A 213648-nucleotide genomic window follows, 5' to 3' on the forward strand; every position below is an offset into this window, starting at 1 on the left:
GCAAGTGTATATATCGGACAAGCATGCATTCTATCTAATTCGTGGCTGGAGTGGTAATCACGTTATTATGTGAAACATATGTATAATATTACTGTGCGCACAAACTGATTTCATGGGACACTCCGTATGATTTTACGAACGTTTCCACACGTCGCACCCTTTTTAGGGACATACATTGTTCCCCGAATACGCATGCTTGTCGCAAAGAGCAACTATAGTGATTGTGTGGTCAGGCTCGCAGATTTGGTTGACACATGTCATTGTATCCTAGTTACGCAGATCGATGCTTATGATGTTGATTACTGGTTTGTCTGAACCAGAGTCTGTTTACAGACCGCCGCCATGTAGCTGGAATATTGCTGAGTGCGGCAAACAACTGACCTCTACTTCATTTATTTCGATGATCTTGCCTGACGATTTACTGATCTAAGCGAACTGCTAATCCCCAACAAACCACCCACCCAACAGCGATCTGAAAACAATGTTTTTTGAAAATCCCTCCTTATATATTGACCTACATATATAGAAAGCGCTCTTTCAGTGTGTGTGCTCTATCGCTGTGGAATGAACTGCCGATGGACTTAAAACTGTCTTCATCTTTTGCTGCGTTCAGATCACATCTTTAAACGCATCTCTTTTCACTGCACTCACTATCAACACTACACAAACATGATTAATTTGTAGCACTTTGAGCACCCATTTAGCCGCTGGATTATCATTATTACAGCAAAAATGAAGTAAGTTGAGATGAGTACGTTTGAGAGTGACTTAGGATCAAAACCGAAATACTGAAATTGAATGACCTCGAGTCAGCTAAGGCTTCAAACACTTTGACCTCGGGTATGGGGCGGACAAATTAAAAAAAAAACATTAGCAGGGCTTAAGGGGAAATCGATCCAAAGATTTTGTGGGTTTTTGCACACCAATGGCGACTACTGTAGACCAAATTACGGCTTTTGATTAGTAGGTCATCTGTACCCTCAGAATTTGAGGTGAATCCTATTCCCTAACCACTAGGCCACCCTACCGCCACAGACACATAGACGGCAGTACATAGCACATGACTAGAGGTGTTTATCATAGTACATGCGCTAGATCTACATCCGGAAGGTATGACCCGGTGATGCATTAAGGTACCCCAGCTCAGGTATTCCGTAATCCGCTTCTGCCCTGGACTTTAATCACTATCTTGACAAAAACATATTACAGGATGTGTTACTCGGCAACTAGTATTCTGGGTGAAACATGACACCTACACTCATGACAGACTTCAAAACATACCGTAATCATGAATATATTCAGCACGACTAGACTCCCTTGACTTCTCTGTTCAACGCACTCGGAACTGTGAATTTAATGGACATGTTTCGTTGTGGAGAAACCGTTCAAGAACGATAACTCTGTGAGAACTATTTCTACAGCCTGCCGTAAGCAGGCACTGTCGTTCCAATTTACTGTACAAAATGATACCGATGAATTGCAATCCCAACACAAAAACAAATATGCATAAAAGAATCAAACCAACACGGAGTACATTACACACAACAGACCACCTCTAGAAAGAAAATGCATAATTTTTGTCACAAAAATGAAAAAAGTTGTTTAAGAAACGGTCATCTTCAATATTATTTGTGTGTTTTCCCGGTTTGTAACAAGAGCGCAGTGGCAACTGAAAGAACAGCGAGATGCACGTGCGTTAATAGTCTGTCTCACAGTCCCCGAACCTCATTATTTTCTTACTTCAAACCCTCTCTGCCATACAAAAACCTTAAATGAAGCAAGTCTAGATTTCCTCAGGTTCAGGTTCCAGGCCCCCCTAAGTAATCGAAGGAATTACAGCAAATTTGAAGGAATTGCTTCTCAAATGTAAACAAACGCAGCCCACTCGCGAAACAACTGCAGCCATATCGGCAATTTAGCGGTAATAACAGAAACACATCGGTCATATCGGAAGCAATGTCGGTAATACTTGAAACACACTCGGCCAGCTTCGGAGATTTTTCGGCTCACATCCGTGATTTGTCGGTCGCGAACGGAAACTCACGCAGCAAAACATGGCGTCGTTCGAAGAAGCACCCGTCTCGGTGAGTTTTGTTCTTAGTTCCTACTATAACATTTTTGTACTTATCCATCTTTGACCACCCTTGTTGAATTCGTTTAGGTATGAGGGGTTGTTGAGGCTATAGCTTATTTTTTCAGGAACAGACTGTCACTGCAGAAGAGTGTCACAAGTCATGCCCCTGGAGGTTCAAACAACCTCCAGGGGCATGACTTGTGACACTCTTCTGCAGTGACAGTCTGTTCCTGAAAAAATAAGCTATAGCCTCAACAACCCCTCATACCTAAACGAATTCAACAAGGGTGGTCAAAGATGGATAAGTACAAAAATGTTATAGTAGGAACTAAGAACAAAACTCACCGAGACGGGTGCTTCTTCGAACGACGCCATGTTTTGCTGCGTGAGTTTCCGTTCGCGACCGACAAATCACGGATGTGAGCCGAAAAATCTCCGAAGCTGGCCGAGTGTGTTTCAAGTATTACCGACATTGCTTCCGATATGGCCGATGTGTTTCTGTTATTACCGCTAAATTGCCGATATGGCTGCAGTTGTCTCGCGAGTGGGCTGCGTTTGTTTTCATTTGAGAAGCAATTCCTTCAAATTTGCTGTAATTCCTTCGATTACTTAGGGGGGCCTGAGGTTCTGAATGTCTGGTCTCCTTGGGGATCCTTTTGAATTTAAATGGATTTGATTCTTAGTGAAAATGATACATATGAAAAACTGTATATTCAGAGACTAAGCATTAGTATAGAGCGTTAACGAAACATTTGTGGAAATAAATAGAAACTGGAACAGCTACAATGTGGTTTTGAATTTATGAATATGCGCTTTCTTACATTTTTGTTTTCGTTGACATTAAACAGAAAAGATGACTCTAGCTTACAGTCGCTTTTACAGTCGCTTTTACAGTCGCTTTTACAAGGGTTTAATGACGTTAATGATAACTAGCCACTTTGTAATACTAGTATATGGTACATTAGCACGAAGCTGTGTTTACCAGATCGGAACTGTGCAAAATGGGTCCCATACGTATGGGACAACCGAGTATGAGAGGCACACATACACTTGAAGGAGACATATGGGACAACTTGGTATTAGACAGAAAGCGATACACTTGCAAGAGATGGTCTGATTCTTGCGAAAAAAACAGACGTTTGAGAAAACGTATACCGGAAACAACCATCAATTCCATATGACTAGGTACTGTTTGTTACAGACAGACATCCGAAACAACCACCTAATTAACATGACCAGATACCCGACACAACCAGCTGTTTCAGAAGGCTACACCCAGATATGTAAAACAACCTGTTATTTGGCTTGATACTAGAGACATCCAAATATTCGAAACAAGGAATTTGAGATGACAAGATACCAGAGACATCCAGATACCCGAAACAACCGGCTAATTGAAATATCGAGAGACACTCAGGTATCGATATCCAAAACAACCAGCTGTTTGAGATGTCCAGGCTACTAGATACCAGAGACATCCGAAACAACCAGCTGTTTAGGATGACCTAACACGTGAGACAAGGGAAAAGATATATTCCATATTAAATGTTGAAAATTCGTGGAAAATTAATACAATCCCCAAATCTGCATAGCCTAACTGGACATCGGTACCACAGATTAAGTAAAATTAGTGTCAGTATTATTCTTTTCACTCCTTTACTGAAGAGAAGTGTAACGAGAAATTCTGGGATTAAATTTACCTATTCTATCGGTACCAGGACATCAGTTCTTCGAAGTGTAAAGCGAATTGCGAATAAAACGCCACGGTCTTGCAGGAATGGCGAACGCAAGGCACACGCTGGGAAGGAGCAGGTGGATATGCCAATAAGGGTCACAACTCTTTCATGCCCCTTGCAATATTTGGCGTAAGTCATTTTCTGACCATAATTGTCATACAAACACAAAACAGGTAAAGTAAATACATGTCACTGACAATATAGTTCTTTTGAGCAGGATTGTGACACACTATAAATTTTTATTTCTATGCAGTGATCATGGCACTGTCGAAGATCCAGGGTATATATATATACACAGTTACACGGCAACACAGATGCAGGACGCTATACACCTACCCCGACCAACCGAACCCAGGGTACCAAAATATTCCCCGAGAAACAGTAGCTACGACTGGCAACACCATGCCATGTTAAACACTTTCCGCAAAAGCACGTTGCTCAAACATTTACAAATACGTGAAAAACAACAGTGCATAAGCGCTTAAAACGGAATGTGCATTTTACAACAAACCGTGCGACTTGTGGGCACCTCAGTCATGATTGCCAAACTGACTTTGGTCCACCAAAACAGGTTTAAGTGTTTGTTTTTGCGGTGAAGGGTCTCAATCAACTGGAGCCAAAAACACCACCAGCAAATAAAATGTATACACCTATTTACCTTACTGATCACTGCATAAAAACACCACTAATAACTACTTGTCCTATCAAACAGAAATAGCTCAAATGAATTGTATAGGCAAAGTAAAATATCGAAGATTGGAATGGACCGACACTTCAGAATTGTAATTAGGATGAGCGTGTGAGTTTAACTGTACGCCGCTTCTAGCAATATTCCATCAACATCACGACCGGGGACACCAGAAATAGGCTTCGCACACTGTACCCGTGTGGGGAATGGAACGCGGGTCTTCTGCGTGACGAGCGAAGATTTTAACCACTTGGCTACCCGCTCTGTAATTAGGATGAAAACAGTCGCCTGTTGTGAGGATGTGAGATACTTACCGATGTGGTGCCTGTAATACCGCTGTGATATCTGGATCACGTACAACATCACCCAAATGTGTGTTTCATGTTTAAGCATGAGAGTATGCTTCCTTGCTAGAGACACATACGTCGCGTACTGCAAAACTATTACTACTATTAAGATACCTTTCCCTTTGCTCTAAACCGACCTACCACACGAACACATACAGAAACTACATTTCTCTATAAATAGTATTGTAGTTGTACTTTGATCAACGTTATTATTTAAACTAAAACAAGCCTCTCATATTCGTTTAGAAAAAACATATTCTTGTGACTGATGTACAAAATTTGAGCTATGATGTAATGGTCGGGTATATATCTTAGACAAACGCTTCTGTAGGAGTTACGCAATGCGGGAGTTGACTAACGAACGGGGAGTGAAATTTGTTTCCGCGCTAAGCTATTTCAGCTAAGACGTTGAAAGTCCGGACCAGGCAATCCAGTGACTGGCGTCGCGAGCAACGATGTAATAAGCAACAGATACGATGACCTGTGTCAACCACGTCACCGCATGACCTTGTCTGTTCCGATCAATGCTCTTTGCAATGCTATTAACATTGTCATAACTGTTATATTGACTGTTGAATCATTTGAAGCAATATCTGTTAAAGACGGAGTTAGTGAGTGAGTTTAGTTTTACGTCGCACTTAGCAATATTCCAGCCATATGGCGAAAAGACGGAGTTAGAATCATGTTACGGGAGAACTTTAACAATGACTTCTTAACGACACTGTTGTATTTATTGAACGAATATATTAGAACAGTGTTCTTTTCCAAGTTAGAACAATGATGCTTACAGGTTATTGGAGCTTAAATGATGGCACAGTTTCTATTGAAACAATATAAATGACGGATAAAATGAAAATGATGCTAACAATACTGGATCATTTTGTATATATTTTAAAAATATTTTTCATTTGACATTATTTATTGACAGTGTTTGTTTAACCAGACAATGTTCTCAGTGAGCACAATCTCGCACAACACTGAAAGATTGGTAGCAGCCAGTCTGGGGTTGGATTCGAGATAATCAATCTGCGTTGCTCCTCATTATTTAATAATGATTCTAATAAAAGCGAGCTCCGCTTTTCAACCCATGTCGAAAGCTAGTTTCTCCCTCCGAGGCAGCGAAGTGATTGGCACAGGTCAAGCGTTTTCCTAGCCCTTGTCGACATGGACGGTCGAAACGTCGTTGCCATAGAAACTTACCAAACTAAGGTAATGCTGACAGAATTTGTGTGGAGGTAGATAACAGTCCATTGTTCTACAGATTCAGCAGCATGAACATACACCACACAGTGTCGCTCCCTGAACTACTAGTAAAGCCCCTGGGTCAACGGTTATTGAAGAAGCAGATAGACTGTGAGATTGACATGTGTCCTCGTCTTCGCACCCCTTGTGTGATCTAGTGACATTTCACGTCACATTCCGCGGATATACAGTTGACAAAAACATCTATTGTTCCTTCTAAGTCGACGTATAAAACGTATGACGTCAAACTCGTTTTTGACCCGTTTTTACTTACAGAAATGCGTATGACAAAGAGCATTAACTTTCCAGTCGCTTTGGCGTCATAAACGCCATCATCAAAAATAAAATCTCAAACGAGTTCACATGTTTCTAAAAAAAATTGTTGTGCAATTGTTACTTAAAATAAAGTCACCTACATTACACAGAGTTCACATGGAGGTGTTTATTGATCAGAATTAATATACCTTTGCATTTAATTCATGTCTATTCCGATTTAAAAAAGTGATGGCGTAGCTCCGTGTGCGCGTTAGCTTGTAATTTCAAAGGACGGGTTCGATTCCCAACATAAGTGTCTTCCTCCTAAACCTTCCGATAAAGTGTTCTCCTTTCTCTCACTGGTGCGGCTATACAGAAATGGCTACACTAGGGAAGTGAGGGAGAGAGATGCATGACGTGAGATGGGATAAATTTAAAAATTTGGAAATTTTAACTATAAATTGTATATTTATATACTTATCCTATCTCACGCGATGGATGCATAACGTGAGATAGGATAAGTTTAAAATATGGCTACATTAGGGATATATATCGGTATAGATATTACAGATCGATAATTGTTAAATATCGATTATAGATAGATATTGGAGACATAGCCTTGAGTAAAAATTCTTTGAACATACTATAAGAGCTGACCATGAATATACTCTTACGTTTGTATATTGTGTGAGAAAATCAAAACTGATCATCGAAAAAGTTAATGTACGATAATATCTACACAATCTTCATATCAATCGTGTAGAATACAGATCAAAATAATACATCAACCTTCCAAAGGTCACACAATAAGCAACAGTGAATCTAGAGAATCCTATGCCTAAGGCTCGGTCATTAAGCGGCGTACCTGTATATTTCCTTGACAGGTAAGCACCACGTAAGAGGGCAGGTAAGTATAGCTACATATAATAATGTCATTTCCTCTCCAGTGACAAGTAATCTTTTCCCTCACTTTGTTCCCAGTCGTGTCCTCGGGGGAGACAAGGTTAGAGGGGGCCACGAGGGGTGAGGTGACTGATGCTGGGAAAACAGGTGATTGTGAACAGTACTGACTGTTGAAACAGACGCATTACTATACTATATATGTTTATTTATTGCTCAGCGTCAATCATCAGCGATCCAGGTCGGTGTATAAATAATTGAAACTGTTGAATCGTATTCTGAGCAATTATCCACGCCGTCAGAGTGTTGACAAATTACACAAAAAGGGCCAAATTACCTGTCCTGACAAGTCGACAACCAATCCATATTTCAACTGTTAAGAGAAGCATGGTTCACATGAAGCTCAAATAGAGTCACTGAACTGGTGCATGTTTACATGTGGTCACACTAACGTATCAAAGGGGTTTCATTAGTTTGCACGTGCTTTACATGCATGTATGTACATGGTATACTTGCAAGTTTGCGAACAATTCTGAATGATTCACGAATTCATGAACATTTTAAAAAACTGCGTATGTGTGTAGCTATGGTATTACTGTTTCTTCAAACACTAGTCAAGTGACAGTGACAGAACAGGCACCTCTACCCATATCAGACAGTGTGCAAACACGATTACCAAAGTATTTAATTACAATTCCACAGATGTAATACTCAACCCCACCAATATGGAGCCTCGCCATGTCACCTCTGCGCGAATATCTCGGACTTGACAAAGGTGACACATTACGTCACGCTGCGCAAGATCCATTAGCAATTTGTAAGACCAGGTCGACTCGCTTTCAGCATAGCGCCAAGTATGTAAAAGACCTCAATAACAATTGATGTATTGTGTTAGGTTGAGTCTTTATCTAAACCTACCCCCATAAACAACGTCAGTCACAGAACTTATGTAATATTGAATGGTTAAATTACGAAACATTTCATAATATCCTCAGGTGGAGCTTATCTTGGCCGTGAAACCTGTTTGACAAGTTGTGTTTGTTTCATTGTGACAGAATAAAATACAGGAGAAATATTAAATAACAATAAAGTGAAAATTATAAACCAAATCTTAAAACTTTGGTTAGACAGAAAAAACAACGAGGAAAAGGGGATTGTCCTTTTCGCCTTGAGGAAGTAGAAATTATTACTTTATTCGTAAAGTATTGCTCGAAAAGAATAAAGTTTAGAACAATGCACGGCACCTTTGCTAAATATTCTTACAAACCTTCTGAAACTAAACACACCCAAATCTATTGCTTTGTGAAAAAAACCCAGATTGTTTCTGATGTAAACCCTTTAATGTCTAACCTTTGACAGGAATCGATAGTGTTCATCCACATTCTCAATCACGTCTTTACATGTAATTAACCTCAACATTTGTTTACTCTGTCCATATATCTTCCACGCTGAGAATGATTTCGGTGGAATTAAAATGTATGGAACCTGCATGACGTCATCAACATAGCACCGACATTAACATCTTGCACTCTTGTCCGAGCTGCAAGTGCAATAATCCGCTCAATGACATTCAGAGAGTCAAGGTGAAAATTTCCGCTTGCGCAGTAGGATTAGTTCTGTCAACATTCTTGTGAAACTAACTGTACGTGATTGTCAGATACATATACTAGGAAACTAACACTAGTAGAAGAGCAACGGAACTGCAAGAATAGGGCAATCGATCCCGGCTATTTCTCAAGGTATTGCGCAAGTTCAGCGAGAGCAGCTAAGGAGTGACGTGTTATAGTCTGTTTCTGATATATGTGTCCATCGCAGGCGAGATGCGATTGTACGAGACGGGCACCGGGTCGTGACTGTTCAAGTGTGAATGGAGAGAGGGACGAGTAGGTAGCATACACACTGATGAACCATGCCATCTGTTGGCACTGATTGAACATACTCGTGAGACAGGCGTAGAGACTATTAACATAAGTGTATTAAGTTCTTTCTAACTTCGATTTTACATCAGTACTGTACATGTGTGTCGGTGCCAATCATCTCGCGAAAATATATTGGTGTTATCTTTTTTCGATTAATATTGGAAGGGAACGGTCTAAAGAATGTTTTAGTGTGATCGATCCGAATGTGGGAATCACTCAATTCAAATCCTTCTTACATTCATAACATAAGGACACCGTTCAGGACAGTGAAACCACTCAAAACCAACCACAAATGTATAAATACTGGCAGGATCATTACCAAATTACAAACATGTCTCAAAACAGCAGAGCTTCCAACCCTCCAAAGAAGAAAAAGTTTGAGAATGCGGGTCCCAGGGGCTGCAGGCCCCAGCCGGGTCCAGAGCGGAGACCTGGTTTGCCTGGCTTTGCCCCCATGAAGCTGAAGAAAAGTAGTGTTTTTAACACCCTAAAAGAGGAACTGATAAGCGAAAAATGAGTGAAAAAGTGGCTTTGATTAATTTACGTTATTTTTTTAAAAAGCGTGAGATTATCAGTGTCTGCCGTGAGAGCGTGACAAATGCTTTGAAAACGTGAGTCTCAAGCCAAAGGCGTGAGAGTTGGCAGGTCTGAAACAGCATGTTGCAATCTAATTAAAAATAAAGTATCAAGCGGGTAAATGCACACACTGTATCGAAACAAAAAACCGAACATGTTCTAATATACTGCACACACTACCAACAACTCAGAATGTTGCTTCAGAGTTCACACACATCTGACACTACAAACACTCTTTAAACCACTAAATAACACCCAATCTTTCAAAGCTTTAGGCAAGTTTCTAATCAAAACTGGTCTTCTATGTAGCATATCATCTCGCATATAACCAACCTACCTAGACAAAAAGAACAAACCAAACCTAATTAAAAAAACCAATATAGACCACATGTCTATCTCACAAAAAACACACAAGTAACCCAAACAAAACCCCAAAACTAAAAAAATAAATAAAATAGTAAAATATAGTAAATAAGATAGAAAATGATGAAAAATAAAACACACAAGAAAACAAAACAAAAACCCAAAAGACAAATAAAAAACAACTAAAAACACGCCGTAATTTAATTAATGTTTATGCGACCATAACGCCACCAGAAGGTTTCCATATCTTTCTGTCGAGTATAATCTCTCATGTAGACCCTGCAACAAATATACTATACAGCCCATGTAAGTCTAGAATATATGGCAAGTCTAGATTATCTCCTGTTTATTGTATTTACTTTTAATTTAAAAACTTCTTATTTTCATTAAAATATGTTCACTTTAGATACTAGCCGTTAGTCCAGATCAAACACTGAATGGCTAGCGAATATTATGTCGGAATGCGCGCTATAAATCGCCAAATGCTCTCCTTCATCGTCATTATCATCATCCGTCAAAACAAAACAATCAAGTCGTTGACTAGTAAAACTCATTTACTTAGGTTCACAGCTCTCACTACGTGTCACACATTCATAGCACATTGCCAATAATTCCCAATAAAAGGCGATTACGTGGGATTTTAAGACCTAAGCAAACGATATAAATAATGCAACACGTGTTATCACGGGCCAAGGTACAGTACTCATGTAAGTTATGTCGAATCGAGTGATGTGCTAAAAATGACGTTTGAAATGGATATTGCCACGAGCTAACGCTGAGCGCACATTCATTTAGTGGAAATCTCGAAAAAAGTAAGGGCAAATGTACATCCTTGCAAACACATTCCCGTAAGAAAATGGAAGGCAATACTTGATCCTTTGTGTACATCATGTTATATCTGCATCTTTGAGAGGCATTTAGAAGTTAGGGGAAGAAGGAAGGGTGACAAAATATGGATGAACAACTTCTGTGAGAACGACGTTTCGGTGTAGATTCTAACACTGTTATCAGGCAAGGGGATGGGGGGTGGGGTTGGTTTCAAGTCAGGTTTGAAGTCGAGCAACTGGAAACGACTGGAATTTTTTAATCAAATACTAATATGTATTTTTGAGACGGTGCAGTTCAGTTTTAATATAGGGGACATTTCTTCTTGCTTTTCCTCTGCTCCATCTTTGATATTGTTCTCACGTTTAATAATGTGTAAGGCGTATAGAATGAGCGATACGTAACATTTCAACATCTCGAAAAGAACTGAGTCAATATTCTACAACAATGGCAAATCTAATGTTTGGATTGGCTGAGCAATCCCAGGTGTTATGCAATGTTATCTTGAAATAGAATATAGTCTACAGGGGTTGTCTCCTCCTGATCACATAGGTGGCGTTATCCTTCGCGTCCATTTCCCCAAGGTCACAGACAGGGCATTGGAGTAGGTTTGTGGTTGGGAGCAAGTGTCGTAGTTTGTCCGTGTGCTCATTCGAGGATCTTAATTCAGCCTGCAACCATGAAAATATCTGTATTTCTCCCAACAGTGACACTACTGTTGATGTTCCTGATTGAGGAAGGTAAATATGACAAAATAACCCCGACAACTAATCGCCTCGTGAAGCCGATTCCATTCCAAAATGGCTTCTGTATTCTTGAATCTCTTTTCCACGCTGTGGTTCTCCAGTATTTGTTAGCGATCGCTTAATAATTATATCATTGAGTTAACTAATGAATTGTTACTTCGTAATTTGTTTTTATTATTTCTTTTTACATTGTTTTGAATTTGGTGTTAGAGTGGATGTGCCGCCGAAGGTGTCCGCTTCTCGACCGGTCCTGAATGAATCCCGGTTCCATTGAACTCTGTTGAATTACAAACCGGTAGAGCTGCATGTGGGCAGTTATTGTATTCTATTATTTATCCAAACGTTGATTCATGACTACAACAAGATAGATGTCCTATATAAGGAAAAAAAAATTTTTTTCATAGCAGCCAGCAAAAGTGTTATTTTAAGATCTCACATTCAAAGTTTAGACTGTAGAATATGTTGTGTGTGTATAAAGGATTTGTTTTGAGGCAAGATTTAAACTGAATGCAAAAATACTGGTAGTTTTTGAGGATCAGAAGTTTTTGAAATTTTAACATGTCAGACGCAAAAGTGGAAAATTCTTGTCGCTGGTGCTAACTGACAAGACGCTCAGAATTATGTCACCATGCATGTGCTGTCTTAGTTATGTTGTTTGCAGTGGCAAGTATGCAGTTTACCAGGCACAGCATCATACAGCACCGCTGAGCAGTTATCTTATTGTAGCTTCTCCATCCTTTGTTATCCTTAGGGTTAGACACAGTTTAGAATCCTTAGGATTAGGGTTTGGGGTCTGGTAGCCTTTCTGATCTTAGGGTGCGCTAATTAACCTGAAAAAGTATACCCGAAAAAGTTCTGTACTCCCTTTACTGTTTATGTTCCAATTATTACCTTGGCTCTTAACAAGTAGCTGTCACAACGTACTGGCTTCCAGGTAAAAATAACTTCAGCGATACCATTATTGCACTGTGGAATTAATAACAAATGCCTAGATCATAGCGTGTATTATTAATCAAAGATCATCGTTTGTGTTAGCAAAATGGGTAAGATTCTGCACCAATAAGGCATTAGTTTTGTGAACATTATTACTAAAATAAGACGCTTTGCATACTTGAAGGTTTTGAAAATCACTAGATGAAACATGGACCCACTGTCTTATTTCTGTCATTAAAGAATTCCATCAGAGTTAGTATGTTTAATGTGTCTGTCCACCTCCTGTATGAAAATTCCATGTGTGCCCAATGGCTCAACTTTGTTAAATAATGAGAACAAATCACATCCAGAGTTACCCGAGTTATCTTATTGCTATGACCCTCTTTTTGGGTTCACTCATTGACAAAACAACAGGCTGTCTTGATCTCCATTGTTGCAAAACAAAACTAACACACTTGAAGAGCAGCTCAACCCTGAAGAGTTAACAAAGGTTAATCTGCGCCCCTGGATAAGTGAGCCAGAAGTATGTAGGGCATGCCACTTTACTCAGGTGAGGCAGTCACTGTCCATGTGCGAGGGATAGCATGCAGGACATTTAGAGGTCACACTGTCTTTATTACTCTGACCTACTTTCTTCTGTCGCTTGTCCTGACAACAGCCAATACAACTTTTTAGTTTATATAAATGGGTATGCATAAGCATGTTAAGTGAAGTGAGTGTTAACGACATCTTACCCATGTAGGGATGATACCTGGCTCTTGTGTAACAGGCTTCCCTTTTTAAATGAAGTGGGATTTTTTTTTTATCTCAGTTTGATGTAATGGTAACATTGATTTCTACCTGTTTACCTAATATTCTGTGTAATTTTGATACTTTAAGTGCATGAATAAATTCCACCTTTAAAAAAAATTGTAGATGTGCATTCACAATCAGTATGCAGCCACACTTTCAGTTATACACAAACATACCTGTAACTCTTAGACATAAACCATAGTGATGGATATGGCTTGCAATGTTTTTCATATATTGTTTTTATCCCGTTTGTTCATTTAAAATTTAGAGTTATTTACAAAAGTGATATTAGTGTCTTGTCATGTTTTCCACATACATTGGTTATTAATTTTTATAAATTCATGGTATATGGTCGCTGCAAGCTAATAACCTTTTAAAGAGAATAGTGTTTGATTAGATGACAGTCTCTTATTTCATCATTAGGTATAGTATTTGCATCTGGCATCCCTCAGTGTGTCGGACGCTGTTTGATTCTGTAGGAAGACTCAGCATTCAGTCTTTCATAGATAATTCACATTTATTTTTCCCTTGTCATAGCATCAATAAGTGTGTCCTTCAATCTTAAGTTCTTATGTGGTCAAGGATTTCAGTTGGAACTGACTTGGAATACAGGTGACTTTGGCATGAATGTCCTGATGATGTGATAAAGGTATTTTACTTTTAGTAGGTGCAAAACTTTATACTGCTATGTCTGCGGTGAGTCTCAAGTTTGTCCTATGATGATGGTGATGTATGCTGTTACTGTATCTTATTCTGAAAATTTTATGCCATGTACAGATTAGGATTTGTGTTTCAGGACTGGGTCTTCAATGTCATGTATGCAATTCATTCTTGATGGAAAGCTGTGCTGGGACACTGACTATGGATTCAAAGACCTTAGTCACTTGTGCTAATGGAACTGCATGTCGTAAGATTGAACAAGAGGGTAAGTTGAATTCTCCAAAATCAGCTGCGAAAACATGGATTGACCTGGTTATTGTTGTAGAAAATGTTTGTATTGCAAATTGTGTAGTTGTTTCTTTTTTTCATTGATGAATAAGTAATAGTTCTTTTCTGGATGTTGACAGTGTACTTCGATGATCATTACGATACCCGTATCATCCGTCAATGTAACTACGAGAGTGACCCACCCCTGACCTGCATCTCACGTACCGGAACCTATCGCTACAAAGTGCAGTACTGTCATTGTAATGAGGATGGCTGCAACAGTGCTGTTACTTCGACCATCTCTGTGACCATGTTATTCCTTGCTCTTGGACTTGCACATTTTGCTATGAAGCATTTATGAGTGACAGACAATTAACCAGGTTTCTTTCTTCCTGAATTACCAAACTCTCTTCAATATGTGAACAGAAGTCTTTTTCTATGCACTTTGTTTCACAATGGCTTCAAATTGGCATCAGAAATATTTTCAACTGATTTTGGGATTTAAGTGTGAGGTCCATTTATGTATAAGACCAGAGACCACAAGCTGTGTATGGGCTGCAAAAAGAAAACAATTGTTCCAAATTTCAGTGTTGATAACAAAATAAATGTTCAGTTTCCCCTTAAATATTGACGACCATATTCTGATTGGTCCTGAAAAGTGGCATTATTCAGAATTGCCTTTGGTGTCATTTATAGATGACTCAAATATATTTAGTACTTTTATGACACTGTTTAATCATTATATGGAACTCATTCTTTAGAAAATCACCTAAAAGAATTGTCGTTCTTTTGAGCAATTAAGTCCATCCACCATTACGATTTTTTTATATCATCCTAGATTGTTTCTAAACTGTTGCTGTATTTTCAGTTGCAAGATGATGCCCTCATGGGTGGTTGAAGGATTTTGTTAACAGTGTAGAAACAAAATAGGCTGCTTGTGACCCGAGAATTGTATGCTAGAAAATGAAGTTTTTATGTTACTTTGAATATTCAGTGAATGCATATCTTGCATTGTAATTTCCATTGTTTGTGCGAATGAAACAGGCAGTGCCTGGATGTGATGTTTTGTACATGTTCCACATTCCCAAGAGGAAATACCGACCACTTAAAAGGCTTCAGTCTCATGAGGAATCGAAATTTGTCAAGTGTAATGATTTTTTTGCATCTGAAGAACTTTCTCTTGAGAATTTGTTTGATTTACTGCATACATTAAATGTAAATGAAGAAGTAAGAAAATATTGTTCCGTATATTGTTTGGCGTAATGGTCTCTTATGAAAATGAAATAGCATTTAGTTAATACTCAAAGTATTCATCAGCACAAACTATATACTGCAACATTGAATACTACATTATCACAGTGTGTTGAATTATGGAAAGGATGAGATTTTATTTTCTTCATATCATGTAAATATTTGTCTATTGTTAGAACGTTTGCTAGGGTATCGACAGTGATTGTAACCCAGACATGTGATAATGCTTGACGATTATCATTTATCCAAGATGTTTTTTGCACTGTGATTTGAAAGAATTTACATGTATTTTACCATTTGTCACAATCAGACTTCTCACAGAACCACCAGTATGATTCCTAATAAGTACCAAGCATTTAATTTTGGTGTGCATAAGTGTATAGGTATGTGAAAATGCTCATGTTGTTCGTACATCACGGTCCATATTACAATTTATTCCTAAGAAAGATGTTTATACTTTTCAGTTATTTAACACACTTTGAAATAAGCAGTGTTGGACCTAGCATGTTATCATTAGAACATGCTTATAATGGTCTTGAAATGCTGTTGTGTACAAGGTTTTAAGGGCCGTTCCTCTGTAATATATTGTTACTTTTCTCAAAGAGTTTATGTAGTTTATTTTCATGTTGGATATTTTATTCGCTGTCCTAAATGTCACATAGTCGCTTCTTCATTTGAAAAATAGTGCCATTTGTAGCAATATATATATATATATATATATTTGAAATAGACAGTTTTGTATGGAAGTTAATTTCAAAATATATAGTGTGAGTAGACAGTGGACAATTTAATACCCTGAAACCGATTGTAGCATTTGGACGGCCAGTTTTAACAGAAAAAAATGAATGTTCTTTTTTCTTCCTCACCAGCTTCTGGGGATCTCCTCATCACGTTATTTACTTCACCATGTTGTAGGGAAGCCACCAGCTCATTCTTTACCACACAGTACATGCTTTAGGGAGTTCAAAATTGGACCTGAAAGTAATAGACTGACAAGTAATAATAATGTGCATATGTATGGACTTAGGTCAGTAGTTTCAGGTAATTTCAGGTCGATTTTGACAATTTGAAGATTTGGAGGACGAGTCTTTTGTAATGTTTGAAATATGGTCATAATATTGTATATAGATATTCCTGAGCTTATGTAGGGGTATGTATTCAGATTTTTAGCCTGCATTTCATGTAAATTTGAAACCTTTCATTGTTTTTACCAGCAAGATTTAATTTTAATGGCTTTCTGTAATTCATTTTATCCTATGATCATCTGGTATGGAATGAGCTGGTATAGTTCAATAGAATACAAGAGGGCCTTTTATTGAGGCTGGTATGAACTTGTGTTCTGTGTGAATGTTCATGTATTTTTTTTCAAATAAACAGATGATAGTGAGAATCTTTTGGTTTTGTTTTGCATAGTTTCAAAGGAGTATTTACCAGGTACTGAGGTGGATTGTACCGTACTGACAATGGAATTAATGCATGGGAATGACTTTCTATGTCAGTTACAGACTGATGTGTGGGTGTTTATCATTTGAAACGTGTGTCAGTGTGCGTGTCAGTTACACAGCTCTAGCAGGGTTATATGATGGTTGTAAGAGTTAGAAGCTCTAGTAGCAACTAGGCTGCTCCACTTGACTTCCTAGTAACATTGGGATCACAACTTTGGAGTAACTCTCTTGTATGATGGAAGTGTGGTCTGTTGTACCAACATCAGTATTTAAGGAAAGGTTGGAGAACTACAAGATGCTTCCCTGAATCTCATCCATTATATACTGTAGGATCTTTAAGACCTTGAGATGACATGAGTTGTGTGAAAGCCATTTCTGATTGACTTGGGCCATGTTACTCAAGTGTTTGTCGTGGCTTGGTTAAGCTGTCATGGTTAAAAGGACATTCCCTCCAACTGAAGCATACAACCGGAGACTCAAACCATTGAGGCATGACGGGCACGGCAATGTCGTGTATGGGGGAGCCGGAGGCATTTGTCGCCGATGACTGACCCAGGGGCTTTTCTCGCAGGAGACAGACTGACAGGAAGGTATATGCCTCGGTGGGGAAAAGTTCACCTTGTACAAATTATGTCTCCTGAATATTCCTAGAAGTTGTGGAGTTTGTAGGAGACGACTACAGTGGGAAAGTAGGTCAACATTTTATATGCTCAGCATGTGTTGGTCTGTTGATTACTTCCACATCTGGCATCATTCATCTATGTCACGACAATCTGGAAATAATCATACCCGAACAAGTAATTTGATATGGCCAGCCTGCCACGCCATCGGTGACAAAAACATAAGAGTTTAGACTAAGTTTGTCCTTTCTCTCTTGAACAAAAACAGGTTGTCTGGAGCATATGTACCTCCAGAACCTCCATTCTATATAGTTACATACACATGCGGAATTAGGGATCAGTGAATAAATTCATTGTAGTTATCCTACATTGATCAGTTAATTTCTGAACCACACTTAGTTCCTAAAATTACAACCTCGATCACACGCCAAGGCAGCTGATACAAATCTGATTGTGTAGACATCCTTAAACTGATGTGTTATCCAAAACCGATACTGTATACTGAATGACACATATTCCCTTTGTTATTTAACGAACAGAATTGAGTAATGTTCCGACAAGGAGAAACAAGTACATAAAAGATCGCAATTCATGTACCTCTCGCCCATGACATCCATCGATTTGAGGGGTTAGGAATGTACCTGATACTAAACATTTGAGGTGGTTGTTAACTCTAAATACTTTTAAAACCTGACGAAAGTTCCGTTTGAACTGCCAAACACCAATGGATGAGAGAGGGAGAATTGGGGTTTCACCAGTATCATTATTCTATCAGCCATTACTTAATGTCCTTGACAAACCGCACCCATGGGAGGATCGATTTTGGGTCTTCGACTTGACAAGTAGAAGCTGGAACCACTGGGCTACCGACTCTTCAATGTTACATTATCAGGATATGGTTGGTTTGCTGTTTTACGCTTCACTCAGCAATATATTGTACTCCAGTTACATGGCGGCTGTCTGAATAATCGCCGTAGCTTGAATAGGAAGTGTCATTTATGCGTTTATCCTTTTACAATGATTATGTTTTGTGACTGATTAATAATATGATGGCCCCAGACAGATTTACGCACGGAGCCCTCTGTTATTGCCAGTAGCGCGCACGCACGCACGCACGCACGCACGCACATTATGCCAAAGTTTAATATGACTTCCGTGAACATGCAATGAATGACCAGAGCAAACTCAGGCCAATATTCAAACGATGCCATTTGATCGAAACGAAAACCGAACATGATATTAACGTAAATAAGCAAAAAATCTTTTGGTTGTTTCAGTTACCTAGCATATATATCTTACTGAAAACGGAACTATCTTACACATAAAACCAAATGAAACATTTTTATACCTTTATCTGGATTGGGTCAAAAGCACGGACGCACTCGGGTTTGAAGCTCTGACCACATGTTGACAAATCTGTACTACCGTACTGCTTACATAACACGGTTCTATCATCAGTGTTCTGTCTGTATGGCAACGTGCATATTCTACGTTCGCTTAACTTACTGCCGTACTGACGTAAGTACCCTCGATGGTTTTTATCCAAGCCACTTCTTACACGATCGATACGGAACATCTCATTGACGAGGACTGCTTGATAACTTTCCTTAACATAGAGGACAGAACGTCGTAGTCATGATTAGAGTAATGGACACAATTTACTGTTTTACCCTTCGGGCAGCTAGTGTTTTCACAATAAGATCTAAATTAATACTGATATATTAAGCATATTCCCACTGCTAATGGACCCTAATACAAATCACTGGACAGATATCCCAGTTTAAGCAAGCGCATTCAGTCCCTTTGTCTATGAAAGCATGTTTGCGATGTAATACAGGAACTGTTTTTTATGTAAATGACAGTTCTATGTAGCATGACTGAATTAACTGTCATGTAAAGCTTCTTTAACAAACCCGCACCATCACAGCTATTATATGCACAGTCCCTTCCTTGTTTGTACAGTTGGAACTGTTAGTATGTGTATATGATTCCAGTAACTACGATCTGATCTTAAACATAGCCGACACGACAGCCATATTAATGATACAATAAACAGGTATGTGGTATGCATGGAATTCTTTTGCGTTAATTTTGTGTATCGATTTTTCGATATATGTACTTTTACTTCATATTCTACGGTGCATATGGACTAGTTTTAATAAAATGTTGATGTGGATTACATATGTGGGAAGGTATGTCACATTTCGGGACGGGTGGGTGGCCTTGCGGGTAGAGGGTCTGGTTCGATTCTCGTCATGCGTACACGGTTTGAAGAATATTCACAGTGTCACCCACCGTGAAATGTTGATATGGATTATATATGTGGGAAAGTATGTCACATTTCGGGACGGGTGGGTGGCCTTGCGGGTAGAGGGTCTGGTTCGATTCTCGTCATGCGTACACGGTTTGAAGAATATTCACAGTGTCACCCACCGTGAAATGTTGATATGGATTATATATGTGGGAAAGTATGTCACATTTCGGGACGGGTGGGTGGCCTTGCGGGTAGAGGGTCTGGTTCTATTCTCGTCATGGGTACACGGTTTGAAGAATATTCACAGTGTCACCCACCGTGAAATGTTGATATGGATTATATATGTGGGAAAGTATGTCACATTTCGGGACGGGTGGGTGGCCTTGCGGGTAGAGGGTCTGGTTCTATTCTCGTCATGGGTACACGGTTTGAAGAATATTCACAGTGTCACCCACCGTGAAATGTTGATATGGATTATATATGTGGGAAAGTATGTCACATTTCGGGACGGGTGGGTGGCCTTGCGGGTAGAGGGTCTGGTTCGATTCTCGTCATGGGTACACGGTTTGAAGAATATTCACAGTGTCACCCACCGTGCTACCCTTGGGCTATTGCCAAAGGCGGCGTAAGACCATACTACCTGAACACCAAAAGTGATGGTATAGAATAGGTCCACAGTAAGCTATATGAGATCGAAGTGTGCCTTCGTTGCTCGCAAGTCATTATGTTAACCACTGGATTAATCTATTATTTATACAGCTAGAGAATAGCTGGTTGATTCTTGACTGTGGCACTACAGTGTCCGAAAAAACAGCTATATACAGCATTGCACAACTTCAGTATTCCTCCTAATTATGGAGTCTAGTGGCTACACCGAAGATATTGCTTCAGTATTGCTAAAAGCAGCGTAAAACCGCATACTCACTCACTCTTCCTTATTATGACCCTATAGTTACCGCAAAATACTTATATTATTTGTCAGCAGATAACCAGTATGGCTGTGGTTTCGGTGATATTTCAAACCTTTACTGTCTTCTCTATGTAAAAGCGGTGTACCTTCTTCTCTCAGTAATGTCGGTCTTCTACAACCTTCCTGCAATAATCTCAGTGAGTTAGTGGGTTTAGTTTTACGCCACTTTCAGCAATATTCCTGCAATATTCCGGTACTATCACGGAAATGGGCTTCATACTTCACCTGGGAGGTGTGGGTGGAAATAGAACGCGGGGCCTTGCTGTGACGAGCGATCGCTTTCACCACCAAGCTATCTCACTGCTCCTGCTATATAAGGCTGCATACAAAATTAAGTGTTTCTCGGGGCACATTTGTTCAAAAGTGACGAGAGCGGCAGGGCTTTTTTTTTTTTAAAGTGATAGCAAATGAAGTGACGAGGGAGAAGCACGTTTTAATTTTTTTTTTCTCTGTGAGCACGTGTAAATGAATTCAGTCACACTCGCTCTAACAGACACTCGTTCTTATAATGGACAAATGGATGGTCGGGACGCGGGAAGTCAAAATTATTATTTTTTAAATGGCAATAAAAATGCCTGAGGGATATTTCTTTTTTTTAAAATTTAGACCATAGAGAACAGAAATATCGTTATAATACCTGATTTTCTGGATTCAGATCTCGACGATTGGTTGGGGACATGCAGAAGTGTATAGATAAAGCTAAATGGCGGGATATATCATTCGACAATCGCGTGACCCGATTTCGCTTTTAACACAAAACATATGCAACATGTAATAACGTTATTTCATCAATGTTAATATTTATTTCTTAAAATACAAACGTGATACACCACAATATAATTAAACGAAACGTTTAAATATTTCAAATATTTTAATGTACACAGAGAGTTATACTGTAAAATTAGAACATCCAAAAATACCCCTTTTGATAGCAACTCACTTTATGTTACCTACTCTAGCGTTGAGTTATCTTGCATAAGAGGTCTACTTTGTACGTGTCATTGAAACGCCCGCTGCCGTCAATGTATATAGTTAGGCAGTATATCATAGTGAGTGGAAGTACATGACTTATTTATTGCCACCTCGTCCTTCACTGGCTGCGAGGCATTCTTGACTGCTATTTGCGGGTTATTGTCAACGCTGCATACACCGTGACGCTATCTCCGAACGTTAAGATCAGCGAGGACGAGCCATGTGCCGTCGGTGTAACTGTATGTTTATTTACGTCCTTGGTGTACGCACGTTTTGAATTTCGTTCTTGGTGCTCATGTATTTTGCCTGTATATACATTGTAATATTTCAGCACGTGTGTACATGTGTGAAGCTTACTTTAATGTCCCCCGCGTCTTATATTGCATATTTTTTTAGAGATGTAGCCTAAAAACTCAGTACTGGCAAACAAACCATAGATGGACCAGAGAACTAGTTTACGGGAAGTGGGCGTTGCCAGGCAATGAGCAAACCTATTTGGTTTGTTAAAGGGTGAACAGATGTAGGCTAGTACATGTGCAGTGCATGACGATGAAACTGATTCCGCGCGTAGCAGAACACGCCTTGCTCTTAAGACTCTGCCGTGGTCGATGTAGCAACTACACTTGGTCGCGGACAACCTGGGGCAAGCGCCACTCGGTGGCTCTCATTCAAGCTATGTACGTGATATTGGTGGAATATAACAGAACGTAAACCCACGCTCACTCTTTGTCTCACCTTCTGGATAATGTTGCTTGTTTTACTGAAAGTTCGCTTCCTAAATTCACGTAGAGAGAAACAGAAACAAAAAGATTTCCTTGGCCTAGATTTCCGAAGCTCTCTTAGCGCTAGGATAGTCGTAAGTTAATGTTAATGTATGGCACTCACGACTATCTTAGCGCTAGGATAGTCGTAAGTTAATGTTAATGTATGGCACTCACGACTATCTTAGCGCCAAGAGATCATCGAAAATATAGGGTCTTGTCTTCACAGCTGTCGACTATTGCTGTTGTAAGGAGGAACAATGGGAAACATGGTTTTGTGGAATCTATTGGGGGAAATCTCCAATAGATGTCACAGCTGATGCCAGAATTATGATGAGAGTGTCGTGATGCCAATCAACGCCAAGTATTATACGGTGTGTTTTTTTATACGTCCCGATCCCTGATATATTTTATCCCTTGTCATAAGTGTTTTCCCAAAGCTTTACAACCAGATAACGTCGGACAGCAATGTTTAAATGTTTTTGAAATTTGTATTTGCATGTTTTTGCAATGGACGGTCTTGCCACCGAATAAAACAAATCCCGAGAGTTAGCCGACATTAAATCGACAAGAATACACCTGATAAACATGTTTCACCTAGTTGAGTGGATGTCAGTTTGACACTGTGTTGTTCCAGTTAAGCACTGCAGTTATCGCGCACTAGTACATAAATGTTACGATCATGACAGAGACAGCGATACGAGCCAACACTTGCTGTACGACCTAGTATACATACTCCGACCTTCTGTTCATACCGTAACTGAATAATGCGAAGTGACTGCATGACACTTGGCTGGGAACGGAGCACGGCGTTTCATTGTAAGCTGCGCTGTCGAGGCTGTTATACAGCTGCACGTAAATCTGGCATTGCTGTGCTGTTCGATATACATGGACTCAATACAGTCATTATTCTGCTTATATGCTGTTAAATCAATCGTTTCAGTGGCAAGTATATTGTATAGAGAGACTTAAGTGTGGTCAGCGTAAGTCGCTCAGTGCATATGGTGTTTTTGTGATTCTATCATCAGTGTGAGTGAGCCATAGAGCTGTGAGCTTAAATATGTATATATGTATAGATTGTGTGCGTTGAGGCGTAATGGTATGTATAGGTTTAGAAAAAATTGAACAACAGAACCACTTGTTCATCATTCATAGCAAGTTGCGTCATGTTATACATTTAATCAACTTTCCCCTTTTCTTTTGGTGGGGTGTGTTTTTTTCAGCAATATTCCGGCAACGTTACGGAGGGGGAAACATCAGTAATGGACACATTGTACCCGTGATGGGTATCGAACACGAGGCTTCGAGCGAACGCTGTCACCTGCTGCTCCTGATGTAATATCAAGAAGACCAATAGGGCTATAATACTTGTGTTACAAACGACTTGCAGGATTCAAATCTCGGCGATTGGTTGGGGTAAAGCTGAAGACTTTGATAACGCGCCCTGCCAGGAGAGTGAGTGAGTGAGTTTAGTTATACGCGCCGCGCTCAGCAATATCCCATCTGTATGGCGGCGGTCTGTAAAAAATCGGGACCTGACCAGACATTCCAGTGATCAACAGCGTGAGCATCGATCAGCGCAACTGGGAACTGATGACAAGTGTCAATCAAGTGAGCGAGCCTGACCACCCGATCCCGTTAGTCTCCTCTCATGACAAGCATAGTCACCTTTTATGATAAGCATGGATTGCTGAAGGCCTGTTCTACCCCGGACCTTCACGGTCCCGCCAAGAGAGAGAAGGGAAAGGTGTTTAAGAGATGTGAAAACAATGCAGTATGAAAACGCGTAAAATCTCTTTTACACCACCTTGTCGAACACGGTTTATAATTTCACAAAGATACCACGAACGTTGTTTCTCGTGTTTTAGTATGCATGAAAAGTACCATCGGATCAAGTGCCTGCTGATTCAGCGTATATGTTGTCTAACTACTGCACTACTGCCAGTCAGTGGGGAGGTAATGGCTTATGCAACAAGGAGTGAGAGACATACTATTACTTTCATCCACACAATACATCATACATGGGCTGTAGTTATCCCCATGCTCCACTGCATCGTTACACACGTTGAACTTTCACATCTGTCTAGACCCTGTACAGACGCTATCTGACGTGGGCTGACGTCAGTCATATACGCGATACGTCTGTTTTTGAAACAATGGTGTTCCTCGTCATGCATGTAGGTTCACAGGTGTTGAGACAGGCATGTCTTATTTACATTCATCATTCCACGGATGCTCCCAATCTATATCTGTACTTGCAACCCCTAATTGGAATCTGGACAACACAAATAACACACATTGTCAACATACACACGTTTACCATCGTACCTTTCAAATTATCCTGCAACGCCATAGGTTAAAAAACGAAAATCTCTCTTTAGAAGAGATAAACTAGTTCAAGTAACATAAAATTCCAAGAAAAAGCAAAAGTTATTCTTAACTGATGATTTTTTCAGCCGTGACATTTAAAACAAAAACCTTCAGCCATCAAAATGTCCACCGTTTACTGGAAGTGATATGTCACATGGGACAAGTCACTTCCAGTGCTGTACTGCTAGTACTGTTACTCACATTTGAAGTGATTATACTGACTGCAAGATAATTATCCATTTACACACACTCTGTGACAATTATTTCATATTCAGCAGTGGATGTGTGTATTTATACTGGGTTTTCCCATTCTCATATCACCAAGGAGCATGACTTCACCCACTGATTATATCCCGGTAAAGGAAAAAAACATTAAAAAATCAAAACAAACGAAAAAAACCCACAGAAAATAATATAAATATAAAATATTAACCACATACCGAAAGTATAATGAACACGCCATGCATTAACACTTCACTATATAACACCAAGAAAGCAAGAGTTCTAAGTCGCCTGTTAGTCTGTCGTACAGACCCTGAAGTAAATATATATAAAAAAGCCCACGCAAGTCTAGATTTCCTTAGGTTCTGAAAATGGAGGTCTCAGGGCTCCATTTCATTATATTATTGTTTTCCCACTATGAACGTTTTTTTCAGTGAAATATGTTCATTTCAGGGACTAGCTGTTAATCTAGCCGCCTGTAACAATAGACCAGCAATATCACGGCGGGGAACACCAGAAATGGGATCCACACAATGTACCTATGCGGGGAATGAAACCCAGGTCTTCGGCGTGAAAAGTCAATGCTTTAACCACTAGGCCACTCCACCGCCCCAACAGAAGCAGGAGATGTACGAAGAGACTGATGGGTAAAGTGGGTAAAATGGACAATGGAAGCACTTGGCCAGTTATCACGCTCTAAATCTGAATTTGTCCCAATCGTTTCACTTTGATTCTGATGATTCATTCTCCAACTGGCTCAAAATATTCCACTACTTAAGCGAGTGAGTGGGTTTTCATTCAGCAATATTCCAGCAATATGTCGGCGCTCTGTAAATAATCGGATCTGTCCAGACAGTCCAGTGATCAACAGTATGAGAATAGATCTGTGCAATTGGAAACCGATCATATGTCAACCAAGTCCGCGAACCTGACCACTCGATCCCGTTAAATTAGTTGCCTCTTACGACACGCATAGTCAACTTTTGTGCCAAACATGGGTTGCTGGGCCTATTCCACCCCGGACCTATACGGGCCTTTTGTATAAATAAGACCGAGGAAGTATAACACATTAATCCAGCAGAGTTGCCAGGATATCCACGTGCATATGGGTTGCGATACTAGCTCTGGCCAACGGTAATTATATATCGGACGTACTGCGCCATCTTCGATATCTCCAGGGTATACGTTCCGATAAGTCTCCACTATACCCTGGACGCATCTACGGCTCTGCCCGATAAATTTATTACCTCCTTTGACTGTCTTTTGATCCAATCAGGTGTCTACGCTGGGAAGTTGAGCGAACCAATCACAACTCACTTTCGTTTTTGAATTATCTAACCGAGTATACTTGGCAACAGAAACCATGCAGAGGTTCTCTGGAAGAGGTAGAAGGCTTTCTTGCACATGTTGTTTTAAAGTTTCGGACCTGTCAATTTGTTTGTATGACTTCCCTAAAATCTGGGACGCACTGCGAGCAAACCTTCGCAGTTTCGACCGCTACCTTTGTTGACACTGGCAAGCTCGGTTATAACGGCGGCCTAGCTGATTGGCTACTGTGAGAAGGCGGAGCCAACAAAGGGAGGTAATAAATTTATCGGGCAGAGCCGTAGATGCGTCCAGGGTATAGTGGGGACTTATCGGAACGTATACCCTGGAGATAATCGAGGATGTACTGCGCATGCCTTGACAAAACACCTTGACGATTCCAAAGTCCAACCGGGTAACATCTACTGGCGAGCGTAGTTTACTAAAACCTCATGCGTTGCGGATACCTTATCTACACGCATTAGAAGATAAGTGTCGGTAGACATGTCGGCCACAATGAACCTGTGAAAGCTACTGATTAAATCGATTCCCCATTAACTCCATGTCTCGTGACACCAGTGCAGTACATGTTGGTGCTCTGGAGTTCACGCCCCATACAAAAGATGTGTTTAGGCGACTCCAACCGAGAGTAGTGGATACACAACAGATAATAGGAATCGCGGACAATGGAAATCCACATGAGATAATACGAATCGCGGTGACAGAGTTTCGGTTATTTTTATATTGACTGAATGATATAGACTCATATTATTTGTTTTCATAAAGTGACCCATCGTTGTCACTTAATTTTATGTGATTTTATAACTGTGGGAATATTTTTGGAAAATTTAATTTTGTACTTATCGTCAACTGGCTGTTGCCTTTAGTTGCCGACTTACCCATTTCAGTGAATGAAATGGTTTTGCGCCGCTTTTAGCATTATCACGGATTCGGTGGTGTCAGCCCATTACCTACGTACGTAATATTGTGGGGATATATTTTTACAGAACTAATAAACTAGCGTCCAAAAGAAACGCTACCAGATATTTCTCTGGTCTAAAACACAACGTAAACTTAATATGGTAAGATTAAATGTTTTACTGCAAAAATCAAACATTCAGCAACAGTATATAATGGATAACGTGAAGAAAAACGACGCATCTCGTGATCTATGATCACATGAAAGGCGCTGGGATGCATTATCGAATATTCGATCACCAATTCAGAAACAAATGGGAGCTTTTACAACTTTCTGGCCAGCACATATTGTTCAATGCCGGGTGTGGCCACCTCTAGCACTGACGCAGGCCCGAACCTGGTAGCTAAGTGTTCTGATGTCTTGATTAGGGATCCGACGCCATTCCTTTAGCAGGGCAGCTGCCACAGCGTTCCGCGTCAATGGCTGGTTTTCACGTTTCCGAATACAACGTTGAAGAGTTGGAACTTGCTTTCGTCATCAAAGTTCACTCTTCGACAGTTTCGCTGCTGCCAGTGTGGCACAGTCCTGGTTCATCTCAATCTGGCACGTCGATGTTGGCAACGTCAACGTCATGACCTTGAAACGTCGATCGACACAGAGACCATGAATGCGGAATCGTCTGGTCACACTGTCTGCTGACTGGATGTCCAATACTTTTGGCGCTTCATGATTTTTCTTTCACAATATACGAAATGCAAGTGTAAATGTTCCCTGGGAACAGACTTGTTGTCTTCGAGATATGTGTTTTAGCTATTTTCAAACAGACTGGCAATTATTTTAACATTTTAGAGTCGGTTTAGGTATTTTGGTAGCGTTTCTTTTGGCCGCAAGTTTACAATACACACATGTACAACCCTTCGAGACCATTTCACCTGATGAAGGGGCAAGTATTAGCACAGAAACGGCGCGTGTACATAATAAAGAGGTCGCACATCCATAACAAGTCTCTTGTATTACCCTACCGACTTCTTGATGTCTATCAAACATCTAATATCTTTGATACCCACGCCACAACGCAGCCGCTGTATAATACCTTCAGAACCAACAGACGCTGCGATGAGTCTGACGAGAAACTCTCCGCCCTCGCGCTCCATCGATCACTGGTGTTTGTTTTGGCGCTCTTTTCCTCATCTGCCCAGACTTGCAACAACTCTGATTTCGTTCCGTAACTATGGTTATTGCACCAGTCCCAGATGCATGGCCTCTCGTGGTCGTATCGGATATACAGAAGACTTGAGCATATCCGACATAAGTATGGCGTCTAATTTCAGTTTTGACATCTAAAACCTCAATTTTAGCAATTATTTTTTCACAAATACGTATAAAACGTATCACTAGGGTAAAGCCATGTAGAGTTTGGATTGGACTTTTGTTTTCATCTTTTTGGGACAAATGAGCGAGTTTGGTTTACCGCCGTTTTAAACGCCATACCCTAGTTACGTACCAGGGTGCCAGTTTGATGTTGGGGAAAAACAAGGCGGTGGTGGGGCTCTACAGATCACCAGTTTGAAATGGTGTGAAATGAAATCGGGGGAGTTCGGCGCGATGCCGACAAAGCTGAACATGTTGAGAGCAGATAGGGGATTAGGAACATTTCGAGATTAATCTGATTAGTACTTCAATTCGTACACTTCAATGCATGTGCACATATACGTAAGGTAATGCGGGCATGACTAAAACAGTTTTCGGACTATGTACGCGAGTCCGGCTCAGAACAGAGTGCTTATCACCTTATGCCAACACTCACGGACCAGAGATACATACTTTAGTAGCTTTCCTCCAAACGATAGTTAGTAATTCTGAGAAACATTCTTTGCATACGAAAGACTTATATCTGGCTACTACCACATACGAGTGCGTGTTACATTATAAGCATACAGTTTTGAAATTTGGATGGTGCGGCTGAGATTTTGTCATAGGCTACACCCGCCTGGTGCAAGCAGGATAGCAATATTTGAATCCAGCCCTGTATACTATTCCGTTTTGTCGATAACAACATATAACATGTGACCTGTATAAAATGTGCAAAAAACAAACAAACAAAAAAAACAAAAATCGAGTGCGTGTTACGACATTGCCAAAGATGTTTTGAAGTTAGATGAACAATTTCTGTATCGCAAGGTTACAGTCCAAAAAACACCTTTGACCATTCCGAGACGTAATATCTATTACACGCAACTATTACATACATATTTTCTTTGCTTGTTCAATGCGAATGAACCATAAAAAGTACAGTACCTAATCCAATAATCCAAGCCAACCCACCACTATACAGCACAGGTGTAAGGGAGATAACTTTAAAAGACCTGCGCACGAATATTGGTGACATCATTCATAGATACATAACCTCTTCTCGACCTTTAGGGTCGAATTTACATGCAACTGGAAGGGCTTTGATCTTAGAATAATGTATTATTAAAACTGTTCTTGTTTGAAAGATATTTAAAAGAGACATTGTCATCTTGCCAGTATACCTGTTAAGACACAGAAGCCCAGTCACGGATTTATGTGCAACCTATCAAGGACTGGTATTATGTCCAAGAATTATAATAATAATGTTGACGAATATATATCTTCAGAAAAGCACACAACTCTTCGTAGAATAACATTATATCCCAGAAAAAATAATGTAATTTACGAATATAGTTCCACAAAATAAATTTTAAAGATCCAAATATACTGCCGAATAATGGCCCATTTCTACAGCTGCCATAACACTGTAACTATGTTGGATTTTATAGAAAGGTGGGAGACAGGTTGACTAACACGTTGTCTTTGAAATAGAAATATTTTAGAGAAAGAAAAGTTAATAAATAAAGGAGCTGGTAAGGTAGACATGCTACAGTATGAACAGGAATTATTGAGAATTTTATGATTGTATTTTTTAATATTTTTTTCACTAATTACTCATGCACTAAATGTCAATATTAACAGAACATAACTGCAGATTCAAAGACAGGTGAACAGTTGTCAAGTCACCATGGACACATGTCAAGACGTACATGGAGTGTATTGGGTACACATTTGTTTCAGGTTGTGTATGACAGACCAGGAGGGTTTGTTCACCATGCCTAATTAAGCCATGATAAACATACCGGATTTTAATATATAAACGTGTTAATAATTTGGGGGTAATGGTCTTAAAACTGACCTAAGGGTTGCAGTTCAATCCCAAATCCAAACGTTACTACCGTTACAGCACTAATACTGTGATCAGCTAAAATGAGTAAATGAAAAGAAACGTACGTCATTGCATTTGATCTGTTTGATTGGCATTTTAGAATTGATGGACAATAGAAACGTATAATACTTTATGGATGAAACCTTCTTCATTTCTATGATGCAACGTTTCGGTATAGCTTCCTAAAAAACGTTTTCAAGCAATAGTAAAGCAACACAGCACAGAATCGGCTTTTATACATATTATTGTTACTGTTAATCCCTTTGATGTATTCCTTTATGTTGTCTTAATACATGTTATGTGTAGCGATATGCAACCAATCATCAATTTAATACTAGGGTTTGTGTGTGTGTGTGTGTGTGTGTGTGTGTGTGTGTGTGTGTGTGTGTGTGTGTGTGTATGTCTTTCTGCTGGTTTGTTTGAATTGATGTTAATAGTTACTGTGTATGTCACTCTTTGTGTTTGTGTGTACGTGCGGGTGCGCGTGTTTGTGTGTTGTATCCGAATATTTATTTGGTTTGGACAATAATGAGATCCTTTGGACTCCTTTATTGGTTCAGTGATTTAAGCTGATCACTGGGTTGTCTGGTCCAGACTCCATTATCTACAGACTGTGCCATATAGCGGGAATATTGCAGAGTGCGGCGTAAAACTAAACCCATTTACTCAGAGATATAACGTCACTATTGAAAACATTTCTGTCATTGTACCCCAAAAAAACGAAATAAAACGAAATTACAGTATAGTATCTTGTAACGCAACCTAATACTCATACTATGTATACTGTACACTAGAACCCGTATTTTCCGTACATTATCAGAATTTCGTTACTGTTGTACAGGAACATGCTTTTATAATATTTTGTCGGTTTTCATAATATTTTGTCGGGTTTGCTGAGCAGATGGGGAAAAAACATACGCTGCGAACAGGATTCGAACCTGCGCGGGAATAACCCATTGGATTTCAAGTCCAACGCCTTAACCACTCGGCCATCGCAGCTCTTGGCAGATGTAGGGGAAATAATCCATTAAATGAGCAGCCACCGCGAGTAAGCAGGACTGGTTATTCAACTCCGTTTTCATTCGCCTATGTGTAACCGTTGTAGGTCCTCGGGTGTTTGCGCAACAACCCGTGTCATGTTCAACTCATCACACGGGTCTGTCCGTTGTAATTCGATTGCCTGCAATCAGAACATTCTGAAACGTGACAGAAGTACATTGCTAACTGTCTGTACTGTCGACATGCGCGGTTAGATAGGCGTTTCTAATGACGGTATCATGGAGCCCAATCAACGTTTCATACCTTGTGAAAGGAAAATAATATGCACGACAATTTCTTCTTTATTGTACCTTGTCTGAAAATGAATCTCTTTATCCTAGCACTTTAAATCACAACACATATATTAAGTCTAGTTATTTAGTAACCGAAATAAGTTTCCGCTTGCATCCGAGACCATGCTCGCATACTCAATCAACACTATGCGGTTGCGGAATCTGACGGTAGTACCAGTCAAAAACTGAGGCCAGCCTCTCACAGGCCAAAAATCTATACGAATACGCGAATCGTGTCGATCATGGCGCAAATATGAATACTAATTATCCTTATTCGTTTCCAACCAAGCTGCTTTCAGCAATGTGATATACCCAATTTGATCCACTCAACCTGGTCAGTCCAAGTGAAAGGAACTGAAGGACAATAAATCAAAACTGGAAAATAGGCCAACTCTATTCTGGATAGCGCTACGCTATCCATGTTGATATGGGAACTTATTATGGGTCATGACACGTTGAAACACCTTACTATCAATTATCAGATCAGATGTCTTTATTATACTGGTTAAAAAACATCTATTACCAACTTAAATACTTCTACTATTAAAATAGTCCATATATTGCTTCACATTTTAGCACCCTCACTGAGGGTTAATGTGGCTTAATATAGCAACACGATTAATTAAAACATAGCGAATTAAAATATTTTAAGTTATCATAAGGAAGTTAATCATAATTATAATTGGGGATGCACTCTTTTCCTTTCCGTTTGAAGCATACCTACAACCTGGTAGGTGGGGAGAAAAATCCTTGAAAAAAATGTCCCGAATTTGCCAACAAAAAAACATGCATTTTCAACAAGGAATTTTTTTGTACAGAAGAATATTAAATACTGTTTGATTTTTCATTGCGTTTATTGACTTTATGTATAGTATGTTCCTACAGGAAATGTCAAACGGACAGATCGGGTTTTCAGCTTTATTCCTAAAGCAAACTAATGATGTATATTTATGTCTGCTGACCCGTATTCATTCTCATTCTGACTTTGTCCGAGAATTTTTCCCAACAATTTGTCACGTTTACACTCTTAATCATTTTTTTCATTTGATAAGTCATTAAGAAATAATAAATGGCTGTCTCTGTATCAAAAAAAAAAAAAAAAAGAAGAAAAATGGAAAGACTGACATGTCTTCTTACTATGAAGTTGTGATCTGATTAAATATTTTAAAAAAGCATTACTTGTACAGCATACACGATGGCAATATAGAGACAATACATCTTTGTCATCAGACCGTTGTCATAAAAAAACTAGACATTTCGCATATATTGATGATTCATGGACGCGAAGGGTAACGCATTATACCGAATAAATTCAGTCGCCAAGCGAAAGCTAATGTTTATAATATAACAGTAATTTGGATCTCAGCAAAGCAACCAGAAGAATGCTGAGCCTGTTTGCGTCAGTAGATTTCGATCCGTCTGACAATCTACGACATGTGACCTTGTCACTCTGCCAAGGGCCTCAAGATCGATTAAACGCGGTGGAGGTTGGGACTCGTAGTCCGTCTAAATTTGATTGCTGTGAAATATTTGAAGAATTAAACAAAGCAGACTTCAAATGGCTGTACATCTATTGGTAAACGAAATGTGCCGCAAAATAAATGACTGCCATAACATTCTGACTTTGAAGAAGGCCGGCGGATGTGATTTCTAAAGCGCCACCTAGCGGAAGTAAACTGAACATGCGCGGAAGTGAGAAATGGATATCGTACAGAAACCCACAGGAAAAATGTCTTGAAATATGTTTTATAATGATAATTTGCAATGTAGAGTTTGTAATAACCGTACATGGGATTCCACAAATGAGCACTAGGTAAGACAGTTTCTTAATATCTGTTCATATTGTGGATATTCTTGCTTTAGCTTTTGACAGCAAGTGTCATCGTCTGATTCAATCATTCGTGTTTTGTTTTCTGAGATGAGGAGGCGGGGTCATTTCATTAAATATTTCACCTTACTTCATCATACTACGTCAGAATTGAAGCTAGAAATAATATATCGACACGAATTCATGTTATTGTTCAACCCAAGGGAGAAAATGTTTTTGTAATGAGTACATTCCGACAAACCAGTTTCCTGCTTCTGAGAGTGCCAAATAGGTAAATGCATCAAATATATGGCAGTCTTTGCACAACAGGATTGAAACAATTTGAAATACACCCACGATAGTAAAGAATTTTACTATTTATGCATTTGTTCTTTAGAGGTGTAAAATTACTAATAATGGATTAAGCCACTGTGGGCTCACTACATTTCTTTATGTTAAAGGGGCACTGATGCGGAGCAATTTCCGTGGACTGGTGTAAACTTTTGTTATTGTTTTTCTCCCGTGAGCACCCGGATGATATCCCAGAATTCGTGACTGGTTCGTGACCTCTGCTGCGCAGTCCGTAAGCGCAATTGATAGTTTAATTATAGACAGATCAGCTTAGGTGAAGTCATTTTTACTTCATTACAAATGTATTATGAGTGAGTGAGTGAGTGAGTTTAGTTTTACGTCGCACTTAGCAATATTCCAGCTATATGGCGACGGTCTGTAAATAATCGAGTCTGGACCAGACAATCCAGTGATCAACAACATGAGCATCGATCTGCGCAATTGGGAACCGATGACATGTGTCAACCAAGTCAGCTAGTCTGACCACCCGATCCCGTTAGTCGCCTCTTATGACAAGCATAGTCACCTTTTATGGCAAGCATGGGTTGCTGAAGGCCTATTCTACCCCGGGACCTTCACAGGTCATGTATTATGAAAACAAATGAAACACTTTGAAGGTTAATCATCTGCCAGTGGTAGAAATGGTAAAAAACTATTAGGACGGAAAAATAACGAAGCCAATGTACGTCTCTATATTTTGTCTCATAACCCTGATTAGTTTATTGTCATATTTGTATGATTCTGAAAATTAATAAAAGACACACGATCTGCTTATACTCATAGTAAATTTCTAACATAACAGCAACATTTATACATTGTATAGATTGCCAATGTCGATCCTATTTCACACACATACGCGATCTAGTGTGTGTTTTCTGTCTGAATGCTACAACACTAAAATGCAAATAATGAATGTAAAACAGACTAATTTTGTAGCAACAATGTCAGGCTACTACCTTGTTCAGGAATGTATCCATCAATATCCACGTAAAAAAAATCGTATTCCATTCATCTGCAGCTGGTAAATAATCCTGCTCTGTGTCGCATGTCTTACAACTGTCTCATTTGCGAAAAAGTAACGCATCGTTTCACGTCTTTCACACTGGTGAAAACCAGATAAACCTCTCATTGGTCTCCCAAGATAGCACACCTGGCAACTAATTGTATGATGTCTACTATTCTAAGTAATTTAGTTAACCAATAATGAGCAATCGATCAATCAACGCAAGGGTGGTTAATTCTTTGAAGGGAGGATGTTGTTTTTGCACTCATACTTTACGACACGGTGTAGTCATCTCCACACACTGCCTTTTGACAAATCCGCTAGAAGATAAAAGTAATTAATCGATCAGTGTGTTATCGGTTAATTCTTTGATCGATGTTTGTTTTTGTAACTCAGCTGATAAACCCTCTTGCATCACTTATATGCACATATTACATAACATACAATACATTTGCCATTACAGACCTTAATTTATAATGTTGAGTATTTACTCCAGACAGGAGAAATGCCAAATGGGAACCTTTGTTGAGTAACCGAAGTGGTGTTTCTACTAATTATACCTCTTATAAATTAATTAATTGACCATCCAGAGAATGATGACAAATAACACGTGTAGGTTTACACCATCAAACGCGAGTTACAGCAAGGAAGATGTAATCTCTGTGTCGCATGCAGCCTGAAAACACTTATGGCCCGAAACTGTTTTGAGGATACCAACGGAATTTCGTTACATAAGGAATACACACAGGCATTGGGTGTGTACTTGGGTAAATAGGTGAAATAAGGGTTTTTTTACGCAAGAAAATTTTCAGATTTCTCTACCAAAGGCAAAGTCATTGTTTTTTGTTTACGAATTCAAATAAATCAACTGTATGTTTTTATTATCATAAGTAATAAACCATTGTAGCTACCATAGCTACCAAAATTTACGTATGATATTTGCTATCACAGCTGAACCAACACTCAAAACTACCTAAATATAAAGCTTTGCAATCTTCCGTACTGAAACAAATGGCTTGCTACGTGCCTGTAGACATCATATTTTCATGTAACATGATTAAATATCGAGGTTAAAAACACAGAAATAGGATCAAATTGGATCAGTAACTATACCATTCCAAGCATCCGAAAAGAACTACACTGCTGGGATATTTGGTTACGATCAGACAAGGAATACCATGGATATTTTTAAATAATGGCATATGATGGGCATCTGGCCTCCTGACTGTTTAGGTGAAGAAATTCTGCTAAAATGGACAGGAGCCCAGTTCCTTTGTCCGTCACGGTCGAAGGAGCGGGCGCTGACCAATTTGCGGTTTGGTTTCGTAATTAGACTGTTGGCGAGAAACATTATTCGCTCCGCATCAGTGCCCCTTTAAAATCACTTGTGGAACAGTCCCTAAACACATAGTCAAATCTTGTAACTTATACAAAGGTTAAAATGGTAAACTAAAGATGCATGCTTTCAACTGATGTTTTGTCATACTATAGATCAGTTTGGAATAAAATTTTGGAAACAAGCTACAATATATTGGTCAGCTGAATACTTTTATACATTCTATCTGGTATGTTTGATAGGAAGTGCACAGTTATGTAAACAATGACGTTATTCAAGGTTTGATTTAAGTTTTTCAGAATTTGTACCGAGAGAATCAATAAGACAGCAACCATCAGTAAATTGGCTGATGGGCAATGTCATTAACAATCCTATTGCTGGCAGATATTCATAGTCTACTTCACTATCCCCAGAAAAGCTCACATCACTTGATGTATGAAATAGATTTTAATAGGTAGTTACTTTTTAACTATCATTTTCATTCATAAATTGAATTTCATTACCAATCTTAGATTACAGCGTTACCTCTGGTTTTCCATGAAATATTACTAGATTGTGTTACCAAGTCTATGGTTCCTCTAGTTTTCCCATGAATATTACTAGATTGTGTTGCCAAGGCTATAGTTTACCGATATCTGAGCTTGAAAACAAACTCTTTTACATTCCTTCCTTCTGATAATTGATTTTTATGATACAAACGAAAGAATAAGACTTATTTAATACAGGAAATTAATACCAATAAAAATGCTGCCAATGCCACATACTTTTATTGGAAAATGTTACTAGTACTGGGTCTAAACTGACAATAGAACTTACCTGCACCATGTGCACTAACAGTATTTTACATGCACTGGTGCAGCCTGGTTATAACAAGATCTATCCCTGTATCTGACAGCTGCAAGTGATAATCTCCTGTACATTCTCACACAGATCTAATTATTCCAGAATTCCATGCAATTTACATCAAACACTAAACTAATCCTTTTTAATATTTATCAATCCTTTAAAAAGATTTCTTTCCATGGCTGTTTACCTATGCGTTTATATCATATAAAGTTGCTTGAAGGGAATAGATTGGAATGAATAATTTTCAAATAGTATATGCTTTGGCTCAGCTGCTGGAATTGCCACTTAATGAGAGTTAGATGTACACTTTCATTATCTATCATCTTTTACACAGTACTGCATGTACACAGTACATTATACGTATTGTATTTTTTGAGGTAGTGTTGTTATTGACAACTCATGAGACTAAGATGCCGCAGTGCATTATGTTGATTTGTTATTCCTCAGTCACAACAAAATCTGTGGATTATAATTCCTGATTCACTTGCTTATGATTCTTTGTTCGTCAGAACATTTTGTCTTCATGGGTTTCATCAAAGTGGTAAATGTGTTTGACCATGGCGTTCATTTCATAATTTGTGCTGTTGAGATTAATTGATATAATTTAGTTGTAGTGATCAAATGACTAAGCAATCAATCAAATTTCTCATAATCAAACACAAACAATTTTTTGACCACTGCTTTAGTGTTTGGAAACTTGATGTTGGAGCATATCTTCAAAGTTGTCAGGGCCTGAAAACATGTTTATTTCTTAGAAATTTCACTTCACTAAGTGAAAATTCATGATTGAATATTTCCTGAAGACACCAGGACATTTATGGTCATGATATATTAGTCATTAAAGCAGCAAGTTGTATCATGTTATACATACATGTATCTGCACTAGCATCCTGGATAAGAAAATCAGAAAAATGGCGCTAACCAATTTCTTTCAATGACTGTTCATTGGTTTTAAAGCAATCATCAATTGTAAGATTTCAACCAATTCCCAACACTTTCCATAACAGGTGACATGTGGTGATGTAACCTAAACCCTTTAAAGTAGCATTAACACCAGCTCACTTACTTATTGACATGATTGACGTTTAGATACTGATTAAACTACCTCCAGGCTCTAACCCAAGCAATGTGATTCTGATTGCCCTCTTGCTTGTATTTCACTATATTAGTATCATAGTACTGGACACAGTGTTGTTGATCAGGTTTGTGTTTAAGGGTGTATTTTTTTGTAAGTTAAAAAGACCCTTTAAGATCCAGGATAGAAAAGGTCTTCAGCAACCCATGCTTGCCACAAATGGTGACTATGCTTATCGTACGAACCGACTAACTGGATTGGGTGGTCAGGCTTGCTGACTTGGTTGACCCATGTCATCAGTTCTAAAATTGTGCAGATCAATGATCATGGTGTTGATCACAGGATTGTCTGGTCCAAACTTGATTATTTACAGACCGCCACCATGTAGCTGGTATATTGCTGAGTGCAGCGTAAAACTTAACCCACTTATTCCCTCATTTAAATTTTACAGTACCAGAGTTAACATGCTTGAAGACATTTCCAGAACAATAAAGCCATGATACCAATGGAATGAGAGCCTGAAATTCAAGGTCTGTGGTTTGTCCCCCAGAAAAAATTAAAAAAGCAGTCATCTGTGATGGTGTATGGTCCTGGGCATAGAGCTGTCTAACCCCGATTTCTTGAATCAAACTTAAGTCTGAGTTTTGACTTAAGTTAGAGTTATTACTCAAATTTGAGAAAATGCCTTTCCCAGAGTGTACTGACATTGCTATTATATTTAAACACAGTAGACAGTTTGAGTTTGGTGGATAGATTACTTAAGTAGTGTGAGCTTTTTGATTTTTAAAATGCAGTTGAGTTAATAATTCAGATTGTCAAACTCAGTTTGATATTTGAGTAAAAACTTAGTTTGTTTTGAGAAATCAGGGCCAGATCACAAATCAGTTGAAGTTATGCTATGTTGAATGTGTAGAGTTTCTGAATGGGTGACCATGTTTGACAGCTTGACTCCAGAGTGTTACTAGAACTTCAGACAGGCCCCACAGTGAAGCACCTGTCATACATGTGGTCACCTTAGGCAAGTGAATTTGTTCAAAATTGCATCTGTTCACTGAGCAGAAAATAGGTACCCTGTAAGACAAGTCATGTGACTATTTACTAAGTTCCAGCATCTAATACTAAGTGACTGGCAACCTGGTGGTGCTATATAAATGAATTATTTTATTAATTATCTTTAATTTAGATTGATTAGGCAAGTGTAGCTTGCCTCAGCTCGGTTGTTTGAAATAAACAATTCTTCTGGACTCCTGTGGATGTTATTTTTATGTAAATATTTTGTGAAATATATTTTCAAATAAGATAAATTTATTTATGGGATGATCGTCAACTCTTATAGTACATCAGAGCAGAGGACCACCCATACTCAAATAATTTTTTTTTTAAAAAAAGCTAGAACAATCTTTTTTTTTCTTATCTTGTCTCAGGGAAGTGATGGTGTTCATTCTGTGTGGAAATCGAGCAGTAGAGGACATAACATGTACGCTAGATGGTATCCCTTTACGTGTACAGGTGACTACCTGATAGGGGGGTCACTCATTAGAGCTGTTGTTTATTGTCTTAAACTGTAAACCCCAGAAAAGTTGATTTTGTTGACTGTTCAGTTTGCATACCTTTTTGTGTTCAACTTCTCACACCCAAATATATGAAGTATTACTGGTGAGCTTTTTATCAAAGATCAACTTTTTTGCACAATTCTTTATGGAGATATGTTACTTTCATTTGCTAATCATTATACAGCTTGAAATGTCTTGATCTAACAACTTAGTCAGTTTATGTATGTTTAGCTCCCATCTGAAATGGTGGAAAATTGCAGATTAAAAGTCAGATGTTGGAAAGTTTTTACAGTAAGCAACATCAATTTCCTTTATAGCCAACATACCATAATATTAGCTATACCAAATGATTTTTTTCATATTACAGATAACTGAATACAAATAACATTGTCCGATAGCTGACATTCTACTGATTTTAAATCACTTTTCCTTTTGAAAATCGGACCATGAATAAACATTTTAGAGGCAATTAAAGTGTCTAACTTCTGGGTCCAGGTTTGATCAAGTGTGTTCATAATTACTGGAAAATCGCGGACCACTTTTTTCGTCGAAAATATCTTAATTTTTCCATAACTCTGCTGTTTTGGGGGGTATTTAAACAAAATGTGACGCACAGGGTTATTGGATAACCCTGATTTCATTTTTGGCATCAGAATTCAGATACATGTAATGGATTAACAGTTATTTTATATATTTAAGCACAAATTAGATAAACAGCACACGCCCAAGTAACATGGACCATGACTCCAGGGGGCGCACACTGTCAAAATTGCAGATTAAACGTCAGATGTTGGAAAGTTTTTGCAGTAGGCAACGTCAGTTTCCTTTATAGCCAACATAATATTAATATTTATAATTCTTGTATGTGCAAATGCTAACAGTAACAGGCAGTGAAAAAACATAAGAAAAATAAAGGTCCAGCAATTTGTGAACTACATATGTGTGCAGTAAATATTTTATTGTTCTTGTGATGTTTTCACATTTGTTCTTTTTTCATTTTTATAATGTCTTCCTCAGCAGTATTCCAGGTTTGTAAGAAGTCTGAAAACAATCCATTGTGAAATGTATGTTGGAGGTTCTTGTTTCATTTGAATAAGTTCAACAGTGCGATTTTCTTTATACAACTAATTCCAGTTCCTGAGGCTGAAATCTTAGATTATATTATCTCCTTGATTGGCATTCTAGCAGTTGAAGAAATGAAGAATGAGGACAAATTTTATGGATATGCAACTTCTTCATTCTGTAAAGGCGACATTTTGCCATAGATACAAATGTCCTCAAGCAACCCATAAAATTGTCCTCATTCTTCTAGACTAAACTGTATTGTATTAGACTAGTTAAAGTATGGATGTAACAGTAGCTATGGAATGTCAAGACTATTTGTAGTGTTTAGGACATGTGATGCTTCGTTTGATTGGCTCTGTTAATAAACATACTGACTATCCTGCTAATCTGTCATATTATCATGTGATCATTATCACAGAAAATGTTTTGTGAAAAGATATTCTTCTTCTTCAGCTGAACATTGTTTTCAAGATAGGCAGCCAGAACCACTACTATTTAGAGATGTCTTTCTCATGGTCTATTGTTTTCATTTTTATGACACATAAGTAGGCAATTTGTTGTTATTTTCTGTTCAGCTCTATATTTTTATAGGCATGTTGTTAGTGTAACTGTCTTTTTTATGTTATAATTTTTGTCTTTGCAGAAGAAATTGAACCATGAGTTTTATGAAGAAGCTTGTGGGGCAGAAGTTGATGTCGGACTCTGCCCGGCAATCTCATGTTCAGGACAATGCTCTTGGACTCATGCATTTACGCAAATTGTTCGCGGAATTCCGTCATCCCACTGCCAAAGCAACTCAAAAGGACCAAGAGGACAAACTGTATAACATGCTGCCTCTATTCTGCAAGGTGAGATACATGTGCAAAAGCTGAATTGAATCTGTTTCCTATCCTAATGCAGTGTTTATTCCAGTTGCTGGAAAGGTAGTGTACCTGTTAGAACAAACGTGTGCAAAGCTTTTCTGGTGTCTTCTGCTGTGATACTGCTGGAATATTGGTAAAAGCGTCTTAACGCCAAACTCACTCATTCTTAGGATAAGCAGCAAATCTGATACAGTGCTAGACTATAGTGAAAGCAGAGCTGTCATCGCCACAGTGACATTCATGTGTCGTGAATTCAGTGAGGCACTCAACAATGCTATGCATGATTTGTTGTATTGCTCTCTTACCCTGTAATTTCATTTGAAGGTTTGAAGACCCTTGGTTCATTGCATTCTAACTTGAAGGTGTTATTCATTAGCATGGAGATTGCCTTGTAACTAGGGTGCCCATGTATGCAGATTGATCTTTTCTGGTGGAATCATATCAGCAAATAGATCATGTTGTTGAAAGTTAATAACTCGGTTATAGTTGATGAGTACATGTTACATTTATGATGGGAGATGCTGTCAAAATTGTAAATACACCTGTTGATGCACACAGGAAATATTTCCTGCACAATGAGTGTAAGAATGTGATTATGTTGAGGCGCCATGCTCCAAATAGCAAATTAAGCATAAGAATGTGCAGAATGCTTGCACCAGAATGTTATTGGGCATTTCATGCTCATTTAGCTTCTTGAAACATAGCCATTGTATGGTTATGCCTCTATTTTGGGAGGAATTATATATTGTTCAACTTTTCTTCCTTCCTGGATGTTCTTATAGTTTTTCATAGCTAAAAACAGAATTCAATTTATTATTGGTATTATTATGAACATACACAGATGGTGAACATTAGGACATCAACGGATGCAATGTGAGGATATGTAATAATGTGTCATAAATAATGGGTGATGATTATGAATATATATTCATGAATACAATATGGAGTCAGCAGCAGATGTATTACTTATCATATACATTGAAACAATAACAAATAAATTATTTGACATGGTTTGCCCATATAGACAGTATTCATTTTATCACTACATCGTAACAGCGAATAACTTAATGTTTTGGTTGACTGGAACTCAAGTGGCCTTGGCAAGTGGCACAAGTTATGCCACTGCATGCAGGGGTTACATTTTTTCTCAAAAGCCAATTGCCACAGGGCAAGAGACTTTAAGAGAGTAACTTGTCCTGAGTGATTTTTTTGCTTTCCTTGATTTTTATGACATAATTATGAAAGAATAAATCAACGCAGTGTTTGATGTTAATGTTTAGTGGACTGTTTATTGAGAAGTGATAAATAGCAAAGATAACTCTACTTATTACAAAGATAACTCTACTTTATTTAAATTTAACAGCTACATTTTGAGCAGATATGAATTGAAATCCAAGTTTATTTGCAGGTTGAAACCGTAAGCTGAAATAACCTAGTAGCCCACCGACAAGTAAGAAACCATTATTTGATTGCCCTAAATGAAAACTGACTGGGCGTCAGGCGTCAGGCAATGGGATATTTTAACCCCTGGCATGGAGATATCGTTTTGATACATAAGAGTGAGTTAGTGAATGACTTAAGTTTTGCGCTGCACTCTGCAGTGATTCAGCTATTTGGTGTGTCTGTAAATAATCGAATCTGGACCAGACAACTGATGAATAAGAGGTATTTTCAAGTAAAACCTCTTTCTCCTTAGTAATAGTACGCATGAATGTAAATCTGTTGAGGGTGCTCAAGGTTCTATACCTCCATACACCCAAAAACATATTGATGTCAAAGTCTGCATATTTTGTCATTAATACAGAAAGGGTCTTTAGACAACAGTATTTATGTGTTCTTCTTTTGTTTTGGTATGTGACACCAAATCAGTTAACGCAAAGGCACATGACATCGTGTGTTGTCAAACCAGGTGGTTTCATCAAATATTGAAAAATACGTACCCAGCATGTAGTGTTCTGTGACAAATACAATGTACATGTATTATGGATTTATTTTCACAAGATTTTAGTCTTGAAATGCCATGTATAGTACAGGGACTGGGATAGAGAAGTTTGACAGTCTGGTCAGTCTGTATCAATGTTTCCATTCTCCGGTCGTGCCCCGTTTATCCGAACCTCAGATATCCGGAAAACTTGCCTTCAGAACGAAAATTCCTTAAAACGAATTCACAACATTGTTAAATTACTCACCTATCTGGAAATCCGGTTTCCGTAACCGTACGGTAATTTTCACATACAAAACACTAAATTAAATTATGTGCATTTTTTGTCTCTCATATCCGGATGGTTGAGCACCTGTGTGTTTACACACATGATTACCGAGGGCCTTTTGTGCCGTAACATAGAAGTCGGCAGTCTTTGAAGTGTGAGAAGATTACCTACCTCTGAGTATCAAGGTGACACTGAGTTAATTTTGAGGCGTGTCACTTTGTGGGTCACTGTAATTAATAAATCTGGATGAGCAAGCAAGCCTGGACAGCTGTGAGCAAAAAGACAATTGCTAACTGCTTTCGTCATGTGGATATTATCAAATCAAATGAGGACCCACAAGAAGACATAGCCTTGTCGGAACTTCGTGATGTACTACGATCCCGTGCCCAAGTTGCAACTGTGACTGTTACTGCCAATGATCTTGTGTGAATGTTGACAGTGACGAACTGACAGACGAAAGTCCTCTTGCTTTTCTATACAGCCAGTGCAAAAGGCTATGATTGATTTCTTCAAGTGAGTATAACTGCATATGCACTAATATTTGTTTATATGTGCCGTAATCAATAAAGATTTTGTCTGATGCCTAGTATGTTTGTTTCTTTGTACGTTTCTTTGTACATAAGGCCCGTGATTCAGATATCCAAAAAATTACTTATACGGACAATTTCAGTGAAAACACAAGTGTTCGGATAAATGGGGCACAACTGTTCCTAATTATTGTGGTTTGTTCATACCCAAGCGAAAAATAACTTTAAAATGACAGTTGATCCGATTGTCACAGGCCAACGTAGTCAGTCATTCAGAATCTTCAGTTCAATTATTATCATCTTGAATTATAGCTTAGCACATAAAGAACTGGAGAAAGCCGAAGTTTTTCTTATTGTCTAACCAAATGTCAAAATGGCTTGAAGGCGGACGACGCTTTCAATTGCATATAGTCGTCCCTCACATTAACACATGTCTTGGGGTCAGTGGATGACCCCCTGCAATATTGTAACTATTACATAACACGGAACCATGGCCAAGTAAAATTGTATTTTCCATGAACATAACAAAACTGTCACAATTTCGTGTTTTGTGCTCAGTCAAAACTATATATATCGTATCATTGGAGGTGAAAAAACTGACTTTGTAAATGAAAATATGGGAACTTGCAATCAAACATCACATGACAAGATAATTGTAATGTTGTTCCTGTTACGCTACCTGTTATTCAACTAAGCCATAAATAGTGCTCAGCTGTGCACTGATGCTTTGGTGCAATGTACCAGTGATTCAGGTAAAAACGATCTTTTAATATAAAATGTAAAGATTATGTCCATTATCAGAATAATTAATATCATAAGCAGTTATTTTGACAGAGATATCATATATTGCTTTTGTATTAGTATAATGCATGTGCTCTACGAACATATTTAACATAATAATTAACATACTACTGATAGTAGGCTAAGCACTTGTAGGGAAGTTACCTGGCGGTATACAGTGGAAGCTGTCAAAACCGGCATCTGTCCAATCCGGCAAGTTCTCAACATTGGCATATCATCTCAGTCCCATTCATGACCTGTGTTCGATTCCCCACATGGGTACAAGTCCATTTTCTGGTGTCCCCCACTGTGATATTGCTGGAATATTGCTAAAAAGTGGCGTAAAACTAAACTCACTCACTTACTCACCCATTCATGACTTGTACATTTATCATCAGCTCTACAATCCGGTATCTTGTCGAAACCGGATTATTTCTTCAGTCCCATTGAGTGCCAGTTTAGACAGCTTCCAATGTACATTTTACATAGGAGACAGTTTGACAAGTCACCGTTTCCTGCGGTATATATGCCACTGATTGTAAAAAAAGATGTAGGCTATTAATTGTCAAGCAAGACATTTGGTGAGTCAATAATGGAGGTCTTGAAAGCAATGGATTACGACGCTGTAATCTGTTTGTGATTGCTGAGAATAAAGCTAAATTGGTGCCATTGCGGTAGCTGTGAAAAAACCTGGACCCACGCAAATGTGGTAAGCGGAAATTCTACGCATATGGAACGACTTAATGCCATTTCTCTGACATTTTTTCCATTGTCACTATAGATGATTTTAATAAGTGAAAATGGGATTGAATTTAATAAAATATAATATGTGTTAACCTACGCTATAACACATCACAGCAAACATTTTAAGTACTCAGCTGATGGCGTCATGTCTCATAGTCTGTTGCTGTTCATCTGATTATTATTGAGAAAACCCTGCATGTTTTAGGCATCTAAAAAAACCATAGATATGTATGATAAACACTGTTAATTGCAGTCCGCACTGAATTTCACTAGTTTACAACATGATTAACCAGAGCTCAACAGCGGATTTGTTAATGTGCTATTTTCAATGATGTGACGGGGTGTGATTTTTTTTATGGACTACCTCGCGGTTTAATTGAATCACAAAGAGTGTTATTGTTAGGGGTGACTGTAATATGATATGACTGGGAAATATTCTTGACTGGTAAAATTTTAGGCCCCTGGACACAGTGTCCAATAAATAATTAAGTCAGCGGAAACACTGTGTATTCACTACTAGTTGGATTTGACCAATGGCATTTAACCCTGTATCTCTTATCTACAACATTATTGTTTAAGTAGGAATAGTAAGAATATAATGTCATAATTTGATCACAGAAAAATAGTAAATAAGAAAGGTATTTATTTGGACTGATAAGTTATTGTCATTTGGGTGCTTGTTTAAAATGTTATGACCTTATGACCACATCTCACCTTTGCCAGTCTGACCAGTTGATGTGACTGAGGATTTTCAGGAATTATTTCGAGGTCCAAAGCAAATGGTTGACTATGCTGACCTGCTTGACATTGACAAGCTGGCAACAGATGGCACACTTCATGGAAATGTCAAAATTATAGCATTTGTAACCAGAATAGAATAGCAGTGTCACTTAAATTTTATGTGAATGCTGTGATCGAATTAGTTACTGTCATAACTGTCTTTATTGAATGATCCACATGTTTTTAGTCAAGATGTTTGGTGGAACCAGCATTGCCTAGTAGTTGCTAGCCTTGCTCCAAGGCTGTCCTGAAATCTTAGTCGGTGGATGTATAGTAATTCTATTATTTAAAGAGGCAAGTCTAGTCACGTGGAGAGTACTGTAATTTATATATTTTTAGACATTTTGTTGAAGCTTTTAATTATTACCTCAGAGATGTGCAGGTTTAAGTATTTGGGTCTATTCTCATTTTTTAAAATCCATTTTAGTGCAATATGTTCAGCAAATCAAATCACGTCACTGGATTTCATAGTAATATGGGTCACATGCAAGTCACAAGTGCTACAAGAGAGCTTACCATGAGTAATCTGGTTGCTTGTGTGTCATTGTACTTAAATGGCTGCTTGTTCTGGCTGCCATCACTTGTTTTTTGTATGGCCTGTATAAAATACTGGTTACTTACAGGAGCAGTATTTTATAGTTGGAATATTGCTCTCAGAAACATGATGATTTTCATTTAATTTTTGTTTCAACTGAAATTAAGTAGTTTATTATTATTCATATGTGACTGTTATGTTGTTATGTTGTAAAATTTGAATAAATTGAATTGAAATGCCTGTAAAAATATGATCATAAGGAAATGTTTTGTGACATCATTATCTCTGAGGTCTCGGACACTCAATAAACAACACAACTAGCTTGGACTGCGATAAATGGCTACAAGGCCTTCACCACAGTTGGCCCTTGACAGTTGAAATATCTTCCTGTTCAACTCACTGCCACCTGCCTAGAGCCTTTCCAAGTCCAATCTCAATACGTTTCTGTTCAGGAAAGCATGTTCCTGCTAAACAAATTTGTAGCGCTTTGAGCATGCACTAGTGCATGGAATAAACTGTGTTATTGGTGGAGTACTTTTAGCAGCATTTTTGGAAGAGTGGTATTAATCAGATGATATCGTGAACCACTCAAAATTATAGTAAGTGAAATCAGAATGGATAGATGTTGCTGTTACAGTGGTTACCATTAGGAATTAGTCATGTATCCACATTGAAAGATTATGTGGTTGTGTAATCCATCATACATGTTTATTGATCTATACCTTTAAGAACTTACAATTGCATGAGTTTTTCCCTTTTATATCCAAAGTAATGTTATCATATATACATGTATTATTATACTTTTAGCAGAGCTGTGATGATATGTCGGAGGATCAATAGTTATGATTCCTTATCTGACAATAAATAAATCTTTGCTTTTTTATTGGGATATGTAATGTTAACCTTAAAGTCATTAATTTTCACTTGAAATTGAAAAATGAAATGTCAAAGTTAATGTTGTTACTTACTATCAAAATATACTTTTTAAAGAATATAAGGGAAGATATCATATCATGATATGCATCAATTCAAATCATATTGTTCCTAGATAATGTTTCATGAAATTTCTGGATTGCCACACCTCTGTTCTTTTTCAGAAGAAGTTCTCCTAGGGATAAATGTATAGCATTAAAATGTCTATTTTAAAATGCCAACAACAGTTGTAACAATATTTCAATAAATATTTTACAAAACAAAAAACTTGTTTTTATCTTGTGAGACCACCCCTACAACTTACCTCTTACCTCTTACCGCCCTAAGATCGCAGGCGCTTTTCATGTTACAGCACCAATCGAGCTACTTATGCTCCTGCAGTCTCCCCTGTCCGGTACCTCTCTTCGATGTGCTCACGTCTTAGATGTCCGTAAAACTCTCAGAGCTTATATCAAACGAACTGCTAATTTCTGTTGTTGTGCTGTTATGGCGGAGGGAGAGCTGGTCTGCCAGCGAACAAGCAAACCATCTCTAGATGGCTTGTTTCTGCCATTTGTATGGCTTACACTCATAAAGGGTTAACCATACGTAGTGGGTTAAAAGCTCATTCGGTTAGGGCAGTGGCTACATCACAGGCTTATGCAGTGGCATTGCCCATTGAGGAGATCTGCTCAGCAGCTATTTGGTGCTGGCCGAGTACGTTCATCCAACACTACCAGTTGGACAAACACTCACGGGAGCGTGCTCAGTTTGGCCAAACAGTTCTCACCAGTGGAGAGAATCCAGACCCCCTAGCTGAATAAGCTTTCGATCTCATGACCTTGTTTCAATTTTTTCCTAGTGGTAGGTTCCAAAGAATCACTCTTGTTCTTATTGGTTCTAGTTATTTACTGGTGGTGGTATTTTTTCATTATAGCGTCAATATATGCTATTATTCGCTGTTATTCCCGGCACTGTTTTCTTTGGTTTGGGAAATTCTCAGTGTAGAGAATGGGGCATGGCCATACTTCCCACCTGCTGGGAGGACAGGGGAATGGCATACGTCCGTCGCTTATGAGCTACTGTTTTTGATTGGCTCTGATTATCCTCATTTGCCAGGCCCCCGCCTGATTGACATCAACGGTCTCGGTGATTGGTTAAGTGTATTTCTCTGTCTCTCGCAGACCCGTGAAGGTCCCTGGGTAGAATAGGCCTTCAGCAACCCATGCTTGTCATAAGAGGCGACTAACGGGATCGGGTGGTCAGACTAACTGACTTGGTTGACACATGTCATTGGTTCCCCATTGCGCAGATCGATGGTCATGTTGTTGATCACTGGATTGTCTGGTCCAGACTCGATTATTTACAGACCGTCGCCATATAGCTGGAATATTGCTAAGTGCGACGTAAAACTAAACTCACTCACTCACTGTCTCTCGCAGCTTCTGCAGTATATGAGAGTGTGTGAAGAGTACACGTTAGCAGACAGAATGCCTCTCCCAACTCACATTCGTTGGGAGTCTGTCTTATGCCATATATGTACCCCAAAGAGGACTTCTCCTGAAAAAGAATTATACAAACCTGTAGAGGTTATGAATTCTTTGAAGAATGTCCTCCTTGGGGTACGGCCACCCTCCTCCCCACATTCTGTCTTGATAGTTCAGCATGAGGTACGAGGTAGACAGCGAGAGTTACCTGCTCTTGGCTGTTGGGGTCTCACAAGACAAAAACAAGTTTTTTGTTTTGTAAAATATTTATTGAAATATTGTTACAACTGTTGTAGGCATTTTAAAATGGACATTTTAATGCTATATATGTACCCCAAGGAGGACATCCTTCATAGAATTCATAACCTCTACAGGTTTGTATAAATTTTTAGTATACTTAAGTGTTGATATTTCTAATAATATTTTAAATTTTATATTTACAAGTCATTTTATGTTGATAGGTTTAAGGAATGATGTTATATATGTTGATGGTATTGTGCATTTTCCATAATTGCCCTTTTGATGAGCAATGATGGTTCCTTAAATAAGAACTAGCTTGAAGCAGTAATCAACTTTTCAAGGACACATTTAACAAAAAGTAATCAAAAACATTTTAGTCTTACTTAGATGCTACAATGTAAGTTCTAACCTGATACCTGTGCTGAAGTGGTATTAAAGTTGCATGTTGAATAATGTGTTTGAAGTGAAACAAGATCCATGGCAGAAAGCATAACTACCTTGGCTTTAAAATGGACTTTTTAATCTGAACATCAGCAGTTCCTGTGTTATTTACTCATAGACTACTGACTACATGTGTAACATTGATATTTTTTGAGAGCTATTTTGACTCATCAGTAAAATGATGGTTTTGAAAGTCTACAGGCTTGTTAATGGAAATTGTAGTGTCTATTGTTTTCTGAAATTATCATCATTCAATCTAATTTTAGACAGATCTTGTTGCCTCTGTACGTGAAATTTGTCTAAGCACACCTCATTTTGTGTTTCGGAATTTTTCTTGTCATCCAGTCAATGTTGAGTCTAACTTTTGGAATGACTGAACAAAGCAAAGCAAAATATTTTACTTGTATCACCAAGGTAAACTAACATTGATTCTGAAAGAGTAGTGGTACCCATGTGTTGTTGTGGCTATTTTAATGCATCCTGTTGATTCTGAATGAAATGTCTTCATCAGTGTGGTACAAAATGAAGCTGTATATACAGTCGAACCCCATTGTCTCGAACTCGGTTGAGACGAATTCTCGGATGTGTCGAACTGACATCTCGGTCCCTGCCGATTTCCTTATATTTATCATTATTTTTACCCTGATGTGTCGAACTAGATGTGTCGAATTCCCGGTTGTGTCGAACTCATTTTAGGGTCCCCAAAGGCTCTAACAAGTACAAATTTACCCTTTTGTCTCGAACTGTCAAAGCTTGTTGTTGCAACTGAAAACTTCAGTCGCGCAATCGGAAGTCATCCTCATAAACGTGCTACCTAAAGATCAAAAGTAACGATTAACGGACTCAACAATCAAGTGACATGTTTAACTACGCATCTATACACACATTGTCAGCACACTTACCAACTGAACTTTACTCAAACAATTAACCATAATTAAGTTGTTACTAGTGACACGTTGATCACGGACCGACAGGATATCTCTAAACAAACAATGGCGCATGTTGTTGTCATGTGACAGTCTATGTTAGCGGTCATGTGATTTCCTTGAAAATACAAAATGAGAAGTGAGGAAAACATAGTTGGATTATCTAAATTGATGTTTTGTTTTTGGTTTAGTATTTAAGGTGTAGGATCAATTTTTTTAACCAGTACGGTTAGTAACATGGCAGAGCAATTCAGCGAAGGACCCGATCAGCCCGGGGGGATAACTGGATCGCATGTTACACCTAAAAAGCGAAAATTATCTGTGAAGACAATAGAGACAAAATATGAGGCTGTCATAGCTGTGGAGTCGGGTGGAAAATCCAAAGCAGAAATTGCAACTGAATTGAAATTGAAATTGAAAAATGCTTAATACAGTAAGAAACTTTTTTGAGCAATTCTGCTGTGATGCCATGCCCGAACGCCAAACAGACTGTAATTTCGGATTTTTTTGAAGAGATAAATTCCCCACATGTACGCGTATGTACATTCCGATTCCGTTTGTATGAACTATACAACTTTTTATACTGACTGAAAATGAATTAGTGCTGTCAACTAAATGGGATCGCTTGTGAGTTTGTTAAATTATTCTTGTTCTTATCTTTTTGTATGCATATTTATTTGCCATGACGAATAAAGTGATTGAATTGATTTACATTTGCAATTTAAAGATCAATACTGCCGTAAACGTTTATTGCAAAGATATATTTTTCGTATGTGTATCCTACTGCAAAATAACGATGTGTTAAGCACCGTGGTCGTGTTGGTTCTTGGTCTTTTCAATGCTGACGGATGTGTCGAACACTCGGATAAGTCGAACTTTCCCCTTGGACCCGACGAGTTCGACACAACGGGGTTTGACTGTATTTAGAAAGGTGACTGCTGATTGGCTATACCCATAGTGCCTTCTTATAGATTTAGCAGTCAAAGTATGACCAGTGATGTAACTGTCAATGGAATGTCCTCAAATTTTACACAGAGAGGTACCTTTTTTAAAGTAAAATATATGTATTTTCATGTTGTTAAAAAAATACCAGCGCCATACATTAATGCATGTAACTACCTTAGTGATGTAGTGGTTAGAGTGTCTGTCCTGAGAGCAGAAGGTCGTGAGATTGATCCCTGGCTGCTTCATACATAATGATGTTAAAATATGTACTTGCTGATCCCTGTCTGGTGTTCAGCATTAATGGGTACAGGAAGGACTTGCAGGCTTGGAGTCAGTATAATGTGTCTGAGTAGGTCAGCACTATAAAATCAGCTGAAGTCTGGGCTAGTACAAGCAGCCACACATACACAAGCATGCACATCGTCATATAAGTGAAATATTTGCAAGTGCAACATGATGTGTGATGAAGTATCCATTCTGCAGATATGAATGTGGGATTAAAACACTGAAGATGCAACCTGACAGTACTTTGAAATCTATAATTTATGTTATTGCAGGTATTCGAGAATGCTCCTTCTTGTGAAATGACAGAAAAGTGGGGTGACATCCTACAGTTTTGTAGCCATGTGTCCAAGCTGATGGTCACTGAGATTCGACGCAGAGCATCTAACCAGTCAACAGGTAGGAACTCATTCTTACATGACACCTTGGACAATGCTATGTTCCATCAAACTCCTCACTGATACATTGGGTGGGATGGAGTTCCGCTGCTTGTACAGTGATAGGGTGAGTGATCAGAGTAGTAAAAGCTCTTCACAAAGGCACAATGTGTGAAGTCCATTTCTGGTGTCCATGCTGTTATGTTATTGGACTGCGCACTGAGACTAACAAATAGTACTAAAACTATGTTCATGTATCATTTGATGAGACTTTGTACTATGATTTGTACTTCAACATGATGATGTGTCATGTGTAAAGGTTAGCATTAAGGCTTGTATGTAAGATACCAAGATTATAAAGATGTGTACTGAGATGTGTACATATAACATGGACTGCAAATCTTCAAGACGTGTACTAAATTGTGTTCACGTAACATTGAAGTCTTCACCAACTCGTGCTTGCCACAAAGCAAAAGGTAACTATGCTTGTCGTAAGAGGCGACTACTGGGATCGGGTTGTAAGACCTGGTCGTAAGCTGGCGTATGTCATTGGATCCCATTTGTGCAAATCAGTGCTTATGCTATATGTCACTGGATTGTCTTGTCCAAACTCGATATAATGCTGGAATATTGCTGAGTGCTATATAAAACTAAACTCACTCACTCACTCATGTAACGTTTTATGAAGATGTGTGTTAAAGTCTTTGTACTAATTTCTGTTCGTGTAATGTGACTTCAGAGGCTGCCAGTTGTGCAATCGTCAAGTTTCTAGAGATCGAGTCAGGAGAACCCAACAGCAATGGCTGGACCCTACTTAGTGCCATCAACCTGCTTTCTATCGGTGACCAGGCCTTGATCGACTGCATGACAGCTGCATCCCTCCCTTCCACACTCGTCAAATGTCTCTATCTCTTCTTCGACCTTCCTGCTGACACCATTAGCGACACACTAGAATCTGGTTGTGAATTCAGTCCCAAGGAAAGACGGATACTTTTGCAGAAAGTCTTTGTGCAGGTAAACATCAGAGTAAAGTGGATTGCAAAAGCTACAGATAGGGATGTAGTATATCATCAGGGATCAGAATGTTTTTTCTTGTAAGGTGCCTTATGTCAGCAGACAGATAATTTTGATGTCCCTTTGTGAAAATAAGTGTGCCCATACTCTTTTGTTGATCAAGTTTAACTTAAAACATCACAAAAATTATGTAATTTCAATTCATTGTTCGTTTAATGAGTATTCATCATGTAAACCTGTCAACTTTGAAGCTGGATTTCCAAAACACTTCCAAGACTGCAAGTACAGACCAGCTTCACTTGTCTTGGACCCATACATTAACCCACAAACTATGTTATCATCCAAAATGAATTTCCTGTTATGTACATTGGCATTCAAAATGGCCACACCCAAGTTTGCTGCTGTGAGACTGCCTGTGCCAAAATAGGTTTTGAATCTTTTCAGTTTGTCAGATGTATCACAGTTCTGGACTTTCTTTTCAATGACATCCAGGGCTTCAGAAAACATTTCATGACAGTTTGTCTTCATGCAAACCAAACCTTGCAAAACTTGAAGAAAGTGTGCAAGTGAATTACAAAGGAGTATGCTGAGTACCTTTAACTGAAATGTTGAGTTATGAAATATTTCTGTGATTGTTTCTCCTTCCATTTTGTATCATAACTTGTAAAGCAACAATATTTGAAAGCCGTTTTCTACTGAATGATAACTTTGTATTGCATGTTAAGAATTATATGTAGGCAAGAGGGAAAGGGAATAATATTTGTATTTAATGGGATGTTGAATGGAAGTGATGATAATAACAGTTGTTTACTTTAGCTACAAGTCTTAAGCCTGAGTCTCATAAAATTCCATTCAACTTGGGACCGTTAGACATATTAGCCAATATATAACATTAAAGTCATCTGAAAATGATGTGAAGAGCCTGATTATTTCATCATTGAAGAGCCTGTCATTTAACCTATCTTAGGCAAATAGCAACAAAATATTTGGATAGACACTGCAGTGGATTATCGTTGAAAATCTTTATCTTGACTGTCAACTGATTTTACTTGTATTTTTATGTATTGTATGTATTTTGCATTAGTTGTTATTTATGACTGTGAGTAGAAGTGTTGAAAACACTGATGTTTGTATATATGCATGCAAACCCACAGGGAATGGGGTTAGAATAAGTCCTTTGTGCTCTATTAGGATTAAGAGGTCACTATTTTCAGTTGGGTAGCAAGGCATGTCAGATATTGCATGTTAAACATTCTGATGCTCATTACATCAACCCAAAGTTTGTCAGCCCAGGATTTATATTTTCAGTCTGCTATGATATGGCAGGAATGTAGCTGACTGTGGTATTACACCAGGAACTATGTATATGCATGAATATTGTTGCTGTGTAGGTACTGGTGCGTTTGTGTAACCACATCTCCCCAGCAGAGGAGCTGGCACGGAAGGACGACCTGAGTCTCCTGTTCAGTGCCATCACCAGCTGGTGCCCCTTGTCCAATGTTCCGTGGAGGAAGAGTGCTGCCGAGGTGCTGGTCACGCTGTCGCGCCATGGACTTTCTCACGCTGTCGTCAAGTACATTCATGGTATGGAGCAGACTTCTGTGTAGTTTACTCAGGAATGTGTTTTGAGAAGGTGATATTTGGTTCCGGTTTTCAGCTAAAATGCACTAATTTTGTTTTGCAAAGGTGACATGTATTTGACTTATTTTCAATAAACATGAACGATTATGAAAAAAAGGGATTTTGACACAATATTAATGTAAAGTGCCATGATAGAATCCATGTTACCCAAAGGTTTCTACTCATTTGATAACTGACTTGACTAGATTTTCATGCTCTTTTCATACTTTCATTTGACAGAAACTGTTACATTAATTGTGTTGAGCTTTTAACATAATCATATGATTGAAATTTTTCAATGTTTCATCCGATCCTTGAATATCATCATCATATGTTGACATCTATGGGTGATGCTCATCAGTCATGTGTTTCTTGTTCCAGAGATTATTCACTAACCACTTTTATGTAGCTGACTGCCGCATACTGTACGGTCTCTCATTATTCCAGTTTTGTTGCATGCTGGAATGCACCATACGTATTTGTGGCTTTGTAAGTGTTATCAAAAAAATATTCCATGTGGCATATATTGTGTGTGGTCTAATTTAACAGATCCATTTTCATGAATGTTTTTTTCTTGTTTCAGACAAGGGTTGTGTTCGTCACTGTATAGAAAACATGCAGAGAGTGCAAGAGTTATCTCCCCTGGAGCTAGTCGAAATGTTTGTGACTGTGTTCTGCTTCCTAAAAGATTCCAGTGAGGTGTCACAGACACTGCTTGATGACTTCAGGTCCTGCCAGGGATATGTCTATCTCTCTGAGTTCCTCCTCAGGTGTGTTGTGTGACTGGCACTGAAAGATTATCCTGTAGAAAATTGGATATATGCAAGGAGAAATCTAATCTCACCCATGTCATTGTTGACAAAACTCCCAGTTCTCTTCACCAGTCCTCATTGAAAAACACTTATTGCTAAAAAAGAGAAATGTGAACACACACTTTGAGACAGCCTTACAACTCCCAATCCTGAAGGCCATCAATGAATATTTTTTATTTTTGTTGAATTACTGTTAGTCAGTAGTTATTCTTTCACTTTGTCTGGGTTCGATTCCCCACATTGGTACAGTATGCGAATCCCATTACTGTGTGTGCCGCTATGATATTGCTGGAACGTAAGACATGTGGCAAGTCTTTTTTTTTCGTGTAAGTCCAATAGTTTGCAAATTTATCTAAGAAGATAATATTGAGGACTTGCCTAACCTTTTTAGCAACAATTATGTGTAAGCCCAGACTTTTTTAGATAATGGTAACTACGCACCTGAGAATTGCTAAAGCTGACGTAAAACCGAACTCACTCTTTCATTCTGTGATCCGCTGACTTCAGACTTGAGCAAGATCCTGCAGAGGAGTCACAGCAAGCCCTTCGTAACCTGGTTCTCTTGGTGGGGTCACTGACCACGTGTGGCTACCTGGAGCTCAAGCCCAGCCAGGCCAGCTCAGGATCTCTCTTCCAGATGCCAGGCTTCATCACACCACAGCCGGCTGGAAAAGGTATGTGGCCACTTTCTTCTTGTTCAGGTTGCCTTTTTTTTCGGTAATACTATTTCTGTTTTTTTTTTGTTTTCAGTGACTCTTACACCCAGTTACTTATATTCAATCTAGTACCTCTGTCATGAGACGATTCATGATGACTTACACAGTTCATTCAAGATTGCATGTTTTCTATTTCATTTTTCATTTCTTCTTCTGTAATCAAATAAAAGCAGTATTAACTGTTGGATTTTGTGAGTTCGAGAAGATGCTCAGTCAATGCTGATTTTATGTTACGCCATGAAATGAGGTGTATTTTGGATGGAATGGATTTTGAGTGCATGGGAATGTGTTTGTATTTGTTAGATATGCTGCATTTTAAAGTAGAGATAACATGGTAGTATGTTTTCATGATTGCACAACAGCCTTCATGTTTACATGATCATGTTTAGAGAAAAGCATCGTCTATATTTAGGCTTGCATGATGCAAAGCAAATAGGCTTTAATCTTACATCTTTTCTGATCAGAAACGTACAGTTTTGATGTGTTTGATGAAACTGCTTTTATGATTTTCACTCAGTATGTAATACAACATTCAAATAATACATGTTTTTTTTTATAAAGTGACAGAAAAGCCAGTATTCCTTGGTTTATATTGATCAATTTCATTAAACAATCCCCACGCTGGATCATTTTTGTTTTGGTTTAGGATTCTTGGCCAAATTTCAGGTTTGAAAAAATATGAAAGCACACATAAATAATTTCAGTTTCAATATTTTTTTTCATATAATTTTTAAGTTTATCTTTATGTATAATGATGGTTCTAGTTAATGTGTTTATTTACAGAATAAAATATATATTTTGGGGTGTTAGCAAATCCATAAACTAAGTTATTGTAAAGACTGGTCTCACTGAAGTCATACAATGTTGGTTGTTGCAGGAATTCTGTCCTTGTTTATTAAGTTACCTTTTCAGTGCAATGCCGTTTTTGTTTTTTAAATGTGACTTATGTTTTGTTTCAGATTTTGTTCATGGCATGATTTTGTTTTCCAAAAGGTTGTTTTGTTTCTTTTTTTTCATGAGTTATGTTGACAATGAGTTTATTATGTTTTGTTTGGTATTTTGACAGAGGTTCAACTATTTTCCAGTGGTAGTAACAGTTGAGTACCCAAAACACTGTCTTGTCAGTCATGTGGACAGAGGACTGGAGTTCTTCTAATATCTGTAATACTAGCATGGCTTGCTACTAACAGTTTCCATGTATTCTGGCTTCATTTTGTTTGATGTTCTGCAGATTTATCAAGTTTCACATGATATATTTGTATTAAAATATTCATTAACACATTGTTATACCAAGTGAGAAGTATTTGGTCTCCTACTTGACTAACATGGGGATCAGATGTGCAAATGCAGAGATGCCCACCCCTACGATTTTTTCATATTCCAATATGAGTGCACTAGAATTTCTACAGAATTTTAAGAAAACTCCTGAAGATTGGGATATAGAAACATATTTTCATCAATTAAAAACATTTGTGCTGACAAGAGATGACAAGAATAATATAATGTAGGTAATTTGAAAATCTGCTGTTTGGAGGTATGTGAAATTAATGCTGTTACTATTGATCCTTGAAAATACTATTTGCAAAACTTTTGGGTTGGCATCTCTGAAAATGGCAGTAATTTATTAAGAGTTCATGTACTTGTACTTACACAAGGCCACTTGCTTCTTCTTATTTGATGTTAAGCAGGTTTTATCAATTTTCACACTGATATTTTGGTGAATTTGCATTTTTTTTGTATTAAAGTATTCATTAACATAGTGTTATAACAATTTAAAGGAGCATTTAAGTTTTCGTCACTAACATGACTAACATGGGGAGATGCCTCGATGGCTGCATTTATTAACAGTTCATGTACTTGGACTCAAGGCCATTAGACCATTAGGTGGCGTTACCTGAATTCATCAACTGATGGTTTGTCTGGCACAGACTCATGACTGTTGCAAGGGTTCATAGTTAACTTTGTTGTTTTGTCCAAGACCCTTTAATTTATCCTGCAGAGCTGGGGCAGTGGGATAGCCTAGTCGTTAAGTCGTCCACTCGTCACGCCGAAGGCCCTGGTTCAATTCCCCAGATGGGTACAGTGTGTGAAGCCCATTTCTGATGTCCCCATTCAGTGATATTGCTGGAATATTGCTAAAAGCAGAGTAAAACTAAACTCACTCATTCACTCCTACAGAGTTACCCTTCGGAATTCCAGAATCCTATCATTGTGTGAATCCCAGATTCTTCATGACAGTGAATGTTGATTTGTCAGCATCAAACCTGACACTATGGGTTTCTGTGTGCCAAAAGGTTCCCAACTACTGGATGTAACTGAAACACTGTGGCATCCTTTCTCACAAACGTTACTGGTACAAATTACAGGAGGCAGTCATGATAGTGATGATACAGTTGCTGACATGATAGTGAACCCAGTTCACTCACTCTCACTACACTTCATATTGTTTAACTCTTTCCAGCTTAGTTATATAACAGCGTAGCATGCAACTGTCAAAACATTTTTCCTCATGATTCTAATGTACACATTTTGAAGAAAAGCAAGGGCATACACCTGGTTTGTCATTGAAATTCATCATGCATTCTTTATGCATGCTCAAGTCCTAAAGTCCAGCGTTTGAATTTCCATATTTACCTGATTGTGGTTCATGGTTTGTTAGCACCGTGAGTGTGGGTTTTACAAGATTGGTATTGGTTCAGACTTTCCTTTTAAATTTGGACTCCTTTTCAAATAACTCCCAGAACAAGTACAAGTCTGCACAAAACCTTAGCAGTAAGCATTGGCCTCACTACACCAAACTAACCTACACTCGCCTACATGCAGGCGGGCAGTGGGGAAACATAATGGTTAAAGCACTCACTTGGCTTGCTAAAAACCTGGGTTCGATTCCCCACATGGGTACAATATGTGAAGCCATTTCTGATGTTCCCAGCCATGATATTGTTTGAATATTCCAGAAAGTGGCGTAAGGCCATGCTCTTTCCCTCACTCACTCACTACACCACGCTGCTAATGTACTCAGACGAAGGTCACATTGTGTTCTTGTGTCCTTGAATAGCCTTTAAAAGATGATAAAGTAAGGTCCAGACTCCTCTTTTTCATTTGTTTGGGAACTGAAAATATATATGTAACATATTATTTTGTTTGATTATGTACCAGTATCCAAACGTCATACGTTTCTGATCGTCATATGTTTTCGATCGTCCATTACGATTCCCATTTATAGCGTGATAATGCGGGAAAATCCATGAGAATCAACGTGCATGTCATCAAGGCGATCCCCGCTATTGGTGGGACATCAATATACAATGTGACAGTTTCATGCGTCAACAACAGTTAAAAATCAATGAAAGCTTAATTTATCATGGGAATCATTAATTCAATATCTATCTCATAATCAAATGTATAAAAATCCTTAATCTTTACTCCAAAGATGCCATTAATGTTTTGTCTGCTTTGTTTACTTACTGCCGTACTAGATCACATTACTAGGCATGTGATCACGCTGATAGATATATTTTTGTAGCACGCTGAAATCGCAAACTGATTACGCAAAATTCATTCCCAAACAGATGCTAGTGCCATTTAAATTACTTTGTCTATAGAGGGCTATCAACGCGAAAAGGGTAGATACCAGCAGTGTAATTATGAGGCTGTAGACAATGATGATAAGGCTGTAGTTGGACGGGAATGCTAGAATGTTCCATCTCATATGGTATTCACCACGATAAATGACATGGGAAATCTACTTCCGTAGGTGTTTTGTTCCCGGCTACAGTTTAAACTGTATTAGAGCAAATTAGAAAGGAAAAGTTTTTATTATATCTGCAGTTTGAAAGGTTTGACGGTGTAGTGTGAGTTTTTGATACAGTGGGCATACCGTACTATCACAACAGTGCTAAAAATATTCAGCCAATGAAAGGATCGAAAACACATGACGTCACGTCCGGCGAAACTTTGAGATTGCTTCGACAGCAGTGGCGGATTAACGATAAAAGATGCGTGATATACATAGGAATATAACAATTTATGTACCAAACTGCGTCTTGTCTGAAGGCAGGCTGAACGATATTAAAAGATTGTATTTTTTTTCGTTCACGAAGTACTTTTTCGTTATCTGATCGAAAACCCATTACGCCAGGATATATTGTATTGCATGATGAGGGGAGATCACCTTATATAAAGCCTTTCAAACCTAGGGTTGTGTTTGATGGCTTTATTATTACCTCCATAACCAATGTATTGATCTGGAGGAAGAGAAAAACACTATGCACCTGTCTTGATCAGCTTACCCCAAACAAAGATATTTTTAACTGCAATAATTAAATGTTTAAGCTGGTACATTGTACTGCCTAATCATATGCTGCGTGTTTGTGTGAGCTTGTCCTACTTTACCCTTGATAGATCCTGTAGATGCTGTAGTTGTACAGCCCATGTGACTTTTATGTATCTTGCTTCCCTCCACCAACAAATGAAAACACTTTGTATCTGTGTAGAAAGGTTTCTGCCTATTCTTCTTAAGTCCAAGGCTTAATTTCTGCATTGACATAACAGGGTGGGTTACAACTTGAATACTGTTAAGAGGCTGCGCTTAACCCAACTCACTCACTCTCACTCACTCACTCACTCACTCACTCACTCACTCACTCACTCACTCACTCACTCACTCACTCACTCACTCACTCACTCACTCACTCACTCACTCACTCACTCACTCACTCATGTAGTTTTGCTTAGTACATGACAATACACACAAGGGAACTTTCATGCTTCATGAACTGTCACCAGTAACATTACCCCCAAACAAATATATGAATATTGATTGCTATGCCTTCTGGCAGTATTGGTTACCCATCTATGTTGTCCACACATCTGTTGCTGATCACATAGACTAATGCATAGTGCATAATAAATAACAATGTGTTGGGACGTTATTAACTGTATAACAACGTAAAGTTAGTTTTATTCCTTTTTAGGAGTATAGTCTAAATATATGTGTTTAATTTGACAACTGTCAGCAATTTACTTCATATCTTTCCCTTTACCTTCTCTAGAAGTGTGTCAGCCTGTCTGTGCATTTATTTGTTACTGTCTATTACTGCTTCTATGTATCTGCATATCTGTTATATCTATGTTTTTAAGTGTTGTCGTCATTTACAGCAAGAGCATGTCAATTATTTGTCAAGAAAATACTAGTAATGAACACATTACACATTTGTCTATTTCAACAAAGATCTAACAGTGTGTGTCTGATCTGCATTAAAAGTAACTTGCTTGAGTTCATTCTACAGTTTAGTGCATGCGTGGTATGAGATGATGTTGTCCATGTTGTATCAGATGTAGTAGATGTAGTAGATGTTGTCGATGTTGTGTATAGATCAGACATACCTTTCTGTCTCTGATGCATGTAGCTTCCAATTCAGGCTTAGTGAATGATGACATGGTTTTGTAAGGACAGCTGGATGTTTTTCTAAGAGGAGGTTTGTGTTTCAGGCGTCAGCGTTCGCAACCTACATGCTTTCCAAGTATTACAGTCAGTATTCCTGAAGGTAAGTGATTTCACCACGTCTAGTATTCGAAAGAGGAGTGTGACATTCATGGAAGTATGTGTGAGAATTCTTTTCGTTGAATTGTGAAATTGGATATGTTACTTGATCAACAGTCGATAAAGTTCTGTATTACAGGAATAGCAATATGTCAAAGTAGGTTCTAATACTAGGTGGCAAACGCTAAGTAACAAGCAATTTTCTTCATATTCATTTGCACATCATATGCTTGATACAGTGAAAAACTTGACAGCTGTTACGCTGAAGCTGACAAGGCGCCAAAAGAAACCTTTTGCTTGTTTTTCTCATTGCTTCTCCCTCAGTGTAGGATGTGTATTATCAGTAGTGTTCTAAAGTAATGGATGATGTGCTTGTACTGTTCCAGGCCCAAACAAGTCAGCTGTGCAGCACCATTCTCGACGTCATCAGCAGCATCTATCACCAGGACAACGCGAACTACTTCATTCTAGAACCACAGCACACGCTCTCTCAGTTTGCTGAAAAAATCTATCTCAAACCCAACGATATACAGGTAGGCCAGTGTTTGTGATCTTAACAGACAAGTCATATTGTTTGCCATGCTTTCATGCAATACTGTATTTACATCTGTGATTGTGATTTACGTATGAAACTATCATCTCTTTCAGAACAAATTCTTTGAGCTGATGGAGTTCATTGTTTTTAATCTGAACTTTGTACCCTGCAAGGAACTCATCAGTCTCAGCATACTAATCAAATCACAACAGTAAGTACTCATGGGGCAGAAAATATTACCACACTGTTTCTGTTGCAGATTCTGTTGCAGTTTCTGTATCTGTGTATCTTGTGTAGATGTTTCTTCCTGAAATCCAGGTTGTATTTAGAATGAGTCAGATTATCAGTGGCTTGGTTAATTGTGCGCTGGCATCATACACCGACCTCCTGTATTGTTGCTCAGGTTGTTTTCATATAGTTGGAATATTGCTGATGGCAGTTTTAATCTACAAACAAATTTAATCACTTATTGCAGGTGTCTATAATTTATTTCTTTCAAAAGTGGTATTTTGAATTTGGTTTAAGGATAAAATATGAAAACCTGAAGGAATTATAAGGACATGTTTCTATTTTCATTGTGCTCTGGAGTTTTGATCATTCATCAGCTGTTGATGCCTAGATTACACCATGTGTTCTTGCTGACCTCCGTTTGCTCTGATTCAGTTCCATCGAGTGCAGCATCCTGTGCATGAAGACACTGTTGAAGATCCTGCGCTACCATAGCACTTACAGAGATGTGTTCCGAGAGGTGGGCATGCTGGAAGTGATGGTCACCTGTCTCTACAGATACGCAGCTCTCCTGAAGGAGCCACAGAGTGACTCAGGTATGCTCTCCATTTGCAGTTATTTAGATGCATCTATTTCCAATACTGGACCTCCTTTCACAAAGCACAAAGGTGTTCGTAAGTCACTAAGGTAACCTTGGTGCAGTCTTAGAGAATGGGAGTTAAGATTAACTTTAGTAAAAGTTGCTGCATGAAAGGAGCCCCTGGTAAAGATGTAGGACTTAGTTAAAGAGGAATTCAGAAGGGTTATCAGTAACCACAGTTGACTTTGAATTTATGACAGATAAATGTTTAGGGGTGTTGTTATTCAGCACCTGAGAGTCTCATGATGCCTTACTGCCAGTACAGTATGTCACTGTTTACAGTGCTAACACAGTATGTCCTGAAGCCTGCTCTGGCAAGTGTTGTTTCACATTGATTTACTGGCAAACAATAGGATGTGTGACATAACCTGTGCTAATACAAAATGACAATATTACAGGTTTATTAGATATAGCTAAAGTACCCATGCTGAAACAACAAGTGATAAGCTGGTAGCTTTAAAAGCTCTTTAAAAAAACAAATGGTCATAAACTTATAAAGGCCACATCTTCAAATCCCAGTCCCCATGATTTGGATGTCCTTGATTTACAGTGTTCCTTTGAATAATGAGTGACAAGAATTCCTTTTCATGACCCTCATTCTTTAATCATTGAATGGAATCAACATTTTGCTAGACTGATTTGTATGAAGGGGATTCGTTGATTTAAGTACCATAGAAAATCACAGAACCTCCCTTACTGGAGATTATTGTGTGTCGGTAATTTATGGCTATGATTAAATATGTGTTACAGCAGGAGGCAGTGAGGGTGGGAAGATCCCAGAGGAGCAGCAGGAACTGGGGCACCATGTGATGGAGGCACTAGCAGTGCTGCTGTGTGGCAACTCTAGCAATGCAAGTCAGTAACACACCACTTTACCTCTGTCAATTAAGTGTAGCATAACTCCGAAACCGTTCAATATTTTTTAGACCAAACTTGATAGATATAGTAATAGCAGCCTTTTGCTATTTACAGAATTTTGGCATTTATATTTTTTTTGTTTTTCCATGGAACATTTTGGTGTTAGTCTTATGGTGGGGTGGGCTTCGTTTCTGGAGCAGAACTCAAAAACCATTCAATATTTTTCTGCAAAACTTGGTAGATGTATCAATCAGAACCTATGAGTGGTGCCTTTTGCCATGTACAAGATCTTGTGATTTATTATTTTCTCGGTTTCCATGGAAACGTTTTGGACCTAGTCGGAAAAGTGAGAGGTGTGTTTCATTTCCAAAGCAGAACTCAAAAACTTCTTAATATCTGTTAGTATAACTTTCTATATATGTGTGGCAGACCCCAAAGTTGTGCCTTTTGGTTTTTAAAGGTTTTTGTGATGTATTATTTTCTTGGTTTCCATGGAAACGTTTCGGACTTATTCTCAAAATGGAGGTGTGGGCTTTGTTCCCAGAGCACAACTCGAAAACCATTTCATATCTTTCAACAGATCTTGGCAGATATATGAGACAGATCTTGAAATTGTGACTTTGCTCGTTACAGATATATGGCATTTATAATTTTCATGAATTCCATGGAAAGAATTCAGACTTAGACTAAACAACAATGAGTAACTCTCAGATTATTTGTCCGAGGGGATATGTCATCTTCTGATGACTCTTGTTTCAATTTATATGTGCCTACCACTGTCTGAAAGTTGACATGTTCTAACTAGAACCTTTGAAGGACATTTAGAAGTGAAATGGATAAGAAAAGCAAGGTTTATTGGTGTTAACTTCTTCATTGTGAATAAACACAATGTTTTGGAGTCTATGCTTGCTCCTTCATCAGGTGGAGGATTAAACGTACACTCCAAAAAGTTGTTTTTTCCACAGTAAAGAAGTTGACATGCATAAATCTTGCTTCTCTCATGTTCTAAATTAGATTTTAGTGATATCAGAGACTGAAGATGTTTTTTTTTTAAATTTATATATACTGAAACGCAAGTTTCGGGGAAAGGAAATCCCATAAAAGTTAGCATTCATGTTTATGTCTTCTATTTAGAAATGTGAATTAAAAACAGTTGTGTTTCTTTTGCTGTTCAGAATATATGTGTATATTAAGTTATTTATTAAATTAGAAAAAGTATGCTTATTTATTGATAGTTGCATGTTATAGACATATTCGTGTACATCAGGTCTGTATTATGTGTGGTGTCTGCTATCAGGTGTGTTCCGAGAGTGTGGTGGAGCTCGTTGTGCACACAACATGGTGCCATACCTGGGCTGTCGACAGTTGGCACTCAACATTGTCCAGCAGCTGGTGCTGTCACCTGGTGGTGATGATGACATGGGCACTCTTCTGGGCCTCATGCCTACGGCACCTGTCACTGATCTGGAACTCAAGACTCACATTCTCAAGGTAGGAGAATAGGAGCTAACTCTATTAGGTTAAAATGTCAAAGCTTGAATGTAAAGACAGCCAATTTATTCATGGGCATGAAGGCTACAATGTCTTAGTTGATATACCTGAGATTTGGGGAGAAGATCACATATATATAGGTGTTTCTAAGATAAAAAAACAATGAACGTAATACATTTAAATTTCGAAGAATTTCTTGACTCATATTGATAACCGTTAAAACGTTAGGCTACAAGATATGTTGAATACATTTGGCCTTCTTTTGGAACAAGATATATTTTTGCACATTAATCAATGCCTGCCGTCCTATTATAGATAGTCTTTGGTAAGAGAGAGGTCTTGGAACAAAGTTTTGGTCATAGATGGTATTGTCCTGTGTTTTATTTTTCTTGGACATGTAACCATTGGATTTTATCTGTTTTTAGTCTCTGCTGAATGTGCTGCGTGAGAGCCACAGAACCAGGACAGTGTTCCGTAAAGTAGGCGGCTTCGTGTATGTCATGTCCGTGCTGGTGTCAATGGAGGGTTGCCTAGCTGACCCACCCAAGGCACCATGGGATACGGGTATGTATGTCCTCATTCGTAAAGTTTCAAAGTTTAGAACCAAAGTCTCCAATGTACTGAATTGCGCCATTGTTGTCATTTATGATGTTCTTTTCAGTACCAAGGAAGGATATTCTCACCATGCTTCGGACAGTGTTCAGCACTCTTACTGTTGCCATGAGATATGAACCCGCCAATGCAAAGTTCTTTGCCTCAGAGGTATGAGAAAGTAATGTTTGACATTAAACTTATGATGGGGATTTTTTGGTCTTGAACAGGGACTGAATATGACTTGTTGTCATACATGTATTATTCAGTATTGCAATAGAACTGACCCATGTTAAGCATCATTATAAACAATGAGTAATTTGACTGTAGCACTGCCTTAGGCTGCTGCTCTAAGTTTTGAAACCTTAAGAAATATCTTTCCCAATTAAATGTTGTAAATATTCGAAAAAGTTACTTGTGATTGCTTAGATTTTTTGCAGAAAATGAACCCGACATACCTCCAGTAAAAATGTATATGACAGTAGTTTTATGTGCATCTAGCTCAATAAAATTAACTGAGTCTTATTATATTATATTTTGACATTTACAATATATCACTTTGAAATTACAGATACCTATTTTAGAACAAGTCAATAAATGATACTGATGAACAGTTTGTTACCCTGTTTTAACGCTGTGTGAAGGTACGGTACGACAGTCTGACGGAGGCTATCCGGCTGCTAGGCTGTTTCTCCAACACCATAGACATCCAACCAGCTGCTGAGGACTTGAAACCTAGTGAAAGCCTCGACCATCTCCATGACTTCTTCTGCCACACCAAGGATGACAAGTAGGTGTCTGTCTGACCACGTTTCATGAAGCAGTCTTATTGCTAGAGTTGTTGTCAGTGAATGATAAAACAATAAGTAACATCAATCATATCACTTTGATTATCTTTGGAGTTGGGATTGTGCACTGTAATATGTATAGCTTAAAGCTTGGTTGATCTGTTGATGATATGTTTTGCTCTTTTAGAAATATTTTAGTAGATAATGTATCACAATCATCTGAGGTAACTTCCTTCAATCTATCTCAGTAGTATTCCTTTGGTGTTATTCCTGTTGAAAATAGTAAGCCTTACAAGTAGTCTAACTTATAGTGCCATAATGAACATCTGTGATCTGCTGTAATGGGTTGTATCAGAGATATGGAAGATTATTGTAGCATACTATTGTTTGTTTGTAAGATTGTTCATTCATTCCTTCATTCGTTATTTAGTTAGTTGAATAATCAGTGGAACTATAGCGTGGCCTTGCAGATAACTTGTACTCTATTTGCAGACTGCAGAAGCCTGTACCAATCATACTACTGTCAGCCATCCTGATGATCCGATACCTGTATGACATGGCCCTTGATGCCTTTGACAGGTAGGAACCTCTTGTTACTAGCCTGTCCATAGGTTGATCAGTTTTCTGTCTTGACACTCTATCTGTAGTAATGTCTTCCAGTATAATTTCTGCAGGTGGTTTAAGTTTTTGAGAATATAGTCTTCATTTTTAGGCACCAGAGTCTCATTTATCCTGCTGTTTTGACAGACATGGAAGACATAAGGCCATGGATAGACTATCATAGCCTTTTCCTTTGGGTGGGCTTCGAAAGTTTAATAATTCCAATCAGTACCCTATTCAGCCATAAATTTATATTGATACTGAACATCACACCATTAAGATGTTTTGAGATTTTCAGTAGATGTTTTCTTCACTACCAAACTTATCAAACAGTTGTTAGAGAAATTCAATTTCAGTTGCTTTCAGTTGGGTGAACTGACTGCAGTCAGTCAATATTATTTCATTACTACAATGAATTGGAAAGTGTGGAGTAATCACCCTGGACATAGTTGCTTTAAATTTTTGTGCATTATTAATGATTTTACTGCAGTAATAGTAAGATGTACAGTATGGTTCAAAATTATTGAGAATAGCTAAAGCATTTCATATTATTAAACGAGAACAAATCAGGTAAAATTGAATGTATTGTGAAAGTGAACTGACCTTTTCATGTTGTGTAGGTAACAATTTAATATTTTATCAAGTCTCCTTGAGCTTCACGGCACAGTCTAAGACGGGTAGGCATACTTCCTATCAGAGAGGTTAGTGTCTCGTGAGTTATGCTGTCCCAGTATCGGACCACTTCTCTCTTCATGTCTTTAATTTTTGTCAACCCCTTTTGATTCACACATTCCTTCATCATCCCCCAAATGTTCTCAATGGGATTTAAGTCAGGACTATATGCAGGAAATGGTAATGCAGTCACATTGTTCTCCTGAAACCACTGCTTGGCATGTTTTGCGGTGTGTTTAGGATCATTATCTTGCTGCAAAATCCAGTCATTTCCATAAAACACATGTGCACTTGGAAGGAGAAAATTATCTAATATGTTAGTGTAGCGTTGACTTGTCAGATTTCCCTCAAACACACACAGCGGGGTCGTTCCTAATAAGGATATCCCTCCCCATACATGAAACTTTGGGCTGTATTTAGGTCGTTGATACAACGGTGCTGACGCAGACTTCGTCCATATTTTCACATTATTGGGATATACCCATATTGAGCTTTCATCAGTAAAAATCACATTTTCCCAGTCAAAGTTTTCATGTGCCAAACACCACTCAACACGCCTGTCTTTATGTTCTTGTTTCATGAGAGGAGAAGGAATTCCAGTCTTTTTCTCCCATCCAAGATCAATCAAATTTCTTCTAACTGTAGATTTTGATACAACTGTTGATCCCCTTTCTATCATTTCATACCTGATGTTGGAGATGCTTGCCCTTTGCTTTTTAGACGCTAAAATTCCCAGCCGGGCGCGATCTGAGAAGTCCAATTTTCTGGGTCTCCCTGCTCCTTTCTGGTGCCCAAAATCCTTTCCCTCTTTAAAATTCTTCCTAATCCTATACACAGTAGAAAGAGGAGTTCCTGTTCTCTCTGCCAATGTATTTACATCATCAATTCCTTGATTATACAACTCAAAAATCAACCTTCTTTTATCTTCAGCAGACATTGTTGACAGTGCTGAGGAAAATGACGTCTGCTACAAATTCAGGGGAGGTAACTCTAATTGTACTATACTCAGTAGGCCAAGATGAGTTACCTCCCTTATACCATTACTTAGTTTTAAGTATCAGTGAATCGGTTGAGGTGTTAGGGTAGCTCAAAGTAAGAAGAAAAATTCTCAATAATTATGAACCAGACTATATGTGACAATGCATTTCTGACACTGAGTCTTGTGGTGTTAATGGATTTAGAATTTTCAAGCATCAACACAAGTGATTGTTTTGTGCTGAAAAACATTTGAAAACCAATTATATCAACATTTTCACAATTAATATTTTGGGTCATGTTGAAAATTTAAGGAAATTAGTTTTTACCCTATCCTGTTAAACATGACCAGAATGGTCACCATTTTTAGAAAACTGTTCCTGGAAAAAGTTGAAACAGCTTGCACCAACGCATCCATCCCTCACCAAAATAGCCAGTACACCACACGGCCTCTATTCAACATCTTCTGGGTGTCATTTCAATTAATGCAATTCTTCAATCTTTATTATCCTCCAGACCAATGCCCAGCCAAGTAAAGGCTGACTCCCCTTCAATGAGAAAACACACATCATCAGTGTCCGATGAGTCTCAGATAAACCAGGCTGCTCTAAAACCAAAGAGAGGGAGCACGGGAAGTATGTCCCTTAATCTCACCAGTCCCTCAGACCTCATTGTGGTGCATGCAGGGGCAGTGCTGTCCATGTTTCACCTCCTGCCAGCAATTGAACTGCCTTCTGATAGTCAGGTAATATCTGTATTTTCTGTATGAATCAGTTTGCATTTGTATGTATGTTTTTATGCCACAGTCATCAGCATGCCCTTTTGTCCAGGCCTCTTCTAAGTAATAAAGTGAGGTATACATCATGTGAGATGGGGTTTTACATTTCATTCAAGGTTATTACACTTTGAGTATGTTTGGCTGCTTGTATGTATGTCCGGACACAGTATATTGACTTGGAGCTGATAGGTCACAATGAGTCCAGATGGAGGAAGCTAACACATAGTCTTTTAATATCTTTCCATGTGACATGGCCAGGATTTGAACCTTCCATTTTCCTGGCCGGCACTCTGCCAACAAGGTGGTCCATCCTGGCTAGACTGGGTAGAAATGTATCCATCTCTGTTAGGATAAGGAGACTCAGAGTCAGCCATGTGACCATGTCTGACCACCATCCTAGGGCAGAATACATTTCAACACAGCCATTACCTAGAAACATTCAAAACTTGCTAGAGGTTTTATGTTTTTTTATTTTTTTAAAAAAATATTCACCATTTCTTCAGACTTCCCTTGACCTGCGGCTGTTTGTTGCTGACACCCTGAAGACACTGCTTCGCACTGAGCGTAACCAACAGGTAATGTGTGATGGGCGCTTCCCCCATGAGTTGTTGAGCCATGGCAGTGTGGCCCTTGCCGACGAGTCCCACCCTCTCCACCCCTACCTACAGTACATGTTTGAGAGACTAGCCTCACAGTCACTCACACCCAGAGATCTACGGTGAGTACATATTTGCCAGGCTTGTTGTTAGTTCAAAATGCTCAGTATGTCAGATATTTTATGTTTAGTTGTGGTACTTTGAGAAATTATTATAATAAATTATTATTAATTATAAATAATTATTGTTAATTATAGATAGATATAAATTAGCCCTGGTTTTGCTGCTGTCAGATTACACAATGCTCATAACAGTCTTGTCATTAAACACAGCAGATGGGATTTGGCTTTTTTTATTTGGTTATTGCATGTCCTAGTCCGATCTGATTAGGCTTATGTTTAAACAACCATCATATTGCTTGAATGATAATGTATTATTAAACTAACGAACAAAACACTGTCGGCATTGTATATATGTGGTGGAGTGCATCTTTAATCTTAACAAAATAAGAGATTCACTCTGATAATGATGAATTTTGGTTTGTCAAATACTGGCCTCAGTATGGTTTTCCCAACTCTGATATAAAGTAATATGATTGGTGAGATATTGCCATCTGGCTTACTTACACGTACACCTGATCTGTTACAGAGACTTCCTGAGATTAGGCTCCCCTCTGAGCTGCCGAGCAGTTGAAGACACGGCCCAACTAGACACATGTGCTTGGCATGATGCTGAGATTGTGTCCCATTCCGTCAACATGGAGGACAAAAAAGCCACTGTGGAGATTGAGAAGAAGCTTAAGTCTGCTGGTCAGACTGTGCCTCTCACTCGAGTCAAGTGTCTTGTTTCCATGACAACACCCAGAGATGCCAGGATGCATGGAGCGACAGTGACTCCAGCCTTCGTAGAGTTTGACATGAATGCAGAAGGGTTTGCCTGCCTCTATCTACCCAGCATTGCTCCTCAAGGTCCTCCTACCCCATCAGTTGTTGGGGGCGTAGTCGGCACCTCAGAGCCTGTCGTCATAGGTGGCGTGGGCACAGGTAATCGAATCATCATTCACATGAGACCATTTGTTTTGAGCTGCCAAGTATAGAAATGTTGTTTACAATATTTTGTTTACTTATACCCTTTATTATTCGCTGCTGCTTCTTGCAGCAGTAAATTTTTCTACAGTATGTCAATAGACATCAGTTTGTGTGTGTAATGACCATATTTATGTTTGACTTGTTCATGACCATTACCTGTGTAGATACGTGCTTGAATGGACCATCAGTAACCCATGCTTGTCGTAAGAGATGAATAACTTGATAGGATGGTAATTTCTGATGACTTGGTGAACACATGTCATTGTAGCTCAGGTGTGTAGATCTGTACTCATGCTGTTGATCACTGTATTGTCTGGTTGAGACTCGATTATTTACAGGTCGAGACATATAGCGGGAACATTGCTGAGGCTCTGTGAGACTAAACTCACTCATTTAATGCCTGTTGAAAGTGCATGAATGAGAACCAGACATGCCTTTTGTCCTACCTTCTCTATATAGTTTTGATGTTGCCGATTTGTATAAACTCATTATTAATGTCATGTCTATTTTTTTCCTGTGAAGGCGAGCGAGTGTTCCCGCCCCAATCTGGACTGACCTACTCCACATGGTTCTGTGTTGACAAGTTCAGCACTGTGGCCCAGGATGCCCACCCAGTGCGCCTTCTGACTGTAGTCCGTAACCTGCAGGGGCGGGACGAGAATCTCATCTGTCTAAGTGTCACACTAGCATCTCGTGACAGAGCTCTCATAGTGGCCACACAGGAGACTTACATGCCTAACTCTGGTTTGTGTTTACGTCTTTGTTTCTCAATCCAAGCAGAATTTTCCTAGTCAGTACACTGTAGTCTCCAGGACTCTATCACTAGTCACTGAAAGACACTTGTCCAACAAAATATTGCGTTTTCACTTTATGCTGACCCTTGTTATGATAGGTCCCATTTACGATATTGGTAGTCACTCCAAGGTAAGTCTGCTTAGAATAGGTCCCAGTCGCTTCATTGTAGCTATGGTGATAGTATATCCTCAACATGTTCTGATCACCACAAAGTGTTTGTGGACCTATAAGACATGCTTACCTAGCAATGCTTATTTGGCATTATATATGCATGACTGTATTATCTTGTCTTTACCTATTTTCCCAACTTGAAGATTGGGCATTTTGAAAAAATAAGTTTACAATGTATGTATGTATGTATGTATGTATGTATGTATGTATGTATGTATGTATGTATGTATGTATGTATGTATGTATGTATGTATGTATGTATGTATGTATGTATGTATGTATGTATGTATGTATGTATGTATGTATGTATGTATGTATGTATGTATGTATGTATGTATGTATGTATGTATGTATGTATGTATGTATGTATGTATGTAAGAAAGATTAGGCATTTTGAAAAAATAAGTTTGTAATATATATATTCCTGAGGTTTTCTTATTATGACTGCTGTTTATGGGATGGACAGGCAATGTTGTTGTGGTTTCAGTGAGTGGCTGCGAGCATGAGCAAGAGCCCACATTGAATGACAACACTGTAAGGTTCTGGTGTCCTGAGCTTACACAGGAAGGACAGTGGCACCACCTGGTGTTGATCTTCCACCGAGCTGGTATCATGAAGAACAGCAGTGTCAGCCTCTTTGTAGATGGAGAACATGTACAGACTCAGAAGGTAGGTCAGGAGCGCTTTCCGTGTCTGCTTGTCACTCTGAAGACCTGGGTATCATTCGTGCATGGTTAAATGTATGAAGACCATTTCTGGTATCCTGTGCCCTGATATTTCTGGAATATTGCTAAAAGTGACAAGAATTCTCATTCACTCACTTCTTTTTTGCAGTCTTATGTTTACACTTGTCTTGATGAATCCCAGAACATGGTAGTCAGGCCATGCTGTAATGTCTGATTTCCTTCAGCTTCATTACATATCCCCCAACCTGGGTGGAGGTGGAACAGCCAGTCCAACAGCCTTCACCTCAGTGTTTGCTTACATTGGAACTCCCCCACAGCTGAGACGGAACTCACGTCTGACATTCAGACAGGGACCATGCCATCTCCTTGAGGACATTGTATCATCATCTACCGTTCAGAACATCTACAACCTTGGCCCAACATACATTGGCAGCTTCCAGGCTCCTGTACTCGGTATGCTAGTCACTGTAGGAAAGTGTTTGATATCGGTGAATTTGTCAAGCAGTGCAGTTTGTTTGGAATTTTCATCATGTATGGACTGTAAATCTGGAATAGTTTTCAAATAATATTGAGTCCTTCTAAATTGTGCTCATAAAAAAATATTTTGTTGCATTATTTTTGCTGTCTACCAATGTTTGGATGGTTTTGAATATCATTATTTCATATAAATCAAAAGATACAGTGAATTAGAATGATATTTAGTATGTGATAGAGAGATGTGTTTTTGACAAGTGTTCCCCAAGTATTGACAGAATATTCTATCGTCTGCAACATTTTAAAACATTCTATAAGCTTTTTCTTCAATGAATTTGGGATGATGTATGGAGGCTTTTCATTGATCATCATACATAAATTCTTATATGCATATCAATTAGCTGATACTGGTAGTATGAAGATACCCAGAACATATTTTTAATGAACATGTTTCTATAGAAGTATAGTCTGTGTCAAAGTAGATGTATTCTGATTGTTTCAGAAGATGGAGAAGTTTCTGGACCATTCATAGCTGAAGAGAAGGTGATGTTTGAAGTTCACGCCCATGCTATGTCACAAATGACCATTGCAAAGATCAGGAAAGTCTACAACAAAGTGGACAGCAAATCCATTGCCAAACAGGTACGTAGCAGCAGTGTGTTTCTTAATTCTGTGACCTGTGAGATTTTGTTTTGCAGTTAGTGACATGTACAGTTTAAAGTTTTGCATTAGGTACATGACATTTACAGTGTCAGTAGATTGCTTTTTCAATGATTCTGTGAGTAGCAGGATTGAGGGGGGATGAGGGGACTTGATATGTCAAGCTGTTATTTACAGGTGTTTTTCCTAAATGTTATATTCCTTGATAGTTAATCCTGGCACACTGTTCTGTTCACAACACCATTTGGATAAATGTGTTTCGTAAAAAATGTGGGAACTATCAGATTCTTAAAGAGTGGTTTTATTGTTGCAGCTTGCCATGTCAGCCCATGAAAATGCAACACCCATCAGGATCCTCCACAATGCTTCTGGACACCTAGCGGGACCAGCTCGTAGTTTAGGGGCCATTCTCATGGGATACCTTGGTAGGAACACTTGTTACTATAGCTTCCAGGATATGTCACAGGATTAAGATGAACCCATTTACATCAGTAGGGTTTCATGAATGATGTTGTTAACCTGATCAAAAGAGTGACAAGGGGATTGGCAGCAAATAACAGGAGGCCTAATGGATTGGGTGGTGAGACTCAGTGACTTGGTTTAAGGAACGCCATGGTGTCATGACGGTCTGGACTTTGCTTACAATATCAGTTGTTGGGTCATGAGTCAGTTCTGTTCAAGCCACTGTCTTATGTTCTTTACATGTTAAAAACTAAACTGAAATAAACCCCACTCAAATATTAAATCTCAGTGATAGTGACTTTTTATGATGGCACTTCAATTTTGTAGGTGTTCGCACATTCTGTCCTCGTCCTGTTGCCAAAATGTTGGACAATGTTGGAGGCACCTCATCCCTGCTTGGCCTGATTGCCATGGCAACTGATGTGGAAGGCCTGTATGCGGCTGTAAAGGCCCTTGTGTGTGTAGTCCGGAGCAACAAGGCAGCCATGTGGGACATGGACAGGATCAGGGGCTATCAGGTAGAAACAATGTTTCTATTTGTATGGAGGGGAAATACTTGGATGAGAAAAATGATGATATATGATGGACAACCAATCTTTCCATGCTTCATGGTGCAAGATGCTGTTAGGCAAGCGATATGAATCGTATTGCCCTGGATGTGACTGAAGCAGTGTGAATGCACATCTTATATCTTATGCTAAGTCAACTTAATGTCAAGTGACACATGCTTCACTCCCATGCCAAAAAAGAATACTATTTGTATAACAACATGTCTGAGCATTCAGTCTCATTTAAACCTCACCTGGGTAATTCCTTATCCCTATCAAAAGCTATGTATTATATGCTCTAAAAGACATGTTACTATGATTCATTTTTGAAGACTTTGGTGATTTGTCATCTAGACAATTTCACAGGTATTGGAACTGCCTGGATACATCAGGTTTCAGTGCATTTTTAAATGTTCAACATCATGGCTGTCTGAAGTTTTAGCTTCATTTGAAACAGTGGTTCAGTAGATATATTTGATTTATGACCATTTCAAAGAGAAGCCATTTTAAAAGTCTTTTGGATACATGTGTGAATGGTCTTGAGAGATAAGCCTGTATTCTTGTGCTATAGATGCTGGCTATGTTGTACAAGAAGAAACGTCACCTCCTCAATAGCCACATCCTACATCTCACCTTCTCGTTAGTGGGTACTGTTGACAGTGGAAGAGAGAGCTCTGCCATACCTAACCAGACATCGTTTGAGGACTTGCTCTGCGATCTTGAGGTCAGTACATATTGTGTTTGGATGAATAGGCTCACTGTAGCTGACACTGAATTAGACCAAAGTATGAACTTGATAGCTCTCATACCCTGTGTATGGCATTATATTTCAGCTTTCGCAATTTAACGATGAACTGTTGGTCTGTGCCATACTGATTCCAAAACTTGCCTTGGCAAATGACTGTACATTTTACGTCATGTTGACTCACTGCATAGTATTGATGACATTGATGAGTTTTCATCACAAAGTGTATACAGTGTCACAAGAACAGTTCACAAATTCAAGTCATATGTGCATTCTGTTAATTGAAAATATGTTACGGCAAACAGTGACAGTTTATGACACATTTTTGGCTGTATTTTGAAAAAAATGTAAATAACTGATACATGTATTGTTTCACATGTTAGAAAAAAATGATGATTAATGTGAATATACTTAGGATTTCTGTGTCATGTGAAATCTTTCTCAAGGTATCCACGTTGTGGGTTGCGAACACTATTCTGTGCTGTGAAATCTATGCTGTTTTTGTATTATGAACACTATACTGTGAACAATATTCTGTTTCTGTGTTCAGGTGTGGCATGAAGCTCCAGGGGATCTGCAGAGATCTCTCTATGAACACTTCTTCGAACTGTTAACAGAATCTAGGTAAGGCAAAGTTTCCTTCTTAGCCAGACTGAAAATGTATAAAATCATGAAAATGTCTTTGTCTCAGTGTTGTCTCTTTGTTAATATATAGGCAAGATTGTGTTTGTATTACTAAATAAATATACATGGTAATGTGTGTGTTGGTATGTTAACATGGGTGGGTTTGTGATGTGATAGCTCATGCTTATATATTACAAAGAAGAGTTTGTGTTGAGTTAATATGTTGACAAGGGAGAAATTGTTTATATTTTTGACATAGGTATGTTAGTAATGATTTGCTTTGTTGATTTTTTGTGTTGTTGTCTGTACAAGGGAGTGGTTGTAGTGTGTTCAGATATGAGAGTTAAGGGAGAGTTTGTGTTGATATTTTGACATAGATTTGTTTGTGTATATATTTTGACATGAGTGTGTTCACATTGACATGTTGTACTGCAGTGATCAGAAGGTGAACCATACTATGATGCGGCAGCTCGGTCTGGTTGAGCGACTGCTTCATGTCATGCATGATGTCCGACTGTCCCAGCTAACCATCCAGACTGTGTCCTCCGTCCTCAGTGAACTCCTGCAGGGACCATCAGATGCCCCTGCTTTACTCAGGTTAGACAGTCAACATGTTCTTTCTTTCAAGGCAACGGTTTGAAGGAAACCAAAGAAAGTTTTCTTTTAGTTGTGTTTTTGCATGTCAAACTTAGTAAGCTTTGTCGTATTACCACGCCTGGAGAGTGAAAGGTTTCAAGTTCATTCTGCGGCTGCGTCATGCCAAAAGACATTAAAATATAATACTTGTTGGTCCCTGCCTGGTGCACGGCATTAAAGGGTAAAACAGGGACTAGTGGGCTCTCAGTCAATATAATAAGTCTGAAGGGGGTATTCATGCCAAGCTACAGCATGCTATCTCTGTGGGTTAGCTCCATTAAACCAGCTTAAGCTTAGGCACACATACACATGCATGCATGTCATCATATGAACGAAATATTCTTAAGTGCGACATTAAATCCCATATCATCTCACCTTGTATTACTAGACTTCCCAGATTTGATTGATTCGGTTGTATATGAATGAGTGTGAATCGTGGACAGTACATTTTCCATTCATATCCTTTTCTATTTTTGTTTTAGCTTTTAAATCATACCGGGGTAGAATAGGCCTTCAGCCAACCCATGCTTGCCATAAAAGGTGACTGTGCTTGTCGTAAGAGGCGACTAACGGGATCGGGTGGTCAGACTCGCTGACTTGGTTGCCATATGTCATCGGTTCCCAATTGCGCAGATCGATGCTCATGTTGTTGATCACTGGATTGTCTGGTCCAGACTCGATTATTTACAGACCGCCGCCATATAGCTGGAATATTGCTGAGTGCGGCGTAAAACTAAACTCACTCACTCACTCATTTTAAATCATAACTAAACAGTTCTCATCTTTCAAACTGGGAAGTAATTTTTGCTTTTTAACAAATACAATTTGTGCTATTGTTCCAGTACTAACAAAAAATCATTTGTTCCAGATTTGGTCAGTTTGTTGTATCCACCATTCCCTCAGCTAGTGTGAATGAGAAGCTGATCAGTCTGCAAGCAAATGGTACTGGGCTGTCCAGCAGTGATGAGGATGTGTCTCCTTCCGCCACACAACAGGAAGTTACAGGTATAGCTCAAGTAGCAGTGATAGAAACTTTAGCTCACCATGCTGAAGTTTCTGTTCTCAAAAGCAGACAGTCTGCATAGATACAAAGTTCTTTGCAGGAAACTTCAACTTTATGACCATGTTGATTGCATATGACTTCTAACTGTCCTACCTGGTTATACCTCCTCACAAAAAGTTAAGCACCAAGTATTTTTTTCCACATATTTTCTTCATGGGTATATGAAGTTATTACTTGGCATATAATCCATGCAGGAGAACCCTTTACGACTGATAAACTATAAGCATTTTCCATTTTGTTTTTCTGAGAACATTGTTTGCACCGCCTGAACACAACCACCCTCAAAACTCACATGCAAAATGCGTGGAACACATGTGCTATACACGTTGCACATGCATTCTGATTGCGTTAAAACTGCCAGCAAGGACAAATTGTTGACAGTAACATTTGAGAAATGGCTAGGCATCACTTGACACCAATTGAAGTTGCTCAAATTGTTGGAATGGTGTAGGGGGGTCAGACCCAGAGTGCTGTTGCCAACCACTTCAATGTTCATCGAAGCGTCATCTCCAGAGAGATCCCTCGTCACCAACAGACCAGATTGATGACTGAGAGACCACGCTCAGGTCGTCCAAGGGTGACAACTCCCAGAGAGGACCGATACTTGGCCACCCTAGCCCGGCGGAACAGGTTCACCACAGCCAGATCTCTCCAGAATGACCTCCAGAGAGTTGCTGGGAACAGAATCTCCTCACAGGCAGTGAGGAACAGACTCCATGCTGAAGGTCTCAGATCCCAAAGACCAGTGCAACATATCCCACTGCCTGCACACCATCGTCCACAGAGACTGAATTGGGCTAACCAACGACGTAACTGGAGAGTGAATCGCTGGCGTAATGTTCTCTTCACAGATGAGTCAAGATTCTGTCTGGACTTCAATGATGGTAGGGCTCGTGTGTGGAGAAACCGTAACAAATGATACGCCAACTGTACGATTGCTGAACATGATCAGTATGGAGGTGGGAGTTTGATGATCTGGGCTGGAATCCAAGTTGGACGACGAACTGATCTTGTGGTCATCAGACGAGGTACCATGACAGGTGTGAGGTACCGAGACGAAATTGTCACACCTGTGATCATTCCGTGGACTCAGCAAGCAGGTCCTAACTTCATCTTCATGGATGACAATGCCCGTCCACATCGAGCAGGAGTTGTCACTGATGTTCTTCAGACCAACAACATCACCCATATGGACACATCGAGCAAGAGTTGTCACTGATGTTCTTCAGACCAACAACATCACCCATATGGACACATCGAGCAAGAGTTGTCACTGATGTTCTTCAGACCAACAACATCACCCATATGGACACATCGAGCAGGAGTTGTCACTGATGTTCTTCAGACCAACAACATCACCCATATGGACACATCGAGCAGGAGTTGTCACTGATGTTCTTCAGACCAACAACATCACCCATATGGACACATCGAGCAAGAGTTGTCACTGATGTTCTTCAGACCAGCAACATCACCCATATGGACACATCGAGCAGGAGTTGTCACTGATGTTCTTCAGACCAACAACATCACCCATATGGACACATCGAGCAGGAGTTGTCACTGATGTTCTTCAGACCAACAACATCACCCATATGGACACATCGAGCAGGAGTTGTCACTGATGTTCTTCAGACCAACAACATCACCCATATGGACACATCGAGCAGGAGTTGTCACTGATGTTCTTCAGACCAACAACATCACCCATATGGACACATCGAGCAGGAGTTGTCACTGATGTTCTTCAGACCAACAACATCACCCATATGGACACATCGAGCAGGAGTTGTCACTGATGTTCTTCAGACCAACAACATCACCCATATGGACACATCGAGCAGGAGTTGTCACTGATGTTCTTCAGACCAACAACATCACCCATATGGACACATCGAGCAGGAGTTGTCACTGATGTTCTTCAGACCAACAACATCACCCATATGGACACATCGAGCAGGAGTTGTCACTGATGTTCTTCAGACCAACAACATCACCCATATGGACACATCGAGCAGGAGTTGTCACTGATGTTCTTCAGACCAACAACATCACCCATATGGACACATCAAGCAGGAGTTGTCACTGATGTTCTTCAGACCAACAACATCACCCATATGGACACATCGAGCAGGAGTTGTCACTGATGTTCTTCAGACCAACAACATCACCCATATGGACACATCGAGCAAGAGTTGTCACTGATGTTCTTCAGACCAACAACATCACCCATATGGACACATCGAGCAAGAGTTGTCACTGATGTTCTTCAGACCAACAACATCACCCATATGGACTGGCCTGCAAGGTCTCCTGACCTGAATCCTATTGAACATGCTTTGGACATTCTCGGAAGGCATGTGTACGGCCTCCACGTTCATCCTCATACTCTGGATCAGCTTGAACAGGCTTTGCGGAGAGAATGGCAGAACATTCCACAACAGACTCTACACAGACTCATCTGGTCAACGCCTAGATGTCTTGAAGCGTGCATTCAGGTCAATGATGGCCATACACGTTATTAAACTTTGGATCAGTGCTCAAAACTGACAGTAAAAGTGTTTTCAGACACTTTCATACCCTGATGCTTTTTCAGTGACATTGTTTTTGATGATTTGAAAGTCAGTTATTGTTCAATGCATTTTGATTTCTTTTTGGGAAAATTGTGTGGATATGCTTTATCTTTGTTATGTTTGACTCAGTTGTAATGATCATGAGTAAAGGCCTATGTACTGACCAAAAATACACTTGTTGCTTAATTTGTTTGTGAGGCGTACAATACCACCCTGGATATAGTGTCATATTTTCTGCTAGGCAAACAGTGGCATTAATTTATAATCAGGGTATACTGTAGTTTTATGACATTGTACATTCATGGATTTTATGCCTCTGTTAGTAACATTCCAGCACTGTCACGGCAGGAAACCAGAAATGGACTTCACACATTGTACCCATGTGGGGAATCAAACCTTGGTTTTCAGGATGGGGAGTGGACGTGTTAACCATTAGGCTGCCCTACCACCTCATGTTGACTTTGACCTCATTGAGCAAGTGAATGTGTTTAGTGGAACTTGGACTGCATATAATCACAAGTGCCTCCTTATTAAGACAGTTTCATTCATTGTTTCCAGCTGAGAGTAACCAGATCAACCAGATCCACACCATCAAACTGAGGAACATCCTGTTGGAGGTGGTGCTGAGGCTCATCATTCCACGGGGAGCCAACAAAGTGGACCAGTTGTGAGTCTCTTTTGTCCAATAATGTTCAGATATTATCTTTGTGAATAGTCATTGTTAGCATAGGCTCCCAGCAACCTCTGCTAGCACTGGTTTTGTGTCATTAGACCAAACCATGGAGATTGTAGTTCACTATAATAATCACATAAGCATATGCTCCAGGATCTTTTTCATTGACTTGAATATTACTGGACTTGGCTTTGAAAAATGAGATTGTATGATACTGACTTTATAGAACAAGTTTAAGCAGACAGGTTATTGTAGACACTTAGCCACATAGTCAGTATGTATTCCGATTGTTTATCTGATTCTTTGTTCTCTCATAGCAAGGGTTGCTTTGAACTGGAAATGTCCATGTATAGTTCGCAAAAAAGGTATTCATTATCAAATGTTTGTACTGGTCTTCAGTACTAACCTTGATACATGTTTCCATTTTTAGGACTTCTGATTGGGGGCAAAAGAACATATGAGGCAAGCTTCTTTATGAAACATAGAATGATTGGACTTAGGATCATATTGTATCAGGTCTGTTCTGAGTGTTTATGTTCTTTTCTCTGTTGTTGTTTGCAGTACCTGTGAGGAGATTCAGAAGGTGCTGGGTTTTGATTGGCTGCTGCTGTTCATGCAGCCTCACCTTCACCAGTCAACAGTAGTGCTGGCTTTGAGACTACTCCTCACCATGTTCCGCAACCCCAACAACATCAACCGCTTCCGTGAGGGCAGCTTTGGCGGAGGCTGGCTCGGTGATACAGAACATGTGATCAAAAACCAGATGGCCACCATGCTGGGTATGTTGTAGGCTGGAAATATTTCAGCCGCAGGTGAATTTTGTCTTTTAAGTTAAGTCATTGTAGATGTGAGTTTATAATATCTACAAGTTAATATGATATTATGCTGATTTATTTTGGTTGATTGATGTAAGTATAGTGATTATTCCTGTTGGCCTTATGATCTTTGTTTTGTTTAGGTTTCAATCTAGGAACTGCCTCTAAGGGCCATGAACGGGAGGTCAACTCTGAGGTGTGTCATGTCCCAGGGTTCCTTGCCCTACAGTGGTTGTTGCCGCGGCACACTGACGTGTCAGCACTCTACTTCCTGCTCATGGCACTCATGCTTGGCCAGCACATGAAGGAACTGCCAGCTGATGTTCAGGTAGACGCCAAAGCCAGATCACATGGGAGGGTATATTTCTCTAATTAACTTCTCCGTGTCGTCACACTAGACTCATCGTGTTTAGTTGACACACTGGTAGTTGTGCAGCGATGGCAGCATTTTTTTATATATTTTGTCCTGATTGACCCATGAAGCCTTTTTAAATCTGACATTGGGATGTTTTGCCATCTCTGCATAGTTTGATTTGTATTTTTAGAGAGTAAATTTTCTTTCACTAATTGCTGAAGGTATTTAAGATGAGTTATCTGCTTGTCTCATGCATCTTAGATTGTGTGCACTGTATGCCATCAGTTTGATATGTTCACACAAATTGTTAGAAATACCTTTTTTAGTTACCCTGACTTACATGGAAGTATTTTAATATTTTTATGTATATTGTGTTGTCATTCAGATATGCCTTTTTTGTTATTTGTAATAATTCAGAATATTGTTAATTACTTCAGACCACCTAGCAATAGTGTGTGTGTGTCTTGTGTATTCATGTCGGTAGCTATAGCTCTTAGAACTAGTGCTAGTAAATTGTAAATAATTTCTGAAAATTGTTTGCAATTATAATTAATTATATGAATTTAAGAAATGATGGTCAAGTTCTCTTAATAAGTAATTCAGATATTGGAAATAACTTTTATGATAGCTTGAGGACACTAAATACTTCAGCTGTCACTGGAAAGGCATGAGGATAATGATCACTGTGACCCTTCATTTATATGTTGAAACTCCATGTTGAATCTGTAGTGTCTTTATGTCATGTTCCAGTCACACTTCTATGTGTTGATTAGTCAATTAACCAACGTTATTTGCAGCTGAACCTGGATGCAGTGTGGACTGTGATATTTGGCGTGCCAGCCAGCAAGCCTGTGGCTCTGTTGGCCAAGGAGAAGGTGGATCTTGTACCAGATGCAGCCTTTGTCATCCTGTCAATGATCCGGGCAATGCTCAACTTGACGGTCAGTAGCCTACTTTGGTCATCTGGCACATAGCTGTTGGTAGATAAATACTTCAGACCTTGAGTCTGGGGAGGGGGGGTACTTTGTGGGCAAACAGAGATTTACTTCAGTTTAAATGCTGTACCTGGGTATCTTTCTGAGAAAGTAAGACACTTAATGGATAACAACTGCTTATTTATATATGATACAACATTTTGGTATAGATTTTTATACTGTTTTCAAACAAGAGTGAGGTACCTTTTTAAATTGATCAATATCAGAATCAAATAGTACTTTATTATCTCAGAGAGAAAATTTGTTTTGTATCACAGGCTAGGCAACACATGAAGTAAATTGGTAAAATACATGTTGTAAATACACATTAACACAAATTGTACAGTAAGATAGATATATGTTTATACTTTCTGCTCAAACAGAGATTTACTATTTTGTACTACAGCACAGTAGCTTACTATATCAATATGGAACATTAGCATTAGATATATGTTCATATGTTATCCCCAGCCTGGAGAGGAGAACAACACTAGCACCAACAACTCATGGCTGCAAGACTTCCCTGTGACGCTGATGCAGTTCCTGTTGTTCCTGTACCACAACCAGGCTGACTTCCTGACACTGTGCACCATGCCAGACTTCATCTCGGGGCTGGCTGCTACCCTGTTCCCCTTCCAGCCAATGGACTTAGACAGTGACCTCACATCTCCACAGGAGGAGTTCAAACCATTCCCTGATGCCGAGCCTGTTGTGTTGGTCAAAACGCCAGAGAAAAGTAATGGAAGTAAGTGGGATTCAGACTCTTTCATCAATGTGTCTCACACATGACTGAATAGACTCATAGAAATACTCTACCATATTGACAATATTAATATACTCTTCAATATTGACAGAGTAACTGTTGTAATATTATTAAATCAGTTGTTTTTGTACTTTTATACATAGTGCACAGAGATCATTCTTTGCATTCAGTGATATGCTAAAAATGCAACATTGCTCAGATTAGTGTAAACTCTTATTTTGAAATAGTTCCCAGAAAATCTTTCCATTCAATTTGTGTGAGGATCTGAAATACCTGATTATGACTCCATACCAACTTGCTTGTTCTAAAAGTGTCGTCAAGCCGTACTTTCCAATCTCATCTTGACTGTCACAGCACAAGATGTTAGGAGATGGTACTTATTGGTACCCAGCCTTGCTCTCAGTGTTTAAGGAATAATACAAGGAATGATCAGCCCAGAGTCTGTATACTTTGTCAGAGTCAGCTATTCTTTTTTAATTGCAGCATGGTGTTTCTGTAAGCACTAATAACCCATCTTCAGTGTGGACTGGAACTAGCAGCCTTACATTCCCATATGTTCACAAGTTCATGCACAACTCAATATCAGCACAATACAATTGAACAAGACAATAAACCTTGTTCACCTCATGTGAACTTCCTGAATTAATAGGGTCAACCCCTGCATTTATGTATCAGTCAGAGAACACTATCATATATTGTTCTGTTTAGGAATATGTCAGTTCTAATCCTGATTCCCACTCCAGGTGTGCTGACTAATCACTCCGCTAGAAAGTTCATCATTGACTTCCTCCGCACAATCGTCATTGACAGCTTCTCACAACCACCAACATCCAAGTCAAATGCTGTTATAGACCTGCTTCTAGATGTAAGTATTATTGGAACAAGAAACTGCTAAAGTCCTCCTAAATGGCACATTTTTAGTGAGTGTTCTCCGTGACAAGACAACATGTGATGGTGTTGAATGTTTGACTATAGTTCCCTGCTAAGCTTGTGTTCAGGAGATATTTACAGATAACAGAATGAAATTTATGTTATATACTTTGGTTTGATTGATTTTGATTGAATTATGCTGACCTGGCTGCTTAGATATCATTCCGTCTTATAACATCATCCATTGTTTCATGATGTCCTCCATTGTGTCATGCCTTTACTATATCTTGACATCATCCTGCATTGACAACATCAGGTTTGCCTCTTGATTACATGTAGAAAGAGGTTGCACTAGAGGAGTTTTTGTATGAATAATGTTGTTCAAATGTATGCATTTGCAGTATTACTGAGCTGTCATGTGCATCAAATACTCATTAACACCCACAAATCTGAAAACGTATAACATTTAGAAGTCCTCATGGAATACACTGGCTAGTTTATTGTGAGTTGACAAGTTGCATGGATCCACTCCAGGCCTCCCCTGAACATGCAAGTCGAGCCCAGCAGAAGGAGTTCCAGACGGAGATGTTGACAACACTGATGGGGCATCTGCTAGCTGCTGATGTTCTTCTTGGGGAGCAGGCTGCACTGCCCATTGGCACCGGCAACAGCTACAACAACATGGCTGCCAATGTCTTCTACTTTGCTAGCAGGGTTGTAGACAAGCTATGGCAAGGTATGCCGCTTGGAGATGTCCACTTTGCTTTATTTTTGTTTGTGATAACTGTTCTCTATATAGACATTGTACTTAAAATATGATGCTCTAGAAATATATGATTTTACTTTCCCTAACACCTGTTAGGATTTCAGGTGAGAAAGGATCTCAAATGCCCGAACGAGACCTTGTTAAGGTAACAATCAAGTGTTGATAATGTGATACCTTGCGGACAGTGCATCACCTGGCCCAAGTTAACCTTTTCGCATCCCATCAACCACTGGGCTGTTGTTCCAAAGGTTGATTATTGCTTCGCTGGTGTAACATAGCTGAAATAACCACATTATCTTCCCTCTTTTTTCTAACATGTGAATTATGCAAGTATCAATTCTTTTGTCTTTATTTCCATGAACCGTAATGGTAATGAAATCTGTTCTTGCAGGTGTATTCACAAAAAGTTCCAAAGAAGTGTATGATTTTGTTAGCAAACTGATTCAACAAGCCAAGAGGAAATGTAAGTATTTTGATTTAAAGTCAGCACTAAGAAATGTAATTTGCTATTTACTCTCCAGATAGACCCAACTGAATTTGAGCTCTAAGAAGTGTAATTGGCTATTTATTTTCTAGCTAGACCCAACTGAATTTGAACATATAGCCACTCAGTGGAAACTGAACTGGGTGTGGGAGGGTTCATTTATATACAAATAACAGATGGGTAGCACCCATAGGTGGTGCTACATATTCTTGTTCATAGTTGTGTCCCTTACTTGTGTTTGGATATGATGATCATGGGTTTGAATGCTGCATCTGCCCTTTCTGTCAAAGCCCCTGCTTTTCGTGCAGGACCATTCTTGTGTCCAAGATTTTGAAAACTTTGTGTAATGACCATTTTCTCCATCATCAAGATGACTCACCCTGATATATCCAGAATATTCTTGTACAATCACCTCACTCGCTCACTTATTGATCCCTCTCGGTAACTTTAATTTGTGGCCTTTTTCTCCAGCATTAATGTGACACAGCATGATATACCTGAAATACTCTTCACTCACTCAGTAATTAATACCTCTCTGTATTATGCAGCATCGGGGGTGTCCCTGGACAATATCTACAAGTGTCTGAACAGGACCATCCTGTTCCAGCTGTCTCGGCCTATAGACAGTGTGGCCAGCCAGGCAGGGGTGCTGGAGGCCCTGCACAAACTCACCAACTCACGCAGCATGGTGTTTGGACCTGGCAACTATGATCAGGAGTTCCTGGGCTGTCTTTGCTACTGCTTGCTGCAGCTTACAGAAGACCCAGAGTCCAGGTAAGGACCCTTGAGAAGATCTTGGATCGAAGAGCTGCTGATAGCCACACCATGATGTTTGTAATGTTAAACAATTTCTTTGCACCTGATAAGCTGAAAGAGACCAAAATATTAAAAAATAATGGACAGATCAGGGTCCTGTGTCACAAAGCTCTTGTCAGCCTAAGATATACTTTCCTTGTAGTATTCGCACCTCCTATTCTGTAAGATACTAGGTATGTATCCCATGAGAAAAGGTCATTTTTTTCAAGACTTTATTGCGATAGCAAGTAATGCAGTCTTCATATGGCATGGTAGAAGAGAATATTGCAGACAAATGTGAGAGAGCATAAGTTAAGTGTCTGAGTTACAAGATCTTAGACTTATGAGAACTTTGTGAAAGTAGGACATGTGTTTGGATGTTTGTTTGAAGGGTAATATATTTACAAAGTTTGTTGTGTATTGTAGTTGTACTTACATGGTATATTACTTGAAAACACTGTATTGATAGCCCAAATGTTCATGGATTTTTCAGCCTGCACAGTTTGATGCCTTGAATTTTTTCTTTACTGTATCAAAGTAAAAATATTGTGTTGAAAGAATAAAGACACTAAGATCTTTAAATCAATTCAGTCTTCATTGTAATTTTGTCTTATATTTTTGAACAGTGGAGCTAACCTGAGTGAGTCAAAGCCAAGACAAACAACATGGCACGTGGACCCTGACTCGATGGACGCTGACACCAGCAGCCAGACTCCAGCAACAGAGACCCCCCAGACTGCCCCAACCAACTCTGTACTAAAGGAGGGCATGCACCTGGTGGCTACTGCTGCCAAGAGGGTGTGGGATGAGCTGTATGTCTGCAAGAAGCCAGTGAGTACAGCATTTAATTTGTACTTAGTGCTGAGGAGGCTTAGATTACAGTAGGGTAGCCTAGTGGTAAAAACATTTGCTCATGCTGAAGACCATGGCTTGATTCCCCTCATGATACGAGTGAAGACACAGATTCTATGTTGGAAATATCTACAGTGAAGCCCCGAATAAGTGGACACATTTGTTGAGTAAATCGTCTGGATAATTGAATATCCGGATATCTGGATTTCTGTCATCCAGGCTTCTCTGTGAACACTTCCTTTTTAAAATCACTTCTAAAACAGCAGACCTGTGAAGGTCCCGGGGAAAAATAGGCCTTCAGCAACCCAAGCGTGCCATGATAGGCAACTATGCTTGTCGTAAGAGGCGACTGACGGGATCGGGTGGTCAGGCTCGCTGACTTGGTCGACACATGTCATCGGTTCCCAATTGCGCAGATCGATGCTCATGTTGTTGGTCACTGGATTGTCTGGTCCAGACTCGATTATTTACGGACGGCCTTCACATAGCTGGGATATTGCTGTGTGCAGCGTAAATTTTTAACTTACCTTACCATAGGTCTTATGCATATTACCTCTAGCTTCGCTAAATGAGATCAGACAGTCGTTGATTCACCATCCCCTCGATGGCTACCTCATGTAATATATGAATGTAGTCACGGAAGTGACGTGATCTCTCCACTCGCGCAAGAGTGCAGAATCCAAAATTCACTTTTACCTTTAGCGTTCGTGCGAACGGATGTGTTGGTTTGCAGTTTTTCTACTGTGTGTAGTTGCAATAAAGTTGCTACTCCTTGGTAGGTATGGTTTGTATCCACTCATTATGTATCAAAGTCAAGTCAAACAAGCATTTAATGCGCTTACCTTGCTACCTCGTGTTGTTCTTTTCTCACTCAGGCATGGCTTGTCCGTGTCGTATGTGAGAACGGCATGGCGTCCATGGGGGTAGTTCACCTTGTTGGTTGTTTGCCTTTCATGTTTTTGTCCATGCTTGGTCATTTTAACTTGTGTTTTCGGTATTTATCATACCCTTTTCTGCCATGAATTTCAGCGTAGCGAAGGCAGCCATTGTGGTTGTTGTTTTTCGCTGCCCCGCACTTACGGGTGTGTCTATTTTTTATGTAGGGGTGCAATTACTTTCTACATTTTTATGTAGGGGTTTTTTCTCCTAGCATTGTATCAACATGTCGTCAAGTCTTGGTTTCTTGTCTGTTACAGTTTCTGTGTATGACTCGACACTTTTGTACTATCTGCAAGGGGCAGAAGTCAGCCAAAGACCCACATCCCTGGTGTCCGGATTGTGCGTCCGCTGTTTGCTCCATCGATAATCGGTGCCTACACTGTCAAGCGTTATCTCTCGCCGATTTCAAGACCTTTTTGGCGGTTCGGAGGAAGCGTTTTACGCAACGTAGGAGAAGAATGTCGTCGCCAGCATCTTCCTTGGGATCTTTACCTGACGACCAGGATCTACCACCGCCTTCAGTACCAGTATCAACGCCTAGTGTGGGGCGCTCATCTACTACGCCAGCGCGCTCATCTCCAGAGCCTATGCGTTCGGACGCCTTTGTAGACTTATCTCACCCGGATGCCTTATCCCATCCTGAAGTTCAGAGGCTTCTGCGGTCTCTCTTGACACCGGGCGCTGCTGTACTCCCTACCTCGTCTAAAGAAGAAATGTTACAGCGCCAGTTGGATGAAGAGCACGCTCGTCCTTTAGAGGCTGAGCGCTCCCGGCGCAGGTCTCGTTCTAGGTCCCCGAGGGGTCGGCGCTCTCGCTCTCCACACCGTAGCCGGCGCCGGCGCTCCTGGTCTGTTTCCCGCTCTCCAAGGCGCTCCTTAGAGGAAGACTCACGCACCAGAGGTAGACGTAGAGTGCGATCTCGTTCAAGATCACCACGGCGTCTCTCTAGATCCCAGCGTTCGCGATCGCCGGAACCACTGTGGACTTCCTGCAAGGAATTTAATACTAAGAACTCTGCTTCCAACTCTAGTCAGCGACGGGAATCAACCTCTGTTTCCTGGGAGGATCACAAGGAACAGTTCTTTTGTCCAGATTATGAGGAGGAACCTGGCAATGTTGGTGATAGTGATGGCACCTACTACTTCCCTTAGCTGCTGTCTTTGAGTGGATTGCCGATAGATTACCGGACTGTCCTTCCCCTTCTTCTGATTCAAGCAACCCGGCGGCGATTCACCTGTCTCCCGAGTTACTTATTCCACCACACCCTATGGTGGCGGATGCTGTAGCTTTGTTAGACTCGGACTTTGCGAGGTTATCCCTAAATCCAACTATCAAAGCGTCCAAGTCTAAGAAATCAGATTATAAAGTTCACAGTCTGGATTTTGCCGACAACGGGGCGCTGCAAGACGATTCCATTAAGAGGTTGTCAGGCTCTACTCCATCATCTTACAGAGTTCAGGATTCAAAGCTAGCAGCTATTGATACGGAACTGAAGCGTATGCTTAAACCGATCTCGGCGCTTGCGTCAGCCACCTCCGCTGCAGCCTTGGATTTATCGGAGGATAATGCCTCGAGGGTGGATCATTTAACTACCATTTTTGCTTGGCAAGGCAGAGTACTCCATGACCTGCTTGGACATTTACGCGCGGCGCTAGCCATGACTACTACTATGCGCCGATCTGGATTTTTAGATGCTTGTTCTTGGCAAGAGGAATTTAAACGACAACTACTTCGTGCACCATTTACGTCTAAGTTCCTCTTTGATGAAAAGATACCGACGGTGTATAAACAACATGCCAAACACGGAAGTGGCGTTGTCAACCTTCGAGGCCTTGGGCTCTGCATTTCGTGGCCGAGCCAGGGGTAATGCCAAGAAAAGATATGTGCCCATGAGAGAGTCTATCCGTTCCTCGTTTGGGAGGGGACGAGGTTGTACCAAGGACTCAGATGTCCAGCGCAAGCCTCAAGAACGCGGCAGGGATGCGCCATCTACATCCGGTCGAGGTAGGGGCAAGCGCCCCTGCTCCGGCCGCTAAAGCCATGGACAACTACGACTGGGACCTCCCACCCCCAGTCGTACCAGTTCATCTGACCCCTGTAGGTGGGAGACTAGGGATCTTCTGGGCCAACTGGACATTCCTGGAAGACCCGTTTGTTTGCAAGATCCTGAGAGCCGGCTACAAGCTGCCTCTAGCCGGAGCTCCGCCGTTGACTACCACTCCCCAGTCACGAGTGTACTCAATAGATCAACAGGTACTTATACTAGAAAACATCAACATTTTGTTAACAAAACATGCTATAGAGATAGTGTCGGAACCCCATCACTCCCCGGGGTTCTATTCACCCATCTTCCTGGTACCCAAGAAAGGCTCCACCAAAATGCGGATGATTCACAACATGGCGACTTTCAACAGCCTGTATTTAGCCGAGCCCCCGCATTTCCGAATGACGTCACTGGATCAGATCCGAGCCAAGTTGTCACCCGGAGCTTGGATGGCCAGCCTAGATTTACAGGATGCTTACCTGCACGTTCCTATATTCCCACGCCACAGGAAGTTCCTGCGTTTCATATTCAACGGAGTACACTACCAGTGGCGAGTGCTGCCGTTTGGAATTTCTACGGCCCCGTGGCTTTTCACTCAGGTCACGCTGCCTGTCACTTGGTTTCTGCACCTCCGGGGGATAGACTTCGATCCTTACATCGACGATTGTTTTCTAAATCACTGCAATCCTCAGTTGCTACGCAAACAACTGGACTTCTCCACACGCCTACTTCAGCAGTTGGGATGGATTATCAATATCGAGAAGTCGCAACTGGAACCAACGCAGGAGTTAACTTTCATTGGGGGGTTGTTCCTGACTCGGCTCAATCTTGTTAGGGTCCCTCCCGATCGTTGGCAGAAGATTCTCGCCTTTATGGATCAAGCTCTGTCCCTACCTCTCACCCTCAGAGAATGGCAGTCTCTGTTGGGCCTGTTGACGTCGGCGCAAGACCTCACCCTCAGAGAACGGCTTATGCTGCGTCCACTACAGAGGTTCCTATTACCATTCATTCGGGAGAACGACCTCCAGTCATCATTTCTTCTACCTCCGCACCTGCATCAGTACCTCAGGTGGTGGACGGTAGAGTGGAACGTCTGCGCCGGTGTTTGTTTGACAAGCTTCAACCACGACCACGAATTGTTTGTAGACGCATCCCTCCTGGGATGGGGCGCTCACTTGAACGGCCAGACAACCTCAGGGCTGTGGTCAGACGCCGAAAGGGAGTGGCATATCAACAACCTGGAGATGCAGGCAGTCATCCTAGCATCCTAGCCACTGGCTACCGGTTCTAACAGACTCCAGGCTCCTGGTGGCGTCCGACAATTCCACGGTCGTGTGGGTGATTCGCAATCAGGGTACAACCAGATCCAAACAACTTCTGGACCAGATGTTCCTGTTAGCGGATCTGGTAGACAGCAACGGCATCGTGATCACGGCTTGTCACATTCCCGGCTGCAAAAACATTCTGGCAGACGCCCTGTCGCGCCCCGGCAAACCATCCCCGGCGGAGTGGATGCTTCATCCAGACGCATTTCGCCAGATCTGCTGGGCAGTCGACGCGATGTCTCTGTCATGGGAAGGCCTGGACGCATATGCGTTCCCTCCTCCAGTCCTATCTTGGACGTAATCGCCAAGATCAGACTGACGCAGAACCTCCGACTGCTTTTGGTCGCGCCTTGGTGGCCAGCCAGGTCGTGGTTTCCCGATCTTTGACGGCTCGCCAGCGGAGACCCTTACAAACTTCCAGAGTGGTTGCATCTTCTTCGACATCCACACAGTCGACAGCTGCATCAGGATCCACTGCGATTGCATCTTCACGCATGGGTCATCTGCAGAGGGCGTTAAAGGCAAAGGGCTACTCTACGCGCGTGGCGAACGTTATAGCTCGCGCGCATAGAGTTTCTACCCGATCTTTATATGACGACAAATGGCGCTCGTTTGAGAATTTTTGCGCACAAAGATCTCAAGATCCCATGGTAGCATCTCCTCAGTTTGTGGCACAGTTCCTTCTCTATCTACGGAACTCTAAACATCTCAGAGGCAGTACCTTAGGCACCTATTTGTCAGCTTTGAATTCTGTCCTTGCTATCAAGTCAGATACACAGATCTCCAAGGTACCGGAACTTATTGCACTTCTCAAAGCTTTCAAGCTGGAAGACCAGAAGGCCAAGTTCCGTCCTCCAGCTTGGGATCTTAATGTCGTCCTTCAACATCTCAGAGGGCCGCCGTATGAGCCATTAGAGGAAGCCTCATTTGAACATCTTTCCAAGAAGACGGCTTTCTTACTATTATTGGCAACAGCGGCTAGAGTCAGCGAGATCCATGCTCTTGACGTTACTCAGATCCGATTTGAACAGTCAAGACACGGATGTGTTCATTTGGGTTTGCTTTGGGATTTTGTGGCTAAGAACCAGCTTCCCGGGCAGCCTAACAGGCTATTTTCCATCCCTCCTTTGTCTACGATCCTGGGTCATCATGACTTGGAGGAGGAGCTGCTATGTCCAGTCAGGGCTCTCAGATGCTATATTAAAAGGTCAGCCTCTAGGAGACGATCCCGCAAAAGGTTATTCATTCCCTTTGCTGCGTCCTGCAAAGGCGAAGTAAACAGAAATACTATTTCTGATCAGATCGACTATCCTGGCGGCCTATGACGACAAGCACCTACCTCATCCGGTAGCAAGTAACCCGCACGAGATCAGGGCGTCTACGCATTGGCGTCTACGATGGCCCTCCATCGGAACTGCACAGTACCGCAGATCATGGAGGGCTGTTTCTGGAGGTCATCAACTGTCTTCGCATCCCACTACTTGAGGGACTTGGCAGTTGAAGACGTGGAGGGGTAACAGTCATTTGGTCCATTGGTGGTTGCTCAGCAACTTACCCGACCGTCCGCCCATTAGGTAACTACACTACTACTTACCGTTGGTCTTAAGATTAACCTCACCCCAAGGGTGCGTCGGTTTTTCTTTGGAGTTCTATTGGGTTACTCTTTGTCCTGTTCCAGGTATTATCCTGAGACCGTTGACATTGGTTTTCCCGAGTTCTCCTGATGCATGTGCACTGTTTGCTGAGGGATGGTCCTCCGGAGTCCACACCACCATCCGTCGAAGCCATATGCATAAGACCTATGGTAAGGTAAGTTAAAAATTTATTAAAATCTAAATATTTTAGATATTTAAATACTTACCTTACCATAGGGCGGTGACTCCCTCCCAACGCTGGATGCTCATCCCCACTTTAGACTCTTCGGACCTTCCAGTTGACGGTAAAAGTGAATTTTGGATTCTGCGCTCTTGCGCGAGTGGAGAGATCACGTCACTTCCGTGACTACATTCGTAGATTACATGAGGTAGCCATCGAGGGGATGGCGAATCAACGACTGTCTGATCTCGTTTAGCGAAGCTAGAGGTAATATGCATAAGACCTATGGTAAGGTAAGTATTTAAATGTCTAAAATATTTAGATTTTAATAAAACTAAACTCACTCACTCACTCCAAAACAGTTGACTTGTCGATTACAGTTCACTCAGTGTCAGAAAAGCCTACTTATCACTACCTATACCCAGGTTATCCGGATGAACAGACCTTGTCTCATGTCAAAAGAAGTGGACGTATGTGTTTCACTTCACATAGTCAATGGTAGATCAAAGTTTTGTGTGGATAAGTGAGTTTATTCTGTGTTGATGTAGCGGGTTCGTTTGTAAAATTTACTGTCCAAAAACGGAATATCCATTATAGACAGTCACTTTTTTAGCTTAATTGATTGGGGCGGATATTTAAGGTCCGGGTATCTGGCTTCTCACTGTACACTCTCCATGCATACAAACTAAAACAATGATTGGTTGGTTAATATGTGACCTGGTCAAGTGATTGTTTCTGAGGACAGTTAAATAGCAAAAATCTGGTTGTGTGCTCATTATGTCATGTTCTAACTCTGGCTTAGTGCTATTGGATGTAAATATGTATTGATATATTACAAGATGCATGCATTAGTTTGACACAGTTTGCTATCATTTTCAACAGGCTCTTGAGGAGATTTTCCGTACCCAACTGAATAACATTGACAGTTCCACCAAGAATATCTCGAGTCCGGATCTGAACACTGTCAGGTATGTTTAAGGAGATTGTAGGTGGTATTCACTGCTATGTTGAGTATTAGTTTTCTTCTGATTGTCTCCAACTGTATTCATACATTACAGAGGCTTATAGTTCCTGCGATAATGGTGTCTTTATGAACATGCTCACAAAGAAGTGCCATTACACATGTCATGTGTTTTGAAGTATGCGAGTTGCAAATAACTTCACTACTGGTAGTCTCATATTATTTCTGTATACTGTGTATAACAGGTTATTTGCATTTGTTTTAGAATAAAAATCCAAGGCGTAATATGAACACTTGATAGCCAACACTTGATATGAATTAAACGTATTATAGGTTGTATAATCAATATCCAACTACACAGGTAGTATATTTATGCCCTAACTGTGCCTAAATCACACAAGGATTTCCAGAATACATCAGTCATCAAATGCACAAAAAATACCACATTTGTATTAGTTATTCTTGTCTAATAATATACTGAACAGCAAGAAAAGTTTTTTTAATAGAAGACATAAACATGAACGCTTCATTATATTTTTATGAGATTTCATTTTTTCAAAACTTGCTTTTCTTTTGGTGTTCAGCATCTGTTTGTTCTTATGACCTGAAAAATTTAGAAATTTTCAGGTCACGCTGATTGATCAACATTATAAGACAAGAAGGCATGTGACGTTACAAGAACCACAGTTCTTTGGTTGTTTGTAATGCGACAAATGATGGTATTTTACAAATTTGTAGATTGCTGATACAAGAAGCGGCTTCCAAGATCTGGGTGAATTATGCTGAGAATGAGCGCAAGTCTGTCCTGATGCACACTGACAGAATACAGACACAGATACAGTCGGTGAGTAGACAGATGGACAGTGTTGCTACAAGATAATTTCTTATCATCCAGGGCCCCATTCCACAAAGTGATCTCGCCACCAAGACAATTTTAAAAGAAGATATTTTGTAACAGACTTACATCATACGTTTTTCCTGGTTTCTGATTGTAAAATGGGGCATTGGGATGGCCTAGTACTTAGAGCATTGGTTTGTTGCACTGAAGAGCTACGATCAATTTTCCACATGGTATATCATGTAAAGCCCATTTCTGGTATCCCCACACATAATATTGCTGAAAGTGATGTAAAACCATACTTGCACACTTGGATTGTAAATCCCACTCAGTCTTCCATAGAACAGTTTTAGCACGAAGTGTATTGTTGCACAGATTAAAACAGCAAACTAAATATGGAAACTAGATATGTTTTCTGAAGCCTGTTGATATGAAAGCTATGAATACTTCATCTACATTGCAATGGAGCTCTTGCATTCTGCTTGATTACCTGTACATATAATTTTGTTCTACTATACAACATGTATAACAAGATATCACTCCCAATCCAACACTGACTAATTAAGTTTATTGTAATACTCCTAATTCCATAATACCACTGGAACTGTGCAAAGAGCTACCAGAGTATTTCACATTTCGGCATTGTTATATGAGATCTTTCAGCATGATTTGAGGGTTTGTCTGTTTGGCACTATGACCCATCTTAACCACTGATTCATCAACCTGTCGTTTACCTTTGTCTCTTTGTTGGTGGGCATGATCAGTTATGTCATTGTGTCCAGTCTGTCTTGAGTTTCCTTTATGTAGTAATCCATTGTGGTTCCTCAATCATGCTGATATGCCACTTAACCTAATTTGACGACAGCTGTTACCAAGATGATTGCTCCTTAGTCAATGAAACCAAAGTTTCAGTCGTTAAGTGAGACTGCATCTTTCAGAAACAAGCATGCTTAAATTTCTTTCTCTTCAACACATACACCACAAATACTAACATTACTAACAAATGTGCGAGACATTTTCCGAACTAATCCCTAACATCCTCACAAGAATTTCTGGTGCTGTATTCTAAAGGTGCTCCAAACATTCCCTGAGAGACTCTACTGATTTCCTGTCTATCCATTTCAAACACCCACCTTTGATGTTTTGCTACCACAGGGTTCGTTTGTTTTCATCCAGGTGGCATACAGCAGGTCAAGCCTCACTCTTTACCTTTTCGGATTCTCTATGTCTGACAACTATAATATCTATAATATGTCTTTAGATCTTGAACACATCCTTTGTGAATTGGTGGGAAAGGAGTATTTTCCTCCTTTTTGTTAGCAATCTGTCTTGTCTTTCTTTCGAGACTGTCTACAGCAACATCCTGAATTGCTGAGTCGTGTCCTAAAGGCAGAATTGATTTTACTGCCTGAGAGATGTTGTCACACTTGCAGCAGCTTGTCCTCAGGGAACTGATCAATGCAAGTCATAAAGGCAGCCTTCCAACTGTCATAGGCTTTATGTCACTTGAAAAAGTACAGGTATGGACACATGCATTGACATAACATTCCCTTGTGGCATAATTATCAAGCTTACATGTGCATTTTGTCATACCAACATGCCTCTGACCATGACTTTGTCCTTCAGACACCAAACTGTCAGTTTTTTCAGATTGTCCCCAAGATGCAGCATGAGATTATCGATGAGATATAGCACTTTGTTGATGAACAGTTCAGAGTTATTGACTCTCAGCAAATATCCTGTATAACCTCCGACTGAACCCAGAACCTTCCACATCTTTTAGATTCTTATCTACTTTGCTAACATCCCTTCACAGACTCATTGATGAAGTTATCCCAATCCTCCAAAGATATTTATTCCCAGTTTTAACAATTTCACTTTCTTCCGTTTTAACATGTACCTTCTAAAACTGCAGCATAATATCAATGGCTTTCATAAAATGTGGTTTGGTTTGATCATGCATCTCTTACATTTCCTGTGATGGTTGATCATGACTTCTCAGGAGAGTAGTATGCTCTTTGTAGGACTACATGCGACTGGTGTCTTTTGTTGTTATGGCCCACAAACACATTTAGCTGTCTTCATTAGATATTCAGGAAGGCTCTTCCAGTTTCTGACATATGTAATAAGTCTAACTAACTTTTTTGCATAATACCATTATTCCTCAAACTATGTTTGAAATGGAAATATAACAGAAAACAATATTGTGCTGACTTTGATACACAATGGAATATGCACAGTTAACTAAATGTGAGTCTCACCCACTGTGACACGAGGATGGCATTTGGAACTTACACAGGTGCAAATTGAAACTGCACTTTTATATTTATACTAACAGTGCATGTTAATATTTTATTGTTCAGATGCATCAGCTGGAAATGAGACTGACTGTGATTGATGACTACATGGACTGAGCTTCAATGACTTACTGTTTATGACATGAAATGAAATGAAGTTAGATAAAATGATCTTATCAGAATAGAAGAATATGAATGTTGTGCATCATCAGTACCAGTTTTCAAGCATTAATGATAAGCGAGAGGTGCAGCCAGGTGCATCAGAGATATTGCAAAGGTTTCAAAGGTTAAACATGTAGGTTTCATTTCCTTATGTTTAGGTATGTATGATTGGGTATGATTGGGATAACTAAACATATCTCCTAAAAAGATGAAGAAATGTATATGTGACAATTAAGCAACTATTAGGTCTTTGAATAGTGTTTAGAAGTGATAAGCAATAGGGTTTTATACATGTCAACTGCTTTGTTATCAGGAACACAGTGTTTTGGAGAAAAACCTTACCCATTCATCAGATGAATGTTCCTCATGATAAAGTATTTGGCATCCATAAAACTCTTCGAAATAACTATCATTCTGAAGTTCCACTGCTATCAAATCTGTCAGTAGTCTGGCACTGGGGTATCAAACCACAGTATGTGATGTGCTTTGAGAAGCTATGTGTTTCCTACTTTATGCTCTAATAGGCTTGCCCTGGTAAACTGTACATCCTTTGACATTGAGATATCAAACTCAGTCAGACCTTATCACAAGGATCACAGATTCCATAAATATGTGGCAAAGCAGACAAATCTGATCATGGATATATAGCTATATACTGTTTATCAGTCAACAGTCACAAATGTCAGCTGTTAACTTATTAGTGGTAACAAGTTAATTCTGCATAATTTTGTTTACTTATGTGCTTTGAACAATATCTGTCATGGTACATAGAGCTGGAACAGTAAATAGTAACAGAGAAATCTGTGATGAGGCACAAGTGATTATTATTTCATGTACTTCAATTATGTTCTGATTCATCAATATATTGTGATTAGCTTGACATTGTGCATATATACTTTAAATTATTTGTTGTTATATGCTTTTTATGGCTCCTTGAATGCAAGACAAATTTCCCTTGTGGGACAGTAAAGTTTATCTTATCTTAGTGGTGTACAAACAGGGTTTGTAGATTCTTTTGTGTGCTAGACATGTTGGTCAGTATTTCTGGTCTATCTAAATAATGTTAAAATAACAATATATGGTTGAACAACTTCTTTATTGCACTCCTGTTATCCTTCCTTTCTGCTCCAACTTCTAAATGCCTCTCAGCAGTAAATAACATCCAAACCAAACTAACCTCTTTGTTTATCTTAGTTGGTGTTTACTACTTACACTACTTACCCACATGACATCAGTTAGCCCACTGTGATGTTTGTTTGTTATCACCATAGCATCTGTTCTGTTCTCAGATAAAACCTGTCCAAAGGAGTTACTGCTTTGTTTAATTTCTAATACTCATGCTATTCTTTGAGTATTGCTTTGTTTGGAAAGTTCATTTTTGTGACTAGATAAGATGTTTGTGACGATAAGAAACAATGATCCTCGTACTAGGTATTGAGTGTAGCCATTTTCTACTATTTTACACATTAAGACACTTGTGAATGATTCTGTGGACTAGGTTCCATGTATGAGATACCTACTTCTCATGTGAAATGCCGAGCAGCGATAAGTTATCCTAATGTCCACTATACCATCCACATATTACAGGAAAACTTAGGTAGGATTGTATTATCTTGGAATTGTTTGTTTACAGAAACTACAAAGAGTTGGGAGTGGCGTTCTTCGCCTGGCATCCCGCCGTGCAAAGAGAGAGCTGCCCCTTAAGTCGTCACCTGCGTCAAATGTTCATGTTCATGTAAATATTTTCCGTCATTGTCTTTTCTTGTGTGACGTATGAGGACAGTTTTTTTATGAATATACAGTTTCTTTTTGTCTGCATAGGTGATGTATTGAGACACCACTTGTTAGACAATAACTTAAGAATCTATCTTGAAACGTCATCGTTACAAATGAAAAAAGTTGTATGAAAAACTGTCCTTGTTCTGCTTCTCCAGAATGCCAATCCAAGAAAATTTGTTATCTATGTTTTTGTTTATATAAGTTGTCACTATCTCTCTCTATGTATCCATGTGAATACTCAGTATTAATGACACGTTAAGTAAATACTCAATATCTTTATACAGTTTCAAATGCATACTAAGCATCCATGTATTTTTGCATGTAAGTCTTCAATGTCACCGACATGTTCATGTAAATATTCTTCATCTATGGACGACGTGTGAAGGTCCTGGGGTAGAATAGGCCTTCAGCAACCCATGCTTGCCATAAAAGGCGACTATGCTTGTTGTAAGAGGCAACTAACGGGATTGGGTGGTCAGGCTCACTGACTTGGTTGACACATGTCATTGGTTCCCAATTGCGAAGATTGATGCTCATATTGTTGTTCACTGGATTGTCTGGTCCAGACTCGATTATTTACAGACTGCCTTCATATAGCTGGAATATTGATGTGTGCAGCGTGAAACTAAACTCACTCATTCCATCTATGGACCAACAATTCCCCCTTGGTAGAAATCAATGTGCACTTTCTCAGTGCTTATAAAGAAGAGATCCATCCATTTTACTCAAGTCATGATGTTGCAGGATTTCTACATGTGGACAAGCACCCATGTAACTTTAGTCAAAGATGTGGTGGAGTTTCAGCACAAGCAGTATCTGCAGGTAATATCTTGTGTCCTGTTTGTGACCTCAAACTTGTCTTCGCTTAATGCATGAACAGACTATTCACATGTTAAAATTTCTTCATGTTGCTCTGTTCTGTAAATAAATCAGGAAGTTATAAGAATACCACTGAAGGTTTATCAAGCAATCAAAAGAAGATGCTACTTTGATATTAATATGTCTGTGGTTTTTTTTCCCAGTTATTATTACATTTAATATATCATCTGAAGCCCATTTCCGGTGTCCACTGCCATGACATTGCTGGAATATTGCTCAAAGTGGCATAAAACCATACTCACTCATTCAATATCTGTAGGAAGTATAATGTGTAACAAGCATGAAATTGCAATGGTATGACTGGTGCTAACTGTGTTGCCCATGACAACAGACCCAGGAGCACATGGAGAAGTACCTGATAGAAGAGTGGAGCCAGATGGAGGGAGAGCTGTTGCGAGTTCGGGGGATATGGGGCCCGGAGGTCAGCAACAGACTGGACAAGTGGCAGCTGGATATGACGGAAGGTACCACTGGTGATATGGTCATGATGTGTGACATATATGATTGAGATGTTACACTGATGGCAAAGTGTTCGTAACATAGTGTTCTTAAATTTTGCATAATATTCATAATTTTGGCATAGTATTCATAACATTGGCATTCTGTTCAAAACTTTGGCATAGTGTTCCTAGGTTTGACATAGTGTTCATAACTTTGGCATAGTGTTTATAACTTTGGCATAGTGTTCCTAGGTTTGGCATAGTGTTCACAACTTTTGCCTAGTGTTTATAACTCTGGCATAGTGTTCCTAGGTTTGACATAGTGTTCATAACTTTTGCCTAGTGTTTATAACTTTGGCATAGTGTTCGTAAGTTTGGCATAGTGTTCATAACTTTTGCCTAGTGTTTATAACTCTGGCATAGTGTTCACAACTTTGGCAGTGTTCGTGACATTAGCATAGTGTTCGTAATTTTAGGATAGTGTTTGTAACTTTGGCACAGTGTTCATATATTTTGCGTTAATTTCATAACTTTGGCATAGTATTCATAACATTGATATATTGTTCATCTCTTTGGCATAGCATTTGTAACTTAAGCATTATGTTCATGACTTTGACATACTGTTCACAACTTTGGCACTTCATAACTTTGACTTCATATTCACTTGGGCATAGTATTCATAACTGGCATGGCATTATGTGTGTCATTAATGTTGGAAGTAGTTTCATGAAACTGATATGCTTATGTTGCAGGTCCATGTCGAATGAGGAAGAAGATGCACTGCAATGAGTTGTTCTATGTGCACTATCCATACAGGCCTGATCTGGAGGACAATGTAAGTAGTCATGTTCAGTGTTGAGCTCAGCTTAATTTTTGGTTTATAAAAGTGAGCTTTGTAGGAAAATAGAATTAGAGATTTTGAACATGATCATTGTAATGATTAATTATGTCCTTGGTGAAATTTTCAGCCCCTGAGGTACAAGGTAGCCATCAGTTTTGATAGCAAGGAATACTGTGAGCTATATCGACCTCAGACCATCTTGGGTATGGAATCTCTGCCCATCCAGCGCACTGGTGATGCTGATCTTTTGTCTGCAGAAACTGAGAATGGAGCAGACAGGTCACTAGAAGGTGAGGACATTATGTTCTGCTATGGTTTTTTACCTGATGAATCTCCTTGTTCAGTAGCTGTCCTTGTTTGAACTTAAGAGAGGATGGTTAAACTTACATGCAAAAGATATGAACCAAGTTCCACAAAATAGTCTAAGCACTTTTGTTATTTTGTTTAGGGTTCGTTCCTCACAAACTCTTCTGTTCTCTGGATGCAACCAAAGTGTGAATCATTGTTCTCACAATATCAATCATTGGATGGTCTGGTCTACACATGATACTTCACAAGCAGTTGTCATTGTTTTGGAATATTTCTAAGTGAGACATTGACAGCCAAGTTTAGAACCTGTCACAAATGAAGTCAGTAAGTATGGTGTCTTTGTTATGCAGCTGACATCATGAACATGCCGAAGCTCCTGCCTCGGTCGACCAGTCAGCGGTCCGGTGGGGAGGATGAGGACCAGGATGACCTTCAGAGCACAGACACAGCAGACACGACTGATGGGGAGCGGTCAGACACCACCACTGGGGAGGGTCAGCAGGAGGGTCAGTCCACAGGGGACAAAGGAGACAACCAGGCCATACTCAGACTGCTTGGTGACAAGGAGAAGGTTGGTGCCTAAGACGAGTTTACTGTGAAGTTTAATGGGTTGCGTATGGAACAGAACATTGGGACATGGATTTATTGATGCCTTGGCCACATCATATGTTGAAAAGAAGGTATTTGTAGTATTGCCTGTTGCTTGTCATTAAGGGGAAAGATGTGAAAAGATCAAGCAGGTCTTTTCAAAGATGAGTAGAACAGAGAAAGTTTTTGTCAATTTGGCCTAATCATGATCTCTCATCCATTTCCATTTGACACCCTTCTGGAAGTGGAACTTCCACTGATGTGAATCTATGGTTACAGTAATAAATGGACACGATAAGGATGTAAGTGCAACAGGTATGAATCTAGTGTTATGATTGATTACCATTATGGTATGTTCCACTGCAGATTACCCACATGTTCCGATGTGCACGGATCCAGGGTCTCGACACAGCCGAGGGACTGCTTCTGTTCGGCAAGGAACACTTCTATGTGATTGATGGCTTCACTTTACTCAAGACCAGGGAGATCAAAGACATTGACACTCTTCCTCCTGAGTGAGTGTTCTTGTCAACTTTATACAATATTATTATTCAGTGTTTAGTTTTAGTAATACATGGAAGATAAAAATGTTGTATTTGATTATGAATACAGAGAAGAATATGATTTTTCAGGGTAATTTTTGTCTTTATGAACATCTTGTTTGTTATGAATGTCAAAACTAATATATCAAATCTACATGTTTTTGTAAGTAAAACTCATTTTAAACTTAGTATATGTCACAGAATTAGGATACAATCAATTCCAAAATATATTTAATGGTAATTGTTATTAGAACATTGCAGTTCTCAATCATACCTTCCAGGTATCACGATCCAATCATTCCCAAGTCCTCCATGAGCAGTGGAGGTGCACTGAAGAGAATGTAAGTTTGTATCACTAGACAGAATGGCATTTGTGTTCTTGTTATTGCCTATGAATATAATAGGAAAGAAATATAACCAAACATAGAATCAGTCAAGAGAAAGGATTACTCATTGAAAATTACTGAGAATTACTGAAAATATTATTGCAGGTATGGGTGCCTCACCAGGTGATGTTGAATAGCTGTCTTGTGCAGGGTACATTTGTTTTTTCATAATTAAGTGCAGTCAGGTAGTGATAATGGTTTTTGCTCTACACATTTTAGAAGGTAGAAGGAAATAGTACTGGCAATTAATTTTAACCAAGCTGATTTTGTGTGTCCTGTCCAGGTGCAGCAAGTTTGCCTATGATGAGGTGCGAGAGGTGCACAAGCGCCGCTACTTGCTCCAACCCATTGCTATTGAGGTCTTCTCTGCTGATGGTAGGAACTATCTGCTAGCCTTCCCTCGCAAGATCAGGAACAAAGTGTATGCAAAGTAAGTGCACACAGGAACTAAGACAAATTACTAACATTACAGAGATGCAAGCTGCCATGGTTTATGAGAAATTAAAAATAGATATGGCCAAAAATTTGTAGGACTGTGTGGATGTTAGACATTATGTTTCTCTCATGTCGTAACCTAGTGAAAATGCCAGAGCAAAAGCTTTCTATATGGAACTAGCACCACTCCCTTTCACATGGAATTATGACTTTTATACCTCACTGCTTGAAGGTGCCTTAAAATCCTCTCTTGTATCACTAACTCGCTCACTCATTCAAACCCACTCACTCACTCAACTCACTCACTCACTCACTCAACTCACTCACTCACTCACTCACTCACTCACTCATGCTTTTTTGACACTACTGATTGCAGCTCCTACCTCCCTTATTTCCTAAGTGTGTAAGCACCACATCTGTTTTGGGGGGTTACCCAAATGGAATGACAGAGCTGCATCAGTGTACTACCTCATTTAACTGCCATGCTGTGATACAACATGACATCTTCAGGCAGCGATACAATCCAACTCACTCACTCAACATGTCTTCAGGGCATTCTGAACCCATGCAGGAGTAATGTCTGAATCTCTAGTCTAAGCATGGTTGCAATTTACATAACATTAACTTAATTATTTATGAAAACATGGATGGATCATGATTTCAGAATTCTGTCGGTGGCTACTGCAATTACTGACAATGCCCAGCAGTCGGTGTCAGGACAGAAACAGAATGCCAAAGTAGAATCAGGGTATGTATTAATTTTCTGTGCACTTTTCAGAGATAAGCGAAATAGTTCTGGTCGCCGTTTATGTTCAGCTATTTTAATCCCTTTGTGAATAACAGAGGATCAAGATCTAAACAAAGTGTTTATCTCGCCAGGGCAAAATGTTATGGTGTAATATTTTCACTCCCAGTTCATGAGGCAACAGTATCTCTGTAACCTGGGTTAAAGTTGGGTACCATCGCTCTAATATTTGAAAATATTAGAGACAATATGCCAACCCTTCCAGTTCCTTGTTATTTTGTCATGAACACTTTCAGTATAATATGTAGGAAGACATAATTGACATGTCAGTCTTGTTTGAGAATAGGCCTTGTTCTCATACCATAAACCAGTCAATTTCTCTGAGAGAGAGAGAGATTTAACTTTAAGTGGGTGTAGCCATGTGAGACTGTGGCGGGGTACCTTTGTAGCACTATAAAACATGTCTAAGTCAAGGACAGTAATTGAGGATTATGACTTGAAACCCCTTTTCACCTTGCCTCACATTAACCAAGGTCCTACTTGTTCGCCTTGTAGTGGCGGCCTGATCAGCAGCTTGATTGGGGAGAAGTCTGTGACACAAAGATGGGAGGTAGGTGTCAACGTTGTTCAAGGAGTTGCTTGGTCATCTGAAAACATCATCATCTTACTTTTATAATAAATTCTTAGTCTGAAAAATAATAACAACTGCTTACAGTGGTATTTAGTTAGTTGAATGTAAACATAACCCGTGAGATTGTCTCAGAGTGAGTGGATTTGATTTGAAAGATTGTTTCAGAAGTTTATTAATTTATAATTATTAATCTTACCATGTGTTTTCTATAAATGGGAGTTAAAGTCACCACCATAGTACTTGCAAGACCACGGCCAAGATATTTGAAGCTCTCTTAGCGTTAAGATAGTTGTTAGTCTTTGATAATGTGTGGCACTTATGACTATCTTACTGCCAAAGGAGCTTTGAATTTCTAGGCCCAGGCCTCTTGGGCTTCTTCCCTGCTCACTTATTGTGTTGTGTGCCTGTATACAGCGTGGCGAGATCAACAACTTCCAGTACCTTATGCACCTGAACACCCTAGCAGGGAGATGCTACAACGACCTTATGCAGTACCCTGTGTTTCCCTGGATCATCAATGACTATGATTCAGAGGTAAGAGCTGGTCATAATGAATAAGACTCTTTCATCAGCTCACAACTCTGGAATTCACTTCCCCAAATACAACCACTAAAGACACCTTTAAATCAGAGCTTAAAGGGGGACTGATGCGGAGCGAATAGTGTTTCTCGCGAACGGTCTAATTATGAAACCAAACTGCAAATTGGTCAGCCCTCGCTTCCTCGACTGTGACGGACAAAGGGACTGGGCTCCTGTCCATATTAGCAGAATTTCTTCACCTAAACAGTCAGGAGGCCAGATTCCCATCATATGCCATTATTTAAAAATATCCATGGTATTCCTTGTCTGATCGTAACAAAATATCCCAGCAGTGTAGGTTTTTTTTCGGATGCTTGGATGGTATAGTGGCTGGTCCAATTTGATCCTATTTCTGTGTTTTTAACCTCGATATTTGATCAGTGTACGTGAAAATATGATGTCTACAGGCACGTAGCAGGCCATTTATTTCAGTCCGAAAGATTGCAAAATAAAAACACACAGTTGATTTATTTGAATTCATAAACTAAAAACGATGACTTGGCCTTTGGTAGAGAAATCTGAAAATTTTCTTATGTTAATAAAAAAAACTTATTACACCTATTTACCCAAGTACACAGCAAATGCCTGTATGGATTTCTTACGTGACGAAGTTCTGTAGTATCCTCAAAACAGTTTCAGCCCATAAGTGTTTTCAGGCTGCATGCGACACAGAGATTGCATCTTCCTTGCTGTAACTCGTGTTTGATGGTGTAAACCTACGTGTGTTATTTGTCATCATTCTCTGGATGGTCAGTTAATGAATTTCTAACAGGTATAATTAGTAGCAACACCACTTCGGTTACTCAACAAAGGTTCCCATTTGGCATTTCTCCTGTCTGGAGTAAATACTCAACATTATAAATTAAGGTCTGTAATGGCAAATGTATTGTATGTTATCTAATGTGTGCATGTAAGTGATGCAAGAGGGTTTATCAGCTGAGTTACTAAAATAAACATCAATCAAAGGATTAACCGATAACACACGGATTGATTAATTACTTTTATCTTCTAGCGGATATGTCAGAAGGCAGTGTGTGTAGATGTACTAATTTATACTGACTACACCCTGTCGTAAAGTACGAGTGTGAAAACAACATCCTCCCTTCAAAGAATTAACCACCATTGCGTTGATTGATTGATTGCTCATTATTGGTTAACTAAATTACTTAGAATGGCGGACATCATACAGTTAGTTGCCAGGTGTGCTATCTTGGGTGACCAATGAGAGGTTTATCAGGTTTTCACCAGTGTAAAAGACGTGAAACAATGTGTTACTTTTTCGCAAAGTAGACTGTTGTAAGACACATGCAACAGAGCAGGATTATTTACCAGCTGCAGATGAATGGAATACGATTTCTTTTATGTGGATATTGATGGATACATTCCTGAACAAGGTAGTAGCCTGACATTGTTGCTATAAGATTAGTCTGTTTTACATTCATTATTTGCATTTTGTTTTAATTTATTTGTTGTAGCATTCAGCAGAATCTATATGACAGAAAACACGCACTAGATCGCATATGTGTGTGAAATAGGATCCACATTGGCAATCTATACACTGTATAAATGTTGCTGTCATGTTAGAAATTTATTATAAGTATAAGCAGACCGTGTGTTCTTTTATTAATTTTGAAAATCATACAAATATGACAATAAACTAATTAGAGTTATGAGACAAAATATAGAGACGTATGTTGGCTTTGTTATTTTTCCGGCCTAATAGTTTTGTACCATTTCTACCACTGGCAGATGATTACCCTTCAAAGTGTTTCATTTGTTTTCATAGTACATTCGTAATGAAGTAAAAATGACTTCACCTTAGTTGATCTGTCTATAATCAAACTATCAATTGTGCATACGGACTACACAGCAGAGGTCACGAACAAGCCGCCAATTCTGGGATATCACCAGGGTACTCACGGGAGAAAAACAATAACAAAAGTTTACACCAGTCCATGGAAATTGCTTTGCATCAGTGCCCCTTTAAGACTCACCTATTCCTATCAGTATACCAGTAGATAATCTTTCTCTGTATTATGTATGTATGTTCCAGTTTTATCACTGTATTAGTGCCACTGAGCATATGTAGGGTGGATATTACCTGCTTTACAAATGTATTATTATTGTTAATAACTGATCAGTTCATTTTATGTCACCCAAAGCCACAAAGTTGGTACCAGAGTGTATATATACTGCATACAATATGTAATCAGTAAAGGCAAAAATGGTAATGCACATAGCTGAATTTAGACATTATAAGCCAATGTATTGTTGATTGTATTTAGAAGGGGCTATTTGGCATTTAGTATTTGATCTAACATATTTCTCAGCAGGCAACACAACAAACAGTTTGTTTCTGCTGATTCATGGGAAAGTATACATGGTTCTTTGCAGACCAAGATGGAATATTTATTAGCTACAAATGTCAGTTAATAATACAAATCATCTATTAACGATGACATACACTGTCTGATTTATGAGGTTTGTTATGAAGTAAGTATCTCATAGAATTCTGCTACAAATAGTGCGGTGCGTTCTGGCACTGTTGTTGTTTTGACAAGGAGTCTGTCTCCACCTGCAGGCAGTGGGGTAGCTTAGTGGTTAAGGAATTTACTCATCACGCTGAAGATTTGGATTTGATTCCTAACATGGTTACAATGTGTCTCTCATGTCCGCTCTGTGATATTGTTGTGATATTGCTAAAAGCAGTGTAAAACTAAACTCACTGACTCACTCACTGTTTCCACCTTAAGGAGATGGACCTGTACAAAGCTTCTACATTCCGAGACCTGTCAGCTCCAATGGGGGCCCAGTCCCCAGAGAGGCTTAAACAGTTTCAAAAGAGATACAACGAGTGGGATGATCCTCAAGGTGGGTGATGCGTGTTGATGACTTGTGATGATTGTTATCTGATTACTACATAGAAATGTCAGGGATCGATGTCAGTGATATGTGTTAGAGATCAGAGTGCTGAATGCACAGGATAGCTACTGATGAAGATCATTAGGAACAAATGTAAGATATAACTAGTGATGAATGCGGGGGGATCATTGTGTCAAGTGAGGAAGTGTAAACATAAATCATGTTTCAGTTTATTGTATTCAAGGTCAGAAGCCAGTGTGTAAATAAAATGCATAATATGATAGGCTAAGATGAGTAATGGATACATCATTTGTCAAGAAACACTGAATGAGAGTAGCATGACATGGTCTAAGAGAGGGCTCATACTAGATATCTCCAGGGTATATGTTCCAATGAATCTCCACTATACCCCATATGCATCTACGGTTTCTCCCGAAAACTTTATTGCCTACCTTTGCTGGCTGGTATATGTTATGATGAATCTCCACTATACCCCAGATGCATCTACGGTTTGTCCCGAAAACTTTATTGCCTCCCTTTGCTGGCTCCGTATTCTCACATTAGCCAATCGGCTAAGCTGCCATTACAACTGAACTAGCCAGTGTCATCAAAGATAGCGGTCACAGCTGCAAAGGTTTGTTTGCAGTTTGCGTCAGATTTTTTAGTCATACAGATACATTGATTGGTCTGAAAATTTACAAAATACAGTCGAACCCCGTTTATCTGGACGTTTTGGTTTCACTCGTAGTAAGACATCCAGTGAACTGGATCAAACAAGTAAAACGTGAAAATTAAGTGAAAACACAAAATTTCATGTTTCACGGGGTTTAACTGTATATGCAAGAACTCCTGCTGCCGCCTTCAGAAAAACTGTGCATGGTGTATGTTGGCAAGTTTAATTGGTTAGGTAATTTAAAAAGCAAAGGTGAGTTGTGAATGGTTCCCTTAACTTCCCAGTGTATACTCTTTACTGGATTAAAAGCCAATTATAAGCAAGGTACCCAGGGCCCCTCAAATGCATTACTCAGGGTAAATGCCTGCATGCGTTTTCATTCACTATCTCTCTTGCGTTACAATAGTGTATTTGGCAGTGTTGTCATTGAAAGGACAGGAAATGATGTTGTTTGTTGTTTGCAGGTGAAACCCCTCCCTACCACTACGGCACTCACTACTCATCAGCTATGATCGTAGCCTCCTATCTCGTGAGGATGGAACCCTTCACTCAGCACTTCCTGAAACTACAGGTGAGAGACTTTTGTGCCATCATATCTCAAACTGTGAGTAGGTGGAGAGGGTGCCTTGGACTTGACTTTGCACTTTGGTGTGTAGTGTGGGTGCACACACCTTATCCTCACCATCCACTCATCTATTCCTACCTCTTATTTACTTGAAACCGTCCAGCCACCAACTAGTCAACACACCTCTAACAAAACCAATGTCTCCACAAACCCACCCATGTCACAAACCTATCCAATGAAACCTGGGTACAGCAAGGGTGTATGTATCTACTCAACTCCTTCCTCTCAGTATTCACTCCTCAGTATTCATCAATCCATCCATTCTTCCACTAACAAACCCACACTACCTAACGTCCCTTCACCCTACTGCTCCAAAAAACCCACCCCTACTCCCCCCAGACAACCAATGTCTGGTCAGACATCTTGCAGAATTTAGTTAGTGTGACATCAAAACTGATATTTACTTTTTCTTCATTGCATCAACAGTTAAAAGATTAAAAGCTGTCCCTTTCATGTGTCTGCCGCCCTACGGTAAGATGAAGGTTACCAGACAAAACAGATAATAAACAGTTTGATAACGGTTTTATGTTCAGTTTAATATCTTCTCCAAATTATTTTAATTTCATATGTTTGCAATATGGATGTCACATTTCTACTACCAACATAAGTTTAAATTAGTACGTACAGATGAAGCTGACTAGTTAAGTGACATTCCACGATTGCATTGTGGGAATATATACATTGTGAACATTACTGTGTGGCAGGAAAATTGTGAGCTAAATTTCGAGACATTTTATTTGTTGGAAAACATAAACATAATGTTTCCACAAGTGATGTTAACTGAGTGACACAACTGCAAACCAAGAAACGGGATTCATCGGAGTAGTTTACTGTAGCAGGCTATATGAAGCAGTGGCAACTGATATGGACTGTAACGTCGCTTTCATTGTAACGTAATGCAGAAGTGTTCAGTTATGAGGGGGAGATTAAAATGGTGCAGTGACGCCAAGGCATTGTGACGCAGTGCAAAAAAGAGCATATTATCGTCTGATAAAGTACTATTGGTTCCTTTGATCTTTCACCAAAGCATCTTAGAATGTGTAATAATACATGTAATACTAGGTACCAGCTTTATCTACATGTGTACTTTAATCAGATATGTATCATCTCTATATTTCATTTTAAGGGAGGTCACTTTGACCTGGCTGACAGAATGTTTCACAGCATCCGTGAGAACTGGTTGTCAGCAGCCAAACACAATATGGCTGACGTGAAAGAGCTAATTCCAGAGTTCTTCTACCTCCCGGACTTCTTGGTCAACAAGAACAACTTTGACTTAGGTATGGACTGAATATCCTAGCATGACATTAGAGTTGGCAAATTTATTGATGCATTCACTACTCATGCTGAACACCTGGTGTTAGTTTAATGCTTGGGTACCGCAGGTTAAACACATACATGGTGATGTGTAGCATTAATCATGCTTAAAGAATGTAAAAGCAAATTCTTTAAAGTACCTGTCCATCAGGTGTGGTCTATAAATATTTATTGTTAATTGTCTCAAAAGTAATGTGTAGTGATCTACATTGGTAATGATTAAAATGAACTGGCAGCAATAAGAAATTGGTCTTTTTTGTCCTGGACATTTCCTATATATGTTAACTGAAATACCTTTGAATTCATTACAACTATTTTGAGGAAAAAATACTGGTTCATTGTAACTCTAGTTTACTGTAAATATTGATTTGCACATTTTGTGTAAGTCCCCTCCATAAACACAGAAGTCTGAAGACATGTAGAACATGACTGTTTATAGACTTAAGCTATGAATGGGTAGTGCTGTTTCCTACAGCATGGGTGTTTCCGTTGCAGGTTGTAAACAGAGCGGTGTCCAGCTTGGTGATGTCATACTGCCAGCATGGGCTAAAGGTGACCCTAGAGAGTTCATCCGAGCCCACAGAGAGGTATGTTATGCATTGGGAGAACTGATGCTCCTCACGCTGATAACTCATTTCCACAAATCTCTGTCCCATCACTGCCACTTGCACAGCTCTCCACTGTATTAGGTCTGTGACCATATATGGAGTTGAACTCCCATTAAACTCTTATGATAATGGCTGTGATGATGAACATGATGGTTCTTATCTTTTAAGTCTCAAACAATCATTTTGGAAAAAAAACTACTGTCAAATCCCATTGAATCGAATTGCTGGGGACCAAGTAATAAATTCTACTTATCAATGTATTTGAGAATAATTTGTCTATGAGGATAGAAAAAATGGTCGGGACCGACAGGTACTACGAGTTATGCTTAATATTCGAGACGCCAGCATTCAACTAATCGGGATTTGACAGTACAATTACAAATCACTGTGATAGATCTTTCACTCTTTTGATCACAGTTCTTCTTCAAGCTGTACTGTCGTGAAATTATTAACAATCAATGTCTTCCATTGCTGCTGCAAGGCCCTTGAGTGTGACTACGTCAGTGCTCACCTCCATGAATGGATAGATCTGATCTTTGGCTGCAAGCAGCGTGGACCACCAGCTGTGGAATCGGTCAATGTGTTCCACCACCTGTTCTATGAGGGTAATGTGGACATCTACAGCATTGATGATCCTCTCAAGAAGAATGCCACCATTGGTTTCATAAACAACTTTGGACAAATACCCAAACAGGTTGGTGCTGAGATTTCTTTAGTTTAAGTAATTTAGGAATCCCATTTCTGGTGTCATGATCTTACTGGAGTAGTGCTAAAAACATAATAGAACCTTACTTAGTCAGTCAGGACTAATTTGAAAACAACTTTGTCATGTGTGTGCATGTTTTAGGTATATGTGATGTATGTCGTTGTTTGTTTAGTTGTTCAAGAGGCCCCACCCCCAGAAGAAGTTGAACATCCGTGCCCTGGATCCCCTCCCAATGGGCTCCTATACTAGCACCTCAGCAGACAGACTCTTCTTCCACAATGTTGACAATCTGAAACCTTCCATGCAGCCTGTCAAAGGTAGGTACACATGTCAACCTCCTCACCCTCTGGGTTCACAGGTTACAAGGTGGATTTTATGCTTTAGTAAAATTACTAATTTGAAGGTTGAATAATCCCATGATTAACATTGAAACTGTGTGTTTCCCATTCCAAGCAGACTTGTGACATCTACACTGGATGGCCACATGGTTTCTAGACACGAAGCTTATGCACCCACCTTGTGCTGTAGTATAGTCTGCACAATGACAGTAGAATGTGTCTAGGGAGACAGAACTAAACATAGTAAATCGCACACACATATGATTGCACTCTGCGTGATCTACTGAGTGTGGTTGTTTTGCAAATTAATGGCTTCTTACCATCATGATGGGATTTTGCCTTTACAATTAGTGTGGCAGTTCCTGTTTTAGTATGTGCATATTCCATTGTGTTTTACCTCTCCACTTTTTCTCTTAAGTAGGCCTTGTTTCTAATGTACAAAATATCTGTACTCTTTTTAAAAAGCTGAAGAATGTCATGCTTTATTGTATTATATGGAGCTTTCATGTACTATCTCTGTTGAAGGCTGAGGTTTCCCATACAATATATATGTATAATCTATGTTTTAGAGCTAAAGAGTGCCGTGGGGCAGATCTTCCACAGTGAGAAGTATGTGATGGCTGTGGAGCAGAATAAAGTCCTCATCCCACCAGGCTGCAACAAGTACCTAGCCTGGGGATACTCAGACCTCAGTGTCCGCATCGGAAACTACGAATCTGATAGGGTAGGTGCATCTGCTTCCAGCTCACTGGGATTTGCTCTAGAGTTTCCATAAACTGGGTATTCTAAAAATTGTAAATGCAGTGGGATAGTGATCAGGGAATATGTTACACATAGCCCTGAAAAGAAGTGAATTTTGTAACTTTAAGATAATTAACGACTAAGTTGATCAACTTTCATTTGACAACTGCTTGTTTTTCTTGGTTTTCCATATCTTTATGGAATATTTTCAAAGCCATGCAGTTAAAGCTGCTCTAGGTAGTAATAACTCTTGGATGGGTTGGCCAGTGGTGTTGATTATTACTGACATTTTTGCCATGCATAAGAGCATTAAAAGGTGACCGGCTTAAGGGAGATGGAACAAAGGCTGGTCAACTCAGAGTCAGTCTAAGGTATTCAGACATTGTATCTCACATGTAAACACGGCTTCCTGAAAATGTACAAGCAGGACAAACACACATGTCCATGCATGCTGCTATGTATGTGCAGTAATATGAAACACAGCATTAAGTCTCTTTCCACCCCACTCGCATCACCTATTATGGTATTCAGAACAATGGGTTAGGTGTAGTCTTGTTGGTAAAGAGCTGGCATGACAATGATGCAAATTCCATTCTTGAAATTGTTAGCATGGCAAAAGTCTCTTTATACAAAATTTAAATGAATGGAATGAAAACACCCACATTTTTTGTCTTCGGTCACTCACTCCAAGCCATGATGTGCACTGTTATCTCATACCAATATACTGGTCAATTTATGATTGTTTCTAGAACTGACATCTGTCTCTAACTTTACTTAAGTGAGTATGACTATGTGCGTCCTTTACCAGTAAGACTGCAGGCAGACTGAGGTACAGAAAAGGTAATATCTGTTTTGTCTTGGCCAGGCCTCTGCAGTGTTTGAATGTCTGGACAATGGAGAGATACTGTGTGCTGCTTGCCCCAACTCAAAACTCTTCATCACAGGAGGATTCAGCTGTGTAAGTTCCAATATTATCACTCCATTTATAAGGGATTAAAGCCATCCAACTTTGTGCCGTTTTGTATTACCAACTGGTGTATACAGACGTGAGCATTTGTTAATATCAGCAGAATAATTTTAGACACAAGTGTTTCTTTCCTAATGTCCTCAAATCTCTTTTATAGTCAACATATTATTTTATGTTCCTAGAAATGCACCGATCACATTAAAGTCAATCTATATCAAGTGGTGATTTTCTGCTACTGAGAAGGGTAATTGACATCCCATCGTTTCGGTTTCCAGGTAGTGAATGTCTGGGAGTACATTCCTAAAGAGAGGAAAGCTCTCCTAAAGCGCCCATTGTATGGCCACACTGAACCTGTCACGTGTTTGGCAGCCTCCCCTGCCTACAATGTGATCATCAGTGGATCACGTGATCGCACCTGTATCATCTGGGATATGAGCCGGCTGATCTTTGTACATCAGCTGAGAGGCCATGTGGCACCTGTGGCTGCAGTGGCCATCAATGATCTGACAGTGGGTATCTCTAACCAACACAGGAACTGTTACATGTTTCCATTATATCTTTGGCTTTTGATTTTATCTGTAATTTATCGTTGTACCTTCTTTTGATGGATTAAGACACTGTAATGTAATAACTAGTATAAGTTACTGGTGCCTGCCCTCTATACTACGGTACGTAAAACCCAGCCTCTGTACTAAACACACAACCTGATCATTTTATTGTCCTTTTGTACCTACATAAGAAGAAAAGTGCAGTGTATACTCTTTGTCTTTACTTTATGAAATATGGTCTGTCTTTACTTTACGAAATACACCTTACAAGCAGTTTAAGCCTAAAACTCATGATTTAGTTAATCACAGTATCAACAGTGTCCATAGATCCTTCCAATAGATTGTTTATAGAGAATGCAAAATGAAAAATGATGCTTACATATTAATAATGTGGAAGAAAATCTAAATATTATATGTTTCCTTATCCTGTCTCATGCTTATTATGCTTATCTCATCGCTCTATTCAAAGATAGTGGAAAACATGAAATCCCTTGAAGTTCCCTTCTAATTGAAGCAGACGTACAATACGCTCGCCCATCGGCAACCTCCCTTTTCTGCCAATATGGTCACATGACCAGCCATGCTTGTCACACTCTCCTTCATATTTGGGTCCCGATTCGTCAAAAAGTTCTTGCTTGTATTTTGGTCCTATAATCTAAATGGTGTGGTATTCGGTTTTTGGATTGTAATTATTATTGGATTTTAAGGAATCCTTTTCCTTGAAATGTTATATTCTTTTTCAGCATGAGATATGTAAGTGTTGGACATGTACAAGGCTTGAAGTGCAAAGTCATGTCACTTTGACAAGGCCGCTTACGGCACTGTCAACCCAAACTCTAGGCTTATAAGCGACACTGCCACGATCAAGTTGCAGTCTTACAATAAATACCATGGGGATGTTTCTGCCAAAGCAGTGCACTAACCAGTGCAGTAAGCAGTGCACTAACCAGTGCAGTAACCAGTGCACTAACCAGTGCAGTAAGCAGTGCACTAACCAGTGCAGTAAGCAGTGCAGTAAGCAGTGCACTAACCAGTGCAGTAACCAGTGCAGTAAACAGTGCAGTAAGCAGTGCACTAACCAGTGCAGTAAGCAGTGCACTAACCAGTGCAGTAACCAGTGCAGTAAGCAGTGCACTAACCAGTGCAGTAACCAGTGCAGTAAGCAGTGCATTAGCACTACATTAGCTTTATACATACAATAGAAAACAAACATGTTACGAACTTTGAGCGAACATAAAGCATATCTTCCTAGTTTTCCTTAGACTAAATTTATCATATTCTGATGCTCTCATGGGTGAGTGTATTGTATGTCTGCTTCAATTAGATGGGAACTTCAAGGGATTTCAAGTGTTCCACTATATTCACATAGAGGGAGGAGATAAGCATAATAAGCATGAGTCAGGCTAAGTATAAAGTATCCATTTCATTTTAAAATTTACGTTATTCTATAAAATCTGTTCTTAAAATCTTGTCTATTTAAGTTATCCAATAGTTAAGACTTTTCTTTTCCCTTGTATTCACCTTATTTGTTATGTATAACACAGGGTGACATTGCAACGTGTTCAGGCACCTACCTGCACATCTGGAACATCAATGGTGAAGGCATAGCTAGCGTCAACACCTCCACGGGGCGTAACCAACAGATCCTGTGTGTGGCCATGTCACAGGCAAGTATGGTTCACCGACACAATGTCACTGTATCACACACATATGAAGATTGAATGGGGCCTTGCTGATCTCGTATTGGTAATCTAGATCAGTGTATGTGCCAAATACCTCATTCTTGAATATTGAGGTGAATCCAGGGCAAAATAGGCCCCAGGATGTCATACTTGACACTCATGGAGAATCCATATCAGTACAGAGCCCTAGTAATACATGCTTGTTTATTATATAAAATCAAGAGCAATAGAGTTCCCAATACTTCATGCTTGTCTTTCAAAGGAGATCAGACTAGGTCCCAACTGCCTCATGCTTTTCTTCCATAGGGAATCCTGGGCATGATGCATTCCCATTATCCATCAAGCCTTATAAATCAGCTATGTCTAACTCTAGAAACTAACTCAGTCTAACACATCAAAAGTTGAGCAACATTTTGTATTGTGTTCAGATGATGGAGTGGGACCCACAGAATGTCATCTTGACTGGAAGCAGTGATGGTGTTGTCAGGGTAAGAACTGTCCTTTGGACTAGCAAATCTTTTATACAGTGTTCATGTCCTACCTTCCTTTGACGACCCGCGAAGGTCCCGGGGTAGAGTAGACCTTCAGCAACCCATGCTTGCCATAAAAGGCGACTCAGCTTGTCGTAAGAGGCGACTAATGGGATTGGGTGGTCAGGCTCGCTGACTTGGTTGACACAATTCATCGGTTCCTAGTTGCGCAGATCGATGCTCATGTTGTTGATCACTGGATTGTCTGGTCCAGACTCGATTATTTACAGACCGCCTTCATATAGCTGGAATATTGCTGAGTGTGGCGTAAAACTAAACTCGCTCACTCACTCACTCACTCACCTTCCTTTGACAACCACACCCTCTGAGATAATATCATCACTTATGTTGAATGTTCTAGTCACAGATTGTGAATCAGCCTAGGCTGTCACTGTTTGGTTTATATTGTTGGGGTGAAATTGAGAAGGGCCTCACTTAATTATGTGGTCATGTTTTCTTGGTTGAAATTGATCATGCCTCTTAAGAGAACACGCAAGAAAATTGGACTCAACTAAAACTAGTCAGTAAAATAAGACCTACATCTGCTGGAAATGATGCTATGAAAGTCCAGTTGAGCCTTGTCAAGGGAAAAATTGATACATTTCAGTTATGACTCCTGTTTTGTAAGTGTCATTTACCTTGATTAGATTCCGCTGAATAAAGATTAAAGTATGTTTATAAATTGTTGGAGATATGCTATAATATATAATGCAATGGTATATTATTATATCTAAGAGCATATAATGTTCATTCTCAGATGTGGAGTGTCGAGTATGTCCAAGTGCCGATAGAAAACAAGACCAAATCCAAGGACCAGCCAGAGATAGGCAAGGAGAAGGACGTGGTTACCTCCCCTGTTGTTAATACTCAACCAATTGGAATTCCCAAAATAGCTCGTCGAGAGTCCTGTGATAGCTACAGTGAAGCTCGTTCAGCTGTGGACTTGTTGAAAGACTTTAAAGATCCTGACTATCTGGCAGCAAAGGAATGTGAGCTTGGGTCATCCGCAGACAGTGAGCATCACTACATAAATAGGATGAAGAACCGTGAAACAAAGAAGCGAGAACAAACAAACACGGGTGACGTAGAAAAGGATGTGTTTGAAAGACTGGAGTCCAATCTCAGTACGACGAGTAGCACAAGTGACTTGTACAGAGGGGAGGATGGCACGAGTACTAATGGTGATGGAGATGACTTGAGTAGGGAGTGTGACAGCTCGAGCATCAAATCGGGGGAACATTCCCTCGACACTGCTCTAGATGGTCTGACAGAACTGGGCGATGAAGAAAAGGTGACATCTCCAAACAGCCAGCCTCCGAGTCAGTCCGAACCTTGTCTTGCTGCAGTTGCTAGTGGGGAAAACAGTGTTAGTGTTGATGGTCGTAGTAAGAGCCATCCTGACTTGAAGGGATCGGGACATGAGTCTGACTCATCTCGATCCAACAGCTCAGACTTTGTTGTGATTCAGGATGGTGAGGTGGCAGACTCGAAGAAGTCGATGGAGGAGGTGTTGAAGAAATACAAGCCTAAGAACAAAAACACTCTTAGAGAAGGTGAGCAAAGACACATGTGTCATTCAGTCATTTCTGGTCCTATTTACCAGTAAGCTTGACAAATATATTTCTGATAAGGGCAAACTTTATGGATGAACAAATTCTTTACTTATATATTTCTGGTCGAGTTGGACATGTAAGTGAGGTTGATCATTGAACCACTTACTGCTATAGCATACATCTCTGTGCCAGGTTTCCAGTGGCAGAGTCAGCTGGTGTTCCGCAGCAAGTTGACGATGCACACAGCATTTGAGAGGAAGGACAACAAGGACCCTGCTGCTGTCACAGCCATTGCCATTTCCAAGTGAGTTTTATGTCCTTCATTTAACAGGGATTAACTAAATTCTCACTTTCATATCTTTGCCATTTTTTTTTGTAGCCAAACTGTTGAAGTTTCAAGCAAAAGTTTTGAGCAGTTTTACAGCTATTTGCAGGAATAAAGTGAATTAAGCATTCACCATGTCAAACTTCCACTTAATCAAACAAAGTCACTATTTCGTAACCAGTTGTTAGTTAGATAAAGAAAGTAAATCAGTTTGTCTTTTAAATTATCAAGCAAGCTCACTTACCTCACATAGGTCAACAATTCAACAATTATCTCATTATTTTCAGTTAGCTTTGATATGGCAGAAGTGACAGCAGCCAAACAACCATGTAAACATGTGTAAAGACAGTGAGTAGTGGTTGGTAATTATTGTACAAACCTCTGTTTGCGTTCCAGGGACCACAAGACAGTATATGTGGGTGATGCTAAGGGAAGGATATTCAGCTGGACAGTGACGGACCAGCCTGGCCGTGTGGTGGCTGACCACTGGATGAAGGATGAGGGAGTGGACAGCTGTCTTTCCTGCTCAGTCAAGTTTTCCTTCTCTGAGCGCCGACACCATTGTCGGAACTGTGGACAGGTTTTCTGTTCAAGGTTAGTCAGTTCTGTCATGACAGAATATTGGCAGATTATACAAAGCCATTTAGAAAGTGGTCAGATGTGAATATGTTATACTTGGGATTGAACTTTGTCAAAGTACAGGTTCCAGTACTTTTGTGGAAGTCACGGTGGCTGAGTGGGTTATATGTGTGGCCATGACATGGCTGACTCTGAGGGTATGGGTTCGAATCCAGGATGGGATTCAACCCAACAAAGAACAAGAGTTTGTACTTTACTGCGAAAATATAATCCCAAATGTAACACGTTTTATGTTGACATTTATGTTCTGACATTTTTTGTTAATTTGAATTTATGGTTAGTATGTAGTGAAACCCTCAAAATGTGTAGAGGAAATGACAACTGAGATGTATATACAATAGATTGTAGAACTGATGATAAATGCACAAGCCATGAACAGGATTGAGATTTTTATGCTGGTGTTGATAACGTGTTGGATTGGACAAATGCTGGTTGTAACAGCTTCCACGGTATGAAGTTGGTTGATCCAGTATCAGTTGAGATTTCCCTTTCGGTCATATTGTTTGATTACCTCTTCCCCACAAAAATTATGTTATTTTAATGCTCATAAATTTAATACAAAATGTTCCATGTTTTCAGATGTAGCCGGTATGAGACAGAGATCCGGCGTCTCCGCATTGTGCGCCCAGTGCGAGTGTGTCAGGCCTGTTATAACATAGTCCGGGCACAGCAGGCTGCTGATGCCATTGCCAGCCAGAAGACATGAACACATCATTCCATTGAGTGCATTAGACTAGCATCAGTGAACAGTAGACCACAGTGCATGTTCCACCTGCGACTTCACCTGTACCAATGTTGTGATGTGTTGGTAGGGAGTGGTCCCAGTCATACCTTGCCATCTTGGAGTGCCTCATTTTGTACACTGCCAAGATGAGGCAGATAGTCCATGGGACTCATACACAGGGACACCTTATTTCAGGTCTGCAGGGGTTTTATCTAGCCTGAAGTGGCCTAGGCCGAGCCAAGAGAAGGCTGTTTGAAACTGATGGGTCATATTTGAATCCTGATTTTTTAGCTTGTTTGAAACCTGATTTGAAGAGGGTCCATTATGGCATTTGCTGCTTTTGTTTTGTTGATAACCATGGAGGTGTTACTGTGAATTGAACTGACACTCCGAGAGGGCTCAGGTTCTGTATTGTTGAAGAAAGGGGACTTACGTTTCTGTTGAATTTCTGTGTCAGTTGCTTCGAGTCTCCCTATGTTCTGTACTGTTCGTCAGTATTGGTTAAACTTCTTATAGTATTTTGTTGCTGTTTTTGCATTGGAGTTGTTTTCATAACAACAGTGATAGGAAATGATTGTTGTGAAGAAATTTGTGGAATGTTATCTCCATAATCTGAAGGACAAAAGGAATCGGAAATCAAAAGTCTGATAGGTTAAAGGGTAAACTGTGCTGTCTGACAAAGCATATCATTATGTATAGAAGTGGAAAGTGTGAGGATGGTTCTCTCAAACTGTAGAATGGTCAGGGTCCAAAGTTTATCTTGAACTAGTTTGCATCATCTGGATACATGGCAGAACAACATGAACACATTAAAACAGCAACATACACACAGGAGAACAACATTAACGCAGAAGAATATTATCAGAAGAGAAGCATGTTACATGGGTAATAACAAGTCATCTTTAAGAGAGACAGGACTGGAGCATCTTCAAAATGACAGTGCCTCACACTACTGATAGCTGACACAGTAAAATCTGTATTTACCAACACAAAATCTCTGGATCAAGTGAAATCCCAACCATTTGCCTGCAAGTGATTTAATGTGTCTGTCCTCAGTGCAGCAAGTAGGAGTTGTTATCTCTGTTGTTCAACATCTGTGTCCAGCGTCTGTGTCCAGCCCAGAATCTCACTCACAAACACAGCACTCAGTGTTAACATTTGTCACAGAATCAGCGTTGCTTGTTCCTGTCATGGTTACCAGTGTAGTTTTGTTAACAGCTGCTTCCCATAATCACTATTGTGTCAGTGTTGATGAGTTGGCATTACATAATACAGCTACATGTTCGAGATTGTAACTATCATGGCAATTTAAAGCTATATATATACATGTGTTGAGTCTGTGGAATAAAGGAATATGTAGATCTGTTTTGGGAAATATGAAACAAAGGATAGGCTTGTGAGGCACAAATGCTTCATTGTCTGGATGTTGAGATGAAATGTAGCTCATGAGGAAGATGTGGAGACGGAATGTAGCTCCTGATGAAGATGGTGAGATGGAAAGTAGCTCATGAGGAAGATGGTGAGGTGGAAAGTAGCTCATGAGGAAGATGTGGAGACGGAATGTAGCTCCTGATGAGGATGGTGAGATGGAAAGTAGCTCATGAGGAAGATGGTGAGGTGGAAAGTAGCTCATGAGGAAGATGTGGAGACGGAATGTAGCTCCTGACGAGGATGGTGAGATGGAAAGTAGCTCATGAGGAAGATGGTGAGGTGGAAAGTAGCTCATGAGGAAGATGTGGAGACGGAATGTAGCTCCTGATGAGGATGGTGAGATGGAAAGTAGCTCATGAGGAAGATGGTGAGGTGGGATGCAGCTCATGAGGAAGATGGTGAGGTGGAATGTAGCTCCTGATGAAGATGGTGAGATGGAAAGTAGCTCATGAGGACGATGGTGAGATGGAATGCAGCTCATGAGAAAGATGGTGAGATGAGCAGCAGCTGCTCAGGTATATGTGAGATAGACTGCAGTTCTTGTTGAAGTTGGTAAGACAGCCAGAAGTTTGCCAAGAGGATGGTGAGACGAGCAACAACTCGTGAGGAGTAAGATGAGATGATTAGCAGCTGCTCAGGAAGATGGTGAGAATCAGCAGCTCAACAGCAGTTAGTGCTATAGAATCTGAACATGGTTAGCAATGTGATAATGAAGTTCCATTTCCATGTCAATATGTTTCGTTTGCCATGATAGCTGAGTATACTGTACAGTAGACTGTACTTCCTAACAGTACCTCCTCCATGAGGGGTGTGTCGTGTTAGTAGTGATAAATTCTTCCTGTGCAATGAATTTATACCATGGTGATAGAGTGACTCAAACATTTTATTTGTGTTTTGGGGGAATTTTTATTAGTTAACTTTGGACATGTTTCCACAAAGCTTGATGCAATGAATGTTGACTCAGTGCTCATTTCAATGTGGGAAATGTCAGTTTTCTGTATGATTTGTATGTGAGCAGTTCGTCAGTCAGGAGACCATGTAATAGTTTAGTTTAGTTTAGTTTATGACACCGCAGTGATGAAGATTTGATAGGTGAAACTTAAAGTTTTCTGTTTGCATATTACGTATCTCCATATTTGAAATTAATCGTTCAGGGTTAGCAGAGACCCTTGGAAAGTCTGAATTTTCTACATTTCACATTTGTTCTAATGCATTAACATTGAACTGAGTGCAAGCATTTCCTAGTCATACACACCTGAAAGAGGAAAGTTCTGATTTAGGAATTTAGACCAATATTTACTGTAGTAAACCACAGCCCTGAAGGTCTCTGAGAACGTCTGGGTTTATTCCCACAGGTGATGAAGAATTAATGCACCCCAGCTACACATACTAGGACACATTCCATGGCTGAATTCCACGATCATATTTCTGTTTCCATAATGAGCAGCTTCTGTGTTGCCAGTTGCTGACATGTTGCATGCTGTCATTTTTATATTATTTTTCTCCTAAAGTCCTCTTTATTTATTAATGTTACTTGAAATATATTTTATTTATTGAAGTGTATAAAAAAGATATTACATTCATAATATGGCAGAGGTATTGATTGGCACAAAATGGAATGTATTCAGAAAATGGTTCTGAGTCAAGTGAACTTTGAAAAAAACTGTAATGTTTGTGGTGAATGATTGGTTTGAAAATGTACCTAGGTACATGTACTAGTATATAACCTGAGGGAAAAAGTTTGTTGTATCTTTTGAAAGGTTCCATGATGACGACATATTTAGGTGAATGCTGAACCATTATTAAGCATATTAAAATGGTTTTGATGACAGTTCATGACTTGGGTGATTTCGGAAGTTCATTTACCACTTTGAACTTTGAATACAATTACCAGCTGATTTTTACAGGAAGAATGCCTGTTTGTATTGGGAAAATAAGGACAGTTGTTTTGAAGAAAGGGTAATTGTTGTATTTTGATTGTTTTCGTGAAATGATCAGTGCACATCAGTATGTCCGTCAGGTTTTGAATGTGTTCATATATTTACACTTCTCAGTAAACCTTCACTTTTTTGTGTTTTAAGTGAACATTCAATTCCTTGCACCACATAGTGATATGAAATGTCAGAAGGTTTGCCTTGCCACACCTGAAAACAATACCTGAAAACCAGCGTTTACCTTTTCTAGCATTGAGGTTAGATAATTACTGAATTATTCTGTAGCCACTCCTATATTGTTTATGTCTGTAATAAGCTGCTCTTAGCTCACCTGAGTCAAGGTCAAGAGGCCTTTGTTTATGCTTTTTCTGGAAAAATATCACTGATGAAATAAATAGGTTGAATGAATTTTAATGCCAGTGGTAACACTTTCATTTGTATAAAAGATTTTGAACTGAATTTCTATATGGCTGTCAGGTCTGTCATATTTTCTTGGGAAATCTGTTTGAATGAAAAATTAAATGAGCTAAAATGATGAGGCACAGATATATTTTTATTTATTTCCATTCCAACAGTGTTTAGAGATATATATAATATGTGAAAGATAAAAATCAGTGAAGTGAAAATCTAACTTACATATATCTATATAGATAAATATGTGTGTGTTTCTGGTGGAATTAGTATTATGAACTTCATATATAAATATATCATTGACACACTCCTAATGGCAATGTGCAATATGCTAGCTGTCATTCTGTATATACTGTGTATCGTTTTGTTTGTACATAGGAAGCTTGCTAATTGTTATATACGAGAAAATATGTTATAAACATTATTCATGGGCCAAACTGGGGGATCATTTTATAGGTTATTTACCTCATGTGACTGTCGTGTGAAATTTGTCTCTGTTGCCACTTAAAAAAGGTACAGGTACAGCTTGTGTTGAAACTTACATGAATTCTCTGTTCTTGTTGCATTGTTTACATTTTTAATTCATTTTTTTTTTTTTTTTTTTTTTTTTTGATTTTAGTGTAGATTGTGTGCTCAATCTTCTTGAATGTATAAATCTTGTTTGCTTGAAGCCGATGTGTTTGAAGAAGTTCTTGTTCAGATAATGTTGAAGTTTTCATTTCTTTGATCAGATTTATCGGATTATGGATTCCAGTTTGAAAAGAAACATATGATGTTTGGATTTTAAATATTTTTTTCTCCATTGGCGTATGGTCAGACAAGTATGAACATGAACAGGTAAATCAAAAAACAATGCCATTCCATATTAACGAAATGTTTTTGAACTTTCTGAACTGTATTTTGTCCAGACTAGCTCTTTGGTTGAACACCAGTACTACGAGGAAGTATTTGCCCATTGTAACATACTTAATGCATTGTATGAGATGCTTAGTACATGTGTCTATAATTTATAAACCAAGAACAAACATGGTCTGGTTTAAACTTTCAGGAACCAAGCCAGTATCAGTTTCATTGATGCATCAAGTCGTTTATTGGTCACTTGTTAATTTTCTTTACACTACTAAAGGCATAAGATTGATCAACATAATATGTTTAATTACTGTTTGTAAAACTCCTAAGGCATAATTATTTTTTGTGTTGCCAAATGGCATTACTGACTGAAATGCAGTGATTTGAATGTTTGCTTAAATGCATCAAGAAAGTAGACAAAAATTGCAATCCTATCACCCATCTGTAAAAAGTAGTGGCAAGACTGTTCAGCCGATGTGTGCTATCAGTGTGTACATAGTTATTTGGAGACATTCCATAATGACTCATTTTTGTTGCAAAACCTTTTTAAAGTATGCAAAGGAACTGTAGTCTTTATCATCCTCTGTGTTGTTTGTTGCCAAAGACATTATTCTATTTTAGTATACTCCCATCATTCAGGATTCTATGTTGGACCTCAGTTGTTGCAATAGCCACAGTAGGCGACTCCGTTATGGTAATATATACTGGATTCAATCTTGGACAGAGATGGGCATTTATCTACTTCTGTCTTGATGAAATTGTAGAATATACAGTAAAACTACCTGTCCACAAAGTATTAGTTAGACTTTAAGGTCTTTTACTCAGTTGCAGTGTTTCCAGTTTCTCCTTTTCTGCAGTAGATAATGCAAAAGTGTAGTTTTAAATATATAAATAAATGCTGAGGGTTTTTGTGGTAGATTTGGTAGTATGTAGACATCATAGTGCCACAGAGCCTGTGTTAATGTAGAAGTCCCTAGTCAAGAGATTACCACAGTTCTTTCATGTTGTTTAGTTGTTTATGTGAAATAATCACGTCCTACATTTACACCAACCCAACATCATAATAACCTACACTGATCGAGAAATTCCTGATACAAAGCAGTTTCGTGAAGGACAGATTTTATTTCTTGGAATACTGATTTTTAGCTGAAAAACTATGAAGGGAAAGACAAAATGCTATATATATATTTCATCTAGAGTTTCATAAGAATTTGTTGTTTGGTTTTGAAGATTGTATCATTTTAAGATACATATTTAAGAGGATGTGCTCATGTGATAAACTATATATAGATACTAAGAGCAAAAAATTATCTTCCCTCTCTCTCTCCCTTTTTCTGGCCAATACAGTGAAATAACAGTTTACTGGAAGTTGGAGGATTTGTATACCAAGTTTTGAAAAATGTATTGTAAGTCTACAACAGTCATCGGTCTGTTCTGAAGTATCTTGGATGTGATTATACTAGGACAGTGATTACTTTTTGGGATGTTTTCCTGGGTGCCAATCCACAAAGCTGTCGTGACTTTTTGTGGATTTAGATTCTGGATCCAAACTTTGAGATGTAATTTTAGATACTGGATGGATTGAGTTATTTATGTTTCAGTTCATAAAGAGTACAAATACACATAAAGGTAACCAATCTCTTTTTTCATGTGTATCATTACATAAGACATAGCAATGCACCATTGTTGAAGAGATTCTTTGTTAATATGTATAAATATATATATAACTGATAATATATAGGATAAGTATTACTAATGGATTAACTGATAGTAACAACTGGTCTCATTATCAACTAGAGAGATTTGGACTGAAGTTAATGTATCATGTTGCTATATATTTGCAAACTTTCAACAACTTTTCCGCCAGCTAGTCCTGTTGTCCATGTCCGTGCTTCGTACCAGCTACATTTTGGTTTGTCGATATTGCCTCTGTATATGATTCTATTAATGGCCTTGACATCCACCATTCCTCAATCAGGAGTGAGAAAATATTGATAAGCACCTACCAAAGGTTTAATGTTTAATGTTTTCACACTAAGCAGGTGTTTATGGGTTTGGGTTTTCAACTTGAGCTGTCAATATTAGCTTCATTTCTGTATGACAATGAGGGGCATTGTCTATTTTTTGGTTTCCAAGATGGTAAATGATTCATAGTGTGATCTAAGATATGAAAGGTTGAATTAAGTTTGACCTGCTTTCAGTTACTAGGTCTTGCTATGCAAAGAGTGATTGGAGATGCATATTGACAAGGTGGCCATTGTTATTTTCTCATGCGTCAGGATATCATTGTGTTGAGATATTTATGACAAATATAATTGGTAATTTTTGTCATCAAAAATATTGTCAAAAATATTGTCATCGATTTCAGGCACCTTATGGTACAGATATGGATTTTGCGCGGGTTTAAATTTATCGTTCCAGAAAATGTAGTCTTCTTCAAACCATCTTTATGTATGATATTTTTAACTTGAATGAATTTATGGAATTGTTCATGTGTAAGGTTCAGTTCCATGCAGCATAATGTGAATTTCAGTCTAATTAAAATATACCATTAAAAAAAGTAGGGGAGATTGGATTTACGAGATTGATAAAAAGCAAATGATGAAACCAAGGAGCAAACTGATGATTAGAGAAATTAAGGAAAATGTGACAATTTATTCCCTTCGTTTAGAAGTCTTTCATATGTTTGGATATGTATTACTTGTTCTCGTACGCATTGGCATTGGAATGCTCGCAAAATGGAATATCTCCTACTTTTTTTTTAATGGCATATGTGAGACCCAATGTATAGATTTGTTCCCTGATGGTTGCATTCCATTCTCATGTAGTCATGTCTAGTTCAACATCAATCACCAGCACCGTAGCTTCATGTAAGTGTAAACGACACTGAAGGAAATCTATTTGTGATATCAGCATTTGTTGTAGGTTTCACCATACAACCAGCCACAGTTGTGTAGGTCGGATCCGCATATATGTACAGTGAGTAGACTTTAATACACTGGAGAATGTGTTTTATCATGTTAATAACATTGCAAGTTGTGTACATTTCAGAAATGAACATATTGATGTCTGTGTTTGTTATGTGTATACATAGTGTGTCATAATTGTAGGTAACTTGTCAATAGCAGCTCATGTTTAACCATCATCTGTCATTTAGGGTAAGGGTCATGTTGTATCTTAGTGCTTTCATTGCAAAATAGGAAACTATATTTTACCTTATTATGAAATCTTCATGTGCGATAAAGTGTTTGATTTCTCATGAAGAGACAGTTCATTTTGGATTTAACTGAAGTTTGAAAAAGTTTCAAATATTTATAACTTACATAAACTTCAGATTTTTTAGGGTATTATTTTTTTGTGTATGTGTGTTAAATTTAAGCATCACTTCAAATGTGATATCAGAGTTGGTAAATAAAATCTGGGTTTCTTTTATTGGCTTCCTGACATGGGAAATATTTTCTTCCTTGTTGCCCAGGTATTTTAAAATCTCAGGCATTTGAAATCAACTATTTGATGTAAACCTGCATTAAGTATATTTTGGGACAGGGTATCTAGTTCAAAGGTCATCCAGGACTGAAGTACTTCAATTAGGAACATTGTCCATCCTCCATTGTAGCATTCATACACCAAACAAGGCACATGCTGGACTTAACCTGCGCATGTGTGTGAAATTTGTAGACAAGTACTTGTAGACAAGGTATCATTGTGGTAGGTATGAATCACTAGATGACAGCTACCCCAGACTTTGTCTGCAGCATCAGCACATGGGATGGGTTACTGGCGTTTAGATCATGTATATGAAGTGGAGGAAATATTTAGAGAGTGTGGTTAAAATTTGAATTTTATTTTTCTGTCCATTTGATTTACAAGCTACGCATAAATTAAAAAAGTTCCTTGAGATTTTATGTTCAGTGGAAATGTATTAACAGAACTAAAACTTTATCTTCTTGATCATTTTAGTGCTCTTGTGATGTGGTTGTAGAAATCAGACAACCATCATATATTCTGTCCAGTTTCAGTACCATTTACAGTAGTTTTGTTTTTTTTAAAAAAAATCTCTGTTATCCCAAGTGAAATGTAAGTTAATATTCACTTGTCCACAGTTCATTTTGAGCCTGCTGGTGCTGTAGAGAAGATTGGGCGTATTGTAGACCTACTAGACTCGAGTTGAGTCTGTTGTGATGCAGTTTAATAGCCTTACACATGTTCCCTGTACTGTGGAGGTCCACCCCTAGCCACTCACAGTTCCCCTGTACAGACTCTGTACAGTTTCTAGGATCATATGTCTCTCAGTTGTCTCTGTATTGTCTTCATGCATAATAGCATGCTAATAAAACAACTACACAGTTGTAGGTCATTTGTTGTTCTTTGTCATCTTCAGGCGAAACCAACAGGTATAGTAGTATACAAGGTGCCACAGTTCGATCTGATATTGCCTCCCTTGGCCTTATCCACTGATTGTGATGGAATAAGCACTGTGGTTGGTTGGTTTGTTGTTGAATGCTGCACTCACAATATTCCAGCTACCAGTTTGTGGCGGCAGTTTGAAAGTCTGGACCAAACAATCCAGTGATCAGCAGCATCAGCAGCAATTGGAATATGATGATGTGTCAACCATTTTCAACCCATTTGTCTCCTCATACGACAAGCATGAGTTACTGAAGACCCGTTCTACCTGGAAACTTCAAAGGTTGGGGTACTGTGGTATTAAATGCCACAGTATGCTATGTTCAGCTGCTTCCCTGAGCCTTATCCAGTTTTGATGAAATGGGTACTGTGGCGCACATGTTGTTTAAAGCCACACTCGACAATGTTACACCTATGTAGTGGCGGTATGTAAATAGTTGAATCTGGAACTGACAGTCCTGTGATCAACAACATGAGCATCGGTCTACTAAATTGCGATGCAGTTACATAGTTCAGCCAAGTCACAATGTCTGCCCTCCCAATCCCGTCAGTTGCCCTTTCTGGCAAGCATGTGTTGCTGGTGACCAAAATCGAACTCATGTCTTCAATGTGCCAGGCTATAGCTTTAACCACCAGACTGCCCCATCTGAACACAAGGTTCAAAGATGACAAAAGCTGTTTAGTCTAACAGAAGTTTATATAAGTAAAAAGAACAGAGAACATATAATACAACAGAGACCATGACAACAGCTACAGCCAAATCCCTGAATGGCTAACTTCACAACATCGTCAACCTAACCTTAATAATCATGTCTCACTTAGCAAGTCACTTCACTACCCTAGAGCAATATTGCACAAGGCAAGCTGCAGGTAAATATCTAGTACATGCTTAGGATGATATACAAATGTACATTAAGAAAACATGTAGAAATGTTGATGAAATGTTATGACAATATTTGACAGGGTCCTTTACATAAACTGTTATTCTAAAATCATAAGCTCATAATGTAATGAAAGTAGAGCAGTGTTTATTTTCACGCTGTACATTATATTTCGCGAAAGCTTATTCTCTAGAAAAACCTGTTCATCATGATTGATAAATTTTGTCCACTGTTGCCTTAAAATAGCAGTACTTTATCTTGTAAAAATAGAATTAAACAACATAAGAATCAATTTCAGTTCATATATTTTCAGAATATTCTTGATCCAATAATTGGGTGCTGAGTTGCATCAGTGTTTATGATATCATTAATAATGGAATGCTATTCTAAAGTTATCATTCATTTTGAAATCCTACTGTTTCCTTATAAGCCAAATAAAAAGGATAAGGACATTTTTCAAAAGCGAGTGCTGAGTTGACATCTGAAATTCACAAAATGAAACAAAACAACTAGTTGCTTTATTGTAAGTATGTTGATAAGGACAAGATCTCTGGTTGGAAAGGTTCATAAAAATTTTGTGTCTTCGAGGCATGTCTACTGTCGTTTTGTGCGCTACTCACATAAGAGGGGAATGGCTTACCGCTACTAAAGGGCCAAACAAAATATAAAAATATAACATGTAATATATGGCATTACATAAATAAGCATGACTGTACTCAAAATAGAATTATGGTATCTGTAACAAAGCTGTACTTAAACATATATTTCCTTTCTAGGAATGTAGAATGCAAAACCAAAGGACTACATAGCATCGACTGCTACAATCCTGTTGTCAAACTGACCGTATATGTACTGTTAGAACAATCTGCCATAATGGTTTAAGCAAGTACATAAACCAAAATAATTATACGCTAATGCATACAAATTTATTTTCAAAATGAAAAAGACAAAAAGTAAAAGATAATGTAGTAAGAAAATTATTTTGGGTTGGATATTGTTGTCTCTTGTTTAAAACCCCTGAATGCACATACTGAGTTTCAGTTATTTTTGGCTCAAGTGTATTGGTGACCATAGTCACCATATGGACAATGAGAAGAAAATATTCTACCAGAAGAACAGCTACAGTTCAGAGTATATTTCTTTCATCATTTTGGCCAAACAAATTCTATTTCTTGTTTTATGGACTTTTGTCCTCAGAAAACCTTAGGGGAGGAGGGGAAAAAATTTACCAATGTAATATTCCTTCTAAATACTACAAGTACTTTACTTCGGGCAATTTATGAAGTCATAGGGAAAAAAACAACAAAAAGAAAAGAATTCTTGTAAGTTTAGGTTTATGGCTGACAAAAAACATTTGGATTTCATTTTTTTAGCAGGGAAAGTTTCTTTATATTTTTTGCCCATATTATTGTAAAAATATGACTGGAGGATCTGTAAGACAAGAAATGAAATTGGTCTGGCCCTAACAATTGTTTTTAACAATTGTTTGCACTATACCACATGGTGTCTTATGTTGAACAAAATGTATCAGCACAATTTTCTAGTTCACGGCAGCTCATTCAGTTGTAGTACAACGATCAGTCTGTGTTAAAGAGTTCGTTAATAGTAGGGTTAATATTGGCTGATGCTTCTACAGACCCATTGAACAATGTGACAAACAGTGAGTCTCAACTTCAGCATATCAACTGAGTCTAGAAACATTTCCACGACAACCAATCAATTTCACTCACTTGACCCTCAACCAGGTGAGTTCAAAATAAACAGAAATCACACAAAAATAAATTGTAAATATTATGGCAATCAAAATGGAAGCAGGTAACATAAAATGACAGATCTATCTGCTGTTGTTTCACAGGCTGTAAAGGACAACAAAACTGCAACATACAAAATATCAACAGTAAAAAAATAAGTAAAAAGAGATTATGAGGTTTTATCTAAAAGTTGAAATATTATGCACATAAATATTTTCACAACAAAATTTGGCAAATGCTGAATACGATTCAGGAAAAATCTGAAAAAAACTCTGTTATTACTAATAAAACATTTTGTCTTCATATGTCTAGTTAACACAGGATGTGTCTAATATGTCACAAATGTCCAGATGTTTGGAACTTTTACGGGTTCGTTGTCATGGTAATGAGAGATTTAAGCACATACATATGACATTTTCTTAGTGATGTTACATTTTCTCAGTGATATAAACAGAACTATGTCCTCTTTCAGCCAAAATTCTGTGAAGTGTGTCCTATTGTATTAGATGAGTGAGTGAGTATGGTTTTACACTGGGTAATACTAGCAATACTCCAGCATTAGCAAAGCAGGAGACACTATTTATGGACTTAAGTTCCAAAGGAAACACAAAACCTTATTATACATTGTGTTATAGGTAGAACAAATGTGTGTAATAAATACAAGTTCTCTCCTTGATCACTGATTAGTTTTAATTCGGTTTCTTATCACCTGAAATAATATCTCGAATGAAATGCTGGCAATGAATAAACAAACAAAAAGGTAAAATGCCATTTTGAGTATTTACTTTTCACACTGACAAATTCACTGGAAGCCGCATACCGCACACCGAAACTTCAAGCGTCCATGGAGATTTGACCACAAGCAGATTTGTAACAATGAGAATGTACGCCCAAAACATTTAATGCTTGAGAAAGATGGCCAAAACGAGTAAAGGCATGTGGACGGACAGATGGACTGATGGATGGATGTGAGAGACTGGACAGGTGAGATCGGGTTGCATACTACTGCGTAGTGAGAGATTCTGTACTGGGGAAACTCCTGCAGATGTCGCCATTTCACTGTCATCCGTGCTGGTGGTGGTCAATGTACATTGCATCGACAAACTCAGCTCTGATCCGATTTCTTAAACCACAATTAATTGTTTGTCGTCTTCGAACTGAAGACCAACCAAGATAGTATTGCCTACGGAAAGAAAGATACCTCTTTTCTGAAAATATTGATAATCTTGGCATTCATGGAAATTATATAAGACAAGACCAAAAACCTGGGTTAATCTAGGATCTTAGGATCTAATTGATACTCGTAGTACCTCAGTAAGTTAAATAATCTAATTGATACTCACAGTAGCTTCAGTATATTAAATAACCTTATTGATACTCACAGTAGCTTCAGTATATTAAATAACCTTATTGATACTCACAGTAGCTTCAGTAAAATAAATAATCTAATTTAAAGTCATATCAGCTTCAGGAAAACAAATAATCTAATTACTACTTACAGTAATTTCAGTGAAATAAATATCCTCATTCTTGTACCATGTCTGATACTGGCTATACTGAAATACACAATATAAATCTCCTAGTGGCTTGGGTAAATTTGATAGTCTGACTGAGTTGAATATTGTACATCTCTGAATGTGACGGCTCTCCATTAAGAGTATTGTTTTATACATCAAACAGGTCTTGTGAAACAAACAGGTCTTGTGAAACCAGTCTAATGTATTCATAAGAAGTCAGTATGTATATTGGCATGATAAAAAACATTCACATATCTGCTTGGGATTGGATAACAGTATGAAATATGTGACAAAATACATGGTGTAAGGAAAGTTGACGTAGAACGTCCGAGCATGATGCATACACTACAGGTATTTTCTGGCATTAAGTTGTATATGTGATGTGATGTCTTTGTGACAGTTATGATTCATCCTTAATACCTACATTGAGTATTGCATAACAGAAGTAAGAAATATTACCATATACAGGAGGAGTCAACACACAGGGCAAATATACACATTATGAATAAATTCCTAATTTGTTTGCAAAAATATTACTCATTATTTCCACAAAATAATTCTTTTCATAAACTTTTCATCAATATTCCTTGTATATTTCTGGATATTTCTTTTCAAATACACACACATATTTTTAACTAATACCATCTACAAATTTACATTAAGCCATGTTAAAAAACAAAATATTTCCATTTTTCTGACAACCTCTAAATATTGTGACAGTATACCCTTAGCGTTATGTTCACCATATCAAGATCACCATGACAACAATGCAAAGTTTATTATAATAAATTCATATCTGGGAATTCCAGTGAGTACTGAATTAGCTGGGTCTTCCTGTTTTGAATTCTTATAATGTTTTGTGTCGAAACTGATGTGAGATGAGAGCTAATCTACTGGTCTCAAAATGAAACTCTAAAGCGAGTTTCTGTGATCCAGATAAACCATATCAGTTATGCATTAATAATGCTCATGTCAAATATCAGTTATTTTTGTAGTTAATCAATTCTACCTCTTAATCTCCACACTAAGATGATCATCACTCCCTTAATGTAACACTGACTTAGCACTAAGATTGCTGTGAGGATCGATGTTCCGGTCCCTGGTAGTGGATATCCATGATGACTCTCCTGATACACAATCTGTACCACATGTACCCTGATACATTAACATCGCACAGCTTTGTGATAGCCTCACTGGAGGGCAGAATCTTGTGTGTGCAACTCCAGCATGACAGAATGAGATTATGGCCTACTTGTGAAGGTACATGGGCACATTTGTGTGGATGCTGTGCTGACTAGAGCTGAACTTGGGGCTGGATCAGGCTTAGCCTGAGCGGAAGTTGTCCACTCGATACCACACCCTCAGGTCACTGACACGGCGGATGAAGAAATAGGCTAACAGCATCCCGAAAATCTGTCAACAGGAAACAAACTCAGGCTTTAGTAAAAGGGCTCAATGGAAGAATGTATAGATGCTTGGTTTGATGGGTCAATGGATGGTTGGTTTGAAGAGTCAATGGATGGTTGTTTTCAAAGGTCAATGGATGGTTGGTTTGATGGGTCAGTGGATGGTTGTTTTCATAGGTCTATGGATGGCTTGATGGGTGAGTGGATGTTTGGTTTGATGGGTGAGTGTATGGTTGGTTTGATGGGTCAGTGGATGGTTGGTTTGATGGGTCAGTGGATGGTTGGTTTGATGGGTCAGTGGATGGCTGGTGTAGTTTGATTTATCAATAAATGAATGGATGGTGTCTTGGGTAAATAGTACGTTGGTTTGTTTGGCAGTTGAATGGTTGGTTTTATTGTAAGAAGAAGCATGTTTGGTTTGATAGGTCAACATACTGATGGTTGGTTTCATGGAACAATATATTGATGGATGGTGTCATGGGTCAGCAGAGGGATGGTTTGTGTGACAGAACACCAGTTGAATGGTTGGTTTTATTGTAAGAAGAAGGATGCTTGGTTTGATAGGTCAACATACTGATGGTTGGTTTCATGGAACAATATATTGATGGATGGTGTCATGGGTCAGCAGAGGGATGGTTTGTGTGACAGAACACCAGTTGAATGGTTGGTTTTATTGTAAGAAGAAGGATGCTTGGTTTGATAGGTCAACATACTGATGGTTGGTTTCATGGAACAATATATTGATGGATGGTGTCATGGGTCAGCAGAGGGATGGTTTGTGTGACAGAACACCAGTTGAATGGTTGGTTTTATTGTAAGTAGAAGGATGCTTGGTTTGATAGGTCAACATACTGATGGTTGGTTTCATGGAACAATATATTGATGGATGGTGTCATGGGTCAGCAGAGGGATGGTTTGTGTGACAGAACACCAGTTGAATGGTTGGTTTTATTGTAAGAAGAAGGATGTTTGGTTTGATAGGTCAACATACTGATGGTTGGTTTCATGGAACAATATATTGATGGATGGTGTCATGGGTCAGCAGAGGGATGGTTTGTGTGACAGAACACCAGTTGAATGGTTGGTTTTATTGTAAGTAGAAGGATGTTTGGTTTGTTAGGTCAACATACTGATGGTTGGTTTCATGGAACAATATATTGATGGATGGTGTCATGGGTCAGCAGAGGGATGGTTTGTGTGACAGAACACCAGTTGAATGGTTGGTTTTATTGTAAGAAGAAGGATGCTTGGTTTGATAGGTCAACATACTGATGGTTGGTTTCATGGAACAATATATTGATGGATGGTGTCATGGGTCAGCAGAGGGATGGTTTGTGTGACAGAACACCAGTTGAATGGTTGGTTTTATTGTAAGAAGAAGCATGTTTGGTTTGATAGGTCAACATACTGATGGTTGGTTTCATGGAACAATATATTGATGGATGGTGTCATGGGTCAGCAGAGGGATGGTTTGTGTGACAGAACACCAGTTGAATGGTTGGTTTTATTGTAAGAAGAAGGATGCTTGGTTTGATAGGTCAACATACTGATGGTTGGTTTCATGGAACAATATATTGATGGATGGTGTCATGGGTCAGCAGAGGGATGGTTTGTGTGACAGAACACCAGTTGAATGGTTGGTTTTATTGTAAGTAGAAGGATGTTTGGTTTGATAGGTCAACATACTGATGGTTGGTTTCATGGAACAATATATTGATGGATGGTGTCATGGGTCAGCAGAGGGATGGTTTGTGTGACAGAACACCAGTTGAATGGTTGGTTTTATTGTAAGAAGAAGGATGCTTGGTTTGATAGGTCAACATACTGATGGTTGGTTTCATGGAACAATATATTGATGGATGGTGTCATGGGTCAGCAGAGGGATGGTTTGTGTGACAGAACACCAGTTGAATGGTTGGTTTTATTGTAAGTAGAAGGATGTTTGGTTTGTTGGGGAAGCAGATGATAGGTTGGTTTGATGAATAATGGACATTTTATGAAGGTGAGAGGGCTTCATAAGATGTCAAAGAAACAATGGAAAAATGAAGGATTGGTTGGTAGGTTTGATTGGAAGGACTGATGAAGACAGACATCTTAAGTGAAATACATGTTTGTTTCAGACAAACTATCTGTCAGCACTTATAGTAATGGCAGGCACCTGAGGGATGGCACATCCAAGAGCCGTGGCACCCACATAGTCCAGGTGACTGGCCAGCCAGTTCAGGAAGGCATCAGTGCAGCCCTCTGTGTAGATGACGTCATTAAGCTGGAACACAAAGTTGGCATCTCATTATATGGGGAGCAAGTCATACTGTTGCAACACTAACTGTCATGATATTAGTTCATTAATTATCCCAATAATTTTCAGAAACAGAAATGGCAACTGCAGTAACTTGGACTTACTACATATTCTAGACTTGCAAAGGGTGTCTGGATACATCTGCTTCAGGGTCTGTATGCCAGACTATGTTAGAAACCTTTATTATCTAATATTCTCCATGCACCACTTACTGTGGATTGCAAACAATTATTTAGTGTTAAGTATTTAGTGGCTCTCAGATATCAGCGACAGAAAACAAAGATATTGTCCTTGTTCCGTAAAGTGACATGGTTGATATGGACTCTCACACTCACTGTAGCATTCCCCATGACTCCGTAGCCACATGTCTTGGGCAGGGCAACATTCTGAAGAAGATACACACATATAAGAGGCTGTTAAGTGGTTGTTAAGACAGGAAACATAGATGAGCACTAGAAATGTAGATTGTATTTATTGTACACAGATAAAACTAAGAGTTCTACTTTCCAATAACTATTATTGTTCATATAAAGCATATACTCTGTGATTTATAATAATATTTCATACATTTGAGAAAGGCTAAAAACCATGACAAATGAAATGGACACAGATTCAATTTGTTTCTATTTACCTGACCATGTCATTTTGATGAATTGGTTGTTTAGTTTAAAATGGTGACACAGTTCTACACAATCAAATTATGTATAAAATCTTCCACCATTAAGTTGTAAAAGTCTGGCTTTGTCTTTAATGCTGCTTTGAAACCCCATTAGCTTGATGTGACTAAGGCCATGACATAAGTATCCTTAGACTCCTTAGAGTGAGTGAGTGAGTGAGTTTAGTTTTATGCCGCACTCAGCAATATTCCAGCTATATGGCAACAGTCGATATATAATTGAGTCTGGACCAGACAATCCAGTGATCAACAACATGAGCATGGATCTGCGCAACTGGGATGACAACCGATGACATCTTTCAACCAAGTCAGCGAGCCTGACCACCAGATCCCGTTAGTCGCCTCTTACGACAAGCATTTGCCTTATATGGCAAGCATGGGTTGCTGAAGGCCTATTCTACCCTGAGACCTTCACGGGTCAGACTCCTTAGAAGGTAGAAGTGATATAAATATCTTTAGACTCTAATCGTACGTAGAATTCTTCTTGAAAGACACAGCAACGTAATTAAATGTATAAGGAAGTGAACACTCTACTGCTACACGTAAATAGCACATGACTTACCTCCCTTACTTTACAGCAGGTATAGGGTACACCACATGCCATGGGTTTAGGCGAATCACAGGCAAAGTCTTTGTTGTAATTTATGTAGTCCTCAAATGTCTTGAAGCCGCAACATTTGAACTGCAGAGAATACCGCATATAAATAGAAAAGGCCTAAGGTAACACTCATCTAACTCTCATAAAAATATTTCTTTCAGAAAGTAGCACTTCTCCTGACAGAAGCAAACTGAATAAAGCAAAATACTGCATCAAACAAACCTTATTCCCAAACATACAACCAAATAATGCTGAAAGTGTCAAAGTTGATATGAATTTGTTTGCAAGTACGTCCAGTGAATGATTGAATGGTGTACATGTTGTATTGTGACCATCAGCACTCTTTCAGCCATATCATGACTCAGTAGAGGAATCATGGTCAGGCAGACTTACGTTGATTGTTCCAGCACCAATACACACTAGACACATATTTTCCCAGGTAACATGTCACTAACACTGCTCTTATGTCATGGAGACCTATTCTGACCAAGAATTCCTGAAGGAATGGGAGCATGGTTTTACTCCACTTTTAGCAACATCCAGCAGTGTCAAGGGGGACACCAGAAATGAGCTCCACACACTGTTCACATGTGGGAAATCAAACATGTGTCTTCAGTATACCGAGTGAACGTTTCAACCACCTAGCTACCCCACCACCACAATGGGTGATCTTTCTGTTGCGAGGGGCGATAACTCTCCTTTTAAAATGATATAAGCGATGGTCCAACTTCTTGCCTCCAACATACGACATGAGCTGTCACTTTAAGGTTGGACCGTCCAGATCAGCGCACCTAGCAGATTAGTGAAGGGAAGATAAATTCAAAAAGATCGCCCTTCCTGTGAGCAACATATGGGAAGCGGTTTCGCCACAAGGTCAAGTCTGTGGGCTGCAGGAGTTTTAGTGCCATATCCAGGACAGACTTACAGATTTCTGTATGAAGTTCATGGCCCGGGCTATGTCATCATTGTCAGTATACTTCTCCACACCAAACATCAGTTCATCACTAAGGATGTCAGGAACCTGTGAAGTAAGAAAGAAATGCCAATAAAGTTATCAAAAACAGAACTTTAACCATGTCACTACAGTGAGTGAGTGAGTGAGTGAGTGAGTTTTTACACCTCTTAAGGCAATATGACGGCAGAGGACACCAGACTTTGCCTTTACACATTGTGTCCATATTGTGACTCAAACGCAGCTGCATGATGACTGAATACTCTAACCATTTTGCTTCCACCACTCCTTATTGGGAACATTTACGGCAAATCATGATAGAGAAACCTTATGCTTGAGATAACCACTGTAACTATAGAGTCAAACTCAGCACAATTAATGGGTCACAACACATTCCCCACTAGCCTACCCATTAATAACTGACCTACAGAACTTGGTTACCGTTCATTCATTTTCAAGTTTCATGTAATTTCCGGAAAGACCCTGTCACAAAATGTTCCTTTATGGCACCGTTAAAACTACTCAGTTGACATCCTAAACAAAAGTAAACACAATATAAACCCCAGTCTTTATTTTCTCGCCATGAAAAGATATCTATAAATTTCACATAAACACATGCTATTATTAAGCTGACAGCCACGCTTGACTCTTTACAACACACCAATCAATAAAACCCTACTTCAGCAAATTTTGTAAAAGTCTCAAATATTGTATTGGCTGTAACATTGAAACCTGAGCTCTATAATGGTATCCCAGCATGAAGGGATGACAAGGGTCCATCTGCAATAGCACCACAGAATGAAAGCATGAAAACTTTCCACATACAATGGCATTCCTGAATGAAGAGGATCCATGTGCAATGGCATCGCAGTATGACAACATGCAAAGGGTGTTTGTACAATGGCATCGCAGTATGACAACATGTAAAGGGGGTTTGTACAATGGCATCGCAGTATGAAAACATAAAAAGGGTGTTTGTGCAATGGCATCCCAGTATGACAACATACAAAGGGTATTTGTGCAATGGCATCCCAGTAGGGAAACATATAAAGGGTGTTTGTACAATGGCATCCCAGCATGACAAGGGTCTGTGTAGGAACAGTCGCAGTTGTGTTCATCACATGCAATGTGCAGCCATCTGTGACCTTCTCGAGTGTTTAGGCCCACACCTAACTAACACTGTGTCGGTCTCCCTGTTACAGCTCTTATTGATTGTACGTTGTATACTGGATCTACAAAATCACATTACACAACTAGAAGTCAACTTGAGTCTCTGACAGTTGCCTGAACTACCAGTAGTATATACAGCAAACGCTCTTTACAGCCTATGTAAACCTTCAAGATGTATGCCATTTATTGATCTATTGGATAGAACAGATTCAATCCTATCCTAGCTCAACAAATGATGATTTGAGGTCTGGCAAATTGTGTTTAGCAGCAAGTTCAAGATTACTTCACTTATTCACTTGTTTAGTGACAGACATTGGTTGCTTCTCCTAGTCTTGCCTAAAGCCTGTGATAGTGCTAGTCCCTTAACATACTATGCAGCAATGGATACCCAACTCAAGACTCTGATTATCCCCTAATTCTCGGCAGCAGGCAGGATAACAGAAAGTACCATCTTTTAGTGTCTAATAATAATAATGTGTCCATTTATTTAGCACCAAAACACATATAATCATAGCGTTAACAATCGATAAAGCATTATTGAAATCCATACATGTAGAACACTACACCATCCAGACCATCTCCAATAATGATATGAATATTCTACCACTGCTTCAGTATCAGACAAACAGAAGATGCTGCCATAGCTGTTTATCTTAAAGGCTCTACGTTTACTGCATACAAAACGGCAAAGTATAAGAGTGTATAATATGATAAGGTGGTAATTGTGTAGAAGTCAAGCATCACTAATGTAAAAATAATTTCCTCCATGAAAAACAAAAAAATGTCAGTTTGATCAGGTGTGATTGGATATAGTGGGTGGGATGGGGAAGTGAGTTGGTAAGGTAGAGTAGAGGAACAGGCAGCTGGGATAGGTATGTAGATTGGGATAGTGGGTTCACTGAGTAGGATAGTGGGTGTGTTGTATCTAATCTGACATAGCATGTAAACTCTGGCAGCTGAGAGCAAGGGATCTTGTTCACCATTCCCTCCATTTAAGTACAACCTTGAGACATAAATGTTAATACCTGGAAACAGATTTTGATCCACCTCAGTGGACAGCTGATGAGGTTCTTTATAAACATGAGCTCAGTAATAAGCATGACCATGTAACCTTTCACGTTGGTCAAGACAGCTGTACACTTATCTCCCCTTATCGTCAGCTATCATTCCAGATTTGTATGCTATTTGTACATCCTTGACATAAATGAACATGTTCTCTACAACCTCTAGACTGATTCAGACTACCAATCTCCTCCCCATATCACTGGGCTAGGGATTAGGTTATTATATGTCATTAATATACATCCTTAACAAGACACTACGCAAGGTGATCTGTAGCAACTGAGACCCGAATACTTTAATTACTGATTTGTGTCATAGTTGGATACTATCTGTATAATCAGGCAATAATTTAGTGTAAGGCTGACTTACGCTACTCAAAAAGATGCTCAGGGACACGATTCTTTAATCTACTGAGGCAAGACTCATTACACAAGATCATGGCAATCCCAAAGTTCTTTTGAGCAGCAAACCTCAAAACACTTGTGTCTTCAGTAAGAGGTCTTGCTTTAACATGAATAGACTTTGCTATGACAACTAGGTACCTCTGATTCAGTTTACTTTTGTTTGTATCTTAAAAAATATGGCACACTCAGCAATATCACACCTGTACCATGGGTCTGCAGCCAGTCAATAAGTGTCCGTTCCTGGAAGTCTAAACAGGACATGATGGCATTCAGGAACCAGGTCAGCAAGTCTGACCACACGATCACCGGCAGACTTGTCTTTCATAACAAGTTTGTGTTGCTGAACACCAATTCCAGATTCTCCACAAAGGTCAGAGTGCTAGAACTGACATGGACATTAAAGGGGCACAGTAGACTTGGGCAAACAGACAGTCTCTTGCAAATTTAATTGAAATCATTCACACACCACTTTTGTCATCTTCTAGCTCCAATATTTGGTATACCAATCTGTCAGTCTCTATTTGCCTCAATTTCAGGCAATGTTTAACATTCATCATGTGGTACTAAGTATGTCTACTCCATGATCATTTACACAGAGAGAGATGTATAGTGATCTGTCTACAAGAAACCACCTTTAGAACAATTCCTAGCACCTGCCGAATTACACCCATGCTGCACAAGATGCCTTTTCAACAACTGTTATTTTTCCTGAATATATGCCATCAATGTAAATCCATTCTTTCCCATATTACAGCACAATCCCTGGTTTGGAGATGAAATATTTTCCCCTCTTGACCATGCTGATCATAGTCTTGCATTCACCATTACTTGTCTGGAAATAGGCCCTGTTATTAAGGGTGCATCAGACTGACGCTCATGCTGTTGATCACTAGATTGTCCAGTGCAGATTTGATTATTTATGGCTGAATATTCCTGAGTGTGGGGTTAACCAAACAACCAAGCAACCAGCCAACCAGCCAACCTACCCTAGCCACAGAGGCATCCTCACTTGTATCTCAGTCTACCATTGTCACGGGAAGTCATCAAAGTTGTTATATTCCTCATGGGAGGTGCATCAATGAAGTCATGCATGGCCTTGCAATAAATTGTGTACGGGTATTTCAATGTGATCAGGTACACAGTCGATACTGTATCTATCGGAATGATTGAGGACAGTTGGAACCTCACATTGTTTATGGTTACGTGACATGTCTCCATGGAAACGAATCAAACACTAGCAGTTATGTACACTTGACCTCCTTCTTCAGCAAAGTATAATACAAGCTCATCTTCTTATCGTGGTTGTAACAATACACCACAACCTTTCTCTATGACCGGAACCGACAAGGATAGAATAATTTCAATATTATATATCTCTCTGATATTTGACAATGCATTTTAGCAATCTTAGACATGGATTGATTAGTTCAAACAATATTATTGACATATTTCCTCACTATAGAGAACAACGCCACATCCATTGTCACATGACATGATCCCAACAGTTACAACTTCAGGCAGCATTCCTTTACAGTTGATATTGTAAACAGTTTTCTTTAAAATGGTAACAAGAAAATAAACCTTCTCAAATACTGGAACCATGGATCTGTCTCTCAGGGAGTTGAAACATTAGATGAACAATTGAAAGTTCTGGGTGTGTAGAACTATTGATTTTCTTTGCACATACAAGTATAACCTGTGACATCTTGCAGCTCACAAATCATGTTTGCATCGTCACTGTTCCAGATATGACATGATGTATTTAGGCAGATTAAGTATCATGTCTTTTTCTAACAAAAAGGTACCCACTGCACACGACTATAATTCAGTGTTTATGACTGAAGAAAATCAAGGCCCCTCAACATATGACATACATCATCAACATCAAACAATTAGCAGGGATGTCTAGAGGTTTGTGGTGGTTAATTTTCTTGTCTGTCAAAAGAGTGAGCTGTGTTTTACACCGGTTTTCGCAATATTCTTGCAATATCACTGCGGGGACATGTGAAACAGGCTTCATATATTGTACTCTTGTGGGGAATTGAACCCATTTCTTCTATATGACAAGCTAACACTTGAACCACTAGGCTATTCAATCTCCCTGTTGTCTCTAGAGCTGACTGATCTGATCATACTGTTGTCTTAATCTATAGTTTCATTAACACAGTTGACTCCCTTAGCCATAGCAGGAAAGTCTACAGCCTGTGTCATGGTGATTTCTATGAACAAACTGACATTGAAAACCCAAGATAACTCATGAACATACAGGTCATACTTTTGTTACTGAGATCAATATTTCATAAAGTTTATACAGACAACAAACATTTTCCATACAACAACCGAAGCAACCAAAATGACACAGTACCATTATCAGATAGCAATGAATGACTAATGCAAGTCCATAACAAAATGCCACAAGCTGGTAATGGGTGGAAATACTCAATACTACCATAAATAATTAATGCCACTGCCACTGTTTCATAACAACAGGGTTGTATAAGGTTTTTTTATCCAGTGTTCATCCTGGGATTCATCACAGTGTTGTCAATAACACACAAGGCAATAGTGGGAGTGGGAAATAAGACTTGTATATTTCACAGGCTGTTTGTCAGCTGATCTCAGAGGAATCAGTGAGTGAGTGAGTGACTATGGTTTTATGCCGCTTTTTGCAATATTCCAACAATATCACAGCAGGGGACACCTGAAATAGGCTTCACACATTGTGCCCATGTGGGGAATTGGCCCCAGACTTTGGCATTACGAGTGAATACTTTCACCACTATAGCTAGGCTACCTCACCGCCCTGATCTCATGAAGAAAAGTGAAACAGAAAACATCACCAGTTCTAATTATTATTATAGTTTAGGAACATTTAGGACTGATCTTTAATAGCTGTAGGTGGAATGACCTGCATAATACTTTACTGAAAAAAGAAAAAAATCGTTCAGGCTCTAGTTATGTCTTATGAACATTGAAGACTGATCTTCAGCAGCACCAAGTGGTATGACCTACATTATACTAAAAACAGATCATATAGTAATTCTGTTAAATGAGGTTACAACAACTGCTTTTCAACTCTGGTTATATTACTCTTACTTGTTTTTCTTAAAGATGTCTATATTTTCCTATACATGCTGCACGCCAAGCACGAGCCTGGATGTCTGGTTCTGCTCATAACAAGGGCTCAGGTATAAATTATGAATTACATAAAAAGAAAATATTCTAGTCATATCAATCCCTTAGGAACAATAAGGATTTATCTTCAGCAGTACTAAGTGGCCGAACATGCATTATTGCATTATCGCTATTTCATTGCTTGACAATAATGGTGTTGATAAAATGAAGTCTGTTCATGGAAGGCTGACAATCACCATGTGAGCTGTGTCATAATTCAGTTATACTCTCTGTATCATAATTATAATGTTATCTACTGCCATTAAACTATAACTGTGAACTACAAATCAATACAATCAGCATATCGGTCAGGAGCTTCAAATACACAAAGCTACAAATCCTCCACTGGCCTTTTACATTAAACTCCAAATATTGTAAAAGAGTTGATATTACAGAATAAATTATTCATCCGATTAATCCCAGTATCTTCTGTCTGAGTGAACAATGACACAACGTTTTACTCTATTGTGCTCTGTGCATCAATACATTCCAACAAAATGATGGCTTTTTCAATAGCCAACAATTGTCTGGCCTGTTGCCATGGAAACAATAGATATTTCTTTTTTCATCAACCTGATTTTAATCTTGGGGTGAGGTGTTACTGAAAAAAAATATATTTGTGGAGCACCTTTGTTACGTATTTCATCCTGTATTAATCAAAAATAATCTATTGTTTATTCATCATGCTGAACTGACATAGTGAAAAGTGCAATGGATTTTTTTAACAGTGTAAAGAAATGACTGTTGTATTCCTAACACTGATGAAACACATGAATTTTGTTCAAGGTGGCTTGAATTTGTTACTTTCTAAAGGCAACATCCTGTGTACAAGTGACAAAATGCTGTGTTCATGTTTGAATGTCTGAGTCTGGTTCTGATGGATATTCATGTCATCCAAATTCAATGTTGACCCAGACTCCCAGTCATAGTGCCAGTTTATTAATTCCTTTATTTTTTTCAAGTCAGTTAAACATTTCAGAAACAAATACACATATTTTACACAAAAATGCCACATGCCTAAACCTTTTTAGTACCAGAAAATGAGACAATGCTAACAGCCATTCCTAGGTGGAAAAATATACAGATTATCAGTTTTTCATCATTGTGTACCTCAGTACCAAACACTTATGCCACATCATTTCACAGATCACTGGGAGAACAAAATTACTTCATATTCCCTTTTCTGTACCTTTGATGCAATATATCTTGTCCTCCCACGCATCCCATAGCATTAAACAACACTTAGTGTAACTTCTTAGTTGTAATGAACAAAGGTAACCTTTCCATAGATATACAGAGATTATTACAGGAGCAAGTGTGTCATCCAACTTATACCAAAATGAGTGTGAAAGTTTGCATACACAATTGGCAACAAAATACAGAAACTATGGTTGTGATTTGTGCACATATGCACATATAATATACATGACACCTTTGGGTAATAAAACTTTTTTTATTACCTACTATATTACCCCCGCGTTATAGTATTTATTACATAATGTGGAACAAAGGCCGAGTTTGATCGTGTTTTCCAAGGACATAACAAAACTGCTATTTCATGAATTGTGCCCAGTCAAAAATATATCTTAAAGTTAAGGTGAAAATATACAAACTTTGAAAATGAAAACATATATATGTACGGGAAACTTGCAACCAAAAATAACTAGACATGATCATTTAATTGTTGTTCCTGTTATGCTACCTGTTATCAAAGACGTATACTCATGTGAATATACATCATTGCTGCAATTCAACTAAGCCGGAAATAGCGATCAACTGTGCACAGGTGTTTTGGTCCAACGTACTGGTGATTCAGGTAGAAACGATCCTACAATATTACATCAAAGAACTTCTATTCCATTATCAGAATATTTTGCATATTAATCAGTTATTGCAATAGATTATTTTACATTGCTGTCAGGCTAGTACATAATGCATGTTATCTGCAACCATATTTAATGTAACAATGAACACAAGCCGTTACCAGTCTGGATACATTTTATGTACGAGACTTCCCGCGGTACTTGCAACTCTGATTGTAAAAAAACAAAATGTTGGCCATTTAGTTGTTGAAAATGATTTCCATGAGTAAATAGTGTGGGTCTAGGAGTCCATGAATTATGAGACTGTAATCTGTTCGTGATTGCTCAGAATGACGTGAAATTGGTGCTATCGCGGTAGGTGCGAAAAACGTACCCTCACGAATGTGGTAGGTGGAAGTTGTACGCGTATGGAATGAGGTAATGCCACTCTCTTACGGTGTTTCGGTTGTTTCTGCCAACAGTTTTAATAAATAAAATTGGGACTGAATTTAATGAAATAAAATGTAGTTTCTGACACCATACGTTCTGGGATGACCGTGTTTTACCTCACCAGAACGCGGTGTGTTGCATCACAGCAAACATTGTACGTAATTGTCATAACTCGACTGATGGCATGTCTTGTCTTTCATAAGTTACTTCTACGATGTTGGTATGATTATTATTGAGAAAATGCTGCATATTCAAAGCAACTGAAACACATTGGATATGTACGATAAGCACTGTCAGTTGCCATCCGCACTGAATTTCACTAGTTCATGTAATTTATAAGAGCACAGCAGTGGATTTGTTGATGAGCTAATTTCGTGAAGGAGTGTGATCACTGGATTACCCCGCAGCTTAACCGAATCCGCGTTATGGCGAAGGGCGTTATTGCAAGGGATGACTGTATATGCATATCACTTGCTTGATAAAGTTGTCCACATCTCCATCAAAGTGTTGTAAATATTATAATAAACAAGTTGTATGATCATAGAAGTATCCCCCATTTTCAACACAAACTGAGATGCACTGAACATTTTCTACACTTTAAACAATACCTTAAATTTCTTTTTTTAAGAATGGTCAATAAAAAAATCTTGTACCCTTATTTTCATATATGATAATAAAATTAAAAAGATGGGAGAATATGTTCATGTCAAGGCTAGATATGTAAGTCATTCTTCAACAGAGAACCGTAGCTGACAGATGATCATCAGCAGAATTTGATGTGTTACTGATACACATTAAGAAATTTAATACACTGATCAAATATGATAGAAATTGTTTAGTCAATACTTGATTGTATGCTAAATGGCAACTGGCATTCTAATACAAGCATGTGTTCATATGGGAATCTGTTATTGATGACATCAGACATTTTGATTGCCTTGATTGTACGTCAGATCTGATTCATCACCTGCCTGATGTCGGAGGACTTATGTCTCCATTTCTGAGGGCAATCAGGCTTGCTTGAATGTGTGTCTTTATAACCCACCTGCCCTAAGTATTACACAGCTATATGGCATAAGTCTGTAATTAATCCAGTTTGGACCAGACAATCCAGTGAACAGCGACAAGAACATCATTCAACACAATTGGAATATGATCACATGTGTCCGCCAAGTTGGCCCGTAAATCGCCTCTTACAACAAATATGGGTTACTGAAGACCAATTCTAACCTGGATCTTAATGGATTAAACCGCTGAAAAAGATTTCTGGTCTGCTAAGAGGATGCCTACTGTGAATTGCTGGGTATGAGACGACTAGGTTAATTGTACCCCTCTTGATAGGAAATTCTACATTATTACTAAACGTCTCATAAATCTTTAAGAAATCAGTCCTACAAAATTAACCGATTAAAAACCTTGTCGCACTGTTTCTGAAGGAATTATTTGTTTTACTTCTCAGCAATATTGAGTTTTCTGTGTACACAGATAGATCCCAGAGTGACCTTGAGGCCCTGCGGACTGAAGGGTCATGTACTGAGTCTCTCAGCTCATCCTCTGGGAATCAATCATAAATATTCTACATGTGTACGCTTCAGAAAACGTGAATGCTAGTGATGTCAACCATTGTTGTAAGCCTTGTTAACCAGATATCTAACAGAAAGCCAAGTCATGAGGTGCCAACTGTTCTTTTGTCAACCTTCAAACTTAAGATTCCTAAATGCACCATGGAGAACACAGATCATTAACGTAAATTTATCATTCACCAGCTGCCATGTGGCTTAAACAACGGACTGAGTGACACCTATTATTAATTTATGTAGCGGTGTTCTAAATGTTTCCACAGAATTTGTTACGGAAATATATGTCAGTACAAAAGATTTCATCCAGCATGAAACAAATTTAAGACTTTGGGGCGGCCATGCTTAACCTAGTGGTTCCAGCATTTGCTTGTCATGCCAAAGACCTGGGTTCAAATCCCAACATGGGCACAAAGTGAGAAGCTCATTGCTGGTGTACCCCGCTGTGATATTGTTGGAATATTGCTAAAAGCAGCATAGAAATAAAGCTCAGTCAGTAAGACAGTCCAAAATTTGGATTACAAGCTTCACTCTGGTATTCTAGATTGTGCTGTATAACTTTGGTGAGCTTTATTATGGTACTGAACAGTGTCTGCTACATATAAGATTAAGGTTTGCTTCTAATATTACCAGAAGTGACATAAAATGACAAATAGGAAAATGAAATGTCCACTCGAATCTATAATCAGACCTTTCTTTGTGACCTATGAGCACACAGGCGAAGCATCCCAGGCAACAGAGAAGGTCACTTTCTACATCTGCAAGATTACCTGATAAAACTGATGTGCCACTGGCCAACAGTAATCATGTTTTCCAGACTACTAACTATAGGCATCAGAATGAATCAGTTATCTTGCTGACCAGAATAGCAACAAGGTGAAAGTCTCATGGTGGAGGGATTTTAGACGGCCTCAGGGCACATATAGAAAGAAAAACAAAATGCCGGAGAACATTATCTTATCAATGCTCATCATTACATGGAGTCTTCACACATAAAGACAACAACATTTGTGTTTGGAAAACATAATGGAAGATACATCGACCATACTCATCAATTCATGCTGCAAAATCATAAACACTACATTTCACATCTGAATTCTCCTTACAACTGACATCCAAATAAATCTCACACAAATGTCACTATAGGTTTAGCGTGCTAACCAGATTAGAGATATGCTCACGAACTGTGGCCGATCTAATTATGTGGAGCTGATTGGCAGCACCGGTTCACTGACTGACGCCGGCAGGTGACATAAATAACTGGGTAAATGTCAATGGCAGGATGTGCTGCAATCTACATCTATGTCCTTAACTGCCACAGCTTCACCATCATGGACTCATCTCGTGGTCTATCAAAATGAGATTTGTCACTATCAGCTTCTGAAGCCCCCTTTCAGGGCGGTTGCATTTATCAATTATTTGGGAAATTTAGATGTAAAATTTAAACACATCTATCAGGTTTGGACTTCAGTTTAATTTAAACCTGTTGTGTGAGCTAGAGTAATGGACGAAACCCATTTGGGAAGATTGATGACCCTTTCAAAAAAGAAATGCTCGGGGAAAGTATTGGACAACATTGCAGCTATCTGTCTGAAACATACACAACAAATAAGTACGAGACTGATGATGAAGCAATTTGTCTTCAGATAATGTTATATTCTTATATGATTCTAATCATATATGGAATTACTATTAAAACCTCTGATATATTTGCTTTGCTGGAAGGTGGGGTAGCCTAGTGGAGCTATTGCTTGTCATTCTGAAGGACTAGGTTTGATTCCCACATGGGTACAAAGTGTGAAGCCCTGGTGTCCCCTCATTATACAACATGATTTTTGCTCAAAGTGAGTGAGTGAGCGAGTTTAGTTTTACGCCGCACTCAGCAATATTCCAGCTCTATGGCAGCAGTCTGTAAACAATCGAGTCTGGACCAGACAATCCAGTGATCAACAGCATGAACATCGATCTGCGTAATTGGGAACCGATGACATGTGTCAACAAAGTCAGCAAGCATGACCACCAGATCCTGGTAGTTGCCTCTTAAAACCATTCTTTCTCACTCATTACAACACTTTAATCATGATTGCAGATTGTCATGCTTGACGTTTGCGAAAAGCTTGCATTTGTTTCTTAACACTGTATCTGACAGAAGTCATCAAAACTTCTGAAAATAATACCCACTTATTTTATATATTGTAAGCTATATATACCAGTGCACCACCTTATGACGAGAGGTGTGACGATATAGAATATTTACAATATGATACGTATCGTGATATCTTGGAATGATACAATTCGATTTGATGCACTTAATGATATGCTTTTTTAAGTTATTTTCTTTAAAAACATATATATTTATATCAAGTAACAGTAAATTTTCACATAACCGTCATTTTCTAGTGCAAATTAACAATCATAAGGTCAGCGATACGTATCACGATATGGAAAAAAGTATCAATATATTTATCGTCTGATAAGGTATCACAATTATCGATATTACGATCTATCGCCACAGCTCTACTTATCACGACCACTAGCTCTGCAGAAGGTGAAGGCCAGTGTAGCAGATAGGTAGACTTTTGATTGGCATTTTAGAAGATGCTATTTGATTAACATAAACAAATTTCTGGGTGCCATCTTCCTTTTATTCTTTGAATACAACATTTCAGGGCTTGTATACCTGATGATGGGGCTAGAACAAGCCCATAAACATTGTAAAAAAGAACAAAACAAGGTTTGGAGAATCAAGGTACCAAGTGCATATTTCATCATTTTGAGAAAATCCCATTTGAAGTTTTCAGTGCTCATATTTTTTGCACTTTTTATCTTTGCTTAACGAATGTATACATGTTCAATAGATGTCATATGTAAGTATCAAATGCTTAGCTGTCATTCCTAATGAAGTCTTCATTATTAATTACATCAATTATTGTAGATGGTACATTTTGAATGAAGACAATTTGTTCAAACAATTGGGACAGCAAGGTACCAAGTGGCACTTGGTACCTTGTTGCCCTAACCCTAACATTTCACTAATGTTCAAAATAAGTTAGAGCTGCAAAGGACCAAGTGGCACTTGGTACCTTGTTGCCCCAAACATTTATGCAGTAAACATTGCAAAAAAGAACAAAAAGAAGATGGAACCCAGAAATTTCTCTCTGTTCATCAATGTCTGGCCTGAGAGCAGTTCAGGCTGGTCATATGAAAAGACACCAAAAGAAGGAACTTGCTGTTACCCTGTCTGGTGCTTGGTATTACAAGAGCTAGGAGTTCCTGTCAGTTAAGTATCAATATCAAACAGCTGCATCGTACCCACTGGGCCATATAACTAGCCAAAACAAGTACAATCAACCACATGAACATGCAAACATGTCTGTACACAGGTGAAACAATCTGTTATCTGAATGATATTCAAACCCATTTCATCATTCAAATTTCACTTCAAGTTTTAATTTAACATTTTATACAGTAAACCCATGTTCTACTGGAAACACCTCTGCATGCCACCAAGAACATCTAAAGGATTATTACTGGAACAATTCTATCCAGAATAACAAGGTCTATGTAGAGTTGGATCATTACACATATGATTTAAATTGGATCCTTAATTTTGGTATTTTTGCCCTTTTAGTGGCTCATAGTACAGTATTTATAGGCATAACCATAGTTTGATAGTTTTATAATATTTCATCAATGCTCCCATGCTGCTGTACTGTAGATCTGAGTCTGGGTCTAGATTGTCAAAGCTCTCATAGCACTAAGATAGTCGTAAGATAACGTTAACGTATGGCACTTTCGGCAATCTATCACTAAGAGAGCTTCCAGAATCTAGGCCCTGGTATTTAGACATGTATGGTATCCAATCAGTTGTTCAGAGTGCAGCTTGAGGAAGACTTGTTGTACCCTGACCTTAAGCTGCCCCAGTGACACACAATGTCACAGATAACAAGCATTTATCAGGCCTTGTTATCACACACTCCAAGGACCAAGGACACTTGATCAAACACAGCAGTGGACAAAAACAGCAAAGTTGGCATATTTAGAAATCAAACATGAACAATCCATTTCTAAGCAACTACCTTTCTTGGAAAGACATGAGTCCGCTTACTGTTGAAGTTTACGATATTGGACTAGCCTCTTAACTGGCTCTGTAGAACATAAGAAAGAATCCTGTAATTGAATACACTGCTGTGTTGGGTGGAAAGATTTATCAGATGCTCAAAGCATTGCCCAAATCCTGCACCAAACATCACTAGTCATCTACTGCATCAGCAAAACATGTATCAATACAAGTATATACTGTATGAATACACATGGTTAAATACAATTTTCTACTTGTATGCACAAATTTTCTCATGTCACTGTTTAATCGCTTGAAATGTTTGATCACTGAAAATCTACTACATGTGTTTTTGTTGGATTTGAACATGCTTATGTTGCAGATAACATGTGGTTTCATCCAAAATGTTGTATAGTATATGTCATCCCATCTATAGTGTATGTCATCCCATCTATAGTGTACGATATCACATCTATAGTGCATGATATCACAATCCTAAGTAAACAAGACTAATTGTATTGCATCCCACTAGGCATATCATTACATCACGATTTCTGTATACTGAAATGTATCCGTGGATGGTGGATTATAATAGGTCCCCTGAAAACAGGCTAATGATAAACAAGGCAGCATACTGGAATGGGTAGTCTGTCTCAAGAGACTGGATACCTGTGAAGTTGGAGTTGGTAATGTTTATCATTGCACTCAGCACTATTCAAGCTGCATTGCCACTGTACTCATAGAATGGGGGATATTCTTCATTATATCAAACACTGTTTTGTAGACCCGTGAAGGTCCGGGGTAAAATAGGCCTTCAGCAACCCATGCATATGCTTGCCATAAAAGGCAACTATGCTTGTCGGATGAGGCGACTATGCTTGTCGGATGAGGCGACTAACAGGATCGGGTGGTTAGGCTCGCTGACTTGGTTGACACGTTATTGGTTCCCCATTGTGCAGATCGATGCTCAGGCTGCTGATCACTGGATTGTTTGGTCCAGACTCGAACATTTACAGACTGATGCCATATAGCTGAAATATTGCTGAATATTGCTGGTGTAAGACTAAACTCACTCACTCACTCATTTCTTCATATGGTCCACACTAGACTTGGCACCATTCATTCAGCATGAATACTGCTGAGTGCAACAAACCAACTCCCAGTCTCCACAAGTATCCAGTGAACATTTTGGTTATGAATCATGTGCTGGACACCAGTGGCAGCCACAGCGTCTACAGTTACTGGGGTTAGAGGTCATGGAGGTCATGTAAATGTCACATAGTACAGATCTGCCTGTAGTGCAAGTATGTATCTATTCAGACCTGACACCAGTTACTATCTCCACTTCTTGCAGGGTGATACTGCTCTCATGGTCTCTGCTCTGGCTGTAATTATATATTAGTCATCTCCAGCTGTTATTATATATCGGTCATCTCCAGTCGTCATGATATATCGGTCATCTCCAGCCGTCATTATATATCGGTCATCTCCAGCCGTCATTATATATCGGTCATCACAATGTTAACAATGTCAAACATGCTGCATGATTCTATTCTTGGATCATTTCTACAAGTAATCTTTGCCATGTACATATGTATCAACACTTCAAGAATTAAGCCTTTACCTGACAAAGGACTTTTTAACTGGTCCCTAAGTCATTTGTGAAGTGGAACAGTTAATAGCTTCCTTTGTTCAGTCACTGTTTTCATTCCATAACTCAAATAAGATGGATGACACTCCACAAAAGTACTAGAATCTGTACTTTACTACAAAAGTGTAATCCCAATATAGCATATGTGTAACAATGGACCACTTTCTAAATGGCATAATGCATAATCAAATAAGACAGCGGAGTCTATTTTATTACACGACTGATGCATAAATATTTATAGTTTTCATGAACCAAAATTATATACACACATATACTACTCAAAAGATGTTGCTTTTTTTAAAGAACACTCAATTCATTCACATTAAAGAAGTTTTCTGTTCTGCCACAATCATGTATGGATATGTCAAGCTGAGAAAGATATGTACAGTCACATGGAAGAATAGCATGTTCTTCAGTTTTGGGGCAACATGATCCATTTTATGTTACATTCAATGTTATCTCAGTGTAGCAATATATCTGTTAACCTTCGGGATATATAATCAAACAATCCTCCTGTAAATAAATCTGCCACGAGTTTTATATAATAGGACACTGTCTACAACAGCTGATTGCCTGTGATGGAGTTAATCGCTACCACTGATGTGACCTTTACTTATCCAAAGAAATCTTTGAATGGTATCTATAAATTGACATCCACTAATTTTCTCCTTTATTCAAAAAAGAAAAGATAAAGATTACATGATACTTTCATATTACTATAGCATATCAGTCATGCTCCTGATTTGGGTGGTCTCTCTGTAACATATACATCACTTTGCTCTATGGTCAGATCTTGTGATTACATTTTGTTATACTGAGAATACTGTATGGCGATGGGTCTATGGTTTCTCTCGCTATGCCTAACATTACCTCATTACATACGCAGTTACATCCACAACATCACAAACAGTTCGGGAGAAAAGCTACCTCAGCCATTGAAACCTGTATTGTCAAGCCTCTTCCACTTTACCTGAGTCCATCGTTTAAAGTTTTCATATACAGTTAATACACTTCATACATGTTCTTTCCCAGATGTCCCATCCATTATGCCATTTGTCATCCAACAAAACAACCATTGCTGGCCAATTTTGTCACACACTGCCATCTTATCATTGTCCTATTTTTGCATCTGTTGTCCTCACCTTGCAACCACACATTTCAACCACATGTAACACATGTTTAAGTTGGGATCACACTTTCTCAGTAAAGAAATAATTCCATTATTTTTGTTAGGCTGAATCACATCCTGGAGTGTGATATCAGAATGGCAAAGCACAAAAAACTGATAATTCATTGGGTGTTGGGAGCTGCCCAGTTCCCTTGCCAGTCCAGGGCAGCAACCGTGTGGTGGACCCCCCTGAAAAAGTTGTATTTGGCAATACTGAAGTTTGTTTTGAGACCTCTCCTAGACCATTGGATACTTTATAATGGAAAGTACTCAAAAAAGCTAAAAATGTTCAAAATGAAACCTGAATCCCAGAAATCCATGGAGCCGAAGAAAATTCTTATGTCTGTCTTGTATAATATCATGGCCTAACCAAGAGCAGCTGCAGCATATGTCACAGACAAGAAATCCTTCTACAACACAGACTCTGGATGATGTAAAATATGGGTTCTTAATGGAATCTGCATGGTAATAGTCCATCCAACACCATCTTGTTTCAAGTTAATGGCGCTAGCTTGTCCCCTAAACCACTACTTCTGACTTGCACAGATGTACCAGACCCAGCTCTGATGAAATATTAATTGGTTTAGGTCAGGGGCTACCCATCATTCCCAAATCACTCCTTTTGTAACAAGAGAAAGAATGACCTATACAGGACATTTCTGAAATAAGACATATTAAGTGCACACAGAATATGCTCTTTAGATAGTATCTTAACCTCAACCTATCTAACACTGTGAGAGAAATCTTCAAAGCTTGCATAATGTTTACTGAGGCAGTTAGTATATACAGTATTGATTTCCCTTATAGTCTGCCTCACTGAATCTCTACATACTGACATGACATACATATTCAGGAGTTCCATGGCGTTATACCATACTTGCTGTACAAAAACCCTAACACCAATAACTGCATCCTGGACAAGACCAATCTGCAAGTAATTTCTAAGTGAAGAATAATGACAGACTTTACTGATATATAACTTCTTTCATTCTGTGAAAGGTAATGTTTCGACATTGATTCTAATGTCATTATCAAGCAAGTGATACTTGATAAGAATTTTAGAATCTTTGTCGAAATGTCGTCTTTCACAGAATAAAGGAAGTTGTATATCCATAAAAACTGTCAATACTCTTCAACTCAACTTCTAATAGGCCCATCAAGAAGTAATTTCTAAATGTATTGTACTATTACTATAGGTTTACTAGAAGGCCTATACTTTGTATAGCGTATACAGCACATCTTGTACAGCTGTAGAACAGATGCACACCTGTATATGCCATGACTGTTGCAACTCCTATACTTTATCATGGACCAAAGACAGTCGTAGCACTCATGATGGCCTTTTGTGCAACAGTGCCCTGGGTTTACAATACTGAACTGGACTTAAAGCAATCTCAGTAAGGCATTCACCATAGCAACAATTTAACCCACAATGTCACAATAACCAAATGCAATGTCTGTGTAGACACGAGGGTGTCTCTGTGATGTCTGCATTTTATAAATCAGTTAGGAAATATAGGTACACAAGCGAGGGAGGGTTATAATGGGTTGATACACTGCATTGTAAAATAATCAAGTCTTCATATTTGTTCATGTGTAATTGTATGAAAATAACACAAACACATTTGTATAATGGTGATTTCCTGCTTGCTTATTTTACATGTGTATACTATCTTGAGCACTGTTCATTATAACTGACACACACTCCCACCATGGGTGTTCCATGAACATTGCTCAACTTTCTGTATACTGCCTAAAACTTTACACAAACATTTACTCTTGCATGTGTAAACTGTACTGTAGAGCCTGGAAGAGCAGACACCAGCTGAGACAGTGGAAGCAGACGCCATGGCACTTCTGGGACAACTGGCAATTGTTGCAGTGCCTATTTTGGACCAAACTGATCATTTGACATCTAGTTCCACAGAAATTGAAGTGGCTAAAAGCTTTCAACAGCTTTAGAGTAGTAGTCAGCCCCAGTTTTATCCATGTCCAAACTTGCTCCATCTTGTAGCAGGCTCCATCATTATGCAACAAAGGACACGGAATCAGCGTTAATTCTATTTGCCGATCCTACTCTCTTTAGACTTTGTTACCTTATTAAATCAAACAGTTGCTGAAATCTGCTACTCAGCCTGTCAGGCATACTCACTTGTAAATCATTACAAGTAAAAAAATTTGCTAAATTATTTCTCATGACCTTTCAGTTTGCAAGGATGTAGCACAAGAGAGCCTTGACAGTTTTCAATTCATTTGATAAACGAAATCGCTACTGGCTATGTAACCTGGCTTCCATCATTAAAGTTTGTGTCTAATTGAGAGCGTCTTGGTGGTTTTCACAAGGGGACAGGAATGTCATTAAAGTTCTGGCTAATCAGTTCGTTGTAGATCAATAATAGCACAATGGGGGAGTGCTCAGCTCTCAGAGGGTGATATCTGGACAATGGACCTAGCGGCTGTTTCCTCCCTGAGTACATACTTGGTGTAAATTCAGTTGTATGAATTGCCCACCTAGGACAATGTCATTGAAGCCCGAACAGCAATAGGCTTATAAAAAATATCATTTTTACTGTTCCTTTGTTATTTTCTGCATATATATATTTCTTAAATTCACAGCTGTCACTTTAACAGATTTCCCCAGTTTGGACTGACAATTAGCTAATTTCCACTTCCATGATACCAGTATTGAGAAGCCTTTTGACTGCACCTGAAAGCTTCCTTCCCACAGCTCCCTGCCAAGTAGCTTGGCACCACGTGCGTGAAAATTATGTGTTTTATTAAATGCTGCAGTGCATCAGTCTATGCAGCATACCTCTTCTGATCACATAATGGGACAGTACAAAATATAGTGTCTGTATCAAGGGAGCCATAAATATACAAACAGAACTAATCATACAAATACAATCTTCCACATGCATTATGAAATTGAATTTATCCCATGGCATCAGTGGAAATGGTAAATGTTGGAATGGTGCTATTGTCTGACTGTACTCAGTTCTTATATACAATGGTACACATTCTGGTCAAGATATTTGGGTCAATACATCGGAACCTAGTTCTACACTGTATTTACAAAGAATCATATATTTACTAATTCAGAAACCAGGCTGATGTCATAGGGTACTTACTGGATGGGTGATCACAAATTAATTCATAGAAAGAGTCTTCCTGTGCTGTGTGAGAGTGATTTGGCTGGTATTCATGAAATTGGTGTGCAATTTGGAAATGTACAATATATACGATATGCATACCAATTTCTGGTTTACTGCAGCGGTGACATTTTGATGTAGATTCTGACATTACTGGAATGAGTTCAACGATGTAAAATCAAAACTAAGTGGAAAGTAAAGATGCATGTTTTTACTGAGTAGTGTGAGGTAAGATGTCCCTTTCTCTGATATAGGAAGAATCATCGTGTGATGATCACTCCAGACAAGTGGGTAGGTGTTTCACGCTGTGCCTTTCATGTCAATTCAAGCTCTTTTAAAGAACTGAAATAGCAGGGTAATAGGGTAAATCAGCAGTTTATCATAGGCGTATGAATGTTGTAGAGCAAAGAAAATTTTGTGGATCAGACGCATTGTGTTTCACCTTTCATGACAAGACTAATACTGGTGCTCACTATATCAACCATTGTTCTTTTCTGGTAAAACTTCACATGATGCCATGATAGAAAGCTCCTATGCTCATGATCTCCTACAAAACCCAATAATCACACATGATCACTGGATCATCCTATAATTAATTGCTGAATGATACTTTAATCTCCTCACTGACAGACATCAAAGAACCATTCATACAAATTTCTAGCTTAGTCACGTAACTCATTAATAGTTGTCAGTCACATAGTCTCTCATGACAACTGAGGTGATGCAGACTGTAAATTGCTGCTATCCTACCACAAAATGTCGTTCTTGCAGTTGATAGTGTTGCCACTGTCTTGCCTTGAGGACAACAGATGTGGCTGTGATCATTGCAATTGTGGGCGTTGACTTTGGCCTCCCAAGGGAGGTAGTTGAGATTTACGGTACCTAGGGGACATTGTCAAGGGAGACAATTTCCATTGTGACTAATAAAGGCTCATTTTCATAGTGTCATAGAAATCTTAATGAGTCAGGAATTATCATCCTGAAAATCAAATTAACTGAAAAACTAATGTAAATTGATACTATTATGATGAGTTTAACCAGAAGGCTGCGTTACTAATGACATTTAAGTTACATGAGAACTTTGAGCTCAAAAACAAATAAATATGGCTGAAGGGGTTTTGTTAACAGATATAGCTTAACATGAGTACAACAGATATATACCCTAGTCTAGATCAGAGTACTGTACCCTAGGATGAATCCATTCCACTCTGAACTGTACACTAGACCAGTTCCTTCACTCTGAACATGAAGTTTTCCATTACTTTCAACCACAATCAGAATACAGCAAGGTACCCTATGAGATCATTCCATCTTGCCTGAGTGTGCTCAGCTGACACTGGAAAATGGTTTCTTCTAATATTGCATGCCTGTTTTTATAACTAAATAGGTGTTTCTTCATCAACAGCTTCCTGATGTCACAATATTTTGATCTGAAAATGATTCCACGGCAGTGTCAGTGTTTCTGAGAACCTAATCAGTCCACTAGGACCTAATATGTTGGAGCTAAGGCTTGTCACGGTCTGCAGGGATTTAACAGATTGGTCAGCAGCGTCTTTGTGTGCCCGGCATTACTGGTCTAAGATGATCTGTGTTGACTCACAATACATGTGACCAGTAGTGTTACAGCCCTACAGATTCATCCTGTGGATCAGTAGAGATGTATGTCCATTGTGGGACATTGTCATTCTATTTATGTTGTGGTGAATCTTGTGTGTAAAACTTGGGTGTGGGTTATCAATATAACTTGCAGGTCAAACATGCAGGTTTACTATCTGTTGTGTTGGTGCATATGTCGGTCTACCATAAACCCAGTGGGTCCATCATGTGCAACAGAATGACTTTAATGTTTTGTTCGATTATATGTTTTCTGACAACAGTGCTTATTCTTGTTTATTCTTGCTCTGAAGGAACTAGTCTCTCACACAGACGTTGAAAAAACATTATATCTTGAAAGCCGATGCAAATGTAGAAAATGAGGCAAGTCAAGATTTCCACATTTTCAGTGAAGAAAATCTCAGGGCTTCTTTTCATTATCTTCTATATATAATTTATTACGAAGGTTTTTTTTCTATAAAATATGTTAATTTCAGAGACTAGTTGTTAGTCTAGAACAGAATGTGTGGCATTACACATACATTGTGAACACGTGAATGATGGTTGGTGTTTAGGATGCAGTTACCCTTCGCAAGTTATTGACACATTTTACAGTTGTTCATGTCATTAGTAAGGAAACAATGTACGCTCTAGGTATACGAAAATGATGATATGAATGACTACAGTACCCAAACCCATCACATGTGGACAGCATCCAATATGAAAGTAGGATAAAAGGACTTCAATAATATTTTCAGAAACAAAATTAAATTATGGCTACAATTTCAAGCTACACAGATTTCCTTGTTTGGAAGAAATGTGAAAATAATTACATCTGTATTGCTTCAGAAACTCTAACTCATTTAACCCCTAGATTACAGTTCTGTTAAACCCATAATGGCACCAAATGCATCAATTCATGCACTCAACAAGTTATCACACTCTCTAATAACTTAATATTTATTTTATCCCTTTTTCATACCACTGCATGCCTTTTGCAATCTTCTAATATCAGCAATAAATTATGTGACGACTTTTTGCCATTCCAAAACTGCCAATCAATCTTGTGTCCGCCATGTTGTTTGACATGCAGCATTAAGCACCGATGAAGTTCCACATATTATCCAGTGAAAGAACTAAATCGAGAAAAGTGATTACGACACTGTGAAAGCATGTTGTCAAGATCAATAGCACTAATAATGAACCTATCAGTGTAAATGAACATTCAAATAGAATCACACAATCTGGACAAAAAGAGGCCTAATCTATAAGATACTTTTTAAATATTTGAAATTTTCTGGCAGAACTCCCGTGTCTGATGCTAAAAATACACAAGTCTTTCAGGTTGTCGTCAAATGTTATATTCGGGATTTCATTAAGCAATGCCAATGTATACATGATTGAGGGTACACAAAGTACTTGATGTGGACTACCAGTCAAAATGCCATTTTGCAGATGTTTGCAAGTGTTAGATGGTTAGATCATCTACATGTCATTCTCAGCTACAGCTGTTATTACACTGTGTGCTAGATAAGCAGTTGTAAAACTACATGTATCTGGAATTCAACAAATCCCACACATGAAAACAGGTGTTGTTTCCCATCAGTTCCATTTACACAATATACAATGTCATAATTCTAAAGCAAAATACAAGTTCAAGTTGCTAATATAAGTTTAAAAAGGCACAAAAGAAGATCTGTCCGACTTGAGACCCAGGGAGCCTTAAGTGTTTCATCAGTAGCATTACGATTGTACATTATTAATCACAGCAAGCAGGGTTGTCAGTGAATTACGTGATAAGTTCAATGAAGAGTGCGGCAACTGCACCAAAGAGGATGGGTAATTATATATAATTCAACACTGTTTTTATATTACATGCTCTTAATTAAAACAAAAGCAATTGCATTTAACAAGGTGTCTTGATGTAGAGTTATCATTTGACGAAATGTGAGAAAGGGCATTGTTTAGTCATGCATAGGCCCTTTTTAAAATCTGGTTCTAGAAACTATGGAAAATTTGTTTGAATATTAACAAACAATTCACAGGAATGACAACCTTGTCTTTCTCTTCTTCATTACACTTTATGTGTTGGTGTTCTGGTGATCAAATACAAAATTTGTTTAAAAAATTGATGAAAACTGGAAGTTTCTGCAAATTTCTGGCAAAAATCTAATGATGACAATGTGTATGATTCTGATAATAATCCAGTCATCAACAGCATGAGCATCAGTTTATGCAACTGGGTTATGATGACGTGTGAACCAAGTCGGCATCTTGACCATGTGATCCTGTTGGTCACCTGACAATACAGGTTGCTGAAGACCAATCCTAACAGGGAACCTCTCCCCTTAACTTATTGAAAAACAGCAACATTTTTGGGGCTTAATTTCTGAAAAAAAAATATCATCCTTAAGTTCACATAGTTAGTCGAAAACTTGAACCATCCATTATTCTCATGACAGACACAAAATCTTTTTTAACCCATAAATCATCCTTCAATGACATCAGCACTCTGGCTTTGTGATAGTCATATAATCTTTATTTTGCAAAAACAACAAAACAACCTAGCTGAGTAGAAAACAACATGAATTCTACCTGTGGATTGGATTGAGTTCAGAGACAGACAGTTTTACAACTGTCATTAAAAAGCATGAAAGCTCCATAAATCTAAAACCCAGACCACACTAAATTCCTATTCACAGTCATTCAGTGAAATTATGCGAGATACCTTTACATTCTGTGAACTAGACGTACCTCTCGAAACAGCACCCAGTTGGGCTTGTGTTGGAAGAACTTAATGGCCTAGAACAACAAAAGATGATCCCCCTCAAATAATGATATCTCCTCAGTCACAGGAAAGCAATAAAACAGGAACCAGAGGCTGATTAAAGAAGATTTAGAGTCCCAAGTCTATGCTGGTCTGGGCTCAAACAAGCCATGATCACTGCGAATGAAGTTTGTGTAGGTAACTTAGAGATGCACAAGCTAATGATGGCCTGGGAATCGCGCTAAAGAAATATTACAGAAACTCTTGTTATCTGCCTTTAGTTGATGGTGATTGGTATTTAACACCCGGTGATACTCAGCAATATTCAACTTTCAAGCTATATGACAATGATCTGAAAATAATAATGTAAGGGCCTGACAATATGATCTATGAAGTTTGGTTGGATATTGTATCATGCATTAACCACATCAGCAAGCCTGACCATCCCACTCTAAGACAAGCCAAGGTTCCTGAAGACCAATCCTCAGCCTAGAACTCCACAGGCAGCTTACACTAACACTTAGTCTCTGTATATACTATTTTGATAGAAACGAATAAACCCATTTAAACTGGAAAGGACCCCATTACAGATGGGAGATTCAGAACCTGAGAAAATCTAGACTTGGTTCATTTAGGGCTTTAGAATTGGAGGGAAGGCCAGGCAGTTTGAAACGTTATGTGTTTCAAGGACTGTGGGACAGAAAACAGGTAGAGCTGCTGCAAAGCTGAACTTTTCATCTTTCCAAGTTCTGACAAGGACATCTTTATATGAAAGTCAAGAAACTGCCCAATAATTAATACTGACTATTGGTCTGATCTATTCTATGTTTATCTCGGGAAAGGATATAATTTCATCCAATGGACATGGACTCCAACCATCACCTTTGAATCTTCCTTTTAATACCAGACTAAATCTACACTGAAATCCACTACCCATTTTTACAAACAGATTTCCCCTGGATTCTCATGTGACAGCTACACCTGTCAAACTGTCCAGTGAAGGTATGAGTCGACATACTGACATCCCCAGTCCTGTCCAGTGGCTGTGTGACAAGGGAAAACAAAAGCTTCCAAGCACAGCATGACACTGTAGTGCCTAGCCATATTCATGCCATCATTCAAAACAGAAATGGGCAATTTGTGCACATGCTGTTATTTTATCAGAGTGAGTAGTCCCTGACCACTTAACACAACCACATTGACATGTCTGGCCACTTTCATTATAGACAGTATAAGAGACAAGGTTACAGGCCATAACAATATATTGTTACAATACCACTGTGATATCTCATCTGTTTACTGCAGTCGGTGTCAGGTATTATCCCTCAGCCTAACATAGGTTTCCTTGTACACGTAGACTAACAACTAGTCTCTGAAATTAACATATTTTACTGAAAAAGGTTCACAATAAAAAAAAATAATATAATGAAATGAAGCCCTGAGACTTTCTTCATTTTCAGAAGCTAAGGGAATCTAGACTTGCCACATTTTCTACACTTGTATGGGCTTTCTTGGATAAATTTGTTTCAGGGTCTGTACTACAGAGTACTTGTACATGCTACAGCATTCAGTTAATGGTTGGTTTTAGTTGGTTGGTTGGTTCAGCCTTACAAAGTATTCCTCGTACATGCTACAGCATTCACGTAAAGGTTGGTTTTGGTTGGTTGGTTGATTGTGTTTTAACACCACACTCAGTAATATTCCAGCGGCAGTCTGTAAATAACCAAGTCTGGACCAGACAATCCAGTGATTAACAACATCAGTCTACATTTCTGGGGTACGATGACATGTGTCAGCCAAGTCACTGAACCTGACCAACCAAACAATTCCATTAGTCACCTCTTATGATAACAAGCATGGGTTTCTCAAGACCGATTCTAACCCGGATCTTGAAGGGTAATGCACTGAAAGGCCTTAACTGTGAATTAGGGCTGCCGTTTTGTGTTCTTATTTTAGCTAAATGGAAACAGAACTAGGAAGATAGACTATTCAAACTCATGAATATATAGACACAATTTAGTCTGAAAGTCTCAAAGTCCCTTGACAACATTACTTTCCCTACTGCCACGCCCTCCCTGCAATGCTATATACCTTACAGAAGCAAGTCCACATATGTTTAGTTTCACCCATCTAACTAAGGCTCCTTTTCAATTTAAATTTGTCTATTTGTCACTATTGAAATTATATATATTCAGAGGCTAAGCATTAGTCTAGGACATAAAACTGCTCAATCTATAGGCATGAAATCCAGACTGCCTTGATTTATTATGTGAGACTGTTGGCATACATTTCAACTGTCTTGATTCATGAGAGGAAACAGTAGGCATATATTATAGACTGCCCTTTTCCCTGATGTGAGCACTCTCCTGGCTAAGCACATAAATCTACCCATCTGATGAAACACAGTCCCCATACTATCCCCTGTCCGTCTGGATCCTCATGATTGTCAACCTACAGTCAATGTGCATTACATTCAGCCAGTCGTCCAGACAATCATGGCCAGACTCATCAGAATCCCAATTCATTTGGTCAACAAAAAGAATACAGTGTTAGTACAGAGCCAAACCAGATCACAGATGAATCATCTTATGACAAAATAGACCTATTCATGGCCAAACTATGGCCTTCTTCAGCGCAGCTCATGGTGATCATGGTGACCTGGTCACAATGGAGACTGCCCAGTGTAGTCATGGAAATAATACTCTCGACATTTTGAGGCTTATGACTGAAATCTGAGGAATAAAATATGACCATTTACCAAGACTGGTTGGACCTGTAAAGCTCCTTGCTCCTTACAGTGTTATGAATTACAGGCAAAGCAGTGGAGCTTGTCTAGACTTGACCATGTCTGTAAACTGAAGTCTTTTATGTTTATTCCACAAAAGATCATCAGGTGCCCAGCAAGTAAAATTATGGTTTTACGCTGCTTTTAGCAATGTCTCAGCAATATGATGGCAAGGGACACCAGAAATGGGCTTCACACATATGCATATGCATGGGAACAGAACACAGGTCTTCCTAGTGAGGAGCTAACGCTTTAAGCACTAGGTTGCCCCACCACCCCTCAGGTGTCCAGTAACACATGCTTGTTTACAGAACAGTCCTGTAAATGAAGCTAGTTTTCTTCCAGTGGAACATTCACTACATTCATGTGCTATTTATAAATGTCTTGTGAGGTATTGATTATCAATTATCAAATTGTTCAATTTTGTCTGTTGAAAGCTCTTGAAAACCATTCATTATACAAAATATATCATTCGTAAAAACGGACATTTATTGAGTGAAGAATTTCTTATTGTTCCTTCAGTTTGGTAACAAGAGTGAATAGGGGCAATCAATTTGCTACAGTGTGCAATATTCCAGTTTGATACAGGTTGCCTAGAATAACTCACAATATCGGCCAGGAAACCAACTGTTCTGTGTTTGTTCGTTTGTTATTTAATGATGCACTCAGCAATATTCTAGCTTTATGGGGGCGATCTGTAAATAATCAAGTCTGGACCAAAAAGTTCAGAGATTTGTGACAAAAGTTCAGTGATTGACATCATGAGCATTGTTCTAAGATGACATGTGTCAACCAAGTAAACATGCTTGATCATCTGATCTGTACCTGCCTCTTACGGCAATCAAGGATATCTTTTTGTGTGACCTATCAAGGATATCTTTTGTGTGACCTGTTCTATGACTGGGGTATAATGATACATAATAGAAATCAAGCTGGCCATATGCCCTAAACACCCAAACCGCCAGTGTTCATGAATAGCGTCTGATCCTCAGACAAATCCGGCACATTTGCCGACGGTTTGACGGAAGTCTATAACTCGACAGCCCCAGTGTGTATCATTGTATATTTCACTCTGACTAATGTTGTTATATGTGACATGTTCGGTGGTTATAAATCTTGTCAAAGCCAATCATAAGAAATATTAAATCTGAAATGTGTGTTAAATTTTCATTCTAAGGATCCTGCATTCTTTTTTACCTACAGGACCCAATGTCCTGTTGTTTTGTAACACAGTTTGTGGACAATCAACCTCATTTTGGTAGCACCAGTTGATATCAAGGTTAGGGTGGGTCCACTCTGACATATGTTAGGACATCAAATGGATTGGATGGTCTCAGAACTTGGTTACATCAGTTGGAATGTAGTAGTTCAGCTACTGAAGACAAGAATATAAGCTAATGCAAGTTAATACACACTTTAGAGTCTATTCTGTGGAGTCCAGATTTGATTCTTTAACAGTTGCCAGTAACTTTCATGAGGTGTATTGCATTGATGCATGCAACTTACAAATTTGACAGTCCGATCCTGTCAGTTCCCTCTTACAACAAGCATCGTGGGATACTTCAGGCCTAATTCTAAGCAGAGCTTTACAAAAATCACCAGACATTACAGCACATTATGTTGAAATTATAGAGTGTATGATTGTTTAGCAACCCCTTTTAAGAGTATTTTGAACATATCATTTCATGTCAGTTTAATAATGAAGGAGCTGTTAAGTGATGTAGATCTAAAATGTTTACTACTGTGATGAGTATTGGTATGGTGCCGATAGACCTAGAAACAGAATTAGGGATATCAAGATTTGTACAATCACAGATTGTTCCTTCCCTGCTTAAAGGATGCAGCTGTACTGTAAACTGTGGCACTACTGACAACTGAGACCTCTTGAAAGTCTATATTTCAACATCATAACAAGATATTTCCTTACTCCATGACACAACCAGATTTCTTTGCTATGGGTTACAAACTGAAATGACCAAGGTTTACTATCTTGAACAACTGTCCTGACAATGAAATGATTGATGACCAATCAGGGCGATCCAGCCACATCTAGCACTGAGAAGTTGACGATTTGACATGCAGCAATTTCTCCATAACAAATTAGATTAATAGCGTGCAATATGCCATTTGGGACAGGACGTAAAGCTGTACTGATGCATGCTGGGTAGGTCCTACAGGATCTACTTCCTGTGTTATGGTGTTGGTGATCAGGAATTTCATCAATTATCTGTCAACAGCAGATATTGACTTTCACTCTCTCCCTGGGTCACTGGATACGTCCTTGCTAAGTTTACATCAGCAAACTCATTGACATTTAAAGCTCTTTTATTGGCTGAAGCCATAGCAGTTTATCAATATCCTCAAACTGGGGCTGTTTGATGCTCTGTTGTGGATGATCTATTCTGGAACTCAATTTCAACCTACTGCCATGATATACCAGCTTACAAAACCATGCACGTCATTGGACGTCAAGAGTGAAAAAGTGAAGACCAAAAAGTAATTAAGGGATGCATTTGTTCATGAAAGCCAGTATCAAGATGCTGTGCTTATGCTTGAATGAATTTCTCTTTGATAAAAACTTTGAAATAAGAACTGTTCTTAGGCAGGGAGACAGCATGACATTTGGGATAACTTTGCCTTGTAAAATCTTAATGTATTTATTTCAAAAGCAATGGATGGTTTCACTGAACTATTCTATCTGATGAGTCTATTTTCTATATTGTGTACGTCTGTTGGTATTTCTGTTGTGTATAACACAGCACTAAACAACGTAGCAGCAACCCACTGATAAATAAGTCTTGATAAGACAATCAAGAGATTGATACTGTGAAACCTGTACCGTTGGGGTAGGATGTTATGCAATGATGTTCAGCATTTCAGCAATATCTCTTATCTACGAGTGGACTTTTATAACTGAAGTGAAAAAAATCTCCTGGGTTGAAATACAATCATTTTCATGATGGCACAAACTTTGTTGCAATATTTTGATACAGATTCACTCACACCTCAATATAATCTGATGACACTACAATGTGGGTGATGTCAGAGAAAACATTCTTGTAACCAATCAGTACAGATACGTGAGTAGGGTTTTTGGCTGCTTTTACCAATATTCTAGCCATATCATGGCGGGGGACACCAGAAATAGGCTGCACACATTGTACCCATGTGGGGAATTGAACCTGTATCTTTGGCGTGACTAGTCAAAGCTTTAACTACTAGGCTACCATACCTCTCCATTAAGCAGATCAGGAAAGTGAGTTAGAGTTATCCTCAAAATGGTAACAGAAAGCATGCTAGTGGCAAGTACTCACCCACATTAAACCTACACATACTTTTCAAGAACATTATAAATCAGCAAAACTGTTCCATTGGTTTCTTTTTGAACTGGACAATATTCTAGCTACCAAATAATCTAGTCAGAGATGCTGACAATCATGATTTCAGTGACATCTACATAACCTGTGATTTAGCCAACATTGTATCATCTGTCCTTTAGTCAACATTCTAATCTATCCTTTAGCCAAAATTACACACAAACTCTTCCTTGAAGTCAATACATCTGTGAGCAAATAGTCTCCAGACAACTCATGTGAAGCCAGACGCCTGCAATGGGCATTTGAATACAATGAAAACACATTCAATTGGACTGCACACAATGCACTGGGCTCCAACGGGAATTAAATGTGGTGCATCTTCTGCCGTAGCCATTTTGATATCACACAAGAATGATCTGATCACATTCTCCAGACATAATTTCCTGCAACTAGTTGAGTAACTACTCTCACCACATGCAAGACTACATCTGTGCCAATACAACACCTCATCCGGTGCTCTAACTTCCAGACTTCATTTCCTTCACAGAAAACCTTACATTCCGATATGCAACTCACAGGGTTTTACATGGGTCTGTATGGTTGTGTCCTAAATTGGGGCACTCCAACATTAGAGGCATCCTTGATGTCACTGTGACAGTATGGGTCACCAGATCTTTTAGATTTTTACTATTGCAAGTGTCTGCAGTTTTCTGCTAAAAGTTTGTTTTAGCAGATACCCTTTATAATTTTAACAAAATTATGCTGATACAGTAAACCAACAGTAATAACAAAATGAAAGGTCTGAAAGTCTGTGCATCTCATGACTTTTTTCAAACACATACAGCAACTTTATTCTACCTTTTCTTGGGTTTCTTCAAATGGTGACAGGAAGCTGCTGACTTGAGAGAGTTAACCAGTCTATATATACCTTTAATGTTGATGTTTCATTGCTTTAAAGTTACAATATTAAGCATTAAAATTTCATGACAAATATTAAATTGAACCTGCAACCTCACATATCCTGTTAGTAAGTCATAAGACTCAGTGAGCCACCATGCCAGATGATGAAATGGTGTTCAGTATCACTGACTTCAGTTGCCTGTATGCACAGGGTCTTTCTCTTGCCAGCTCTCATGAAAGTAATTCTATACTGTTATCGCCTATAATATTTCACCATAAGACACAACCATTTCTTTAAAAAAATCTTTTGGTTACTTTTATGAAGTTCACAAGTTAAATGCAACACTCATTTTTAGTAGAAAACAGTAAAAGCTACAGCTTGGGGAAATAAAAAAAACCTTGCCCTGTTTAGCATTTTCAATCAAAACCTCATGTTTTGATCATAAAGTATGACCCCTGTTGTCTGAGGCTGCCACAGTTTCAATGAACTGTCCATGTGACATACATTTGATGCATGGTATTGCATGTATATATAGCATGTAGAGTCGGGATCTGTAGATCACTCATTAGGCTAAGTGAAACAACACAGGAAAAACAAACATATACAATAGTGGTTCACTGACAGCTGATGTTGGACAGTCACACAGAATATCTGTAGGATGGCATACATAACAAGGTATGGATTTAGCACCAGCTTTGTCAGAGTTTATTCTAGCCAAAGTCTCTTAGAGATGTTGTACACAATAGGTACCAGAATAACTTAAAGGGTTCTATTTGGATTTCAAACTAGCTGCCTTTGGTGGACAAACTGCAGTAAAAATCATGATATTGTTTAAAATTTTATTTTTCAATGTGTTCATTTTTATAAAATTCAGAAAACAGAAATCATTTTATTCAGTTTATGAGCTTGTACTATCATTTGCATCAGAAATGGAGTCAAATATCTGCCTCTTGGTTGGTTGGTTGATGTTCTGCTTAATGCTACACTCAGCAATATTGCAGTTCTATTGAGGGAGTCTGTAAATAATCAAATCTGGACCAGGCAATCCAGTGGTCAACATCATGAGCACTGTTCTATGCAACATCATCAGCCAGCTTGACCACCCAAACCCATCCCGATCTTCACAGGTTCTGTCTCTTGGAAGGTCTCGACAAATCCCTGACTTCACCAAACAACCAACTGATTTGATAAAAGGTCACAAAGATCCCCTCAAGTGAAGTTCATTGATAATTTGTTGCGATTGTTTAATTATTCTTTGAATTATTTGTAATCACATTGTGAAGTTCAAGTTTCTTCTAATTGTTTAAGAAAATTCCATTCCCATGAGTTTAATTTCCATAGTAACCCTATTCCTTGGTTGTAATTAGGCTTGAGGCTGCTTCTGGCCCGTGTTATGTTATGATAATTTAATATTTAATATCATTTGTCAGTTTATCCAATTAATGAACACAACACATCCTGAGGCTATTTCCTTTAAAGACAAAAACATGATTGACTGTTTCCAGCTGACTTCATAAAATACTGGTCTTATTTCTTGCAATTAACCAACAAAATTATACATGATAAATTTGTTGGTCCGTTTCCCCTTATAAAAGTTGCATAGCCCATCACGACTATGATGTGACCAGCAATGTTTGTGATGCGTCTTTTTTGCACAGTTTGTATTTCAGACAACAAAAACATATTCTCCTTCTTCTGATATATCTTCCATAAGTTCACTTCTATATTTAGACAAGAGTCACTAGGAAAAGATGAAATTATAATTGGATCTACGGACCTATTTCTGCTAACCAAATTTATGAGAGAATGTGTTTTGCTTGTCTCATCTTTGTCTGACTACTATGTTTTTCTATTAAAAACATGAAAGGATTATCATTGAAACCTTTGGGATTTCAAAGGCTAAAAATGTTTCCAAGAAGACCTTTTTGTAATCGATTCATCTGTGCATTGCCAATGTGTTAATAAAGAGAACTTATCTGTTACCTGTTCAACAATCCTTATTAATTTTCCTAAAGACTATTGTATTGTGTGGTGGTGTGTGGTCATGTGCATTGTGCCCAGGTCACAAATCATTTGATGTTAAGTGACAATGGTTTCAGAGGGTCTTGGATTGGTGACCGACTCCTAACAGTTGGCACTCATATCTTAGGACTTCAGTCCAACCCCACGACGAAATACACATGATACATGTGGTCTCACCTTAGGCAAGTAAGTTCGTTCATGAATTGCCTCTATTCACCCAGCAGTGTATGGGTACCTGGTGGGAAAAGGCATTTGACTGATACCCATTATGTAATGTAATAGTGCTTTGGCCATGCTCAAGTGTGTAAACAAGTGCTTTATAAATAGACATTATTTTCATTATTATTCAGTGGTGTTATAATGATGATGAAACAAGGGCAAACATCCATATGCTGGAAACTAGTGTAGACTGTGAGGTGGCAGAGTGTCCATAGTTCAAAGGCTATAAACTATGAACTTACCTTCTCTCTATACACATATGCCACTATTCCGATGGAAACTTGGAGGAGGAAAGCAATGATGGTCCCCACCAGAAACTGAAACAAAACAATAATGTGTCATATATCATAAATTTCATATCATAAGTTCACGGTGGAAATAAATGTGTCATGATTAAAAACACAGCCTGCACTTTGCTTATGCTAATAAAAGACTGTAAATCATGTTTAAAATCATTATCATACAAATTCTTTAAAAGTTCATTTTAATAAATGTGTCTATGAGGTTATTTTTGTACAACAATTTAAAAGCATTCCATGGCCATATTTGTAAAATTGAAAGTATTCTTCAGGCAGTTGAAAGTTAAAGAAGTTACTTACCCACAAAGTACACTGTCTTTGTTTGAAGTGCCTATTTTTTTAAATTTGACCTAGTCTTAGTTAGAAAAAAAGTGTGAATATGCAACTGTATCTGGAAAAAATCTTTTCTTACTATTTTTTTTTATCTTTGTTGTTTACCGACACACTAAGCAATATTCCAGATAAGTAGCAGCAGTCTGTAAATATTCTAGTCTGGACCACACAATCTGTGATCAACAGCATGAGCATCAAGTGCATCTAAGTGATAGGGATATTACAACATGTGACAACCAAGCCATGGAACATGATCCACCAGATCACGTTAGTTGCCTGTTAAGACAAGCATGAATTGCTGAAGACCAATCTACCCTTTTGATAGGAATGTGCCAAGGACTTTAAAATGTCAACTGACTGTCCCATACTAACTTCTGTAACAGATGAATCTTGAAGTCATCAGTCAAGCAGCAATGTTCAAGACACATAAATCAGTTGGAGAACTCCAGAAATGTCAATATCAATATTTAACCACTTCCTTCAACATTTTTTTTCTCTGGCATAAATCATGTGTTTTCCATTAAGGGACACATTTTTCCTCACAGACCAAACAAACACATTTCACACCACAATGAGTCATTTATTCAAGCACAAAATTAGAACCAGAAAATACATCCTTTGATGTTTCTCTCTAAATAGTTATGAGGTTATCTTGACACTCCAATTTCAGCCTTGCACCAAACTGATTGCATCAAGTCTATTTTTAACTTCAAAAATTGAATCCTTCTTCCCCTTGAACACAATACCCGAATCCAGCATGTAAATTTAGAAAGGCAGCACAAAAACCTTTAACTAATCCCCTCTTGTCACCAGCAGTGGCATCAAAGACAAACGTTGGTAAATGAAAGTGAATAGATGCCCACTGGTTTGACACAAGGGTCGAGTCGATTCACACCAATCTAGTCGGATCAGCCATGACAATCCCTTGAATATCGAACAAAATTCATCCTGAATCCCTTATTGATTCTCATGACGCTATCCCATATGAAAAGGGCTCAATGTCCACTAAGTCTCCATACATTCGCGCAGGAAGTTTGTCAGTCTTCGCTGCAGTGGATTTGCATTCATTGGTTCAACGACAGCTGTGGAATGCTTCCAAGTGTATTTATTATGCAACAAGGGATTAACATGCTGTTGAGAAAATTTACAAGTGATCAGCAAAAATTTAAATGGATTATCAGTACTGGTGACCAGCATTCACATCACTGATTGGTCTGTTGGATTGGCAAGCATGAAGCAACTTGACACCACCAAGTGTGAATTGGTGCGAAATTGGAAGACCTAATTGGAGTCCCCCTGGGTAACCAGTGATATGGACACGATTCCTTTGGGCGATGAAATAAATATCACGTAAACATAATTCTTAGCACAAGTTGTATTGATGACTGGCTTCATGGAAAATGTATATTGTGAGTTATGGATTTGTGGCAACATTCCATAAGAGTTATCATCATGATCACTGCGTTCCAAAAGTGCAAAAAATAGCCAGTAAAAAGTTTGCCCTATTTCAATTCCATGTGTAAATTAACCATAAATTTGATTCCCCAGTCCCTTAATATAAACTGTCTGGTTAATACAAGAAAATCTATCACACATGTCGAAGGAAATTCTGGATTCACATTATGTTTTTACTGAGCATATTTCAAACCTGACAGCATTAATCTTCCTTAAGATTCCCTAAGTTTATAGCTTGAAGTGAATGACAGCAGAAAATTATTGCACTTCATTGACGACAGACACTTTATTGATCTGTTCCTCTTATCAATGGCTGACCTTCACAGAGTGAGTCCATTTTACGAACATCCTGTTAACATTAAAAGAGATGCAACACTGGATAGCTGCAAACTGGGTGACAAACTGGGTGGGAAGCTGGAAATGAGAACAGGAATACGGGATGACAAATGTTGACAAACTGAATAGGAAGCTGGGTGAGAAGCTGGATGAGAAACTGGATGGGAATCTGGGTGAGAAAATGGCTGACAAATTGAACAGGAGGCTGGGTGAGAAGCTGGATGAGAAACTGGATGGGAATCTGGGTGAGAAAATGGCTGACAAATTGAACAGGAGGCTGGGTGAGAAGCTGGATGAGAAACTGGATGGGAATCTGGGTGAGAAAAAGGCTGACAAACTGAACAGGAGGCTGGGTGAGAAGCTGGATGAGAAACAGGATGGGAATCTGGGTGAGAAAATGGCTGACAAACTGAATAGGAAGCTGGGTGAGAAGCTGGATGAGAAACAGGATGGGAATCTGGGTGAGAAAATGGCTGACAAACTGAATAGGAAGCTGGATGGGAATCTGGGTGAGAAATGACAAACTGAACAGGAGGCTGGGTGAGAAGGTGGGTGAGAAGCTGGATGAGAAACTGGATGGGAATCTGGGTGAGAAAATGGCTGACAAATTGAACAGGAAGCTGGGTGAGAAGCTGGATGAGAAACTGGATAGGAATCTGGGTGAGAAAATGGCTGACAAACTGAACAGGAGGCTGGGTGAGAAGCTGGATGAGAAACTGGATGGGAATCTGGGTGAGAAAATGGCTGACAAACTGAATAGGAAGCTGGGTGAGAAGCTGGATGAGAAACTGGATGGGAATCTGGGTGAGAAAATGGCTGACAAACTGAACAGGAGGCTGGGTGAGAAGGTGGGTGAGAAGCTGGATGGGAAACTGGATGGGAATCTGGGTGAGAAAATGGCTGACAAACTGAACAGGAGGTTGGGTGAGAAGCTGGATGAAAAACTGGATAGGAATCTGGGTGAGAAAATGGCTGACAAACTGAACAGGAGGCTGGGTGAGAAGCTGGATGAGAAACAGGATGGGAATCTGGGTGAGAAAATGGCTGACAAACTGAATAGGAAGCTGGATGAGAAACTGGATGGGAATCTGGGTGAGAAAATGGCTGACAAACTGAACAGGAGACTGGGTGAGAAGCTGGATGAGAAACTGAATGGGAATCTGGGTGAGAAAATGGCTGACAAACTGAACAGGAGGCTGGGTGAGAAGCTGGATGAGAAACTGGATGGGAATCTGGGTGAGAAAATGGCTGACAACTGAACAGGAGGCTGGGTGAGAAGCTGGATGAGAAACTGGATGGGAATCTGGGTTAGAAAATGGCTGACAAACTGAACAGGAGGCTGGGTGAGAAGGTGGGTGAGAAGCTGGATGAAAAACTGGATGGGAATCTGGATGAGAAAATGGCTGACAAACTGAATAGGAGGCTGGGTGAGAAGGTGGGTGAGAAGCTGGATGAGAAACTGGATGGGAATCTGGGTGAGAAGATGGCTGACAAACTGAATAGGAAGCTGGGTGAGAAGCTGGATGAGAAACTGGATGGGAATCTGGGTGAGAAAATGGCTGACAAACTGAATAGGAGGCTAGGTGAGAAGCTGGGTGAGAAACTGGATGGGAATCTGGGTGAGAAAATGGCTGACAAACTGAACAGGAGGCTGGGTGAGAAGCTGGATGAGAAACTGGATGGGAATCTGGGTGAGAAAATGGCTGACAAACTGAATAGGAGGCTTGGTGAGAAGGTGGGTGAGAAGCTGGATGAAAAACTGGATGGGAATCTGGGTGAGAAAATGGCTGACAAACTGAACAGGGGGCTGGGTGAGAAGCTGGATGAGAAACAGGATGGGAATCTGGGTGAGAAAATGGCTGACAAACTGAATAGGAGGCTGGGTGAGAAGCTGGATGAGAAACAGGATGGGAATCTGGGTGAGGAAATGGTTGAGAAATTCAATAAGTAATCTGTCTGAGAAGCCACATGAGAAACTGGGTGATAAGCTGGACAAGAGGCTGGGGAAGAAGCTGGTCGATTATAGGGGTGAGAAGCCAGAAACTGGGTAAGATACTGAGTGTGAAGCTGGAAACAGGATTTGGATAAATGATGAAACAAGTTGTTAACTCTAAATGGTTTAGGATGAAGCAATCCTAGTTCTGACTGGATGTGTACCACTCCTGAGGCACAATGACACCTATCAGTGAAGTCACATACCATTCTCAGTTTCATTGGCTATAATGGAGAGTAATGTAGAGAGGACCTAGTGTGATCCATATTTCCTCAAGCTGTCCTATTTACAAGCTGACGAGAAGTTAATAACTGCCTTTCTACATATCACTGTTCACTCTGTTACTGCATGGCAGATTGTACACATACTAAATGTTCCTTAAGCTTTTGAGCAGTATATACATTGAATATCACCGACTGCAGCCTAAACAATCATTCCATGTGACTCTGGTCAACACTGTAATCTAAGCTATTAATTTTCCATTAGATCTGTTTAGACAGAAAACATTTTGATAACTATTCATTTTCATAGCATCACCCAATGGAACACCATATCATTGCACCAGCAATGTAATAACAAAGTATATAAGCTGCTACACTGTGACATAGTGGAGCATATGGAGAATGTGTATCAGTATCTACATGAGCGACTGAGTAGGTATTGGTTAACAACACCTTCAGCAATATTCCAGCAATATAATGGCGGGCAGCACCAAATGGGCTCTTAACAAATAAACTGCTACACTGTGACATAGTGGAGCGTATGGAGAATGTGTATCAGTATCTACATGAGCGACTGAGTAGGTATTGGTTAACAACACCTTCAGCAATATTCCAGCAATATAATGGCGGGCAGCACCAAATGGGCTCTTAACAAATTCATTCATGTGTACAATCCACCCTGGATCTTCAGCGTGATAATCAGATCCTTAGCCATTAGGCTACCTCACCACTCCTATCTACAAGAACCATTTGCTGCACTTGTCCATACATCTATGTCACAAAAAATGTGAGATAAACTGTTATTTATGTTTAACCTCACACTCTGCTATATTTCACCTATAGGATCGTATGGACCAGGCAACAGACTGAGCAGCGTGTGACACAGTCAGGGTATAATATATAATATAATGATACACAGTCAATCACGTCAATGAGCCAGACCTTGCTATCCATACAGGTCATTACATCATCAGTTGCTGGCTGCGAACGTAAACTATGCAGCATGACATCATATCACGTCAACAAATCTATCACTGAAAATTTTTACAGTGCACATGAAGAAACATTAGAAAGTTACATCACTTGACGTGTCTACCCATGAGGGTAATAGGATAGTTGTATTAAAATGTAAAATAACATACTTATCTCATCAAGTGAACTGACAAAGATGAGCTGCATGTGGAGGGAATACATTTCCTGATCGTTGATCTATATCCTACAATTTTAGATTACAGACAAAAAAATATTTATTGTCAAAACTTGAATTAGACTTAGGACTGACACTTTGAACCTTATCTCTTCAAGCACCATGACTGGTACTGTATTTCATGGCTGTATACCAGTACCGAGTTGTGAAAGCAGCCAGCCACCTGTTGTCATTATGTCTGCTTAATCTTGAGCAATAGACTTAGAGTGCTGACATTTCACTGTGAAGCAGACAAATAACATCATTAACTTCTAATGTAAAGGTAACACTAAAGCCTCTTCATTTGGGATTGTCTAGGCAGCAGAACCTACAGACAAAATGTCACTGAATAGGGATTATTCTAATCGATCTTGTTCAGTTGTTGTCTTCAACCTGTGGTACATGAAGTCAGGATCCATCATACATACTTGATGTCACAGCTGCTGGGGTACTGTCACCATTACAATCAGGGTGCTATCACTGGATCACTTAACTCACACAAGAAGATCAACATGATACACTGTTCAACAGTTAGCAGTCAAGTGGGGAATTACGAGAAAATAATGCATTGCATTGTTTTGTTTAATGCTAATATTGATCTGAGATATATCCCAGCTATACGATTATGTTACACTGTTCAACAATCAGCAGTCAGTTACAAGAAAATAAAGCATAGTAATAATATTGTTTAACACACCGTCATATATCATCACCATCCATCAAGACTGATCATGTAGCACATCGGCCAGCTGTTGTGACAAGCATACTGTACTAGAGATCTGGATTTATCATGAATCCACAGTGGTTGTTACTAGTCAGATAGAGTACTGTTTAACTACAGAGGCACCACTCACTCCACACATGATCACACAATACATCTCAGATGCAGTTTTGCTAGATCTTAGGTCTACCTATTCCATTACCATCACAACCTACCGGTTACCCATTTACTGAGAAGTATACAAAAAAGTGTGTACACATGAATCAGAATACCTTACCGAATAACCCAGATCGTGCGATTGATCGATCGGTCGACCGATTGATTGATTAATTGATTGATTGCTTGATTGATTGATTGATTGAGTGAGTGAGTGAGTGAGCCAGCCAGCAAATGAGCATAAGTTCTGTGCTGTTTTTAGCAATATTCAAGCAATATCTGGGGACCAAGAATCCACACCAGTTTTTATTGGTCAATATCATGGTCAATACTCGACAGACCATTCACATCACACTTGCCCATATAACACCATACATGGTTGTTGTAGAAATCACAGACCCCATTTGTTCGATTATGGACTGTTTACGATTCCCATTACCATCAAAATCTACAAAAAACCCATTAAATGGTAGGCACACATAAAGATTTGATATGGCTTAAATTGGAACATCATATCCATACTCTTTGAGATGAAATTGAAATTCTAGAGAGCAGCAGGTGCACAATTAATTCCCACTAAAGAGCCACTCTAAGAACTCCACTCCGCTCCTCTCCCCTCCCCTCCCTTGTCACCATGGTATCATCTGTGCCTGTCAGTCAATGAGCTCAGCCCTACATTATACATTCTTCAAAAGGATGCTTAATGGAACATTTACTTAAGGACAGCGGAGAAACCATAACAGTCTTCACAGAAAAACTGCTGGCCATTGCACAGACTCCCAATGAACCATACTACATGGTATCATATATAAAGCTTTTATTAAGATAAAGTATAGTGAAAATGATGTAGCTTGAATCATTGGTCAAACCAAGCTTAAGCATTTTTACACATGTAGGTCGACTTCCTCTTTTAGAGGTCCATGAGGCTGCATAGTCCCTGGCCCTTCACCAACCACAGGCCAGTCCAAGTTTATCGACACATTATAACCAAACCACATCAAATGGTGTCCATCATCTTCTTGAAATCAGTATCGACTATTATGGCCTGATTGGGACCACGGATGACCAGTACTGGTCATGTTTAAAGGATGCAGGAAATGGCAGTTGTCCAAAACACTCCCAGCAAGCCTAAAGGCTGGTGTTTAACAGGATGAAATTATTCCATCTTCCTTTGCCTGGGGCTAGTTATTATGGTAAATCTAAGTGGCAAATCTTTGCCACTCCATCTTAGCACAACTTGTCCAGTCGTCAGTTATTGAATCTGTTCATAAAATGATATGCAGGGAATCGCTAACGTGTTCTCTCTGGACTCTGATGAAGTTAGCTGGATACTTTAAGGTGAGGTCGTCTAGTGCTCTACCATGTTTACCCAACATGCAATACAAAAGGCCTTTCTAATCAGTACACATTTTGGGATGGAAAATTGAATTATGATCTCAATGAAAACACGATCAATGATCCATCACAAATGTCAAGGCCTTGTGCCCTTTCTCACAAGAAAATTAGGAAACAAGTCCAGTACTAGCGATAGAGTAAGTGGATGAGCCGGCAAAGATAGTGCACTCAGGCGATGTCTATTGTCAGTGTTAAGTCATTCTCTTGCAAAACAACAGTCACATGAGCTTCTTCTAATGGTTGGTTGGTTAGCTTGTTTGTTGTTTAATGTCACACTCAGCAATATTCCAGTTATATGGCAGAAGTCGATAAACAATCGAATCTAGATGGGACAAAGCTACAATCCAGTGATCAACAGCATGAGTACTGATCTACGCAATTGTGATATGATGACGTGTCAACCAAGTTAATAAGCCTGATCACCTGATCCCAATAGTCAAATCTTACAACAAGGATGGGTTACAGAAGATCAATTTTAACCTATGGATTTCTTCTAATGACATGTTGTAAGCATTACCATATTGACACAGCTAGTGTAAGGTCTGGAGTGAAGACATGAGATATTCTAGAGAAAGCCTGTGCAGTAACTTTCATCTTAAAGGAGGATTAGGCTCAAGCAAACATGCACCTGTAGCAAACATACATAAAATAATCCACTCAGAAATCGGTTTGCTAACTGTTAATGCTGCTCAATCTAGCAGTATATACCAGCTGAATGGGATACATTTTTTTTACCTAACAGTGATAAATAAAATCTTGTATAACAAATTTGCAAATGTTAAACAGTGTATAATTGTATACAGACTTTGGATAGAGTGTTTTCTAAGAACCCCATTGCTGACTGTAAAAGCCCAGTAATAATCAGGAATAATGGGAATTTCAGGGTGTATAATAGTTATTAAACTGAGCAGGTGACGTAAGATGTCATTGATATCATATCTGGCATTTATGAAGTCCGCCATCGAGATATTGTTGATATAATGCTAAAACCCAACTCACTCACTCACTCACTCACTGGCATTTCTGAAGTCCGCCATCGAGATATTGTTGATATAATGCTAAAACCCAACTCACTCACTCACTCACTGGCATTTCTGAAGTCCGCCATCGAGATATTGTTAATATAATGCTAAAACCCAACTCACTCACTCACTCACTGGCATTTCTGAAGTCCACCATCGTGATATTGTTGATATAATGCTAAAACCCAACTCACTCACTCACTCACTCACTGTATCTGGTGGTCAATCTGAATCACTGCTTCTCATGGCAATCATATGACCGTCTAGTCCAGACTTTATTACCTACTGGCCTCCATCATATAGCCATGTGTAAGACAATGTCTACATTTCCCACACAGTGCAAAACAATGTCGAGATCAACAGACTCCATTTGGTGTCCACTAATTTCATTCTAATGATGGAATATGACAGTAACAGCATTATGTAGACAGTTAAGACAACAACAACAACAACTAGGGCATCTGTCTCTGATGCAGGTATGACGTGGTATGGATGTATTTTTGCATCACATGTAAATGTCAAACATTCAAATGTCAAGAGACAGCAGTAAGACAGCCGTTATGATTCCTTGAGTCAGACTACAAGAGTCGACTGTCCTGTGACATCCCTGAGCAAGGTCAAGTGTTCTATGTCATTCCACTGCCATCATAATTATGCCCACTGGGAGTGGTCCAAAATCTTTCATATGATTGAGCTTGAGTTTCAAGTGGTTAAGGAAAGAGTGATTTACAAAAAAAATGTGACTGGATTGTCCATGTCAATAATATGGTACTTGACAGTAAACTATATTTAGATTGGCCAGGATTTTGTTAAAGGTCACATGCAACCAAAAAATCAAACATAATTAAAACACATTTATCACTTATTCATGACATATAATATACATTGCTGCTTTTAAAAAAACAAATAAACAAAATTATAAGCGTACAAATCGCGATTCAAAAGTGCAATATTTTCTACTTGGGCTTACTTCCCCCGAAACGAAGCCCTCGGGAGACCGAACCCAGTCATAGCGGGTGGATATGCACTCAAGTGTAACGACGGCTTCCGATTGGCTGTTCCATTTGCTGACGCGCTGAGGGTTCATGGTGTGTACAGAAAGATGATCTGTTTGATGGGCATTTTAGAAGTATAGCCAGTCACAAGAAAGTAAGATTCTTTGTGGATAACAACTTCTTTTTGTGTACTTGATGCGTCGTTTCAGTATGGATTCATATTCTGTTGTCAAGCAAAATCATATACACGAACAGAAGTCATTATCCATGAAGAATGTATATAGAGATGTTGGGTTTGGAAAATACATGTTCTCTGAATTTGTGCTCGATCCAATAAAAAATCATGTCAGTAGCGATGGTAAACTACTGCGTGGCTGGAATCTGTCTTTCGTCCAAGTATAAAACAGGACTGGTATCTGGAGTTTGCACAAGTTTCCGTCAGATCCAGTCATCCGAATAAAATGAATGTAGTTTGTTTGCAACCCACAGACATAAAAACATGTCATGTGTATCACACATGCCTAATTACATAATGGGGCAGACACGGGACTCGGGTGCAGGAGTCATAAATCAACTTAATTTCTTTATGTCGTATAGTCTGATAGGTGTTAAGTTCAAATTGCATGTGGTCAGTGATTGAAGCTGTGTATTGCATGTTGTCTTTAGCAGACAGGCAGACAGACATGTAGGTGTGAATAACCTTCAGCAACCCATGGCTGCCTTAAAAGGTGACTATGCTTGTCATAACAGGCAAGTGACCTGTGAATGTCCGGGGTAGAATAGGCCTCCAGCAACCCATGCTTGCCATAAAAGGCGACTATGCTTGTTGTAAAAGGTGACTAACAGGATCGGGTGGTCAGGCTCGATGACTTGGTTGACACGTCATTGGTTCCCAATTGTGCAGATCAGTACTCATGTTGTTGATCACTGGATTGTCTGGTCTAGACTTGATTATTTACAGACCGCTGCCATATAGCTGGAATATTGCTGAGTGCGGCGTAAAAGAAAACTCACTCACTCACTCACTCACTCACTCGAGAATAAACACCAAGGTTGGAGCAGTTACAGGAAATCTGCTGGAGCTGAAATAACGTTCACAGCGCAGGGCCTTGGCGCCTGTATATCCAAGACCATATGTGTTATAAAGACTTAGTCTTACCCAGATTTTCACGGGGTCATTGCAGGGAAAATGATGAATTCTTAGTCCCTTAACTAAGGAGACACCACATATCCTACTGGTACTTGTGATCCTAAGGTGAAAACATCACAGACCTGAAGTTGCCAAAAATGGTCATGCCTCTGACTATTCAGAGACGTCTTACTTGTGAACTGTTTATTCCTTTTCAAACTTGGGTGAAAAAGCTACAAAGAGTAATAAGACTTCGTAGATCAGTTATAATCAGAACTTCTTATATGGACAGTCCTGTCTCAGCAGCGTTAATAGTCTTTACTACTTAGACTTGTTTCTGTCTGGCCACTTAACATCAAAGACAACTGCACTTACCAGTTTGAGTAAGGTCGGGTTCTCGGTGACAGTTCCAACAAGACCACAGAAAGCATTGATGGCAATGAGAAGACCAACCACGATCAGGAGAGCCACAGGAAGTGCAAGTCGATTATTTACTGACTGGATGTCCTGCCGATGAACCTCCACGATAACCCCAATACCCAACAAGATGATTCCAACACACTGAAACAAAGACAAAGCAGGTTAAACCAGCTAATGTTAGAACTGATTACCCTATGTGATAATCCTTATAACCTTTTAGGTAATTACCACTGAAACAAAGACAAAGCAGGTTAAACCAGATAATGTTAGAACTGATTACCCTATGTGATAATCCTGATAACCTTTTAGGTAATTACCACTGAAACAAAGACAAAGCAGGTTAAACCAGCTAATGTTAGAACTGATTACCCCAGTGATAATCCTGATAACCTCTCAGGTAATTACCACTGAAACAAAGACAAAGCCGGTTAGACTGGGTAATGATATACAGTATGGTTCAAAATTATTGAGAATAGCTAAAGCATTTCATATTATTAAACGAGAACAAATCAGATAAAATTGAATGTATTGTGAAAGTGAACTGACCTTTTCATGTTGTGTAGGTAACAATTTAATATTTTATCAAGTCTCCTTGAGCTTCACGGCACAGTCTAAGACGGGTAGGCATACTTCCTATCAGAGAGGTTAGTGTCTCGTGAGTTATGCTGTCCCAGTATCGGACCACTTCTCTCTTCATGTCTTCAATTTTTGTCAACCCCTTTTGATTCACACATTCCTTCAACATCCCCCAAATGTTCTCAATGGGATTTAAGTCAGGACTATATGCAGGAAATGGTAATGCAGTCACATTTTTCTCCTGAAACCACTGCTTGGCATGTTTTGCGGTGTGTTTAGGATCATTATCTTGCTGCAAAATCCAGTCATTTCCATAAAACACATGTGCACTTGGAAGGAGAAAATTATCTAATATGTCAGTGTAGTGTTGACTTGTCAGATTTCCCTCAAACACACACAGCGGGGTCGTTCCTAATAAGGATATCCCTCCCCATACATGAAACTTTGGGCTGTATTTAGGTCGTCGATACAATGGTGCTGACGCAGACTTTGTCCATATTTTCACATTATTGGGATATACCCATATTGAGCTTTCATCAGTAAAAATCACATTTTCCCAGTCAAAGTTTTCATGTGCCAAACACCACTCAACACGCCTGTCTTTATGTTCTTGTTTCATGAGAGGAGAAGGAATTCCAGTCTTTTTCTCCCATCCAAGATCAATCAAATTTCTTCTAACTGTAGATTTTGATACAACTGTTGATCCCCTTTCTATCATTTCATACCTGATGTTTGAGATGCTTGCCCTTTGCTTTTTAGACGCTAAAATTCCCAGCCGGACGCGATCTGAGAAGTCCAATTTTCTGGGTCTCCCTGCTCCTTTCTGGTGCCCAAAATCCATTCCCTCTTTAAAATTCTTCCTAATCCTATACACAGTAGAAAGAGGAGTTCCTGTTCTCTCTGCCAATGTATTTACATCATCAATTCCTTGATTACACAACTCAAAAATCAACCTTCTTTTATCTTCAGCAGACATTGTTGACAGTGCTGAGGAAAATGACGTCTGCTACAAATTCAGGGGAGGTAACTCTAATTGTACTATACTCAGTAGGCGAAGATGAGTTACCTCCCTTATACCAGTACTTAGTTTTAAGTATCAGTGAATCAGTTGAGGTGTTAGGATAGCTCAAAGTAAGAAGAAAAATTCTCAATAATTATGAACCAGACTATAATTGATTACTCTTCCCGATAATCCAGGTAAGTCAATTAGCTAGGTAATTCCCACTGAAAGAAAAACAAGATATGATAATGGTTGAGTGAGTGAATTCACTTTTATTTCATATATAGCAAAATTCCAGTTATAAGGTAGCGGTCTATAAAATAATCAAGTCTGGACCAAACAATCCAGTGATCAACTACATAAGCATCAAGCTACGTACTTGGGATACCATGACATGTGTCAACCAAGTCAGCCGGCCTGACCCCTTGACAATGAAACATTTATCTTGCTGTTTTTTTAGAGTAAAACAAGGTTATGTTTTGTTTTAAAGTCATCAGTCTTTGTTTAAACCAAAACAATCTAATGGAATATCAAAGAGATACTGGCGCCATTCTGTGGTACTTAGGATATGAGTTGTTTCCAATATCAGAGTAAGTGAATGAGTTTAGTCATCTGTTAAGATATAACTGTTCAATAAATGCAGCAAATAGCCATCAAATCAGGAAGACATCTTGGGTTTGAAGCAATAACATCAACCTGCATGATGACTTTGGTAACTGCCGTAAAGCCATTTGAGCCTCTTCAGACATGGAGCCTATTTTGAAGTCATTTTCATCTCAGATATCATTAACAATGCTTTGCAATGTATATCTGTATTTGATCCATTTTCATCAAAACATTCAATGAAATCTAGCTTTACAATTTTCATTCAGAAATATGAACAAGATAATAAATTCGGGAACTTTCTGAAGGAAATAGGAAAAACTATATAAATACAACAAAATAAATAATAAAGAAATGCTCAAACTGAAAACATGTAAATTGTAGGTATTCAAGAGCTATTTTCGCAGGTTTTAACTGAAGGGAAACATAACTGGCATTTACATTTCAACTTCTAAGAATCAATATCATGAGCTGCCACTTCTTCTGTCTCAGAATCAATTCCTTCCAGCTCAGAAAAGTCAAAGTCAGTTTAAATCCACACCTCATTTGTATGAAAAGTGTACATATATTTATCAAACAGGGATCACATCTCCAGACCCACACTCCCATCCCACTAGAAATAAATGTCAGTGTTCAATTATTAATGGCAAACTTCCACTTACTTGAAACGTCACCGAGATACCATTTCATCATGACGCATGAGTTTTAAGATATGAGATGGTTAAACTACACAATTCAAGGAAAACAAATGTAATGACAAGAGGATGAGAGTTGCACCAACTAGCTTGATCATGTATTCATACATATTGCGTTGCACCATTGATACCATAAAGGAATCGTGACCTGACGGTTATGTGAAAATTTACAGTTACTTGATATCAAAACTTTTAAAAGAAAATAACTCTTAAGATAGCATATGGTGATGTGAATCGAATCGTATTTTGTCGTGTCGTGTCGTGTCGTGTCGTGTCGTGTCGTGTCGTATCACATTGTTGCAAGATATCACGATGGTGAATTTTCTGTATCATCACACATCTAATAATATTTTATTTCAGGTGTTACATTACTAAACAAAAGTCATCAGAAGATGACATATCCACCTGGCCCCCACATGTTTGAAAGGACAAATCATCTGACAGTTACTTGATGTTTTCTTAGATTAAGTTTGAATCGTTTCCATGGAAGTCATGAAAAATATAAATGCCATATATCTGTAAACAGCAAAGGCCCTACTTCAAGATCTGTCTCATATATCTGCCAAGATCTTTTGAAAGATATCAAATGGTTTTCGAGTTGTGCTCTGGAAACGAAGCCTATCCCTCCCTTTTGAGACTGAGTCAGAATCGTTTCCATTGAAACAAGGAAAATGATAAATCACAAAAATCTGTAAATAGCAAAAGGCACCACGTTGGGATCTGCCACATGTATCTACCAAGTTTTGCTGACAAATATTAGGACTTTTTGAGATGTGCTCTGGAAACGAAGCCCATCCCTCCATTTTGAGACCATAAATCCGAAACGTTTCCATGGAAACTGACAAAATATTATGTCACAAAAAAATGTAAATAGTGAAAGGCACTAATTTGGGGTCTGCTACACATATCTACCAAGTTTTGCAGAAAAATATTGAATAGTTTTTTAGTTCTGCTCCGGAAATGAAACCCATCCCTCCATTTTGAGCCTAAGTCTGAAAAGTTTCCACTGAAACCGAGAAAATATTATATCACAGAAACCTGTAAAGAGCAAAAGGCACCACTCCAGGTTCTGATTGATACATCTACCAAGTTTTAGAGAAAAATATAGAAGGGTTTTTGAGTTCTGCTCCGAAAACAAAGCACACCCAACCATTAGACTAACACCAAAATGTTACATGGAAAAACAAAAAAAATAAGAATGCCCAAGCTCTGTAAATACAATGTAGCAAAAGGCACAACTATAGGTTGAGATTATTATATCTATCAAGTTTGGTTTAAAAATATTAAACAGTTTCTGAATTATGCTCCAGAACAAAATGATTACGGACGGATGGAGGAAGGACGGATGGAGGAAGGGCGTATGGACGGATGGACGGACAGACAGACGAGGCATTGACAATATCCCCCCGCATTACATGCCGGGGGGACAAAAAAGTGTCATACAGGAAAAAACATTTAAAAAATATACCATCTGGTCATATGGTCTACGAGATAAGTATCATTGATAAAATCATAGATAACGACAAAACACATATATATGCATATAAAACATGGAAGTACTGTGTATGTTCTAACTCAATGACATCACCATCACTGCCATCATCCCAGAACAATCATGGCAATCTTTTAGAGGTTCTATCATCTTAAACAAACTTGTTTCCCATTTGACATTCATTAAGCGAACAATGTATTATAAACTTGTAAAGATTTCACACATCGCCAACAAGACCACTAAACCTGAAACAACAATCCCTTTAAAATACAAAGGTTTCCTCTTAGAATAGAGCATATGGTTTAAACAGAGATATTCCCAAATTTGCAGCAATCAAACAATCAGCTGAATGTGCCACATCGTACAGGAAATGCCAAGCTGGTTATCATCGCTATGTCTGCCAATAAAAATGTCGCCATTGGCTCAGTTTGTCGTGTCACTTTCAAGTCTGCTAATTTAATCACGGACAGGAAAATACAATTACAGGGTGGAAATCAGAGGTGACCGATGGGTGATTGTGTCAGCGATCATGCCGCTCATGGCTAATAAGCAGGCAAGGGTGGTCTGGTGACTTCAGCATGGATGACTGCACGACAAAGATGCATTAAGTTTTTACACGATAATGATAGTCCTATTAATCCTGATTTGTTTCGTTATGAAGTAAGTTTTCAACAGTGACTTGTAGCATTTATGTCGCTAAATGATGTAGTTTTACCTTAATTTCATGAACGTTCATGATTAAATGGTAATGGACAAGTTATGTAACAATCACGCAACGGCGGCTCAACTTATACCAAGTACACTGATGCAGGTAGCAGGACCAGTAGCAAGCCATACACTGACATTTAGACTGTAATGAATCAGCAAAGGCTTGATTTATTGTTGCCTTGAATGGTGTTCCGGTAGTCATAGCATGTCAGCTTGTGGGAGGAAAAACAGAAGTGATCATAGATCTCTAGTGGTAAAGACCACCACCTTGGTGATCAGGATATGGAAAGTGCAAATCTAGCAACCATTCTCGATAACTGTATGTATCATAATTCCTTTCTATTTTGAAAAAAATATTATGGAGACATTTACCATTTTTTCACTTAAGCATGTTTCAAATTTGATCTGAAATATGATGCTTGATATAGACATCCAATCAAATTACTCTCATGAGCAAGACAAAATGTCTGCCAGGTTTCTCTTTAACCACAGATGAGTTTAGACAAAGACATTACTTCCAATACAAACATGATGAACCAACAGTACTAACTGATCCAGGGTAAACATCTTCAGAGAATCAGATGATCAACTATGCCTACGTACACAAACATAATAAATTTGGGATTCAAACCCGGGAACACAGGTTCCATGCATGCCTAAAGGTTGCAACTCAACACAGTAAATTACACCATCAAACAATCATTGCATGGACAAGCCTTGATGAACTTCGTTTGGTAAGCTGACAAGTGATCAATGCACTACAGATGTTGCTATTTAGTACCATATTCACAGGACAAATTTATTGTCATTTACCAATATTCTGCACTTCATCTCTTTACCAAAACATCTGAGACACAAACAATTTGATGCTGGTTATAACGTAAAAATATTGTTTAATGTGTTCATACAAGCACACACACACACACACACACACACACACAGACACACACATAAACACACACAAAAAAATCGACATTCATGACAATATTCACTATGGTCTATGTTAATTACTTCAGTATGGGACACATCGAAGCAACTCTTATGACAATATACACTATGGTCTATGTTCATTACTTCAGTATGGGACACATCAAAGCAACTTTTATGACAATATACACTATGGTCTATGTTCATTACTTCAGTATAGGACGCATCAAAGCAACATTTATGACAATATACACTATGGTCTATGTTCATTACTTCAGTGTGGGACACATCAAAGCAATATTTATGACAATATACACTATGGTCTATGTTCATTACTTCAGTATGGGACACATCAAAGCAATATTTATGACAATATACACTATGGTCTATGTTCATTACTTCAGTATGGGACACATCAAAGCAACTTTTATGACAATATACACTATGGTCTATGTTCATTACTTCAGTATGGGACACATCGAAGCAACTTTTATGACAATATACACTATGGTCTATGTTCATTACTTCAGTGTGGGACACATCAAAGCAACATTTATGACAATATACACTATGGTCTATGTTTATTACTTCAGTATGGGACACATCAAAGCAATATTTATGACAATATACACTATGGTCTATGTTCATTACTTCAGTATGGGACACATCAAAGCAACTTTTATGACAATATACACTATGGTCTATGTTCATTACTTCAGTATGGGACACATCGAAGCAACTTTTATGACAATATACACTATGGTCTATGTTCATTACTTCAGTATGGGACACATCAAAGCAACTTTTATGACAATATACACTATGGTCTACGTTCATTACTTCAGTATAGGACACATCGAAGCAACTTTTATGACAATATACACTATGGTCTATGTTCATTACTTCAGTATGGGACACATCAAAGCAATATTTATGACAATATACACTATGGTCTATGTTTATTACTTCAGTATGGGACACATCAAAGCAATATTTATGACAATATACACTATGGTCTATGTTCATTACTTCAGTATGGGACACATCAAAGCAATATTTATGACAATATACACTATGGTCTATGTTCATTACTTCAGTATGGGACACATCAAAGCAACTTTTATGACAATATACACTATGGTCTATGTTCATTACTTCAGTGTGGGACACATCGAAGCAACTTTTATGACAATATACACTATGGTCTATGTTCATTACTTCAGTGTGGGACACATCAAAGCAACTTTTATGACAATATACACTATGGTCTACGTTCATTACTTCAGTATAGGACACATCGAAGCAACTTTTATGACAATATACACTATGGTCTATGTTCATTACTTCAGTATGGGACACATCAAAGCAATATTTATGACAATATACACTATGGTCTATGTTCATTACTTCAGTGTAGGACACATCAAAGCAACTTTTATGACAATATACACTATGGTCTATGTTCATTACTTCAGTATGGGACACATCGCAACTTTTATGACAATATACACTATGGTCTTTTATGACAATATACACTATGATCTATGTTCATTACTTCAGTATGGGACATATCAAAGCAACTTTTATGACAATATACACTATGGTCTACGTTCATTACTTCAGTATGGGACACATCGAAGCAACTTTTATGACAATATACACTATGGTCTATGTTCATTACTTCAGTATGGGACACATCAAAGCAACATTTATGACAATATACACTATGGTCTATGTTCATTACTTCAGTATAATATACATCAAATACCTGCACCTTGGATATTGGTTTTATAATCATACTTATCAGGGATGGAAATAACACAATAGTATCTTTAAACCCCTACAGTAATAACATTTGGCACTACCCAATAACCTTTTATTAAATTCTACTAGCCACATGTTTACATTAACAAACCTAGTTTGGACTACCAAGCTTTACTAATTTCAATCACTCCCTCTGCTTTTGTGAATATACATTTATATGATTTGTGTGTTTATCCTTCTCTGAATGATAGAAAGGACATAAAATGTGTAAAGTCTGGAAGGCTTAAAACAAATTTCAACACAAGTCATAAAAACTGACTCCTTGAAAAGTTGCATAAACAAGCAGTCATCCTGACAGTTACATGCAAATGTCTTCATATACGACAGCCATCAAAGTCTGAGTACATGATCCATCTGTGGCCATACCTAGCGATTATTTTGAAGTATCATGTTTAATGCTTTTGAGAAATAACATTTGCAATATTACAGCATAAGAACACATACATAAAAGAGTCATTAAATTTCTTCCAATTCTTAGTACTGACATTGTCAGGTCCGATTATCATGATTATGTAAACCCATGATAAACATAATTCTTTGAAAACATTTTTTTCGCTTGAACACATACTTGGTTTACAAGTGACAGACTATCTGAAAACCCTATTTCTGGATCATGAATAAGAAGATTCTCTAGAAACACATATGAACATCTACTTCACTTGACCAAGTTAATCTGAGACAATGCAGTTGATCCTTGTTGCAATCTGATATCAATGTACACATTTTTTATCAAACTCAGCCTTCCCTGCAGCCATTGAAAGTTGACTGTAGAGTAGCAGCAACAATCTAAGGTGGAGCAGTTCCTCACACTTCAAGATGGCATAAGTGATGTCTCTACATCAGCATCATCAGATGCTGGCAAAAACAGAAAAAACCCCTACAACATCAAAAGTTGTTGGTATTTATATGGTTACTTTTTTTTGTGTTTATATGGGTACTTTTTTAGGAATGAGTGAGTGAGTGGTATTATACTGCTTTTAGCAATATTGCACCTATATTACCGAACCAACACATTACCCATGAAGATGAGTGAGTGAGTGAGTGAGTGAGTGAGTGAGTGAGTGTGTGGTATTATACTGCTTTTAGCAATATTGGACATATATCGCCAAGCCAACTCATTACCCATGAAGCTACCCTATCCCGCCACCCAGAGTGATTGAAAGAGTGTTAATACTTCTCTTAGATGTATTTTCCTTCATGTCACACTGTCTCATCTTTACACACAAGACAAAAGTATTCTAGGTCTTGTTCTCTACTTTGCTGAAACCCATGAGCAGTCACAAACCAGCAACCAGAGGGGCAATCTGAGTTTATAGCAACCAACAACAGGATTCTGGCACGCTCAAGGTAGACAACTCTGTACAAAAACTACAGCTCCAAGACAACCCATAACTCAATATGCCTTGCATGAGTCCCTTACCCTGCTCATATACCAGCTCTGTTTACTCCCATGGGAATCGACAGATAATGAACACACTATTGCATGCTATGCTAATTCTGATTGTAATTTCTGAAACAGTCGCTAATTATGATACGATTGAACCAGTGGCTCTTCTTCATTATCAAGGACTACAAGCCACCACTACAATAGTCCTTGGCACTTTCCATTGTCCATTCAACTCTGCTGTTGTGCAAGGCTCATTGAATTCTTTACTGGTCCAACAATAGAATAAAGATTTTGATTGCCAGTGACATGACGCCTTGAGCTATTGACCCAGTGGTAACAGGTCTGCTCTTTAGTCAAAGACCATAGCAGACAACTTCCTGTCTGTGTTGTCATAGGGTCTCAGTCCTAACTATCTAAATATAGCACTGGTCACAGCAATTATAACACTTGGCTGTTCCTTCCAGTCGCAAATGGTAATCAGACAACTGGTCAACACTGGCTACTTCAAAGGTATTGAACAGATTGATGGTGAATCCTGATCAGACCTGAGGGACAATCTAACAGTACTCTACAATCAATACACACTTTGGTATAATCCATTTGCTCATTAAGATTTTGAACCAAGAGACAGGTTTAATGTCCTGGAATAAATACATGTAAAAACTTAAAAGCTAACTTCAATGTATTTTCTTGCAGAAGCTTTACAGGAATCTGTGAATTGATTCCATCTTAACAAAATCAAATCAAGCTGTAATTCACCTTTCTGTGGAGAATGAAATTCTAAGCAATCTTTATCGTGTCCTTCATCGCATCCTTGTGCATCTTAGTGAGAAAGTGAGTGAGTGTGTGTCTAGTTCAGACCAGATATATGGGGGCGGTCTGTAAGTAATTGAGTCTAGACCAGACAATGCAGTGATCAACAGCATGAGCATTGATCTACATAATTCAGATACAATGACATGTGTCAACCAAGTCAGCAAGTCTGACCACCTGATTGTTTTAGTTGACTCTTACGGCAAGGTTGGGTTTCTAAAGACCAGTTAATATTGTAATGCTGATGATTGTCATAATGTAAATCACAACAAAAAGAGACATTGTGTAAATCATTTGTCAGATGGTCCGGCACACAAACTGCTTTACTTGTGCAGCAATGATTTGCTCAGGCAAAAATATTGTTGTGGTTCTCTGATTACCCATCCTGATATGTTACCATGGTAACCACCATACCAATATTGCTAATTGTATTAACATAATCAAACTGTTGATTAAATACAGACTTAGCTCATTAGCAGAATCTATTTTAAGAATGAAAAACAAAAGTATTCAAGGACGAAATGACATCAGTTTCTGAAACCATATAGTGGTAAATGCATAAATATGCAAAAACACTGACACGACCTAAGTGCACATTTTTTTCAGTGTACCTCCATCCCGTAAATGGAGTCAAACTGACCTGCTGCAGCTTAGTCCAAGTTGTTAATGAATAAAGTGCACTGGTGCAGCTGCCAGCATGAATCAGTCTGTATTCCAATCCATCAATTTAGAGCTGTCACTCTGAAAAAAAACAACAATCTAGGTCCCTCCTCCCCAAACACTTAGATCCATGTGAAGTAGGTGAGGAGAATATCTACAAAGTTACTAACTGATGATGGGACCACTGATGAGTGATGATGTTTAGGTAGGAACCCAATAACCACCAAAACTTTCATGCATTTGTTCAGAATTTGGGAAGCATTTGCACAGTGATCCAGATAATTATTTAGCTTCACTGTGAGTACGTTTCTAGTATAAGACCACACATGTCAATATTCTAGTTCTTCGACAAGTAACGCCCAGTCAATCCAATGATTAATATTCCCAGTATTGAACCATGGGTGACCATGTTTGGCAGCATGTGAATTGACTCCATAGAGTTTCTAGGACTTCCGTCCTGCTTCTCAACAAAGAATATGTGACAGGCATGTGGTTTTCATCAAAATATGCCTCTGTTTAGTCAGCAGTAAATGGGTACCCGGGTGGATGAGATACTCATATCACTGGTAACCTTTTAGCGTCTCACAGGCGTATTAGGTTGAAAGGTTGTCTGCCCCATAACAAAGCATATAACACCTTTAATCAGTATACGTCTCTGTTTACTCAGCACTAAATGGGTACCTGGTGGGATGAATGATCATATCGCAGACATTGTAAGTTGTAGTCAGTACTGATCAGTAATGTTAGGGCTTGTAGTATACATCATGTGTGTGGATGTTAGTACAATATATAATACTCACACTTTGCTCAGGATCACAAAATTTCATAGCTTTACTTAAAAGTCCATGACAAATAAACAACATGTCAATAGCAGGTATGGGATCCACAAGATGCATGACACACCGAAACCTAACATCCATGTCTACTGTAAGCTGAGATATTTAAACCAAATCTTACCCGACATAATAGTTTTCTGCTGAATCCATGGTTTGATCTTATCCTATTCAAAGTGTATGTAGTACACACATTACTGCAGCACAGATCATCCTTGAACCATATTATTTTACTTTCAGCCCAACCTTACCAGTTGAAGTGATGCAAAAGTTCTGTATCAAGTACGGCTAGATTTACCACAGGTATGATTCTGTACTCTCTTTGAGGTTTTCAAATAAAACAGAACTATGTGTGTATCATATTAATGTCATACATTTTCAAAGGAACACACAAACACCAGAATTATATGTCAGGCTAGATCTTAATCTCAAGGTTTGTGCAGATAGTGCTCTATAACAACTTACAAAGTAAACCACATATCACCTGTTAAAGACTCACCAATACAACATACAGTTGTCTACATGAGGAAATAGAATTAGGATGCGAAATAAAACATTTACAAAACCATCCCAGTTACCAGATCACATGGACCATTTAGACAACAGCTGTCTGTTACTCAACCCTAATACATTAGTGATCTTTACAAAACATGACTCACTACAGCTTTGACATCTTTTAAATTATGAAATCTCTGACAAAAACACTCATTACAAACTTTTTAGAACAAGGAAAGTGGTAATGTGAGGTTCTGCACCAGATCAAGTTACGCTTGGATGTGCAGTAAAATGCATAATTTATCATGGCTATTATGTTAATATACATTTGTTTTTAATGACATCTGACATATTGTATGTTTTTACATATTTAATAGGGAAATATGTTTTTTATTATTTATCTCATTTTGCATCTGCTTTACTTCACTTCTATGGCCTTGAGTATTCTCACATATGTAACTGGGAAATATGACTGAAATCATTTATCATGTTTATGTTTATATGCATTTCTTTACAGTGACATCAATGGCCCCTGTGTTCTTGCATTACCTCCAACTGGCTTTCACTCACCAAGAAATCCAGTTATGCTGAACATTAAGCATGATCATGCAAACCTCACACTGGGATTGTGTTGAGAATCAGAAATTAAATCCACTGTCAATTTTTTTAGGAAATGTGGTGAACAATTATCGATTATGATCGAAGGATATTCAATTTTAATGTGATCACCAATTTTAAGCTTTATGCTTTTGAGAGCATGTTTGTTTGGGGATATTTGCCAAATTTTATGGTGTCAATACAAGTGTGTCATACGAAAACAAATAAATTCCAATTAATCAAGAATATGGTTTTTGTACAACTGATAATTATTTCTTATCCTACTTTTGATCGATTTGATTCAAATATTTTTCATCATCAGAACACCACTAGTCTGGGATAAATCTGTATTTGGAAAGAATAAGTAGTGCAAAACACGCATTCACAATCCTTCATCATCTTAGTTAGAGACATCATAACAGACACTTTGGGACAGTCAGTAGCTTAGTGGTTAAAGTGTTTGCTTGTCATGTTGAAAACCTGTTTCATTTCCAACCATTCTCACTCACTTCTTGCTCTGAGTCTGAGGCCCAAATCTCAGACTCTTTACAACATATTTCAAGAGCTACAGACAATACAAGCAGAAATCCTTTATGCTGAAAATCTACATCTGTAAGTCTTTCAATAACAGAGACAGGTTCTGAGAAGAATTTGTCTTGCATAACATTAATGTTAAGCAGAGGTTATACACCAAAGCAGAATTGGTTGTTTAACAAGCAGTTTTCATACTGAGCAATTTAGCCTTCAGTGCAGAAGGAATCATCCATAATTGGATGATTTTGTGTAAGATTTTTGTACACTTTTTCTAAAAAGTACTTTCATCCAGTGATTAAAACTGACAGCATTTTTGCATTATCTAGTGCTTTCTTTTTTAACACAATGCCTTCTGACAAAATGTTGTCAAGCAGGTGACAAAACATAGGTCGCTGTTTTGCTTCTTGTTCTTGGGTAAGGAGCTGGCTACGATAGTCATGTTTTGTTTGTTAGGATTGCAGCTTTAAGAATATACTGTGCACACATGTATCTGTAATAGCTAATGAAGTTTAGTTAATGTAAAAACATTACTATAGATGTCTGTGTGAAAATATTTGGCTTTGAGTAACTAGAGATTAAATACTGTTTCGTGCTGATAATGTGTTTTGCTCAGTAAATCAGTCCTGCCATGAAAGCTTCATTGATCCGAACAATTCAGATCTCGTGGACAGAAACATCATTATTAAGTAAACTTTTGTGAGTTAAGTGATCTTAAAGCAACATAAACTTATTTCCCGGAGTCATTTTTTCTAATTGGCAATTCCTTCTCTAATCTTTGGTTCAATACAAATACAAATAAATTACCCTCTTTCAATGCTTTCCTGGTGATCGTAAACCCTCCATTTGAGCAAAGTTTCTCCTTTATCAACCTCCAGGGATTTCACAAAATTACACAATCATATTCTGCTTGTGCTGAAAAGTGAAAACATAGAATGCTGGATTCAGAGGACTGTGTAGGGTGTCCATTACTCTCATTGTGATTACTGTAGGCTGAACTGGACCTTACAGAGTAGTTAATATGTTTTCAACATAGAAACAGGATATGTGCAGATTGAATGCCAGATAATTACAAGGTGTGTGTGTATCATCATAATGATTCTGATGGCTAATCATTAACCCACAATTTTGCAACAACTGCAGGAAATCAGAGCAATAAATGACTACTTTTCAAAACAGTGTTTCACAGTGACCTAAACCTTGGCAAGAGTATGCATATGAATGGAATCTAAAATTAGAACATTGAAGGGGAAATCCTTACCTGTATGTATAACATTTGCCACATACTTTCAAGTGTTCTGCTGTATTTTACAGCCTCGAAATAATATTGTGACAATACATTTATGTTCTTTGCTATATGAACACTTATCATATGATACACAGTAAAACTATACAGGGTGGACTGTGTGACTCCAAAAAAAGAATGCATGTCACAGTGGGAAAATACTGTTTGGCTGAATTACATGGTCACTGAAATTGATCATTACCTGATCAGTTTTCCACTGTACCGGCTGATTCACTTGTTAATTTTCTAAATAAGCTGCATAATTAGCCTTGGAGAGTGCACTGGACACTGGTACAACATGATATGCAAATTTGTTTATCAACAGGAAAATAATACAGGATTGGGACATTGGGCAGTGGGTTATTTCCACCCCTTCAAGGAGCAATGGTAATATTGTATGCAAGAAACATCCAATATCTGTTGAATGGCTTGCATATCTACATTTGAATTTCCATCTTTATCTGAACAATTCAAACCAAGGTAATTCTCTGGAGAAACAATAGGCATGAAGCTCCAAATGAAGATGGAGCAATTTCTAGTACAAGATATCTCCCTCCTGTCAATGTGATAACATGCTTTATGCCAGCTGCAATCAGAGTAAACAAGCTGACTGTGATGAAGCAACTAAAGCGGACAAGCAAACAGCTTGGATCTAATTTGAACCAGAATTTGATTGGGGTTATTTCAACTGATTAGATTGTACAAATTGTTTACTTGCAGTTAATACACAGACATAGGGCTTATCATGAGTGGAACTAATATAAGACAATTAGCAGATACAATTTTATCACCGACAGAGCGATTTATTACTGAGTTTAACAATAAATAACTCTATTATTATGAACAAAAAAAGAACACTGGAACTGTGAAATTTCATTGTGAGAATACGTGAGGATCAACAATTTTGAAAACATAGGATGCTCAAGTCTAAAATGCTTTGATACCTCATCCATTTTCAAAATCCTACAGCATTAACGACTATTTAGGCATGAGAATGATAAACCCATATCCATAAGAGCTCTGAAACTGCAACGTGACATTTTGCCCTTGTTTTCAACCTGCTGTCATGTTTAAATGCAGAAGTTATGCATTACATTATCTACAATAAACATGGACACCTCCATGACATCCTGAAAATAAATCACTTAGAAATGTGTGATTTTGTTGACTGAATTGTTTAACAGGAAATTAACGTCAACAAATCTGCTAACATTTCCGGCTGATAATATCATTACGACACGAATTACCCACTGAAAATATGCGAAATCTCATGAAAAATCCTCCCCTATCAATGTTGACCAACTCTTCTTGTATTGAAATACATATTTCCTTTCAGCCTGATTTCTTCCTTTTTTGATGTCAACAAAAAAGAATGGTCAGTATGTGAAAAATATTTAGAAAATATTATCAATTGTTCCAATTTTTTCATATTCGGTCCAGTTTGATTTCATGATTTATTTCAGCATTATTATGACATTGTCATCAAGAACCACCAAGACACTCCAGAGAATAATATCATGTGACCCTCCTTCATCACAGCTAAAATTAGACACTTGTATTTAAAGACACATACCACTGCCCTTAAGGGATCTTGTACCACCGATCCAATCATGGAGTCTTTTCAATGTCCACATCAATCTCTGTGATGGTACTTCCTGCCTGCCATTAACTCGTGGTAGTCTGACCAAGGGTTGAGCTATTACACTGAGAGACAAAGGCTCTAGAGTTACACGATGTCAGAATATGATATATAACTCAATAGCAGATATACCATACAAGACGATACATCACCCGACACAAGATACCACACATAAAAACCTGATATATACCACTTTAAGGAGCCATGTTTTATCATCCTTAAGTAGACCTACAAGACATTCGAACAAATTGAAAACTTGAGACTGTGGTTTGGTTTGCAGTTTAATATCACTCAATCAGCCATAAGACGTCAGTCTGTTAATCACTGAATCTGGACACAATGATCAAGTGATTGACATCATGAGCATCAATCTGTGCAATTTGTGCATTATGTGCATCTACCAAGTCAATGAGCCTGATCAAATATTCCATCAGTTGCCAATTGCTACAATTATTGAGACAGCTAAACACACAAAGTGAATGGGTGATTCTGAAGAAGACATCCAGAGACAAGACAAAACAAAAGGGACTGGAACTCTGTACTGGAACAAAAGAGGCGAAAGAAATTCTAACTTTGTACTTAATTAATTCTGATGACACAGAACACAATGAAAAAACATTCACAGTGTATTCAGAAAAAGCATCAGTGACACTACATGATGGTCGACCCATGAAGATTGGTGTAGAATAGGTCTTCATGGATTGACCCGTGAAGATTGCGGAAGAATAGGTCTTCATGGATTGTCCCGTGAAGATTGGGGTAGAATAGGTCTTCATGGACCTGCAGGTGAAGATCCGGGGTAGAATAGGTCTTCAGCAATTCATGGTTGCCACAAAAGGTGACTATGCTTGTTGTAAGAGGTGACTAATGGGATCGGGTGGTCAGACTCAGTGCACAGATGAATGCTTATGCTGTTGATCACTGGATTGTCTGGTCTAGACTTGATTATTTACAGACAGCTGCCACATAGCTAGAATATTACTGAGTATGGTGTGAAACTAAACTCACTCCACACTGGACCAAACTATCATCCACAGCTGATTCAGAACATTATGTCTATCTTAGAAATCCTTGTCTTGGCGACACACGCTTTCACTTGAATAGATGACATTTAGCACACTTACAGACTTCGGAAATCAAAGCTCCTAAATTGAAGTTAACGTAAATTGTTTTTCTCCACTTAAATGCAAAACTAATCAGTGTTTCTCAAAATACTTGCCTTCGATTATTTAAAGGTTGCCATGATCCAGCTAAAATACTGTTGACAAATGAATAAATTCACTTACACAATCTGTCTTGTAGATATGTCATGAAGCATTAAAATATGTACTGCTGAATATTTGATAGGGATATGTCTGTCATTCCATGATCATGTTGATCCACAAGTGTGAGTGAGTGAGTGAGTGAGTGAGTGAGTGAGTGAGTGAGTGAGTGAGTGAGTGAGTGAGTGAGTGAGTGAGTGAGTGAGTGAGTGAGTGAGTGATACCATGTTGAACAGTATTGCAGCTACATTCACAGCTGGAATATCTCAAATATATTTTTAGAAACAGGAGGTCCTTGGATTATTAAATCAACTTTTAGCCACAGGAGGTCTTTGGATTATTAAATCAACCTCTTGCCACATAGTGAGGTTGACATTTCATAGCCTCAAAGCTGTCATGTGGCCCAGTGGGCCAATCAGAAAAACGAAAATGTACCCGTCATATGAAACATATATCTGTTCGGTATAACCCATGAACACAAGTATCATGCCTACAAACCTGTACTCCAACTATTACACCTATAGTGTGCCCAGTTTAACGTGGTCATATGCCAATTGGGTGCTGCTCATCTGCCCTCTCCCAGACTGGGTTTTATATAGTTACTAAGAAAGAGTGAGAGATAATTTGGTTCTACACAGCTTTTAGCAATATCCCCAAAATACCATAGCAGGGACACCAGATATACGGTCCACCCATTGTATCGATGTGGGGAACTGAACCAAGGTCTTCAGAAATAACAGGAATATTGCTGAATGCAAAGCAAGTCATCATACAAGCACCCAAAGGGTATCATCATATTATAACTTTTGTGAATGCTGCTTCTTCCAACAATAACAAGCAGCACATAGGAGACAAAGGATAATCTTCCATCAAATAGCACCCATGAAACGAATGACAATAACACACAAATCAAGACAGTATTGAAAATGTGCAAATTGTCTGTTAACGAGTTGAGACTAATCAAAGCATACATCCAACAGGAGACCAGCTACAGTGTCCATGGATGAGGACGGATGGCAGACGTCTGCCTGACAGCTCCACACACAACAGTAGCAGACGAAACCCACACACTCCACAATGAATCCCATCACCGCTGGCATACAGGCGGGCCAATTAATACACCAAGTACAGCAGGTTTTATAGACCATCAAGTGAAAGATAATGCTTAACTTCCACTTTCAATGATCTCTCCCTTCATCTGAATCTCTGGAGACATCTATTTATAGCCAGAGTGCCAGTAGCTCAAAATTGAATAGGCAAATTCACACCCTGCAGCACAACTGTGGCAAGCAAATACAGATATTTTACAACATCCCTTAAGTAATGAATGCCCCCATGTCCCTCCATCAGCATGGGTTTGCTAATTCAATCATTGACTGGAACGCAATTTCAACCTGAATCAATTACTATGCGTTTGAAGTGACACCAAAAAATATCTCATTTCAGACATGGCTAATGAAAATCTCAATGGAAAAACTGGTGACTTTTTTAAGATCTCACTGGATTCTACATGTATAAAAATGTCCACTTGTGAAAGTGCATATAAAACAGAAAGAAGTACACCTATGAGCCACCATAAAGAACACTCCATTGGCTAAGGATGTGTACAAAAAAATACTTCAAAGAAAACTAGACAATCCACCACAGTGATTCCATTTTACCATCAGTGTTATAACCAAACCCCACCTGATACCTGTAAGCTTGTGTTTCATGTGTAGTCCTAATAAACACATCACATGTTTTGTTGAAAAAAACATATTTGTACATTTTCATGGCTATAACAAATTTTGAAACACACTCTTCTATACAATCACCAAAAAGATGACAATACCATTCAGACGTTTCTTCTAGACACAATCAATGGCCCAGTAATTGAACCAATCCAGGGGTTTAAAAATTCCAACACCCGACACCCGGGACAAGTGAGTTTTCATGCTGGGCATCTAAGTCTAGTCCATGGGCTACTAGACAGTTTCTGTTTATGGTTTCAACCTGCAAATAAATTTCGATTTTATTTCATATCTGCTAAAACTGTAACTTTCTTTCTTTGCTATTTATCACTTCTCAATAAATAGTCCACTAAACATTAACATCAAGTACCATGTTGGTTTATTCTTTCATAATTACATCATGATTAGGTCATAAAAATCAGCACAAGTGAAAAATTAGTCGGGACAAGCTACTTTCTTGAAGTCACGTGTCCTGTGACAAGAGACTTTTAAACAAGTTCTTGAAGGCCTGCAGTCTGGAACACTAAAGGCACATCAACATTATAGGATCTAATCATACGAAACCCATCTTATTTTAACATCGTAAATATTCAGTCCCTTCCACATGATATTATTGTCCTAGTATCTAATGACGACAGGTTCTATACAACCAGTTTCCTAAACTGGATTCATGTTTATTTGGCAGATCTTGAACAATTTGCAAGAGATGTACACAGCTTGTTCTCAAGTAATCTTTTACTCTTGACTGGCAATATGTGATGAAAGGAGCCCATCTGATGTGTCACATTTGGAAATTATAAGCAAACACTCGACACAGAGATGTTATCAGTAAATTAAGTTAAACCAACTGTCACAAAATGAACTGTGTTTGTCATGGTCACACAGAACATTATCCAAAATGCTGCAATCATATTTTCATTTAGTCATTTTTTGTCAGTCATTGCTAGTTTCTGTAAAATTACCTAAGGGACTGGAACTGAAAGATTTTTTGTCTGTTTTTAATAATATCAAGATGTTCATGATGATGATGACGACTATCCTGCTGAGTTAAAGCTAACAAAAAATTGCTTGAATAATTGCTTTGTTATCGATACAAAGTAAACTACACCATGACACTCTAAACCGTTCGTGACACCAAAATTATGCAGTGACTCCCAGCTACATCAAACTGTTTTTATGTTTTGTTTTTATTTACTATCCAAGTTAAAAATATCACCATGGCAAACAAAACTAAGTATTCTTGAAAATGTCAACAAGAGAAAGAAAGGTCTGTCGTGATTCTTATCTAAATGAAACAATACACAGGTTTCAGTACACACGACAAATCTCTCAGATATGGCAGATCACATCAAATAGAAAAGAAAAGCAGGGAGTACATAATCCTTGTCAAGACTGTACCTTGAACTATTCATAATTTTGCTACTTTTTAACATTTACCTCAGCCTCTGAAAATATATTCATTTGTGACTAATGTATGACTGATCTTCAATATAATTCATACACAAGGCATGATGGCACAGTTATCAAAGGTCGTACAACTTATGATGAAAGTTGCCTCCCTTAGGTGTGCCAGATGGATGAAAGATACCTACATGCTGAGTTCAAACCCGATTGACCTTTAATAGGTTTGTAGTCATCATGCTTGTTGGGTTTCATCAAAATGGAAAATGTCTCAGAACTGCATTACTTAAAGAGTTCCTCTGAGATTACAGTAGCATGCGATGATATGCCAGCAAATGAAATGCTGTTCCCTAGATCACAAACTCACGAGTGACCAACAGCAACAGTATTGTGTATCATGTTTTAGGAAAGAAATGCTGTTGAAAATATATTCAATAACAAAAACAGATGTGCATACATGCATCTGGTAGCACCAAATATCAAGATGAAATCAATCCAAAGAGCATCTCATTTTCACAAAGTCATTTTAAAAAAATGCCAGATTTTTGTTTATATAGTATTTTGAATAAATAATATGCAGAGTGAGTATAATAAAGAAAAGGGAAAAAAATGATATGCAAAGACCTACGCACATTTTGCTTTAAACCAATATCCATGATCATTTTAAAACTAACATCACATATCCCATGAAAAGTTAGATATTTATAATTGATAATACACCACTGCTTGTATTGGTGAAATTCATAATTAATGTCAGCTAGCAAGATTTTTGTTGAGAAAAGTGTTCCAGACATTAATGACAAATGATGATAGTTGAGCTGAAACAGCTCCCTCCTACAGACCCACACCAAGGAAGTACTGACCCCTGAAATGAAAAACAATTTCACAGCAGTCAAGTAAACTTATCCTCAGTACTTTTCATAACACTCCACCACTGAGTCTAACAAAACCTTATGGGAGGTTGCGTCAAACTTCAAAACTAACAAAATGTTGTACAATCATTAGTTATGACACAATCATGATTACTGTGTCCTCTAAACAAACAGTTCCGATCTATAGTGGAATATTTAGACTAAATATATTCTTATAATTTCACTCATTTGGAGTTCAGTTTTAGCTTCAGGCCCCCCTAAGTAATTGAAGGAATTACAGCAAATTTGAAGGAATTGCATCTCAAATGTAAACAAACGCAGCCCACTCGCGAAACAATTGCAGCGATATCGGTAGTTTAGCGGTAATAACAGAAACACATCGGCCCTATCGGAAGCAATGTCGGTAATACTGGAAACACGCTCGGCCATCTTTGGAGATTTTTCGGTCGCGAACAGAAACTCACGCAGCAAAACATGGCGTCGTTGGAAGAAACACCCGTCTCGGTGAGTTGTGTTTTTAGTTCCTATTATTACATTTTTATACTTATCCATCTTTGACCACCCGTGTTGAATGCGTTTAGGTATGAGGTGTTGTCGGGACAATAGCTTATGTTTTTAGGAAAAGATTGTCACTGCAGAACAGTGTCACAAGCCATCGCTGCAATTGTTTCGCGAGTGGGCTGCGTTTGTTTACATTTGAGATGCAATTCCTTCAAATTTGCTGTAATTCCTTCAATTACTTAGGGGGGCCTGAGCTTGAAATTAGAGAAATCTGCAGGGATTGGGAAAGAGACCTTTGACAATGGGCCATTTTTGGCTTGTTAGCCATTTCCTGAATTTAGAATGGGCCACTGCCGTTGTAACAATAGTAAACTTCAAAATTTTAATGGGTCATTTTTCAGTCTAATGTGCAAAATGGACCATGGCCCCTGCCTTTCCCAGTCCCTGAATCTGCTATTGATGTGTGTAAATGTACTCTCAATGCCTCCCAAAAACAACCTTAACAAAGTGACTATCATAAGTCCATGGTAATGGGAATTACAATCATCTTACAAATTAATACAATTACAGCAGTTTTGTGGAGTATCATTTTGCAGGTCAGTATCACTACTATTGATCACACTACAAAAACATCAGTTCAGATGGCACCGAAAGGGTTTCTTACATCCACACTACTTATTTTTATACACAAAAATGCAGCTACACAATACACAAGCTCTAATAATCATGGGGTTCGTTACGTTTGCTGGAATCGAAAATCGGCTACGGCAAGTTGACAACTGACCCCTTGACTTTTGTGAGTTAAATAATTAAATGTCATACACACAGCTTAAAGGAAGAAGGTCAGATAAGGCTGATTATATATTCCCTTGCCCCATCCTTAAAATTACATATCTATTAGCCAGATGTTTCCATTACCTTGCAACCCACGAAGGTCCAGGGTAGAATATGCCTTCAGCAACCCTTGCTTGGCATATGAGGCGACTAATGGGATGGGGGGGTCAGGCTTGCTGACTTGGTTGGCACATGTCATTAGTTGCCAGTTGTGCAAATCAATGCTCATGCGGTTGATTACTGGATTGTCTGGTCCAGGCGCGATTATTTACAGACTGCCGCCATATAGCTGGAATATTGCTGAGTGTGGCGTAAAACTAAACTCACTCACTCCATTAACTTCCAAAATCCAACCAAATTATTGTTTTATGGTCTCAAGTTACCAACCACAAAGAGTTCAGGAAATATACTGGGACAGTCATGATGAACAAATACATGAAAAAGATATCAGTATAATTTGCTAGGCGATATCTCAGTGTCTGTATCTCATGGTGAGAAAATATTTTCAGTTGCCACTCACTTAGTTTCTTAAATGTGAATACAAATTACCCTGTTTAGAATCCATATGGAAACTCATCTAACAATAAAGGATGATAAGTGCATCACAGGAGTATTTTTACCCGTCATCAACTGACCACAATCTGAATCTATTATTGCGCTTGCATGCAGATTCATACTAATAAACGTAAGACATCATATGAAACATGCAAACCATCATCAGTTGCCAGTGTACAATAATGACAAATGGAAAGGAAAAACCTATTATTGAACAAGCTGATGCATTTTCATGACAATCCCTAATTGATGGAACAGAAACAGAAAGAAGTTGATCTAGTTTGCTGAATATAAACACATGCTACTTTCAAAAAGACATATACTACTCAAAAGAATTAAAAGGACATATGATATTTTTCAAACTTCTCTATTGAGTAATAATGACTGAGAATTGCACTAGCTGGTTCAAGGGTACAGGGATGTTACATTACAAGTCATACCTATTACAACAAATACAAGTGAGTGAGCGAGCGACTAATACCACACACTGCAGTTACACTACAACACTTATATTCCAGCAGCCTATACCTTATCTAGTCTATGACCAAACATTAATGGTTGATAGCATAAGCAACAATCCCTGACATAATGAGGCTATATATACTACTCAACGTTTGATAGAGATAAGCATTTAAACTCTTGAGAAGTAGGAAAATCAGGTTTGTTGAAAAAATAAAACTGTCGCTATCTAAATTGTTGTGTGTTTGAAACTGTGACATGACAAAGCAAATCCTGCTGATGATAAATTCCACAGAACTGAAATTGGACCAGTCTACGTCAATGTTATGAATGAATGAACTTCAAATGATTCCAGAAAATCTTTCTAAGTGTCAACAGTTGCTGACCCTGTGCACATTGCATGTATAATATTTGTGATCAAAGCAAGCCATTTTATGATGTTTATAGACGTTCTGGATCACAGCCATTTAGCTCCATGCTGGGCATACTACTGGGTTCTGTGAGGCATCGTCACCACTCATGAAGCATCTAACTTGCCTTTGTGCCTCTACTCTATTGAAAATCAATATGTGAGGATTGAAATGTTCTGTGCCTTTATGGTTGCATTCTCGTGCACAGCTGCAAGGTATCAAAACAGAATCACAAAAGTCAAACAAACAATCATCCATAAACATGACATCAGGTCCCTTGGACATACCCAAGTACGAACAGAACTTTACAGTTTTCTTTTCAACATTCCTCAACCTATGTGTATTCTGTTCTAGTGCCATCTACATCAAGTGTCCACTGCTAATAGTGACCGAAACTGCAGCCACAAAATAAACCTACACACTGTTTACTCGGCTAACAATCGTGTGATTCCACCTGTCAACACAACTCTAGCATTCTATCGGAGTAGTGCCATTTTTGACACTCCCTTGCCCCACAGTTTGCATGCCGAGAGCGCACCTGTTTCACGTACAACGTCAGGAGTCAGTTAGTGCCTACTTACCACGAAAACTAAGGTGTAGAGAAACAACAGAAGTTTGTTGCAGCTATATGCCGTGCAGGCACACATAGATCTCCTCGGGTGCTTTCTGTTCGGTCGTAATTCCGGGAGCATTCGCTCCATGCCTTCGGACCCTGCCGCCATTGTGTTCGTTTGATGACCTAGATGGTACGGGCTTGATCACATGACAGTCACATGACAAACTCCAAAACGATGTAACAATCGCGGGGAATTTAAAATGAGATGACTGGTCATCGATTTTTATTGTTTAAGTCGTCTTTGTCCCTTTCAATGGAACTATACGTGCTGTAAATAACTGTTTACCAGCTGTTAACAAGACGAGGGAGTCTGATTTAGATGCAATCTTGAAAAGACGTATATGTTACACCCCCTTTAAATTTCAGGCGGAATAAGCCGGAAATTGGGGGATTGATGTAGGCACAGGGGCTTGTATTGCTGAAAATAATATGTCCTGGGTCCAACAAGCCTACACTGATATCCATACACATATCCTTCTTTATACTGATGTAGGAGTGAAAGTTTCTGGACATTCCTGAAAATTCGAACTAAATTCTAAAACTTCTTACTGCACTCCGAATGCATTCCAAATATTTGGGTCAATTTTTGTAACATGCATGAATGTTTTGAACATGTTAAAAACGTTCGAGGTACAATGGAAGTGGAAAAATATAGAACGGCATATGAGCTGATTTCGAACAGCATTCTAAGCATTCTTAATGCATTCTAAGCATTCTGAATACATTCGAGGAAGAATAGAAAGGACAAACCACTTCAAAATCCTGTCAGAATGTCTCGAACGCGCCTCGAATGAATCGGAATGTATTTCGATTACTGCTAGACTTGAAACAGGTGGAATATGTTTCAAATCTATCGGAATATTTCGAATGAAGTTGAAATACAGCTCGAATATAACTTGAATACACCTGGAATGCAGTCGAACGTTTCAAATGCTCATCAAATGACCCCTGACGTCACCAGAACGCCACCGAATAGCACAAAACGTGTCCACCTGTCACTGAAACCACTGACAGCATTCGGGAGGCGCACTTTTATACAGCTTGAAAAAAAATGCTTATTTTGATATTCCCTTCCGAATGCTGTTCGAATTTTGAAAACATTTCTTTTCTGGCTGATTCTCCATGATTCCTGTCAATTCGAAATCAGTGTGAAGTGACCTTAAGGGTCATAAAATGATTCATCGTCACAGGTTATACGTTCAGCTTAAACATCAGATTTGTTTGTCAAATGCGTTTTGATACCAGGCTAACAAAGAGTGTTTTGTCTCTAATTAAACCATTTTGCCTCGCCTCATCTACTTGTATGGTTATTTTCGGCAGGTGAACAGGATGACCTTGCATGGTGTGTTAACATGGAGATTACAATGCATTCAAAGTCACACCTAGTAATATTATAAGCAGACGGAATACATGCTGAATCAATGAATTTCTCTCCAAGTCTCGAAGTTTTAAACTTTTAACAACTGTTGCTGTCTTTGATTTCAAAACACACCCTTGGATATTCTTCGTGGATATCAACCCCCCTTTTTACCAGTAAAAGTCAGGGTACTGAGTGTGTGGAGTTCATCTAACCAATGAGTGAATGAGTAAGCAAAATTTCATCAATATCACCATGGAAACCAGGAATGGGCTTCATTACGCCCATGTGGTGGATCGAACCCGGGCCTCCGACGTGACGAGTGAACGCTTTAACCACTAGGCTTTCCCACCGCCCCCTAACCAATGAACATAGTGATGTCATATGCTTGTGACATCATGGTAATCAGTAAGGTCATAAGGATTATCAACGCATTAACTGTGATTAATTATCATGGCAGTGAAATGCCCTGGGAGATATCATGTAATGGATAGTATTAATGATGTGATAAACCCAGACATTAATCTTGATATCATAGTATAAGTTTACATATGAGGTGGCCTCTCAGACACTACTTAACTGCATGCATCGACGCACTGTCCTCTCTAAAACACGATTTATGTTTACGTCACGCGAACCACTTCCATAGTTAATGATCATTAATTTGAAGTCACGAAAAAGGGAATAGTGACCTTTGTCTGGCTAAGCGGCTTCGATTCCCCTATGTGCACAATAAGTAAAGACTATTTTTGTGATCCAGCACTGATAC

The 213648-nt window shown here is 38.8% G+C and overlaps 3 protein-coding genes and 1 non-coding gene across 5 annotated transcripts; 2 read left to right on the forward strand and 2 right to left on the reverse strand.

Moving 5' to 3' along the window:
- The first annotated feature begins 11474 nt into the window (after positions 1–11474).
- On the forward strand, positions 11475–16964 carry LOC137284798 (UPAR/Ly6 domain-containing protein crok-like). The gene is made up of 3 exons (XM_067816782.1): positions 11475–11665; positions 14193–14321; positions 14464–16964. The coding sequence occupies exons 1-3, from the start codon at positions 11605–11607 to the stop codon at positions 14682–14684; spliced, it is 411 nt and encodes a 136-aa protein (XP_067672883.1). The 5' UTR covers positions 11475–11604; the 3' UTR covers positions 14685–16964.
- A 14606-nt stretch (positions 16965–31570) lies between these two features.
- Positions 31571–31652, reverse strand: Trnas-uga (transfer RNA serine (anticodon UGA)). The gene has a single exon. It is a non-coding gene; the product is annotated as a tRNA-Ser (tRNA).
- A 10024-nt stretch (positions 31653–41676) lies between these two features.
- Positions 41677–125709, forward strand: LOC137284801 (WD repeat and FYVE domain-containing protein 3-like). Its single transcript, XM_067816784.1, has 69 exons — positions 41677–41868; positions 52968–53091; positions 53809–54083; positions 55475–55667; positions 56287–56473; positions 57023–57189; positions 58298–58327; positions 62725–62780; positions 63163–63309; positions 63425–63522; positions 63975–64135; positions 64930–65034; positions 66335–66528; positions 66954–67092; positions 67190–67290; positions 67764–67909; positions 68400–68486; positions 70671–70899; positions 71436–71650; positions 72177–72571; positions 73139–73360; positions 74070–74251; positions 74493–74721; positions 75245–75384; positions 75716–75827; positions 76192–76382; positions 76984–77136; positions 77708–77781; positions 78217–78378; positions 79286–79422; positions 82612–82720; positions 83288–83505; positions 83685–83869; positions 84694–84837; positions 85342–85615; positions 86377–86498; positions 87038–87239; positions 87661–87732; positions 88302–88527; positions 89175–89379; positions 96406–96491; positions 97223–97328; positions 101415–101516; positions 102305–102382; positions 102771–102903; positions 103632–103714; positions 103848–104010; positions 104380–104600; positions 104984–105132; positions 105441–105500; positions 105829–105975; positions 106645–106728; positions 107281–107335; positions 107771–107890; positions 110689–110806; positions 111935–112041; positions 113222–113375; positions 113908–113999; positions 114502–114714; positions 114899–115043; positions 115634–115788; positions 116671–116763; positions 117048–117281; positions 118865–118987; positions 119431–119490; positions 120290–121085; positions 121278–121389; positions 121807–122004; positions 122629–125709. The coding sequence occupies exons 1-69, from the start codon at positions 41677–41679 to the stop codon at positions 122753–122755; spliced, it is 10914 nt and encodes a 3637-aa protein (XP_067672885.1). The 3' UTR covers positions 122756–125709.
- A 6774-nt stretch (positions 125710–132483) lies between these two features.
- LOC137284804 (tetraspanin-15-like) lies at positions 132484–211630 on the reverse strand. 2 transcript variants are annotated; one of them, XR_010956922.1, is made up of 9 exons: positions 211488–211630; positions 186773–186958; positions 175399–175473; positions 141859–141954; positions 140898–141017; positions 139995–140045; positions 139519–139626; positions 135844–137367; positions 132484–135804 (listed from the first exon to the last, which is right to left on the reverse strand). XR_010956922.1 is itself a non-coding variant. In XM_067816786.1 (8 exons), the coding sequence occupies exons 1-8, from the start codon at positions 211626–211628 to the stop codon at positions 137278–137280; spliced, it is 867 nt and encodes a 288-aa protein (XP_067672887.1). In that variant the 5' UTR covers positions 211629–211630; the 3' UTR covers positions 132484–137277. The 2 variants fall into 2 exon arrangements, 1 of the variants encoding a protein (XP_067672887.1); XM_067816786.1 differs by having other exon boundaries at positions 132484–137367.
- Positions 211631–213648: the final 2018 nt, after the last annotated feature.

The sequence above is a fragment of the Haliotis asinina genome, chromosome 5 (genome assembly GCF_037392515.1).
Source record: "Haliotis asinina isolate JCU_RB_2024 chromosome 5, JCU_Hal_asi_v2, whole genome shotgun sequence".
Taxonomy (NCBI): domain Eukaryota; kingdom Metazoa; phylum Mollusca; class Gastropoda; order Lepetellida; family Haliotidae; genus Haliotis; species Haliotis asinina.

Bases quoted from the DNA above. Each gene is read 5' to 3' on its own strand.
- LOC137284801 (XM_067816784.1), top strand. From the start codon at position 41,677: ATGAGTTTTATGAAGAAGCTTGTGGGGCAGAAGTTGATGTCGGACTCT. The intron at 78,379-79,285 runs GTTAGACAGTCA...CATTTGTTCCAG, and splicing joins GATGCCCCTGCTTTACTCAG to ATTTGGTCAGTTTGTTGTAT. The intron at 104,011-104,379 runs GTGAGGACATTA...TTTGTTATGCAG, and splicing joins AGCAGACAGGTCACTAGAAG to CTGACATCATGAACATGCCG.
- LOC137284798 (XM_067816782.1), top strand. From the start codon at position 11,605: ATGAAAATATCTGTATTTCTCCCAACAGTGACACTACTGTTGATGTTC. The intron at 11,666-14,192 runs GTAAATATGACA...TTTGTGTTTCAG, and splicing joins GATGTTCCTGATTGAGGAAG to GACTGGGTCTTCAATGTCAT. The intron at 14,322-14,463 runs GTAAGTTGAATT...GGATGTTGACAG, and splicing joins TCGTAAGATTGAACAAGAGG to TGTACTTCGATGATCATTAC.
- LOC137284804 (XM_067816786.1), bottom strand. From the start codon at position 211,628: ATGGCGGCAGGGTCCGAAGGCATGGAGCGAATGCTCCCGGAATTACGA. The intron at 139,627-139,994 runs GTGAGTGTGAGA...TTTGTGTTCCAG, and splicing joins GAGTCATGGGGAATGCTACA to CTTAATGACGTCATCTACAC. The intron at 137,368-139,518 runs GTGCCTGCCATT...TCCTGTTGACAG, and splicing joins TTGGATGTGCCATCCCTCAG to ATTTTCGGGATGCTGTTAGC.